The sequence below is a fragment of the Eutrigla gurnardus genome, assembly GCF_963514095.1.
Source record: "Eutrigla gurnardus genome assembly, chromosome: 22".
Classification (NCBI taxonomy): Eukaryota; Metazoa; Chordata; class Actinopteri; order Perciformes; family Triglidae; genus Eutrigla; species Eutrigla gurnardus.
Window position 1 is genome coordinate 4,295,998 of NC_139933.1, and position 288,358 is coordinate 4,584,355.

A 288,358-nucleotide genomic window follows, 5' to 3' on the forward strand; every position below is an offset into this window, starting at 1 on the left:
ACTAATAACCATGTGTATGTTGTAACTTTAAAATGCTTGGAAAAAAACGTGCATTCTCTCTGCTGGCCACCAGGGGGCGATTCTTCTGAGGTGCAAAAATAAGTGATTGCATGGAGGTCTATCAGGAAATTGGTGTTTTTTATTATATGTAGACACATGATTGACCTACAGGTCAAAATCAATCAACTCCTGTATCTTCTATCATACAGGATTTACAAACCCCACCCCTCTGCTGCTAAGCAGGAGTGATGTTCCATTCCATTTTTTCCTGCACTGCTATTTTTCTGAACATTCTTAACAAATTCTACTTTTAAAAAGTGGTGGTGACATATCAGTGTAAATGACACCTATGATTTAAGTAAAACAAACATGTCTTACAGTGTAGAACAGTGGCAGTGCTGGATAAGCTGCAGTGAAACATCAGTCCTGTGCTGCCACCTGCTGTTATTTTTTATTGTCATGAAAAGGCAGTCATTCAGGTATGAATGCAGCCAAAATCCAAGATGGCATTTCACTTTTCAGAAGCAGAAGTTGCCGGGAAGAACATGCAAACTGCACACAGAAGGAACCTAAACCTCATTTGCATACTTCTGTAAGGCGATAGTGCTAATAAAATAAAGAAATAAGTACATTTTCATGTACCTTTACATTAGATGACAACTTTAAATGAACTTTAAATTTCATGTACCTGATACCCAACTCCTGTCATCTAGTGGAATTTTTAAAAGACAGGTTAGAGAGATTTTATGGAACAAGGTGGATAGTTACTGATATTTTAGATAGTTTTTAATTCAGTTTGGCTTTTCTTATTTCTTTGTGTTCTATGTTGTGTCTGCCTTGTTTTATGTGTAACACCAAGGATCATGCTGGAAATAAGTGTTATACTTTTGCACGTTATCCTTTTGGATTTCATGTGTTTTTGATCCAGAAATAAATCAATCAATCAAAAAAAAATGTAGTATTGCAAGTTTTACTTAAAAAAACATCTTAATACGTTTTCCATCACTGGACTGAAACGCCATCACATCAGATGCCAGCAGAGTGTTCCTGCAGTGTAAAGTGCTGGCAGGACGACCCAACATGACACTGAAAGGCCGGGACAGAACTTAATCCCTGTCCCCCTTTGTAACCACTGAGTCCAACAGTGTCATGTTCAGGTGACCCAGGGCAGGTGTGGGGGTGTGTGTTTGTTGGTGTGTGTGTGTGTGTGTGTGTGTGTGTGTGTGTGTGTGTGTGTGTGTGTGTGTGTGTGTGTGTGTGTGTGTGTGTACTGTACTGCAGGCTGGCAACAGGGAATGGAAAGACACAATAGGTGTGAGGTGAAACCTGAATCGTGATTGTGACACCTTAACGACGGCTTAACGTTCTTCTCCTGGAAGTGTTGGAGACATTAGGCGGAGTTGTGAATTAGTAATACACGGCTGACACATTTCCAAACACTCGCCTTGTGCAAGGTAAATTACGGCGTGGGCCCATTCCTTGAAAACACTGCAGCTCTGTAATGGATTGTGCACATTAAGGCATATTTCCACATATAACTACATGTTGAAATAGTTGATTCAAACATGTCAAACAATTAAAAGTAAGCCTTTTTCACATTTCTTTTGTCTCTTTGTGTTGTTGAAGCTCTGTTCTTGCAAACCTGAGGATTATTCCAGCGTGAAGATTAAATATCAGCCACAATGTAAATAGGGTGTCTACTTCAGAAACCAGTTTTTCCACATAATTGAGGTATAGATTTTACAACATCACGACTAAATCTGCATGAACAGCTTCCAAACGTTAGATTCCACGTCATCTTTTATGTTTTTTTTATTGATTGTGACATTGACTGGAAAATATGTCCTCCCTTCCTTCTCACACCAACCCATGCTTGTAAAAGGATAGCGCTGTCTGTAGCTAATGGACCCAGTTCGACAGGTTTCTGTTGAATGGGTTGAGCGACCAACACTCAGATTTCACAACGGGAAAATCACCACAGAGACCAATCAGGAACAATGGCCGGAGAAGGAAATCAACAGAAAGAGAGTATCAACAAGGTGTCTAGAGTATCGAGAAAGTTGGCCAGTTAGTGGCCTGTCTGAAACTTGGAGTTGATTGTTGACATTATACAGATATAATCAATAAGGTTAATTTAACCATCAGAGTGTGTAATACATATGTATAATTTAGATTTTGTTTGTTTTGGAAGCTTCTCTCCGTCTCCGTGCTGCAGTACCACTCTCCACCTGAACTGATTAAAGGCTGTTTAATGTGATATCTGGTTCAAACTCACCTAAAATCACATAAACTTAAATATAGGGGACATCAGATTATTGCATACCATGAATACATAACTTGAATTAATAGGAAAACACACTTTAAGCTATTTTTCTGACGTTTTTGATTCATTGGCGGGCTCTTGTATCAAAGTCCACATTCTGTACAGTTTCCTGTGGGTTTAAAATGTTTTCTGATCAGATTCTGTGAAGTAGGGCCGTGCCCATCAAACACACACGGCAGCAACAAAACCAGGCGTGTCACTGTCAATAATTGATAAGATAAGAGTTATAATGCTGTTCCTTGTCAAATGTATCGGTCTCTCCAGTTAGGAGAAGTCACGTGACCTGGGAGAAACATATAAAACCACTTCTTTATTGCAGTCTGTGACACTAACAGAATAAAAGAATACAAGAAATCTACATTGTCATGTTCGTCATCTATACACCTAACAGTAATATTCATTTATTAGGTTAAAAATATATGATTACTAAGCTGCAGGACACACAATAAATACGTTGTTCTGTGGTGTAGGTGGTAACTCGAGTGTTCATTTGCTTCCTTCTATTTCCATAGAAAACTAGTTTTGATAGGAAAATGTTTTCCCTGTGTTGCAGTCAGGACTCAGAACTGTGGGACACATACATCATAAATGTAACAATTATTTTACTATGATGAAAAGTAAGATTTTATAAGGAACCTGTTCATTTGAAGTGAGGTCTTGTTGTAATTGATTTATCGGATTTTGTATATTGAGACCACAGCTGTGGGACAGGAATAAAGTGCTGCTTGGACCATAAAATGCTTTAAAAAATGAACACGAAGAGACTAAATATTGGTAAAAATAAAAAACAAACACAAAACAAAGAGATGAACACGACTACAAAAAGACAAAAAGAGAAGCAAAACAATCTCAGACACGATGGCTGTTGGAGTTACAAATAGCAGGTATTTAATTTATATTGATTTATTGCACATAAATAATGGATGTGAGTCATAACTGAGGTGTTTAAAGTTCCTCGTCTGTCCTTGAAGCGGATAAACAAACATCCACCAGTGAGAGTCGAAGCTACAGAGAAAGAACAGAGTTTTATTAAATGATGCTGATTTATTAAACGTGAACATGTACACCTGCAGCTGTACCTTTGGTTGCATCTTCCTGCACCAAGCTACCAGCAATCATTGTGCCGCACATGAAGAAGCTCTGAATGTCCTCTGGGGAGAAACTCCTCCATGGGCACCTCGAGGTTCCCCAGGTACCACATGATCCAGAAGCCCAGGCTGAGGAACATAATGAGGGGTCCCGAGAAGACCAGGAAATCCCAGCAGCTGAGGGGGGCGAAGACCCCGATGAAGAAAATGATGAGGCCTCCTGCATCCAGGAAGACGGCGATGAAGAAAAACAGCAGGCAGCGACCGAGATAGCCGGTAAAATCCATGACTTCGCTGACAGTTCCTGCAATAACTCGCAGGTTGAGCAGTTTATACGCAAATGTTCGGAGAAATGCGTCTTCCCTTTTCCGTGCCGCCTGGGAGTCTGAGGTGAGGCTGATGGGGAGCAAGAGTTTAAACACTCGGGTCACATTCCTTTCTGTATCTCCATCGCACATCTTTTCATGACACTGAGAAATGCATTTCCTTAATGACGTCACGAGAAGTTCCAGCTCTCTCATCGGATTTCATGAAACGTGACAAACCCAGCGTCTTCTTCTCGAGCCCACGGGTGGATTTGGAAAAAAAAAGTGAGAAATATTGGCGTGTTTTTGGCCATCATATGGTGCTGTTTACATTTCAAAATGCCACGATGAGAAAACTGGTTCCTGTCTGGTGAATGACGTGTTTTCAACAATAACAGGAGACGGGAGAAAGCATCACGAGGAAGGGAAGATAAAAACAACTGTTGAACAACGTGCAGGGCGTAACGGAGCTGTTATCTGGACCCAAACTGTACCGGGCACCTGTATGCACAAACATCCTCAACAGCTAGATCAGTGTAAACTTTATTCCCAAGAAAAAGACATTAACATATGTACAAAAAATAAGCATTGAAATAGAAACTATGTACACGTTAAAGACCTTTTTCTTCCTGTGTGCACAGCCTCGCTGGATGCTGGAGGCTTTTCCCTGATTAAGAAAGTGTCTTACTTTAGAAAAAAAAGTGCCTTTGATTTATGAGCTCGGTGTTCAGTTTGTGGAGGAAGTCTTTCCTTCAGCATCCGGAGAGCCAGACGCTACCTGTGTGAGGAGGAGAGAGGGTTTAATTAAATCACAACAAATTACATTCATTTAAAACAGTTTAAATATGCAAGACTTGAGTGAAGATGTAATCTCAAAATTCAAATATGACAATGGAAAAATCCTTCATCACCAAAGAAGTTTGATTTCAATTCAAACCAGATTTATTTTTAAGTTTAGAGGGTATGATTTAAATATGAATTTGTGTTATTATCAATACAGATCTTTGTCAATGTCAGAGTTTTGATACATTTTTGTAAAACAAACTAAATTACTTTCAAGAAATCTCAAGTCAAGAAAAATGAAATACCGATGTGTGGTTTACATTTTTTTATGACTGTCATTTGCAAGCCTTCATCATTTCAAGTGTTAATTGTAAAAAAAAAAAAGAATAATAATAGGACCAAGTTTGTTTTAAAAAGCAGGCCGGACTCGCTGGTGAACACTCCTGTCAGCGGGAACTCCGTATCGCTGTGAAGATAAGGTGAGAAACCTGAACCTGATTGATCAACATGTTATGCCTCCTCATGTAGAAAGGCAGGCGGCCGCTACAATATCAATGTTGTCCTAAGGTGGAGGCCTGGAGATTATTAGACGACCGTAGACCTTCTGTGGATTGTAATATATTTGGTCTACAATAGGATTTGACAAAATTAAATACATGGAAACATTCGCTTCCATTGATTAATTACATGAAGTGTTTGAAAGCTTTTCCAGGGTATCTATTTCCCCACTTAGAGTGCTTCTTTGTCTCACATTCAACAAGTTACAGTCAGGAATCCGCCTCATTGTTCAGCAATGTTTGTTCTGGTCATATCTCACAATCCCACATCTCCAAGGCCATTAGCCAGGTCAGATAACATGGGGAATCAGGTCCAGGCCCATTAAAGTCAACTGTGTGGAACTAATAGATGGAGTGTGCAATGAAGGCGACTTATATATTATTATGATCCCTGAGTGTGGAGTCCTCGCCATCTACTCCATTCCACTGGATCAATAAGAAAAGGCTTTTCTCCCATTAAAAATGCAATTGCGCCCTTTAGCCCAAAGGGGGTCTGCTGGCTTTGCCACCCGGTTACAAGCAAACTGACAACTAATGTAATGCAGAACTGTGAAGGTGAGCAGAAGCGGTCAGGCTCATTAATTAAAAGCTGCCACGGGCCACCGGAGATCTTTTCACAGCAGAGAGAAAAAAAATATGACAGATATTCATGAGCAGACGGGATCCTGAGGGAAGGGAGTGTTTGTTCCTCGGGACCAGCTTCAGTGTGGATGATGACAATAATGGGAGACCTTTTCAGAATGAGGTGGAAGCAGAGGAGTGCAAGGATGCCAAAGCGTGATGATGAAAGTGTTACAGCCGTGGCTGGGAATGACTGATGGGGAGGGTGAAGGCAGAGCAATGTGCTGAAGGGTTTGGGGTTTTAAGTGTTGGTTAGTTCCAGGCCCAGACTTTCAGAAGATCGTTATTCATTTCATTAACAGGTTAGTGTGAGATAGGGTTGTCAAACAAATCCATACTCATAAAATAGATACTAAAAATTATTTTAAAAATCAATAATTGATACTTTGTTACGTTTTCCTTTTTTTGCACGATTGATGTTGTTTGTATTCTAATCTTCATTTTAAAAATCTGCCTCTTCATTTTTGTAATTTTCTCCCCCTGGTATCAAGAATGGAGTCTTTTCAAATGTTAGTATCGTGACAACCGTGACAACAACAGAAACTTACAATGACGCAAGAGGAGGGGCGTGGGGGGGTTAATGTTTTATGTAAAGCACTTTGAATTACCATCTTGTTTGAAGGTGCTATACAAATAAAATTGCCTTAAAAGGATATTCACCAAAAAAGTCATGCAGTAAATATGTTTCTTATTTTAAAAAAGTGATTCTAGTATATTTTATCACCGTTTTAAGGGGTTTGAACGTATTTTACGATCATCAGGATGTGAATCGCAGTAAAATAATCGTGATCTGACATCGTCATATCGTCCCATGTGTCTGGGAGAAAGTTAAATACTCACCCCGGTCCTGTCAGAGAAGCCTCTCCACTTTGCCCTCCGCTGCCTGCAGAGCCACGTCGGAGCTCTTTAACACCCCCAACTCCGCCGAAGCCGCGCTCTCTGCCCATCCGTCAAACCCTCCGTTGTGGTGCCCCGAACCGCCGCCGCCGCCGTCATCCCAAGTGATCCGACACGGTGCGACAGCGTTCTCCTTCCCCATGCTCTTCTTCTTCACCTCCACGACTTCCAGGGGCTTCATGCCGCCTATGGAGAGCCTCTCGGACAGCTTCCTCGCCCAGTGCGTAAAGTTGAGGTCCATGGAGCCGCTCCTGCCCTCCGCGTACGGCGGAACGTTCACCATGTACCAGAGAACCCACCATATCAAGCTGAGGAAAATGACGAGGGACCCCGTGTAGATGAGGAAATCCCCATAGAAGCGGCCGTCCAGGTTCAGGTTGCCGAAAATCCCGACCAGAAGTACGACCAGACCGGCCGCGTCAAAAACCATGGCGAGGAAGAATAACGGCGCGCACTTCCCCACGCAGCCGCGGGCCATACCGGCGGAGAGACGAGAGCCACCGGCGCACAACACCGCGGCTGGGCTTTCAGGACGCGCATTTCACCAACTTACACCTGTGTGATGTTCACCTGTGACCAGGCCCCGCCCCTCAGCGCGTCACTGTGTCCGGTGGACACCCAGGGGACTCATCAAAACGCAACATGTGGTAGTTTCAAAAGTCAAAGAAAAGAAAATAAGTACTTGATAATAACTTTATTAATGTTGCAAATTTGCACAAAAAAAACTTTATTTTGTGCTTAATTTCTGAACCCCAAAACAAAAAGGCTGTGAAAAATGTATTTTCCTCTGTAAATACCCTCACATAACATAGACTACCCCTGGCAGTGCTGTTGTTATCTGTATGTATACTTTACTGTGACATTTTGTATACTTTGTACTGTCTTTTTTCAATAAATACAAGTATTTTAAGTGTACAAATGTAGAAAAAAATAGGAAGTTGTCCACATCCAGGCAGAAACCTCTGGTTCTGAAAAGTGAAGCCAAAGCTAAAGTGCCTTAAACTTGGATTCCTGCTGCTGGCCTACCTTGCATGTGATTGACCAATCAGTTACTTACAATGATGACTTTAACACTTATGAAGCTAACTTTGTTAACAGCTTCATACCAGAATCCAGATGGATCCAGATCCAGTAAGGGTGCTTGTGTTAATCAGATTCTCCCAACAGCCTCCTGCAGTGCCGCTCAGTGACCTCAACACCTTATTAAATCTGCAACTATGTTGAAAGATTTCATGATTTATACGCCCTGTGACTCCTTCACAGCCATAGAGACACCAATGATATCTAAGATTACTACAATTATAAAGCAAATCCAAAGCTAACCTGCTAAATAGGCCTTCTGTGTGTTGTAACAGTGACTTATAATGATAATATGGAGGGTAAATCTCCCAAACCCCACATCAGTTTCTGTTAACATTCATTTGGCCGCTAGAGGGCGCCAGCCCTCTTTCAAACACACCCGATCCTGGCTGGACGTCTGCATTGGAAATTAGCTGCATTGCTCAACCAGCAAATATCAAAGTAAAGATCTGGAGAGGGAACATTTTTACTTGAACCTCGTTGAAACAGAACTAATGTTATTTGTCAATAAATTAAAATTCTCCAATTTGGTACATCTCCAAATAAATATTTGAGTGTTTCCACTCAATTATGTTGTTGACGAAGACACATTTGTGATTGGAAATCATTATTCAGCGTTGCCAAATCAGTCCCTCTGTTTTCTTTGACATCTTTCCTGTTTCTGCGAGGATGCAGATGAGGAAACTGTTGTTCCTTAACTACACTTTGGATGCGACTTTTCATATTTTTAAGCAACTAAACGCACTGTGTTATATGATATTCCAAACCCCAGGGTAATTAAGAGATGCAAACAAGCCAAATACAATTCTTCAGAAATTATGCCTAAGAGACAAACTTGTTTTTTTTATCAACCCTTCCTAAAAACGCCTCTCTCCACTTTGGGATGTACCATTGTGATTGACAGGTAGAGATGCTGGGGCTGCAGGGTTGATTCTGAGCTCAGAGTTCATGTTTAGGTTTTCAATAAAGTCAGTGTTTCATTACCGCTTCCTCTTTCTGCTGCAGGACATTCATCACTTCTATCCATATTTTCTTCTTATTGGGACAAAAAAATATCCTGTTTTTCATAAAGTCCTGTGTTACATTCATCTTCACACAATTCTATATAAATACATCCCACGTACACATACATACCTATACATACTTAACGTGGAGAGAGCCACCATTGTTCTGGGACATTGTCAGGATAACTTTGGGCTGAAGGTCGCTCGTTATTAACGACTAAATTTGCTTTTAATGATGGAGTGGAAGACGAGCTGCAGAGACATCATGAACTGCAGAGGCAACTTCCAAAGCAACACCCCAGAGGTTGCATTATAGCGTCGAATCAATCAGAAAATAACATGAAACACAGAAACACTTTCTCCGTGCGGGAAAAGTTAAACCTTCTCCGCCTCCCCCATTCGAACAGCTCCTGGAAGTGAAGGAGATGGAACCGTATTTAATAATTGAGAGTCGGGATGTAATTGAGGACATAGATCAATAATATCTAGGGGGTTGCTCTCATTACAGAGACACTACCCGACAACTCCCAAAGTTGTAGCTCAATGATGATGAATCTGTAGAGAAAGACAGAGAGAAAGGAGGTGTAGAGCAATGAGATCTGAAAATTTAACAAATGAGACCCATTTCCCATCCCTGTCTGTCTCATGGCAGACTCATATCAGGTGGTTTGGCCGCCTCACATTTCAAAATGTCAGATCTACTGTGCTTAGAAACGGGGGATCTTTCCAGGGAGCCTGGCGGTTTCCCGAGCCCTGATTTCCCAGAGGATTGGCAGTCTCGACACGCATGGGCGTCCGTGAGCGTTTAAACAATCAACCACCCACCCATCCAGTCTCCCAAACGGCACCCGGCTACCCTATTACAGCCTCTCCCATCCTCTCACCCACTCCCTCTGCCATGTTTCTCTTCATCCGTCAACCACGCTTCGTTTCGGCGTCTATCACCTCTTCTGTTTTTTTTGCAATATAAAAGCATAAAAAAGGGGACTCGCTTTTAAGGAACTAGCAAGATTAAACAGGAGTGATTTCATTAAATGTTTACACTGCCTTAGCCACGAGTGAGGGATGTGGAGTCAATGAAGCCGTGGTTTCAAATTAGAGATAATATCTTTCACCCACCTGGGGTGGAAAGACGAGGGCTGCATTTAAACTGATAGAGTGTATTTCTACCTGTTTATCCCTGAGGGGCTCAGACACACACACACACACACACACACACACACACACACACACACACACACACACACACACACACACACACACACACGTTTTACAACATGCACAAGGACATCCCTTCCCTGGTTTCAAACCTCTGCCTTCGTCGCCACATTCTGATTCATATCCATAAACTCATCATTCAATCACAAATCTGGACTTCAACTTAAACCCAAGTCCTGAACTCTTGTTAAACTTTCGTCTGGCAAAAGAGGATGCTCCATTTGAAGCTTGTAACATTCAGACTGGCTCTCACGAGGGGGAAAAAGCACTTAGCGGGATTAACTTGCCCCGGGACTTGAAGATTTTCATTTTAATGTCGGACGTGTAGCGACTACGCCGTGTGTTTGATAATGCATAAAAAAAAAAGGACGATTTTATTCAAACTTGAATTAAAAGATTTTTTGGAGACAACAAGCTGTAAATATTGATGCTGATCTTAATCCGACTCATTAGCATTTCAGCTGAAGTTGATGAATATATTTCACAAACAAAACAATGAATAAGAATAAAAAATGATTTTGCGTTCTCCGTCTTCTTATCTGAACAGTCTTATGACTCCAACAACACATGCCTAAAGACATGTATTTGACCAGAGTTCCTGTCTTTGAGGTCAAAGGTCAACTCCCAGAGAGATCTGCCCTCCGACACGGCAGGAAACTGAATATGGTGAGGCCAATGAAAAGCCTCCCAAACTCCTTTCTATACATCCGAGTGGTGAAAGCAGAGGAGAGTTAAAGGAAGCAGAGGGAGGAAGATGGACGGGAGGAGAAAAAACAGTCTTCTGACCAAACTGTCGCCCTCAGGTTGGTCACAGTGATTGGGTTGGTGTGAGGGGGTGACCTCGGGGAAATGAGAAAACACCCAGCCCAGTCGGGACCATCTCCCAGACTTCATTCTGCAGCCTTTCCTGTTTCTCACCACTTATGGAGCTTAAAAGAAATGTCAATACACTCACGGTTAAATCACATCCCTATCATCCAGTGTTCATGTCTGTATGTGGACTGCTTCATTGTGAGAGGAGGCGGGATCTATGTGTGATGGATGTACAGACTGACTTGATCAGCGATGCTGGAGATGTTGCTGCTGAACTTTTCAACGTTGAGCTCCAAAAATGAAATGCCTTTGACCTTCACGTCGGGGCGGCGCGGTGGAAGAGCGGGTAGCACGGTCTCCGACATAAATCTTAGAGACATTTATCTCAAAACCTGCACAAATAAAAACATTTGATATAGTCCATGATCTGTATACTGTAGCCCAGTAATCATGCTAGCACAACAGGTGGTGTAACTTGATGATGTAGTGACTGATCACCTGGTTGGGGAGCTAATCGCTAACACACTAAGCAGCCGGGAAAACGCCAGCCCTAATTATTAATTGAAATTCTGTTCTTTTTTGTTTTTTGGGTAAAACTTCTTCGTCTCCACGAACAAAGTCTGTGTTTAACAAAAGCAATAGTTCCTATTGATACACAAATCACTTCCCAGCGAGCCTTCTTATTAATCTTCATAGTTGGTTTTATTAAGGAGATAAACATTTGCACCCTAGATTCCTGTCTGGAAACCAATGGGAGAGCAGCGTTTCATACGTCTGCAACACAGTCAGGAATCAGAGTTCTGTTGGGAGGCACAACTGCAGAGAACTTTCTGGAAGGAGGAGGGGGAAGGAGAAGGAAGGAGAAGGAAGAGGGTGAAGGAGAGGAAGGAGAAGGAAGAGGGTGAAGGAGAGGAAGGAGAAGGAAGAGGATGAAGGAGAGGAAGGAGAAGGAAGAGGGTGAAGGAGAAGGAAGAGTGTGAAGGAGAGGAAGGAGAAGAAAGAGGATGAAGGAGAGGAAGAAGAAGGAAGAGTGTGAAGGAGAGGGAAGGAGAAGGAAGACGATGAAGGAGAGGAAGGAGAATGAAGAGGATGAAGGAGAGGAAGGAGAAGGAAGAGGGTGAAGGAGAGGAAGGAGAAGGAAGAGGGTGTAAGGAGATGGAAGAGGATGAAGGAGAGGAAGGAAAGGAAGAGGATGAAGGAGAGGAAGGAGAAGGAAGAGGATGAAGGAGAGGAAGGAGATGGAAGAGGGTGAAGGAGAAGGAAGGAGAAGGAAGAGGATGAAGGAGAAGGAAGAGGGTGAACGAGAGGAAGGAGAATGAGAGGAAGGAGATGGAAGAAAGAAGAGAAATGGATGCCACTGGCAGGTTTGTGAGAAGGAGGAGGATGAGGAGGGGGATGAGATTCCACCTTATCTTTCACGACAGTTTGTGGATTCTTATCTCTGCTGTCGGAGAGGCATCTGGTTTTTTAACTGATTATATATTTGTCAACGTTTCTCACCATTTCGAAGCCCCCCGGGGAGATCCGGGATATTGACTTCTATTCCTAATGAATGGAAAGTTGGATTCCAAATTGAGAGTAGATCCTCCTCTCGTGATACTGTAAACCAGGACTCAACAGTAGTGTGTCAACGACAGGACATCTAACCTACTGGGATCAGAAGCAGAGGAGCTGATTTTCCATTGGTTGGTTATTAGCCAAAGTGTCATTCCTCCGTCCTCCCAGAGACCAGCGATTCTGGCTGATTTGAAACAAACAATTGACCGAGTTGAAAGGCTTAATATGATTAAAAAGCGATCAGTGACATCGGTGGCAGGAGCCAGTGTGCGTAATTGGATTACTAATGGAGGGGAACACAAATGAATATCGGTGGGGAGAACAGAGCTCCCGGACAGACGAGGATGAAGTGTGATTTTTCTATTCTGATGCCGTGAAGCACATTGTGGCGAAGAAAAATAAGCACGATAAATCATGTCACCGTCCCAGATGTAAGGAGTCATTACATTTTTCAAAAGAGTCAATTCCAGATAACCTCGTCCCTTTAGAAAGGAATTCCAGGACAATAAGGTCTCATTAATGAGATTATTTTAACTATTTTCCACAGGAGACGGCCCTTTGTTGTAACCATGGCGACGATGTTAAATGGTCACTTCACATAAATTTAAAAAAAAAAACATATTTATCTCTGATAACAGTGAATGGAATTTAAAAAAATTAAATCAGAACCAGTTTCCCCGTTGATCCGGAGTGCTTGAATTGGAATAAAAAAGGTGCCAGTGCCCCGAGCAAGCAAGCAAGCAGCCTGCCCAGCATGCACAAGCACCCATTGCCTGTTAGAATAATTGATTTGACGCTTCATATTAATAATTCATTACACAAAACACTAACTGTAATTAATGTCAGCAAATAATCAGTCAGGCTCTGACCCTTCATGGACAGCTGAGTTTGGAGGCACCAGCCTAAAACACAGCAGCAGCAGCCTCCTCTTCTCCAGCAGCGTTCTGTCTGCAGCAGACCAAATATTTTGCCCTTCACAGACTGTTTGTACAAGAAAAAGGTCTTTGGCTGGCACTTAAAAAAAGAACCAAAGCCTGCAAGCAAGCTTTGTTCTGGCAGTCAACTTCAGTCCGCCATTACCTTCACACACTCTTCTCTTTGTAACATCAAATGCACTCTTTTCATTCTTGAGCCATCGATGTTGTCATGGCGGATATGGATGAGGTCACAAACTGGTGGTCGATCCAACCTACACTTCTGAAGAAGCACTCTGATCGCTTGGAAGTCGACGAGAAAGTGTTGCTTCTGCAACTTTGAATGCAATTATGACTTTAATGCTTTGCTGTCAAGTTGACCTTGAAATGATGAAGCTAACTTTGTTAGCAGCTTCAGAATCCAAATGGATCCAGATCCAGCAAGGGTGCTTGTGTGTTGATCAGATCCACCCGTTGCTCTTCCACAGTCCAAATATGGTCACTTCCTTCGCAGCTGGAAAATTCTAAATGAGATTTATCAATTCTGTGACTTTGTAATTACAGATCTATAAAATACGCTCTGGAATTCAGAAGTGAAATGTGTGTTTGTGTTTATGCTCATCTCAACTAGGCTATGTCTGCTGTTGTTTCCATTTTTTTCTCTCCAGAAAGTGGAGAACTGTCTCCGCTCCCTCTGATTGGTCGGTGCCCGCAGGCTCTTATAAATTACAGGCATGTTTCTTAGGCTCGGGCTCGGCGTTCGCTGCCCCCTCTCTGCGACGCAGGCCACATCATTATCCTCACAAGCAACAAAAATGCCTCTGCAATCTCGGTGTTGGGAGGAATTTCTCCGTCCGCCTTCTGTCAGCCGGCTCTATCAGGCATCTCTGCAGTCGAGTCGGGGACTTACACCGAATGCACAAAAATCCACAAAGAAAATCCCCACTGTTGTTTCTTTTTTCCTGTGATGAGGCAGCGAGGACGAGAACATGTGCAGATGCACCGGGGAGCTGCCTGACACCACACAGTGTTTGTGGTGGGAGATCCTGTTATCCAATAAGAAAATGCAGCCTAGTATAGGACGCCTGTTAATTAGTATAGTGACACAGGTAGTGAGCGCAGACTACAGTGAGGATACAAGTGTCTCTGGCTGCGGTCCCAGAAAGCTATTGATCCTGGATGTTCTGAGTGGGACTGCTTGCTGGATCTCTCGTGTGCATGTGTTTGTCTGGAAGTGGTCCAGATGGGGAAACGGAGATGACGGCGTAGCGTACGGCGAGGCGGTCTGAAGGCGTTTTTCTATCTCTGGGTCTTTGCGGCAGCTTCTGATTGCTCATCTGCAGGCATCAGCCTCAAGCAACACTAGATGGCGGTGTGCATTTCCATTAAGGAGCCTACCTTCATGTACATTAATACTGGGGGAAAAAAATGTACTACTTTTAAAGTCACATACTGATATCAGCATGCAATAATACACCCACACACTGATAAATGCTCCTGTTTAAAATGTTGGTGTTTCAGCAGCACATTCTCCTGTAGTCTGTCGGGATAAGCTTGCCAGCTTTTTCAGTTCTTACTCACATCAGGCAGCATTCAAATGCATTTCCTCAGGATAGCGTTCTCGTTGAGGCTCCCAACAATCAACAGAACCTTTTGGCGAGGGCGTGACGGAGCATCTTCGGCTGCTATTACACAGACAGAGGAATGCAGACGAGAGAGAGTTCGTCGTGCCAAGGTAAGCGAACCATCGATATGCTATTGCCTGGCAACAATGGAATGTGAAAATTGGATTGCAGGACCAGTGATGAGAGTCTCTCTGTGTGTTTTAATGCGCTCGGCATCGCCACGCTCGTTGGAACGAATACAAATACATACACATTCTGCTTAGTAACAGGCTAATTTATGCCCAAGGTGGCGGAGGGGTTAGTCGGGTAGGATGGAGCAAGCTTGTCAAAAAATCATGGGTAGGAACGACATACGAAGCACGGGCCTCTGTTGGTAGCCGCTCGACCCCTTCGCCGACCAGGAGAATGCATTGGATCACTTTCCACGTGTCAATCAAAGCTTGGAAGACAGCAGCCAGGCTTAATGTGATTGTAATATATGTGTGTGTGTGTGTGTGTGTGTGTGTGTGTGTGTGTGTGTGTGTGTGTGTGTGTGTGTGTGTGTGTATGACAGGCAGGTCGACATGGTCCCGTAGGAGTCCTGATTACATCCGACCTCTGTCCCCATCTCGCCTCGGAAACCATGTTGACGATGCTGTCACATCTGCACACACACACACACACACACACACACACACACACACGCGCACACACACACACACACGCGCACACACACACACACACACACACACACACACACGCTTTGAGACACTGTTCCCATTTGAGAGATTGGAGAACAACGTCATCAATGTGGAACCACTCTAAATGTTATTCTCGGCATCTCAAGTAGTTGAGAAATTCAATAAAAAAAACAAAAACAGGGAGGACCCTTTTTTTTTGTCAGAAAAGCGTCCGCAGGGTGCCGGGGAGTGCTTCATCCCAGTGATTAAAAAAATATATATATTTTTTTAAAAGCGCTCAAAGCCGTTTTTATTAAATGTCTCTAGGACAACAATGTATCACCCCTCTGATGCCCTTTGCTTTTATTATCTATTTGAATGAATGTCTATTTGTTTGACGTAGTTTATTTCCACCATGAGCACTAGAGGGTGCTGCTTCACGCTTTGTATGATGAGCTTGTCGCCGCTCAATCTGATGGTCGATCTGTCGGAGATAACACGTATGGCGATACCACAATCTTTTCGGTCTTTGTTACGATGGTTTCTATCTGACGGACGCAGCCAAAACAAGCTTCGGTTTCTACGGTGACGTCAGAGCTTTAACATCTAAAGAGGCAGCTATTTTTCTCTGGTGGAGACCAAATCAGAGCTAAAAGACAGCTGTGTGTGACATTTGAACTGTTTGCTAACATTTTGCCATATTAACTCAAAAGTGAATGTTCAAAACTTGTTTCTGCTGTGCGCACGTTGCCAAAATTAACTACAAATATAACAGATTTAGTGAACCAGAGTGTAATATCTGTAAGACGTTTGCAGATAGAGACGTACACCTTCATTGGCAGAAGAGCATTCAACAAGTGGAGCATCAAGTGATGTGAAATTATAAACATAATATACAGCAATGCCTCAAGCTACTGTAATAATAGAGCCTAGAGATGCCTGTATAGATAGATCTTCCTTCCCTGCGACTGCCAGCAGTTATACGTTAAGGCCAGTTGACCTGAAGTATACTTACATATTATCATAATACAAAACGAGGAGTATACGCTGAAGAAATGTAATTCCGTGTGTCGAGCATTCTTCCAGATCAAAGATAGTGAACTTACTTCAAGATGAAAGTCTTTCTTATTTAATTATTCACAGTTAAAATCTGAGAAGAGAGAATCTCAAGGATGGGATCCTTTTGAAAATGATAAGAAAAGCTTCAACACAATTGGGACCAAAAAAGAAGAACGGCTTCAACACAGGATGCAGTAAACAAACACACAGGCAGTGATGAAGACAGTGATGTGGCCACACGTTTCACCTCTGCCACGTGTTATAGGCAGAGCGACGCGGCCACGCCATCTCATTCCACCGCGGCCGACCTCGTGTCACCTCCGCCGAGGTGGGTGTCACCTCATTCAGAAATGAGGCAGATCGCTGGCTGTGTTCGGCGACAGCCGGGAGCTAACCGGAGGCAGAGGGACGCGAGTGATAAATCCGAAGAGACGTTTTTTGAAACGAGAGGAGAAGGGAGGGGGAAGACAGACAGATGGTGGAAGGAATGGAGAAGGAGTGAGAGGGGAGGGATGGTGTGAGAGGAAGAGGGAGGGAGGAAGGGTGCAGAGGTGAAGTAGCGCATCGACGCCCTCTGTCTCATCTCACCACGACTGCAGCCTTGTTCAACCTCAGCACGACGGCAGAAAAGAGGCCCCAGCCATTTATCTGCGTGCCGAACCTGCGGAGACCAGATGAGCAAACCCAGTAAACCCTGGTCCCGGGTCAGCTTTCACTCTGAATAGATGAGTTCAGGGGTGGGAGATTGGAAAGGCGGGTCGTCAATCCACAGCCTGTCATTCTGCCTCAACAAACAATCGAGATCGTTGAGTCACGGGGTTTCTGAATCAGGGGCGTTTCCAGGACCTGAGGCATTGGGGGCTCGGAGCAGACCTCCTTAGGGGGTCTGGGGGGGAAGAAAATATGATAAACAGACTCTATTTTGATGCTTTTTTATGCACAATGTCACCTTATTTACATATGTGTACTACAAAAACTGTTGAATTATGAATTGTGATGTTAAAAATATTAGTAGCTGTTAGGTTAGTAATTATTATTATTTTATAAAAACAACTTTCAAATGTATTTATGTTAATTACTGATGTTAAGTACAATAAAAACTGGCTCACACACATTCTCAATGACCTCTTGGTCCTTTTTATTATTATTAAGTCACAGATTTGCTATTTTATTATGATGCTAACAACCAGCATTTATGCTAGCTAATGTCTAATTAATTCATCACAACGCCTCGTTAAGGCCCTTAGGGTGACGGTTGTTGATGGTTATTGTTGGTTTTATTTATACGAGGCCAAAGTGTCATCCTATGGGTGTTTATGTTTATGGGTCCAGCAGTAGCTTTCACTTGTTGTCATAGCAACGGCAACGTGCTTATTTCCTTTATGACCTCTATAACGAACAAGCAAATTTGCGACTGATTTTTCCCTCCTTTTTATCTCTCGGCTCAGTTTTTTTCTGCACTTTTTTACATTCCTATATTTGTCATTGCTAATGATTTCTGTGCTGTGTGCAGTTTACTGATCACATTCACATCATGTAGGACGTGTAGATAAACTGGCTGCTGGGTCACTTTGGAAATCCATGGCAACAACCTTGCATTTCATCACGTAAGTAGGACATTTTCTTGAGTGGCTTTAAAAGAGCGCATTTAAACAAAATACCAGCATTTAAAGCGATTTCAATCATTTAAAGTGTATTTTAGAGTAATTTCCACAGAGCTGTAGATACAAACAATTCTATTTCAAGTTATATAAAATATCTATGTTTATATTATTTAGATATATTTCTGTCTCCAAGTTAAACTATAAAAGTTGCATGATTTTCCATGATTGCATCTTTAAGAAGCAAAAAAGCAAAAAAACAACCAAAAAACACATGCAATGTCAAACTATTGGAGTAAGAATGAGCTGCTTAAGTTCTCCCACACACTCTCAACACATTCCTAATAGTTTCCATCCTTTCATAAGCAACAATAAGGACAACAACGTGTCAACTATGTTTATGAGAAGTTAGCGGCGGGAGAGCGGGAGCATGGGAGAGGCAGGGAAACATACCAATTACAGGCATTGATTTACTTCCAGGCTTCCTTATGGGTGGCTTAGCTTGCCGGTCAGGTTCCAGGTAATTCAGGGGATTGCATACAATGCCATGTACCTCAGTTATCGCTGCAATCCCATCTCAGCCTCCATGAAAGCATGCAGTGAGACAGGAATATTAATAAGCAGCAGTGCTGTTCAAAGTCGGGGCCCCGTAGAATCATACATGATCCACAGTGACACCTCCTCCCTCTTTCTCCTCCTCTTTATTCTCCCAGTGTGTGTGGCGAGGTGAATACCAATAGAAGCATGTTTCTTTTGTACCCCAGGTCTTAGATGCTCTCAGATTAAATGCTTATAAACCCTCCATACATGATGGATTCAGTGGCTCACTCTCTAATCATTGTGAAGGACTTTCTCCTCGTCGGACATCTCAAGAAGAAGAAGAGCCCCTCATTCTGTTTGATGGCTCCTGTTTGGAGCACTATTACACAGTTCTTTTGTTTCAGATGCTGAAGGAAAATCTGAAGGACAAGAGACAAAAGAGAGACTTCCATTATGACCCCCTCCTCCTTAAAAGCGATCAAATGCTCCGGCTTTCTCATTTCATCCATCCACGCTTTCACATTCCATCTTCATCTTTCAAAATCGTCCTCTCACCTCTTGACTTTCTCCTCTTTTTCCGTCCGTCACCTCCTCCTCCTCCTCCTCCTCCCCCTCCTCCGACACTTCAATCACAAGCGTTTGGCTGCCACTGGGATCAAGACACGGCGAGATGTATGAGCAGAGGGGGGGTGAACAAAAAAAATGGATGGCTAATTCAATCAAGTCTATTATTCCTGAGGCTGTTATCAGCGGCACTGCAAAGGCATTTTGATGCATTGCCTTCATGCTCAGCCCCCCCACTCCCACAGATATCAAAGTTGTTGTGGTCCAGACGGGGGGGAGGGAGGGAGGGAGGGAGGGGAGGGAGGGAGACAAGCTTCACAGACTCATCAGAGACCAGAGAGGGCTTGTTTCAGCAGGACGACACACAGCAGCGAGCCGTTCGCTTTCACCGCCAGGAAGCTTGCTGTCAGGAGCCGAGTGTCAGGTGTCAACTTGGTGCAAACAAGGAGTGAATCACATCAGTCTGTGTTCAGCAGGCGGCGTCGGACTGATGTAACAGCCTTTTAACGGCACACATAAACATCCCCGTGTCTGTCTTTTCTATTGTCACTGACTGAACTTCAAGAATTCCTGATGTTTTGCATCATATGTGAAACTCCGAGACGATGCTAAGCTAGGCTAACCACAGCTCTGCACTGAACAATCTTATATTGCCAGTGTGAAATTGATTTTCTCATCTCACTCTCAGGAAGAAGGTAATAAAATATAATGGCAATCATTCCTTCCAATGAAGTGATTAAAACACACATAAACATGTATTCTAATTGATTTTTTGTGTGCAGAGTGGAATAGAATTAAGCTCAGGGGAACCCAGACAACAATAAGTACAAACAACAAGCCACATTCTATAAGATAACAGCATGTAAACGACAGCAGTTGGGAATACATCGACGGCTGCGTAATGTGAAGGAAGAGGCCGTAGGAGTAAATGTGTTTGGACGGGCTGGAGACAGACAGAATGGACAACAACGAGTGGAACGTAGACCGATGGCTGAGGGGAAATCAAAAGAAGAACAAGACAGAGATGGGATGTGTGAACGGGAGGCAACGCGCAAGTTCATGAATGATTTGGAAAAAAGGGAATGATGAAAGAGACGGAGAGAGAGAGAGACAGTAGATAGAATCTCGACAAAATCATTTCCCCTCACATCCAAACTGGGTTTCATTTAGGCCATTAATCACAGCTAATGGAGAGCTGATCCAGCTAGCCACTTGGAAGGATATATGATTGAAAGTAAAGTAGATTTTTTTCCATGTAAGACGTTGGGATTAAAGCCCAAAAACACTCATCTATCAGTGCAGGAACATACAATTCAATTCTTCCTTTTGGAAATTATAATCTTGAAGTATAAGAAAACAAACTCCAAGGATAGATAATAAACACATTTTCATTTCAGTTTGGAGTCATATTTTATTAATAAACAAAAAAACTCTTTAAACTTTTAAGTTTTCCCTGAAGAAAACGTCTGTTTGACCTTCTGATTATGTCACTTCCTCCTCAGGACTCCTCCATCACCAAGGTCAGGAGGTGCTCAGCGTGGGACTCCAGCACTTCTAATAACGGTCACTTTTTTAGGGAAGCGGGCCTTTCGCATGACCCTGGAGGCCAGGTGGAAAAACACACTAAATTATTCATCAACCCGTCACTGATCCCAGTCAAAACAAAAATAAATATGCAATGAGTCCCATGCAAATGATGACAGGAGTCTTTGCCTGGTCAGGGTCTGGATTCTGCAAAGGCCATGGTGAACAAATCAAAGAATGTGAGCACGCCCACCACCTCAGGAGCTCCTTTATACAGAATCAAAGCAGAAAGGCTGTAATTTTTTTGCTCTTTCATCACTCCAGCCCACCGTATGTTATTCTGCATCGTGTATGTATAGCTGCAAGAAGACAACCTCTCTGTGAGATATTATCTCTGTGCCAAAAGGTGTGGGCGACCTCCGTGTTGTGACACACAATGGAGTAGACATATACAATAGATGTCATATGTGCTGGAGGACCTATAATACAGACTGTGACAAAGATTTTGTTTGTTGGCTTTGCCTTTCTCCTGTCCGGCGTACGTTGCATTAATAATTCAGCAATTTTCTGTATTTGAGTGCCCTTTATATATTTAAACTGAGGGTATGCCAGCATGTTGTTTGGGAGTGAAAAGTTTGCAGCCCATTTTTTTTTTGTGCTGCAATAAGGCTTTTACCATCCTGGAAACGTGACGGTTTGACAGTTTGCTCTGAACAGGGCTTTTGTTGGGATCCATTAGCGCGTTTTGTACCCTGCAGCTTTTACAGCGAAAAGCCCTCAGCAGGCCCCGCTATGATGCATATCCTACATGCATGCACAGACGTAGGCATATATTCAACACAACATACCCAGCTCAGCCCCCACAGCACACAGGCCCAGTCAGTAGGGGGGGAAGGAGGTTCAAATCGGTGATATAGTTACTATGGTAGCAGGTCTGGGCCACAGCCTAACTGTCTGTTAGTACATTTCTCCATCAGAACACCTTTTACCAGAAGGTGTCAGCAGCTTGTCAGATGCACACAAACTAACACTGACTGATCAAATGTGTTGCACAGAACTCAGAACGCCGTGCAGCCTACACAGTGTCAGCAGACTGCAGAGTTGTTATTCCTGTCTTGGTGAAGCCATCTGGTAAGCAATGAGATACGGACCAGGTCATGCAGTGATTAGTGCACATTACGCACTGCTCGTCTGATCGTTTACATAGGCTTCTTTGTCATATTTCATCTATGAGCTGGTTGGAACGCCCCCCCATTAAAATGACATCATAGACGTCGTCTGTCAATGCAGATACTTGTTTTACCTCGCCAGATTTTTAAAGTATTTATTTGAAAGAAATCTCCATCATAAAAAAAACTCCATCATAAAAAAAACATTGCAGGATTACAGGTTATGAATTCATACCCACAATTATCTTGTAAAGGCAGAAATCTACACAAATTCAAAAATACAATTAAACGTTTCTCCTGTTTAAAGACCAAAGAAAACCAACTTCAGGCTTCATCACACCTTAACATGCTGCTTCTTGGAATTTCTGTCACTTCTGCAAAGTTTTTACTTATCCCTCTTCACAAAACACCATTTGACATTTTGTAAGAACAAAAGTATATTTCTTGGAGACCAGTACTTTAACCGAGGCAGTTATCTGTATGCTTTGTTCCAGGTTGGAATGACTCAGAAATGACCACAAAGGCCCCAGAGATGCGCTGCAAACTCACACCAACAAAGAGAGGCTCTTTAAAGTGGCTGTGCTGCACTTCCACCCTGCTCTAAGCTGTTAAAGGCTTCCCTATGAGTCACCTGAGCACTTCTATTTATCACTGTCTCGCTGTTCCAGCAGAGCCATTCCTCAGCTGGAGACAGGAGGATATGTGCAAAATGTTTTTGAGGCTTGGGAAAGCAGTGTGCTGCTGTTTAACCTCAGCTTGTCCATGTGATGTTTCTGAGCGGGGAACTTCCCAGCAGGTCAGGCTGCGTTGCTCGACTCTCTTTAGTCCCAACACGCCACTCATCTGCACACGATGTAAGCGGCGAGATGAGATGCAGGCAGCTTTCATGGCACGATGTAGCAACACTAGCGCTAACACCAGTGGTGTGACTCTAAGGATGGCAATGTGGTCCGCTGTATAATATTTTGGTGGAAGTATGTTTTCCATAACATGGAAAGCGACAGAATTCTGTGAAAATATAAATCAATGAACAGCTACTAAATAAAATAAGTTCATATCAAATGGAAAAACATTTTCCACAAAGATAATAGTTTAATTTATTTCATACTGAGTTCCATTAAATTCCTTTTTATTCACTATTTTTTATTATTTCCTCTCAATCTGATAAACATTGTATTTAATTTGTATTAACGTTTTTAAAACTATACAATGTATTAAAAAAATAAACATAAACAACAAAATAAGTAACATGCTTTCTGTAACCTAGATATAGTACCAGAATCACAAATTTGGACAACAAACAGACAACATACACGTGAAAGATGCAGGTAAAAACACTGCAGTCAAGTTTATAGAGAGTTTTTTATAGAAACTCTTTATCTTCAAAAGTTGAGAAGGTAGAAATGGGAGTATATCACTCCTGGAAGGCGACGGCACAATCAAAGAATAACACCCAAGCCTCTCTCCGCTTACCTGTGAGCGAAACAGGAAGTGCATGTGAAAACTGGAAACACCAATGAGAGGATCAGGATCCAGATGAAAAGGATTCATCCAGTTATCGAGCCGCTGCAGACAATCTCTGCTCAGCGATAGGAACGTTCAAAGGAGGAGGACTCCACCAGCATCCCCATCCTGAACCCTGCAGTCTGCCGTCCGCTGCCTCTCCGTCTGCGAGTTGTATTCGGGCTCGACGACCGTAACAATAGATTTAATTAAAGTGGGAAGAGGATTACTGATGAAACGCTGCAGTTTAGCAGTGACCGTGTGTACAGGCTTACTCTGTTTCACTTTGGAAAAATGTGATAGCTTTCAGTGTGGACTCTGCTTACTGCGATGTGGGCAGCCAAGACACTCTTCCCTGTACTGGATGGAATATGAGCAATTGTGTGAAGAAAAAAAAGATTGGGTTGGGTTGGGATTCTCCCAATCCAGGATTCAACGTTTTTAGACCTTTAGACTAAGATGAAGACAAGGTGCTAAGCTTTTAGCACCTTGAGGGGCAGCCTGACGTCCCTAAAGGTGTGATCACACAGTCTCTGGTTCATACACGTCCATTTCTACACATAGTTTTGTCTCTGTACTAATAGGAGGTAAAATTGTCGAGATATTTAAACAGGAACACAACTATCTGTATTCAGAGACAGCTCGGGTTTAAATTCTTATTTGAGAATAAACTCTATTTCCTTCAAACCGACCATTTCCAGTGACGTCTTTTGAACTTTTTGGTCCCTGACCAAGACTCCCTCCAACAATGATGTGGTCCTTAACCTTGTCCCTCCACAGGATTGTGCTGGACCAAGTAGTGGAGGAAAAACTGTCTTTCTGTTAAAGGTGCTGAGAGCTGAAGTGATGGGTGCCAAAGAGATAAAAGGACAGTCTGAGCAGACAGAAATGATTATTTCTTTGACACGCTGGGTCGGGCCGGGGCTTGGAAAGAGCTCAGATGTGCCACACTGACAAGACCATTCTGAAGCTTGGATCAGGGCTTTGAATGCAGTCCTACCTCCATGTAACATCTCTTTCCCCTTCTGCATGCTGGCTTTTTTCTACATGCCCCCACGTCACAGGGAGTCCTTGGCAACCAAATCACCCCCCCTCCCTCTCTCTCTCTGGTTCATTCATATTTTTCAGTGACCCAGTTTTCCTTGGTTTAGGCAGCATAAAAAGATGAGGGACAAAGGCAATTTTCACAGGGCTTAAGGCCTTTTCATATGAAACAAATTGTGCAAACGGTAAAGGGTCACAAAATTGCTGTAATGTAATCACCGGTGCCTTGTGAATTAAGCCACAGAATATTGTAAGGGCCGATTATGGTAAGCCTGTATTTCTCAGGTATCCCAGCTTACTGTACGCACAGTCACGTTAAAGGTGCATAATACGAGATTTGGAGGGTTTTTATTGGCTCTCAACATGCCTACGGCTGAGTCGGCAGCTCGTAGCTAATGATACGACAAACTACGGAAAACGAGCTGACTGAGCGGACGGTGGGAGCCGGAGGGCGGTGCTATACGTGTGCGATGACGCCGTTGCTCAGTCGTGCAGAGGCGTGCGTGTCGGCGTTATCATTTTTTATGAGTGTGCTAGTGGGGCACATTCACAAACATGTAATAAAAGCAGTTGCAAATTGCAAGCAGTTGCAAGAAGAAAATAGCTGTTTGCCGATATATTAAGGCTCTGAATGGCATATATTGCCTCCCTCTGGAAAAACAAGGGATCTGCAGTTATTTACTAACTGCTGTAAGGATAAAGTTTACAAATTATTTCAATATCAAAAATCGACATCTATGCAAGGACTCTTGGAAAGGAAACCTAGAGGGCCACATGAACACATAATGTACACTCATACTGATCCAAATGCAGTTTTAAAAACTTTGCAAAGCAGATGGGCCGATTTTAGAATACCGTCGTGCCGATCGTAGATTCACTTGAAGTCACTCCTGAGACCTCGCTTAATGATCTGTGTACCTATTGAAATCAGCGTGGACGATATTGATGCCGGCCTCTGATAAACTGAGGAGAGCTTGACTTCCAAGTGCAGCGTTTTGGACCCGGTCCAGGTTGAGCTTACTTCACTGGTGACTTTAGAATGAGGCCCATCTCTCTCTTTTTTCCGTTGGCATGGCCCTGAAACAAAGTGATTATGCCACACATTTCAGCAAATGATTTTGGCACATCAGCAGATCCCACTGTCTAGCACATATCAATTAGCCGGGGACTGCATGAATGCCTGAAACACTTATGTGGGGAAGAGTGCTGACACCAGCAATGTGGCCGAGTCATCCTCGCTTGACTCTTAAGTTATGAAAACTCCAGATTTCAACGCAAAGGGTAAAAGGTCCCGATTTAGAGGTCAGTCCACAAATGATTACTAGTTCAAACGTCCAATGTATTTATCATTAAGAAGAGTAGAGTGTTGTATTGCTCATAACTCAATAATAAATTAAATAAGCAAAGGAAGGAGGGGAGAAAATGGAAACAGTAGGACTTAAAGACAGAATACTATCTATCATCTAACTGATATTAAAACCCAACAGCCTTTTTATCCTAACATATCCTTAGCAAAAGGAGCCCTCTCTACATAAAGGGCAAAACAGTTCCTCTCACTGGACTGGACATTGACATCCAACTGGCATTTAAATAGGGAGCTGGATAATCCTCCAATAAGGCTGTAATACTCAGAAATGCTTGGCTGTGCTCGTTCACACTATTGACCTGCCATTTTACTATTTTTGACAACAGCCTAGAGGTGACCAGCTGTTGGGAGCGCCAGCAGTCCAAAGCACTTTCCTCTTTGGACCTAAACATGTCTTGGGATGATACTTGACATCGGCTGGCTGGACTGGAGGAGGGAGGATGCACACGGGTGAAAGAGAGTGCTCGTGACAGCAAGAAGAAGGAGGGAAAGTGAAATGAAAACGAAGACAAAAAGAGGTCAGCGGAGAACACAGAGAGCCAGAAGAAGCGATGCTTATACGTGGATCGTCTGGACAGAAGCAGGACTGTTGGATTGGTAGTTTCATCCTTGAGTCAGAGGCTGATGAAAACAAGCAGCTTGGAAACAAAACACAGGTAGCCCACTTTGTTCCTCAGACACTAACATGTTGTTTCAGCCCCTCTTTGCGCCATCGAGGTTGCGAGCCTGCTCTACAAATCGAGAGTTATGAGAGCCTGAAATTGGTCAGAAATCTCCGAGGCATCGTTGCGCCGGCCATCAGAGTAATAGACTGTCTGGATGCATTATCTGGTTGCATTATCTCTCTCTCTCTCTCTCTGGCTGTGCCTGGGGCTTGGACCGGATCCCAGAGCAAAGTGATTGAAAACCGAGAGGAATCCAGCAAGAGGCAAGTGAGCTTAACCGGTAATATATGACCAAATACACCAGTTTAGAGGAGAGCAGCACAAAGTATTCTCTGTAAGTAGCCGGCGTGCAGGAAGTGGAAGGACTGAGAGGGAAAGTTAAAAAAATGATTTAGGATGATGACATGAGGATGAAAAAAAAAAAAAAAAAAGAAACGGAGCCAAGAGAGGTGGGCAATATTCAGAGAAAAAGTCACAAATTTGTGACTTTATTACGATGCTAACAACCGGCATTTATGCTAGCTAACTTCCCATGAATTTATTTTTCTAATTAATACATCACAACATTTGACAACACCTCGTTAAGGTCCTTACGGTGATGATGCTGTTGAAGGTTATTGTTGTTGTTTTTTTTATGTGAGGCCAAATTGTCATCTTATGTGTGTTTATTGATCGGACGGTTGGGCTAAGATGATAAGATGCTATAAAGTCGCAAATTTGCAACTTTATTTATCGGAATATTGCTCACCTCTCTCGGCTCATTTTTTATGTTTTCCTACAATGGAATACACTAGATTTAGGTAGCTTTCACTTGTCATAGATGACGTAAACAAGTTGCTTGACTGGATGTTTGCTGTTGTTATTACAACAGGTTTTGTAAATTTGCTAGTTTATAAAGTTGCAGATTTGCGACTTTATTACGATGCTAACAACCGGCATTTATACTGGCTAACTTCCCATGAATGCATGCATTTATTTTTCTAATTAATACATCACAACGTGTGAGTAAGGTCCTTAGAGTGATGATGCTGTTGAAGGTTATTGTTTTTTTTTTTATATGGGCCAAATTGTCATCTTATGTGTGTTTATTGATCGGACGGTTGGGCTAAGATGCTAGCGGAAGCTTTCACTTACTACTTTATGAAGTTGCAAATTTGCGACTTTATTTGTCGGAATATTGCTCACCTCTCTCGGCTCATTTATTTATTTTTTTCCTACAGTGGCCCGAATAAACCGTCGTAGATTTACATGGCAGAGTGGTACCTCACTCAATATAAACACATCCCACGCATGTATTGACACACAGAGCCTCGGTCACACTCCTTGACGAACTTTTCAAATTATCAAACTAGGAAGCCACTCCCACGACGCCCAGCCCTGTTGTGAATAAGTTGCAGAGCTTTATAATAACCTGCGTCTGCAACAGTGGAAGTAATAGGGCCGAGCCTATGGACTGAAACAAGCAGCCATTTTATAATGAGGGATGGACTCGCTCAGCCGTTACAGCACCAGTCTTCCTGTTAGAATCCTTAAATTAAAGAAGCAAACGATGCGTGCAGCAAATTCTCGCCCCTGAATCTCCAGGGCTACCTTTCCCTGAGTGGAATCCAACTCCACTTTCTACCAGCTCAACTCTCGTCTGCTCCACTGAATCAGCCCGCCTCTCCGAGAGGAAAAAAAAGGCTGTCTTTGGTGTATCATTGAATTGGAACTGTATTTATCTACAGACCATTTTCATCAGTGTGGGAGAGCGGTTACTTGTGCATTTCATCACTCTGAAATCTGGCACTTAAAGCGGTGTTTCTTCAAACTCTGCAGTGTTTTACCCCCTTTTTACTTTAGATTGTTATTGAGGACGCGGCAATTCAATTTCAGACGCCACCCGACTCTTAAACTGAGACGCTCGCAAAAATGAAAGTAAGACCGTGACCACCTTTCAAGTGAGCTGAAGTGCCGATGATTTCGGAGAGAGGAGGGACACGAAGCAATTAGTTCTCATCTTAGAATGAGATCAGTGAGAGACTTTAATAGAGCAACAATTCTAATTCATCAACATACTTGAGATTTCATGCGAGTACAGAATCTTCAAAACTGAAAAATCCCATGAAAACGTGAAATCCTTCTGTTGACAACTGGTGGATGTGGATTACCTCATGCCTTCATGTCCATGGTAGTATCTTTTTCTCATACTTCCTCTAGGAGTTACCAAAGTCAGACCATTTTAAATTCTTCTTATAGTGTGGGTCTTTAAAGGATTCCCATTTAATAGCATTTGGGTCATATTTTCTTAGGTTTGGACATTGTTTCAATTGGTGTCTACATTGAAAAATAATAAGAAAATTCAGGAAATTCATGCATGCTTCAGCTCATCCCAGTATTGAGGTAAACATGTTTCTAAATTAGGATTGCATTGGCTGTTTGATTCCTGCAGTTTTGTGGGAAAACTCAGCCTCAGCCTCAAAACCGGCCTCATGCAGCTGCATTAGCCTATAGAACAGAATCATGTTTAACTGGTATGGACACTTGAGGAAGTTAGCAATGAAGGTTTTATATATTGAACCCAAGGCAACAACAAAAGTTGCTGTTTTCCACTTTGATTCAGGGAGTCTTTTCTCCATCCCTTTCACCAACAGCCTCAGCTCCAACGTGAGCAGGGGAAATCTACAGGCTTAATAGAAAATCTCCCAGCTCTGCATCATAAACTTTGAAGACTCAAACTGAGGAGAAAAGAGGGGAGAACGTGAAAATAAATGAGGTATAAACACACGCTGGATGAATGTGTGCTACTGAATCAGAGTAAACACTAGTTATTCATTATCAAATGGGCACTTTAATTGGTGGCAGAATATATGCCGGCAGCCCAGCCGCTATGAAACATCCTGTGACAGCTTTGACAGAGGTTCCACTCCTCTGCGATTTCTTTTGAGAAATGAGTCGCCGCTTTTATGATTAGACTTATAAACCAGGAGTCAAACTGTCAGCGGGAGCTTGCAAAGAGGCCGGCGTACGTATGGATTAAGTGCAATTTTCATCTGTTCATCAGGCTTGTCGGACATGACATAAATAACAATTGGCGATTGCCATGGTTGAAAGTAATTATCCACATTCTTGACTAAGCAATGGTCGGTAATCCCTCTAACAATTCTCTGCAGTGGCATCTTTCCAACACTCGCGGGGAAAGAAATGGTTTTGCATGTATATTTCATCAAATCCGTGTTGGCTTAGTCAGATACTCTACTCCAGCTACTGTATATGTGTGGTGTAACGTCCAATATGGGCCTTGGAGAGATTTCCTGCAGAGACGTAGATCAAATTACCCCCCTTGTAATTATTATATATCATATTTTATTGATTTACAACATTGATTCAAAATATTAATTTAAGTACATTTGTATTTATTTTCTTTATTTATTTTTAAAATGGTATGCATTTACATTTATTGCTGTTATTATTAGAACACAGTGTTTTTTGTCTTTTAATCCTGCAATAAAAGTAAATTTAAAAAAGGATTCATCCTCTGGGAAACGTGTTCTTTACCAGATTTCATGGCAATAGTCCAATCATTGTTGAGGTCTATAATTCTGGACCTAAAGCCAGTCCATCACTCACATCACATCTGCTGGAAGAAGATTTGGTTCGATGAAACCAAACGTCTGATGTTTTCAGGGCATCAGACTAAAAGTGAACGTAGCAACGGCGTGAAGCGTCGTGGTGATATGAGAGATGCTCCTCTGCAGCCGACCCCGGGGGACCAGGGAGGAGAAACCCAGAGAAATCCTGGAAGAACAAATGCAGTCTGCATGAAACCTGCTGCCTGACAGCAAATTTGTTTTCAACCTCATGCCAGAAACACTCACACGAACAGATTCCTTCTTAAGTGGATTTTAAGAGTATTTAGGAGAATTTGCCACATTGACTCATTTGAAATTTATGAGGTATGAACAGGCGTGTGCAGTTAGTCTGCTGTTATCCAAACTTCTCACTGATGGATTGTATGGCCGTCGGAAGCAAAAAGAATGTGGGTCCTGGAGTCCAGGGGTCCTGGAGTCCAGGGGTCCTGCAGATATAATTTCCTGTATTGTGATGTAATTTAACATTAACTTTTATCTGGCGCATGACAAAGAAATATAGCTACATTTGGTCGTTCTATCCAGAGAAAGTGGTTGGTCTACTGTCAGATTGCATATTTAAAAATATTAAAAAAGCTAAAAGTACAGGGGGTCCAAAGTAATGATTTAACAAAAGTATCATAGAACGGGTCCCATGATGGATTGTAAATTTCATTACTTTGAAGAAATCTTCCGCTAGAACTTCATTCATAAATTACACTTCATAATGATCTTAACATGAACCTGTTTGACTCAATTATAATCCAAAAATGTATTCATAAATCACAATTAATCAACTTATTGATGCTATTGACAATTCTGGAATATCAATATGAACATCTCAAGCTGCAAAGCAACTTAAATGATGCAATAATGAAGTTTAATTTGTCTCTGTATATAAAAAGGTCAACGAGAAGTGGAACCTTAACGACGCTCGTTATTTCATCCTTTTCTTCGGCAGGAATTTAATATCCAACGTTCTTCTTCTTTAGTGAAAACACTTCCTGACAGAAGCGTGGCCTCATAAGGAATTATTAGGGCATTAATTATGCTAATTCCCATGAACGTCATTGCTCATTTACACACAGTTGATTTTGTTAATATGGGTAATTTTTATCGTTATCTGAAGTTAGGAACCTTGTACACTTGTTCAAACCCACCGTGCACAAAAATAAAGAAGTCAAACGTGTTAAGAATCCTTTTGCCTGAAGCCCAATGAGTTTCAATCCAAAGCTATACATGATTGGCTAAAAAACGTTAATGTCCCGGAGTGGTCAAGAGTCCAGATCCTCATCCAACCTGACAGTTTATTTTGCCATTAGAGGGGTCTTTTTCTCTGGATCACTGTCACGATGAAGGGACCCCTGCTGACGTCAGGGACCCCCTTCCACACTGGCCCCGGCATACATAATTTAGGTCAATTTATTACACCGCCACTCGGCAGCTGATGAGCTGTCAAGAAATGCCACGACAAAAAAGCCGGGCCTCTAAGGGCAATAAACAACCCGAGCTAACAAGCCTCCTCTGGCACAAATAAACACAACAGTGTTGGCAGATCAAATGAAAGCAGACAAACAGAAAAGTTTCATGCGAGGGAGGTTGTTAGCGGGACACACAAATCATATGCACACACACCCACACACACACACACACACACACACACACACACACACACACACACACACACACACACACACACACACACATCGTGGGAACTTAAATGTGCTTTTGACGATTGGAGTGCTGCATGACAGCTTGAGTCAATGAGACTTATTGGAGTAGGCATGCACACAATTATATAATCAACACCATATTCTCTTGCACTCGTGAGTCATTTTTTTTTTTTTGTGGAGATTTGGGTGCTCTCTGTTGCTGACTGCCATCCATATGGTGTCTGTGCACTGCATCTCATGGTGGCGCCGAGCCCTTCGAAGGCATTCACGGTTTAATCAATTAAACGCTGTCAAGTCGCTGGCTGGCTAACAAGCAGGAGAAGGAGGGGGGGGTGGGGTAGGCCTTCCCTTCTTCAAAAGGCTTGATTTGCTGTGATTTAAGCACGCAACGTATTCAGGCATGACTTAGGGTGCCTCTTTGTAAGATTTGTGGGGGAAATCTGAGGTTTCTTGTTTTGCAAAAATGAGAAGGAAAACATAAAAAAACACATCCTGTCTCCTGAAGTGCTGAACAGAGAGCCATCTCGTTGAAAATTGTCCCACGCGTCAGTCATCGTGACCCACGAGTATCCCATTTGCATAATTACAGTTGCAACCACAGGGGAAAGTCTATTTCTTGATGCAGAGGGTTTTCTGTGTGGTTTTCGTTGCCAGGGGAAATACTTGCCTCCTCACGTGGATTGATACTGTACAAGGCTGAGATTTGAAGATCTTGTAACTCAACAGCAGGCGTACGTTCGATCATGCAGAATCTCCCACTCACTCCCCGATTGATTCTTTAGGAGGGTCTCTCGCTGCAGCTCCCACTTCTATCACACCTCGTCTATTCAACCATCTGTTACCCGGGAGGTGTTTCGTGCATACCGGTGCGCCACATCCTGCAGTAATCTTAAGTGAAACGAGGTTAACATTGAGGTTTTCAAGGCCACGTGAGTGATGGATGGCGAGGAGCCACTTCTCCCGATGCCAGCCAAGGAAAAGGTTGCCTGAGTTGCTTTGATACACTGTTCTACTACCTCCACCATCAAATGGGAACAGATGGTGAATTTTGGCAGCGTTTAGTTGGCTGGAAAACACCCTTTGATTGAGATGCCTATTCTTTTACATGTCTAAAAAATGTTGTGTACAGAGCAAACGGGGAAAAAAACAAAAAAACAACTCAAGCAGAGCCAAATTATTTCTTGCTATGTAAGCAATATCTTATAGACCATCTGGATAGTTCATTATGTCGTTCAGATGTGTCTGCATCTCAAAGAAATACCTTTAACAGTCAGATTCCTGAGTTTAGTTTGAGAGGTAAATCCGAATATAGAATAAAGACTTTTATTTGCCTGCTGTTCCACATTTACTGCAGTAATCAGCTAATGGCCAACTTTGGACACAACCGACAGGGCTCTTGAAGGCTGTGTTACAGTCACCATTAGCCTGATATTGGTAGTGACAGTGTGTGCACACCCGGGTTTCTAAGTGACTCCTTGTAGTGTGCCTTCTAATCCAGTAATTGGTAGAAAGAACCAGCGAGATAAAGAGAGAGGGAGAACACACAGGGCGGATTGACACTTTTCTCTCTTTCACTAATTAGCAGTATTAGACAAAGAGCCCTGGGAGAAGACGGATTGCATCACATCGCGAGTGCGAGATCACTTATGTTGGAGTGGCCCCTCTGAGCAAACTCAACGCTGGAGCGTCTGAAACAGCCAGAAAGACAACACACCTCCCGTGACTCCGAACCTCTGGAGACACATCGACATCAATGGGAGGGATAGGAAATAAAAACAATATATATATATAATTATATATAGTTTTATCTGGAACATTTGTCTGCTGTTTTCATGAGTTATAGATACGACAGATATGGAATGAAATCGTTTATTTAAAGGAAGAGTAGGTAATTTGGAAAAACCACAGAGACTTTGACTTTGAATGCATCGCTGGATTGTAAAAGTCCCGCCCCCTTCTTTCAAACCTGTTCAAAGTAAGCGTTGACAGACAGGCAGGTCGTCCAATTATTTTCTCCAGCCCAACCTTTTGATTGGACGGGGTTATTACAGTCCTGACACCCACAGATGACATTTCTTCATATATTTTTTTCATTTCAGAGCATTTAATTGATTCCGTGCTATCGGTATGTTACAAGGATTTCAAGTAATATAACAGAAAAAATAATAATTCAACCTTTAAGTAAGTTATTTAAAAGCATTATCAAGATATATCTTGATATCAAAATGCTGTATTTATACAGTGAACTCCAGTGGCGTTGATCAGTTTATATTTTCATTCTCCATGACTGAACCATAAAAGTAGTGACTTCAAAGTGCGTCGCGGTGACATGAGCCCGGCCAGTTATTTCATGAATGCTTCTGACAATATGACTCGGAAGATGAAAGATTCGTCAAAGAAGAAAAAAGAAAAAACTCTGTCGACGCTGCGAGATGAGGGAGAGTTAAGAGTTCCACTTCGGGAACTGCAAGATTGGTCCCAAAAGCAACTGAGGAGGCAGCAGGAAGAGTTCAATGATTTATTAACAAGAATGTTTTACAAGATGGAGTGAAAGAAAAACAACTCCAGGAATGCTAAACACTTGATACAAGAACGGAGAACAATGATGAGCTGACACAATGAGAAGGAGGCGCAGGAGGAGGAGGAACGGAGCCTAAAAGTGCACACTCAACCACTCGGAGGCACATTACTATAATGTGTGGGAGGCTTCAGGGCTGTCCCACCCTCAAACCAGTGCTCGCTCGCTCTCTCTCTCTTTTGCTCGCAGATATTTGAGCTATTTATGCCCACTTTCCATAAGTCTGCAATTCTGAGGGAATTACCCACAATCCATAGCTTTTGTCGCGTTAAACTAATCTTTTCAACCATCGAATCGAATTCAAATCAAGGGACGTTTGAGCTCCACTTAAAGGAGGATGGTTTCTTTTGAGCCAAATCTCAAAGTGATGGTGCTTTAACGGCGAGTGTCATCACAGCGGAGGAAGCAGAGGGGGCTCTTGTTAAAAACTGATTTCCAAAACTTTGTTTGCCCTGCCAAAATGACAGGCATTTTGCAAAAGTCAGTCTTGTTAGAAATACCATGAACAATGGAGTGGATGACCGACCTGCCGATTTGCAATCACAGCTCAAAGATAAAGCGAAAATGATTTGTCACCTACTCAATACCTGTGGATAAAGATAAAGATACTTTTTTTCTCTCTCCCTTGTGGAATGTATTAATTTCCCTATTGGTAAAAAAAAATTCAGATTTGGGAGTTTTCCATTTTCTAGTTTTAAAAATGAAATTCATGATGCTTTTAATTCCTGACTTTGGAGCACAAGTTAACTGGATGCTCTTTCTACACACGTCTCACATCAGGTAACTCAACAAACAGGTTACACATCACATCAACCCTTTTTAAAGCAGAACATCAAAATATAAAATATAAATGTTACCCCTTTTTTCCTTAGTGTTTATAATCTACACTGAGGTCACACCCAGTAAGAATAAAACAGGTCCTAAGTTCTCAGATGATGGTGAATTCGCTGTTTCTTCTCTACCGAATTAAGCAAGGGACTTTATCACTTGAGTGAGAAACAAAAGAATATGTCATGTAACTAGCGCGGTGCCTCCACTGAAAACTTACTATGATATGCTCTAGCATAAAATTATGTAAGCCCTCAGAAATCAAGTAAATACAGTTTACTCTGAAAGAATGTTAACAAACAATATGTAAAGGTAAGACAAACATTTATTTGGCTTGGAATAATACCTGGAGAAATGCTTCAGACATGGATAAGTATATAGAAAACAACAACAAACAACACTTCCTGTACCAAAGTATCTTCACAGTTCACATAGAAATAGAAAAGAAGTGATAATGCTACCACTGAAAAGCTTGGATAGTTTTTCCTAACCGTTGGGGCCCATTCGTAGCGTTGGTGCACATGAAGTTTTATCCGGTCACAAGAAGTTAAACTTGGAGACCAAGGACAGTTCACACAGTCGACGGAGATATGTGAAAAGAGTCCTCTGACCGGTTAAGTCTCTCTGGGCAGTGCAATATCTGGGCCAACATTAAGTTCGAGTCTCCACACATTGACTTCTTTCTCTGCCGAGGAAAAAACTCAGCCGCTCTCCTCTGTCCCGGAAATAAACAATAGTTTTACTAAAACAGGAAAAACTAAACCTTAACCACTTTTAAAGACCATAGTATGAATTTCAAACAATATAATACATGAATTACCGAATGAATTCATGAACAGTATTAATTTAAACAAAACTATTGCAAAACGGGAAACAGAGGATTCTGGGAAATGAAGTCCTACTCTACTCCGTGTTCGAAAAACAGTATAAATGGATAGTCTGCATGTTTTTACCATCACTTAGATTATAAAATAGAAAATAAAATAAAAATGAATGTTTTTACATATTTCTTTTAGAAAACCCTACACATGACAATGAAACACAGAAAATCACATTCATTACTGATTGACTTTCACATAAATATTCAGCTGAACCAAACTGTTAAGATTCAAATTTGTTTTACTTGGTTCTGCTCGTGTGTAGCCCCAAAGTGGAACCTTTTAGCGGGATGATTTTGGATGGAAGATACAGTTTAATCGAAGGACAAACTCTGCCAAAGTGCAACAGCCTTATCCATCACATGAATACATCCAAAACCAAACCCTCTGATTATCTTGACAAACAACATTAATCCGAGCTTGGGCTGGATAACATAGTGATGAGGTAAGATAAAATCACTATTTAAAAAAAGCACGGAGATTGTACTTTTACTTTCTAAAGACTCCATAATGAAAAGTGCTGAAGATGATGCCTGGAGGCTTAGAGAGCGGGATGGGCGGGAGGGGGGCAGCCCATACATACCAATGACATTGATCCCTGAGCAAGGCCTGTAAGACTGCTGAGACGGCCATTTGCACATTTTTTATTCTGGAAAAAAGTGTGCTACGTTCCAACATCAAGTCGTCTCAGGGCTGTTTTGATGAGCTGGGCGGTATTACGGATGAATGGGCCATTTCTGTGTCCTTCAGTTTTAAAACAGCAGCACAGCAGACTGGGGACCAGAGAAAAGCCTTTATTGTGTTATATAGCAGTGATTTGAAAAAGCACCCTTCACCCCCCCCCCCCCCCCCCCCCCTCCCCAAGGACCCCTGGGTGCAATGTTCTACCATGCATGAATCAAACTCCAAATACTTCATGTGCAGCCTTACATGTGTGTGAGGAGTATTAATATTTCACTGCATTATATTACCCATTTTCTACCTGATGCAATATTCAATACACGGCATAAGCAGTGTTTAATACGGTTCAATTCCATTTTATTTTATTTAAAGTGGCGAACCACAACAAAAAGTGATCTCTGGACACTTTTTCCACACCGCAGGACGAGAACACGCTTTGGATATTCAAAGTAACCCGAGAGCAAGCGTTGCAGCGTGACAGTGGGCGAGAAAAAACTGCCTTAGATGATTTAACTTTTGGCAGAAAGCTGGACCAGACCAGGCTTTTGGGTTCCATCTGCATTTGTTCAACCACATTCATCACTGCAAAATGGTGCCAGACCACGCCAGATAGGAGTATATATTTACACAGTATATATAGAACTCAGAGTCAGACAGTTGCTTTTATACAAAATTAGCCACATCTCGCATTCTTACTTTGAATAAAACTATATATTCGAAACAGCCGAGCATACTGTACATAAAGACCTTGAGAGGTCATATTTCATGTGATGGATGTGGCATATATCCCTGTATGTACACCCTGCACCCTGGGGTGGGATAACTGCAGTGTAAAGACTCTATTGGTTGCCACAACTCAACCCTGTCACTTCATTGTTTCCCCACAAGGGGCAGCGACGGCGCAGCAGACGCTCCTCTTTACATGGACTCATGATGAAGGTCAATGTGTGACGGTCATCGTCTCAACGGGGAGTTGATGTGGGTCCCTGACACGTCACACACACACAAAAGAAAAACACAAACCTACCGCACATTACACACAATATATACTCCCATACACACAACGCATACAAAAGGAATACAATGCAATACCATGCCATAGAAAGAATCCTACATGCCTGTATCACATACACATTCCCAGCGACACAAAGCCAGCTCAGCACAGCTGTGGCTTTGTGTGATGTGAGCGTGGCCATCCAGGCAGAAGAGGTCGTTTCCCAGCATCACTCATGGCTACAACCTTTGATCTCACTGTCTCTCTCTCTCTTTCTGTCTCTTTACTCTGCCTCTCTCTCTCTTTCTGCCTTTTTCCCGGAGCTCCTGCATGTGCGTCATGATCCCATAATGGCAGTGTTGAAAACCTGAAAGCCAAACCAAGCCCAACTAAAATCAGACAAATTGCGCTGACAGATGTATTTGTGTGTTTTGAGTGATTGAAAGAAGGGATTAAAAGGTCTTTGGATGTGAGACAAACTGCTGGTGTGTTTGATTGACACTTAGCCAGCAGGTAGATCGAGACGCAATGTACTAAAGCTGGTACTCGTACTAGTGGCTAATGCTGCACACTGGTAATTAAACCATCCATTACTCTGAATTCTGAGTGCTGGAGTATTACATCAAGATGTTCAGCCTCACTGTTGGACTTGTAGTCTTTGTTCAGGGTATTTAAAAAATGTGGTTTTATCCTCTTCTATCAAATGTCTTAATTAGTTTGTATCATATTTAATCTCATCCGGAAATAAAGCATTAAATATATTACTGTAGTTTTAGTGAATGAAAACAGTTTTAGTCATCAATGAATTAATGAACTGAACAGGGGCCAGTTAAGAGTAGTGAGTGAGGAATCGGTGCGTTTGATGTCGGTATAGAACAGGAGGTGTGAGTCACTGCAACAACAAGATCAGCCATGGACAGACACAGAGAAGCACACTCATAAACTGATCGCATCATCCTCCTAATGGAGACAAAGGTCACCAAAAGTCACCAAATCTAAATGTCACATTGTGTCATCAGCCGCCAATGACACACTCACTACTGTGTATATAATACACTCACACAATTGTTTTCTCTGTCGTGAGTGAATGAGGAAACTTATGAATCATTGTCATTTGGGTTGGTTGGGTTAGTGTTAGAGTTTGGGATTAGGGTTAAGGGTTAGAGTTGAGGGTTAGGGTTGGGGTCAGGGTAAGTCAAAATTAAAGTAAAAATTACACATCTGTAGAATAGGCATTTAGTCAACTCATAGATGCACAGCCTGGGGGAAATAATGTTATATTTAATACATTTTTCTACATTTTTTAAAGGAATTTTATTTGAAAGAAAGAATAATTTCATTTATTCTTATTTTCAGATCGCTATGCTGTTAAAAAACAAGATGCAATTTGAATTCAGATGGACCGTGTCTTATCATCGGTTTGAATGACGAGCTAAGATTGAGGCTCAGGGGGAGAAAAAAAAAAAAAAATGAAAATATGTTTGGAGCAGAGTGAAAGACTAGCATTTGAATAACTTTATTTTTTTCAGGCAGCCCATAAGCAGCTTTCAAAAGCCCACAGCAGTCATACAGAAGCAGCTGTTGGGAAATACAGTAGCTGAGGCAGTTTACATATGAATATGGCCCTGGACATATGGATGATGCACAAATCGAGAGCCCGTGGCGCTCGTTAATACTCGAAAAAAACCATCACACAGAAAATCATTTTTGCTTTCACCCTCAGCTCCTGTTTGTTTTGCCTTTGTTCAACCGTCAATGTATACAATGTTTCTTAAAGTGCTGTGCAGCTCTACGGCTGGAGAGATTCTCTAATACAAGTGAAAACACGTCTTTGGAGAATTCTGGGTAATGACATGGAAAACTGCGTTGATAGTGTTTACAGCCACTCGGCAGAGCGGCGAATGTGTCAGGCCTCGATAAATAATGTGGTCATGTGGCCTCAGTTTTGTGGAGGCTCTCCTCGCTGACCTTCCGTTTAATCATGTCAACCCTTTTGTGAGAGAGAGGGAGAGGAAACTCACACAATGGCTTTTTAATGGTTGTGTTGTTTAAAAAACGTGAAACAATCACCTTTAACCAACTAAAAAAAAAAGCATTATCGGAGGTTCATGTTTTGCCAACCACTCCTAATAATGTCAATTCTTCAAATGCAGACAGAAAATGTCTACTTCTAGAATAAACCTTTTTATAAGCAGAAGCAAACAAATATTCACACAGCGTTCTCGGGCCCAAACATTCGACGCAGAAATTGAAAAATGTCTCTAAAATGGATTTTCCTTAACAACAGAGATAAGGGCCAACCTGGGGAAACGAGCTTTCTGCTCGGGGTTGGGAGACAGAGCAGATATGAAAGAGAAATGGAGGGGAGAATTGAAAGGCCTGTGAAAGATAGAGGGAAGGATGCGCATCAGTGTGACAGCATATTTGGAAGAAATGTACGCTCTAATATTGTCCGTGTTCCTCTCACATCCATGGGAAGGAGCATGCGGTGAGGAGGAAGGCTGGATAAGGGCGAGGGGAGGACAAGGTTGATGCACTCCTTTCATTTCTCGAGGAAAGCCCACACTGCTTTGAGAAAATGGTCTTATATTGGCAGCTGTGACCCACTTTTATGCATTCATACTTGAGCTATGATATGTGCACTCGCTCGCACACAGACGCACGCCCACGCACGCTGTAACGCATCAGTGAAGAGGAAAACAGAAGCATCTGGAAAAGTCGTCCTTTGGGAGGCATTGACATGATTTGCAGGGGCTCACTGCGTTTCTCATAACTTTGGTAGTGCGGTGCTCTGCGAGGTGACTTCCCAGTGCAGCTGATGGCTGCACGAGTAATTGTGTGGAGCACAAAAAGGAGGCCCGCTCATCGGAAGTAAGGAATGTACCGTAGCATACTGCGAGGAGGCATGAGAGACCAAACAATGTATAAATACATCCACATTAATTTTTAACTCAAGTTTAAGTGACTCCTCAGGAGCGAGTTGGAGAGTATTAAAGTTCTCGAGGCTCAAACATCATAAAATCGTGGATTTTAAAATGTGTCGGATTGGCAAATATGTGAGTCTAGCGCCCCCAGTGGTATCAAAGATGGCACTGTGGTACATCTGAGAAAAGGTGATATTAATCTGATTAAAAACACCAGCTGTGAACCATTTGTCAGAGGAAAAAAGGAAATCACAAAGACACTGCAGAGGCTTTTTTCTTCTTCTTCTGTGTAGTTTCATAATGGGAATAAATGATCCACTTAAAAGTGTGCTCGCTACATGTTGATGAGCAGAGTCTCCACAATACTGAAAAATGTGATTTTCAGTTCCTAATGTGAAGTCAGTGAACTACACGCTGCGAGGTGATGATGACCTTTTAATCAAAGGGTGCAAAGTGACAGGAGAGGGTGACCTCTCACGTACTAACAGTTAGTGCGCCATCTAGTGTTTGTATGAGACGTTAACTCCAATGGAAACCAGGCAGCAACCTCTGCTTCAACAACATGAAGCCCACGCTGAAGCAGTTGCTGGCCACCAGGGGGCGACTCCTCTCTGATTGTATAGAAGTCTATGAGACAATGACTTCTTGATGTCAATCTCATGAACATTGTAAATCTTCTTCAATCCATGATGTTCATTTAGTATGTTATGGTCCATTTAGACTCAAGTAGACCATAAAGCAGGGGATGCTTTAGGGGCGGGGCTACCTGGTGATTGACAGGTCTCTACCAATACAATTAACTACTAGGATTACTTTGAATTATGTTTAGCTTGAATTATGAAGCTAACTTTGTTAGCAGATCCAGATCCAGTAAGGTTGCTGCTGCTCATGTTCATCAGATCCACCCGTCGCTCCTCCACAAGTCCAAATATGGTCACTTCCTTTACTCGTTGGTCTCTCCCAACTCCTGTGTCTCTTTAGCTGCTTAATGTTCCACCGTGATCAACAGCCCGTCTCCACAGCGGGTTTATCAGAGATGTCTGGCTGAAAACAGCTGCTTGCTGCATTGGGATTTTAATGGTTGAAAATGGGAGTCGAAGCCACAAAAACCACAACAACGAGCTCACCTGAAAGACACTAAGAAGCTCTGTAGACTTGAGGGAACAGCAGACTTGGCTGATAAAACATTGTGTTTATTATGTGGTTCAAAATGTTGCAAGTTTTTTTTTTCAACGGTGTCGATTTGGAATTCCCCAACATGACAATCACAGCAGATTATATCATAATCCGTAACTCATCACAGTTTGAATGGAAGCGCTTAATTCTGTTATGAAGACACCGCCCCCTCTAGGCACAAATACTACACCCATCAACTCCCATTCATTATGTTCTCAAAAGCAGCACTACAGTAATAATCATTCATAACTCCGACCACTGAGCTCTGTGAATATACAGCCCGGCTCCGAAGCCAACAGTGAACATCAAACAGGCTCATTCGGTTGTAAGTCTGGCTGTAAATTAGTGAGGGGATGATTGTGTGCCAGCGTCGGTGCCAGGGACAGGAGCAGGGACGGGATTTTAGACTAACAAGACAGTTATGGGAAGTGATGACAGCATACTGGCAAGTGTCATTACTCCAGAGGTGACACATGATTTATTCCGAGGAGGGAGCTGGCAAAACGACTAAGAGCTAACAGAAATATCGACAGGGTTCAAATGTTTTGGTACACGCGGACATTGATGGAATCCATTCGCCACACCGAGAGGAGAATGTGTGTATTATTCACTTTATTGACAGCATACATGCCTTTTACCCCCTTTTTTTTGGGAAGTCCTCTGTGTCCACATCCGATAAACTGTCTGGGTTTTAATTCTCATGACCTGCTCGACACTCAAGCAGCTCAAAGCCTTTAGTTCAATCTTGTAGCCCGGTGGGCAAAAAAAAAAAAAAACGAAGCATTATCAGGAATTCTTGACAAAGCACTTTCTGCAGTCGGTCTCAGCAGCACGCATAGTTAAACTCAAGGGGACAGTTTCTCTTAAAAGCTCTTGTACCAGCCTCGGCTCTTTCTGCAATTTGGGAAACACAGTTTTCAAAAGAAATTGGGTCATGGTAATGGCATGTATAAAGGATCGGCCCCTGGAGAGGGACCAAGTGGAGGCAAGAACAATGGTGGCCTGCTCAGAGGCTCTGTCGCTTTGTCAGTGGCGTAACAGCAAAGTCTTGTCCACTGAATAACCGGTCGTCCTCAGTCTGCCTCTTTGTCCGCCCCACGTTTAGGTAACGTGCATCATCTCAGGGCAGTAGGTGCAACACATCACTGATCCTGGATCAGTTCATAAACTAATAAGAAGCCGAAAGTGTTTATTAGCCTTCGAGATGAAAAAGGCTCTTTTGGTGGTCATGTGGAAAAAAGAAATCCAAGGCAAATCGAAAATGTGTCTGAGGCCTTTATTCTGCATGGCTAGTCATAATTGCAAGCTTAAAATTACAGAGGGAAAACGGAGATCCAAGGCACTCAAGAAATCAGTTAAAAAGCCCTTTATTCTGCTCAGCTGCTTACGGAGAAGTTCTTTACTCGCAGTTATGAGTAGAAAAACAGGAACGCGGCGCCTTGAATGCTTTAGTCTTTAAGTGGAAGTGCCTGACTGTATCGGGGATAATCGAACAGAGTTGGAGTGGAGTATATATATATATATATATATATATATATATATATATACTATATATATACCCAACAAAAGCTCATATGTTATAGAACATGTTATCCACAGACAGCGGACATTATATACAATTTGTTGGGCAAGTTACTCTTTACCACTTTAATGAATTACCAATAAAATAAAGTCGTTACACCACCTTACTAAATATTAAGCAGCATAATGTGCTACTGTGCTAATGCAATAAAACCACCATTACCAAAGCAAACATGGGTGTAGTAATAACACCGAACGCAGCCTCGTAAAGGATGAACCCTCAGTCATGTTTATTGCAAGAACAGAAATGGATCTGAAACATTAATGGAACATCATCCCAGACACAAACCGCAGCACACAGACGTAGGAGGACTCAGGCTAAGACATTAGCTTCTATCTATGCATTTTGGCTGCTTCTACAGCAGCCTACAGGCCACGTATGTGTTTGGAGATACAGTAACATGAATAATAAAACCGTGGAAAATGTATTCCTGCTGTGTGTTTGTATATTTTACACCACTATGTGCTTTAACTTGATGCCCTTATCTATATGTCTCAGAGCGCATCTATATCTCATGTCGAAAGTCCCGGAGAATACTTCAGTAGTGAGGAGTTTAAATTTTTCATCACAACAAGTACCGTAAAAACGTGGTAACCAAGCAACTGCTCAGCCTCCCAATCAGCGGCGTTGTTGGTTTGAGATTCAGACACAAATATCATCACGCTCTCTTTTCCTTCCTCAGTGTGCAAAACCTTTATTTAATGGATCAATTTGATGTGTGGTAAATGAAAAACAAAGTGGTTTTTGATCAAAAAACGTCTTTCAATCCAACCTCCTGAAGGAGAAAAAAAATCTACTTCCTAAGTCAATTTATCAACTTCAGCCTGATGTGCTGAAGGTGTATAAGCAATTCAGAAGATTCTGTAAGTTTTATAGGAAAGGCTTAGACTTTAAATTAGGATCTTTTGGTACTCTAACCTGCTGCCAGTCACACCACTGGTGATAGTGAAAAAGATGCTTATGCAAAGCATTTCCCCCTACTGTTCCCCCGTCAGGGAGCTTTTGAAATCCCTTTTCTAATGAGAGCTGGCATTCCACCTTCCTTCAGTATTTCCTCTGGAGGGGAAGCAGGCAGGGTTAGGACGACGGCAGGGAAAGTGCCACAGTCAGGAGAAGTCTAATTCTGCTTTCAGCTTATAGACGAGCCGTACTTTGTGTGTTTTTTTTTTTATATAAAAACAATGTGATATGATTGCAAGGTGGCGGCCAGCTGTGCGACCTCCTCTGCAGCAGCGATATCCGATCTGGCACCGCTGGCTGTTCCTGCGAAGCTTTGACAGACGGTGCTGATGGAGGTGGATTCAGGCAACTTTTGAAGCTTTTTGATTGTACAGAAAGAATAATTTGCCTTTGTATTGCAGATGCATGTGGTCTATAGGTTCAAAGGGGGGCTCAAATATAGAGTTTCTCATTAAAACAGCATTTTTGATAAGCATTTTTATCTGCTGATTCATCCATATTTGGTGCTCTAGTGAGGGTTTCTGTGTATGTGGGATCTAAATAGACTCCAGTGTGTGTTCATGTAAGAACAACAATGTGGCTCACTGATGTGTGTTTAAAGTAGTTGAGCTCTGAGGCACACAGGAAGAAGACACAACAGGCTTTCACACTCACACAATCAAATATAGATTTGTTGCTGGTTTTGGTCTTTTCCATGTTTATTGACAATCGGGAAAATAAAGAATAATGGCAGCCCCTGATTGGTTGATACTAACTCACTCCTCAGATCTTCAGGAACAGTTCATGGGGAGCAGATCACGTCCAACCTAGCAATGATTTCAAGCAGAGTGGTGGTGAATTTTCAAAGGCCATAACTGAATTTACAACAGATGAGTGTTGGGAGTCTCAGGTTGGTCTCAAAGCTTGAGACTCGCCCAACACCCTTCATCCTAAATCACATGACTGACACCATCTCGCTTTATTTCAAAGAGGTTATTTGAGCTGGCTGGAAGTCGACACCCACAGCCTCCATTAAAAAAAGAATACTGAAAATGCAGGATTTTCCTTCTGATAGATGTTTTTCCTCCAGGTTATTCACATCCTAAAACCAAACAAAACAAACAATGTGCTGTACGATCATCATGTCGCATGCGTTGCCAACCAAAGCAGATCATTCTGATTTACATCCCGCCCTCAACCTGCAGCTTCCACACCTCTCTGCAGCTGCTGACGTCAGGACAACCTTGGTAATCTGCAATCGGACAGCGTCGGCCTCGTATACTGAGAGTTTGTCTTGCAAAACCAGGTCCAACACTGGCGAGGTCCTCCCATCTAACCGTGTTCATTAGTTTACCTGGAAATAATGACTCATAAATATACATTGGTTTTCAAGTAGCGACAGAAGAAGAGCATCAGAGCTGTGTGTAGGAGTGTGCTACACGTGGCCGTGTTGAAACACACCTGACTGGACATTTGGCTCCACTGGTTCTCCACAATCCCCCCCAGGTGCTGCTGTGGCTTGGCTACGAACCAACATGCACTACTTTATCTGGAATAATGAGTGTATTAACCGAGGAAGCTCAGCCAAACGACCGGTTCCTTCTGAAAACGATGCTTTATGGGCATGTAAAGTGCAACGTGATGAAAAGCCAGCTGGACAAAAAGGTCCAGCAAATTATGAACGTGAATAAACATGCGGTTGTTAAGACAGACAGGTTTCATGTAGATGTGTCTGCTTTCTTAGGTCTTGTTTGTTTGTGTATTTATGTATTTTTGGGGGGAGAGGGGGTGCAATTTACCTTTACTTGACTGAGTACTGACGCCAGCACTGAAATGATGTAAGAGATGGTGGGAGGGAGCATACCGAGAAGGGGGAGAAAAGAAGTAGAGAGAGAGAGAGAGAGAGAGAGAGAGAGCGAATGGGGGAGGAGGGGGAGAGAGGGGTGTTCACAGCTCAGATATTCTCCTCACTTGCGGAGACCCAGACAGAGAGCAACTCCCCAGCGGGTATCCGAACCGAGGTAGGCATGGCGTTTTCACACTCCCACTCTTTGAATATGGCGAGAAAAAAAACACAAAAATAATAATAATCTCTGCGAATTAGATTTGAAATCATTAACTAGGTCCGAATGCTCCGCATGAAGAGAACACGCCGCGTTCATGTGGTAGATATGAGCGCCGTGTGGGTGTCGCGTCACCAAGTTGAACGCGTCGAGCAACAACAACAAAAAAATTGCGAGAATAACTTCGAAATGTGTTCCTAACGGCAGCAGCCTGCTGATGAGTTAATGACGTGTCTCTGACGTGAGGATAATACCTAATGAGCCCATCATTTGTTCCCCTTCCAGCCCAACTTCGATTCCGCAGAAGCAGAACTGACTGGACTCGGGCTCCAGGATTCAGCACCTTGGACAGCGACGCAGCGCGGCTCTCTACGCGCCGCTCAGCCGAGGGGAGAGCGCGCAGAGCCCGGGCAGTGTCGGCTCCTCTCTCGGTTCGGGTTATGGTGCTCTCCTGCCACGGCTCCCCGGTGGGTCGCGATGGGCTTTAGTCCGTCCACTGCATCATAAGAAGAAGAAGAAGAAGAAGAAGAAGAAGAAGAAGCGAGAAATGCTCCTTGACAACCGTCTCCACAGAGTTGCGTTCAGCATGACGGCGGCACCGGGGAACGAGCGCGTCGGGGAAGACTCGGTGGCGAAACTTGCGCAAGACTAAAAAAAAAAAAAAAAAACCTTCCATGTTCAACCAGAGTTGAAGTGTCTTTGCCACAAAAAAAAAACCCCCGTAAGACTTGAGTTCTTCACACTACCATGGGGATACGGCACCTTTTGTTGCTGCTGATATACATGGACCCGCTGTACGTGCTGAGCGCCGCGACGGGCGGCAAAAAGAACAAGCAGCTGCCCAGGAAGCCTCCCAAAGCCACCGCGGTCCCCACGGTCGCCCCGCAGCCGGCGCCCGCCAGCAACCACGACACATGCCTGGGCTACTACGACGTGAGCGGGCAGTACGACAAGCTGTTCGAGTGCAACAACACGAACCACCGCTACTGCTGCGGGACGTGCTACCTGCGCTTCTGCTGCGAGTACAAGAAGGATCGCCTCGACCAGAAAGCCTGCAAGAACTACCAGACGCCGGTGTGGGTGCAGACGGCCACCCCGTCGCCCATCCCGACCGGCGAGACGTACGACCCGAGCATGGATCAGACCAACACGGCGGTCTATATCACCTGTGGGATCATCGCCTTCATCATAGTGTTGGGAGTGTCGGTGAAAGTTGCCTATGACAAAGCCACGGAGCCGCCTCAGGAAATGAATATTCATAGGTGAGTAAAGCAGAGATATATTATGTGATAATTAAGTGTACAAATATGTATGAAATTAATTCTTAGAAATATAGTAAAGAAGCAAAGTGTCGTATCTGATGAGAGCTCATCATTCGCTGATAGAGATATACCTCTCTGCAGGCAAGGGTCAAAGGTCAAGACTCATCCAGTCATGTTTAATGCAGTCGTTTCCAGTGTATCATCATACATGACTGTGTTTCTTTACTGTGGTGGAACTGAGAGGAACTTTTCAGATCATATTCTATAAGATTTGCAGTGGATGAAGTGTACGATGTGGAAGATATTTACCGTGATGTGGTGGCCTGGTGAGAGAGAGAGAGAGAGAGAGTGAGCATCTGTTATGTGTGGGAGTAAAAAGGAGGGATGGCCAACAGTTATCCTGGATGTTTGTTATGGCAGAGAAACATTATTTTTTCCCCCATCAAGCTGAGATTAAAATGGCGTCTTGCATCGTTTGAATCATCCCAGATATTTGGCAATCAAGTGCCTCCCCCCCCCCCCCCCCCCTTCATATCAGCACATCAGCTGTCCGGTGTGATCAGGTGGAGATTTGACAAGAATCTTTAGCAGAGATGGGAGATACCATTGTGAATAATTGCATCTCACCCCCCCCCCTCGGTTGCCCCCGGTTTCCTCCTGGGGCTTCAGCGTATGAGAATCATCACACAAGAGCAGACCTCATGTTCTACACCCGGACCTTACATCACAGAACAAATGCTGACACACATTATTTCCTCAAGATTGAATAGCTTTTTTTTTTTTTATTGGATGCATTATTCAACACTTGAGCAATCTTAAGAGTGTGAATAATGGATAGTGTTAACGTTAGGCTGTATCAAGGTCGTGTGACATGCATGCACCGCTGCACATTCAATAAGGACCACGACGGAGAGGGAGGAAGGTAAAATATTAATTTAAAAGCAAAGGTTACGGTCGATGATGCATTTGTCGTATAAAAAAAAGCTTTGAGCTGCTGCAGTGCTGCGAAAGTAATTTGATTTCCTTTTTTTCAAAAGCAATGGCAGAAAAAAAAGCAAACAAACACTTTTTGAACTTTCTTTCATCATGATTGCTTCTCCCTCTCTTCCACTCTCCTCCCCGGAGGGCTCCATCCTTCCATACGCACCTGGTGCCGTCTGAAAAACATTCAAATTCAACCCAATTAGACAAGATGCTCGCACATCCAACGTTGTTCCTCTCGCAAATGAACATTCGTCATGTTCCCAGATATAAAAACAAAGAAAAATAGAGCAGCCGTGAATTACCCCGTAATAGCACAACACTGTCTTAACAATTAGCAGCCATTTGGCTTGCTGAACCAGACATGCTGTTAGCTCAGCTGCACTGGGAGAGAGAAAAAAGCTGTATATGAAGAGAAACATGGTGCCATATTCACAGTCGTATCTTGTTTTTTTTTCCAGGGCCCTTGCAGACATCCTGAGGCAGCAGGGGCCCATCCCCATATCGCAATACGACTGTGAGAATTTTGCTGCCATGAACGGATCGCCCAAAGACAACACGCCGGTCAGGACCTCATCCAAGAACCACTACACCCCTGTTCACGCCTCCAAATCCAACCATGGTAAGTCATCTCCTCTCCCCCATGTCCACTACTTTATGACCGTTAGTCCCATCACCACAATCACTCTCGGTGTGTTGATGTAAAGCATTTGCGATCGCATTGATTATTTGTGTGCAAAAATATTCTGCACCCACTGCGCTAACCCCTTCAGCAGCGTAATCTCCGATGTTCACATCCAGTAATCATCGGATTTGAGCGAGGGAGAGAGCGACAGGGATAATTAGAGGCTGGCGAAGGTAGCGCGGTCATACGAGGCTGGGAGTGATGGCCTCGCCGTCACTCAACTGGGTGAATCACACGCCGTGATTTAACCCCCTCAATTTACAGGCGGGGAGCGGCGATTGCTAATACGGGCCGGAAACTGGAGAAAACGTGGGGTGTCCAGGGGAGGAGAGTCAGAGCCAGCAGGGTTTCCTCAGCAAAGCAGGTGTGATGGGATGGAAGGAGCCTCAGGGAGACGGACACAGATGGGAAATAATGAGATATTAGGAACACAAAGGAGTCGTCGAGATAGAAAGAAAAGCGGAAACAAAAGTGGAGGATGAATAAAGAAGGAGTCCACCTGCTACCTGGCTCACTTTAACGAAGACTTATGAACAGATTTACATACAACTGATATTGGTCCAAAGGTCCAAAGGTCCAAAACACGTATCTCCAAATCTGCCCATTTTGGGCTTTTTTTTCCTTTATGGGTTGAGAAATCATCCTTCAGTTTTAGACTATCTGAGAAAAAACATGAAAACAGGCCTCATGAAAAGTTGACATTTTGGAGAGACATAGTTTCGTACATTGGTTTACATATTCAGACAGAATATTTCTCTGCTGTTCCTTACTTCCATTCTGCTCACAGGATTCCTGTTTATAGGAATATCATGTGAGCAGAATGCACATAAAACATCGCACCCTCATCAGCTCCTCGTTTGATCCATCAGATATTAAGATGTTTATGAATGGCTTTCTGTTGTCTCGGGCAGCGGTGTACTACGGGGTTAACAGCCATAACAGTATGTAAAATAGCATTATTATTGATATCCAAACATCACAGCTCCCGCTGCTGTGTGGTTGTCATGGTTCAACGGAGCGACAGGACAGCAGAAATATTCCGGCGTGGTGTAAATAATAGATTTTACATACTTTGTTGTTTGCAGACGCCTGTGTTTCATGGAAAGTTGGACGGTTTTCTATCAAATACTTGCGACGTTTTGGTTGCAACCTCCGTCTTTATCCATTCAATTAGTGTCTCCCTCATTCATCATGCTTCATCGGTCTATTCTAACGGCCACTAGCCGACCATGCAAGGGTTTAAACACGGCCTTCGGTACGACCTTGCATGCATTTATGTTCAGTAAAGGTCGGCCATCAGCTTATCTGTCTTTATTAGTCCCTGCTTGGCCGGGACTATTTTGCCTGCTTTCACACAATGACAGCAAAAACAGAAACGCGACTACCGGATCGGGGTTAAACTGTGGTCCTGATGGGGGCGGACATGAGAGGTCGTGGGAGCCGGGGTGAAGGCATGGTTAATGTGTGCGTGTAAACCTCCAAGGTGTCGTAGAAACTCATAGAAAATGCATATTCATGTGCATCCTAAATGTCCATTTGGCACAGAGCTGGGAGGCAGGCCTCTTGAGGAGAGGGTCCTTGGCTGGAGCCATCACCGCTAAGAACGGCTCTTCACATCCAGAGGATGTTTCAGACCCTTTAAATCAGGTGGAGAGATCCCATCAACTTATGTCCAGAGTGGGAATAACATCCATTTCTTGCGATGATCCTCATCACACGACCAATTCTAAAAAGACATTTAATTCCTTCACATTATGTAGAGACACCCTTGGTGCACTGCAAAACTTCCCCTTTGCATTTTCAGAACAATACATTCCAACAAAAAAAAGCAGAGCCTGAAGCAAAACAGTACAGACAGCATAATATGATACCAGCGCATGTGCTGCTATTTTTATTCGTAGCCACTCTGCATTGTCGCGGCGGCCTGGGATCCTCTTTTAGGTCGGGGGTGTAAACAACGAGCGGCCCCGCGGCCACAACAAGGAGCAGACCTTGAAAGGGGAGGAAGAGATACCTTTATAGGAGTTTGCCTTTGGTTAAAGTAAACAATAACCCTTCTCTGAGTAATGCAGTTTGGCCCACAGCTCTCTTCAGATGAAGTTGATTTATTTACCACGAGCCACAGGCATAGATTTGCCCCTTTTTTTTTTTTTTTGCCTTTTGCTTGGTTTGCTCTCTGACTTTCTTAATGCACAAAATGGTGAAATATACTCTTCAGGTGTTTCTGTTTCCTCTGTTTCTGTTACTCAACAGAAACCGCACGTCTTCAAAAAGAAGAAAAAAGAACAGACGCTATGAGTTCTGGGGTGTTTGTCGCCAAATAATAATCAGAATGGGTTCTCAGAGAGAAGTGAGGATGTTAGCGTGGATGCTCATTCAGCCGGTCTGGGTTTTTTTTTTTTCACAGCATCGGACGGCTTCTGAGCAGTCGGCTCATTTTGTTTGAGATGAGCAGCCTCCTGTGTTTAAAGGTCAGCCGCTGTGGAAAATTACAGGTCGTGATGATAGAATAACATTTTCAGCTATTTAGCAGCTTTGACATGACCTTCAGATATTTTTCAAAGCACACAGCTTTGTGCGTGTGTGTGTGTGTGTGTGTGTGTGTGTGTGTGTGTGTGTGTGTGTGTGTGTGTGTGTGTGTGTGTGTGTAGTGAGTTACCCAAACAAGAAGTTTTGCCGAAATAACAAAACAGTGATTTAATTAATTATTCCCCGAAAGGCACTTTTATAATCATATTCTCTCTCTCTCTTGCTCTCTCTCTATCACACACACACACACACACACACACACACACACACACACACACACACCCCTCCCCCCGCTGTCTGCATCCTCCCAATTAATTGTTAAAGTGTGCAGCTACAACGTCTCTAGCGTGACCTCGCCGGCTCCCCATTGGCCAAATAATCATCACCCACATGTTAAAGCTGCATTTCTATGCTGACTGCATCAACATGTTTAATAGAAAGCTTCCTCCCGGGTGCACCTGTGTTAAAGCTCAGCATCTGAGAGACCTCTCCTAATTGTCTCCCACCCCTAGATCTCATCATTGGCCCTTATTATACAGCTGGACCTTTGGCCCCCCTCCTGAGTCTACATGTGTGAGGAGGGTTCAGGTGTGGGACCCGTCAGCATCTCTTTCCAGAGGCAGGACCAGTTAATTATGGGCCAACGTGGATCAGGACTTTGCACTGAGACCATTAGCTTCACGAGAGGGCAGGAGCAGGGTTCAGGAAAAGAAGCGGCACGTCTTTGCTAAGATGGCATTTGGAAAAAGCTCTGGCACTTATCCCACATATACGATGAGTTCAATGACTTCATCGTGACGATGTATACAGCTCCACATCCACTCCAGCCAATCACCATCTATATCTAATGCCATAAAATTAGTAAAGCATGTGAATTACCTCTGGCTTCCTTGTGTTAAAGCTTAATCGACCTTGGAGTGGGATAACCTCCCCGATGCCAGCCACGCGGTCCCACATCCAGCCCGGTTCATGATATAATTATCTTATTATTCACTTTTTCCCCCACTCTCAGAGGTAATTCAGAGGTGTAGGTGTCCGGCGAAGACGTCTGATTAAAAAAGTATTACCATATGAATCCTCAGCGGCGCCCCGTTCATTTCCGATGCACGTCGTTGAGGTGAAAGTCACGATTTTCTTTGTATCAAGGACGATAAATTCATAATGCGTAGCGTTCCCCCTGCAGGCTCTTCATGCTCCCTCACCTTAATGAGCTGGGAACGGGAGCAAAGAAAAAAGGAGGGGATTGCTTTTGAAGGGTCTCTCACTTTGTCGCAGTGGGGTTCGTGGAGTGGCTTCCCAATGACGGAGCCCCGACAAAGGAAGACAACAATGGCGTGCGTGTCAACGCGGCATCGCTGATTGAATGGGGAAACAAGCCCAGCGTGTACTCTATCTGCAGCATGACAGCAAGCAGGCAGAGGTGGGATTGAGTTCAAAGTGCACCGGTATGTGGGCGGTTGAAACATATTGCTTTTTTTTTTTTTCATTGGATCGTTGCACTACGGTTGCTTTCATGGAGAAAGAGAGGTTGACACCATGAAAAGAAACCTTGTTACGTCATTTTGAGCTTTTTCCTGATAAAAGCTGCCGATTATGTTCAGAGAAACTGTTGATGGCGACACTAAGCTTTTTCTCTTGATGTCGTTTGATATTATTTTAGTAGTTAAAGTAGAAAACGAGTCTCCAAAGCCAGCCTGTTGTCTCAGAGCTCCGAGTCTTTGGCTCTGGAATCCTGATCTTTGTACATGAGATGGTTTTAGAGCAGAGATCTTCAACAGGGGGTCCCGGACCCGGTCCGACTTACTGCAGGGGGTCTCCAAAACGATTTGATCCTCAACTTCTTTTCTTCCATAAATTTAAACATCCAAAAATACACCTTAAAATGAATAAATGAATGATTGAATGTGTGTGTGTGTGTGTGTGTGAACAGGTCTCCACTATGGGAAGGAGAGTATCCGCAGCAGTGGCGGCGCTGACCTTCACAACTTCATCTCGTCCGGTTTCGTGACGTTGGGTCGGGGTCACCAGAAAGGTAAAGTACTTTCTTTTCTTCCCGCCACGACAGATTGAATTTAACGCTTATCTGTCGGCGCGGCGTTGCAAAACCTGCTGAATGCGAACGCAACCTGCGTAGCGTTCCGCTCGCAGTATGGAGACGATAAACAAGACATTCATTCAACCCCCTCGAGCTATTCAACCTCTGCATTTTGCAAATAAACACGAAGCAAACACACAATTACTGCTACAGATGGGTGAAGGCAAGGTGACACACACACACACACACACACACACACACACACACACACACACACACACACACACACACACACGAAGCCATTAGTCAGGGGGAAGTTTTCCCATGGGTAATACACTGATTAGTATGCAGCCATGTTGGCCGAGTTCTTGTGATTTATTCCCATCCATTTGGCTCCACAAATCAGTCTGTGTGTGTGTGTGTGTGTGTGTGTGTGTGTGTGTGTGTGTGTGTGTGTGTGTGTGTGTGTGTGTGTGTGTGTGTCAGCTCGGGGGGGTTGCGAGGTGAACTTCTTTACCTGATAGTGCTTTCAAATGTTTAATTGAACGTGTTTGTGCCAAATGGAGAACGCTTGTAATGTTTCATGGTGGCTGACTGCTTTAGTGAAAATCTGCATCATTTCCAATGTCGATCGGTTCCTCGGCTGCATAAAAGTGTGTTTCCACGCCTCCTCCTCCTCTCCTCCTCCTCCTCTTCCTCCCGGATTCCCTGCTCATCAACCTAACGGCAGCAGCTGATGGCTGCTTGGGTGCTTTAATAAATCGATGTCGGGTGTTGATCGGGCATGTGTGGCGTCGCATCCAAGTGAAGCTTCTCTCCACTTGGAACCATCGGATTTATCATTTACATGTTTACCAGGTTTTGTGTAAAAAACAATACGATTAAGTTTTATGAATCCCGATCTTTTCTAAAGATCCCCCCCCCCTCTGTTTAAAGATCATAACAGCATCACTCTGGCATCCCCACTATATACTTGTCACAACAACAGCATGGGGTGAGGTTTAGCGTTCAGCATCTGTGTGGTGGAATCTGTGTTTTCTTGCAGCGGGAAGCCTTTTGATTCCTCCGATGCAAAAACAAACGAAACGCGACAGATTGAGATCTTGGAAAAGGCCTGCTGACACTAAGATTTCTTGCAAAAAAGAAAGAAAGAAAGAGACTTCCTTAACAGTATCCTTCTCTCCACGTTGGACGTGCCCAGAGGCCGTTATTACAGAATCTAGACTCCTAAAATCAATGAAAACGCTGTTGTGAAGTTTGCTATTGTTGGTTGGATCTTCAGCATTTCATACTGTTCCCATCACTCGAGGGCAACGGAGGGAAATGAACAGTTTAACCAAACCACCTCCCCCGCTCTCTCATCTTCACAACCACTCCATGGATCCACAAAGCTCCATAAAACCGCTCTCCTCGCTTTGATTGATTGACGGATATAAATAGCTCCCACCTGCAGTACGTTCAGCGTGTCTAACAACACACTGTTTGCTTTATGAATATAATCCCAAAAAATCTGCGGCTGTGGATTTCGACGTGGAGGTGAACGGCGAGTAAACAGTCCGGTTGAATTCAAATCACAGTGAGGTTCATTATGTTTTTTTTGAAGAGGTTTGCACAGCTTTGTTTGCTCTGGCAGTTACAACGCCGCAAATACACACTCACTGATCAGTCAGTGGAAAAAAACCTCTCTTTCCACATGAATCTGGAGACAGATGTTGTCTTCTGTCCAGTTGTTTAGTAGAAAAGGACAGAACGAGGTTCAGGAGTCAGGATGGAGTCCTCTGGCTGCGGAGGGCCTGCTTGCTTAATTATACAGGCGGAAAGTGTGTTTGGTTGTTAATTATATGGCATGTTGTGTGTGTGTGTGTGTGTGTGTGTGTGTGTGTGTGTGTGTGTGTGTGTGTGTGTGTGTGTGTGTGTGTGTTGCAGCGTGGCCCTTGGGGAGGACAGGTGAGGTCAGAGTGTTGCTGAAGCTCTAAATGAGATCTGCCATGTGTGTGTTAGAGTTTGTTTTAATTAATGGAACTTTTTTTGGGGTGAAGTAACCTTCCCCTCAGCTAACCCCCCCGCGTGAGTCTACTTTAGTTAGCGGTGTCCTACATTTCCCAAAATGCCTTTCAGCAAGTCATGAACTTGTTGGGGCCATCTCTAGTTCCAGTTTTCATCTGTGTCTCTTCATAGGAATGGAATTAAATTATTAGTTAGGGTCCTAAAAGTAGGCTTTGTTTCAGTTTCATAGTCATTTTAAGCCATACCATATTTTTTTATTACTAAAAGCCATGTTTTGTAGCCTAAACATAACTATGTAGTTATGTAGGGCTTTTTTTTTCATAAAAAATCGTATTTAAAACGGTCACCGCCCCTGGAAAGTGGAGTTGTATGAAAACATAATTTTGTATCTGTCACTAAGAGTAATGGAGCAGTCTTATCTACAGAATAGTGGGAAGAAATATAGTTTTCCTATTTGCTTGTTTTCATCCTCAGAGGGGCTCCATTTCACAACGCTGTTCATGTGCACACACCCCCAAACAATCATCAACATTCTGTTTCATTCTGTTTCTTCTTTGGGGGGGAGATGATGATGAAGATGAAGGATGGAAATGTTCCTCTCCAGCTAGATGATTATGGATTATTGACATTGATTTATTTTATCTACTGTGTTTGTTCACATAAAGGAAATCCACTTGGATATTTGTGTTTAGTAAAGTCATGTGTTTATTTTCATGGCATGTGTGAAATAAACACATTTCAGATGTTAAACGTGAGAGGAAACCAACACAATTTGGGACAGATAACATGTAAAATGTAATAATGAGAAAACTTCACAAGTGCTTTTTTAAAAAAGCAACTCAAGAACAAGACAGCATCAGTAAATATCTGTTGTAGGATTCTGAATGATCACACCTCATAGTCTTCTCTCAGATGGTAGAAGAGCGATGTGACAAGCTTTTGTGGAATTTGTTCTTTTTCTCCCTTTTGGGGAAGATTTGAATGAGATCACGTTGGTTTGTTACTTGTGTTTTTCAAAAATTCCTCCAAACTCCAGCCTCGGCTTTTTCCCCCCCAGAGTGACAAAATATTTTAATAATGCTAAACTGGATTTAGCATGCGCAGCTGCTTACCTTCTTCCACCTGTCCACATGAACACATGCCTCTGCTCCGGTGTGACCTGTTGACCTCTTCCAAAATTAGGAGGCAGCGAGGTTGAGGTTTCTGTCAAACTGAGCCAAGCTAATGAGGACTCGCACTAATGCAGTGTGTGTGTGTGTGTGTGTGTGTGTGTGTGTGTGTGTACTTAGTATACTTTAGTATAGTTTTGAAGCTTCAGAGTGACAGATAAGAGGAACCCGGAGTGACTTTGCTTCCCCTTGTTGTAGACGTAGACCGAATCCCAATCGCAGCCTTATATTAATTATTCCCGTCACAGAAGAACTGCTGTGTATTTTCTCTATTTACTCCCTGTCACAGAGTGAAACCCTGCCCAGTAAATCACTGTCACGTCGTCACACACATTTGAAGACCAGCAAAGACGGGGGTTTGGATTGAGAATCGCTGCCTTCTTATGCTGCTGGATTAAACCCTGATTGATCGGAAGGTTCCACCTGAGACGGCACGCATCGCAAATGTAATACCGCATTAAAAAACCCCTGCTTTCCAGCTGTTATTGGCTGAATGTGTCCATCTGAATTATTTCCCCATATGTCGGTCTTGTTGACATGAAATCCGCAGAATCCCGAAGAAGTGATTACTTCAGACACAGACTCCATCCTTGACTTAGCGTGTGTCATACTTCATTACCTCGCCAAGCACAACTTTTTAATTCGACCCTGTGTAGGAAGTCAAATTGGTTTTTCCGTGGCAGGCAATTATTGTTTTTTATGAATATGATGTGTCTGGGATGGTGGATAGGGGCGATGTAGCAGCAGAATTAGCGGGGGACGTTATCGCACAACTTTTTCGATTTACTGTCCAATTTCAGCACATTAACGAGCGCTCGAGCCACTAATTGGCGAGCGCCTTATGCAGCGAGTTGTACTGTACAACGGCGGTGCTAAGACGCCGTAGGGACCATCGAGGGACGGGATCCAACCGAGCAAACACCAATCACTCTTTCTGCTGGAGCCTCCGAACAGCTGTTTGCCTCTCATTTGTCCCTTTTTTGTTTACCTTTGGTGAAGAACTAAAAAAGGCCCCTCTCTGCGTCTCGGCACTTCCCTCTGATTATAAAACAGTCGTCTTCCCGTTTCCTCTGAATGAATCGGATGCCGCTGAACAACAAGCCCATCGGCGGGATCATCATTTGCAGGCCGCGTAATCAACACTCCGGGTGGAAGATGAGAACATCTGCGTGTGAAAGAACCTCGGTGTTGTTTAAGGTACGAGGAGGAACCAGACAGGAGCGGATTCCTGTGACGACAAACAGCTCCGGGTCTCATCCAACCAGAGACGGAATATTAAATCTCTCATGCAAAACTCACATTTTCTAGCAAATTTTGTTTTCCCCTCGTGAGCGTTTGACCGCAGGATTAAATCGACGTTTACTGTTGGTCCACGCTACAACACATGTCGTTAGTTTGAAGCCTTGCTTTTATTCTGTCAGCTCCACAAACCAGTTTTTAGTTCATGCTGCTGTTTCTCATCATATTCAACTCATTATTATGGAGAGGCAGGGATGTTTATGATGTTTAAGGAAAGTTCAGAACTGCTTCCGACACAAACTTTAGCACAACCTCCATAGTCGGGATGTGAACATTAAGTTTAAGTTTAAGCAAGAAATGTGCAATCCCTGCATTATGTATTCTAATCATTGCAAATGCATCATTTATAGAAACGCTGGCTAGGAAACATACACCCAGTATTTTAAGCCAGAAGGAAGGATTCAATTGCTTTTTTCATTCCAAAAGCAATTTAGTAATTTAGTCAATGTACTTTATTTATGCTATTTAAGTGATATTCCCCCTTTTTTGGGCGGAGGAAAAGAGTTCAGGACCCAAAAGTAAATATGAACTAAAGTTTTATTAAATACAAGCTTGCAAAAAAAACTAAACTAAAAAAGGAACGAGAATAATCAAAACAGGAAAGAAAATGTACAGCTGGTGTGAATAACCCAACATCAAAGGGAACACACAGGAGACACACACACACACACACACACACACACACACACACACACACACACTGATACACAGAAAAAAGGAGGGAAACTGAAACAACAGGAAGTAAAGCATTACGACAAAAGACAGAAGGACTACAAACTAAAACAGGAAACCAACGACACCAAACGCAAGAGACAGACAGAAGCTCAAAAACAAACTAAAAAAAAAAATCATGACAGTTTCCAGATGAAACCTTGATGATGCAACATTTGTAAATGAATACTTAGGTTTGTATTAAATTATTAAAGATAAGGGTCATTGATTTGTATGTAAAACAACAGGAAAACAAACATATTTTCTGTCTGCTTTGACAAATAGTTAATTTGAGAATTGATTACTTTCTAAACAGCTAATCTTGATCACATTAGACATCCCAAAAGTCTCTTTAAAGATGTGTCTGCGCTGATAAGAGCTGACTGCTGCTTGCTCTCAATCATTTCTTTTCTTCCCTCACTGAATAAAAAAAAAAAGTCCTCTTTGAGACCAACTGCAGGGAGCAATCTGTGCCCCCCAAATCAGTTTGAGTGGCTGAAAAATGCAGCCCGGCTGCCTCACGTCTGTTTCTGACTGACAGCTCCAAAGGAACTGATGGCCAGGTTCAGGGGAGGAGGCACGGCCGACCTGCTGGCTCAGCACTCTGCAGAATCACCTATAAGACGGCGTTAATGCGGTCCCAGAGAGCGCAGGGCCGGGTGGCCACGCCACTCATTAGCAGGAAGACACGTCTCCATCCCCCGCCCTGTCGCTGGAGCGCCCTCTACTGAATGGAGGCGATGCCAGGACGACACATACAGAGTTAGATTAACGCACCTTGTTTTATCATTCACCGAGCAGGCAGGAGAGCCTTTGTTAACGACTTGCTGACACTTTTCTTCCCCCCTTCATTTGCACAGCTCAGCAGCGGTCCTCGGCGTCCTTTAGTCGAGAACCGAGTTAATGACTTTCCCCGGGTATGAACACATGAGACAAACGCCTCGTAGCACTTTAGGAAAACACACCGCCACAACTCAAACACGTCGAGGTCAGTGAATGACAAGCCAGCCCTTTCCAGTTCGTGACAAGACTCCCGAGGAACAGTGGCACCTCCAGATGCACCGCAGTCAATTACAGTGATGTGAGATGTGTGGGGCAGACAGAGGAAATGACAGTTGGGGAGACAGCTCTCTTATCATTGTCCTTCTGTTGCGGCCACTTTGAAACAAGTGGAGCTATTTGTCTGGCAGCGAGGTAACGCTGGGGGGGGGGAGGGAAGAGAGAGACGGCTTTCTATCTGAGACGGCAGAGGAATGCAAGAAATGTAGCTCACACGGAATATCTGAGTGAGTTAAACAAGAAAGGGGGTTTTGAGAGCAGGAGTTTGGCAGGTGAAAAGAGACGGAGAGTCCTTGCAGGCAGGTAGTCGGGGACGACGGGGCTGCTGCGATGTTTGCTTTGGGCAGGGAGGCATAATCTTAATGCGCGGCATCAATCAAGACGCTGCCCGCTGCACAGCGTGGCAACTTTTATCGGCGCTCATTAAAGTAAGTGCAGATATCTTATGCATCAGTTGGAATGCAAGGACTTTTTCATGCTAATTCCCCCCCCCTTCCTTTAGATTTGTTATTAATCATCATCAGCGGGGTCCTGAACACAAATAAAAGTGGAGTGGAGTCCGCCTGATGAATCTGAAAGCCGTCACGTTTAAATATGTTTAATGGAACGGTATAATACATGAAAGCCCTCCTCCGGTTGGGCATCAAGGCGTTTCTTTAAAGCCAAATTAAGTGTAACGCTTTTATTATGAAGGGAGTATTTATCATCCTTTACAGCGAAGAACAAACAGCGTGTGGAAATCAAAGTTTCTGTCCTCTAAGTCTTCCCTCGGGAGCATTTGCCTGACGAAGAGAACATTTTAAATCCACACCGTTCTCCCCCCCCACCTTCTGCTGCAGGTCCACCCGATACTGATAAACCTGAAGTGCCACGGCCTGCTCTGAAATCAAATTAACTTGTGAAATTTGCCCCAAATATCCATACTGGTGCACCATTTTGCCTCCCTGGTGAGCGTGTTAGCAGATGAAAGGAGGCTGGCATGAGCAGCTGGATTGTGTTCAGATTCTGATCTCGGTGTTTGAATTGCATTGGGATTTTCCCCCTTCTTCTTCCTCTTCTTCCTCTTCTTCTTCTTCGATTTTTCATGACCGAACGTGAGCATTGAACACAACTCTCTGATTAGAGTCACGGACACAGATCTGAGAGCTGTTAATCCACTGCTAAAAGCAATGTGCTGAGGCTTTTAACCTTTCCTATTTAACATGCCTGTCATAACATGCCTGTCAGTCTGGACTGCCTTTTATTAAATTACACGGTGGCAGTTATTTGGATTTTCCTCGGAGTCCCTCTAACCTGGTAATCGGCCTTTGTTGAGGCTGAGGATCCAACGTAAGCAGAATACAGGGATGAAATGTGCTCCGCAGCCTTGTTTACCAAATATCTAGCAAGAGAGAGCATCTGTTTACGATACTGAAAAGCATGACATTGTGCATTGAACGGCCACGTCCTTCACAGAGTGGCTTCGAGTGCTGAAAGAGCCGTTGTGAATCGCGGTGCTGACGGCTAAACCGAGTCCTGGTCGGCAGACTGGTGTTGGCTTCGCTGCACTGACCTCAAGCAGCTGTACCCACCTCCCTGCGAGGCAAACTCATCTCTAATCTATTATTCATAACGGAGAGGCAGAGAGGAAGACTGGGAAAGGCAGATAACTTGGTCGTCTTTTCCTCCATACAACCCCCCCCCCCTTCCTGTATTACTATTATCCAGAGGCCATTGTGTGGGAAAACAAATGGAATGATTGCCTTTTGTTGTATAGGAGGGATGAAAATGTTGTATTCTGTGCAGAATTTGAATGTAGACATGCTATTCAGAGCACAGCAGCGATGACTGCCAGTTGCATTGTGCAAATAATGATGCATGGGATCAAATTAAAATGTATCTGCTCCGGGTTCGGATCCATTTCCAAATCTATTTCCAGCTAGATGAAAAATCGAAAAAAAAAGGAAAAAAAGAAGGCTAAGGGTTTCGGGTTTGGTATTCATTTCCCCCTTCAGTCCTTCTCGTGTTTTGATTGATTTTGGCCAAATGTTTGTGGCAGAGGTCATATATTTTAAGTAGACTCTGCCTCTTTAGTTAAGAAATGCACATTTTAAATGCTCTATATCAGAGGTCTGATGTAACCTAATGGAGGGACCCCCTATTACATATATACAATTATGTTGCTTATTAAACCAGACCAATAATAATAATAATATGTAGTGCAGCTTATAGTGTGCCATATCATGTATAGTACTTTGTAATAATGTATATATACAATGCTAAACCATTAAAATAATAATTGTTGACAGATTCATACATTTATAGAACATATTGTAATGTTATATTGCTTCATTTCTTTATCACAATTTTAGATTAACACAACAATTACCATTGCTTATTAGATGTATTAATGTGAATGGGCATTTGTGGACATATTTTACATTTTGGAAGAAAAAAAGTTTGGGATAAAATCATTTTGGGGACCCCTGCTATAACTTTGCGGACCCCCTTGGGGTCCCGGACCCCCTGTTGAAGATCTCTGCTCTATATGAATCTAAAGATCCATCTAAACCATCACTAGGCCTTAACCCTGCTGCTCTAAATACAAATCCACCGCCTCCAAATAACCAGTCCTGGTTTTATTGTCGAGGCTGAGAAATGTCTCATTTGTGATAATCAGGAATCATTTTCAGTTTACGGCGGCCGATTGTTTACGAAGCACCCAAAACACGTTGCTAATTTCTCATCCACAGGCGGCGAACCGTTATACGACATGTTGCTTTCAGTAAATTCAATTTGCCGAACTGGGACGACCAAAGCTTTTAACGTACCTTTTTTTTAATTATCTCTGCGATATATTTAACAACAAGCCGCCGACGCGTCTCTGTGCCTCTTCATGAAAGCAGGTGGTGTTTTGCATCCATTTCACACTGTTGGAGGGACAAGGGACTAAAAACCTCGTGAAGCTCGGCATTACACTCCACTTTAAAAATCACACGAGATGTGAGAGTCATGCTGAGAGGAGCTCTGCTCCATGATGTCCACACGTCTACCTCTCTCTCTCTGTGACTGCATTCACTTCCCATCCTCTCGGACTAAGAGAGCCAAATTGCCTCCACATTGTCACGCTGCAGGTTGGGTGAACTTCTCACATGGCGGAGCACTTGAATTATCGCTGATAGCAGCTACAAGTATTCAATCTCCACGCCCAGACTGCAGGGTAATAGACAGGGGGGGCTGAGCTATTGTAATTGAAAGGCCCCTTCAATAGCGATAAATAATGACGTTTCCCTCGGGGCCATTAGGGGTTGGGGGAAAGGAAAGGGTCGGGTGGAGGGAGGCGGTCTCAAATATATCGAGCCAGCCTGTTAACCCCACGCTGAGGGAGGCATGGAGGGATGATACAGGTGTGAAAACACAGGAGGGGAGTCACTCACACTGCTTCGTTACCGATAAAGAACTGTAGGATTTCTGTTCATTGAGTTTTGTAATCCCAGTGACCAGTATTGTATGGAATCTTTGCATAATTTGTAGTTAAAGTGGAGCTGAAGTTGTCTCTATTTTCCAAATAGGAGGTAGGAGATACCTTTGGGAGAATTTTATTCAATAATTTAAAAGATTCGCTCAGCACCTTCTCTAGCTCTGAATGATTGATGAATGGGTGTCATGATATTATTGGTGGAAATTGGTTGGCACTAGCTGATGTAAGCACACTTCATATTTTGTTTTACAGGCAGAAAAAGATATTGGATTGTAATATGTATTTTCTTCCAGTGATCTAAAAGAGTTAAAAAGAGATTTTTCAAACTTCGAGGCAACCGAAGTGAGTGCTGTGTCCGTAAACACGTTGCCGGCGGGTGTTTGCCTCCGTCCGGGTCCCTTGTCACGATCCTTGTTTGTGATGGTCATGGACAGGATTTCAAGACGCAGCCGGGGGGAGGAGAGTGTCCGGTTCGGGAACCTCAGAATTGCGTCTCTGCTTTTTTGCAGATGATGTGATTCTGTTTGCTCCTTCAGAACGTGACCTGCAGCAAACATTGGGGCAGTTTGCAGTGTGAAGCAGTTGAGATTAGGTGGTTCGGGCATCTAATCAGGATCCTCCTGGAAGCCTCCTGTTTGAGGTGTTCCAGGCAACCTAGACCCAGACCCTCCCCTGGAGGGATTATATAGCCCATCTAGCCTGGGAACACCTTGGGGTCCCCCAAAAGGAGCTGGAATACATTGTTAGAGAGAGGGACGCCTGGAATTCTCACTGAAGCCTGTTGCCATGGTGACCTGGCCCTGGATAAGAGGACAATGGATAGATGGATGGATGGTTGGATGCATGGATGGATGGATGGACACTGTATAGGCCTTTATAATATCCTTTTTCAACTTTCCGTTACCTCGATTTCATGGTAATAGTGTAGGAATCCCTCTAGTTTATCATGTATCACCAAAACCATCGACACGTACACATAAGAAACTCTATTCAGGGGTAAGCAGGCAAATAAATCAGTGACCCTATCTAGTCTCTGTTAAGGATGTCTGTGGGACGATGCATTGAAATTAAGCGTTTTTATGGAACTGTCAGGAAGAGACATTAATCTTATCTGATGAGGGCAACATAACGGCTCATATCTTTAAAAAAATATATATATAAACATCATGACTGGCTGCTATCTGATGTTTAATCAAAATGTAAATGTGGGATTTGCACCGGTAGTTCAGAGCTTTGTGGCGGCGGAGGAACAGAGATGGAAACCAACTTTCCTTTCCCCCGACTATTGCACATTCCTGTCATGCGAGTCGCACGCTGCTGCCTACAGAATAGTAATTGGCACACTTGAAGCACTTTCAGATGAGGCAAAATTAGCAGCCCGCTGTCGCTTTTGACATATATGAGCTTTTCAATCCTCTCCCCAACTGAGTGGAAGAGGTTTTCTGTGTCTTAATTACCTCACATTTTGGTACGGTGCCCTACCGAGCTATAGCAGGAGCTGCGGGGAGTTGGGAGCTCAGCTGAGACGCCCAGACAGCGGTTGGTGACAGAAGCCAGGGGAGGATCCGGTGGAGAAAAGGCTCCCAAGCTAACATGCCTGGGTTGACAGGAGCGTTGATGGAGGGGGCCGGAGTTCCCCCCGAGGAGAAGCACAAGAAAGAGGAAGCGCTGGCTCAAGGGAGAATTCCCCTCGGGCACATATGGCAGAATTGAAACATCCATACGCTACGGTAAAACACAAGATATTCAGTGTGTCGATACTCTCGGTCTCCCGCTTCCTTTTCCTTTGGAGATATTCTGTACTGGCTGGTCTGCACCAGCCATTCTGCACACAGCTTCTACCCCCCCCCCCCCCCCCTCAGGGATACTGACAGTAGTGGAGGCAAAACAGCTTCAGAACTGGATGCTGGGACTACAATATGTTGGTCAGTGTGCGGATGGAGCTATACAATATACAACTATTTTATATCAAAGCTGCACAAAGAATTGCTAAAACAAAACTCCCCTCTCTCTCTATAGACACACACACACACACACACACACACATATATACCAAATCATACCAGTGGCTAAAGAAGGCCGGTCTGAAGGAGCACAGTGGCACTAATCATGGCAGCCATGGTCTACCACGCCATATAGGACCCCATGTCCAGGTCGGGGTCTACCATACAAGGCAGGACCCCAGGTTTTATTATTGTCAGCCTTCAGCCTACACATGTGCTTTAACTCTCTTTGGAGAGGCTATGTTGCTGTATGTAGTATGCAAACTATCATGGGTTATATTTTCTAAGACATTTTTCTAACTCGGTTTTACACGTTGGCATCCATTGTCACCCAAAATGCCAATCAGATGCCAGGATGAAACCAAATCCATTCAACTTGTGTGAAGACACCGCGGGGCTGCAATCACTTTAGGGCACTTTGGTGCTCCATTAAATTTAATAACTCCAGTGAGGTAGAAAGTTGAAATAAAAGATTAATGTAATGTAGCAATTTCCAGTGTTTTCTAAGTTGACAGTGGAAAAAAAAAAGACTCCTGCCGGCATGGGCAATGAACCGCAATGAAGTCCGACAGCGAAGAAGGCGAGGTTTTTAGTGTAAGAGCCGTTCCTGCGTCCATGCTGCTCCATCTTTGACTGGCAACCATTAGATGGTAAACCATGCAGACAACACAATGACACACTGAGAGGTTGTGATGCTGCAGACATAGTTGTTCACATGGAAAACTGGACCGGTGGTGGATGTCAAGAAGCCTGCTCCGTGTCCTTCTCATACAGTCTTCTGAGGCTTCATGTTGTGTAGCGTCTATCTATCTGAAACCACACAATGTAGCTCTGCCTCCAGTTCAATTGTGCTCCCTTCACTAAACTGCCTCGGCTCCCTTGATGTGGCATTGATCCGTCTGCTCGGAGTATTGTCTGTGCCCGGCGTGGCCGGCACCATCAATATTGCATGAGGGCTCAGTCTAAACAGCTCAGAACTCTTTTGCAGTCCATCCAGCGAGGGGTAATAAAATCACACCCGTCTCCATTCGCTCGGCGGGGAGAGTCACATGACGGCTCATCTCACCCCCGTCGCTCTGTTTTGGAGGACGGAAGAACTCGCATGCATTCCTTCTGTGCCAAGAGGTGAGATGAGGGAAATAATGTGAAACAAAAAGGAGTGACTTTTACATTATTAATTGCCTCAAACATTCATTAGCATTCCTCTGTAATGAGTGTTGGTCCTTTTCATCACCCCGACTCAGCTGCTCTGAGGAAATTAAATGTTTACAAGAGAATGAGTCAATGTTTGCTCGCTGGAAGTTAAATTGAATTATCTCGAGAATTCCTTCCGAGCGCTCGAACCCACCTGAGCCAGCGTGGGTGGGGGGGGGGGGGTCGATGGGGTCCGGCTCTGTCGTCTGGAACACAGTTGGACCACGTTTTGGCCCGAGCTCCACCTGACTTTTTCATTGTTCCCTCCCCCATCTCCCTCTTAATCATGCTGGTTTATCTGGCAGACGATCTAGGGAAGCATGACGATATTAAATTAAACGAGGAGGAATCAGCCATACAGCTGCCACAATGCCCTCTGGGAAATATCGTAAAAAAATAAAAATGGAAAGGGTTTTTCAGAGGGATGATAACAGTGCTGGCAGCTCATTGACTTCAAGCCTTTTTGGCTAGCTCATTAGCCTTTTAGCTATAGTGATTCTGCAGACCCTGGTGGCTCCATAGTTGTGCTGATGTTAAACTATCTGCCTTTTAATGAATGGCCTGAAGATAAACTCAAAACCCACAGTGTGTATTGATATGACACATAATGGAGTCTGAGAGTGATTAATGTACATGTTGGGGGGGTCACGTGACAGACTTCATGTCTAACTTGGTCGTTTCAGATAAGCCACCAGAACAAAGCGGCCTAACAAGGTCACGGCCTATTTGTGAAAACGTTAGCGAGCTCGACTCTAATTGAGGAAATGTCATTTCCCCATTAACTCATGAGAGAGTAAATCTTACCCATTTGATAGGCTACACATTTGCATGGCGAAAAAAGATCTAAAGCATATATTAGAGGAAAAAAAACAGGTCTTATGTAAGAGTTCTTTGAAGTAACTCCCCCTCATCATTTAATAGGGCATCACTAATGTACTCTAATTTGTTCTAATTGAATTTGACTATGCAGTTTGACTGGTGCAGATGTGCAGAGAAAACCACTGCTCTTCAATCAAACGCCATCCGACATTATGACACACAAAGAAATTAAATTCTGCACATTTAGAAGAGATTGACATGCATTTACACTAAAACATCAGCAAATCTATCTGATCCGGCCTGTATGGGTGTGAATGTCAGATAGACCAAACTACCCATGGTGCACCAGTGTCTGTGACATCACAACTGAGCCACAACAGACAAAATGAGGTGAAAAGTTTGGAAGCATTTTAGATAAAAAAAATCGGAATAAAGGCAAAGCTGTCTGTACTTTATTATAATATATAATACATAATAATTACCGTTAATTAAGTCTATAGCCTGTTACTCAGGGAGGCAGTGAAGGCACCAACCAAAGGTTGCATGCAAATGAATGAATGGTGTTAAATGTCATTGGCTCAAACCCCAGTAGCCTACAACTGTCCCAGTGATGGGTGTCAGTGGATGTTACCTAAGTTAAAGGGTGAAGCCAGCAGTTTCTCTCTCTCTCTATCTATCTATCTATCTATATCTCTCTCTCTCTCCGTGCTGAGGCCAGACAAGGTCAGCACATATTCCTCCCGAAATGCCTTTGACAGGTAACACAATGACATCCAGGAGGAGCGAATATGAGCGATATTCCTAAAAGTCTTCGGCCGCCATCTGTCCTTCATGCATTCCTTCCCCCCTGGCGTCGCTGATAGATAGCGCCGCACATAATCCATTACTTTTGGCCCATTGATTGAGCCCAGCAAATCAGAGATCGGCGTTGTGCGGATGTAACCGGACCCTCCTATGAGCCGGCTCTCCGCCGCGAGCAAAGGTGTCAGCCGCCGGCCTACTAATCACCCTCGGCCGTGAGTAATAGCTATGGAAGCAATCACAGGGGAAATGCATCATCTCCACAGACCCGCCATCTATCAACCTGACTCGCTCTCATTTGACTGAAACGCACGCCGACGTGAAATATGACACTTTGTCAAAGGCAGGGAGGAGGCACGTTGGCTCCCGGAGCCTCCGAATGTGATAATTAAACAACACCCATAAAGGCCCATTGTATTTCATCCATCGACACGTATGCGTTGCGCATTTCTGAAGCCCGTTTCCCCGGGTAAACATGTCACGCTCGACTCCAGTGCATAATTACAATGCTTCACCAGTTGATACAGAATTACAATATAGGCGCACTAACAGTCATTTTCCACTTCAGTCATCTTTCAATTTGTTTCTCCACCACATCGACAGCGTAATGGTGGGGAAGGAGGGGCTGTTTGTCAGAGAGTTTGACGTGTTTGGCCCCAAACAGAAAGCCACCAGCAGGCGTCCTCGGCTCACCCGGTCACATGACCGTGTGATTCGAAGGGGAGAGGGAGAGAGAGGTTCTCGGTTTGCTTTACGATCTGTCAGATTTGAAGTTGTTCATGCTGCAGTTTCGGGAGTGCACATGTTATTTTGCACAGTGGGGAGCATTTCCTCTCCAATCACTCACCTTGCAATCTGCAGATTGGCCCCTTCCTGCCTTTATGCTCCACTGTTAACCTCAACAGGTGCTAACATGCAGAAGGCGTACCTGGATTTGCTGGTTCAGGATTAAACTGAACATTAAGGCAGAGGTGGAATAAAAAGCGTAAAGGACACTTCCTTTCAACAAGTGCTAATGTGCCAATTTAGCAAAGCGAAATGACCAGCAAGGTCAAATGAGGTCCTTACGAATTCAAACAATGATTTATGTTTTTGATAGAGCTAACGAACGCAATATTTGTCATTTCGAAACAAATTGCCGACATCTCCGGAAATGAATTCTATAGATTTTTCCTCTCCGTCCATTGTGGGTTTTCTCTCAGCGAGGTTATTACTTAATTAGATTGGAGGGAGGGCTCCGTCAGATATCGTATCTCCCTCCGACTGAGACTCACCTTACCTCCGTCGTTCACGTAGAATACTGATCGCTTGGCAGGCGCTTTAGCCAATTACCTGACATCAAATCTGAAAAAAATACATCAATATATTTCTGCGAAGCCTCTTTTCCCCCTCTTGTTGCTGTGGGACGAGCCGCTCGTTTTCAAGGTTAGATGGAAATGACGTTGAGCTTATTAGAGAATGCAGCACATTGGAATCCTTCCAGTTTAACTCAATATTATGCTGCATTTCATGACATTTTTATGCTCATAAAGTGCTGAAAGTGTGTAAAACAGGTGTAATCGATAACATGGATTATGGCCCTGTTCCATTTAGGTGTGCCAGGGTCTGGATTTTGGGCATTTTGGGTTCACAGGAATGGCTTTTGTTGTGCAAATCTAAGCAAGTGTGTTTATCTAGTACTTTTTTAGCAATTGTGTTGAATTCAAAAAGAAAAAAAATAAGATTTACTTCCCCGTGGGATCCAATCAACGTGAAATATTAATACGCCAATAATACAGTGCCAAGTACTCGTGCCACCTAGCTCCCTCCAGTCTGATCTGACAGGCCCCAAAATTAATCACAACTGCTGTGATCATGACTCGTGGCACATTTCTGAAATGTTAATAAAGCCATATTGAATGGTGCACTATTCTCAGCAGGAAGTCTGCAGCCTGTGGCTGCTCACTAAATCTCAATGACTTCATTAACTCATTACCATGAGTCACGGCGCGCGCTGCCAACAGCAATTAAAAGAGGACAGGAAGGAGCGCTGTCCTTGGGCCACTGTTCGGCTCGCGAGACTGGAACGCTTAACTAGATTTAGCAGGGTGATTGACGCATCAGTAGGTGCCGAGGTGGATTAAATGGACTCAATCAATATTCAGATTTGACTCACTCTCGACTGGAGGAAAATTGTCAAGCGCTTTCGGCTTTTGTGTTTCCGGCTGTGCGACGATGCCGCGGCTCTCTCTTCGTCTATGAATACTCCCTCTGAAGAATTTTTAATGCTCCCAAAAAAATATACTTTTAACTTATGGTAATTGAAAAATCAGCAAAAAGCTAATCCAAGTGGAAGTCTGTGGGGAAAAAAAAAAAAAAAATGTTCTTAGAGGGCGTGAAAGGTCACCAAGATTCCCTCCCAGTCCACAGAAGACTGGTGAATATTCATCCCGTCTTTTTTTATTCCTTATTCAACCAGGAGGTCAGAGGAGATGGAAAACCCGTAACTTTCAATGAATATGTCGAGGTTTTAATTCAACTCTCTCCTATGTCTTTTGTAGAAACACATTTCTATTCATGAAGCCAATCCTCCGTAGTCATGACACTGCATACTTGTGTTTCTTTTGTAAAACTCCAGCAAAATGGTAATTAAATTGCAACTGTGGGCTTCTGTCCCCTATGCAGACTTAAAGAAGCCTTTATCTTAGTAAATGACTGGCAGTTGATTATGAAAAAAACCCAACATTTCTTCTTTTTTTTCCCCCTCCTGCGTGAAAGCACTCCTCCCACACCTTCTGCTTTTGTGCACACTATTATTACGGCTCCATTGTTAATGAGTTTAGAATTAACTGGAGACTGGAGCTCCTGCTGAGGCTGATTGTGCTGTTGAATGGGGAGCTGGAGGAGGAACGTATGGATGGACGTGCTCACTGTGTGTGCAGGTATCCGTGTCTGTCGCTGGCAAAAACACAACGAGCAGAACCGGAAGGCGTCCTTTTTTCCGACGGCCAAGCCTGGATGCTCATTGCTGCTGTGCTCCCTGACATCAGGTGTCATCCGGATATAGAGGTTTTAATGCGAGGTTTTCAGGCAGACATCAGCTGGTAAAACTGGGACGTTAAAGGTTGAGTAGGTGATTCTATTCAGAAACACTGTCTGTTTTATTAATTGAAATCCTTGTAACATGCCGATAGCAATGGATAAATAAATAAATGCTCTGACATAAAAAAGACATAAATGTTATCTGTGGCCGTGGCAGGACTGTAAAAACCCCCGTCTAAAATAATTGGTTTGCCTGCCTGTCTGTCAACTTACTTCCTGTTTGCACTCTGCCGATCTCGAGCACTCGTTTGGTGTTTTGGGGGAGGAGCTTTGAACGGAGGTCGAAGGGGGCGGTTCAGCGATGCGTTCAAAGTCAAAAACCACCTACTCCGCCTTTAAACTCCAGATGAACTCATTATGCTTTAACACGGCTTTAAAACATTGCAAATTAGGATACATTAATTTCCTTTTGGCACACTGTTTTTATTATACTTTTTTCTTAAAAAATGCAAAATAATGTGTCATGTGTTTCTGTGTGACCACGCCCAGAAATGTTTTAAGTCAAGGTCACCATCGTAGATTCACTGCAGCCTTTACTTTAAATGACATCAACACTTTAAGGATTGAAGCTTTCTGAATGAAAATAAAGAGTGAGATCATTGTGACGAGCTGATTTATCGATCCAGCGTTTGTTAAGAATCCAGCCAAAGACCTTGAGAGTGTTACTCATCCTTTTATTAGCTCTCGGATAGACCGCTGTAATGCTTTTTAAGCCGACGTAATATCTCTTCATCCTCTGCAATTAGTAGAAAAAGCAGCTGCTGGTGTTCTCAGTGGGAAAACAGGATCACATATGACCAGTATGACCAGTATGAACGTTGTGCATGAATTGTCCTCGATGTTCACATTATATTTAGTGTTTTCTTCTCTTCCTATTGTTTGCGTTGTGTTTTTTTGCCTCTTGTTCAGCGCTTTAATTAACATTTTTATACGTGCGATACGAATAATGACTTGGCTTGCCCGTTGCTCCGTTCCACCAGCTATAACGAAGGTTAAAGGTCGAGAAGGTTCGGCTGTGCGTCGGTGCGTTATGGCATTAAGTAGACTGATGTAGCCGAGCTGGATTTTGGGGGCATCCACTGTGTGTCCTCTCTCCTCCTGCCCCCCTGCTCTCCCCCCTCTGTCCTGCAGCATCATTCTCTATAATGAGCTTGTGGACAGGAGATGAGATATGATTCTTGGAATTAAAACAGCATTTTGTACTTTGATCATCCAGCAGTGTGTGAAGCACTGAAATAAGACTCTCCCCTTCTTTATCGAATCTCTGCTCTCGTTCTCCCTCTCTTAATCTTTCCCTTGCTCGCTCGCTCGCTCCGCTCGCCCTGCTCTATCTGAGCTTGGGGGATTGCTGTATGAGATGGAGAGTTAATGAAGAAAGCTTTTTTTTCTGCCTCCCTCCCCCTGCAAGAAGGACTAGTAAACTCTGGCAACTTTGTTCTCTGGTGATCGCATCACGATCTGCATTCATGCTTTACAGCGAACCAGTTAAGCATTAATATTAAAGCGTTTGTATTAAAGCCCTCCGAGAATACAGGATGTCGGCTGCAACACAAATGAATGCGATTTATTTTTTTACTCCTAAAGTTGGACGAGCAGCTTCGGCTTTATTTCACGAAACAACCCCAATGACGTCGCCCCATTTGTTTCCTTTTTTTTTTTTAAATATGATCTCACATCTTATTGTCTCCTTATTGACGGCAGCCAATCAGCACGTCGCTCTCACGCTCCTAAGATGCCTCCTCCTCGTAAACTGCAACCGAGGAGCAACATTGTCAAAGAGCCATTTAAGATACTATCATCTAATATGGAGGCTGACGTGGGCTGCTGCTGCTGCTGCTGCTGCTGCTGCTGCTGCTGCTGCTGCTGGCAGCGTGGGTTATGTAACAGCTTTCCCGGGGACTGATAGCAATCCAACACGCCCAGCAGGGGAGCGGCAGCGTGTGTGTGTGTGTGTGTGTGTGTGTTGGGTGAGGGGTGGGTGCGTTGAAACACATCACATAATATTGCAGCCAGTGTTCTGCCACAGGTACAGAGAGGCACTCTTTGTGCCAATTGATTTGTTACCATGCTAATGAACCGTGATTAGCGGAGCAAGAAGACGAGCCGTCGTTCGCTCAGTGAGGTGTTGATTAAAAAAATACAAAATACAAAATCAACAACTGGGGGTGAAAGACGAGAAGGAAATGCACATTTTTGGAAATCATTATTGTAATTAAAAAAAGAAGAAACTAAAACTTTATCCTCTTAATCATAATATAGAGTGTTTCTCCTCCGATTGGGCAACAGAAAGGCAGTAAAACAATAAACTATGCATACATTTGTGGCGCTGAATTTATGAGCAGTGTGTCTGAATCCAGTTTCCGCTGCCAGGCTTGTGAGCCGAACGCATCGGCACCATTAGCAACCGTGTTTTATGAGATATCGCATGCTAAATTATGTGTTCATATTAGTACGGGATGTCTTACAGTCATGTAGAAGCATTTAGCTTTATTGAGACATATATTACAGCATGGCAGCGACCCCCGGAGTCACATCATGTATCTCTAACGTCACCCAAAGAAACTCACAAAAAAATGTTATTTACTCATTATTTTATGAGCTATAATTGCTGCTTAATCCAGATTAGAGTGGGACCACATGGCTTTCAGAGAAGGAAGTGTTGCCTGCAGTTCCTCAAACAAATATATATATATATATATATTGCATATTGTGCACACATGACACTGAATCCACATCATTGATTTCCGGAGATATCCGGTTGATATGTCGAGGCCAAGCAGGGTGTAGAATGAGTTACCTTGGGCTGGGAATCCAAGCAAACAGTGTTAAGTGCTGATGTTGGCTGGGAGGGAGGTCTCCTCAGTGCAGCAGCAACACAGAGAGTCCTGCTGTAACTGTAGCACAATCCTGCATAACCGATGCTGTTTGCCAACCAAACAAAGCGCTGCTTTAAATTCATCATTTTTATGAATTTCATCCCCCCGCTGACAGTCACTTTTAAACCTTTTCATTAGAATTCTCTCCCTGCGTTACAAGAATGAGCCGAGATAAACCGACAGCTTTACATGGCGACGATTGTTTTCCTGCAACACCGAAGGAAACGCTGAATCTTCCCGTTGACTGGAATGCTGCACATATCATAAATGTACTGTATAAGATGTCGAGTCAGGAGAACTAATGCTCGGGCGTCGAGGCTTTCTTGGCACATTTTAATAACCACAAGCTGGTAAACTCATGTTTGAAAGACCGCAAATGGATGACTTAGGTTTTTTTTAGTCTCCCATAGCCAGGCCTCCATCAGCGCTGTGTCAGCGCTAAACGAAGGTCATTACTGCATCGTGCTATAGGAGGGAAAACACGCTCGTTTGTGCTTGTAGAATAAAAACACGAGTACAGGATGCAGCAGCAGGGCCCTTTCCTGGTCCTTCTGGTGGACTACGATGGGACCTTCATCTGGAAAAATATGCATTGTAGTCAATGGCAAAAATGATTCTTTTTTTGATTTTGTTGATGCCATGAATTATAAAAAATACATATTTTTCCGAAGGTCCAATGGGGGACACTGGAAGGGGCGGGGCTTAGCCTCTATAGGTAGCAGAGGAGAATTCAGTGACAGACTTCTTGAGTCTACATCTGATGATGATTTTTTGCAGTATTGTGGATAACTAACAGATGAATTACCTGCATTACCTCAACCAAAGCAAGAGGAAATAGACCAGTTTCTCCTGAGCCTGATGGTCCACCATGTCCCATCCTTCAGGACCACATCTGCATCGTCCACATCCCCCCTCACGGATCCACCTAAGGATGTAGCAGATGACAGAGTGCGTCCTCGGGGGGAAACACTCCACAACCATCAATATGTCAGTCTTGCGTTACATGTCTGATGGATTTATCGAGCCATCGATACCTTATCGACTGGAGGAACGCTCAAGGTCATCTTGGAGAATCTCCCACCGCCCGGTTCATGTCAGTGGTCTCTCCTGTTCCCCTGAGGGGCCGATGAGTATCATCATCAGGTCAATGACCTTAATGACTATAAGAGCTAAAAAGACAAGCCAATGTTTGGAAGCTCACGGCTGCCCGCATTAAAATAAAGCCAGTTTGGTCAATTTGGAGATCAGTTTTGGATTTCTGTGATACATGTATCACAGATACCTCAAATATATGATACATAGTGCTGACACAATTTTATATACTATTCAAAATGAATGAGGGAACACTTCAGTGTGCCTATATACGTTTAAAATACAACAATATCTATCTAAAGTTTGACAACATTTTGTATTATCAATTACACGTTTTTTATTAAATCATACACGCTCCCTTTCACGCCAAATAGAAGGGCTTATCTGGAAAGGAAACAGTGAATAGAATACCACATTGTCATGTTAATGTGTGCTAATCTGTTATGTTTAGTACCGAGACACGCTGGTTTGCATATTTCTCTCCGTACGCTGAGGTGGAACAATCTGCCATCCCTGCTCATCAGTGTTTCCACCGCAGCACTCTTATAATGAATGTTCCCCGAGCCGCACAAGTTTATTGGGTCAACGGGTTTAAAGTCAAACTGGTGCGTATCATTCAGACCCGGAGCCAGCGAACGCATCGCTGTAGCTGCGTGTGTTGCCGGGGTGGGAGGCGGGCGGGCGATGAGGGGCTGATGGTAAATCGATAGTGATGGATCAAAGTGCTGCATGGCTGGATGCCTGTGGTGTCAGGGTGCTAGGAACAACGGTGACTTTTTACTCCCCCCCCCCCCCCCCTTCTAATTATCCTCTCCTCCTACACCAGCTCGCTTTTTATCTTGAGATTCAAACGCGCCGCACTGATCTCACACTTTTCCGTGTGTGTGTGTGTGTGTGTGTGTGTGTGTGTGTGTGTGTGTGTGTGTGTGTGTGTGTAAAGAGAGAGCTGATGTGATGCTTTGTGTCGTGGTGTCAGGTGGCATCAGCCTGTAGTTGATGGGAAGACACAATGCAACACAATCAATATCCAAACACTGAAATCATGTTGTTTTTTTCCCCCAACAGCCTTCTGCAATACGTGTCCACATATCTGTCACAAAAAAAATAATTACATTCTCTGTTAACCCTCTCCCTGCTTTTCAGTGCAAATACAATAACGCCCTGTTGTTGAATGTGTCTGATTGTTATTTATTATAATACAAGCAGTAATAAAATCTAATAAGTAACCGCTTGGTTGTGTTTTCTAGGAGAAAAACTTTGGCCGGTCCGCTCCCAGAGTCACCATGGTAGGGATGGCTGTTCTTTGTTAAACGGGTCGAAGCTGCCTCTAATCACGTCTTTGTGATTCCTGCCCTCCTCTTATGAGTTACCGACTATTAATATAACAACCCATGAGTGTTTGGAGGCAGCTTACACCTGGAGTGTTAATCGTAGTGCAGTGCATTCCCATCGACCTCTATCTATAGACCTAACCTGTGTATTTCCCCCCTTTAACATGTAGCTCTCCTGTCTGTGTGATGAATACATGTGTGCTCTCTGTTGTGGTTCCAGGGGTGCAACGGTACAAAAAATATGAATTATTAATACAAGAGGAGCATCACTGCTCACCAGGGGAACTTAAATGTACTCATTTCGGCTTTAGGGGCAACTCAATTATTACAACAAATGACCCGAGTAGAGTCCACTGGGACTCTGGCTCTTTGTAATATATCGCAGTAAAAAAAACAACAGAATAGCTGGCTTTGAGCTATATTTCAACAACGCACTGAAGCGGATGAGAATTCTAATGAAGGCACCGTTGCACCCCTATCTAGTCCTGTTCAGATGATGTGCTGATGTGGGCCCACCTTCAAGGAAAACACTGTAAAGAATTGCATCCTTCATTAAGTAACTTGTAATTACTGAATGTAAACTAGAACATTCTATACCTCTGGATGTTTGTTGCAGTTGGCCCACATTGTGTTTTTTTTTTTTCATTGTGTGTTGTGCCTTTATCCCACTCCTCTGTTCTAATCCCTGCCCTTTTTGAAATGTACGTTTTTGAACTGTTTCACTGAAGCTTTTCTCTGTGTTGCCCACTTTGCTGAAATGAATGTCCTAACCTCTATGGTGTGCGTGGGTCTCCGACTCTGTCCGTCTCATTGGAGAGGAGGGCTGGTCTATAAAGGCATGGATAAAGGCAGTTTTGATGATGTTACTTCTTTTATTTTAAGAAGACATCAGATAAATCTGTGCTTATCCTTGCTTAAGATATACGGACCCTCCTCTTCCTCCTCTACCTCTTCCTCGTCCTCCGCCTCCTCTCAAAGGAAGTCTGCTTTTCAACAGCCCGCAAACGGATCGGTTGGTATGTCCATCAAGTGTTGAGAGAAATGGCCTTTTGTTGAGTTTTTTTGTGTTTTTCTCATTCCTACGATTGTGCCATGAATGAAAATGCCATTTACAACTGTTTGATTTTCAGGAAAGATTATTACCTTTTGAAAGCGGCGAGTCACTTTGTGGAGAGAACAGAGTTCTGTAGGAACACCACCAAGCATCACTTCAATCAAATGGATCTGTATTGCCTTTTAGCACACAGGGTCAAGATAGTCCGTGGCGGGTTCACTGTCTATCACATTTCAAAATGAACTGGATATGAAGTCCATCTCAACCCCCCCCGTCGAGACCATCGGAGCACATTTGTCAAGCTGCAGAGGCAGCGACATGTCAAGTTACTACTTGGCCTCGGGTGTCTCCGGGTGATTGTGAGTTATGAGGTAAAGAGGCGATCCTTACTGGCGGTGTGGATAGAAAACAGTGTGGGATTTTTATTACACGTGGCAGGATGTTTGCCGTCTGCAGCTCCAGTGACTCTCATTAATTGAGTTAGGTATGAATGCGTAACGATATCTTGAGTATTTCATTTCAACCAATTCCAAAAACCCCTGTGTTAATGGTTTTCACTCATTAGCAGAAATGAGATGTAGATGGACAGACGAGCACAGTCATTTAGCGGCACAATAATACCCAAAAAAGTGTATTTTTGGGTATATTTTTAATACTAACTGAAAGCTTTTTGTTGCTTCCTGCTGAAGGCATTGTCTGTTGATACAGAAAGGCTAGAGGGATCTGGAAAAGCTGCAACAAGCAATGTTTTGATATGAACATTGCTGTAATGTGAAGGTTAACAGAATTGTGTTCATGATCTCTGTTCGCTTTAAACCAGACACTGTTCTGAGTTCAGGAAGGCGGTAATAATGTGAGAATCCTCGCGGGTCTTCTCAGTCTTGCATCTGTTGATGATGAAGTTTGACTTTCTGTGGGTGGCGTTCTTTTTTGTTGTCATAGCAGCTATTTCTGATCATCCGCTGCCCTTTCTTCACTTCTTCCAAACAAGCGTCTCTGGAAGAAGTTGAATCATGACAAACAGCAACAAAGCAGTTATTATTATGAAAATTAAGACCTTTTTATCAAAAGTGGAAGTTTTGACTGAGAAACTCTGACTCACAGTAGTCAGTTAATAAACGCTGGATGCTAAATTTAGCAGACCTAGAATTGCTATATATATATATATATATATATATATATATATATATATATATATATATATATAATAAGTATTATCAACAGTGCTGCAATTGGGGTCAGAGTTAGGCGTCCTGCTCTGCCAGTAAAATCAATGAGGAGGTGGGAGCCACTTCTGTCCGGGGGCTTAAGGCTTTGTCCCCTACTAACCGAGTGAAGTGGGGCTATTATGGCAGTTAACATTTAGAGATTAAATGTGAACACTCTTTGTCAGTTGTTAAATGTCAAGCCCACAGTGGCTTCCCTTTCCTCCCGCTTCCTCCGCTGCGAAGAGGGGGAGGCGCAACCGGGGCTGTCAACACAGCCGATAGGACGGAGACGTCCACATTCATACCTGTCAAGCACATTTGGCACGCATGCACGGTGCGCTCCACCTCCACCTCCTCTGCTCCTCCAGTAGCATCCACTTGGCAGGGCTAATGGGACGGCGGGGCTGCTGGTGTTAGAGGAGGATGTCGTGAGGAGAGTGGAGCAGAGAGCTGAGGATGGCTCTCTAATAGATGTTGGGGTGGGGGGGTGGAGGGCTGCCTTGTGATCACTGGCCCGTGTTGCTGTTTCATTCCACCGGTCCACCACAGCCTCCTCGTCCTCCTCTTATCTGCTGTCTGACTCAGTTTGTCCCCCCCCCCTCCTCCTCCTCCTCCTGCTTTTATATTCTTATTCACATCCGATAAGTGTTGTTTTTTTATGGAAGCTCAAGTTCACACCCAACATTTGTTATATGTGTGAGTAGTTAAAAAGAAACGGCAACAGATTGGTGACGAAACAAAGTCAGACAAGCGCGGTGACGTCGGATGATTCTGCAGAAATCTTTAACAGAAAATGTTAATTATGCAAATGTGGAATTGCCTTTCAGTTTCCTTCAGTTTGTTACCAAATATGTGTTGATTTTTGTCTGTTCTCATATTTGGGAGATGAGTTTTTCTTTCTTTTGACTTCCCTACTCCCTGACTGGATATTATGACGTCACTGTTCAGTCGTCGGACAGCATGTAAATCCTTTGAAATCAATGTTCCATGAGCACAATCGACTCTGCAGATGCTGGTGTGACCTTGGCGCCGGGACAAGGTGTTTTAGTGGCGGCTCAGCATGCTCCTCTCACCTCCCCCGTGTGCTGTATGGAGATGTGAGGGTTTCGGGACGTGTGATGTGAAACAAAATGCCATGCCAAATGTCACATTACTTAGTCACTCGTGTGCCATCTGGATGCTATTATACAAACTCGCCAAGGAGGTATCCTCCGGAGATTGATTATAAACGGAGGGGGAAATTGAATGTGAGTAATCTTCTCTCGGAGGTGAGGGCGACTGGATCCAGGAGAGTGTGCCTGCGGCCCACCCGTTCCAGCTATATGCTTGATTCACACACTAAATCTGACTGACACCATCTGACAAACACACAGCTGCGTCATCAGCATACCGGCGGAAAAAAAACATCCATTTAGCAATTTAGATAGGGACCCTGTTTAACCCAACAATCTGGAGAGCATGTCAATCATAAATAATCAACCCGCTGTGTGATTAGACAACGGCTTTGCATCTATTTGAATGAGGCCGTTTGAGGTGATGAAGGAAATAACAAACGGACAAGAGGGGTGCTCACCTCTCGGAGGATTCTCTGGAGCTGCTTCACGCTAACGAGGGGTGTGGAGGTTATCATAGGATGCTCAGAGAGGCGGGGAGGACGGTGGTGGTGGTGGTCTGAGCCCATAAGCAGTCTGAGTGGTTGGGGGTGTTACTGGTTGTACTGGGACTCTTTTTTTAAGATGGTTAATTGGTCCCCAGATTAGGGAGGGATCAGTGAACATGGCTGTCCAGGTTCTTAATGAGCTACAGTCTTGTGTTTCCGTCTCGGTGGGCCGTTCAGACCGGCTGGTCTCTCCGGACCCCTCAGACCGGCTTTGAGTGGAAACGTCTTGGAGATCAGGAACATTAGTATCACGTCAGGGTTCTCTAACTTCTCTGAGAGACGGGGAGCTGTGCTGACAAAACCTATTAATGGCCACTTATGTGATTTCTTTTTCCTTTTTGTGAAGTTTAAGACTTTGATGTTTCAGAGAAGCTACAAGTTGAATTAGTGGATCCATTTTTTCAACTGATCTATTATCTCCATCAACATTGTAAACATGAGTTTATGGTTTCAATCTCTAGTTTCAAGTCTTCTTCAATCCAGCATGACGTTCATTTAGTCAATTATAGTCCATTTAGAGTCCAACAGACCAGAAAGCAGGTGATGCTTTAGGGCGGGGCTTCCTTGTGATTGACAGGTATCTAGACTCCCATCATTGAACCACAACTCAATACTGAACGATTAATAAATAATGTTTTGATGGTTGTTCAAGCAACTCAAAGGACTTTGTTCAAATTAGCATGAGCTTAATGTTATCTTTCACCAAAGCAATTATCTTGTTGTAATTAGGTTCAATTATAGCTGTCATGTCTTCATTTTATTTACTTTATGACTGCGTGGAGTGTGTTTTACAACGGGCAAAGTAACTGGCTGTGTTGTTCAATAGAGTCTGGTAGCTTAGAGTGGAGCATATTAACGTTTAGTACGCTAATAAGTTATAATAACCGTCCAAATCCCTGTTGGTTGTATTTAATCTGGTTATAATGTTTTGGAACACTAAAACAATATTCCTACTAGAAGTTGTAATGTAGAGTGTTATTATATTTCCCTAATTGTTTCTCCATTAAATATCAAATATGCTCAAATGATCACATTTCATTATGTATAAATAATATAAAGCTGTTTTTTGGAGACAGGGTTAATGAAACATAAAGCTTCGTTGTGTTGATGTGACTTTAGTGAACTGTGCGGTTCATTTTTAAGTATTCGTGGTAATACACATCAGAATAGGACGTACAGGATTTAAATGGAGTTTTTACTTGATGAGAGCAGTTTAACAATGGTTTTATGGACGATCATTTAATATTTAGTACTTTGAGAAGGGCATGTTTGGGCTGGGAGTTTGACTTTAGAAACGACAGAGTTGTGAAATAAAAAAAGGATGTTAAAAGTCCACATTAGCATACGGGGAAGTATTGTGTGAACAGAGGGTTGTTTGAGTTTCTCCACGTTGGAAACACAATATGCCGTTTGCTCTGCGGCTCCTTCTTTGTGTTGCAGGAACAGCATGTAAAAGCTTTTACACTCTGTATACACAACCACACATATTATCATTTCTATCACAACGATGCTGATTTCATATATTCAGGACACACAGTCTCACATCACTACTGTGAGAATCACTGTTTGTATATCGAAAAAAAAAGAGAGAACATCCCATCTATCTCCGTAACTGGAACAAATATTGGAGCCCATGATGCGAGGGCCTCCTTCACTTCTGTGACACATGTAAATGGATGTTTCAGCAGCTCTAATGCATTTTTAAACAGGCACAGCAGCAGACAGCAAATGAACGTGTCACGACGGCAACGCTAGGACGGGGTCTCCATCCATCGCTGCCTCCTCCTCCTCCTCCTCACTGCAAACATACAAACCTGCTATCACACACACACACACACACACACACACACACACACGGGCCTACATACTGCTGAGAATAGCTGTCATTCATCAAACGTTCTCAGTACAATGGGCTCAGTAAAGGTCCCATCTTTCAACTAAAGCACCTCCAGACTCCGGGGTCCAGCCGAGCTCTGCACCACCTCATCACATTCCCCCTGTCAACCGCCAGCGCCAGCACTCCTGCACAGTAGGATGGAGGGATGATTGGGGGGGGAAACTGTTGTTTATTCTCAGAGTTGGAAATTAAAATGGCTCCGCTCTCCTCCGCTGACAACACGGGAGACTGTTACTGCTGATTGGACCACGCTCACGCATTCAGAGAGCCGGAGAGGAAGAGAGGGGAATGACCGGAGACAGAGGATGAGTGTGTGTGTGTGTTTGTGAAGAAGTGTGTATTTGGATGAGAGCTCCGAGGACTGCAGCTTAAGAAAACACATAAAAAAAACATCCTCACTGCTTTGTGTCACAAGAAAAAGCTGCATATTTAGTAAAAAGACCAGTCAGGAATACATTCAAACAAATGCAAATGTCAAATACAGACAGAGGTTTGTTTAAAAAGGTCAAGAGTTCCATCCACAGACTGCAGGTGTAGGAAGGAGCTTGGACTTTATGCTTCTGATAAGATAAAAGCTTGAGGTGGGGAGTTAAATATGTTTCCCAAGATGCATTTGGATAACAAAACACATCCATTCACTGAGCTTAAAGTAGAAAGTTTCCATGATTTTACATCACATGAGAAGACAAGCAAATAACTTTTAAAATGCCTGTTTTCTGAATGGAGTTTGGATGGATTGCAGGCTATGCTAACGCTGTAGCGAACACGGACGCTGTGTTTAGTCTAATTTCTGATCCAGCGATGACAGGAGGAGAATATCAGCGCTGATGAGGCTTTCACGTGATGCCCGGCACAAATTCACGTCTTTTTGTGTCTTTGCAGTGACTTTGTCTGGAAAACAATTAGCTCCGTGTGTGAACGTACATTGAATGTTGGGTCTTAATTAACTTGTGTGGAGAATTTTGATGCAATGAGACAAATTCCACAACAAGCGACAAAGCAAGATAATGTGCATTGTAAATTAATTGGCTTTGGGGATTCGAGATTAACTTATTTTTTAATTTAAGAGTATTTTATTAGTGTGTGTGTGTGTGTGTGTGTGTGAGAGAGAATGTGAGTCAGGTGTGTGTGTGTGGCAAAGTAAAACAACTGGATTTACATTATGTCGCCTGTGTGGATGCCATACTTTGCTTGTGTTCATATGAGGCTTTTTAAAAATGCTATGTGTTGCCACGGTGATAAGAAGTGTACCATTTACTTGCATTGTGTCGACCAACGTGAAGTTATCACATTTGAGGACTTTTTTCCTGGTGAATTAGATGAATGTCTGTCTTTTTTTTTAATCTGTTATCCCATAATGTCACTACTGAACAGTGGATGCGTCGTGGCTTTGTGGCTTGAGAAAAAGAAAATGAAAAATTTCCCTACATTAATCTGTATTTTGTATCCGAAGTGTCAAAATCTGTGAACTCTCTCTTTCCCTGTACCCTCAAACTGCTAGTCTGTGTTTGAGCTGATACGGCGGACGATCCTCGTGGTCACTGAACACATCTTTCATTGCTTTTGTCATTGCAGGTACTCATCAGCACAGCTATAACCATGTGGCTCTAGGTAGCCCGACACGCACGCCTAAGAATGGTAAGACCAACTAGGGGGAGAGGGGGACATATTTAAGTGAATCCACGGCACCGGCCCATTACCTTGATTTCAAGGCTTGAAAACCCGCTTGACATGGTCCTTTTCTTTCAATTTGCCCCACAACAAATCCATTCTATTATTAAATATGAGGCTTTTTCATTGAATATGGAATCGTAGCAGTGTCGCCTACCGTAGTGGGGAACATCTCATTTAATACTGGCGTAGCAAGTTAATGTGCTGTCGAGGTCATCCCGTCCTCCGGTGACCTGCGAGCAACATCACCGTGAACGTTTGTTAGCGCCGATGTCACGCGGCTGTTTGTTCGCAGCGTTCCGCTGGCAGACTGGCAGATGTGCAGAGGAGCGGTTGCATAAGAATGCAAGGTGGAGGCTGAGGGGGGGGGAGGAGGGCATAAACTGAATATTCACTGCCTTCTGTATTTATTAAATCACTCTGATCTCGCCGTTTGATTCATATTCTGTTTGTTTCAACCACAAACGTGGAAAAAAAGAAATGACTTCTTTGCTCTCGGGCATTCAGGGGCGATGCTTGAATTCTGCAGCCAGAATGGCCTCTTCTTTATAGGCATAAATGACCATGTGGTTCACACACACACACACACACACACACACACACACACACGGATACGCAAATTGCAGCTATGGAGAAATGCCTTGGAGATCTATGGAAACATGAAAAATCCATTTCAACAACTCATCTAACACAGAGCCTTTGATCACAGACCCCCCTGAAAGGCTTCCATAAAGCCTGCTGACCCCCCCCCCCCCCCCCCTCCATCTCTCCCACCACTACCAGTTGTAACTGGAGATGCAGCTACTAAAAGCTGCAAGCAAAGCAAACCCTGAATCATACACACAAGTGTATGCTGACTTTTTATTTTTACTTTTTTTTGTTTTTCTCACCATCAACGTTGTCTCTGAAATATATTTTTTTTTCACTTGGGTTTGGTAGCACACCGATCATTGAGATATGGTAAGTCATTAAGTATATTTAGTGTAACAACTCATTCATTACATCCCAGCACACATGACACTACAAACCAACCCTGTCTTCCACTTGAACTGTTGTGTTTTCAGACCTGATTTAAGTAGCATTTGCTAATAATTATGATATTGATATGATATATATGAAGCATATTTGCATACATTTTTAGAGAGAATCCTTTTGACTCGTGAAAGTACATGAAAATCTATTTCATGTAACAGCTGCAACAAAATATAACCTGTGTTATTCTATACTCAGTCCGTCACTACTTTCTGGCTTCTAGCAGCATCTAAATATCTGCTTGATACATGTTCGGTTGTCAGAATCGAATTTCTACAGAATTCAGACAGATTCATGACATGCAACAGGTGTTTCAGTTTAACCAGTGACCGTGTTAACTGGTGACTTTCAGCTTGCTAATGTTCTTGACACGAATGAGTGTTAATGGCAACAGGAATGTGTGTTCTTGTGCTTATTGACCTCCATTTAAACTGGATGGAGAAACCAGTCCGTAAGATAGAGTCAAAACGGAGACATTGCATTCTACATGGCTACCTAGGTACCTAGCTACCTAGCTACCTAGCTAAAGCCATGAAAAATAGTGACAGAGCAAAATGGCAATGTTATTGCTCAACACATTCTCACTCCCAACTCATCTAATACTGGCGCTTGGTCGGAGGCCCTTTGCACCAAAAACCGATGCACTGGGCTCTAAGTTAAAGGACCGTACCAGGAACATGCCGCCAGTGCTTGTTGTTGGTCTTTTCACTGCAACAACAAAACTATAACAGATTTGCAAGGACTACTTGAGTCAGGTCTCTGTGGTTGTACTGTCCATCGTGATGAATCAGTAATTGCGGTAGCTAACAGCATGTCTTAGTCAGTCCCCCTCGTATTGAAGCCGTGTGTCAAACAGTTCAGATCCACATCACTGGAACTCCCAGAACCCTGCCGCCACCCCTCCAACCTGCTCTCCTAAGCTTCCCCTGCTCGATTCATCCCACTATATGCTTTCCTTCTTGCATTTCAGCCTCCTTTGTTCCCTTTTAGATTCTCTTATCTCCATCTCTTCCCCTCTTTCGCTCCTTCTCTCCATCCTGCAGCAGTTACTAAAGCCCTATTTTTATCCATCCATTGGAGGCTGCTTCTCGGAGCCGCACCCATGTCCACTGCTCTGCACTGCGTGACAGACTCACAGCCCACTGGGGAGAACGAGATAGAGCTGCAGTGAAAAAGAAAACGAGAGAGAGGGGAATACAGAATGGACAAGAAGAATTAAGGACATATAAGATTGACAGTGCAAGGAAGTGCAGCGGGGACGTTTGTGTGAAGGGGAGATAAAGCCAAACACACACACACACACACACACACACACACACACACACACAGTGTGTCTTCCTGGCATCATATCACGTCACATCAAGGACAGCCAGTCCAGACGCTGCTTCCTGCCTGGCCCCAGATCACATCACAGCATTGTCCAAGCAGGGTCACTATCCAGCACACATCTGTTGTTTTGTTGTGTTGTCTCGTTTTTTTCCTCCCCCTGGTCTTTTGTGGACCAGCGTTCCCTCCTGTTAAAGTCCGTCCAACACCAAACGCTCACCGAGTGCCTGACGTGACCGCCGATACTCCCCCCCCCCTCATCACTGTCACAAGCAAGTTGGAGTTTTAGATGTGCAACTATTTCTCAAAAGGCTGGGAATTCACTGGCTGACTTCAAATTGTTATTCAGCAAGTGATGTTAAAATTAAAGAGGCAAGAGATTAAGATTTCATATGATTGTGGGACAAACCTTGTATATAGAGCAGACAACCAGGGCCGAGAGCCAAGCTTTTAGAAATACCAAGGTCTGTAATGCCATCTTCTTGCATGATGCGCTGTTTAAAATTCTGTGGGATAGGGACTTGGGAACGTACCAAGTCTATTATAATGATTAAGTCTTTAGTTCTTCTTGTCCTGTTTAGCATGAAGACACAGGCTTTTCTTTTTCACTGACTCACGGTAGCTTCTCTTGTTGTCTTAGCAACAGCAAACACCCGGTCTTAGCGGAACCAAGCAACTATGACAAGTGAAAGCTACCGCTAGCATCTTAACCCAACCGCCCGATCAATAAACACCCATAAGATGACAATTTGGCCTTATATAAATAAAACCATCAACAGCCATCACCCTAAGGACCTTAACAAGGCGTTGTCACACGTTGTGATGTATTAATTAGAAAAATAAATGTGTACAGTCATAGGAAGTTAGCTAGCATAAATAACATAAAATGTTAGCATCATAATAAACTCGCAAATTTGCAACTTTATACTTCCACAAATCCGACCGTGGATTCTCACTTTTGACCAATGAGATTTGTTGAGGGCTCCTTTGCCTCCAGGAAATATTTGTAACCTAAAGCTCCAGCTCCAACCTTCCCTTCTCTACCTCAGCAGGTGATCTTCTTGTTCCTGGCTAGCTCTTTTTAGGGGGGGAGGTGGGTCAGGAAAAGCCAGCATGCCCATTTTTCTCTCCCCTTTTTCTGTGTCTGTATATGTATGTATGTGTCTCCAGAAAACAATCGGATAAGTGGCATCCTGACCTCGCAGACGGAGCCCTACGACCTGTCTTTCTCACGCTCCTTCCAGAGCCTGTCACACCTGCCGCCCTCCTATGAGGCGGCCGTCAAAGCCGACCTCAGCCGGTTCTCCTCCCTGAAGAAACTCAGTAGGTCCAAATTCACTGCACTAATGCAAGAGTAGGCTCCTGCCCGGATGCCCTGCATGACACAAAACACTCTATTAATTGTGCTTTCCTGACTCCTGACTGGGACGTACTGAATGGCTCCGACGTGTTTCAGCTGTGAAAATGATTTGCCTGCTGTCTGAAGGACATCTACCCGTCCACAAAAGTCAGCTTCCTGACTTTCCTTCCCCATTGATCCTTTCAGTGGATGGAGAGGGCCTTGAATCCGAATCAGAAAATACCCCTTTCTCAAGTCTGATCCTTCATGAAACTAGCGTAGTCACCTCAAGAAACTATGAGTCATTGATATTCCATGCTTCCTTGTCTCCACTTAAAGGCTGCAGCCACTATTTCTCTCGGAGCGTATAAGTACATTAAGCTCACTTCTTGTGCCTGGCCCAGCTCGGTATTGATTTAGTGGTGCTACGCTGGATTTCTTCGGCGTAATGAGGTCTCATCTCGTGGTATTCTCTCCGAGTGGAACGCAAATATTCCTTAAGGCTTTTGTAATTTCATCACGACTGCCCCCACTTGACTGCTGGCATGCAGTCAAAGTGAAGGATGGCGATCTACAACTCATCCCCCCGTCAGGGCTCACTCCACAAGCGGCTCCCACACGTAGCTGCCAGGCACCGTTTCAAACTAAATGGCACAGCAAGGTTTGCAGGATGCAGTGCTATTTACTGGTCCTCGGTTGTTTTTGGAGAAAAAACAAAACAAAAAAAGACATTTCCGTCCTTTTTTGCGTGTGGAATTAATGTAATACTTTAGGCTGTAAAACAAAACCAAAGGATTTCAATTGTCAGAGATAGTAGAGACAGTGGTAAAACGGAAACCATCCTCGGGCAGTGTCCTTCAGTCCTCCCCAACTTTCTTTCTGCTTCCAAAGCAAATTATTTGTTGCAGCAAATAGCCAACAGGCCACTCTTTTTGTTGCTCAACTAGAGTCTGCACACTGATAGATCATGTTGGATTGTGCTGGAGGGAAGATAGACTGGCATTTCCATTGTCAGGATAATAAAGAGAGAAGAATGCCGCTGCTTATTAATGCAAATTGGTATCAAACTGAAGAAAAGCATCGAGCCCGTTGCAGCACAGGACAGTACACATCACAAGTTATTCATTCACTCCGTGGTAATATAGTTGATGAGTCTTGCCCTGCCCAGATCCTGAAGACGGTTCACGTTTGAAAGGAACATCTTGTTTTCATTATCTCTCATAATGAATCGATTTGCAGCGAGCCCCCATGGCTCCCTGTTTAAGGGGATTTTGGCTGATTGTAATCTTGACAGGTGGTGTGAACACCGCTGCACCCATTATTACAAAAAATGAATTCTCAGCGAGGTGGAGAGGTCTGTGCGTGTGATTTATTCCCACCACGCTAATGACACCTCCGACTTAGCGTGGCGGTTAAACATCCTGCCGGCGTTCCGAAAGAATAAAGATTGCCGTATTCATAACGATGGACTTCCAGTTTTTAATTTATGCTGCCCTTCGTCTCTTTGACGAGATGTCTGACATGGTTTTTGTGAACGTCACTATCTGTGTGGTTTTGTAGTCTTTCTGCATGTGTTTGTGTTTTTGTGGCATGCACTTGATAATACATTCCCTCCTACACTCTTCTGTCTCTGCAAATGTATTCTTGCATGTCGTAGTTGTTTGCACACGCGAATAAGGATTAAAAAACATCCACTCAAGGACGTTGAAACACAATTCTCAGTGTGAAGTGATTGCTTCTGAACACAGTTAGCCTTCCAGCATGCACCTATGAAGTGCCTGTGTGCTTCCCTCCAAATCTGTATGGTATGACCATGTTTGTTTATAGACTTTCATATGACCTTTGAAAAGTTTGTCCCCACAGCCAGGGCTGCTTGTAGAATCCCCGATGAAGCCTGGATGTGTGGATGTTATGTGCCGAGCATGTAATACTGTGATTCCTCTGTCTCGCTCTGTTTTCTATTCCCCTCCATGATCTCAGAAAGGTGAAACACAGATGGGTCCACCGGCTCTATCCTCTGCATTTTGTGCAACGTCCTGCAATCCCACTTTATACGATGCCTCCCCTTGCATTCTAACACCCGCCCGTGTTTTCTCTTGCTCTCACTCTCTGAATCTCCTCTTCACCTCTTGCCTCTGTTTTTTTTTATCCCCTTCCTCTCTGCAGCAGATAAAGATGTCGACGACTACTACACTCGTAAGCGCCACCTGCCCGACCTGGCGGCGCGAGGCACTCTTCCCTTGCATGTTCTCAAAATGAGCCAAGACCAGGTGGGTTCACGCTGTAAGTGCTTGGTGTTAGTGTGCAAGCGTCCAAACAAGGTCTTTGCCTTTTATGTATCTAAGGCGAAAGCAAGCGTGCTATCTCTGAGTCTCCAGATTTGAATGTGTTAGAAGCTATAGCTGGTCTGGCTCTTCCTCCTGCAGTGGTGGGTGGCGGAGCCCTTTACCCCTTAGCTTGTGAAAAACTCAGCTCATTTATCTTTTGCTCAACAGCACCGGGATCAGCAGCAGCAGCAGCAGCAGCAGCTCCAGAGCCAGCCCCCACAGTCCTCCATCGCCCAGGGCGCCCCCCAGTCCCAGTCCTCGCAGCAGCAGTCTCAGCAAAGGCAGAGGCCACGTCGAGTCCAGAGGGCCATGTCCCAGGACCGGGTCCTGTCGCCACAGAGAGCCCCAGAGCAGGATTACAGCATGTCTTCTAATGGTATGTCCCCATACGGAGGCCGGATCCTCTCCGACGAGCAGCTCCTGTCCGCCGAACGCCTCCGATCCCAGGAGCGTCTCCTCCCGCAGGACCGCCACACCTCCCAAGATCGCCTGTACACCAAAGACCGCATGTACTCCAAGGACCGGCTCCTGTCGCAGGATCACCTGTACTCAAAAGACCGCCACTACTCTCAAGATCGCCTCTATTCACAAGATCGCCTGTACTCGCAAGACCGCCTCCTGTCCCAGGATCCCCTGCTCTCGCCGGACAAGATGATGATGTCGCTGAAGCGCGGCATGGTGAGCAGCGTCTCCGGCGGGTTTCACGGCAGTGACAAGTCCATGTCGCGCGCCATCTCGCACACAGACGTGTTCGTGCCCACCACGCCCCTTATGGATCGCTACAAGATGACGAAAATGCACTCCCATCCCAGCGCCTCCAACAATGGTGGCGGTGGTGGCGGCGGCGGCGGGGCGGCGGGAGCGGGAAGCGCCGGGCACTCCAACACTTTAGCCATGAACCAGACAACGACTAAGAGGCAGGCGTTTGCCTCTAGACGGACTCACACTGTGGAACAACTCCACTACATCCCACCGCATCACCAGCAGCAGCAGCAACAGCCACAGCACTACCGCACAGGTAGCAAGACTGAGGTGACTGTGTAGCGGCGGCCGGGACCACCTGCACTGGAAGGGGCACCGTTGTGTGCCAGGAGGGGTGTTTGATGGAGGCATTTGGGTACATTGCTTTCTTTTTTTGAGTAGGATGGTGGCAATTTCACTTTCTTTGACTGCGGTTCCTGAAAAGTGAGAGATTTCAGGAAGCAAGAACATCCACTAACTTACTGTGAGAGACCGGAATAATTAGCTACACTGTACATGCATACACAGGCCCAGTTCGATCTGAAGCCAGAGGGGTCGTTTGGTTGGGGGAGGGGTGGTATTATCCAGCTAACTTGCCTATTATTACCACTGTCTTGATTACCCTATCCATCCACAGGCTACGGCCTCATCCTCTGTATGTTTTAGTGGGAAAACACTGACTGTGTCTGTTCAAGCCTTTATCACCCCTCTTTGTCCAACAAATCTATTCTGTGACCTTTTCTGGCAAATCTTAAAGGGCTTTGCATGGTTAAACACAGAGACCAACTCCTCCGTGAATTCTGTTGTGCAACACAGCACCACCACAGGGGATGAACGAGGTTGAGCCTGTATTAACTTTATAAATATATAAATAAATGAATAAAAAAAACAACCGTTTGTATGCCCTGTCCTACTCATAGCTCTAGTGAATCTCAATGGGAGAAATTGAAATAGATGTTATTAGCACTTCTATTTGGTGCCTCTGACAGATGTTCCATTTCGAAAAATGAAGTGGTTTTGTGGGTTACAAAGCACAATCAATACTAATGTTCTCTTTTGTTTTTGATTTCATTTTTCAGTTTGAATAGTGACGGCTAGCTTGTTTTGTTCTTCAAGCAATGGCAGGTTTTTTTGCTTCCAGTAGACGATTGTAAATAAGCTATTCTAGAAACGGTATTATGGACAAGTCTGGATGGACTTTGTATTAGACTGTCTGTTTTCAATAGATTCTTAAAAAACAACTATAAATCATCACTGTTTCGTGAGTTCAGATTAGAAACCCACTTAACCAAGTATTTGACAAGATAAATTAATACTATACTGTGTGTGTCTTTGCAAAAACTGTTTGTAGGACGAGACGCGAATGAATGTGTTGTTCATAACAGATATTACCACTGTTCATATTTGGATGTAGACTTTGTTTCATTGACATCAGGAGGAGTTGAAAATCATGGAAATGGATTATGATGTTTGTTATAGTGGGGTCAAATAAACCATCCATATTTTTCTAAACATTCAACATTGTTGCTTGAGAGATGTCTGTGTTGTCTGTGTTTGCTTATATTGATACACCACACTAACACTGTGACTTCTGGGTTTACCATCGCATTCAATTTCAGCATATGAAGTTAGAAGCAGCTATCCTGAATTAAGTGGAATGAGATTGAATCAACCATGCTGGAAGTAATCAAAGATTAGATTGCACAACCGGTGTGTTTGCATTCTAGGAACAGCTTATCAGTGTTCATGATCTGGCGTCTCCTTTGGAAGACGTGCCAGCAACCTCAGCTCACAAAAACTGCCTGGTTGGGAACATTTTCATTCTAGTTTAGAAGAAATAGTTGTTAACACAAGACGGTAACAAGTACAGTCAGTGCTGAGCAGGAACCGGCGATGACAGATCCAGACTCTACAGTTCCAGAAGCAGAAATACCTGCAGAAAGCAGCAGTAGAGAGAAACGAGACAACACAATATGACAGGAGAGAGAAGACGAGTTTGCAAGATGCATTACTGTGATAAGAATGCGTACAGATGGAGATGCTGAGGAGGAGATATATCGGGGGATGCCGTATCTACGGCAACTTAACTAAGGGGCGGTTTAAGGCTTGCGTGAGCCGGCCCTCACTAACCATTATCAAAGCATAAAGTCTTAATATGTGTTTCAGGGATATCCGTGTTGTTTATAATAGCCTCAGTTTAACATCAGGAAATTATAGGTCATCCAGTTTTATGTCCTTAAGGCATGCTTGGAGTTCAGCTGATTATTATTATCATCAGCATAACAATGCATTTTCCAATGCTTGTATTTAATTATGTACTGAAGAACCTGCTTTACATACAAATGAAGTGCTTCAAGAGCCTTTTGCAAACATTAGTTACACGTAACCTCAAAAACCTTTCACTTTTCCTCCACATTTAGCTCTAACCGAGCTGGCTTTGGGCCAAATTATAGGATTTGGCTGAAAGGTTTTCCCATTCTAACCTACTGAAACATGCAGCCCACTTATTTTCCACATAATGGTTTAATTTTTGTGTCAAATAGTCAAATGACTGGCTCCCAAAGTACCGCCTTCTGCAGCTGTTTTTGGTCTGTAAAAGGTTTCCAAAGTATGAAAATCTCAAGACGGACTTGCAGGCTCGATTTATCATGGCATGGAGCGGGTTTAGTTTAGTTTTTGACCCATCAAGACTTTATGGAATTGGATCGAAGTAGCCTACTTCGTGCTCAGCAGCTGAACATAAAACATGTTGTTTTAAGCAGTCTGAACAAGGTCTTTTCAGACAATAAGTCAAGCAACATGGTGGATCTGCAGGCTGAGAGAGTGAGGGAGTGTGGGGTGGAGGAGGGGCTTTTAAGCTTTCCCAACAGGTGCCACTCAATCAGGGAATCAGCCAATCTACCTGCAAGACAGGACAGAACAGCCAAGCCCATTCAACTCCCCACAATACATAAGAAAGGATAGTTATGATACATAACCTCCAGTTAACAAGCTTGCTTTTTGTCCTTCCCCTGCCTCCAGAATAGCTCTTTATATAAGGACAACTCCAGTCCCCCAACTGTGAAAGGTTTGAATGAACAGAGGTGGTGGGGGTCGACTCCTTATATAACAGTCACAGCCAACAGCATATTTTTAACTGTGATATAGTGTTGGCCATGGTCTGGACGTCAGTTTGACATCTGAATTAATATGATTGACTTTAAATGCTGGTCAGTGCAATTTCAGACCTTCTTTAAATTCATGGAAATCCTCGGGTGCAAAAAGACAATTCTCACAGCAAACAACTCCTCCAAAAACACACACACGCAAGGTTTGGTTTTCCAATTTACAATGATCCTCAAGCCCATCAGCATTTAAATGAAAATATGAGTCCGCAATCAAAAAAGGGAATCTATGGATAGGAGAGCAGCTGAAGCGTGAGAGGTAAGACCGTGGAAACTGGAGCGGCGGGGGGAGGAGGAGGAGGAGGAAACTGGCCAAGAACAGGGCTTTCCATAAAATAATCAGCAGCTTTCAAACTGCTCATATGGCTTCAACAATGTATTTCATTACTTCCCTCTTCCACTTTTAATGCAGACATGGTGCAGGGGGCAGACGGCTTATTGTGTTGGTTAAAAATGTAGCTCTGCAGGTCTCCATTTGTCTCTCCCCTTTTTCAGTCGCTGTCAGAGACGCTGTCATGTCTGGCGATTTGAAATAGAAATACATTTTCGGTTTGGATCGTCACAGAGATTCACAGTGACATTCAGAGGATGTAGTTTGGACAAACAGCAGCCAGATCCATTATGGATTTTTATCTTCCTCATTAAAAGCTGTACCAGTGCTCGAAAACACTGTATTTTCTTTGGGGACATTTTTGGGGAGGTTCTGTCATCAGAGCCAGCCTGTAATTAGATTTTAGATGACTTTAAAGCACGGTGTCCAAGCTTATCCAAGAAGGGCCGGTGTGGGTGCAGACTTTTGTTTTAGCACAGCACACCTGATTCAACTAATTAACCAACCATGGTCTTCAATCAGGACCTTGATGAGTTGGATCAGGTGAGGTTGTGCTGAAACCTAAAGGATCCGTTCAGGATAATCAGAATCAGAGAGTTTATTGCCAAATATGTTTTCACATACAAGGAATTCTCCTTGTGCATCAGTGGAAAGTGAAGCAGTTGAGGATGTATTAAGGAATAAAAAGTGGTGTGAGAGGAGAGTAACACTCTTGAAATCCTGGTTCAAGAGACCGGAGGAATGATGCACTTCAACATAACGCAGTCGACTGTGTGTCGGCTCACTGCGATGGATGTGTTGGCAGGGGTCGGCCCACTGAAATGTTCTGCTCACCTTTCGTATCATCAGCAGCTAAATCTTTCCCCTCTGTTTTCATCTCAGAGTGCAGCACCACACTTTTCACTTCATACGAGTTTGGTTTTGGACCTGTAAACCTTTTTTCTTCCAGGGTTTCAAGTGATCGTTAGTCCTCTGACACTACCTTTTCTTCCTCAACTGCTGGCAGTAAAACACTTCCTGCATTATATCTTTCACGTACCCTGATCTGTTTCTTTAAAGACATCTAAAATATGATTATTAGGATGACAAAACTTCCCAAAATGATCTTTATGGATTGGAAAATAGTGGATGAAAAATAGCCAGGAGATGGGCAATATTCGGAGAAAAAAAGTCGCAAATTTGGGAGATTTTAAAGTAGCAAAGATGCTACATGTAGCTCTCATTTGTTGTCATAGCAACGCCAAATACCCGGTCTTAGCGGAACCAAGCAAGCTTATTTATATCGGGTATGACAAGTGAAAGCTACCGCTAGCATCTTAGCCGAACTGCCCGATCAATAAACACCCCAAAAATGATCATTTTAGCCTCATATAAATAAAACAAACAAAACCATTAACAGCCCTTAATTAATTAGAAAAAAAAAATGTGTACATTCATGGGAAGTTAGCTAGCATCTAAATAAACTCACAAAATGTTCAACTTTTTTTCTCTGAATATTAGCTACCCCTCTTCTGGCTCAGTTTTTTTTTTCCTACAGTGGCCCGAATACGACGTTGTTACTTACTTTCCAAGTCAGCTGCAGAGCCATTTACAGAGCTGGCCCTCTGCAGTCCAGCCAAAAAGTCCGTGTTGGTAGCGGCCGCTTGAATGTGGGTGGAGATAATCACCGGCATTATGAGTCACAGCACATGAACACAGTAGGTGCTGTTTTTGGCTGCATGCTGTCCTCTCTCTGACCCGCTTATCTCCCCGCACGCAGGACCCAGCCCCACTTATTTGTGATAATCCACAGATTGTAGGCAGCTCACAGACGTTTGTTTTACGACAGATGCCATATTCAGATAAACATTTAATTAGCAACTCATCAGCTCTGTCAAAGCTAATTACCCTGTCTCCAGCCCTCGCCAGAAAAACCCAGCTCCTCTCACAGTTGGTCCGCACAGCGGTGGACTCCGCCCGCTGCGGCGGGATGCGAGCAGCCGAGGCCCTCGTAGCATCCCGGGATTGAGAGCGAGCTAATCCAGCCATTCTGCCACCGCCGACTCAGAGCTGCGAGGAGAATAATTTAGATGGGATAACAGCCTGAGACAACATTGTGCTATTTATCAGCGTTTTACACGCCTGTTGTGAAAATGACTACTAGCGAGGTGTCTCTGCAGCGCTTTTTGCTTGTCACGACAGCACATTTCTCAGCTCTCAGAGGGAGTGTAGTGTGGATTTTGGGAGTCATGGTGGACGCTGACAAGTGATCTCTGGGAAGTGGAAAAGCAAAAAACAGAAGTGATCGCCTTGCAGGAAAGAGTCGGCTGAGAAGAAGAAAAAAGTCTATCTTCCACCAAGTGGGCAAAATAGAATTAGATTGAGTATAAAACATGGAAGGAGTAAGTCAGAAACCAAAGGTGGGATGTCAAGGCATCATCTCCAATAACACGATTACATCTCATAACATTAGATCTCTGAATTCTTACATATTCCATATACGAAAGGCATCTCTACATCATTCCCAATGGAGGCTTCTCTGCACTGACCTGTAACCTAGCAACGGCCTGACGTCTCACCCAAGCAGATGATTAAAGATACCTTCTTTCCCATTCTGAGCATGAACCTTTTGATAGACCCCCGCCCCCAGCCAACTCCTGCACTCGCTCCCCAGTCGCATGCCAAGAACACCTCGTATCACCTAGACATGTGAAATATGAATGGCCCACTGTTTTTTTTGCCTTTTTGAGAACGAGTCTGCAAAACCGCAACATGCACCGCTCCTATACATTTCTTTTCATGTTAAACCGGGACGGTGTTTGATCAGTGTTTGGTTGGTGTTTGGTCGGTGTTTGATCGGTGTTTGGTCGGTGTTTGGTTGGTGTTTGGTCGGTGTTTGGTCGGTGTTTGGTCGGTGTTTGATTGGTGTTTGGTTGGTGTTTGGTTGGTGTTTGGTCGGTGTTTGGTCGGTGTTTGATTGGTGTTTGGTTGGTGTTTGGTTGGTGTTTGGTCGGTGTTTGGTCGGTGTTTGATTGGTGTTTGGTCGGTGTTTGGTCGGTGTTTGGTCGGTGTTTGATTGGTGTTTGGTTGGTGTTTGGTTGGTGTTTGGTCGGTGTTTGGTCGGTGTTTGATTGGTGTTTGGTTGGTGTTTGGTCGGTGTTTGGTCAGTGTTTGGTTGGTGTTTGGTTGGTGTTTGGTCGGTGTTTGGTCAGTGTTTGGTTGGTGTTTGGTCGGTGTTTGGTCGGTGTTTGATCAGTGATTGGTTGGTGTTTGGTCGGTGTATGGATGGTGTTTGGTCAGTGTTTGATCAGTGTTTGGTTGGTGTTTGGTTGGTGTTTGGTCAGTGTTCGGTTGGTGTTTGGTCAGTGTTTGATCAGTGTTTGGTCGGTGTTTGGTCAGTGTTTGATCAGTGTTTGGTTGGTGTTTGGTTGGTGTTTGGTCAGTGTTCGGTTGGTGTTTGGTCAGTGTTCGGTTGGTGTTTGGTCAGTGTTTGATCGGTGTTTGGTCGGTGTTTGGTCAGTGTTTGGCCAGTGTTTGGTTGGTGTTTGGTTGGTGTTTGGTCGGTGTTTGGTCGGTGTTTGGTCGGTGTTTGATTGGTGTTTGGTTGGTGTTTGGTTGGTGTTTGGTTGGTGTTTGGTCGGTGTTTGATTGGTGTTTGGTTGGTGTTTGGTCGGTGTTTGGTCGGTGTTTGATTGGTGTTTGGTTGGTGTTTGGTCGGTGTTTGATCAGTGATTGGTTGGTGTTTGGTCGGTGTATGGATGGTGTTTGGTCAGTGTTTGATCAGTGTTTGGTTGGTGTTTGGTTGGTGTTTGATCAGTGTTTGGTCGGTGTTTGGTCAGTGTTTGGCCAGTGTTTGGTTGGTGTTTGGTTGGTGTTTGGTCAGTGTTTGGTTGGTGTTTGATCAGTGTTTGGTTGGTGTTTGGTTGGTGTTTGATCAGTGTTCGGTTGGTGTTTGGTTGGTGTTTGGTTGGTGTTTGGTCAGTGTTTGGTTGGTGTTTGATCAGTGTTTGGTTGGTGTTTGGTTGGTGTTTGGTTGGTGTTTGATCAGTGTTCGGTTGGTGTTTGGTTGGTGTTTGGTTGGTGTTTGGTTGGTGTTTGATCAGTGTTCGGTTGGTGTTTGGTCAGTGTTTGATCAGTGTTCGGTTGGTGTTTGGTCAGTGTTCGGTTGGTGTTTGGTCAGTGTTTGATCAGTGTTTGGTTGGTGTTTGGTTGGTGTTTGGTCGGTGTTTGGTTGGTGTTTGGTCGGTGTTTGGTTGGAGGATTCTAGTCCAAAAGAGACTCTGGTCCTGGACCTCCCCATGAGCACGAATAAACGGCACACATGAGTGTTAAAAAGTTTGGAAGGTGTTCAAAACCACAAAACTGTGCATTATCCCACTTTATTTTTTATTTTATCATTGTTATTATAAAATGAATAAAAGTCGAGGTAGTTTTACAGATTTTGATAAAAAGTGTGAAATCACCCAATCGTTAAATGCATTCTGTGATATTCCCCAACCGGGGAAGCTTTATAACACTTCCTCGTAAAGTGACTTACAGATACGTGACATTGCTCAATTTTCTCCTCAAACAAGCAACATTAGCATTTTTATAACATAGCTACAGTAACTCAAAGAAAGTCTACAATCATTTGTATTTCTCCATTCAAAAGTGACATATTCTCACTTTCAAATATGTAGTCCAAAGGTAATCGAACCTGTGACCCTGTTGGCACCAAAACCACCACAATAAAGCACGTGAAGAACATATGCTAGACCTGCAGCAGCAAGGCCACTCCGGCTAAAGTCCACTTGGAGGGATTTTCTTTGACCTTGAGGTTGAAGGTCCATACGTAGGTGGGTCCCCTCTGCCGGGTCTTGTAGACCGGACACTGGTACACGTTCCTGCTGTCCTGTTTGTCCACGAGAACGGCCCTGATGAAGATCACTGGCACCGCCGGGGTGAGCTCCTTCAGACGGGCTTCCACGATCATACCGCTCTGAAAGGGAGGGGAAGGTTGGAGGGTTCTTTACTCTACTGCTGTACCTGCCATTGAGGCAGAATTTAATTATATTTATCGAAGAAATAATAGACTAATCTAACACAAGTGATGGTAAATGTCCAGTTTGCACAACACAAATGTGTGGTACCCTTGAGAAGGAGTTTGGACGTGGAAGTCGAGCCGCCCCGCTTAAGAACACACTCTATAAACAGTGAAACAGAGTGGTCCGTCTCATTAATTAATCCTCCAACACTTAGCGCCTGACAAATAGAAGTTTCGACGTGCGTGCGCAGCGACTTTCAGGCGGTGAATGTAAATCCTGATGACTTTGGAGAGCGCGGAGGACGAAGCTTTAATTGCAAGCGCATTCAATCGCTATAAAACTTCAAAGTGCTGTTAAATACCAATAACTTTATTTCTCTTTGGGTAAATACAAATGACGGGCGTCTTAAAGCGGGCCATGTGGCATCATGGAGATTTACTATTTAATGACACTGCATATACACTGTTACTATGGTAACATACACATATTTTTTTGTACATCACAACATATTGGTAGAATAACTATGATATAATTTTAATTATAATAAAGTAGTACAAAGCTGAAGTGCTTCCTCCCCTATTTACTGTCTACTCCTGCCAGTTGGAGGACATGGGGAGAGGAGGAAGAGGAGGAGGTGTCAGGAGAAGCTGCCTGGCCCGTCTGTCCACCTGTCTTTTTGCCCGCGTCTCCGGCTTTAATGAAGAAAAAAGGAGCTGCTCGTCTAAAGGCTGAACTAAGTGTTCAAGTGCACACTCTGCACATTCCCTAATTAAGAAGTCTACAGGGATGCTGCTTGAAAGCTGGGTGCATTGGCGGTGGCTGTATGTATGTAGATAGATAGAGCTCTGGGAAGCTGAGTAATGCACTGTGCTCCGAGAGCTCGACGCATACGGGATGCAAAACAGAATATTAAGCCACAAAGGGAAACCCTTCAGGGGAGGGAAATATGGAAGTTTACTTCTCGGTTTGAAGATGCATTTTGATGTTCGCTCACCTAATGTCTGTCATCCATCTTCACAAGTAGCACGGAAGGCACTATTTGTGGGTTTCTACCTGGACTAAGTCGTGTACCTGTGTGTCCCAGCGGGCTCCCTCCATGTACAGCCCGTGGACGTAGGCCCCGTCCCGCGGCGGCACAGAGAAGTCCTCGCGATTCTTCTTGGTGACATCACACTGCAGACACATCCTGTCCAGAGGCCACTCGTTCCTGTCGGTCGAAACAACACAAGCCGCGTCACGCGCTGTCACAGTTTACACGACGCCCTGACGACAAGCGCCTTCGTACCTTCTGGCCATCGTCTGCATGATGGCCGTGAGGAAGGACTGCGGGTTGAAGAAGCCGGCCAGCCACACCACAGAGGGGACGACGAAGTCCGCCGACCAGGCCTCCAGCTCCTTGATCCGGGCCACCAGGTCGCAGAACCACAGGGCCAGACCGGACATGGAGGGGTAGGCCCGCTGGGTCCAACTGTCCGGCACCGTGTCCAGGAAAATGGCGTTCTGAAGCTTCTCCATGTCGCCGGTCATGGTTAACTCTCCCTGAAGGAACATGGATATACACTTCATCGTTGCTGCTCTTTGATCAACAGACAGTTTGAAGATATTAGAAATCTAATCTGGCCTTTCATCCTCTTTCCTGAAAATGTATTTGTTAATTAGGACAACTGTTCTCCGTTTTCTGACATAAAAGTTACAAGAAGGAACTATGTCACTTCCTGTGTGTCTCTACAGATACAACGTTAACAAGCCCTCCCTGCTGAAGTACACCAGCACGCCGGGTAAGGAAACATGCTGTAAGACATGAGAGAAGACAGCCATGAAGAGTAATGAGACGCCAGCGGCCTCCTTCACCCACTCAGACTGGAGCTGATGGATACGTTTCCATATTTGAAACATGTCGTAATAACTCTTTATAATAGGATCCCGTACATGTATTTACATCTGTGTGTTTGCATTGACCCTGTCACCTTGGCGACGTACTTTGACACACTTACGAAGCCTCCCACCAAGGCTAACACTCCGATAGTTCCTATTTATTCTCCCATAAAGGAGAAATATGATCCCATTTTGCCGGTACAATAGTCTACGCGGCTTGTAAGTCGCTGAGCCGATTTATTGAGGCTCGTAGCGTCGAGAGATGGAATGCTCATAACTCCCGACAAATGCCTTTTACACAGATTCCCCCTCTTTCTCTTTGTTTGCCGTTTACACGTGACTCAGTCAGGCTTGACACACAGAGCTCCGACGTCTCACTCTTTCTGCTCCGCCGTAAGCCGGATCTCCGAGTCGTCGTGGAGACTGAGCCGCTGACAAACAGCAGAGAACGTGAACCCCGACACCCCAGATCCTGGCTCACTATATGTTCACACACAGGATAGTATCAGAATAACTCTGGGATTCAGTGTGAAGCATTTCATTGGAGAAAACGATTAGCTATAGATGCACCAATGAGAAGCGGTTTATACTACCGGTCACATGGTGGGATTGGTCATGGACCTTCTGACAGCCATGCTTATAATAACAGGCACCGACATCCAAACCGATACATCAATAATTTGATGTTTGAGCCTTAATATCTGTGAAACTAATCATCTAAGAGAGACCATATTTTGTAGAATGTTTAAGCTAACACCAGAGATGGAGGCAGAAGAGATAGAAGTCTTCTTTCTGCAAAACTGGGACCGAAACAACTCTTCAAATTTGCTACTTCATTTCGACAAGTCACATTTTGGGAGAAGTTGAAGTACCTACTGTACTGGGTAAATCATTGAGCTACACCCCTGATATTCAATGTCTGGTATTCAAAGGCCACAGGTGAGATAGTTTTCCATTGCTGTTTAAAAATGGCTTTTCAGAGCATGATGCCAAAAACTAAACTACCCTTCATTCAATGATTTTTCAGGAGAACACTTTTGACAGTAGTGACCTAATATATATATATATATTTTTTTTACTAGAATAGTGTGTCTCTGTACTAGAATTTTTACAGGACATTCTGAGACGGTCAGGTGGGATGCATTTGATGAAATGACACGGAATGACCCAGTGACCTTGTACGACCTCCATGCTCCTGATCTCCTCCCTACACAAAGTCCCACCAACTCATTCGTGAAACATCAATTTTTAGGAGACTGGGCAGAAAGTAGCATCAAATAGAAATACTTCAGTAAAGTGCAAGTACCTTGTAATTATGAACAGCAGTTCAGTGGAGTATAAACTTTCTCGCCGCCACTATAAAATTCACAGCGTACAATTTGACCAAATTGAAGGACCATCTAAAAGCAATATGAAGCTATTTGATTCTGGGCGGGGAGCTGATGACCTCTGGACCTTCCGCTGCTACTTAACAGTCCGCTCACCTTGAGTCCCAGGCTGAGCTCGCAGAGGGAGCGTCTCATCTCCTGTGTGAGGACGTTCATGCGCTCGCACTCCTGCAGCGCCACCACCTGGTAGGGAGTCCTCTCCTCCGCCTTCCCCAGCAACGCGGCCATGTTGAACTCCTCCGGCAGCTTCTCCAAGATCTCCTCCAGGACCAAACGCACCTGAGAACAGTGTGTGGGGATGAACAGGCAGCAAAAAAAGTAAAAAATGTAGTTTAATGCATCCTTCCTACAATGAAAGACGCTCCTGAGGGAGAGGATGCTCCATAAAATAAAAACCAGATCAGAGATTGGGCTTGTTTGTGTCAGATAAACTCAGCAGTGCCAACACTGACAGCCTGAGAAAATGTTACAGTTTGAATTAGACAACTCCATTAATATTCATGAAGATATATTTTTGCAAGGCAGCTCTTTGTTTTCAAAAAACAAGTCTAATCCCACCAGAAAATCAATGCTCACATCATATTTTTTTTGTTGAGAGCAAGCGATGAAAGCTAATGCCCCTGTCAACACTTTCCCAAGAGAACCCGGCATTAGCGATCAATCAGCGGATTAGGTGCCGAAACAAAGGATATGAGGTCATCATATCTATGGATTTTTCAGTTCAAATATCTGATCGGGGTTTGGCAGCTGCGGAGCGCGCTGAATACAAAGCGAGCCCTCGTTTGGCAAGCTGTGCATGCCTGTCATCGGTTAGGACCAGAGAATCCAGGCTCGTGAGCCAGAAAGGTCACACATCAACACGCATGCAGAGTATTTGTTTGAGCTTTTACACTCAAATAAGCTTCATTTCAGAGAGGTGAAGCAGAATACTGGCAGAGGTCCCCAACAGTTGCTCTTGCAATGTATTTTCAATTTGGTGTGCAGCAGCGAGACGTCACCTGTTGTCGTCCCACATTTAAGACCCGCTGCTGCAGCCCAGAGTCCAGAGAGACAGTCGGCCCGGTGGAGGGTAGTCCACATGCAGCCGCGTCACTGCCCTAAACCTCCCTGACCTGCTTGTGTCATAACCCCTTCGTGCTGCGCAACCGCACATTGTTCAAAAGAGAAATATAGATTTCAAATATAGAAAAATAGATTTCATAATCTTTTGTGAATAAAAAATTGCAAAACATCTATAATGTTTCTATTTCAGGAAATAAAATATATAAATGAAAAAAAATGACATAGATCAAATCTAATATATCTAATATCTACCTGTGTCAGGTGTGACAACAGTGTGCCGGACAATTAGCAAACATACTTATGCAACCAATTGACAGAAAATACATATTTGCTGCCTTTCTTTATCTTATGTGCCGGGAGACATCACATCTCTGAGTTATGGACTGTTGGTTGGATAAAACAAGACATCTGAAAGCATCACCTTGGGGAAATTACAATAGAAATATTTTCAGAAATAAAAAACAAATAGTCTAATTTTTAGCTTTCCATCTCTCCAACTAGATGATAAAAAAACAGTATCCTGCTGTAACTCTGGGGGCGACGGTTTCCTGCTTCGACATTAACACTGATTTATTTAGCTGATAGGGACGATGCTCATCGATTAACAGATACATTGCTAGCTGTAAATAAGCCAGAATTCCAAATCTCCATGTTGTTCCTAGTCAGATCTTAAAAGGGACCCTAAAATTCAGTAATTAAAAAGACATAACACAACAATCATGTGTGTGTAACAGAACAGAATGAAACCCACCTTTTCCTCCCGCGTGGTCCCGCCAGCCTCCCCGACTCCTCGGTCCCTGGGCTGCATCTCCAGCACCGTGCTGAACAGCTTGGTGGAGGTCTGCGTGAGGAAGCCGATCTCTGCGTTGGGGTGAAGGCCGTACAGGTAGGGCGACTCAGCGGGGAGGGTGTGGTCTATGTACTGGAATAAAAAAAGAAATCCATGTCAGAACTCTCTCTTTTTTTACTTTAACACCACAATTAAACGTCGTCAACATTCATTTTCAGGCGTTTTGTGATCATTATAGCCTCTTCTGTATTTCCAGATGAGAAAGAATTAACTAAAAACATGAAATTAAATACATGCATGACAGAGGATATGAATTATGGAGAAGGGGTGGGGTTAAATACTTCTTTCTTCTCCTTTTTGGACATTTAATAAAGAAATAAAACATGCTATGCTTCCTAGTTGTGTAATATTTCATTCTCTGTGAGACACTTTCTGTATTCATTTTGACATGTTTGAAATAAACAATCTAAATCTAACACTACCAGGTGTTTTACTCTGACATTTGGGTTTCTAGTTCAGATTGTTATTCTGAAGGTTATGATGTGTTTGAACAGTTACCAGGCTGCTACCTGAATTATAACTATATATAATATAATATAACCTGGACAAGACAATATTTAAACACTCATGCTAATAAGCACCCCTACATTCATTTTATTTTAACAGCATAACGATTGCTAACTCCAAATACTTGTGGAGAGAAAAACTCCAACGTCTCTCTTTCTCTCTCTCAGATGTTTCTTCTAACGTTCTGCTGACAAAGAATGCGACCATGTAAACGACATGAGATGTTTCTGGGCGAGATTCAAACACTCAGGATCAATTGACAGATTGTTAATGATCATAACAAGGAGGCATTTTCCATCTGCTGGCACATAATGAATATCAATGGGCTTTTTAAGTTAGTGCAGATGAAAGTGGACACTCGATAGAAAAGGCTTCTTTTAGTGGGGGCACTTACATTACGTTAACAAAAAAAAAAGCCTTCTAATCACAATGGCCTGATGAAAGTTTTGATGGGAAACATATTGGCCTTTAATAGGGGAACACTTTGTAGTCAGCGTGTTTGATCTCTCTGCTAACTTCTGCTGATTGCAAACCTGTATATTGTTGAAAGGGGAGTGAAACTGCAGAGTCACTTTCCTTCTTTGTGACGGTCAAACACCTCTCCTCTTCTAACCAACTCTGGTTTTAAGGGAGTCGAAGGTCTAATGTTAGAGGCTAACAGAATCCCCAGGACCCGAAGGCCACATCTCCACCACTGTGCCCTCGTTTTAGCGGGGACAGCTAAATGCTAAAGGGTCCATCCTTCCCACCCCGATGCCAGCTGAGACTCCCTCTGCATGTTCCAAACCACCGTTATCCATCTTCATCTTCAATCTGAATCTGAATCTGAAATGACCACAATAATGCTCGGCCTTGCTTACGCATTCATCCCTGAGAGTGACACGTACATCCGAGCCTCGGCGCCGCACTGCAGCAGTCGATGCAACGAACCCGCTTTCACTCCGTCAATCAAGGTTTGTGTTAAAGGATGAATAACGATATACGACGCGGCGAGGTGAGGCAGCGACCCGATCCGTGCCGAAGTGCTTTAGAGCGAGGTCAGGCTTTAACACGTCGACATTGATCAGGCCGACGTATGTGGTATGTTTGTTCTCCGCGTGTAAATGTTGAACCAGCGGGGAAGCGTCAGCCGCCACACGGTAGTAAAGCTCATCACATAGGTGGCGTTTTAGAAGTCGTGCTTTCTGGCACGCACGGATTACACAGCCTTAGGGGTTCATGATCTAAAGGACACTTTGATATGTGGTCTGGAGGAGCCACATCGAAGCCCTTTGCAGACCTCTGGTGGCCCCAAGAAAACACCTAGAGATCCACTGCTGTAAACTTTAGATTTTATTGCCTGAATTCACCCTTTTATCCTGTTTTTTTCTGCTTTACCATATTTTAAAATCTCAGCCAGGAGATAATGAGATCGGTTATACGTGTGCGTGAGTTAGTGTGCATCTTTGTGTCCGTCCTCTGTGTATATATCATTGAAAGAATAGGAATGTATCTGAGTCCGCCTCACCTGGTGGTAGCCATTGTAGTCCATGTTTCCAGGCAACGGGAATCCAGGCGCGAGGTGCAGTTCTCCCTCCATCATCTCGGGCTTGATGAACTCCTCCAGGTAGGTCAGGCACAGACGGCGGTCCCAGTGGTCCGTGATGTGACCCCCGTACATGATCTCGCCGAACAAGTAGCGCAGGTCGTCATACGGCACCTGGGAGTGAAAGGCAGAGGGGATGCTGCTAGAATGTGGCTGGTGGTGTTCAGCTAAGGTCATGTGTGTGTTTAGATTTCCAATAAAGATTTGTTTTTTTGTAATTTCCACAGGAATAAAAAAGCAAAACAGACACATCTACCTTCGGATTGGCCTCCAGGTAGTTGTGGAGGACATTAATAGAAATAGTGAGGTCTCCAGTGTTGAAGGGATATGATCTGTTCCAGCCCTGGGGACCAAACTTCCTCCTCTCGGCCACCACCGCATGGAAGTAGCACAGGGCGAACCAAATGCTCTTAAACTCGTTCTCCCGAGCGCACGTTTCCAGCGCGTCCTGGAAAACAAGAACACGGAGAGCGACGTTAACCGGTGGTGTGTTACAGGTAAAACAAAAATGTTGTGGCAGGAAGCGCTTGGATCTGTTTTTATTCCGCCGAGTCCCCAGCGTGCACGCTAACAGACAGACAATGAGACGACTAGATGGCACTAAACCCCGACAATGAGATTCCCTTTTTAATTGTCACAACTTGTCAGGCGGCTCTCAGCCTCCAACCGTCTCCCCGGCTCATTATTCCAGACACGCCAAATAAAAAACTGGACGTAAATGACACTGTAATCCCAAGGGGAAGAGACAGTTATATAAGCATGCCAATAACCCCTATGGAAATAGAAAGCTAAATTCTCTTTATTCCGGCATATGTCATGGTGAGTGCCATCGTGAAGACCCTTCACTTCCAATGCTGCAGTGCCCCGGGGAGCCGACTCCATCGATGCACATACGCAAAAGTACAGTGGCGAGCAGTCACACACACACACACACACACCCTTTCAGAGATTTAGTTAATATTCTGCACGGTGCTCCTCTGCTCAACACAGCTGAAAGAGATGCATAGCCTCCCTATTCATGACCTGTGGACGGGAGAGAAACAGCATCCAGTGAGACTGCAGAGAGGAGGACGCGGCGAAAAAAACACACCTCAATATCTCTGCACCGACACATGTCCAAGATTAGCTCGATATGGACCAGGAAATTTGACAGATTAACTGAATCGATCAGTTGCGGCACACAAAGGATTTCAAATTCCTAAGAGATTATTTGACAAAAGTTGTTAAAAACACAGACGTTTGGCCCAGTTTGACTCCGTCCTTTAGGCTCCTGTGGTGGATATCGCCAGTGAAAAAGGTCAAGACTGTCATTTCTCTGGCTTTAGCCACGTGGGCGGGGCTATTACGGACATTGATTAGCTTTCAGTGAGTATGCGGCTGGAATATTCCCCCCCATCCGCACCTCAGTGGACCGCGCCACAGGTCTGCAGAAAAAGGCAGGGCTCACGATCACGATGCACTTATATCTGGTAGATAGACATCGGCAAAGTCAGGGTTGTGGAATCAGACCGGGAGGAAGATGAGCTCTCACGGTGATGCTGCAGAGGAAGATGCACGGGCAGCAAAGCACTGAGGTAAGACTTAGCAGGGAGGAGGACTGATAAGGAGAAGAGGGAGAGGCCACTGCAGAACACTGATCCGACCTCGAGAGGATGTCGGAGCATGATGCCGTCTGGACATCCAGCAGCAAACAGTCATCAGGTAACATCTCCCCACATAAACATTTGATTTTGAGCATATCTGTCCTACACGGGTCAGAGGAAACTCCACACTGAGTGAAAGGTGCCTCTCCCCATCTGCACACCCCCACGTCTCTGCAAACTGGCAGTTTGATGGGAAATCTGGAGTGAAAATTGACGCGTTGTCTCAACTGCCAGTCGATGCAAACGTGGAAATCCCTCAGAGGAAAGTAGCGTCTATCAACACGAATCTGTTGCCTTCATAGATGAACAATTCTAGAAAATAGACACTGAAATCCACAAACAGTGGACTTACGCTCATGGATGTTAAAAAAAAAAATCCCTGATTTCATGAAATGTAATAATGTTATCATTATAATAATAACATGATGATTAAAACAAAACTTTTAGAGTGTTGTATTAAAAATGCTCATTTAGAATTGGATTATAATTAGGAATGTCTTACAGCATGTTGAAGCTGTGTCCCGCTGAGACGGGTATTAAAGCTGCATTGATTGATTTTCTTACTCCGTTTGCTAAATATTTGAAGTTCTTTAGTTCATCTGAGCTCAGCTGTATCACCTGGTTGAAGTTGTCCAGGGCCTTGTGCAGGTTGGCGTGCATCCCAGTCGGCGGTTCGTTGGTGATCTTGATGGAGTTCTCCAGGATGCCCTGCGGGATGATGTGGCCCTCGGTGGTGGAGGAGGGCTCGGCGCTCACAAACACCCTGAAGTTCTCGTGGCTTCCCTCGGCGTGCTGCTCCAGAAGTTTCTCTAAAGTGCCCAGCCAGCGAGCCACCAGGTGGATATTCTGCAGGATCAGCGAGTTAAAAAGGGAAATGACACGTTATTGCTAGGTGACGCTGGTTGTTAGGCAAAATTAACTCTCCTCCGCGAGGGTCGAGAGCCTAATTGTACACTCCGATAATGTTTTCTGTTGGAGATCTGTGAAAGTCTGGGCTTTTAATGAATCACACATAATAGCTTAATTTGGTACTTGATGCTGGAATCGCCCCGATAATTCACGTTTTGCGATGACAACTAGCAAAAAAAGGGAAGCAATTAAAACGTGTGCATATTCTCCTCTCTTCACTGTGACTTTGATGTGGCACCAAATTAAATGGTACACAGCACTCGAAGCCAATTTCTGGCTTGCTGACATTAAGCGAGCGTTCTCCGGCGTGACTTCAGCCCCAACTTTTTCTGCACATTCATCTCTCGTCGGCGGCGCGGGCCGGCGGAGCTGACTTGTACTATCAACGCAAGCATGGATGAGCTCAATTTTCCATCTCAAGCGTCCCGACACTTAACAGGATATCCCTGTGAATGATAAGGAGTCACCACGCGGCGCTGCCCATTCCCTAAATCTAATTACAGCGCTAATAACTCCAGTCATTAACACATAAGCCTCTTTACGTTCCCTTTTCCCTTTGCTCTTCATATTTAATCTTCCTTATGATGCCTTCTTTCCGAACGACGGGACATGACAGGCAGAGGTACGTCCGAGTCATTAGAACAAGAAAGTTTTACATTTCATGAGAGCGAGAGAGACAGAGGAGCGTCCGCGAGAAGCTCAGAAGAGGATAAGTTAGTTTGCCTCTCGACGCCTCCGAGAATAATGAACGTTACACAAATTAAAAGTCTCAATCCCAGCACTTTCCTCGTGAAGCCACGCTTCCTCTTGGCATGTAAATAGTTTGGCAACAAAGAGGGCCAACAAGAGGAAGTCAGACGGCGCCTCAGAACTTGTCACTGTAATGAAACCATTCATCGTGTGGCTGCAGGGAGAGAGAGAGAGAGAGAGAGACAGGCCAGCAGGCCGACAGACAAACAAACAAGACAGAGGAGCCGCCTCCATTTTTATGGCTTTTTAATTAACTTTCAGGTGCGACATTTTTTTTTTTTTTTTGTTCCCTCAACGTCTCCTCGATAAGGGGCCTTCCAGCCCCCGTGATGACTGTGCTGATACTACATCAAAGAGTCACCTATTTACATAATAATATAAAAGTTTGAATCTAAAATCCATTAGAAGACCCCACTAGCAACGTCTTTGATGCATTGCTATCAAACACAACCTGAGGGAAAGCACAATGGAACATCCAACTGCCTGTCAGACACACACCCACACACACACACACACACACACACACCAACTGGCTCCTAAACAAGCACATAAACACACATGCAGGTACACACGCACACACACACACTTCACTTTCACACGAGCAAATAGAGATTCGTCAAGGAGCAGCGCAGAGGACAGCCTGCACAGCTGGGTTCCAGCTCCGAGGAGGTGGGCGGGCCCCGCAGAGGAGGCGCAGTCAGACTCCAGACTGACGCGGGAACACGGCGAACAGGACCGAGGGACAAACACGCTCGCCGACACACCGACAGCAGGCACCGGCGGCGAGGACAGACCGCTGAGTGAGACGAAAAGCTCAAAAGTGGTGCAGGGAATTTAACTAATATGAGGGATGCAGTTGGAGCGCGAGGCTCTGTTATACGTTCAAATCATATTTCATGTATCGTCCGTCTTGCCATTTCATAAAGGTTACATTTACAGTGGCGGGACAGCTCACTGATGGATAACACGTGCACAGCTTTTAGAAAAAGCATGCTGCAAATAGAGGAAACAACAACAACCAAACATCTGGGATGAAAGCAGGTTTTCTGCTGTGTCCTCCCCACGCTGACCTCCTCCACGCGGGAGATAGTTTTGATTGTGTTCCATATTTATGTAATTACTTTTGGTCCTCCCAGCAGAATCCTGGCTGTTCCTCGAGCCTTTTCCACCAGAACTATTTTACAGAAATGGTCCTTTCTAGACATAAAACCCTGTTTTGAGTTGAGGATGAGGATTCCAGTAAACACTTAAAAACTCATTATTTAAAAACTGTCTGTCATGTGTTTGGGAAAAGGGGAAACAGTGCCTTGGTATCCTGCTCCAGCATATGGCCTGAAACTTCCCCAGTTCCTGATATCATGTCGTCTGAACCAAAGCAGACTGCAGTGAGGGAGGAGGAGGAGCGTTTACGTCAAGTTGTCTCTTCTCTCTCTCTCTGCTATCTGCACTTTGTTCTGCCAGCGGCTGCAAATGGGGAGGTTTAAGCAGTAAATGTGCAAAGACCTGGCGAGTTTAGGCCACTTGATTCCCACCGCCGGGCCCCGTGTGGGATATTCAACTCCAATCTGCCCAATTGATTGCCTCTCGATCCCCCGCCCGTCATCCCTCCCACTCGGCCGCTTTCAAAGTTTCTGCATCTCTGTCTCTGAGGCCCGTCGGAGGCAGGAGCTACTGTTCTGCAGCATAATTACCTGTCAACGAGGGAGGGGGACCTGCTATTGACCCGGCCCTCCGCTGATGGAGCCGGGCCTGGCAGCGGGAGAGTAAAGGTGGACAGTGAGACGAGGGGGGAGTGGATGTCTGCAAACGAAAGGGGGGCTGATGAGGAGAGCGGGAGATAGCGGGTTACCCAGGAAGGATTGAAGTATGAAAGTCGTGTGGTGGAATGAGAGGAGTAAAGATGGAGCATTATATCAGCAGCTATACTGTCGGTTAAAACCGGAGAGAGACTAGAATATGATCCCCCCTCCCTCTCTCTCTCCAGGCCAGGGCCACGGGGGTGGCTCTCAGCGGGCAGACAAACAGACAGCTGATGATAGCGAGTGGGAGGTTTGTTGCCAGGGGGACGAGGCCTTTTTAAGCCCATCGATCGAGATTCTCATGCAAAGGTAATTAAACAACTGCTTGTCTTTGCTATCCAGAGAGCAGAGAGCGATGGCGTGTTATTCTCTACTTTTGGGGGGGGAATTTCTACCAGCTGTGTGAATTAAATGAAAAGGGTATCCCACAGTGTGCCCAGTCTGTGGCTCATATCTGTCGATACTTCCCATTAGAATTCCACCGAGGTCTACACTTAAAATGCAAAACGCCAGACTTGCCCTCCAGATAAGGGGAGATATTGTATTGTATAATACCCTTTTCAGTGAGGACATTTCTGCAGAAAATGTAATTTCTATGCAGACAAACCTGAGAGGAAAGCAAACATCCCATCAAGTGTGGAATGAAAAACAATGTGATAATATCCCAACATCATAGGAAACGCCACCGAAAGCCACAAGTGAATGAAAATAAAGCTGTGACAGAAAAAGAAACCTTGTATTCATTCTGAAAACTGTGTCTTAGATCATTGGCTGTATGGTTCCGTACCTGTAATATCACCCAGTGGCCGTTCCTCGCTGCCAAGTCGAGGGCTTGTTCAGCGATGACCTCCTGACCCTGACCCAGGGAAACATTGTGAAAGTTGTTGTTGTCGAACGTGTAGCCCAGCCGCTTCCCTGAAAGAATACACAAACACATTTCAAACAAACAAAAAAAATAAATACTTCTGACACGTTGTTTATCTCAAAGGCTTCACATTGCTGTCGGATATTCTGAGAGTTTATTTCAGATGAGCGTTAGATGAGAAGATCAACGTGAATGGATTGTCCATGCGTGGCCTAGCTGTGTAAATATAAGCTGTCCTTGATCAAAAGTGAAAAACAAACCCTTCAAAGCTGTCTCATTTACATCCTGCGTCTTGTTAGCTCGTAAAGCCACCGACGCTCTCAGAGTTTGGACAAAGCTCGCAGCCTAATTAGGACAACAGGAGGCTCCGGTGGCTAATCTCACTGCAACCTAAATGACCATGTTGTTTGGATCTACGCTAGCAGTTTCCCCTCACTTCCAGTCCCTGTGCTAAGCTAAGGTTAAACATCATTAAAAAGTGGTGGGTACATTTACAAATTAGCTTTAAGAAGTGTTCTGAATCATCAGCTTTCTGGCCCAGCTATCTCATATAGGGGTAGAAATATTAATATAGATGATACTTCTTTTTTAAATACTCGTGCACCAACCATCGTTTATTAACACGCGCAGGTGCAAAGGGACAGATAAAAAGAAAGTACTTTGCTTAATGAGGTTGAGTGGCCAGAACCTCGTGGGTGTAGCAGAGTCCGACTCCGGGTCCCATTAACAACACGCGCTACCTTTTTGTTTTATCACCGTGACGATCTTCTGGCTCTTTAAATGGGTGGTGGGAGTCACTCAGTGCTCTCAAACTATTATTTTAACATTACAAAAAAAAAAAACACTAGATCTACCACTATCGGGGCTGATTGCTTGCTCTGTAACCACGTAACCATGGCAACCACTCACCACTTTTTCTCCAATCCACGTTCCGACACAAACAGACCTCTGGCCTGGCCTGTTATCGCTCGGTCAAAAATTCATTTTTTGTGTATGAAAACCTGTGGTTTTGTCTTGGGGTGCTCGAACGTCGTAGTTTTTCAGTTTGAAAAACCTTAAGAAAGAGTCAATTTGGTTTGGAAAGATTTGAACCCCTGGAGCTGTTCTGCTTTCTTTATTGTATATTGTTTCATCTCAACTGTCTGTGAAACCGACACCACAGTGCAGTGAAGAAATACATCACTCCTGTTTTTTGCCTTTGTAGGGGTATTTCACAGATATCATGATACATCATAGATGCTGTCTCACAATGTATCGAAGTATCACACGATAAGTATCACACGATAAGTATCACACGATAAGTATCACATGATAAGTATCACACGATAAGTATCACACGATAAGTATCACACGATAAGTATCACACGATAAGTATCACATGATAAGTATCACACGATAAGTATCACATGATAAGTATCACACGATAAGTATCACACGATAAGTATCACATGATAAGTATCACATGATAAGTATCACATGATAAGTATCACACGATAAGTATCACATGATAAGTATCACACGATAAGTATCACACGATAAGTATCACACGATAAGTATCACACGATAAGTATCACATGATAAGTATCACATGATAAGTATCACACGATAAGTATCACATGATAAGTATCACACGATCAGTATCACACGATCAGTATCACACGATAAGTATCGCGATACAACAGTATCGTGATACGACAGTATCACGTGAAAATCTAGACAGGCTGCAGACCAATCAGCATCCTGGGAGGAGCTACTGGCAGTGAGGGGCGTGGCTCATGTGTGACGACATGGATAAGGTGACTGTTACCATGGATACCATCAGTTATTTCTTCATTAAAAGACTGGAAGCTTCCCTCCACTCATACCTTCTCCTGACCGGCATTAAGAGTAGATTTGAAAGATGGCTCATCCAGTAACCCGCCACGTATTTTCCAAACAGTTTGCAATGAAGATGTGTGACAAACCACCACCAACATCATATGTAAATTCCTGGTTCAAATCCCAGTAAAAGACCATGACAGCCTCAGAAGGGATCATCACGATCTCCCTGGAGGCCGAGCTTTGATAACGATCATCTAATTCTCAGTAAGACATTAAAGAGAACATCCCCAAAAGTCCCATTCATCATCAGAACCAGCAGATGGTTGATTACTTTCTTTCTACCCTCATTTTCTACCTTGACGTTTGACTCAAACAATACAATTATTTCGCTCCCATTAAAACGAGCACCTGAAAGCAGGCAGTGAGGTGTTGTCTCGCTGATATTAGTCCCCCGCCGAGCATACAGAATCACATCATCTATCTAATGGGAATCCAATTGAACCCTCAAACCAATGAGAAAGCCAATAGTCACAGCTATAATGGAAAAGCACCTCTTGGTTGGTGGTTAAGTGTGACGGGGCTGCTGCTGCTCATCATGACGGCGCTCTCTTCTACAGCAGCACTGATTGGCTACTTTTAGCTTTGATGTGACTGACTGCGCCCAAAGTGAGGCGTGTTGATAATCTATAATCACACCCACAGGCAGTTTAAGTTAAGAGTCTCATCTCATGAGGAGAGGATGCTGGGTTTCATGGACCAAAGGTCCGCTCGGACCACCTGCTGCTGCCTGGGACCTGAGTCTCGGTAGAAAGGAGGTGTTGGAATGAATCGATGCTGTGGATTCATTTAGATAAGCAGAAAAACAGAAACCCAAGAAAGTCAAATCAGACAAAATCATGATCCTTTACTTGAATGCAAAAATGGAAATGGGGACTCGCTTATGGTGGAAACTCTGTGGAAATCTCTTTGTTCCGGTAAACTGACACAATCCCTTCAATGTGAATATTTCATAGACTTCAAAAATACACACAGACTGAATGATTTCACACTCAGAAGTGTCAGGCTGAAATGCCGCCTGGTTCCAGGTCAGTACGAACGCTTTCCCTTTCGGCATATTTGTGGTCGGAAAAATCCAAAACGGCTTGTCCTGCCGCCGTCCACATTATTCATACGGGGTTGTCAAGTAACTCTCAAACCGCTGGCATTTACTTCTGGTGCCGTCTCATATATGTGTGTGACCTTTGGTATAATCCCTTCAATCTAACCAAAGCCTGTTGTGCATCGGCGGCGCCGGCTGATGTCACAACACAGACGGCGTTGGGAGGACCGCTTGCTCTGACTGATAATCTCGTGCGGTGAAGAAATCAAAGCGTGCAGGTACGTCTGCACGGATGTTCCCATGACAAAAGCACACTTCAATTAAAGCCCAGCACACACTCAGAGGGCCGGATTCTTATTAAACATAAAACACGTGCCAACGCATTACCATGTTTCTCCACATCCTTCAAAGGGTCGACTCCGGGGGAGAGGATGAAGAACATGGGCGTAGCTGGACACAACTCTTCAAAGGAGACGGCGAAGTCCAGCGATCTGACAATCACGTACTTGCTCCCCAGCTTTTCCTCCACGAAGTCTCTGCGGGGAGAACACGATTGAGTTTGACCGGCGAGCTGAATAACTTGAAGAGTGAGAATCTTTGATAGAACAAAACAGGAACTCCAGTCACAACTGTGTTGCTGTTTGCAACCTCTCCGGATTCAAAACCTCAGCCTTGAAAACGTCCAATAAATACACATTGTACAGTTTCCAGACCAGAGAGCTTCAACAGGGGGTCCAGGACCCCTAGGGGGTCTGCAGAGTTACTGCAGGGGGTCCCAGAAATTGTTTGATCCCAAACTTTTTTTCTTCCAAAAAAGTAAATGTGTGTAAAAATACACCTTAACATACAACATTTATTAAGCAAATACAAATCTTCCTGTTTGTTTCATATAATGTTGAGAAATGGTGATTTAGAAATTCTAAAATAGCCAAAAATATGAATCTGTCAACAATTATTATCTTAGGCTGCACTAATTAGTTTAAGCAACATCATTTTATACGATATGTAATATAATAGGGGGTCACTATGAGCCTTGGGGGTCTGACATCATTGAAGACTTCGTTCTGGACATGTTATCTGAAGATACAGATGTTGCTGATGCTCCACTGTGTTCTCCGGTGAGCCGCTCCCTTTGGCTGCTAGCTGCCGAGCGTTATAGCGTACAGTGGGTTCATCGGAGCGTTTTAGTTGAACAGCTTCCTGTTATGGCTCCGACACATGACAGCGAAGTAAACAGTCAGGTCGGGGCTCATAAAACCAAAACAATGGGGTGAAAATGCCAAAGTGTGTGTGTGTGTGGTTTCGTCACACAGTTTGTCATTTGGTCCTATAAATGTTTTGATGCCTGCAGCAATATTTGTTCTCTCCAACGGAATCAAGCCCAGGCATTGCCTGCTTCATCTAACTTTTGTGTTTAACTATTCAAATAACAGCTCCACTGGTTCCCACTTACATTTTTGCATAAATTACAAAATCCTCCTGTTAGCATTTAAGGCCATCTACAAACTCGTCCCTGCATACCTGTCTGATCTCCTGGAACTCATTACCACCCAACCTCAGGAATATCACTTCACTCCCACTATTAAAATCCACACTCATCTGCCTTTTCTCTATGATTTAAATAGCCTTGTCTATATTTAACTGTCTAATATGAACTGTATAAATCCAAACTTATTGTTTGTTTTGTGTTTTATTGGTTGTTTTGTACTTTTATTCACTGTACGGTGTCCTTCAGGGCTCTGCAAGGCGCCTATAAATAAAATGTATAATAATAGAGATTGCATGTTAACACCAGGTATAAATGGGATTTAGAAGATGTTCCTACAGAGGTTAACAATGATGCTCATTGGTTGTTATTTCTGAGCTGTGAGATGTTTAACCTTCACCCTTTCAACCAAACAGCAGGTCAGATCAGAGAGCCAAAGGGCGAGCGATGTTCCCGCCTCCTACCTGACGGCGTACGTCATGCGGTCAGGCCTAAGCGCCCTCATCATGCACAGTCTCTGCAGGGAGCTCTTGTTCTTCCACTCCTGTGGGAATTTCTCTTTCTCCGGACACTCGGACTCCACGAACTTCTTCCAGCGTTTGGCCGAGCCCTCCACGTCTCGGTCCAGGTTCTTGAACTCTTCCATGGAGCAGAGGGACTGGTGGGTCGGGGGGAAATAAAAACACAGAATAAATGCTATAGTTTAAGTGCTGCTGCTCTGTGATCAGCCATGCACGCCGAAGCACTTTGACTGCTTCGGAAAATGTTTCACAGTACACAGCAAAAGGGACTAACTTTGTTTGTGAAAGTTGGTAAGAGACAAAAAAAAACCCCAGAAAGGGGCGCTTATCGTTTCCTCACGCCAATATAAATAATACTTATTCAAACGGAAATGCTGAGTAAACAGGATCCCTTTCATAACGGGATGGGGGGTGGAGGAGGACTGATTATGCATCCGCTGCAGAACCAGTAGGGGCCTCATTGTGATGCCCCAGCTGACAGACACCTTATCTCATCTGTGGAGAACAGCAGTGTCAGCCGGTGTAGCCTCGAGCAGGAGGCTACACACACACACACACACACACACACACACACACACACACACACACACACACACACATAGTGTCACCCTCTGCTGTATATATGAGGAGAACGGTCCTGAAACCCTCTGACAGCACACTCGTGGAGGAAAAGGGGGGAAAATAAAAGATCCATGTGGATTCGTAATTGCTCACACCTGGGCTCAAGGTGGTAACTGGCTCGGTACATAGCCCAGCACTTCAGCGCCGTTATGTTAAATTACCACAGGAGGTTGGCAACCTCTGAGCTCCTGCAAGGGGAGAATCCACTGGATCTCCTGGGATCCATGCTCTGCTAATATAAAAACAATCTGGATCTTACTCTCCTGTAAAGCTTTCCCACTGATTATGTTTCCAACTGCGATAAGAAAATCGACTAACAGGATTTGATTAGTAGGGCCCCCGGTAGGTGGAGTGCAGTTGGGGAAAAGGGCGTCTCCAAACCCTCGGAGGGGTTTAGGTTAAGTTAATATTCTCGGCAGCAAAGATTGAAAAATTCATGAGCGCGGGGAGGCTAAAAAAAACATGCTGCCGTTAGGGTTTAGTTTGCTGCTAAACTGATATGACAGCGAGAGAGTGGGAACCTCTGCTGCTTGACGTCCGCAGGGCCGCGCGGCCAGATGTCTGTTCTTTAAGATGAAATACGGGTATGGAGATTTATTCTGCCGCTCTTTCATGATAAAGCGCGCCGAGGTCACGCAGCAGAAGCTGAGCTCCAGAGAGTTACATGATGTCGGAGCGGTGGAGGTCGGGGGTTCAAGGTTACATTTGCTCAACAAAATTTGAGTTTGTTATCGTATTTGTAAGAAAATACACACAAACATGTGATTATACGGTGTTGGATGGAGGATGGATTTAGGAGTCTGGCAGCCGATGGCAGGGTATATCGACTGGGTGGGATTAGTCTATCACAGTCTTTTGGGCACCAATATCACTGATGCTCAGTAGACGGGTACTAATAATGTTCCTTAGGTTCTTTAGGTTCTCTTAGAGCTATATGTTAAACATTAACCCCGGTATCCAGTGAGAGAGCTGCTGCTTTGAGAATAGCTTCCTAAAGCCCCAAAAAACAACTGTTCTCATCATCTGAGTCCCCTTAAATGACGTTTACATGATTATTGTACTGAAAGAGCATGAATGCATCCCACAGCCTTCCCCTCCAATTCAATCCAGCAGGTAAAAAACGTAGTAGTACACGATGACAGTGGAGAAAATCCTTTGTCCGCCATGTCTTGTAAGCGAGTCGAGATCACAGCCGCGGCACACTGAAAGGGAACCTGCTGGATATTTATCACCGCTTGCTCTCATAAAGGAACCTCCAGCCGGCCTCTGTGTGTGGGATGGAATATTCCTCAGTAGGCCCCTGTGTAAAGGCAGAAAAGGCTCGGAAGCGTTGCTAGTAGGAGCTGAGTTATCTCTTCTAGCCGGCGGTTTGACAGCCGTCAGGTGATAGGATCAACGACACCGCCCCCCAACCGCAGTCTAGGGTTGGGGAAATCAGAGCTATGAATGACTACAAAACAGTCCACCCCCATTCTGATCACGAGGACCCTAAGAGTTCTCCTACAAAGAGGTCTACAGATGCTCCTGAACCAGACTCAGTATGCTGGGGTGACGCCTCCATTCAGATGAAGGGGGTTTCCCCGGACCAATCTCTGGTTTCCCCCCCGTCCCACACAAATTCACATCAATCAATCAGAGCTTGGAGAAGGTTGCAAACCAATCTTTCCCACCATCCAATCAAATTCCTTGCAACATTATGCCACGCCCCCTTATCCCGTTTCACCGGAAAACGCATCGCCGTATGGAAAAGATAGAGAGAGACTGTGTCATTAGAAGCCTCTCAGTTCAACGAGGGGTGACGCAGAAACCCAGCACGTTGCCATGGCAACATCCTCCATGCTGAGCAGCCCCGCGCCGCAGTCTGGGATCCGGTCCCGGGTGAGCAGATATATTATATATATATAGCAGAATATCTTTGTCAGAAGCACTGAAGCGTTCTTTGGAGTAGGTAGTTACGTATGGCGGCTGAAGGAGGAATCCGTTTCATGTGAAAGGAGGTTACATTGTTTCATCAGTTTGTTTGATTGAATTTGTGCTAATTCAAAGACAGTGTTAATGAAACGCTGAATGACTCCTAAAACAGTTCAATTATATTATAATGAAGGTCTTTGTTCCCCTGCTGCAAATGAGAATAATTAATAACAACAAAACAAACGCATCAGTATCAGCATCAGTCACTTTATTCAGATACATTTTCATCAATGTGTCTGAATAAAAAAGGACCAGTGTGTGACGCTCTGTTGTACCTTGATGCCTCCCCAGGAGTGGCTGGATAAGAAATCCACTGGTGATATCACACCTGGTTGGACAGGGTATCTCAGGAGGAAGTCCAGCTCTGCCGGATTTATTTCTTTATTCATCAGCAGGATCTGGGAGACACGACAAACAAGGAAGGAATTTGAATTGTTTGTGTGTTTGCGGCACAAAAACACGTCTCCTTCTCCGCTTGATTAGATCCAAACAGGGATCCGCTGGTTCTCGAAAACCAGACCATGCGGAGAGAAGATGAAACACCGGCTTCCCTTCCTACCTGGAAGGCAAGCTGAGCGATGTACGTGAGCTTGTCACACTCGAACAGGCCTCTGGTGGTGTACTGGAAGACCGAGGAGGTGATGCTGTCAATTAGGTTGGACACCCGCCGCTTCAGAGCCTCGTCCGGTTCAGCCTTCAGAACCGCTTTCTGGAAGACCACGCGGAACGCCTGGGACGGGGAAAAAAAGCCCTCAGCAACACTCGTCCCAGTGGAACAATACTGTCACTAACAGTCAGGCAAATAGAACATAATGATCCAGCATCAAAAACTGGCTCATAATGCTGCTTAATTATGAATCGCACATCATCACGTCAGTGTCATTCACCCCTTACATGAATGTGTTCTGAAGATTAGTAATGGTGTTTGGAGAGTGTCCTTCACTGTCAGGTAATTATCCATCACTGTTATAATGCTGTGCATGTCTGCTCTTAAACAGAGCCGTGATTACAGGATACCTGCCTATAATAAACAATAAGTACCTAGATTATTAAGACACGCTTCATCTTTTTTTTCTTGCTTAACATAGAAAATAATCACACCTGACCAGAATACTACAATGACGCACTAAAACAAAGTAAGCTGATGGCTTTTGAATTAAACTGTCTTATTTGAAAAGGCTGAAAATATCACTGCAATCACATATTTCTAACATAATTTAACCATCTATAATCTAAAAAATAGAACTTTAGGTTACATTTCGGTTGGATTCATTGATCCTCATTAACTTAGTTATTGGTTTACTTCTGGTTGGCCTTCTTTAACCAACAATGTAGGATCTGACTGGCATCAACCTTACTGTCTTTTGAAGGCTACACACACACACACACACACACATATATATATATAATGAATATGTTTTCATTTGATTATGTTGGGAAATAACTCGGGCCGGGGCAGATACCTGCAGAGCCAGGAGTGATTGCAAACCATATCTCAGGCTGCCTCCTCTCAGCGCTCGCCGGCTGACAATATGAGAGACATTATGCTCGACCTAACCACATTCGGGAGCCACAAACACAATAAAAGCATAAAACACGGCGAGCAAATGTGAAGCAGGATGGGAGGAACAGGGAAGTGAGTGTAAAGAGGGGTCTCGGTGGGGGCCGCGAGGCGGGGAGGAAACGCCGCGTGTCAATACGAGCCGGCTACCTTGAGAGAGAACTGGTACATGGGGTGGATTTTATTGAGGTCGTTCATTATGAAGTACAATAAGGAAGCCCGCGCTGCTGCGGGTCGGTAGTGCTCCCGAGCCTCATTGATTTTGGCCTCTGTCACCTTGGCTTCCTCCACCTACAGTAAAGATAGAGCAAACACCGACAGAGTCACACACAGACATGCATGCACAGGGTTCATCCATCAGCTGATAATTAAAGTGAGCTTCGGTGAAGAGCGGAGCCAATTTCACGGTTCCGGACAAAAATGCGCTCATACGGCGTGGAACGCCGGGATTATGTGCCGGTTATTTATTTATTTTAAAACAGAAAAGAAGACAACACTCGGCTCACATCTGGTTTCTCATAAGTGTCAGAGTAATGAGGGGTTAAGTAGGTACGAGGAGCACGGAGAATACGGGGTTAACAGATTTGCATTCAGGAGGAACGTGGGACTCATACTTGAAAAGTCGTTTTTTTTTTTTCAAATGACACATTCAATAATTACAAGGTAGAGAGAGGAAGCTAGTCGTTAGTCCTCTTCAATGATTTCCAAGCCAAGGAGCCCCTTGGCTGACAGTGACCCCCTATTACATATCCTGGCATATGTGTGGCATTATCAGTAAAAATAACCATTATCAACTTTGATGAAAGATAATAGTAGTGTTCTGATACCTGGAACCAAAATATTCCAACTAATAATAATGGGTTATTTGGGAATATGTACAGGGTCATTTATTTCTTATATACTTGTATATGTTTGTTCCGGTTCAGGTGCTGTTATTGATCCCCCCTCATGTCCTCTGTTATCTGAAGGGTTGATATAAATAATCCGAACCTTCTCCTCGATCTCGGCGGCGGTGCGTTTGGTCGTCTCCAGGTTCTCCACCAGCTCCGTGTCGCCCAGGAAGCACCCCGAGGCCGAGGACAGGCGGGACAGCAGGTTGTCCTCCAGCGTCTTCACCGTGATCTTGAAACCGTTCTGCTCCATCGTCAGGTCGGACTAATAAACACACAAACACACACAGGTTCAATCTGAGGGACCCTCTTGTTTTCCTGTCTGGCTATCATCATCGGAGGTGGTGGGAGATGTTCAAGCTGTGGGTCAATAAGAGGACACGAACACTGGAGGGCACCTCAAAGGTAGAGCTGATCAATATGCCCTGCTTTGGCTCTCCGGACCCACGGAGGCGGCGCTCCGGGCCGGATTAGCCGGCTTCCGTTTGGTTGCAACATCAAACCTCGGCTGAGTCGATTTGAGAAGGAGGGGAAGCGGCTTTGATACACACACACACACACACACACACACCATCATCATTATCGCCTATGAATTCAATTATGAAGCAACGCAGGAACATATATACAGCTCATCCTAATGTGTCTTCCTCACACCTCACCGTACGGATTAGTGCACCCTGTCCTCCAATAAAACAGGAACTCAAACAGCTTTTTTGCTCTCTTTGTTCTGGCTGAAAAAACAAAAAGCGTCTGACGGAAACTTTCCCCTTTTTCAAAGGCTGCGGAGGAATGAAGTCGACGGGGCACGGTTACTTCTCTTTATTGCTTCATCCTGCGTTGTCCTTCATTAAAGTCTGTTGTTTCCGCTCAATAATGTCTTCGCTTTTATTGAAGTTTCCCTTAAAAGAAGCCTCTGTGACCTTTGGATTGTTGTAATTACTGGAGGGTCGGGCCGTTGTGAGAGTTGCCTCCCAGTGTTGTTGGTGATTCATCGTAGCTTTTTTGAGTGGCATGATCCCCCGACAGACGGGGGACTGAGATGTTAGTGGGCGGAGCTAACTGGTGCTCCTTCCCTGTGGCGTTACGGTCCCATGACAGAAGGTGTGCTGAGCTCAGGTCATGCCAGGGGAGCAGCTCGTTTAACACGCCACACTGCTTAATTGCCCTCTTTATGACTGTATTTCCTATTGCTCTGATGAGAAGTATTTTACGCCGTTGTTAAAACTAATCGAGCCCTCCGCCTTGTTAAATCCTACACGCTGTGAAGTCGACGTTATAACCGTCTCCATGTGCACACGTCAGGTCTTTCCTTTCCCGCGGAACGGCATGTAACGGCCTGCGTGAGTCAACCGTGACCTTCGACTTGCCCACACTGGCGTTCCTCTTGAGGGGTTGAACGCGATCCGCACTAAACATTCCCAACTGGACCCAGTAATGAGTCCGTTTTTTTAACGATTAGCTTTCCTCTGGCACATTGTACTTGTAATTACCCTTGCTCGGGAAAAACAAACAATTAACCAGTCAGCAGAACACTCTAATTGGGATTAAAATGAGATATTACATCTATCATTTTTTTTTTTTTTTTTTTTTTTTTAGGCAAATGATTACCGAGTGCCACGGAGCAGCCCTGTTAAGGTAATTTGGGAAGTGGAGCATTTTAGTTCTCATTAACGCGGAAGGTCGGGTAAGAATTATGCCGAAGCAAAACCACGCAGGGAGGACCCGAGGAGGTAGTTACTGTGGTAAAAAGGTTGTGGAGTGATCCCCCCACCCTCCACCCCTGTTTTCTCTCCAAATAGGAGAGTTGACATTTTAAGCCTTAACCTCCGTTGGCTGGGTTAAATGAGAGCAGCTGAGTAGCAGCGTTAACCTCATTAAAGGTCTAATGGCAGCGAGGCGTTGGGCGAATATAAACAGGTACAGAGCTTTTACGCGTCGCTATCTGTCTGCTGATTGTTATCAGTCTCGCTTGTTTACTGGCAGCAAGAAGCCATTCGTCGCTTCAGTCCACAGGCCATGTTTGATTGGAAGCCCACCCCCCCAAACCTGCCTTCAACCCAAACGATAAGTGAGCTCCGGATCCCTTTTTCCCTCAGTGTAATGCTAATTAAACAAGCTTCATTAAACCACATGTTCTCCATTGGACTTTTGCTGAGGGGACGTAACTCCATTTATTCATAATGCTGATTTGTCCATGGATGAGAGCCTACAAAGTCTGCCTACAGAGGCCCAATGCAAACACGGACACCTCCAGAAAAACCATCAAAATGCAAATATGCATTGTGAGAGAGGAGAACCTGACCCGCTACCAGAGCTCCCACATTATCTTCCCTTCTGATCTCTCGGCCGTCGGCTAGACGCGTTCCCGAGCAGAGAGGATTTTCTGAGTTTCCTCCCCCCCCTCCTCCCTCCCTCGACTAACAAGAGCCGCGTTTAAGGAACAGTGGAAGTGTGTCGATGTGTTGTCTAATTGCTGTGGTCGGGCATCGCCACCGGCAACTCCATCGCAGACGGCTGATATGAAAAGCACAGACTGTCGATGGAGCGCTAGGCATCATTAAGGGATGGAGCTTTGATCAAGTGAATTTTCACTTAATTACGGACATTTACATTCACGCCGTGCTGTGGATCTGCTGCTCATCGCTCCTCGACAGTCGGATGTACAGCGGTGCGGAGGGAGAGCGGGTTGTTCTCTGATCAGAACATCGGTTCGCTTCCCAGCTATTCCATCCTGAACCCAGAAGGCTGTTCGTGTGTTGGTTTAGATCCTTGCATTAGTGTATATGTGAAGACTAGAAAGGTGCTGAATGAATGCAGGTCTATCTGCCTGGATCCTTCTGTACTGAACCAGCATTGAACTGACCGGCAATTACGTTCAAAAAGGAAAAATACACAATGTCTACCTCTTCTTTGATTCTGGAGAGGTGGATGCGTGAAAATAAATAAGGCAAAAGAACACAAAACTCCTTTGAATGCAACAAGACACAATTACACAACCGCTGGAGATGAAAGGAAGAGTGCCACAGGGAAGAGTATCGGGGGGTGACTGGTTCGCGTTTCTCTCTCATTAGTCGAGATGTTGATACTTCAACTAAACTGAACACTCTTTGCTATTCTATGTCATAATAATAGGTTTGTTTAATCCAACACCTTTCATAGACTCACAAAGGGCTTCACAAGAATACAGTCTCGTTTGTAAAGAACCTATTTAAATACACACTAAGTAATGAGTTTGTAAAACAAATGTGTGTAAAAAAGGCTTTTACGAGAAGAATGCATAAAGCAGCAGGTAGCTCGGAGAGTCACAGCCATCAAGGCTGAGCAGGAATAACGAGATGTTGTGTGCAGCACGTTTGTTATATCAATTAAGAATTTAAGTCTCATCAGAGGAAGTAGGGTTTCCTATGATGGCGTATGTAGGGGGAAAAAAAGCCAAGAGAGGGGGCAATATTCTGAAAAAAAAGATAATTACGATGCTAATAACCAACATCTTTGCTTGCTAGCTTCCCATGAATGTACGCATTTATTTTTCTAATAATACATCACAGCGTGTGACAACGCCTCGTTAAGGTCCTTAGGGTGATGTCGATGTTGATGGTTATTGTTGGTTTGATTTATATGGGACAAACTCTCATTTTATGGGTGTTTTATTGATCGGGTGGTTGGGCTAAGATGCTAGTGGCAGGGTTCACTTGTTGTCATAGCAACGCCAAACCAAGCAACTCGTTTATATCGTAATATTTCCCACCTCTCTCGGCTCTGTTTTTATTTTCCTCTGCTACAGTGGAGTCGTAGTTTCCTATGTGCCATTTTGCCTGTTTGCACTATAAAAAACATTTCTTCCTGCATGCATTTAGAATCACACACTGGGGCAGCTTCATGAAGTAGTTTGGTTCAGTGTAAAAACAGTAAAGCAGGCGTAACGGCGGATCTACTGTACAGCAGTACCGAAGACACAAGTCTAGACACACATGAACACACAGCCCTTGCAGCGTCCCGATCTCCCCGAGCAAGGGACCCGAAGCCTCATAATTATCACACATCCACTTAGTTTGCCGTTAATCAAAAGCACCAGCTGAGAGTTTTGGAATCAAAGAGCCCGGACCTGCAGCCTCTTGTGATGTTTCAGTCAGACGTGTAGCGTAAAAGACGGGTAATGACGAGTGAGAGCACGCTCCGCCGGCTGCTGAGAGGCCTCAGACTCCTCTCTGTGTTTCTTTTAATTACCTACACAGAAGAGAGACGCGAGGAGCAGAACTCAACGCTGATAGCACCTGAACAGTGCATCAGGTTCACTTCTACACTGCTGATGTCGGATGAAAAGAGATTTTGTCTTTGTTGTTAAATATCTGCAGCCTGGAGCGTATCTCGCTGCCTCGGCCGGTATAGTCGTCTTCCCTCACCTTCAGCTGCTCCAGGTCGGGTCTCTCCATGCGGACCACCGCGGCCAGGAGCTGGTCCTCCAGACTGTCTCTGGTCACTGTGAAGTTGATCAAGGTGCACTGGGCCTGCAGCTCCGGCTGGTAATGAGGGCTGGCGAGCTTGGTGTGCAGGATGAGGCGGAAACCGGGGTTGTACTCGCACTCCGTGTCTCCGATCTTTATGTACCTGTTTGGGTGAAGCGAGAAATATCGTGATCAATGAGAGTTGGTAAATGGAAGAACGGGCCCAGTGAAGGGTTGCAATGCTATAATTATGTCTCCTCTCCATGAATAAAGGCGAAGAAAAAGGATGTATATGTGAGGTCTGCACAGTCAAATCAGTGGTTCTCCAACAATGTAATCACATCAAAACTAACAATGCATTAGTTCATCTCCCTTTTCTGTGACTCACCTCGGAGTCCCGATGAACACTTCAATCATTAAACACAGATCACAGATGTATAGTTGCATGTTTTAACGCTCCTACAAGGAACTTTCATTGTGTGTTTATTGGGTTGGTACCAGAGTCCCTTTATAAAACCTCTCATTTTACTGTGGCGGGGCTTGCCCACGCATAGTATGGGAAGTGGACATCATCATTAAGAGGTCACCGTCGGGATGTGGACCACAGTTTTGAAGCATTTTGATGTTTACTGAGATAATAAATCTAGTAAGTAGGGTCATTTTCTCATAGCCTTCCATGCAATCAGACTTCTTTTTGCAACCAGACGAGTCGTCCCCTGATGGTCAGTAGAGAGAATGCAAGTTAAAGGCACTCTGCTTCACTTCATAGAACCGGAGGTTGCCACCTGGGTCCTGGTTCTCCTTCCCTCTAGCAGGCCCCAGCGATGGGGGTCTAGCTGTCATTGTCATGGTTTGTTGTTTTTTTTGGGAGGGGATTGGACCCCGATGACAAGCATTAATAATAACTACATAGAAATAGCGAAACGTCTTGTTTACTGATGTGGATCATATAGAGGTATCTGTATTAATTTGTGATGATTCTAAGCAGTAAAAAGTTCCCTGTAGTAACTTCACATAAACAGCTGGATGCTGTCACTTTCAGGAACCATCACTCAGACAGGTGTAAACAGTCCCTTTGTTGGGAGCCATTTTCTCTGGCAAATGAATACATATTTGGTGTTTTAGTGAGACGTTTCATTTTGAAGCTCTCAGGCAGTATGACAACGCTCTACCGTCTGCAATTAATTTTTTATCACCTTCTACTGTCTCTTTATCACAATGTTTTATCATTACTTGAAGAGAGAGAGGGGTGTTTTCACTGTGTGTGTTTATTGCCTTTGTTACAGCTTGTTACTGTGACTTCACCTACTTTTACTGGTTACAGTAGGGAGGATTAAAGAGACGCTGCATCTGAAAACAGCTGTCGACAATTAGAACGAGGGTCCTTTTGGAAAGTTCATCCTTGTAATAAGACTTTTAAAAGGTTGTCTTCTTTACCTGCCCTTCTTAATGGTTTCTCTGCCCAGCAGAGGTCCAAGAACAGGATCCAAAGTCTCCTCCAGGTTCTCTATCAGAACCACATCCCCCGCTGCCAGTGCTCTCTCGATGGCATCCAGGTACCTATGACAACAAATGGCAGAATTCCTCCGTCATTTCTGCAAAAACAGGAACAATGAGCACATCTCACATGAAGCCTCGTACCCTCTCTGTCCGATGCGGATGACGCGTAGGTTTTTGCCGTATTTGGCTTTGATCCACTTGACGCCTTGCAGCTGGGGGTCCACCATGAGGGGCCAGCGCTGGCAGGAGGTGAGGACGGTGGCGTTCTCGGCGGACATCCTGTCAGCGGGCAGGCCCTCGTTCTGCCACGCGGCAATGTCGGCGTCGTCCGTCAGCATGGTCAGAGGGTCCAGGTCGGGGGTCACGGGGATGGGAACCTTACCGATGACATCAGCGGGTACGTGTGAAGTTTGAATCGTTTTTAGCCCTCAATGCTCAGGTGGAAACGGGATTTAAAGCCACCCACCTCCAGCTGACTGAGATAAGGCCTCCAGGTTTGGTCCATGAGCTGGACCCTGTAGCTTTTGGTGAAGTAACCCAGGTAGGAGATGAAGGCGGTGATGAGGAGGACGTCCCCACACAGAGTCCTCTCCTGGACCCGGAAGTTTTCTACAGATTCTGCCCAGCGAACGTTCTCCGATGCTAGACCCCCCACCTGAAACACGAGGACCGACCGAGAGCATCGGTTACATTACATTACTACAATATCACATATTCATCAAGGCATCTCATTTCAAGATCAACCATCTGTAGGTTTAAATCTGAGTCAAAGACTGATGGAAAGTGACTGATGACAAAGCGTGTACAGCGTCTGAATGTCGATGTACACCTCCGTGTTTTTAGCCTACGGTTTTACATTCTGACACGTTGTTGCCAGCAGTTCCTAGTTAGCGGCGTACAGACACACAAGCACACCAGGATTACTGCAGGGCCTGAAGAAAAACCTCTCTGATCCACGTCTCTCAAGGTATTAGTGGATCCACGGTGGACTGGAGACCGGGAGAGGGTTAAGACTCTAAGAACAAGGTGTGTGATGTTTGGAAATTCTGTTTGGAGGCAAATATTACTGTGTGAACTTGATCAGAATTCATTATTTGTTCATTATGAAGTATTTATACTGGTATACTAGAAATGAGACTACACTAACAAACAGATACACAAGTATCTTTTAGGTATATGTGTATAAATCACAGTAAGTATTCTATGTAATCCATATGTATCTGGGGGACAGATTGATACGTGTGTGTGTGTGTGTGTGTGTGTGTGTGTGTGTGTGTGTGTGTGCCCTCCTCACCAGCCGGTTGGCCAGGGAAATGGTGCGTGCGGTCGACTCGGCTTCCTGTTGGCACTTTAACTTGTCTGCAGTGGCTTTCTCAAACTTGGCTGTCAGCTTGGCCAGGTTCTCATTAAGGTGCTGAAAGGCCACACACACACAAACACACACACACACACACACACACACACACACACACACACACACACACACACAGGAATAGAGACAAATTGGCACTTGTTAAAATACAACGTGGTCATAAAGAGTCTTCAAAGACGAGAGAATGATGCGAGCTGAGAAACTTGAGAGTGTTTGAAAGTTGGGTAAAGTTATCATTCCCTCCGCTATGAATTTATTTGGCATATGGAAGCAATTAGTGCAAGGACAAACAGGATTAATCGCTGGAGAGGCACACAGGTTCAGTAGATTAGTTTGAGGATTGCTAATTCCCCTTGGCTCAGAAGTCACTCTCTCCGCTCAAGCGATCTGACTGAGGGGCTGAGAAATGACAGCGAGAAGTCACGCCGGATCTTATTAGGGGGTTCGATGCGAGCCGCCGTCGCCGCCGCGGCGTCCTGAGAACGCCGCTCTCTGCCGGGGCCGACGTGCTGAATGTCAAAGAAACTATTATTTACAGCTGCTTTTTTTTATCAAAAGGGCTTTTTAGGTTGATTTGGTTTTAGATTAATGAACAGTAAAAGCCTGTAATAGCACTCACACCAGCTTTGTATTGATGAAACGTTGGTGGGGTACCACGACCGGCAGAGCTCATGCCTCAACTGTCACTCAAGCCTTAATAAAATAATTCATATCCTGATTTTTTTTGTAGCCTCTGGCTGTTTTCATTTCATTTCTGTAGCATCAAATTATTCTGGCGAGGCGTGTCTCCTGGGTGTGATGGAGCTGCTGAAGTCTCAGTAGGTGCTGAGAGATCTCTGGCTTTCACAGCACCGCAATCTGTTTCATACAAACGTCAGCTCACCAACTAAACACACTCTTTAGTGGTGGTGCCAGTGACTTTGAGTCTGTTCTTTAATGCCTTCGATATTGAAATTGCCCTGTTTTGAAACGCGTATCAAATAAAACCTTTCATTTCCTGTATCCTCGGTCCAATGTGACGCCTTACATTGATCTTGCTCTTGATGGCGGCGAGCTTCTCCTGTGCAGCCGCCAGCTCCGCGTTGGCTTTGCTCAGAGCCTGACGCTTGGGCTCCACCTCGCAGTACACTTTGTAGAACGTGACAATGTTCACCACCCAGGAGCACAGGCCGGCTGCCGCGTTGGACTTTGAGGCCACCAGGTCTGGCTGGAACTCCGGATCCTGGAACACATGAACAAACACGACATCACACTTGGATTAAATGCCATCGGGGCAAAAGTAGGACAACATTTAGTGAAGATCAAATCTGAGAGCTCTGTGAGCCAATAGGAAGAATGCAGGGTCTCCAGGTGTCAGATATGGCACTTTCTATAGGGACCCCACACATGAGATGTGTCACTTTCTTTAGGGCCCCCACACATGAGATGTGTCACTTTCTTTAGGGTCCCCACACATGAGATGTGTCACTTTCTTTAGGGTCCCCACACATGAGATGTGTCATTTTCTTTAGGGTCCCCACACATGAGATGTGTCACTTTCTTTAGGGTCCCCACACATGAGATGTGTCACTTTCTTTAGGGTCCCCACACATGAGATGTGTCACTTTCTTTAGGGCCCCCACACATGAGATGTGTCACTTTCTTTAGGGTCCCCACACATGAGATGTGTCACTTTCTTTAGGGTCCCCACACATGAGATGTGTCATTTTCTTTAGGGTCCCCACACATGAGATGTGTCACTTTCTTTAGGGCCCCCACACATGAGATGTGTCACTTTCTTTAGGGTCCCCACACATGAGATGTGTCACTTTCTTTAGGGTCCCCACACATGAGATGTGTCACTTTCTTTAGGGTCCCCACACATGAGATGTGTCACTTTCTTTAGGGTCCCCACACATGAGATGTGTCACTTTCTTTAGGGCCCCTGTGTCACTTTCTTTAGGGCCCCTACACATGAGATGTGTCACTTTCTTTAGGGTCCCCACACATGAGATGTGTCACTTTCTTTAGGGCCCCCACACATGAGATGTGTCACTTTCTTTAGGGTCCCCACACATGAGATGTGTCACTTTCTTTAGGGTCCCCACACATGAGATGTGTCACTTTCTTTAGGGCCCCCACACATGAGATGTGTCACTTCCTTTAGGGCCCCTACACATGAGATGTGTCACTTCCTTTAGGGTCCCCACACATGAGATGTGTCACTTTCTTTAGGGTCCCCACACATGAGATGTGTCACTTCCTTTAGGGTCCCATACATGAGATGTGTCGCTTTCTTTAGGGTCCCTACACATGAGATGTGTCACTTCCTTTAGGGTCCCCTACACATGAGATGTATCACTTCCTTTAGGGTCCCTGTGTCAATTTCTTTAGGGTCCCAAAACATGAGATGCGTCACATCCTTTAGGGTCCCCACACATGAGATGTGTCACTTCCTTTAGAGTCCCTACACATGAGATGTGTCACTTCCTTTAGGGTCCCCACACATGAGATGTGTCACTTTCTTTAGGGTCCCCACACATGAGATGTGTCACTTTCTTTAGGGTCCCCACACATGAGATGTGTCACTTCCTTTAGGGTCCCCCATACATGAGATGTGTCACTTTCTTTAGGGTCCCCACAAATGTGTCACTTCCTTTAGGTGTGTTTAATTCTCAGATTAAAATATTCTTTTATTTTTTTGACCACCACTATTTAATATAAAAGGGCTTTAAGAAGTCATCAGAAATCATGTTGCATCTGCTAACTGAGGCGTTGAGGTGTACACGGGGAATTTAAAGCGGCTGTTCAATTTGTAACGCTCAATTAACCGGTTTATTTTCTCCGGTTGTCATTTGGATGCTCAGCAGCCATAATGTGCTACTGTCATGGTCGTCACGCCCGTGCTTATTAGTTGAACTCGCCAAGCGGCAGCCACGGCGCACTGCGCGCTGTTAGCATTGAGATTAATGAAATCATTGAAATGCTCACCTGCAGGTAAGGCTGAATAGCTTTCAGGCAGGCCTCCGGGATGTTCTCCTTGTTGAAGTTGATCAGCGAGTCCAGGAAGGCGTCCACCTTGGCCATCATCACCTTCGCCGCCTTCCAGCTGCGATCCTTCGGGACTTTGCCGCGGGGCGCCATCAGGACCATGACGGCCGCCGTGACGTTGGTCACGGCCACCACCGGGGAGCCGAATGACTTCAACTCTGTCAGGTTGTTCTGAAGAAGGCGAGGTGAGAAAAGGAGAGAGAGAGAGCTGTGATTTAACGGCGTTTGAACGACCGTCTGCTGGGGGGAGGAGAGAGAGAGCAGAGGGGATGAGATTTGACTAAAGACAGGAAGAAGACAACGGAGGTTTGTAATGAGGGGATCTATGCAGTGATTGAGCTGTCTGTTCCGCTTGTTTGAACAGCGAGCACCTTTAAACACACAGGGTGTTTTTGAAAATCCCAGAGGCGGCTCATGAACCTAGAATAGAATGTGAGGATGAAAAATGTCCACAGAACAGAGACGCCGCAAAAGTCTGTGATTAAATAATCCTTTAGTACAGTTCAAGGCCCGGGTGGACACATCGTATTCAACTGAAGCTGGAAAACCTAAATCATACGAGGAGAAAAATAACACAAAAAAAGAAAATGAGAAAGAGAAAAGGGTATGCTTGAGCAAATCAATAGGACACACAGGGGTAACTGACCTTATTGAGTGTGTTAAGGGCATCCTGAGCAGCGAGGAGAGCTGGTTCAGCCTTGGCTAAGTCCTCCTCGCAGTCTCTCTGTGTGCCTCTGACCACCACAGCAATGGCCGCCACCTTTCGCTCTTCCTCATCAGCAACCGCCTTCTCCTTGGACACCTTCTCGGCTTCTACCCCGACTACCTGGGGAGAGAAGACGGGATTTAATGGTGGCTGAGTGTTACAGCATCGATACTAACATGTCATAGTTCTAGTGAACTGCAGTTTAAACACTTTTCACTACATGCATGGCTGGGTACCACACACAGTACTGGACTCTATGTGAGATAAATCACATTGAATGGTATTTTTTTTGTCTAATAAGGAGTTCTTGCCTGGATCAGCTTGTCAGCGTCCTCGTTCTTCTGCGTGAGTTCCACTTCCTGAGCAGCCAGCTTGGCCTTGAGGTCATCCACCTATCAGAGGGTAAGACAGGGAGGCCACGAGGTCATGTGACCGGCTCATTTGTTTCATATACACAAATAGAAATGTGAACAGCTGCTGCTTTTTTTGTGTGTTTCGGCTTCTGTGTTCAAAATGTTTCATTTCCCTCTCCATCGGGTCACATGGCATCACCTACAAACGGAGGTGTGAGATGAAAAAAGGAGGTGCAGATGGAAATCAGGTTGGTCTGAAGTGTCTATTTAAACACAAAAATGATACTTACAAAAAAATCTGAAAAGCTGTCTTTTTGCGTGTAGCCTTGATACGGCTCCCCGACTTCAGCTCGTCAGTTTCCCTCGAGAGGCTTTTCAAAAGCGGCAGAATCTGAATTACTTTTTGAGCTCTAAGAGTTAGTTTGTATCGCTTCTGACCAAAAAAAAAAATGTATTTGTGTTCATTTACATCACTACCTGACACGGTCAGTGAGCAAAGCTTCAGTGCGGGCATGCTGGAACCAAATATGGCAACCAGTCAGCTTTAGAGCTGTTTATTTCTGGACTAGTCTGCCTCTTCCAAACAGGACTTTTATACGTTTATATCGTCTCACTCTTGCAAAGAAAGCACATTTTCTAAATATTACTGCATGTGTTGTCTACATACAATGGGAGAAAATAAGCTTGAATAATAAATATGAGGGCAGTATTCAATAGAACATAGGGGTGGGTTGCTGACAATAATTTATTTTTGTCTCATTTAATGATATAAGTAGCAATCAGTGTGTAAATCACGGGGGCCCTAATGAATCTATCGCTATCATCTAATTGAATCTCTCAGGCAGTTTTGAAGAGCTGATCATTTGTTTTTGTTGTTTGTATCCTCATTGGATCTTATTAGTAATACAATCGCTGATCGAGCCCGATGGCGATTTAATTGAAACCCAAACGTCTCCTCGATTCTTCAGTGCAATAAAGAGGATTCTGTGCTTTAGGAAAGTCAGACAAATAAGCTTCACACGGGCCTAAAACACTGCGGATACCATTCTGTGCCCTGCAGGATTGTGCCACGGACCATGCATGTGACCTTTAATCCATTACTAGAAAAAAACGTAGTCTGTCCAAGGAGATAAAGGGGGCGAAAAGGAAGAATAGCATGCATATCGGGAAAGAAAATAGAAGCTTTAGGATCAAGAGCCACTATCAGCACACACACACACACTGAGGTGCACATAAATGCACAGACCAAGGTCGGCTGTAAAGAGAAATTAAAGCTGCTACAAACTCCTCATAACTCCCCGACAAATGGGACTCTGCGTTACTGTCCGAGTCCGTCAGAATGTTGCACCGGGGAAATAAAAACAGACTGTTTTTCACGCTTGTCTTTCAGCTAATTAACAACAGGAAATCAGGCCAGAGAGAGAAGACAGCCCTTTCGGGGTGGAATCCGTGCAAAAAGATTCGGCCGAACGTTAAGACGAGCGCCGAGTGAGCCATCAACATGATGAATAGGCAGGGGGGGGGGGGGGGGGGGACACGAGGGGAGGGAGGGAGCGGGGTAAGAAGGACAAACTAATTGGTGGGAGACATGGGTGATATTCAATATAGCTGAGCGGCTTCTGTGTTTATCCACTGCAGATGGAAATCCAAGCAGGAGAGCATGAGCGTAGAATCTCATTCCCACTGCATTTACATTAGAAGAATTGTTTTTTTTAAAGGCGGGATCAGATGTGATGCCAAAGAAAGACCATCCCTGTTCATCCTCGTGTGTGTCTGAAGAGAAACAGCAGCAAACAATGACTTTGGTTGGAGCGATTCTAATTAAACACCACTGTTTAATTAGACTGCTGCTTCTATTAACTCTACTATTATTACTTTCACCTAGTATTACTAGCACTACTACTATTATTATTATTAAAAGACTGCAGTATCCAAAGGGAGGGGAGAAGAAGAAAAAAAAACCTCCACCAAATTAAAGAGGACAAAAACATGATAGTGTCCTCTGGGGAGCCGATGACTCATACACACACACACACACACACACACACACACACACACACACAACACCTTCCATCCTTGAGTTGATCGTGACCACAGCAGCCCCTGGTGAGCCGACGCTCCCCTGCACAGAATGTTAAATAACAGTACTTAAGGAAGCGCGGCTATCGCTGTGGATGCACAAACAGGGGTTGCATTAATGGTGGCTCGCTGCTGTACGGGGTGTGCTCTCCAGTTAGAAGGAATCTTAATTAGCATATATATGTGTGTGTGTGTGTGTGTGTGTGTACGGGCAATGAAATAAAAACACAGGGCACCGTCTCCCCTTTGATGTCACTTATGTGTAAGGGCTGTTCATGCATGTGTGATATTGTGCAGGTGGGAATGTGTGGGCAAAGCAATGGAGATGCACAGTGTGTAGGGGGAAATTATGTATGTATGTGTGTGTGTGTGTTTTCACATTCACTTGCACAGTGTAGTAGAGCCACTATAATTAAGGCTGCTTCACACAGACCTGGTGATGCATTATTCATGTATTCCTGGTCTGCAAAGGTGTGGGGCTGGTAAACATTCGGACAAATGGATCCAGGTGTAGATATCAAAGATGGAAACATGGGATGATGCAAATACATATTTCTCATGACATAACACAAGGAAAGAGTGAAAAGCCAAACAGATAAGTATCCGCTCGAGGTTTAGATCCAGGCCTGCGTATTTAACAGAGCATGGAAAACCACAAGTTGGATTTCTTGTATGTATGATGATGAGGATGAGGATGATGAGGATGATTTTCTATTCTGCTGTTATTATACATGTATTTTTAATCTGTATGTCTTGGCCAGGTCTCCTCGAAAAAGACATTTCAATCTCGAGGGAAAATAACTAATATCTCTATTACTACAGAATACTATACTGTACTAGTATTACTACCAGCATAATGACTAATGGAGGTTTAGATATTAATGACGGAAACATGAATAATCCCTCTTCCAACACTTAATCTACTGCTGTATATAATCAAAATGTTTAATTCCAAAAACAACATGTTGACCATTAGACTAACAGCAGACAGCTGCATTGAAAACTGCAGTAATTTGAGGCAACTAATGGTGTAAATGTACACCTGGGCTGTCAGGTGAGGGCCATTCATTAGCCGGTGTGATCGAACACCAGCAGCGTCCGGGGTCCCAACAGCAGCGACGAAACCGCCGCGCGGCTCAATTAAAGGTATTTTCCAACCCTTTTGGCTTGTATGAGTCATGCTAACCTCTGAGATAGCATTCCTCACTGTCAGGACAGCTACTTACCTGAAAAATACTGGAATTTGCCTCTAAATGAAACCAAATTTAAACTTTTAAACCAACATGGAGTAAGAGAAAACATTTTAAAATGACATGTATGCTGGTGAAAACCTTGTAATATGAACAAACGCTCCAAATGGACTGTGCGGGGAGAATATTTTTGCAAGCTAATTTGAATATCAAGTGCTAAATTCATGGGAGTTCTGGGATGTAAATATGCAAAGAAGGAGAAATAAATTAGCAAAATTAAAAAAGGCATATGAGACTTATGCATATAGAGTTCTTGGCTAGCAGGATGGTGTATGTAACCTCGGGTCGGTACCTGAGCCGAGGTGCTGTTGAGCTTCTGCAGGCCGTTCTCCAGCCGCTCCATCTTGCTGCTGAGGCTTTTGCTCCTCTGGTCCAGCAGACCGCCGTACAGCTTGATCTGCTCCAGGAAGGACTTGGGCGTGGTGTAGTTGTAGCGCCGCTCGTTGGCCAGGTACTCCTTGGACATCTGATTGACACTCATGTGGACGTACGCCATGAATTTACTGACCGACTCCTTCACTTGAGGCTGCGAGAGTTATACAGAACTGGTTACATTCACATTAAAAGAAGACGACGTTTTTGCAGAGTTGACTGGAAAAAGCAATAATTCCCGAGGCTCGGCTGGAAATGTAATTTTCAGGGCCTCTGGTCCGCTTTTTGAAATTAATATCACATTCGTTGTGTTACAGTGCCTGACATTTGAAATTATATTTCTGGAGTGTGAAGATCATTTTTGTGGGTGGCTTCATCCCTGCGTGTATATTAAAGAATGAGCTCTTCTCACTTCGACGTTCTCCACCTCCTGGAGGAACTTGAAGCTGACCGACTCCAGCGCCTCCTGTGGCCACTCTTGGAACCAGTCGATGGCGGTGCAGTTCACCACGGCGGGGAACTTCCTGCTGCGGACTCTCAGTTTACTCCCCACGGGAGAGAAACACAGGGCCACCTGCCATACAACACACAGACAGACAGACAGTCAGTGAGATCACACACAGATGAAACAGCAGTGTGATCGTAGTCGTTTTCTGTCTTAGCGAGAACAACTGGAGTCAAACAGAGAACAGAAAGGCAATTCTTCATGGTCAAGAGGGGGGGGAGGGAGGAAAACTGTGAATTAATTATTTGCAGCTACATCATTAAGCAAATAAAGCCTCCGGCAAGCGAGTGAATTAAAAGTGTGAGTGTGTTGAGCTGTGGGGCTGAACAGCTGGCTTGTTGAGAAGCTTGGCCAGATGCTGGATGCTATTAGAAAACAAACTTGCAGAAGGCACACACACCCAAAGACAAGACGGATGCTAATCAAGTCTGGAGGAAGACGTCGCCGTATCTTACATTTTCCTGTGACACGCCGAAGCTTCGCCGCTTTGATCCGGAGGAACGGCACATTATAAGTGCCGTTACAGCGTTCGTTTATCCGACGTACATCTCTCGTAGCAATTTACACAGACGTCCAATCAATGGCTGAGAGTTAATGTGGCTGTATCTCTGACCTCCCCCCTAAAGCAACTTCCCATTAGATGATAGAATACACACACAATGATTATAATACGTTCCCCACAGTCCTGCTGTACTACCTGGCTGCAGGTTTACCAAGTATTCATTACCATGAATAAAGGCTCATTTGGGAATGAGCACCTTTTGCACACAATAGCAACCGAGGTAACAAAGGTCTTAAAAAACAGATTTTTAGTTAATAATATATATTTGGATCCTCTGCGAGAAAATTATTCAGAACCCATCTTAAGAATTCAGGTGATATTAGTTTCCAAATAATCAAATCATCACCAACCAACACACGGAGAGTTCATTCAATGAGTGAAGAGATGAAAACATGCGGAATATAATTTTGTTGTCCAAACCAAAATATGCTCTGAGTCTGATTGCGATGATTAGTTTGTTTTGCTCAGGATGTAAACCGGCTCTAACCATGCAGTTAGCTCTGAACCATGTGACTCATTCACCCTTTCCATCCATCCATCCATCCATCCATCCATCCATCCATCCATCCAGACAGACAGACGGTTAGACATCCACTCTTTGCCCGTGGGATCGCCGTCCCAATTTATTCACTCGCCAAAGCCCAGGCAGGCTTGAGCTGGGAGCGAGGCGGGGGTGGAGCATGTCAGTGCTGCTGGTGCACACAGTAATAATGACAGGATAAGCAACCCCCTGGAATCCCTCTCTCCCCCGGGGGGGAACAAAGCGGCGACGCGGCGGTGAAATTATCTGCGGCTAAACGCCGGCTTCCCCGCTCATGTCGGTGATTTATGACCACGTCCACCGCCTCGGAAAGGGATTCAAGTTCATCTGGAAATGTCGGGACGGAAAATTGTCTCGGGGAAAGGCTTCATCGTAAACCCAAATGTTTATCCAACTATGAGTTTTTTTTTTAGTGTGGAATGAGGCGGCATGCTTTATTCAGAAAGGGGCGGAGATCACACACGGATGCAATTCTATGAGAGGCTAATGGCGAGCTTTTCTCCAAGGAAACACTTTGTCTCGGCGATTAACAGCGAAATGCACAACGCATACAGTTCTTGTCCTGTACTTTCTGCCTGGCTCACCTTGAGCTGTCTGCGAACCCGGTCGATGAAGAACTTCCAGCAGTTTTCCCTCGTATCCATCAATCCCAGGCCGTGGACCTCTGGCCTCACGCTGCCAATGATGCTCTCCACTTCTTCGTCTGGGAACAGCTCAGGAATCTCTCCTTGAATGAATAAAAACCCCACAGTTAGAGTTTGTTTCTGTCGGAGGGCTAAACTTGTGCTGGAACTCTCTTCTTGGGATCTTCTGAACTGACATTGAGACACTTTTATCAGATTAAGTTCACAGAGGTGGTGGCAGCTGGAGTTCATATATGGGACTTATGTAAATACAGAGATGTGCTTTAAGTCAGAGCCTTGTGGAGGAGCAGAGCTACGACATATAAGCCAGATATAGTGTTGAGATGGTTGTGCTCTTTTTGTGAAACAAGGCACTTATCCTTAACGGCCTTCTGGTGAGCTCGAGGCCTGGCTGAGCTGAGCTAGCACCGCTGCTAACGAGCTAACGGGCTGTGATTAAAATGTTATCTGGCAGATCACACTATAATTTTACATTTGAAATGTACTGATTACATAAAACAAAAAACATCAAAATGTGCTTTGTGGAAGTGAGGAGAGGTGGAAGTCAAATGGCAGATCATCAATAAGCTTCGCCATGCTCGTCTCTATAGAGTTTTATCACATTTTCAAAACTGTGTCATGCACTTCCATCCTGAAGTAGATGCAGACAAGCTAGAAAAGCTGCAGAGAAGTGGTATATATATATATATACAGAATTATATAGTGCACTCAGTTTTGCATATGCCAAACTATTGCACTGCCGACATGAGTATACTGAGAATGATTTCATATTAATATTTCATATTTCACTCTTGGAATGTAAATCTAGATGGGCAGGCTTGCAGTTCTTCACAATGATACGTTGTAAGTGATGAGTAATGCTGCAGAACTGGCTGCCGGCTGGTCCTGTAAAACTCAGAGCAGCGAGCGAAGCCTGCCGTTACCCGAAGCCAGCAGGTCGTTGACCAGAACGAGGAACTTCTCGTCTGCCACTTGGGCGTCAGTCATTAGGAGCACGGTGCCAATATTCTTCACGCCAGCTTTGATGTAGAGCGCCGCCAGGTCGCTCTGGTGACAGGGAGAGAGACAAAGACGTGGAGTGAATCACTGTGAGCGTACTGTGTGGATTAAGCAGCACTGTGTTTGCATACTGGAGGGATTATGTCTCTCGGATACACCCCCGCGTTTTAGATTTAAACGTCACCTGGCTGGGAGAAACTTTTAACGTGTGAATAATAAGTCTTTTGCATTGTAATCCTGGTCAAACCTTGAGGTCGGCGATACCGTATCCTTTCCTCAAGGTGATCTGGAAAACCTCCAGATCGGAGATGAAGGCAGCCAGTCGGGTCAGACTCTGCTTGCCGCTGCCGCCCACTCCGACCAGCAGCGCGTTCCCCCGCGGAGACTCCAGGATCCGGTTGATACGGCAGCTACATGTGGAGGCGAAAAGACAGTCGGGGGAGGGAAAGGTATGAGAGAGGCGATCCGGATAAAGACAGTCTCTGACGTGGAAGACAAACAGCAGAAACACAAACACACACAGGTTTTCTGCCTCCACTCTCTGCTTGGATGCTGCCGGCCAGCAGCATCTTCACCACCGTTTCATTCAAATGTACCAGACATGTATTAAACATAAGGGCTGCTGGGAGTCTTTGTTTCTTCAGGAAAACAAGAGGAATTGTCCTCCGCGTTTCCACATTTAAAATCCCTTCAACTCCCAGACATTTCCATTTAAGTCCCACGATATTTCACTTGCACACTTTCATTTTCCTTCAGAACATTTTGCATTGGATTTGCTCGTGTGGAGATATTTACTATATGATACTATAGCTTCTGTTAATGCTACTACTACTGTACTACTGCCAACACCAAATGCAGTTGGAACCCAAGCTGCACCAGATTTCTGCCTAAAAGCCTATTAAGGCAGTTTTTTCTCGCCACTGTCGCTGTAACGCTTGCCCCTGGGTGATGTTGGGACTTATATATTGTAATTTTGAGCGTATTCTAGTCCTGCTCAAGTGTCCTGAGATGACTTCTGTTGTGATATGACACTATAAATAAAATTGACTTGAATTGAATAACACATCGATGAGAGAAGTAAAGTCATTTTCTTATTGCCTTCCATGCAACCAGACTTCTTTTTGCAACCAGAGGAATCGCCCCCTGATGGCCAGTAGAGGGAATGCAAGTTTAAGTCACTACGGATTTCACTTCAGATACACATTGTGTGCACTATAGCCTGAGGGTGGAGTATGAGGGACTAAAAATAAACTACAACGTCCATGAAAAGTGAGGAGCATGTCAGTGCAACTGTCTAGTTGATTGATGACTTTTGAACTTATGTTGTGCTGTTCTATTCAGGAGACGGTAGTATGGTTACTTTTAAAGCTATTAAACAAGAAAACTGGATGTTAGAGGGTTAAGAAAAAAAACATGCTCTCTCCATTATTGTTAGCTGTCATGATGTATGCTGGATTACTTTAAACAGATTTGCCTGTCTCTGTTTTTGACAGCCTGTAAAATAGAACCGTAAATCCCAAAGCACCTGGGATGAAAGTAGACTTCCTCGACAGACAAAAAAAACCCAACTTTTTTTTCTGTACTCCCCACCACAATCCCCCCGGGGCTTTTTGAACTCCCACTCACATGTGAGCCATGGCGTCCTCAAAGAGCACCAGGTTTAGTGTGGCGTTGACCTCATTGTAGCTGTCCAGCACCTCCAGCAGGGTTTTACTGAGGCTGCTCCAGGACTCGGCAGCCATGTACCTGGCCTCCCCCAGCCCAAGGGCATAGTGGAAGTACAGGTTCATCTCCCTGGTCTGCTCCAGAGTCTCCTCCATGTCCTTGGGGAGGGAGGGACACACACACACACACACACACACACACACACACACACACACACACACACACACACACACACACAGACATGCATTGCAATGGTAAACAACTCACAACTCCTGTCAGCATAGCATTAGTGGTAAGCTTAAACAGTCTGGACAGGGACACAGCTGAATATCACAGCTGTGCAGAGCGTGACCTAGTTCATTTTCATCCTGGCAACTGTTGAGCCTCAAATATTTCACTGGAGAGATGCTAAGTGCCTCTTCAGGGCCTCTTGCTCACTCTGCTTACTGGCATAAAGCCACAGTAGGTGTGATGAATGATGTTTTTTCGTGTTGTTTTTGTAATATTAACTATATTATGTGTTCGCCGCGGTCTTTATCGTCAGACTATTAAGTGCACTTTCTTGCAACGCTGCAGTCTCTGAAGACGTTTTTTTGTTTGCATGTAAAAATAGCAAGGAAACATGCCATGGTGGCACGGTGGGGGGGGGGGGCAACGTAGCCCACAAGTTTCCAGAAAGTGCCAGCTCTGAATGATATATCCTGGAGTGGTTAGTGTTATCCTATCTCCCTCTCCTTCTGTGGGCTGAGTGTACACATATACTTGTCAGGTTCTTCATTGTGGCATGACCAGTGTGCATGCGATAGAGCCACAGAGGCTAGTGAGGGGAGCAGTGGACAGAAAACCATTAAAATGTTTTCCAATTTGCTGGGCTGACAGCACAGACCCTGACAGCCAGACCCCCATACCACACTGATTAATATTCTCCCCAACCCTCTGTTGGCCCTCCCCCCAAGCATTTCTTTTTCTCCTCTCCTCTTTCTCCTCGCTATGTTGGCCACTGATGTCCAGGTCCAGGTCCAGACACAGAGCAGGCAGCTTAATGATTCCCCCCCCCCCCCCCCCCCCTCCTCCCACCGTCCTCCAGCATCTCCTTCTTGTCTTCCTCCGCTGAACTTTGTAAAACTCTCACCTCGTAGAACTTTTTCACAGTGTCCGCCTGCAGCTTATCAAAGGCCTTAAAGTCCTGCTCCTCCACCAGCTTGTCTCTGTAGACCCGGTTGGACTCGTGCAGATAGATTTTCAGCAGGTCCGGAGGGGCTTTCAGACACTCGGCGGTACAGAAGAGAATGCCCTGGACAGGGAGGGGAGAGAAGAAGGCTCAAAGTTTCATTCCAGAGGCTGATTTGTACCATTTACACCACAACAAGTAGGGGGGGGGGGGGGGGTACAGTGCAGTCACTGTGGGTGAATCAATGGATATTGAGTGGGCAAGCTGTTAGTAGGTGTGTCTGTGAAAGGAACTCTGGAAAATAATGGCAGCACTTTTCTTTCATCTCACGGTCTCAGAAGTATTGCTGCCTGTAGAGACGAGTTCTGCGGGTAGATGTGAGATAGAAATATGATGAAAAATCAAGGAAAGCATCTCCTTGTGACTGTAATGCTTTCCACAGACTTTTTGGGGGAAAAAAAGAAGGTTAAATTTGTCTGAAATCCTCCCAATACATGGTCACGCCACCTTGCGGGTCCCGTTTCTGTGGGATTGTATGTTCTCTGGAGAATTCCCCCCCGAAGAAATGAAAGAGTGGCGTATACACAGAGTAAGCAATGAATGAACGTGACCACGCGACTCCAGCTGCTCACTAGGGATTCAACTCGTGTTTCAGATAAGACACGCCTTGATTCATCCGTAGAGGGGAGGAACAACTAAATACAGGTGTATAAAATAAAATCAAAATAGAATATAACGTTAAAATCAGTATACAAACAGACCAGAGATCAAAAAGTTATGTATATGTAGAGTAATATTAATGCCAACAGGGTACACCAGAAAAGTATTTTATATAGTGTGGGATATAAAGTTAAATATAAGGGGAAATATATATGATATAATAACATCATGTATAGTGTACTACAGCAATACTTCATATAATGTATAATACAATAATACAGCAGTATGAGAATAGCATAGTTTAAGATAATAAATAACAAAAGTAGTGCTACTACTAATACTACAAATTATTGTCCACTCCAAGCAGTTGTTTTTTCATGAATATGCAGTTGTTGTCGGATGGTCGGCTTTTTAACGATGGTGGGACGTCCTGAGTGACGGTTCTCTCCGAACAACCAGTAACCTGCAGTTACTAGCTAACAAATATTTTCCAATCGATCCTCGTCTTCATCCTCTGCTCAAAAAAAAAGCCAAAAGTAAACCAGAAACTTCATGACAAAGAGCAGATGAGTGTTTAGTGGATGATAGATGATAGAACGCGTCTCTGGAGGAGGCCGGTGTGACGTGTTGGCTTTTTCCCAGAGGGCCGTTCATCATGCAGTCAGGCGGAACTCCACGCCATCGAGGTGCCTTACAGCAGGTGCCGATACGGGATGAGGAAAAGGGGGACAAAGAGGCGCCCAGGCTCTGTTTGTTCCCCTCTGCACACTGTCACCCGGGAGGCAGAGGCAAGCAGATGTTGTCTGTTTCAGCCCCAGAAGTTATTCCAATCAACAGAAGCATCTCTGGGGGGGGTGAAGTCGGCTCAATCTGCATTTGCATTCATATCTGATCCCGCTCGATGTGACAATTGGCTGCTAAATCCACTGTGTAATGATGCAGATGGGCCGTGTGCCTGGGTGGGAATATTTGCACGGATGTGTGTACGGAAGATTTCAAACTGAGCCAGGAATGATCGCCCATTACTCTAGATCCACAAAAGTCAAGATGCTTTTGTGTGTGTGTGTGTGTGTGTGTGTGTGTGTGTGTGTGTGTGTGTGTGTGTGTGTGTGGAAGCTCTAATCCTTTGACTTTTAATAGATCTGTCTTTTTCTACTCCATTTCATTGCTTAATGGTGTCAATCACGACACTCCACACTTACTATGTAAAAGTCTGCCTGAGCAAAACAAAACACCATATGGCGACTCTATATAACCGTCATACTCGCGGCTTTGCTGCTCGTGGCATCAAATCCAACAAACAGCACTGTGCTAACAAACTTTTTTCGCCCCCCTCCTATCCGGCCCATTTTTGGCAGACCACCTCGCCCTCTCTGTCCCCGATCTCCCATCGCTCCGTTCAAATGAGAGGGATGGGGATTAGAGAGTCGTGGGAGCGGCATGTATCCGTCTGTCTGCAGAAGGCATGCTTACCTTGTAGCCTGACAGATGCTCTGAGCCCCAAACAAAGCCTCCCCCCCGCTCCCACATGCACCCAGCTGACTAGCCATCGAACATCATACAGATATATCGCGGCGTCGGCACAGAACCGGCTTCAGAGTCTCTCCGCACTGCAGGTCTCATGTACTCTCCTTTTCCTTTTTCGCTTCCCCCTCGTCTCTGTCCTCCTCATTCCCCGTGTCCGTCTCCCCCCACCTCCCCTCATCCCATCCCGTCCCTTGCCTCCCGAGCTCCGAGGAGCTCATTTAGGCTGATGTGGGGAAGACAGGCCCTCGGATATGCCCGCTGGTCATGGCAGAGAGCGTTGGCATACAGAGCTCTTTGACAATGCTCCCAGTCGGATGCCAGACTGTTTGTCTTGCCCTATAGGAGGAATTTGCCTTCATGATTTAAGATTTATGGAGACAGAGAGGACGGAGGAGAACTGCAACCAAGTAAGTTTTAAGGCGACAAAGTCGAAAAAGGAGGGGAGGGAAATGGGTGAAGAAAGGAAATCTGCTCCTACTTAATAAATAACAACATAGAAGAGAGAATTTTGACAGCAGCGATAGTCCTGTTAAGATGTAACCTTGAGTGTTGTCTGGGCTCCTTTTGTCACAGCTAAAACATTGTTGTTCATAATGAGACGGTTGCCTTTTGGCTCCATCTTCAAGATCTAAAGTTTAAAAAAAAAACAAAGTGAATAACAAAAGGTCCCCCAATTATTTCAGCTGATACGTCAAGGCAGAAAACACTGAGTGACAACCACTTAGGCCTCATGCTGTAAATTAGAGGAAGCGTTTGTACTGTCTCGCCAATGTTTCCCAGCTTTCCGGAGGATGAAGACGCACAGAGGTGCGGGTTCGGGCGAATCACAGCCGAGGCAGAGCTGTGAGCTGAGAGGCTGCTCGACTCTTCCAGCTGTCCGAAGGTGTTACAGAAGTTAAGCAGAAAAACTTTCACGCAGCTTCAGGAAGTCCCTTTCAAGTTTATCTCTACTTTCTCTAAAGTTGGGGAGAGGAACAGTGACAAAAGCGTTTCTCTCTCTCTCTCTGTGTTTCCTCTCTTCCAGTCGAGCAACGCAGACTCCCGGAAAAACAATTAGTTAGAAATAGCAGGCAGGGCTTCTCAAACGCCGGCTTCAAAGTGTTACAGTGTGGCTAAACCTCCCATTGCTCCGTGGCAGTGATGAGGGCGATCAAGGGTCTGGAGGCTGCAGCAGCTAATCAATTGAACTTGATTTGAAGGATAATTGATCGTGCATTCATTGGGTCTAAGTTATGATGCCAGACAGATGCTATAGCGATCCAGCCAATGCTGCGGCTTTTGTAGCTCATGTGATGTGATGAGTCCTTCGTCATGGCATATAAAAGCACTCGTTACACTAATCATTCAATTCAATCATTATTCAATCAGCAGACTGCACCATTTCATTATTGTTATGTATATGTTATTGTTCACAAACATACAGAACTGTATAGATATTGTTTATTTAGATTGTAGCTGCATTTCTGTGTATACGAACTACACAGCTAACTAAACAGCTACCTAACTAATATATTTACTTACTAACTAACTAAACAGCTAACTTACTAACTAATGCATTTACTAACTAACTTACTAACTAATGGATTTACTAACTAACTAACTAACTAATGCATTTACGAACTAACTAACAATAAAACTAGCTAACTAGCTAACTAACTAACTAATTTACCAACTAACTAACAATAAAACTAGCTAACTAGCTAACTAACTAACTAACTAAACGGTTAACTAACTTCCCTTAAGTCCTCATTTCACCTGACTATCTGAGGGTATTACCCACAATTCATAGCGTAGTGACATAAAACACAGGGTTACCAGGGAGACCTTAAAAAGTGTAAACAATGAGGAAGCTGGGTGTTCATACCGGCATCTAAATCAACACATGGAGGATTTAAGGTGGAACACATGGGTTCAGACTGAGTGGCAACATCACCTTTTCTTTTTGCTGCATATTTGGCACTCTTTGCTTTTAACCTACGTCCAATTCCTTTTGCATGACTTATGAGACATTTATACGCTGTAATATAAAAACATATTGATTGGTGCGGCTGGCACCAAACTAATGTGGTTTGTATATTGTGTAAAGTAGCCTGGTAAGAACTCGTAGCTGCCTTTGTAAACTCACTGATGGAATTATGGAATCTGAATTTCCTATAGCTCAGTGGCTTAAAGTATTAATTACACAATAGGGTGAGTTAAATGAAAGAGCCTGCCCTCCGTGAAAACCATGGAGGATTTTGACAGAAATATTGCCCTGAAGAGTCTCCCTTGACAGCCTTCCCAGTCTGATATTATATTAATTTAAATGCATTAAATCACCGCTAACACCCGTGGAAGTGCAAATCCATTCTGTTTTCTGTTACACTTATTTCAGACTTATTCCTAGCTTTCAGAGCCAGCTCTTAAATCAATAAAAATTTAGATGAGAAATTAGTAACAGAAGCCCTGGCTCTTTCCATGTGGGAAGCAGAAAATCAAGTCAGAAATATCGAACTCCTCTGCGTGAAATGGAAAGAGGAGAGATATGAAGAAGTGGCCACTTCAAGGCAACTTCTGAGATTTGATTTGTGAAAAGATAAACCTGAGGTCCGATGCAGATAATTACTTCCATCTGTGCGTCACCTGGAATATGTTGGAGAGGTCTCGCAGGTTGAAGATGTAGTGGAATTTGACTGCGGTCGGGAAGAAGGTGGAGGAGATGCACTGGTGCAGGTCCAGGGCCGTCTGGACCAGGGTGGGGCAGCTCTTCAGCAGGGCGGTGCTGAAGCCTCCTCCTCTCAGGTGCTGGGACAGGATGGAGGTGTAGATGGTGCTCAGCGCCTCGGCTCCGGGGAAGGACATCGCGAAGACGGAGAAGTGGCGCTGTGGACGGAGATGCAGCGTAGTCAAGGCGACGGTAAACACGTTGGATCTCTTGGATGTTTGATCTGTACTCATAAAGTCCTTTAGTTTAGTGAGAATGAGCTGTTTATCCAGTGAGAGGATCATATACTGTATCGTTGATATGATTTGTGTTTCCAGTTTGTGTATTCATCTACCTGACAATCTGTCATGTCCACATCATTTGGAAATCTATCTGTTTGTTGATCTGTTTGTGAGCAGAACATTTAGTGGAAGGGGGGTAGCGTCGGCCAAGGGTGCGAGTCAAGGATGATTATTTTTCATTTATGGAAACCGCCTTGGAGGGTCTGCTCTGCCACTTCGTTTTCCTAAATAAGATACCGTTTGAGATGAGCCATAGAGGCAGAATATGAAAACATAAGATCAAAGCTACGAGATTTAAGAATGCCTTTGTTCCTGCTGCTCAATCTCTGTTTGTCCTGCCTCACTGTGTCTCTCATTGTCTCGCATTTGGGTTCACCAGCTCAGCCCAAACACGGCGTTTAACAGCCATCTGTGCAGTCTACCAAACGGCTTAATGACCAATGTTTATACGACCGTCGCCGGCGTGTTAATAATGACTGTTCCCTCGCAGCATCAAAGCCGGGAGTAGCGTGACGTTGTTAGAGCCACTTTAAGACGGGCGCCGTGATTTGCATCCCAAACGGTTCAAAGTTGGTTCTCTCAGCAGAGATGTGGCTGGAAATATTAATGCACACATGATCGATGGCATGACGTTGTAGAGGTCACACAAACAAGCGAATAATGTGCCGACGGCGTCATTTACTACATACTTAAAACGCTTATTGACTTCTTGTTAAAGTTAGAATCCAATCGACTGTGAAAAAACTGGCCGAACTGAAGGAACAAAAACACAGAGAAAAATAAAGTTTTGCCCTAAAATTACAAAAGGAATAAATGAATGAATCTAGAGCAGCACACTGTGTCACCTATTATAATAATAGCATGCAAATAGAAAGAAGAAAAAGAAATGTCTATGATTAGTGCAGATGTAAACTCCACAGGGTGTTAGATAACCAGTGTGGTACACAATGTGCTGCGAGGACATGCTGAGTGTGTGTGTGTGTGTGTGTGTGTGTGTGTGTGTGTACCTGCAGCCGTGGATTGATGGTGAAGCTGCCGGCTGTGGGGTTCATGCAGGACACGTATTGAACGCTGTGTATTTCCTTCAAAAGCAGCTTATTACGGTCATACCTGAGAGGACACACACACACACACACAAACAGGGGAGGGGGGGAGTGTATTTAACATGCACACAAACACCCTACAGGACACACACACACATTCCCTGATACGGACGCCTCAGCTCCCACTTAAGCTGCTGTGGCTCAGTTGCATCCTCCTCAATTTCATGCCTGAAACCCTCGGAGCATATCTGTAATGGGCTGCCGTGTCTAAAGCAGTCGGCCTGCGTCTGACGCAGTGCGACCATGTTCAGAATGGCCTCCCTCTGTCAGAGAGATGAGCAACCAAATCCGTGTGAAAGGGGGGAATCATACAACCTTGTACTCACAGTTGACTCATACAAGTTGTATTGATACGGAGGACTAAGGACATTTTTCCTATCAGCTGCTGGCGTCCCATTATGCGGATGATCCTATCCTTTGTTAATAGAAACTGTCAGAAACGATCCATCATTTAGGCAATTAAAGTGAGCAACTCTTGTGCTGGTATTCTCAGAAAATCACCTCGAAAGACAGTCCATGCATAATGTAGTACATATTATTCCCTACCAGTGGTTGTAGTCCATGTGTTGGCGTAGCAGTGTGTGAGGTTGCACCGTCCCGTACGTGTCCACCTCAGGCATATTCATGTCGTCCAGGAAGTAGATGAGTCTTCTGTTGCCTGGAGGTCCGTAGTTGCGGCCAGCTTTCTTCTCGAGGGGCTTCTCCAACACAGCTGTGTAGGTGGGGAACAGAGGAGGGGGGGAATAAACGATATATATAGCAATATGTATGTACAAATATGGGTCAGTGGGGAGACGAAATCCGACCTTGCAGCATGGCCGACGTGGTGTAATAGTTAAAGGGGACATTTTTAATCATGTATTTCTCCGCGTCGAGAGATCCCAGTTTGTCGGCGACCAGAACGGACTTCCCCGTCCCGGCGTTCCCGACCAGCATGACGGGCCGGCGGCGTTCCAGGAGACGGTCCACGAAGTAACGGACTCGGATGGTCTCTGTAGTGTGGACCAGACACGCCTGTGCAGGGACACAAATACATACAGTATGCTCACAACACTATAGTGTTATAGGGATAGAACGGATGATTGTTTTGTTCATCAATTCATCTAATATTTGTTTTCAAACTATTAATGAGTCGCTTTGACTGTTTGTGTTCCCAGATGTGACTTTTAACATACAAAGACATAAACGGAGAAAGCTTTAAAGTATCAATCAATTATCAAAATTGTGGTATAATTCAAGAATAATTGGGTCAAATCTGTGTAATTCCACCATACATAAGGCTTATATTTATTATATTATGAATAAACATATGTGATACAGTAGCTTAGATAGTGTAAATCTGCTGTACCTGAAGAGGTGTATCTGTATCCATCTCAAACCGGGGCACGATCTTGGACCAGGGCTCAAACTTCTTGCTCTCGGGGTCGATGTAGTAATCAAACACGGTGCCCTGGGACGGGAACTTGATGCTTTTGAACTCGGCCACCCACCACTTGCTGAACTCCACCCTGTAGTCGACCAGCTACGCTCGCACACGGGGAGAGACACACGCAGGGACACCAGACGGTCAACACTCCTGACATGACTTCCTCTCATACTGTAGCTATGGAGACGTTTGATTTACACGGGCGTGGCAACAGCACGGAGACAGAGCCACGGCAGCTGAAGGGGAGAAAATGGGAGATGGCAGGCTTATCTATCCAACTGTCTGATTGAGACAGTGGAGGAGGCTCATCACCTGCTGGCTGGCAGGTGATGAGCCTCCTTCACCCGCCCCCCCTTTGGTACCCACCTCCTCAATCCACTACCAACCCCAGTCAATAAAACCACTTAGCATTTAAATGCATCTGTGATGGGAAAATAAAGTGCCGCACATTGGTACCGAGGGGGAGAGCCGTTTTATTCCATAACTTAGACGGACGCACTTACTGTACAGCGCTAACTGCATTGCTTAGCAACCGCTCGCCCCGGCTCTCCTGCTGATTTAAATGCAGCCGGTCTGTGTGAGGGTGAGCGGGAATTGGAGTCCACTTCATTTTTAGATGGGAAAAAAAAAAAAAACTGCCATTCCTTCAATTGAAAATAACTTCTAAATGACTTCCCATGAAGAAAGACACAAAGTTAAGTTGCATAAGAGCCATCAGGGCTTGAATAATACAAGGAATTACCCATAATGCAAAAGTGCAAAAATCTCTTTCAGGGGGGAGTTATGACGAAAGGGGGGGGAGAAAAAAAAAGCTATTTCAATTGTGTCCTATTCTTTTCCTCTTTATGCAACCGACTCTGTAAGGGTCTCACATGCCCAGAGGCCCACGCAGTACCTGGTCCTGGAACATGGCTCCCCCAAAGGCCCAGACCGCTGCAAAGACAAAGTAGAGCTCATAAAGTTCCTTGGCACAGTCTGGCGGGGTGTTTTCTGGAGTCAGCAGACACTCCAGCAAGTAGCACAGCATCTGGACCAGGCTCTGCTCGGGGATAGGGATGATCTTCTTAAACCTGAGCAAACACACAAACATGACGGCGGATTCAAGACTCACTGCTGACTGCTGAAGGAAGAAAATAAATATGGCTTCATGTCGTTTTGATTTGAATTTAACAGAAACAAATAGAGCTTTTCCTGACAAAAAAAAGATGTTTTTGACACATGTTTAAGCTGTGTGGCATTATGGGACTGTACAATGGCTCATTGTATGGATTTGACCCTGACAACGATGCCTCCCCCCCCTCTGCTTCCTGTTGTTGTTGTCTGCTGCAGTAGCAGTGGTGATGGAGGTCTGGGAGGAGGTCCTGTTCATTAGAATGCAGGATGCTAGCCAGTTCTTCTGAGACAGTCCCCTGTTTGCTTCAGTCCAACACACTCCCTTCCCCATGTCTGGTCACATCCCAGCATCCTGTGTCCACTGTGATTTCATAGCCAGAGAGCTGCTGAGAGCTGCGGTACCTTGATCTGAGGACATCCAGGCAAGAGGGGAGGTACTTGTCGAACAGTATGGTCAGGTTGGCCTTCTCTGATTGGACCTCCCTCCGATCGATCCAGCTGGACACGGGCGGGTTCCAGCCCAGGTCTGACGGGTTTATGTACAGGATGCCTGAAAAAGAAACAGGGAGGCATTTAGGGATCACAGTGCCTGCAAACATGGAACGATCTGTTCTGGGTCTGACTCCTTTTGAACCCCGACACCAAGTGTAAAGCAGAAAGCAGCCTATATATGGACGCTCCATTATGCTGGAATACCTGCTCTAGATACGGTTGCCGGGGTAGCAGTGCGGAGGTGGCCGATCTCAAACACCAGCCTCATGGTGGGGCTCAGAGGGATCCGCTCGTTACTGGCCAGAGTCAGCACCTTCCGCAAGCAGACAGCACGTTACACACATAGTTGACGGGTTTCATGCCTGGAAAACAGCTTACAGAAGGATCACACCCACAACCTCTGAACTCTAACAGAACATGGAGTCCATCACGAGGGACTCGTACGTTTATGCATATTCTTTACTTCAGCGTTGCTTTAAATAGGGCCGATGTGTATTGGCTCCTGAAGTTCTACCTTAAATACTATTTCCCTGCTTAATGTGCTTCTGCTGTTTGTTCACTCTGCTCCCACCTTGTTGTCGTCCATGACCGTGTTGAGAGACTCGATCCACATCGGGTCGATGTCTCCGTCCAAAACGATCCACTTTGGCCCGTTGTGACTGACTTCGGCCAGTTCACGCATGATACTGGAGAACAGGCCTGGAGGGAGGAAGGCAAATAGATACACATTAAATCAAATCATATTATTATCACTGTGTCCAGTAACATTCATCAATTCCAATGAGTATACGTGTGCATGAAAGGAATTGTTAAAATATGCAAGATCAGCATAATCGTCTGAGTTGTGCGTCACTACAAATTTAAATAATGCCGTCGCAAATGAATTGCGGGGCGGCGTGATTCGTGACCTCCTTTTCTTTCTTTGTTTCCTTCTGGGGTCATTTGTTCCGTTAGGAACCTTCCTACACAAAAATCACTTTTGGACTTCTGAAAGACCAATCACCATCTTTCCACTCTCTGGTCGCCGGGTTGATGATGCCAAAGAGCTCGTCGTTGGTCACGGCCTTCGGGTTCAGGTCCGCCCACACGGGTCTGCGCTTCATGTTCTGATAGGTCCTCTGGAGCGACCTCATCACCTGACTCTTCCCCGTGCCGGCGTTCCCGATCACAAACACAGAGTGCCGCACCGCCAGCAGCTCCTCCAGCTGCACCACCTAACACACACACACACACACACACACACACACACACACACACACACACACACACACACACACACACACACACACACACACACACACACACACACACACAGAGTGATCAGATTATGTGTTGCTTACATCACGTGAAGCACACTGATGACACTATACAAAACACTGACCCTTTTACAGCGTTTCATGGGCCACTAGTCGACCGCGTCTCTGTTAATGGTGGGGATCATGGCGAGGAGAGAGTGATGCAGGATGACAGCGGAGTGTGATGCACTGCAGTGCAGCGCAGCGGCTTAGTACGCCGTTCACATATACAATAAATGACAGCAGTGTTCTTCTGCTCGGACAGATATCTGCACCCTCATTATTCTGTGTTTGCACACTCAAAGGGCCTATTTTACAACAATAATCAGCCTCCTTCTCAGGGGGACGAGTCATCACGGGTCGTGTTATCTTCTATATTTTCTTATTATGTTTCCTGTGGAGACCAAAAGTGCTCAATGTAAGATATAAAGAAAAATCATGTAAAAAAAAACGTTTCAAGCTCCATATAAAATGTTATTTTGTCTTATTAAATGTCATGGTAGGCTTATATTAACAATTCAAGATGTTATTAATCTAGTTCACTATATTATTATTTTTTCACTATATTATTAATCTTGTATACTATGTTATTCATTATCATTGTTCATTCAATCTGGATTTGTACGTTTTCCTTGATGATATGCTTTCATGCCATTATCCTAATTATTCAAATTACATATCTCTCATCAAGATTTCTCCCGGTATGATATAGTCTGGCTTTAATTACAATGGAACACCTTATGAATTGAAATGATGATGAAATTCTCCTCAACCCAAAAAGAAAAGAGTTTGCTTTCCTCCAGTCGGAAGGAGGAATGCTTCTCTACTTTTAGGGTTGTTGACATTTGACCTTTTCCCTTGACTTGCAGCTTTAAGTGTTCTGTCGATTCCGGTGTGTGAGGTGGCACCGCCGAGTGTGTACCGGAGAGAGAGAAAAAAAAGGGAGATTTCCACTCAAACATAGAGATGGCGAGCTCAATCAATGCCATCGACCGGGCTCCTTGCAGCTCCTGCTCTCCATCCATTCAGCCGGAGCCCAGGCGGCTTTACACTCTCAAAGGCCCCAGCTGATTACTGCTTTGATGTGGAGAGGACTAATGCTAGCAGAGGGCTAACGCTAAAGGTATGCAGCCTCTCTCACCTCCCCCCTCCCCCCCCCCATCGTTGTCTGGAATCAAAAGGTTGGGAGCACAAACAAAGACGGTAAAAAGTTCAGGCTCTGGGGGCGGATGCTTGTTATTGACCGCTCCCCCGTTCTCACTCGCCGCATTTCCTCTTCCTCTTTTGTTTATTTCTGCGGCTGCCTCTCACAATGTCAGGGTTAAGTGGCACGGTGCAGCGCCAGCCTCCACTGATGGAGTGTTATTATGTGGTTCCCGCGTCTATTTGACCCGAGGCAGATTGTACTTCCCCCTGCATTATTTCCCCAGGTCCTCCTGATTCATCCGTCTCTGACATATAACACCTTCCATCGCACATGTGTGTGTATCTGTGTTTAATATAATGACTGGAATTAGGTCAACAGCTCGGGCACCTGAGTTCTCAGCGCAGCCAACCATTGGCGTTCGGCGATATTTGCCCGATTCATCCAGATCCTGCAGACTTGTTTGACACTAATGTGTATTTCCCAGCGGAGCATTATGACGTGAGGTAAATAGCTTTTCGGAAAGAAGCGTGATAAATCTAAATGAAAGTGCTACGACTGTAATATCTGTCTACATGGTTAAAAGAAGAACCCCTCCCCCCCCTACACACACTTGGGGACTTTACTCCTGCGTGACAGACATCGTTTGATTGCTTTTCCCTTAATCCAACACTTGTGAATCAGATAAACTGCCACACACGAGTTTGTCGGGAGGCATCAGGGATCCGATTTAACTTACCTTCAGGACAAAATTGTCCTCGGCCTGTAACTTCAGGTCCAAAATGGACTCCTTCACGTGCTTCTCAAAGTGCAGGTCTCTCTTCCTGGGGACGTCGAGGGCGGGAAACAGGTCGCAAATCAGGCCCATGAACACGGGCACGTCATCCGTCACGATCTTGGGGACGTTGAAGTCTCTCAGAGCTCGCATCAGCACCTGGTCCTCCGCTCGGTCGGGGTCCCCTCTCTTCAGGGAGCCCGCCACCACCAGGACCGACTTGATGGCCCGGAGGCCCCAGTCGTAGTGGTCCTATGGGAAAGCAGAGTGAGCATGAGCATCGGCGTGCGGCCTCAAAGTTCTGATTTTGCTTCCTAACCAATGGCTTTCTAGCATTCATGGTGAAACAAATATCTCCTACACACACACATACACACACACACACACACACACACACACACACACACACACACACACACACACCCTGATAGATACAAATAAATAAATAATCAGAGCACTAATTCCCATACTTATAATATTCTTATTATATCCATGTCTGGATGGAGAGCTTATCTGGTGGGATTAGGTGGATTTACAGTGAGCTTAAACTAATTTGTATTCTTGGAAGTCACTTATAACATCAACATAATATGAAGTAACTTATGATACATTATATTATATATTATTGGCTGTTACCCACATCTCTTATAAACACAGACACGATAGTTAGTAGTGATGCTGTATTCTTGACTCTGACTAACAATTATATTCTCTTTGCAAAACATGTTTTGAATTTCTGACTCATAATAGCATCAGTTTTGCACACCTTAGCATTGTTGTACATTGTGTGTATGCACATGTTTATGGATGGATGCAGACAGAACACACACTGCCAGAGCATCTTACTGCCATGGAACGAGACACAACAAACGTATTGGTGCATTATCTCAGGAATATATTTCACAGTCCTTCTGCACGGGACCTCATGCAATGTAAAAACCACTTGTTCCACCCAAGAAAGTAGTTCTCTGAATCTGCATTTCCATTGATTTGCAGGTTCAGCCCTTGTGAATATCGCTTAGAGAAGCAATCTGTTCATTACCATTTGATTTCATTAGCACTAAGTTGCTAACCTTGAAAAGTCTGCAATGAAACTCTGGCAAACAGCTTTGGTGCAAGGTGATATTTAGGAAAATGTCCGAAGAAGTTGAGCTTCATAAAATGGGCATAAAAAGGAAGAAGTGTGCTATTCCACTGGAATGGGTGTGTGGTCATGGGGAACTCATCCAGAACCATGCATTTTGGCAGTGGTTCAGCTTTAAAGTGGGAATGGATCTGCCTTTGGTAACCGTGTCAGTGACTGTGAAGTAAGCAGATATCACCTGTTTGGACAGCAGCTCTTTACACAGAGTGTAGAGGGTGATGAACTTCCGGGCCAGGAGCCGGGCGTCCAGGAAGCCCTCGGCCACCAGCATGATCTCACAGATCAGCTCAAAGTCTGGCACCACCATGGCACAGGGTCTGTGGAGACATGGACAGCATCCAGCATCACAGTCCTGGATAAATACCAGACCCGTTTGATAACATAGTTATGCGACTTTACACTTTCTAATATAAAAACGATAGGGTTGCTGTTGAATGGTTCGCTGTTGGATCTGACTAAATGTTGGATTAAAGCTTGGTTGATGGAGCAAAAATATTAGTGGATTAAAGTATGAAGCAAAGTATTGAATTTTGTGACTTACGGCACTCCGTTGACCTACCTGAACAGAGCCTTGAGGTTCTCCGGGAGCTCCGTCCTGCCGGCGTAGCCGGGATTCATGGTGATGAATATGCCGACGGAGGGACACAGTTTCACATCCTCCCCCATGAAGTTAAACCTCTGCTTCTTATCTCGGATGGCGTCCTGAATGCTTTTGACCTGCACGACACAGAGGACACAACACACACACACACACACCGTCCAATTAAATGTTATACAACCTTAATACTTGTTTGGTGCCGACCAAATTATTTCCATAATGTCAAACACAACAACACCATCATAACAACGAGATTGGAACCATTAAATGGTAAGAGGAGAGTGTGGTCGTCTTTATTCATGTGCACAACGACCGCACTGTACCTGCAAATGTAAGCCACACTAAAAAGCAAGCTTTTACCAAACTGTATCTTCATATTTGCTCTACGGCAACTGAAATAAATGAAATCCCATCCGCGTTCCGTCACGCTCAATATTAAGGTAGGTTTCCCCTCCGGCTACATCATTAAAAGCTGCAGTACCCACACAAAGAGGTGATAACTTGTCTTGCACTTGATACGCTGGGATTAGGGAAAACAATGATAATACTGTTGTAGTCTCCGGTGGCCCAGTTTGTTTGTTTGCTATTATTTATTTTAAGTACATTTTTGTCCGTTTTTCTGTAGGAACTAGCTTTACTAGCTTAACTAGGAAGCTATAGAGTATAGTATATTGTACTTGAGTTACTTGGATGTATGCAATTCCATTTTTTTTCAACTGTCTGTATTGTTTGCACAAAATTTGGAAAAAATAAAGTTTAAAAAAATGCTGCAGTAGCAACACCATCTATAGAACCACAGTGCCAACATGGTCAACAAAAAGCATCCATATTCAGTCATAGTCACTGTCAATAAGCTCATTAGCATATCGCTCATATCACTAAGCACTATTACATTGATATACACTGTACACCTTTGTTTCAGGGACACAATTTCATCAATAATATGAGCAAGCTATCAGCCAGGGTTTACTGGATGAACTACCAAGGCTTCACTTGCCTACATTATGATTGAATGAGATATCAGAACATAACTTTGTGTGTGTGTGTGTGTGTGTGTGTGTGTGTGTGTGTGTGTGTGTGTGTGTGTGTGTGTGTGTTGGCGTTAAACTCTGAATCCCAGCCCGTAAGAGGCTTTATGAATTTAACATGCGTGTGGTAAAAGAGCGTAGCGAGTCGACAGCTGGAAAGAGGAGGAACATCTCTTCATGGATGAGTACTCGGCTACAGATGACTCAGTCGTACTAACACAACAAGGAGAGGGAAGGAGGGGGAGAATGCACAACAAAAAAACAAACAGCACAGTGCAGCTGCAGCACACGAGAAGGAGAATAAAAAGTTTTCACCAGCACATCAGTGGGGGCCTGTGGAATGACAGTGGCTCACCTCCGTTATGCTTCGGGGATACGAAGGGAGGTAAAACACCAAAAACATTTTTTAAAAAGTTCCAGAACACACAATGTTGTGAAAGATGTGACCCAGATCTTTGAACGTACAGCCTGGAGGAATCGGCTCGGGTGCGTTTCACAGTGCAGAGGCCTGCGTTGGCTCTAATGGGAGGCAGAACTTCACCAATTTATCTCAATAGCGTCGAGTCTGGCGACCGTCTGTTTGTCCCTGATTTATTAAATATGAAACCGGTCCCGCCACCTGTCTCAGCAGACCCTCCCAGCAGCCGAGGATGTGGCCATATGATGCTAGCTGCTCCCGCTCTGAGAGGATGGATTTGGGCGGAGGAGGAGGCTCGGAGTCGGCTCCATTGAAGCAGGCTGAGCGCTGGAGGAGGCTGCCAGCTGTCACAGCAGTCTGACGCTCCTCTGTTCTCAAGGTTCTACTTCTCCACGTACACGCCGCCGTAATGTTTTATTCATGACGCCACAGAATACCTACTCATTCCGCCGGCACTTTAAAATTCTCTAAGTGTTGTAGGCTTACAGAAGACTTCCAGAGAGGAGGGAGGGGAGGCTGGGGGGGGGGGGGAGTAGTGATCGTTAAGCCGAAGCAAATGATTAATGATCCTTTGAGGGGCTCTACCTTCATTATCATCACGATCATGATAGCGTTCCTTATCAACCGCACGAGATTTGCGATGACAGACTCGCTATATGTGAATATAGTGACTGGGGCAGCGGCACGTAGGATTCTGAATTCACCAGAGACTTATGAAACCGCGGAGAGAGGATTGCGTTTGATCCGCGATAACAAACGGCGAGATAGCAGGAAAAAAAAGGCTAGCATCAGCTGAAACACACACAGGATCTGGCTGAGTCCTGCCATCAAAGGGGCCTAGCTGCTGTAGGTCACTCGGTGTAGCGTACCGTTCCTTGTGGAGGGAATAAGTATCGTGTCTTTATTCAACTTCATGTGTCAGAACGCATGACGTTGAATATAGATAATGAAGGCGAAGCCAGAATGATCCAGCCTCAATCAAACCCCCATTAAGTACCCTATAGAGGCGAGGTACAGCTGGTGCTAATTGTTTATGGGTTCATCACTAAGAAGGACATTTTTCACATTACCTGATCCATTATTTATATAACAAGCCTCGGTGGAAACCTACTTTAAAGCTGCACTGTGTGTGCTAAATAGGACGGGGCTGGGCAATAATATACGTTTGGCCTTTGTGCAACCAATTAAGCCAGACTGCTCTCGTTGGGATATGTTGTAAATTGGACGTCGGATATCTGGATTCTCACACAGCCGCACTCACAATGACATCTCAACTCGAAATGGGATTCCGGGAGCACCCGAGGCGTTAAGGACGTGGACTTTTGTATTTACCTGCACAGCCACCACGGACAGCACCTCCACTGAGATCCTGTTGAATTCGTCGAAGCAGCCCCATGCCCCCGTCTGAGCCAGGCCTTTGTAGATGTTCCCACAGGACTGGGGGACACAGAGGAGGAGACACAGATGGATGATGCGGGACGGGAAGTCAGTGGGTCGGGCTCACAGATTGGAGACCCCCGTCCAACTAACGAGTACGGCAATTAGACAGAAGGTATTGGAAAAAAGCAGGCTGATGCACAAACACCTCATACTAATAAAACAAGGCATTGACGGCAAAGACAGAAAGGCTAAAGTGTCTACCACCCACATTTTCGTTTTCCCAACATCAGCTCCAGAGCAGGTGAACGGCCCTCTGGAGAGCAGCTGGACCGGGAGGAAGCAGCCAGCTGACTTTTCTCTCCAATTACAGGGCGGAGGAAACGCAAACCCGAGCTGACTGGTGGATTGATTCAGCTTGTGTGTGTGTGTGTGTGTGTGTGCATAACTGAATATGAGTAAGAGAGTGGGGCTTCTGAAGCCAGCTCCCAGTGCCTGTGTTCCTCCTGGAGTATATTAGTACTTCTCTCTGACACCTTTCTGCGGTGCGTATAGCTGGGGGGGGGGCGTACGCCTCTATAGTGTAATGATGCCTCCGTCTGGGGGAAGCAGAACCAAGTCGGATCATACGATTATGTTGATGTCTCCCCTGAGCACTCTATATGCAGAAAGTGTTGTAAGATTATACGAAGGTGCATAATAAAGTGAGGCGGATGCAGAGAGGCTATTTTGACGAGGTTTAGTTAAGAAATAACAATCAGGGTTTAACTAATCAGCTCTTCTTTCAAGAAGGGAGCAGGCAAAGAGAAGATGAAAAGAGATGAAAAGAGAAGGTAAAGGTGCACCGATAACCTTAATGACAAATGCATAAAATATCGCTGACAAAGGCGAAGATGAAAAGAAACGTGCATAATACGGACGGCTGCCGATGCGCGTTAGCTATGCGTGCACGGGGCCGCTCACCTTGTAGTCCATCTGCTCGGAGCAGTTAAACACATAGACCATGATGCCGAGAGCTCTGCCCAAGTCTTTGGTCGTCTCCGTCTTCCCCGTGCCTGCAGGCCCGGCTGGAGCTCCACTCATGGTGAGGTGGAGGGACTGGGTCAGGGTGATGTAGCATCTGAATGGAGTGGAGATAGATCACCCATGAGGACTGGATCCTGACAGCCAGCAAAAAAGTAGATCTTCCGACTGATTCAACTTCCATTCATGAATACTACACTTCCAGAGATTCACTACATACACCGGCACAATTTGACCTCCATGGAGCCTAAATGTGCCACCAGCAAAATCATGGATTTGTTCTATCAAATAAAACATTTATGCATAATATTAATTTGATGTCTTGTTGCCTTTAGTCAGAAAGGATGGATGCTGTTTTCCTTGCAAGATTGCAACCATGTCTAGTGTTGTAGCTGCATGTTTACATTGCTCCTGATGCTAATAAAACAGGAATGTACTCCTGTTCTATTGGTTGGTATCAAGGGACTACAGCATCGAGTTGAATGACAATAAAATATCCTAATTGAATCTGCAACTCTATATGAAAGAATCTTGTTGCTGTATTTTGTGTATTTATTTCATAAACAAAGAGAAAAATGACAATTTGTAGTTTTACAGGAGATTATTTGACTTCCCCGGCACTACTGCAATGGCAAGTCGAGATGTTTCATCACATAACTCCACCTGTTACTAAAATGAAATCGCATTACGTTTCTGCTTCTGCAAAGATTAAACAAATGGAATATAACAAATGTTAATTAGTGAGCTTTAGGCTTTTTTTTTTCACAAAAGGAGAGAGCATGAAAAGTGCTGAATTTGTCGCGCAGCAGCTCCGAGCGCTTCTATTTGCAATCTTTGGAGAAAACGCTTCAATTCACAGAAGCGTCACGATGCAGACGAGTTCATTTGCATTAATCGGGAGAGCGGTTTCATTTCAGCTTGGTCCTTTCTCTCCTCTGTTCTCAGAGTTTCCCAGGGTAGAGATCACACGACAGACAGGGGGCGCTCTGCAGTCGGCTAGCTTGTTTCTATTGCTACCATTATTAACTGCTCTGATGAACTTAACTCTGCTGCTTTGCTAATTCATGCAGTGTAAAATGCAAACTAATCCTCCCATGCTAACGCGTTAATCTTGACAGCCCTAATATATAAATATAATTGTTATTTAAATAAGTAACCTGATAAAAAAAAAAATATGGAAATTAACAGGAATTTCAATTTTAGTATTAATTGTCATGGATACCCATTATCATTATCTTTATGGATGTATTCCCTAATGTGAATGAAAGAAATGAATATCATAACATTAGTTCAGAATTTGGAAATATTCTTTAAAGATAGAAGGGAAACACAGTTACTACTTGGCAAATTAAAACTCCTATTTATTCAGTTTTTCAGTTTGAATTTATTGATGCGTCGTTTAAATGCCAGTTTAATAAATCAGTTTATAATTGCTTTTTAAACACTGACAGAGTTAGAAATCAGTATTCTGGTGGCACACTCTCTGTACTCCTGACTGTTTCCCTGTCCTCACACAAAATACATCATGGGAACAGAGGCATTGCCTTTTCTAGGCCTCTGGCCACTCGAAGCGCTGCACACTACAGGTCAACACACACACACACACACACACACACACACACACACACACACACTGATGGCAGAGGCTGAAAACAAGGTGCCGCCTGCCATCTAAACTAACAGACATTCACACACACTGATGGCACAGCCTTCGGGAGCAATTTGGACTTCAGTATCTTGCCCAAGGGCACTTCAACATGCGGAGGGTAGGAGCCGGGAATCAAACCACCGATCTTCTGATTCGTGGACAACTTGCTCTACCAAACAATAAGTCAAAAATAACTGAAACAACTTACAGAGGTTGGTTTTTCCACTTTCACACTACCCTTCCAAGAGGACTTATTACCCTAATACTACCACATAATCTAATACATCCAACGATCATTAATTATCCACAGCTCTTGGTTTAAAAGGAAACTTCATTTATGGTGAGAAAGCCCAGTTCTCCAAAGTAAAGTCACATACTCCTTGAAGTGAGTAATTTGACTGCACCTCTCCATCACTGCTGCTCCTTCAAATGATCCAGACTGACTTGTAATAAACGCAGGTTGAATTGAACGGCACAGTCATAACCAGCACTGATGACAAGCCATCATTGGACATGAACTGATGGAGACAATCAGGGAATTATTGATTAGAGCAATAAACACCATGCTTTGCCTCGCATGTCAATAAAGCAATGATTTGAAGGAGCTGCTGGTTAATAGATGATGTATGGAAGAGGGAAATATCGGGAAGCAAAGCAGGAGACAGAAGCTCGGAGAAGACAAATGATCCCATCTGTATACGGTGTATCATCCCAATACCGGCGCCAACAGGCTTTATGGCTCTCCCCTGAAATATGGCCAAAAAGCTCACAATCAGTCGTGCCGGAGGTTGGATAAGGATATCCGACATGGAATGACTAACGCCAGATAGGAGATGAGAGTGTGTGGCTGCACTGACGTGTTTTATTACCGTGTTTTTAGAAGAAACAGCTACATATCAGTCTGCGGTTATTATTGCGTGTCATTCTGATAACAGCTGGATGTGAGGGTGTGAGTTTGTAATCTATCCTTCCCTGTTCATCCCATGAGTGTAAAGTAGTTAATACTGGCATTCTGAGTGAACACCTTCCCTTGAGACTTTAACATAAACGTCAACATTAACGGTTGATCTCAGGGTGGTCGTTATCGATGGATTATTAATTATTCTATGAATATATATAATCATTTAGGGCGTTTAGCAGGCACTTTTGTCCAAATCGACTTAAAATAAGTACATTTGTCAGAAGAAAGTGTACAGTAAGAATGTCAATAGAACAAGTTTTAAGCACTCCAATTGCTAGGTTAATCCGTTCCTATCGATACTTATATGATCCTATCAACACTTTATTATCAATAAAGACCAGCGGCTAGCATGCAAGTGTGAATGAAAAGAGGGAACGGAGAATCCTGTTAATAGACTGTTTCACTGCAGTTCCTGAAAAACGCTTCATCCCACTGTGGCCTGCCTGCTCTCTCTGCATTTTTGAATGCAATATCGCATTTAAATAAACTTGCCTTGCCTAGAGGTAAGTGAGAAAATGTTTTTTGGTGCGTGCCCCCAAGCATGCATAGTGTCAAAGCCTTTAATTCACAACTACTGTGATGTTTGGGGACGTCAGGTTTGACAGCATGTTGTCAGTTCTATTATGAAGAACGTTGTGTGACAATATCATGAAGCAAACGTGCTTCCAGCCGTTCTCTCAAATCGTGGTTTAAAGGATTTGACACCCAGCCCTGCTGGTCCGTGATGGCTGAAATGAAAGCCAGTGGCAGTGAGCCGCAGTGAGCCACGGCGAGGGCTTGCACCACATGGTGAAGTCTTGCTCCACGGCTGCTGATCTGACCATCAAAGCTCATTGTTTCTGCTTTGTTCAGGTTTCAAAGGGAATACTGGTCAGTCTGGAAAACCGCAGTCAAAGCCGGCAGTTTGCCAAAAGGGCTCTGAGAGCCAGGTATTCATCTCTGTGCAGTTCAAACTTTATCAGGAATCCTGCAGAAAAAAAAAAAACTGTGCCTGTGAACAAACAAGCTGTTGGCAAAGTGCCCGAGCTGAGTTGTGCTAAAAGGCTCTGCTTGAAGTGGGTGTGCATGATGATTGAACTGAAGACCCCTCGAAAGCCTCACAGGGTGATTATTAGACCAGAAGCTTCTATCTTCTAGTCAGATTTCCAATCAAAACAAGAAAAGACCACTTTTTACCAACACAGATGGATTTTTGAAAATGTACTCGTAATGGATTTTGAATGGGCTTCTCGCAGAACATCATACTAGATTATCTTGCTTTCACTTAAACATTTTGTGGAGTGAATCCCCCAAACAGAGATTAAAAGGAGTTAACATCCGTAACTCGGCACAGCAGGCCTGTCAAGTTTTGGATTACTCCACTAAACATGTTTAATGAGTTTGGAGGATGGCGTCTTTTGTTTTGCCTTCTTAAAACCAAAAGCAAGAGAGCAAAAGTGTAAGGACCCCAGCATAAGATTCAATTACCATTTTATAAGCTAACTACATGCACCTGTCTGAAATAAAGGCCCCATTGTTTCAATAAATGCAGATAATTTGATATTATTAACTGCATATGTGATGTAGCAACAGTAACAATCAATCGAAACAGCTTCACCTGCTTCTCAGTGTGAAGGAAGACACCTCCGTACCTGTCTGTGAGAGGCGTGATGACTAATCGTGGCGTGTTGCCCAGGTATTCGTAGGAGTAGAGAAACTGGGCATCGCAGATGTTGGCAAAACAATGCTTGTCCTTCTCATCCCAACGGTGTCTCAGCTGGGAAAGCCACACGAAGGCCTGAGAGTTCTCCACCTTAAGAAGAAGAGAGAGATGAACAGGGAGCCAGGGCTTGAAATAAGGCCAGAAATAGAGTTCTCCCACCCTCTAATTACAGTAATGACATGCCTTGAACATCTTGAGTGTTTTATTCACTGGAAATAGCCTCTCAAAAGTACAGCAGCAATCATGGTGTCTGCAGAAGGATTTATACAGGCTCTTGGTTTGTCCGCCTCACCTTCTGAGCGATCATCTTGGCCACCACGTCCCTGGCGTGGACGTCGATGGTGCAGATGGTCATGACCTTCTGCCGGTCGCCCGGCGTCAGCTGCCCAATCAGCATGGAGATGAGGGTGTTGAGCTGGGTCACCTGTTTCTTGTAGTACTCCTTCATGGTGTTGTCGTAGCCCTCCTCCAGACGGACGAACGCCATGCTGACGTCAGACGTCCACCAGATCTGAGTGCAGGTCAACGCCACCTGGATCGGAGACATTTAATGATTTATGTAGATGTGTTGTTGTGTTGTGTATGTGCTGGAGGTGCTGAGGTACTAAAAGCAGGTGATGCAGGGTGGATGTTGTTGTTAGGTTGTTAGGAAAGATGTTATGCTATGTCCAGCCCTGGAAAAAATAACTGCAACATAGTCTGCATGTTTTTTTTAGAATAAAAATGAATAATGAGCATTCAAAATGTGAGAAAAAAAAGTTTGTCCAAATGTGCCTTTTGTAATAAACATATAATTATGGTCAGAATATGTTTCGATGAGCAAAATCTAACCGGTTCCACCTTAAGTCGAAGTGGACAATTGTGGCAAATTTAAAGGTATTTTCTGAGATTGGTGACAACCCAAAAACACCTCCAACAACATCTCCACCTCCATGTCCACCAGTAACGTCACTCCCTCCTCCAACACCACCTCCACCTTCAACCCCAACACAACCTTCAGCCCGACCTCCAACACCACCTCCAGCAACACCACCTTTACCTTCAACCCCAACACAACCTCCAGCATGACCTCCACCAACATCTCCACCTCCATGTCCACCAGTAACGTCACTCCCTCCTCCAACACCACCTCCACCTTCAACCCCAACACCACCTCCAGCACGACCTCCAACACCACCTCCACCAACACCACCTTTAACTTCAACCACAACAAAACCTCCAGCATGACCTCCAACACCACCTCCACCTTCAACCCCAACACAACCTCCAGCACGACCTCCAACACCACCTCCACCTTCAACCCCAACACAACCTCCAGCACGACCTCCAACACCACCTCCACCAACACCACCTTTAACTTCAACCACAACAAAACCTCCAGCATGAAATCCAACAACATCTCCACCTCCATGTCCACCAGTAACATCACTCCCTCCTCCAACACCACCTTCACCTTCAATCCCAACACCACCTCCACCTTCAACCCCAACAAAACCTCCAGCACGACCTCCAACACCACCTCCACCTTCAACCCCAACAAAACCTCCAGCATGACCTCCAACACCACCTCCACCAACACCAGCCTCACCCCCTCCTCCAGCACCACCTCCATCTTCAATCCCAACACCACCTCCAGCAACACCTCCACCTGCTCCACTCCGAGTTTCTGGGCCTCCCTCATCATACCTCGTGTTTATTTACATCCCATAATTCATCTCCCCCTTTGTTTACCATCCATGCGATTAATCCCTCCAATATGATGATTAATTAGATTTATGCTAAAGATAATATTAAATCTGGGCTCAAATAATATCTCCAGGAGTAAAATATTCTCAGGTGGAGTTGGCTGAAGTAAATATTTTGTAATCAAGCTCCGATCCCACCTGCGAGCTCTCCTTCACTGGAGGCTAGTAGCCGGAGCACGCTGCCTAATGAGCTGCTGTGTAATGAGCTGCTGCTTTAGCAAATCAGACGCTGAATGCACATTTCTCAGTAAACCTGGCCCTCAGCAGCAAAAGTTCTCCCACCACTGAATTATAACCGGCTCCAGTAATACCTTGTTAATCTGCAGTCAATGGAAATTACCACGCTGAATTACAGATTGACCTTCGTCCTCCGTTCGTATCATAGTTACTTATTCAGCTTTCGGAGAGTAAACACTCTTGATCCTGAAGTCGAGGTTCAACATGGCTCTAAAGTCCTGAACGGGCCAGCATGTGTTCCATTATCACAGGCACATATTTGTTCTCGCTGCCGAACCCGCCGCGTTCTCGCTGTGCAAAATACTCGACAGAGTCTGGCTGCAAACTGTGTGTGCAAAGCATTAGCGTGTATGCACTGGACTGTGATATCTATCAGAAAGCACAGACACGATGATGGTACTAAGCCATCAGATGTCGGATAAAATGACTAAAGGCTAAAAACCCGTCGTCAGTTAAATCCACACGTACGTTCCCACTGAGCCTCCTGTTTACCTGCGCCGGGTAGTCAAACAGCCACTGCTCTCTGGGTTTGTCCTCGTAGGCCATCACCGCCTCCGTCATCTCGTGTCGGACCGTGGAGCGCATGCTGTCCAGGACCCGGTTCAGCCACAGCTCCACCTTTACACCAAGAAACACACACAAGACGGCCCAGAGAATACAAATGTAGGAAGAAACGTGAGCACCGATGGGCTCTCTTATCAATGGACTCTAATGAGGTCATTAATAAGCATTAGAGTGGAAGTGGAGTCAGGCAAATATTATGGTATGTAATGGAAAATTAATGGATTTGTGGGCTTTGATATGCAAAAAAAAAAAAAAACCCCAGGGGCGTCGACAGACTGCGTTTCATTTGCCTCCTCCATTGTGGGTTTGTGATATCTATATTTGATATATATTTCCATTCCAGAAAAGGTTCAGGTAAGTGAATTTCCTCATCTATTACATTCATCTGCAGACAGCCGTGGAGACTCTGTCAGCAGTGAGTCCAATGAAGATAAGAAATGCCTGTAAAGTCACGGCACCTCCATTTTTAGAGACGTGAATAAATGATTGCAGGTGTATTCTACCTGTCCGGTGCAGTCACAGGGCCGATCGAAGGGGACGTACTCCTCCTCCTTGCTGTACATGCCCAGACCAGTCGGAGAAGGATTCCCCTCTCCATCTGCTCCAAATCGCATCTTAGCCATGTTGTCGAACAGCTTTGACAGATGCTTCTGGACCTGAGCAAGCAAACGGGCATTCAGCTTTGGCTCAATTTACACTCAGCTCACAGACTGACTGCTATTTTCTTCCGTCGCCGCATCAATAAATAACATCATTTATAGAGGGGGCAGGACCCATGTTCTGCAGTACGCCTGCTAACTTCCTCTTTAGAGAAATTTAGTGGCAACTTGTGCTTAACAGTGATTAATTTCTCTGCTGAAATGCAGAAGACAATGTCCTGGTGATGGAGGTTGAGAGCAGGCTGCAAAACTATGAGCGACATTGCCCCTGTGAGGACATTACAGGTACTGCAGAAGCCAACAGCACTGAAATGGTGCAATCGGACATGGTTTAAGAAAAGTGTTGTAGAAATTGTTAGACATTGATGAAAAACAGGTTGTTTTCTTTTGGACTAGGAACAGACTGAAGCATAAAATGCATTGCTATCCCTCCAGGAAAGGGGGTGGAGCCACCTGGTGTGGGTTCGTCCCATTGGACAGGATGTCCAGCAGATCGGCTGAAGAGATGAAGTAAAACCTCGGGAAGGCCAGTCGCTTCGTGTCCAGATATTCAGCCAGAGCTTTTTCACACAGAGACAGTCTGCAGAGAAACACAGTGAGTGAATCCGTGTGTGCATCTATTCCTAAGAAGAGTTCATCACAGGCATAGAAAGGAGAGCTCACCTGCTCTGGATGCCCTCCAGTTTACCAAACAGGCCCGGTTTATTGGTGGCCTCCACTACGTTGGGCGTTTGCTGCATGCCGTATGCCAGCTCTTTGAAATCACCATCAATTCCCTCAAAGCGTCTGGAGTCCTGCAGAGGATTTCACAGGGATTTAGGTTCCCAGGAGAGAGAGAGAGAGAGAGAGAGAGGGTGGAATCAGAAGTTTAATAGCAAACATCTGGGTTCAAGCACAGTTCCAATGGCATGGGAGCAATTAAAAAAGTTGTGTAATCTCAGCTAAACTAGAAGTAAGAGCCAATTAATGCATGCAGTCTTGCTATCTGGGTTCACATGGCAACGACAAGGGCACAGGTCAAGGCCCTGCATTCACATGAGCTTGTCAGTGGTGAAATGTAGACCTATGGAGCCATAATTAACTGTGTGTGTGTGTGTTGTGTGTCTGTTCGGTGTGTAACCTCGGGCAGCTGTGAGCGGATGTCCTCCGAGCCAATGAAGATGCTTTCCAGGTGAGTCCACGTCTGCTGCACCTCCAACCAGATGGAGAGGACGGAGTCGGCCACGGACAGCTTGCTCTGCCACGACGACACCTCCTCCAGGAAGTGGGCGATGTACTTGGACGACATGAGGTTCTGCAGCTGCACCTGGTTGTCTTCCAGGGTCTCGATCAGCTCCTCGTCCGAGCGCAGCAGAGGCACCCGGGTCCGGTGGTGAGGCTCGTATTGGAACTGCATACCTGCACGGGGGGGATCACCAGCTCATAAACTCTGGATGGCGGGGTGAAAATCCAAACCGAAGACGGCGAGTACTTCCTGTACCTGCCCATGTGGAGTTGAGCTCAGAGAGGACTTTCTCCATCCCCATCTCTTTAACAGCCTTGTCCACAATCCCTCTCACCTCGTCTTCGAAGCTGTGCAGGTTGAGCTGCAGCAGGTCAGCGAGAGTGGTGTCCTAATTCAGAGAGAACACAGCATTCATCACTTCATGCACTGCTTGCTTTTAATTACATGTACACATGATGATGCCAGCCTTTTTCTCACTCATTCCCTCCCAAATATCTATTTATATGTGAAAACATCTCCTTCAAACAACCTGATTTATTCAAGTTTCTCGCCTAAAGCTTCATTTTACAAGATTACATTTGGGCACATCATAATAACAGTTTTTCATAAATTCTGCACTATTGTTACTGAATAGAGCCTGAGTCATCATGTAACTGAATGTAACCTCCGTGAATGCGTCTTCTTAGCTGTTAGCTCCGATGTTAAGCTGATGAGGACATGCAGCTCCAGAGGGGGTACGATTAGTAAGAGGCGGTCTGAGGTTTTTGGGCTAGTGGACTAATCTCTCTGAGTTGGTTTGGAGGGCTGGAGTGTGAAAAACACACAAAGTCTCTGTAATACACTTCTGTAGACACTAAGAAGCTGGACCAGTGCAAACAAACAACCCTCATCTGATGGATGCAGATAAAGCCGGGACAGAAAACTGCTTTCTCTATCCCAGCCCTTAAATAATTCTAAAGAACAGCAGTTCTTTAAGATTATAAAACAGAAATTGTAGCAAAAGTACATGAATACACAACTCTATCTGCAGTTTGTTCTTATTGCTTATCTCTAGAAATAAAACCTTGTCCATGGTGAAGCGGACTCCAGTCACAGCCATCAGCTCATGCCAGTGTCGGGCTCGTATGGCCGGGTTCTGCAGCTCCGCCACGGCCCGGAGGGAGGTGAGGAAGTTCTGCACCCTGCTGTCCAGACCCGCGAAGGCCTCCCACGCTCGAACCTATCACACACACACACACACACACACACACACACACACACACCGAGGCCAAGAATCAGCACCAAGGACATGAGATGAAGAGCCGGAAGCTGCGGCTCAGGATTTATTTATGCCAGTGAAGTTGACATTCATGGATTTATACACATTCCCTGCTTCCCGGCCTTGCTCAAGGGCCTGTAAATCCCAGCTGCAGTTGAGAGTAAATAGCTCTCTTATACGAACAAACTATTTGCCTTTGAGCAATGCGCTAAACCCCCTAGTGGACTGTTCACTAAGCCCAACCCTCATGGTTTACTGTTGCTACACCCAGCTGTTTGTGCTTTTTTCACTCATGTCGTTTAAGACAAATCCATCTGAATGTCACCATCGACCACTTAAATCAACGTTCATCTCCATCCGATGCTTGAACTGAACTTCATTCACTCCAAGAAAAAGCTATTCTGGATGAAACTATTAATTATCAATCTTAAAAAATGATGCCGCAGTGTAAACCTCCCCAGATAGGATCCAGGACCGGCCTCCACACAAGCTACTATCATTCACAGGGCTCCAAACGAACGTAGCTAGTTAATGTCCACTCCTTATGCATCCCCCTGCCTCACCTCCTTATCCAGCCGCCTTATGTCTTTAGAGAAGCGTTTGCACTCCAGCTCCATGACCTCCACGTAGATCTCTCTCCAGGGGGTCCTCCTCCATGCTGCCATGCTGGATTCCACCACAGTGATCATGTCCCACAGCTCCTTCAGCAGGCCCACCTCACGCCTTGGGGGGGGGGGAGGATTGGGGCCAAGTGAATAACACCAGAATGAACTCTCCATATACTGAGAATTTAAAAGCATCTCTGGTATAATCTAGGCTCATTATTTTCAAATCTATTTTCAAATCTGGCACAGGCGTGTGGTATTTTCTCCTTCCAGCTTTGGGTTTTTTTTTTTACCTGCATTGTCGGAGCTGTTTGAACTCGGAGACGGTGACCTCGAAGAGGCTGGCAAACTCCACCAGGGACGCCATTACCGCCTCCCGCTCTTGGATCTGCCGGTGGAATGAGTCCAACATCTGGTAGGGGCTCTCGCTGTCAAACCTGGACCAATGCATGATCCCACACAGGCCCACACACACACACACACACACACACACACAGAATGACTGCCAAGCTGACTTGGCTGCAGCGTAACCAGAACGGAGACTCCAGCGCTAACGGCACACTGTGACAATTAACAATGGCTTCCATGACATTAATGGGAAAATAATCACCAGGTTATTAAGAGACCAATTATACGCATAACTAATCTGACAATTAGACATTATGACGAAGCAGCTCTACATTTGAATTCATTATAATCAGGTTAAGATTCAATTAGACCTGTCGGATGCACGGACCTCGGCTACCTCTCTTATATCAGGTGTAACCAGTTACAGAAGGATATATATATATATATATATATATATATATATATATATATATAAGCAAATATGTATTGTACCTGAAGGGCCCGTCGTTGCGAAAGTGCTCCCTGAAGTTGTGTTGCTCCACATCGAATGAAGCAAACTTTCGACGGAGGCTGGCCACCTCGATGGCCTGCAGCGGCGCCACCTGCTGTTTGACTAAAACAGCCTGCTTTTTCACGTTGTTCCACTTTTCTGGCAACGCCTGCGGATATACAGACATATGTACAGTATAAATAAACATATATATATATATATATCCTGAGATTTTACTTCATTTCTTCAGAGAGGGACAGAGAGAGGGAGTTAAAGAATAGCAGATAAAAGCAAGGAGGGCAGGAGTGACACATGATGGATTGCCAGCAGGATGAGCTCAGAACAGAAATGGCCGATTGGAGGACAAAAAGAAAGAAGTAAGAGGAATGGCTCTGTCTCGGCTGATACAAACAGAATAAAGGATGTGTGCTCTTAAACGTGATGTGAAGTGACTGAACATCATTCTTTTTACCTCCAACTGTTTGTAGACCACGTCGGGCAGCTCCTGCTCGTACACCTTCAGCAGCGCGATGGTTTGCTGCAGGGGCTCGAACATGGCATCTGTGGTGTTTTGTCTGTCTTTAACAGCCAGCAGGTGACCCAGGACCCCCACCAGGCCTCCGTAGTCCCCCTCCTCCACCCGCTGGCTCAGGCCGGCCTCGGTCGCACTGATGAACTCCTCCAGATCTGAGAGACTGGGGATGGATGACGATGATGATTAAAGGAACGCATTAAAAGGGAATTCAATGTGTAAAATTGGCACAATTGACAGTGATGCATGATGGGAAGCATTCAGCCTGTGAATGCAGATATATGGAATGTCTTCTATGGCTCTTGAGGAGGTTTTCTGTTGTCCGTTTTCAAATGCTCACATGATTCAGAAACGTTCACAGATATCTGTACCTTTCACACACAAAGTCAATTACAATTTGTTTAATTACTGGTTTAAAACAAGTCAAAATAAGTTGAATATTGTATGAATAATATTTAAATATGTATTCTGACCCTTTCTGAAAAGAACAGCTGCAGTTACTGACATTTTTAGCTGATAAAATAAAAATAAAGCAAAGTTATAGGTTTGTCCTGTTAATGACATTGATAGTGACATTAACGGGACAAACCTATAACTTTGCTTCATTACCAGCATTAAGCCCACCATTCCAGACTGTGGTCAGGAACTCAGGGGAGATTTATTTTTGCCTCCTGGCCAACGTTGATGCTCGTTTCAGGGGTAAACGCTGCTTAACTTTACCTCGCAGATCGAAGCGAGGGTGCTGCAGCATTTATTCATGACTTTATTCAAACTTACAACGCTGACCGACAACGTCTGTCTCACGTTTGAGTAACAGTCAGGTTTCAGAGGAGCATCACTGACTGTGTTAAAATGATACGTCACCTGTTGGTTACATGGTTGATCAGGTGCTGTTTGAACATGAAGCTCCACTTTTTGACGACGTTGAGCAAGGCACTCTTCATGCTCCGGCCATCCAGCCTCATCCATCCCTGGAACACGTGCACCAGATCCAGACCCTGGACCTCCTCGTAGATCTCCTCGTACCTGCAGATTTCAGTGAGGTGAAGGGAAGAACATTCTGAATCCTGAACCAACAGTTTAGAGAGGGGATCATTATTAAAACCACAGACTCCTCCCACCTGTCCACCTGTTCTTTAAAGTGACTGAGCGTCGGCGGGCTCTCCGAGACGCCGTCATCAGCGTACACCTCCGTCTCCTGGCTTGTGACGCCGTGGCCATACAGAAGGAACTGATGCATGAACTCCTTCCTGTCCTCCACGTACAGGTAGCTGTAGGGCTCCAGAGAGTTGCGAAACTCGCAGCACATCGCCATGACATCCTGCACGCGTCCCATAAGGAGATGACGCATGTCCGCCAGATCCGCCATGCCCTCCATGTCAGCCTGAGGAGGAAATGAAGATCGTTTGTGCATGTCGGCGGGGGTGATTCTGCATTTCGGGACCCCCTGACGTCGTAGATGCTGAGGCTGCGTGGACGCGTCGGTACCTGGTAGTGGGGGGAGGGGCTGTGCAGGGCGAGACGTGGCACCAGCGAGGAGATTGTGAACACGTCGTTGATGAGGCTCTCCACCAGCTCAAAGAAACTGTCTCCAGCTCCCATCTCCTGAGACGGAGCGAAGACCATGTCAGGAACCTTCAGATCCAGCTGAGCCACAAAAAGAGGGGCCATGACAACTCTCTGATCTGGACCCAAAAAGAAAAGTGGAAAAGGGTCATTTTCTCATAGACTTCCATACAATCAGACTTCTTTTTGCAACCAGAAGAGTCGCCCCCTGATGGCCAGTAGAGAGAATGACAGTTTAAGGCACTTTAGAGTTGGCTTTAAGCGGAGGTGGCCACATTCATTAAAAGTATCACTGTGTGTGTGTGTGTGTGTGTGTGTGTGTGTGTGTGTGTGTGTGTGTGTGTGTGTGTGTGTGTGTGTTCCAGTATAAATTGATGCATAAAAATGTCACCAGAATTCAGGAAATTAAGTGTGTCACACTGAAACTCCTATGGAGGAGGACTCTGGGACCCCCAGACCCCCCACTTGTGACCTTTCTGTGTATCGTTTGTAGTTCAAAGTCCTACCAGTATTATCCAGGAAGAACTTGAGAGAGCACTCGATGCTGCTGAAGAACCCGTCTATGATCATGTAGTCGATGTAGTCGACGTAGGCCTTCCACTCCTCAGACGCCTGCTCGGCTCTGAACAGCTCCAGATTGCTCTAAGACACGACAAAGCCTGACACTCAGAATCACCAGCTCTACCACCGACTCAAGATTTCAAAGCAGATCTTCTGACTTTGTAATAAGTTCACAGAATACTCAAACGTGAGTTGGTGTCACACAAATGTAAAGAAAAACCTTTCTAAATCACCTTCAGCAGGAAGTGGATCTTTTCTCCAGAGGACCGTACCAGACGGTAAAACCTATCCAGCCTCTCCGCTCTATCCTCCAGACTGAGCAGGGCGTCTTTTTTGCCGTCCTTCCTGTCATAAAGGGGGCTGGCCCAGGACCTCATGCAGCTCTGGATCTCCTCCACGTTGTCCTTGGTCCTCTGGAGTCGGCTTTCCAGGTCACAAATGGCGTCTCGCACCTCCTGGATGTACTGCCAAATGCCTAAGGTAATGGATGGTGGAGATGCTGAATATGCAAGAATGGGAGTACATGATATGAAAACTCAAACCTGCAAGACAGCGTTTTGTTTCTTATAATATTTTATAAAGTTCTGATATATTTTTTATGGTGGGTTTGGAACATTTTAGATCCGCTTACGGATGCTTGTATCGTAAATTCAAGCTGCTGGCGACTGCTGATTGAGTTTGTGGTTTAGCAGGAGTTATAAAGAATGCAGATGTATAAAAATATACAGAACAGCTGTATAATCTGAACAAAATGATGCAAGAACCAAACCAAGTTGCCACACGGTATCATAACAGTCGAAGCTGACTCTGCTGTCGGATGGGAACCCTGCTCATTATCTCCGTCTAAGAAATGTGTGTGTGAATCGATGCTGACACCAATCTGTTTCAGCCGGGGTTTCAGCCTTTTTGCTGAACTCGAGATGGAGTTCAGTTCTTTGCACATTCACGGTTGAGGCTTCTGATCTTGAGGTCATTAACTTGCGATGTGATATAGATTTCAAGGAGGAATTAGCCTCTGTGGGCTTTGACTCTTTCTTCTCAGTAGCTCTCGACAACTTGACAGGCCTGACCTCAAAGGTGTTGTATTATTTTATCAATTTGTTGAGGGAAGAGAATACGAAGATATGTTCTACTTAAAGGACCCTGCCTGAGGTCAGGTTCAGTGTGATGTCATGGAAGAGCGCCTGCCTGAGACCAATGACCACATACCCAGATAGCTTGGCTTTATGGGTTGGTGGGGAAGATCCAACTGGATCCAAGGCAAACAACAATATGTCATCCACATAGAGCACAGAGTTATATGCAGACTAATTCATTGTAATTCCCTAAATGTTTGGTTTTGAGAGCTGGCAGGGCCCCTGGCAGACCCCTTGGCAGAGCCTCTGGCAGGGGCCCCAGTGACAGCAACGAGTCCTGGCACCAAGGACCAAGTGTAAAATAGGAAGAGATGAGACCGATTTGTTTGCAAAGCAGCCTCTGAGTCTTAATGAAAGCTTTCCATCAACGCCGTCAATGTTTGGCCAAATCCGACAGCGATATAGTATCAAAATGTGTCAAAATCACATTGAAATCAGCCAATATGTTAGTGGCAATCGACAACTAAATGAGATCAAATGTTGTGGGACGTTTACTTTTGCAGTCAGTCATCTTTTTTTTTAACTTTCAATGTGATAACTGCTTGATCTGAATAAGGAGGTAGTCTGCCATCTTCAAAAGCCTCTCGAGCATCTTTTCATATACTGGCGAGAGCCTAACATGTAACGACTGGGCCAGCTGGTCGGGCCTCGGTGGCTTCAATTACCTCCTCTGAGCACTCTTGTTCCCCTCTTGTAATACTCGTCCTGGGTTCAAGTCATCAAGACATGATACGATCTCTTTGTCGGTGTAGTGCTTTCAGATGTATGAAGAAGTTGCCGATCCCAGAAATTGCTCCTGATGGTCGTGAGCAGCCGCTTGTATGGCGTGTGTGTGAGTGTGTGCGTTGGTGTTTGAAAGGATAAAGCAGAGGAACATTGTAAAGCTTGTCTAGTATTAATTATTGAGCTTTAGAGTGCTGCTTACTATGTTTTCTACTTTAGACGGAGGCAGGCAGGTCTTATGAAAATATTACACTTCTCTTTAAAGGGCCCAGGAACACTTGTCTCTCAGGCTGGAACAGTTTGTGCTTCACGCAGAATTCCTCGTATGCAGATTGATTCTAGTTATGCAGAGCCGAAATTCACGAGCACAAGTTCCATCAGGACATCTTTAACCATAGCTGTGAGATCTTCAACAGGGGGTCCGCGACCCCTAGGGGGTCCACAGAGTTACTGCAACATCATTTGATCCCAAAAATATACATTTAGGTGAATAAAACCTATAGTAAGGAAATATAAATATACATATGGTGTAGAAGTGCCAATATAGAGTTCTATAAATTATTATTATTTTAATGGCTTAGCATTGTAGACATACATGATATTATTAATGGCCCTGGTTTAATAAGCAACAAGGAGTCCTTGGCCTGAAAAATGTTGAAGACCTCTGGTTTACAGTGTTTGAAATTCCTTATTTTTATGATGATTTATGATGTCATCTTTGGGAAAAATGTTTCCTCTGTCCTCTGTCTGTCTTTGACTCTCGCTCTACTGTTCATCCATAACAAATATATACCGGTATGCATTTGTTTCTCTCCTGCTGTACCTGCTTTTTTTATTTTTGAATAATCCCGAGTGTTATATTTTATTGTAATAATGTCCCGTGGATGTCCTGACCTTGGCTGTTCCAGTTCAGACTCCCCTCTGCCTCCCTGAGCTGAGCGTCGATGTCCCTGAGCTGACCCCGGACCAGAGGATGCTCCACGTCGAGCACAGAGTGCATCACCTGCAGCCACGCGGTGGGAGAGAGAAACAAGATGAGTGTCGACAGAAATATCATTTTAATACAACTTCTGTGCTGCCTTTCGAGCCCAGAGCATCCAGACGGGGTGTGCCTCATTAAAGCCATTGTTTCTGGATCGTTCCATTCTGCCTTGACTTAATTGGACTTGAACTTTTAGCTACCTGAAGCGATGAAATACCATATTTTTTTTAAAATGTAATCATCTCGTTGAGGTAGCTGCGATACGTGCGGTTCGGCTTTGTGGGAGAGTTAATTACATCAGCGATTGCTCTTGTTTTATGCTACGTTATTAAAATTGCCTTTTTGCCCCCCATGCCCAGTTCCCATTAAGACCAACAATAATTGTGTGTCCATGGCAGAGAGAAGCATATCCTATGTATTAACTGTGTCATTGAAGTCATTTAGTAATTGAAGTCACACATACAATGCAAATTCTCATTTGCATAATCTCAGAATGTCTCTAGGCTTTATTAGCACCACCAGTTCTGTTGAATACCTGATCACAGAAAGCAGAAACGGCATCTACATGATAGCAGATCATATGAACATGAATATATTTCTGAAGCACACATACAGACAGTTCTTGTTTGAAATACATTCAACAGAAATCAGGTATTTAAAAGGCAGGGCAGATAACTTTAAATGGTCTAAATGTTATGCTTATGCATGGGCAGATCGGTCAGAAAGGATCCCCAAAATAACCCAAACATAGCGATACGGTAACTGGCCTGAAGGTTACATCCTCAACGTGTAAGGAAAGACCACGGTCTGGAATCCTGCAAGCAGATTAGCCTGCTAGCATGAGTGTTATTGAGTGTATTTGCTGCTTTGAGACGAAGCCAACCTTATTGTATCGGCCCGTGGTGAGCTCCAGGCTGGCCACATACTTCCACAGCTGCCCCCTGGTGGTGTAGAGCTGCATCGCGATATCAGGGATGGCCTCGGTCTGCCTGGCCTCCAAGTACTTCACTTCCCTCAGCACCGACACCAGCTGGGAAGAGGTCAAAGGGGAAATCAAGTTTTTATCAGATAAAGCTTCAACATCTTTACTTTTATGCCCAATTTCACACTCAAAACATTTTAGAAACACAACTATTTGGATTCTTTAGGGCAGCACGATTATTACATTGCATGAAAAAATGTAATACTAACCCAACTAATTAAAAAGAATACCTTTATTTCAAGATGTCTACTCTCTTGTGAGGCTACGACATTTACCGATATATTTTGATATTTAAACGGATAACAAGCAGTGACACATCTCGGACCACATTCGCTTCTTTAGACCTGCGGGTTGAAGTTGACGGAGATCAGCCGTGTGTCCGGGTCCCTGCTGATTAACGGCAGGCTCAGGTTGTACTGAGAACTCTCGCTCACGGTCTCCGTCCAGGCCTCGTACAGGCTCGTGGAGTATCTGGAATAACAAACACAACATCTGCCATCACCATCAAACACAAATGATCATCATAGATTTGCCTTTTCCGCCAGGGTATAAAAGTGTTTCATATTCCCATTAGAAGGGCCGGGACTTTAATTTCATTAGGCTAGGGGCGTGAAAAGGGCTCACACCATCGAAATTAAAATAAGCACGAAAAAAGCGGCTAAAAGGCATGTGATTGAGACATTTCGCCAGTCCTCTGAGGGTGTAAACAGAATGAGAGGCGTGATGAATTTGTTCGTATCAAGCAAACAATAAGGCATGGGGAGAGGTAGCGGTGACGGAGGGCTGGATGTAGGTGTGTGGGGGGGGGGGGGGGGGGGGGTAATATGAGGATAAACGCTGATTCATCCAAGAGCGACTGGGAACAGAGAATATGTCAGGGCTCGCTACAGCTATATCAATCTGTAAATAGCCACGATTATGATGAGAACTTCACTGCGCACTGTGTGCTCCTTATTGGATTTCTGCTGTGAGCTTCATTTCCTGATAGTGGCACCGCAGACGCAGAGGCAATCAAATGTCTTGGTCATGGCCATAAATCACGCCGCACTTTGTCTGTGGGGGTAATGAGTGAGCGTGCCAGTCCCGTTCCTGACTGGAATATGTATAATAATGGTGGCATTCATCGGAGGCGGCGGCAATGATTATCGCAGCATAACAAGGGGCTACTGTTTTGTGATGGGAGTAAATTGAGGGCAAAGGAGTCGGTGTTGTTCATCATTCCATGACTCCGGCTGGGGGCGTGAAGAGAAGGAGCCATATTAAGCACACAAAAGCATAAAGAACGGCCGTTTGTCTCGGCGTGTCTGGGTATTTAAATGAGCATACTTGTCTGATCTTATAATAATAATACATTTATGGGAAAACATACAAGATATCGCCTTGACTAGGCGAAGGCATCGGCTATTGGTGATGGTGACTTCCCAAAATTGTAATAACACTTACACTCATCTCAGCTCTAACAAGCCTGCAATAAATTCCCACAATGAAGTCGTAAAAACTGCTGTCTATGGCAATGCACGTCGTCATTATAGATGAAGTGAGGATTGGGGCCAGGTAAATCGAAAAAAAAAAAAACATGCGTAGTGATGATGCGAAATCTCAACTGACTAGTCCTGATTTTGACATTACCACGAAGTCAAGTGGAAACTTTAAAGCAGCAGAGAGGAAAAAAAAAACAGAAACATTCATGCTGTGAGATGTTTCTTTCTCTCTCCGACTCCGTGGAAACAGTGGGATGCTTCCTCCTCTATGTTTTGATGTTGGATGTGGTGTAAAAAAGCCGACTCTTACACGGATTCAGTGAACTTTCTCAGATCCCAACTGTTCAGTTTAAGCGCTGGTGTGAAATTACAATCTTGTCAGAGATGGAGCTCATATCTGATTGGTGTTGGCCTTTTATGATATTTACAGTCCAATAAGGAGGCATCCTGATCTGTCACTGTCTGTTCTGTTGAACCGTCTTTTCCGCTCTCTTCATTCAGTTACACACACGTCGAAGCATGATGACATACAGCGTAATAACATCCACACACACACCTGTCCAGCAGTTGCATCATCTCCTCATACTTGTGGATGACCCTGGCTCCCTCTGCAGACTCCAGGCACCTGGAGAAGATAACATGTTACAACTTTACAGTGGTCAATGCTCTAAAACATTGTTTGTATGGGGTTTTTTATGGTTCTGTTCATCTGCTGAGTTGGAGACAGAGAAGAAGACTCACGGGTAGGACAGGTGTCTGAATTTGGAGAAGGGGGTCTGGATGCGCTGCTGGAGCTCCTGGGCCCATCTCAGCCTTCCAGCTACTGCTGGCATGTTCTTATTCACCGGGGTCCAACCTGAGGAGGTCAAGAAAGGTCCATCCAGTTACACCAGTGTGGCAGACTTCGAGGTGGAGGTGCTTTAAAAATCAAAACCATCCCCATAGTCACCTCCATCCTTTCAATTTAACCAATAAGATGGTTTATATATGTTGTATTAGATAATCTAAAGGTTGATGCCAGATATATAGAGTAACGCAGTAGAATGCAGGTGTGGTTCTGGCTCTCACCCAGCTCCGCTGCAGTTTGGAGGTGTGTGTCGTAAATGTGTTTACAGCAGTCCAGCTCCCCATCAAACATGGAGACCAGGAGCTGGTATCTGTCCACAGCATCCGTGGCCACGAAGGGGCGCTCCAGCAGGCTCCCAAACATATCCAGGACCTGCAGACGTCAGATAAGTGGAAGGGCTTTCGATAAGTACGTGTGTGCGTGTGTGAGAGAGAGTTAAGGGAATTAAGCTCCCGGACCTTGAAGGCGTGCTCCAGTCCGGAGGCGTCCTCAAAGGCCTGACAGAAGACGGCTCCCAGTCGTCGGTCTGTGTCATCCACCTTCAGTTTGAACTCCCTCACGTCGTCTTCATACTCCTGCGGGGCAGATAGTTCAACTAGACCGGCGGCCAAAACACCAACGACGTCCGAGCCGGCGTAGCAAAATTCCTTTTTCACATGTCACTGAGTCGAAGCCGTCCAGTGGGGAGCACTGACCGCTTCTTACCGGCAAAAGTAAATTGCTTTTTCTTGCTATAACTCGGGAACATCTTGCTTAAGCGACTAGAAAACGTCATTTCATTTGTGGCAGAGACACTATTTTCTCCACAAACGCTGGGGCTGACTCTGGCAGAAATATGTCTCACTAGAAACTGTCTCATTTGTATTTGCATCTGAATGGAAGCCTATTATTAACGAATCCTCCTACCCTGTTGTTGAGGTCTAAGCAGTCCTGGGGCTTCTCTGTGAACAGTCTGTAAGTGTCCACAAACTCTCGATGAAGCAGCTGGACCTGCTGGCTCAGTGCTCGGCCTCGGATGCCTCCGATCTCCAGTTTCTCCAGCTTCAGCAGGTCCTCGGCTGTCAGCAGGATGTCCTGTAGGGACAAAGACATGGAACATGGAGGACAATTACGCTACATATTTAAAGCAAATTGAATAATGAGCGAGTACAGCATCCATACTCACCTCAATGGTCTCGAGTCTATTCATAAAGCGGTCAAGTCCAGAGAAGACCAATAGTGGGGAAAAGTCCCAAGGCCTCACAAAGCTCCCGTTCCTTTGGTACTGGTCCAGGTTGGCCCTCCGGTCCTCATAAGTCCTCCTGAAGAGCTGCATGATCTCTAGGCTGGTCTGCACCTTCAGGAGACTCTCTGACACCTCTCCTTTCAGAATCTCCTCTGGGACTAAATAGACCCGGCCTGGTGGTGGAGAGCAGACACATGTTTGTCCAATCGTCCCCATATCATGGACCAAACTGCGTGGTTCTCCTTGAATTTACATCAAACTCACATAATTAGCGTTCATTAGCGAGCTAAAGTCGATCCACTCACCTGCTGGATGAGGAGGTTGGAGGTCTCCAGCAGCAGAACTAGCAGGCGTGCTGGGGTGCTGTAGTGTTTGGAGTTAGCCCACACCAGGCACACCGTGTGCATCAAAGGGCCGATCTGACCCCGGACTTCAGGAAACTCAACGCTCTCCATGTCCTCGAACAGACGCTGCAGGGGCCTCAGGTAGGTGCAGATGTCCTCCGCCTCCTCCAAGGCTGGGGAGGGAAGACGTGATCACAGTCACATCGACCGAGGCACATCAGGCTTGTTCATATATTGTCAGGTATCTCGACTGAGTCATCCTTACCTGCGAGCACGTCCTGCTGCATGTTAGTGAAAGCAGGGGAGTAGCTGCTCTCCACAGCCTCCAGCAGCACCGCCATCTTCTTCACCTTCGGCGACTCCAGCTGGGAGTGGATGCAGCGCAGGTCTGCATGTCTTCAAAGAGAGGGAAAAGGAAGAAGGTCCATGTTTGGGTTGTGTGAGGTAATTTACTATGTTGCATATAGATTATTGGTCATGTAGGATTGCATAGGAACTCTGCATTGAGTGTGAAAGACAAACGCACACACAGACCTCTCCAAAGGAGTTTCACTTCGCTCTGCAAATGTCAAATCTATCAGGAATAGAATGTGGATAAAAGCACGACTTCCTATGCCGTTCAGACAGCTTGGTCTCCAACAGGTCGAATATGTGCAGCTCTCACACGGCAGCAGGATGAAGAGGCGCGTCACCTCAGCACTAACTTCATTAACTATTTAGAATGATGAACGATCCCGACACACAGCTTTACTCTAATGAACGATCCCGACACACAGCTTTACTCTAGTGTTATACTCCTGCACTGTCGGGTGCACAGCGGCCGTCCTCGGGAGACCTCAGCTGTCCCCACTTTTTTCATTTTATTTTTTTTTAGCGAATGTCTCATCTGTTCACTCTGGGAAGACACAAATATTTGTTTTTACGTCAAGTTTATTATTACTGGGAAGATGGAAGAGCTATGTATCATATAATTATTCATTTATGAAACTTTTGATTTACTGTTTCTCTAACTGCTAATGAAACAAACTAATTAAAGGATGTGTCAGTAACACATACAGAATATTTTGGTGATGTATATTAATTATTAGGGGCATTACTTTTCTCCCCTCAAATCCACTGTGGCCTCTCTTCGCGTTTTCTACCTTTATATACGATCATATAGAATCAGTGCCAAGAATGATAGAGCTGGATAGATAATTACAGTTTTCATGGGAATATTTTATACCGATGAAACTGTCTGTATAAAAGTGTCCACAGTGAGATCTGTTGAAATTTGTATCTGCATTATTTTAGGAGAAATTACATTCTAGCTTTGTAATATGATCAGACGTTTGTGTAACCGGAGTGAGTGTTTAATCAGCAAACAGATGTAGAACAAACGCGTTTTTATCACATTATTTCAGAGGAAAAACACATGATGAAAGTAGAGGAAGATGACGGCACTAAAGTAGAAAAAAAGGGGGAGCACTGGGCTCCAAATTAAATTTTTCACTTGACAGCACCGGTGCTCTGGATCTGAAATAATAAGTATCACCAACAGAAACTTCTAAAACAATTGAACTTTGAGGTCCTGTAGGGAAGTGTTATTTCCACACAGTCGCAGCCCTAGAACGAGAGCTTCTTGGGATGTCTGACCTGTTCTTCCAGAAGAGCAGCTCGGTGCGAGGTGTTGGGGATTTGCCCTCCAGCAGAGCTTCGGCGGAGTCCTTCTTCAGGATGGCTTGGATCTGATGGCTCCACTCCACCACCGCTGACTCCAAGGAGTGGATGATGCTCTCGTCCACTATTCCACTGCGAAGATTCACAAGGAAAATGTTGATTTTGCAGAAAAAAATGATGCATTGAGCTGGAGCTTCGCGTCTCCTGCGTTCGTCTACCTTTGGTCCGTCTCCAGGGCGGCGTGCTCGACCCTCTCGGAGCCTGCGGGCAAAGGCAGCAGCGTCTTGCCTTGGACTTTGCCGGACACCTTGAACACGCTGGTCTTGAGGGAGTGGACGTGGTGTGTGACGTCCTGGGACACGACCTGAGGCCACTCGGTGTGGTTCCTACTGTTCGACAGCAGCAGGGCCACAACCTGAAGGAGGACACGGGATTATGATGGATGGAAGGCTTAGACAGACTGGAATAAATACCACACCTTTACTCGTAGTTCACTATACGATTGTGTTATTATTACTTCAATAGGTCTCATTTTAATGCACAGAACTTTTTAAAGCACCTTTGCCAACTGTGAGGGTGTAATGAGCGTAGCGGTCTCATGTGATCCCAGTCCGAGACCAAAGTTGAGTGTTTTACTGCCGCGCCGTGTTGGTGTTGATTTAAGAAGATAATTGGAAGACAAACGGTAGTCGGGTTTATTACCCAGAGTTCAGAGTGACTGGAGAATACCACCCATCAAGAAAGCAGGGTTACACTTACTACATATGTGTTTAATCAATCTAAAAAAGAGCTCATACTAATACAATTTAACCCATAAGAACCCGGACACGTTATCTCCATTAAGGAACATTATGGAGGACATAACACAGACTAAATATACCACATAGAACACAGATTTTTTTCAAAACACCACCCTCTGTAATGTGATATATGTGTTAATGGTACATTTATGACATATATTTGTTTTATATCATTTTTTTCAAGATGTGTTCACAACAGGTTAAATGAAATAAAGGGCATGTTGTGTAAGACGTAGAATTATTAACTGGTTTGAACCTTACCTTTAGCATATTTAGCATATTTAAAATGTAGCTAGCTCGGTCATATTTGTTAACCTGGCACACGGCCATCTTGGAAACGAAACAGAATCACATGACCTGTCACGTGGATGTTCAGGTCACTTGGGGACGTTAAGATTTAGGAACTTTCCAGAACATTTAAAAGACGTTCTTGTGGGTTGAATTCAAAGCGAATATGTTAACATTTCAGTTGGAAACCAGTTAATCCACTGAAATAGTTCCACTAAATGTAAAATGTACACGTAATGTCGCCACTAGAGGGGGCTAACAGTAATTAGCACGCCGCTTACCTCCTCAACTAGAGCAGAGACCTGGTCCAGAGGAGTTGAGGACATGTCCCCGTAGACCAGGCTCTCCTTCATGTTGTCCGGCCGCAGCACCGTCCTGCCGGGCTTCACAAAGAACACCGCCTTGGACCCGGACTCGGAGCCGGACCCGGCCGTGAAGTCGGCGGCGGGCAGCAGCAGCCCGGCCGCGGTCACAGACACCACCAGAGTCCCCCGCTCGGAACTCTCCACGAACTCCAGCAACACCTGCATGTTGTCCTCGTTGGACACGCACTTCTGCCATTTTTCCCGCTTCAGTTTGAGAGTCGTCAGCACGTAAAGCGCTATGAAGTCCAGTCTCGGGTCCTCGGCTGGCGACTCCTCCATGTCCGCAGCAGTTGGGGGGGTCTCAGCTGTCCCGGGTCTGCCTCAGGTGGCTCTGGAAGTGTGAGCTCAACTGATTGTGTGTCTCGGTCTCCACGGCAACGCAGTGTTTGCCTCCATCGACGGTTGGTTAGGAGTCACGAGCTAACCCCTGGACCAGGGCACCCCCCCCCCCCCCCCCCCCCCCCTTCACGCCATTATGATGGACGGCCATTGTCCTCCTTCAGACTTTTGTTTGACTTTCAGGGGGAAGTTGTTGTCCAAGTGTGACCACAGTGAATATGGACATTAGTCCGGACCAGCCCTGCAAACATCCCATTCATCAGAATACTGGTGAGTTCAACCTGATTAACACACACACACACACACACACACACACAATATTTGAGTTCAATAAAAAAATAAATATTAAATTAAGGAAAAATAATATCCTTGTAAGAAAGAACAAGATTAATTATTTTATTTGCACACATTTGCATAACTTTAAATATGATGTCTGACTATGTTCACAAATGATTTATTGCATATCTCAGGACTATAACACATGATTTTCAGAGTGAATGAATTTTATATTCCAAACATCACCAGGATTAAGCGTTACAGCGCCACATAGTGGTGAGAAAAACATACAGTTTGTATTTCTGTGAATAAAACATAATTTTAGTAAATAGAACCGTTATAATCTCAATATATCAGTCAATGCACCTGCTGATGATTAGACGACAAAACATCTTATTAAGAAGATAGCAACCTTTTTTGTTGAAGAACCTTTTAATCAGAGTGGTTTAATGAGGTTTATTATTTGTAAACATGTTATTGCTGTAGTTTTGGTTGATTCACAAAGATGTGATTGCCACAGTTGGCCACAAGGGGACACTACTGTACTGAAAACGCGTGGGTTGTTCTATTGAAGGGCAGTTACTTTGTAGGACAGCTTTCACATTCGGTTTCATTGTTGATGTGTTCCTGATTTTCTCAACAAAGAGATCCAGATCTCTGTGAACCTGCTGAAGACTTGATCTGAAACTTGAAAAGCCTCTGAACAGAGATCAAAATCACAGACTAATGTATGAGAGCAGAAAGTCATCACTCACCTGACTTACAAAAAAAATCATGCACACACACACACACACACACACACACACACACACACACACACACACACACACACACACACACACACACAGACAGGTGGAGGTGGCTCGTTGCTGCGGTACCATGGTTACGACTACTGTCTGAATGTAATTTGTGTATATTGGAATGTTAGTTGAGATTAATGGACACTACAGGAAACAAATGGAGCAATTGTTCGACTGGAAAGTTTAGTTTCAAACTTAAACTTTAATTCATCAGACACAGTAACGTTAACACACTAGTGACTGACACTGACACAATGTTGGCAATTTGATTGAAGTTGCTGCTTCCTGTCATTTGAGTAGCTACACATTCGTTATTTAAGTTAAGTTAATTCTCTTTCTCCTCACTAGGAGGTTTTATATTAATGGGGGATGTATAACATGATAATAGTGTGATATGTTAGAGTTCTCGAGCAGAAAATTAATTTACAGGAGAGATTTGGGTGAAACATTGTATTAATGAGACTGTACTTCCTACCTGTCACCAGCAGAGGGCGGTATAGATATGAGATTATTTCATGCTTCTGCGAGGAAACCAGTACCATAAAGATCTGGATAAAGTCAGGGTAATGTTGGTGAAAGTGAAAAACACGTTTGCTTTTTTAGTTTTTTTAAGTTTTTAATATTCTTTGTCCTTCTGCTATTAACTATGATTTAATTATGATGTTGTTTATTACACATGACATACTGCTGTCCCTCCTCGGTATCTCTCCCTGAGCTTTCTTCCTTATTTTTGGGGAATTTTCCTTTTTCTGATGAGATGATGTCTTATATATTCCACAGATTTGAAAGCCCTCCGAGGCCCTCTTGTGATTGGGGGCTATAAATAAATAGAAGTTGAAACTTCACACGCATATCTGTGAGGAACAAAAAAAACACCATGTTCATGTCTGTGTGTCTGACAATGACCTCATACATGTGATGGTGACATGCCAAGTAAAACCAGCTCTGTGAAGGATGATGGTCGAACTGGGCCCAGTTCAAGTCAGTGACTGAACATTCGAAAACACCAAAAAACCCACTGAGAGACCACAAGTGGACAGAGAAAATGTAACTCGTTTTGCATCCGGCTTCCACATTAAGTTGTGTGGCATTACTGCATTTTTATCAGCAGTTCCAAGTCCAGTTGAAGTCCCGCTAAACCGAGGATCCCGAGCCAAAGTCTGGCACTGAGGCTCAGTCACAATTCATGAAGGCAGGCGTCTGTTCGAGGAGACGCCTGCTTCCTGGTGCGTTGCCAGCTGCTGCCGCTTCACCCCCTCACAGCGCCGACCACGGTTGCTCTGAAAGGATCCCAACCTGACGGCGGCAGCACCGAAAAGCAGCACCTGATGCTGCTTGTGCATGACTATGTTTGAGGAATCCGGAGAATACCTCAGGAATGCCAGTAATCCCGGCTTCTTTCGGGATGATGCCTTCCCTTCTCGGTTTGGATGGAGCTCGATTCATTTGTTCACTTCAATATGAACAGCAGCGGCGTTAACTACACTCCACTAAAGAACTATTTTTCTCTTATTTCTCAGTTGGAAGCCTCACTGAACTTCAGCGACAACCTATTATTACGCAGCACTCGGAGCACAAGTGGTCCTCCCGTGCCTTCGCTTTAAACATCTCAAAAGGCCGCTGCAATGATAGAAAGGCATCGCAAAGGGAGAAGGAGAGCACACCCAGAGACAGTATGTCGAGCTATTTCGGGGCCTGACCCTCCAGAGGGATGTGACACGTTGAGCGAGGCGGGGGTAAAGCTCAGGCCGGCCGGCGTATGAGAAAACTGATAAGAAGCCGAGAGGAAGCCAACGCTATCTGCTACAAACTGTAATGGCCAGGCCTCATGGTTGTTGAATCATGTGGCCTTTACAAATGGCTCGGAGTGACCCCTGGTTCCTCTGGGGGGAGGAGGGGGGGTTGTGGTCGGCGGTGGATGGTGGGCAGGGTTCTGCCAGTCAGGTCTGGCCTCTCCGTGTGGGGGTCTGTCAGAAGGAACCGCTGATGGCTTTTAAAGAGCTGCAGGCCATGGCTGGATGGGTAATTTTCATACTTTTGAGATTTGGTGAGGGGCCAAAAACAACATGCTGGAGGCCTCACTCTCTCTGAAACAGGATATTGGGTTAGTAATGGCTGTCAGGGGACCGGCGGAATGACATAAATGTAAGGCTTTTCACACTTATTATTGAGAGCTGACACAAGTTTGAGCCCGTATCAAAGAGGGCAATCAGACTCACGGATTGTAAACGGCTCAAGTTTAGGTCATTTAACCTCATATAACTGCTTGTTCCCTCATATAACTATATAGCATCCCATATAAAGACTTTAAAAATAACTTTTAAACGTAACATCCAGAAAAACGCCAAAGGTAAATGCAAATCAATGTGTGCTGTGAGCATGAGGAGCTGGTACTTGGAGATAATCAGTAGGTGGCGCTGTTTCTCCAGCCAGGTGGCGTTCAATAGACCTGCATTTCTTTAGTGCTTTTCTAGACTTTTCAACCGCTCGATGTGCTTTACACACACACACACACACACACACACACATACACATACACATACACACACACACACATCACACACACACACATCACACACACACACACATCACACATACACACACACACACACACACACACACACATTCACTGCCACCTGCCCATCAGGATCATACTAAGCCATTCCATCACATTCACACAACCACGGCACCGCCTTCGGGTTCAATAGCTTGCCCAAGGACACTTGGGACAGGTGGACCTGGAATCAAACTGCCGATTGAAGGACGACCCGCTCCACCTCCCTCCTCACACACCGCTGCAGACAAAGATACATGATTAAATGATGTAAAAGAGCACCAAACTCAAACAGTGGGAGTGTGGAAAACATGATGTATTCATGTTTATTTTCTGTATTCATTCATCTTCATCACTCCAGACAGATCTGATATTTTCTGGTAGTTTATTTCTCTTTTTAATCACAATTTTCCTCCTCAGCCAAAGGATTTTATTTTTTTAATTGCAGGATTGAAACACTCGAAAATAGTCACTCGTAGTGACGAACCTACAGACAATTATCTCCTCTTGGCTATATGATCCCCAAGTGGCCAGATAATGTTACTGTAGGTTAAAATTAAAATAAAAGACAGTTTGACTTTAGAGGAGAGAGTAATGACAACCACCTCATTTTTTTTTTCACCTTTTTTTTCATTGACTCATAATATTCGTCTGCGTTTGTGTTTGTTTCTGATTTATTTCTAGATAACAGTCATTCCAGGATACCGCAATATAATCACGTCTTGTTATCTTGGAAGGAAAAGTTATTTCTAGACCAATTACCAAATCTTTGACCAGCAGTATGATTAACTCTTGAGAGGCAAAACTGTGGTTTCAAGTTTTTCAGGCCTCTATTGTTATTGATATGTGGAAGATTTTCAGTTATGAACAGTGTAACAGTGTTACAGACTACCGTTCTCAGTAATCCTTGAGGAACTTAATTTATGAAGTTATTATTACTTCATTTGGTCCGCTGTTGAATTGCATTCAAATTGTATTCATAGCAGTCATGTAATAGCCTCAATTTCAGGTCTAACCGAGGGCCCACTGGGTTTTGGCCCTGCAGTGACACCTTACCTGGGCTTCATAACAGAGTCTGGCATCAGTGTGAACCCCACCACGGGGCCCGGCCCTGGCCGGGTTCACAGAACCCTTCCTAATAGCCGTGTAATCAAGTCGAATTAGGAGCCAATTAGAGGCAGGTTTTCACGGATGAAGTCAGCGTCCACATCGAGTCCTGGATCCTCACCAGATTATGGTTTTTATAACTCTGGGTTTATGACGAGCGCACGCTTATAGTGAAAATCGCTTTTGATTCTCCAGCTGAAGAATTGGCATAAACCGGTGATACAACATGTCCTGGAGCTGCGTTTGAGGCACAGATGTGTCGTAAATCAGACCGTCGACTCCTGAAAGGCTTCGGAGCGCTTTGAGTTTCCTGTTATGTCACGTAACGGCCGCAAATCAGCCCCGAGGCCACCGAAGCGCACACTATGAGGCTGATTCCAGAGATGCTGCCCTGTTGATGAAGGCCCATGACATGACATTAAAAGATACTGTCTCTGGCATGGCTGGTGAGTGTCCTTTACCTCACAGATTCCTGTGATACGGCTTAAGTAAATGCGGGCCTTGTTGTATATGCCTTACAGAAGTATACTGTTTATTTAACATCTCCAGTGTGCTGAGTTATGACTAGTAATGATTACTCAAATGCCCAGTGTTTGGGCTATTGTACCAGGAGTGCCTCCAAACAGGCCCGCTGGTGTTTATTTGAATTTTCCATTTTATATTGCCACGTGTCATTAGGCTGTTTAGAGTTTACTCGGAGTGATGGATCATTTCCTTCAGCCCCTCTCCCCTCGCTAAAAAAGCTGCCGGAGGGCGCAGGCTCGTCCTAAAGGTGGAGCCGCCGCGTGTGTCGCGTATCCATGACGATAATGGCTTCCCGGAGAGCGACGGCAGATGTCTTGTTTCATCACAACGCAGACAACGCCTTTACAATCGGAGCCACGAGACAAACACTTCATCTGTCTGCTGGCTTGTTCATGTACTGGATGGCAAGTGTTTCTAGTAAATTTGGCGTCTGATATGTTGAGGTTGGCGTGCATTGTGGAGGTTTATAAGAACACACGTCTGTCACTGTTATTTCTTCGATTGTGAATCCTTGAACTTTAAAAATAGAGGAGGGAATTTGAAAAAAACACAGAGACTTTGCCTTTGAATGCATCGCCGAACCGAAAAAGTCCCGCCCCCCTCGTTCAGACTTCCGTTCAAAGCCAAACCAGAGTTAAAAGTAGAAATATTTCTTCTTTTTCTGACCAATATATCAATTATGAGAGTTCTCCTTGATTGACAGATCTCTCGGCCAATCACTGGCCACCCGTTCAACATCAACTCCCCTCACGTTTGACCACATTCAGAGGATAGAAAGCAGTACCAGGTTAACCCACATCTACAGCACAGATGACGGTGTGTTTTCCTACATGTTCTACTGAAGGGCCGATATACAGCGTTTACACTTGTCAGTTTGAAATGTGTTATGTGTGATAGTCCTGTCACGTCCATGAATCATGCTGCTCGGAGCGTGCATCATCGGATTAAGGAGTTATAAATCAAGTCTAACACTCTACGTTTGTATTTGTATCGAACTCTTAATTAGAACCTTTAAGAAGATAGTTGAGGCTTCAGGGGGCTTCATCCCCGGTTTCTCTCCAGCCCTGAAAGTCACGAGTCAGATGAGAAAAGGTATCATAAATTAGTTCCCCCCTGTAATCTCTACACCCTGGCTGGCTGTCCCAAGATGTCCTCCTAGATTTAAAAGCAACAGTGTAATGTTTATGTTGGCCGAAAAAGAACATGCATCAAACTTCATTTGATGTATTAAAGGCACTGCTTGGATTGTTTACACACGCAGGTGAAAGCTCGGTGGATAAAATCCTATTTTCTCCACAGTTTGATGTCAAAGCTTTGAGGAAATATATATATAAAATCAGCTTTTTACGCCTCGTATTTGAGATATTTCCATGGGAAACAGGCTCTTACATGTCTGATAGCGTGAAGTTACATTATGTAAAATGCAAATGTAACATTTTGATTTCCCATGGACCCTCGCATCAACTTTGCATTCATTTCCTAACAGAAGGTCAAACCGAAGTTATAAACCAGACAAACTTACTGTCTTTTGAGTTCTCAGCACACAAAAAAACCAGGGTTTAGTTTATTAGTAATTTGATAATTTTTGAAGAGCATGTCATATTATCAGGGACATTGAAATGAGTAATCCTCTGGCGTCCAGCGTTGCCAGATAACCCCTGTAGAAATCCTTCCACGGCACTGCGTTTGAGCCTTTCAAGCCCCCCAGACCCTCGGCTTCATGGGAAATGAGAGCATGCTTATTTTGAAAGTCATGCCTGATATAAGTTGCACACTCCTCCGTTTCATGTGCGACTCAAGTCACGAGGTGCGAGGGAATTTGTTTTGAGCGCTCATTATACAAGCCGGGGTTTATGAAATATGCATGTCATTTGTAGAACGTGTGAAGGATATGTTTGCTATTGTTCTAAGAATAAAAACCCGCTTGAAACGTGAACTTTAGAGAAGAATTTGTATAAACATGGCGCCGCTGTACGTGTTGACGTTGAGCTCTATACAAAGTGTGAAGGCCAGTAAACGTAGCGATGAACCATGAAAACAACAATGTAATAACGTGTGACAGAAGGTGACAATGCATTAATTACCACACTCGTAAATCTCATTTCACGCTCCGCTGCGTGACACTGGCTATAACCTGGAAACGTGCTTTGCATTATTGGATAAAGCTCCTGTGCGGGATGTGTGTGATCGTATAGCTTCTCACTCTGCACCCTCGTCACATCAGAAGCTGTGGGAAAGTCTCAGGACCTCCGCGTCGTTTAGAGGCGTTCTCGGTCTACGAGCCGCTCCGAGTCCCCGCTGAAGGTCTGACTGCCATGCTGCGGGGAGATCCTGCCATCTGTGTTCAGTTACGGGGGGTTTGGGTTGAGTTTGTGGGAGGCGGCGTGGTTCAGTCGGTGTAAGGAGGAACATCAGGGGTCCAAATCCACACAGTTAAAGGATCATTCAGATTTATTACAACTTTGGTCTTGTTTAAATCGTTTTGGCCATCGTTTATGACAACGGTTGAACCTGATTATCGAAACCACTTCACTGGTTCTCAATGCACATAAACTGTGAGGATGAAACTATGATTATGAATACGTTGTTTTAACGTTTGCTTTATTTGATCGAAATATAATATAGTGAACTAGAATCATCCTTTATTTCACCTGCAATAACTGAGTTTCTCCAGCAGACAATAACTTATTGACACATCCCAGACATGGAGCAACATTATTGAAATTAAGTGAATGAAAGCCGGCTTGTCGATAAAGTCAATCTTCAGCTTTATTCTGATCGAATATCTCAGCTGCTAAATGTTCACCAGCTGGTCTGGAACTGTCTGTCTGAATGAGAACAGTAATGTTGAGGGTCATAAACCAATACTTTGTACATGAGGTCGGTACGTGTGAGGGAATGAGCCTGTGGTCATGTTTTATTCAGCAAACCTCATTGATTTTATTATATTTTCTGATTATTCTAAGTCTCTCCCTGACCTGTTTTTTCATTGCTCTCATGTGCACAATTTATTATTCGCAAAAATATATTCAATTTTGAAAAAAAATCTGTGGACGGCAGATTAAACGAATTTGAGTGAGTAAATATATATATATATTTAGAGAAAGAGAGAGAATAGAATACAATAGCAATATGGTTGAAATAAAAGCCCAGGCTCAATAAAGGCGTATGTCATCATCTCCCTTTTCTTTCTACACTTACATCAACCTTGCAGATCATAACGTGGACCCGATGCACTCTTTATTCACTCCAACGGGAACATTTGTCAAAATGCAAATAAAGATATACGAGAGCGCGAGGCCTTTGAGGAAACCCAGACCACCTGGCTCCTTCTGGCCCTCTTTACCTCCCTGCGTGAACACGAGCATGTTTTCAGTTTTGCGGCAGCGGGAATAAAATATCTGGACGTGAACAAAGTTTGCTTGTTTTGCCGTTACACTCCAGACGGAGGCTCGGGTCAACATAGCGAGCGTTTTGCTATTTCCACTGGATGACAGCAGCCTCTCTGCCCAGTCTTCAAGCACACCGCACTCACTCACGGCCCGCCGGCCCGGCTGACGTAATGCCGGCTCGCTGGGCCAGCAGGGAGACCAAATCACATCTAAATTTAGAGGATTGTTAAGTAGACTCCGTAACAATTCCATCAATCACGCAGTCTGACTTCTCCCTCTCCAGTTTTACAAAAGAGGATTTTCTACATTTTCTTGCAGTGTGTCATGGATTACATCACAGAGGGGCGAAAGGTTCTGTGGTTCGGACTTCAGGTCTTTGTGATCCACGCGACCAGCGACTGAAGTAAAGGAGCCTCGGCCGCTTCATCGCTCATCCTCAGAATGTTTTGATACGTCGCTCTTGATCCGAGGCGAACGATACGAGCTTCTGGTAAATACCCAAACGGACTGTAAAAACCTTAGCCCTTCTCTTACAGGGTATCACATGAGCCTGCCCCGGGGCGTCGCGCAAAGCTTTTAATGCCTTCCACCTCGCCGCGATGCCACTTTTCCCAGGAGCCGGACTGTCTGTCAAAAAACGGGAGAAAAAAGAAAAAAAGAACTGGAAGAGGCAACGTATTGACATCACATGTAATTTTACACTTCATCCTAAACAAGTTGATATATACATTGTCAGACACAGAGCAGTGTATTAATCACAGTGGGACGTTGTATTGTTAAAGCAGCCAGGTCTTATAAATCACATAACGAATGAGGACACTTGAGGAGGAAGTTAAACAAGGCCAACGCCGCATTTGAGGAAACTGACGTCATGTCTTCAATAATATTTACAGGTTTTTTTTCGTTATCTCGAGGCAGTTTAAAACATACACTTCATCTGATTCCAGTCATTATAGACAACCTCAAACCTGGGGCTGCACTCATATCGTCATGTGTTTTAAATAGACGCACTCGTTGGATGTTAAATGGCTAAATCATGTCTGACTATCAAGGCTTTTATTATGAAAGGTACGCGTACAACACATGTCAGATTACACAGCTAGAGCTCCAGAGCCTCAAACTATGACGTTATATGTTCACTAGTGACGGCATGTTAATATACGCTTGTAAAACTTCAAAATAAACTTCACAGGAAGTCAAAACCTTTTATTAGGAAGGGTTTGTGAAAAGAGTGTGGGAGAAGTTAACATGATTATCGAGGCTATCGATCCATGTTAACAGCCCCTCTCTCTTTGCTCTACCCAGAATGCAGCAGGGGGCAAATCACCCACACTATTTGACGTCTTGGCGGTGAGAACGGGTCGACACGTGAAGTGAAAGATAGCAGCCGATTCTGCCGTCTCCTCGGCCCGAATATATGGTGTTTTTGGTTTTAGTGTTGCTTCAGTCTGGACATAGTGGGCATGTAAATAATAATAATAATATTTTTATTTATATAGCCCCTTTAAAAACAACAGTTACACAAATACAACATACACATTAGCAGAGTAGGAGAAACGATAGAGATTAAGAGATAAGATAATGTAAAAAGAGAGAAGAAAGTCAATAAAATCGAAATAAATAAATCAAATTAAAAGTTAGAAATTAAAAAGTTGAAACAGGCAACAAACTCCATAATAAGTTTTGTTCTTTTTATTCAGAACTTCAGGGGCAGTTTGGCCCCAAATTGTGGAAAAAATAAATAAATAAAAAAACAGTTTCTACAGTATTATCTATTGTCAAAATAAATCTTCTGAAGTTATTTACATGCTACAGTTTAGGGAGCCGGTTAAAGCCTCGCATGACTAGAGAAGTGACTTGTTTCACTTGGACAACAAACATCCTTCTCTAATGAGGCCACACGATAACCTGAGATAGTGTGGATGTTGAGATGGAAGCAGATACATGAAGGAGTGATTACTGTCTACTGACCGAGTCGCCGAGCCACTGTAACTCATCACAGCTGCTTCTTCTGTACAAGACACTCTTATCCAGTGACCTCACTACTCCATCAAATAACAGATAAACCAGTAGAGGTAACAACCCGCTCTGCAAACCAAACCGCCGTAAAAATAGACTTAAAGAGTGCTCCACACACACACACACACACACACACACACACACACACACTCAAACGACTCAGTGTGAGTTATGCAATACGTCTTCTCTCATCTTCCCTGTCATGTCGGCAGCCGACCGAAGCTCATTTACACGATTAAATTACCGCACGCATGTGGCTTCTTTTTATTCGGCACTTCAGTTATATAAAGTGAAGCAATCTGGAATAGCAAAGCATAAAACATAAATAACCGTGAAATAATATTGTGCCGTGTCATTCAGAAAGGATTGCCTGTCCTCTGCTTGACTTGTCCAAATTTCAGGTTCTAGTAACACTTTTTCTTGTGCTTCACTCCTACTTTGCGATCAAAGTGTGGGGAGAAAAGGGGATGAAGATATTTCACTTAAGTATGCGTCGTGATACGGGCTTCAAAGGCATGCGGTATTAAGATTCATAACTGCGGGGCTTTGGATAGGTAACTGAAGAAGTTGATAATAGCCCGAGCAGACGTTTGGGGCGATAATGCAAAGGTGAGCTTGTTTTTCTAACACAAGGGGAGAGGTGGCGATTAGTCTGTGCGTGGAGTGGAAAAGGTAACCGTGGAGATGTGAAAATGGTGTTTCAAGATATTAAATGAGTGAAAAATATGTAAGAAGAAGAGTTGGGGTGAGTTAACATCAGGTGGCAACCTCTGGGGCTGCCTTACACTTGCATTCTCTCTGCTGGCCATCAGGGGGCGACTCCTGTAGTTGAGAAAGGAAGTCTGATTACATTGAAGTCTATCAGAAATACTTCTCTTGATTTATTATCTCAGTAAACATGAGTTTATGGTCTCAATATCTCGTTTCAAGTATCTTCAATCCAGCATGATGTTCATTTAGTACATTATGGTTCATTTAGAGTCAAAAAGCAGGGGATGTTTTAGGGTGGGGCTACCTTGTGATTGACAGGTCGCTACTACACCCTGCCACCAATGTAATTAGCTATTAAGATTACTTCACACCAGAATCTAGATGGATCCAGATGGATCCAGATCCAGTAAGGGTGCTGCTCTGCCGCTTTTGTTCATCAGATCCACCTGTCGCTCCTCTGCAGTCCAAATATGGTCACTTCCTTCACTGGTTGCAAAATTCAAAGACAGTTTTGGCAAAAATGCTGAACTAGAGGCAAAGAAACCTGACCTTAAACTTTTTGTTATTGAAATACAATCATGATGAGATGTTTGCTATATCATGTAAGATGCACACACTAAGTAAACAGCTGCTCATCAGAAGATGGAGCGTTTTTTACGTGTTGCACTGAGCAGCACCTCACATTTCTGTAACATTTCATCAATCACACAGTTTGTGTTTTTTGACGAAAAACAAAAATGTATTCATGGACTAAAATGTTCTCTAATCCCACTGACACGTCGACTAGAAGCAGCAAAAAAACAAAAGCTGAGATAAACCACGAACACCTGCAGACCGGCACGTCGACATAGCTTGCGTAACATTATGAACTCACGAGTATCTTGAATGCAACTTCCAGTTAGCTTTTGCTAGTAGCTGCGTGAGCCAGACTGCAGACAGTGGACGTGAACAGCATTGTGAAGGATTGCTCTGCAGTGGAGAGGTGCTGAGGTAAAGCTGGGTGAGCTTCAAAAAACACTTCCTAATCAAATGACCCAAATGGGACCTGGACAAATTGTGTTAATGATTTTTTTTTTTCTAGTATTCAGAATATGATTATTATTATTATTCACAAGAGCGGCGAGACCACGTTGACTTGTTGGTGTAGGCGAGGCGTCGGGGGGCCGGTTTCTGAGGCCACGGCCAACTCAAGAGCCAGAAAGAGAGGTTGTTTATAGAAGCCGAGACGTTCAGGAGGAACGTATCTTCTGGGCTGATCCCAGGAGCCAGATCTAATTAGAAACAACTGGTTCGAAATTGACTTCAATGGCTCCACAGATCTCTCTTTTTATGTTGCTTGGCCGGTCCCGCGCGTTCATCAGCTGCACCTCGAGGCTCATCTCCATCTCTTAAGACTCCCCTGGCCGCGTGGTGTTTATGGATTTCATGGATGGTAAAAAGAAATTTGAGGCCCGCCACCTAACTCCCCAGCGTTATCTCCCCTCACACACACACACACACACACACACACAGGTCTTGTCTTGAAACAACACACTGCAGTCACACTTGTCAGGTCAAATCTGTTTCCAATCAGTCCCGGGCTTTGATGTGTTTAGACCCCACCCTGTTGCTTTTGAGAAACATTACATCACGGACCTGTTTTTTTTTTTTTTTACTGTAGCTGCACTGTAGGTGCCTCGTAATCTCGCTGTTGCTGTTTGGAGGTGAGTCAGTCATCGTTAGTGATGAGATCACAGAGGGATCACGCTTTAGAGCAACAAGTGCCACTGCCCGAGTTGTTCCAACTGTATAATGCCGACCCGGTGCACAGCGTGATCTCTGCTGCAGATGCATGTCCACGCAGGTGATTTCATGTCTGGCATGTACTGCGTTCTGGCACGCATGAACCCCAGACGTTGACCTCCGAGCTCTCGAGTCAATCTAATCCAGGGTGATCTAACAGGAACATGTGAAACGACCACGACCTCGTCAGAGGGGATTACGTGCTGCTGGAAATGTAATGTGTTGAATTGACGTGCTGCCACAATGCAAATATTTAAGGTTAAGCTGCAATACTGCTTAGTTATGTGATTTAAAATAAGCAAATGGGGACTTTTGGTTTGACACGGGACAAACACATCGGCCTCCTGTGTGAAAGTCCTGAGTCACAAAGGAAGCGTATTAGGGCAACTGTAGGAAAAAAAAAACTGAGCCAAGAGAGGGGAGCAATAGTCTGATAAAAAAAGTCAAGTATACATGAACAAGTTGTTTGGTTCCGCTAACACCGATGTTGCCGTTGCTATGACAACAAGTGAACGCTACCGCTAGCATCTTAGCCCAACCGTCCCGATCAATAAACACCCCTAAGATGACAATTTGGCCCAAAAAAAACCAATAACCTCCAACAATCATCCCCCTATGGACCTTAATGAGGCATTGTCACACATTGTGATGTATTAATTAGAAAAATAAATGCGTACATTACATACATCGGAAACTAGCATAAATGCCGGTTGTTAGCATCGTAATAAACTCATCGTACAAAGGATCCTAACGGACTTCTTGGCATTGTTTCCGTGTTGGTGAAGAGGTGGTTTCACATTCTTCTGTGAGATTTGGCTGATCTGATCCCGTCATCAGACCCCATGTTGTTTTTCAGACAAGCAGAAGCAGTCGCTCATATCTGAACCAGGTGATGGAGTTTCACGTCAATATTTCTCATAATACAGACTAAATAATCATGCGGTGCAGTTATCGTGGTTTTTTTTAGTTATCGGCACCGATTCTACACCACGGATGGTGTTACAGCTTTATTTTCTCACCTGACATTTTTATTAATGAGGAGATGTCTCAGGAAATATATTGATGGAGCGATCGAGAGAATTTGAGAAAAAGGGCTGTCGTGAAGTTGATGAGGAGATGTGGTGCGTGCGTGAAGGATGAGACTGCATAAGAAACATATACAGTACATATCAGAGCCGGCCGGTGCAGATCCTCCACCAGACACTCGCTGCTTATTTGACTCATGAAAGAAAACAAATCCAGCCTCAGCTGAAAATAAACGCTTCACTATTGACTACTGAACTTGTTTGACATTGTTGTAACCATAATCCCCCGGAATTCACCCCATACTTCTCCCTATCACCTACAAAATATAAATGTGCATATAGATATATGTATTTATCTCCTTTATAGGACATGCCCGGCCTGGATTACCTTCATAGGCAATGGTTTGTCCAATCAATGGTGTGACATCATTCATAGGTAGCAGGTAGCTGTTGGGGACTTCAACATTTTAATTGTGTGTTGCTTTGGATAAAAGGGCTTCGAATTCGATCAATCAGTTGCTCACATGTAGATGTTATATTTAGATACATAACAGTAAAAAAAATTACTAAATATGCAGAATTTTATACATACATCTTTATCAGATGTGATATCTTTTGGAAAACATTAAGTTTTTCAGCTTGTTTTGCTGCCCCCAAGTGGATGAAAAATCAAGTAATGCAGCTTGCGTGCAGTACAAAACATGCACTAAAGGAATCTTCTACTGTTTTTGCCTCATTTTGTTTTCCTTATGTATCAGATGAGCTACAACTATTTCATTGTGTGTCCTTGTGTTGCACGAAGACAATTACTGATCTTTAAATCCTATAAGAACAGAGAAAGATCGTGAACATTGAAAAAGTGACTTTGCCAACCATGGTTTCCCTATCGTAACCATAGAAACATGGCTTTAATTAGCAGGAGCCGATATAAAACAAAGGCGATATGTTGAGAATGAACGTTTGCGTTTATGTTCAGTATGAGCTAGTTCATGTTAAAGGATTCTAGGGACCAGGCTTGCATGGTACAAGCAAGCTACAGCTGGAAATGTGATTTGGATCCGAACTGCGCGGTGCTCAGGGTGCCAAGCCCGTCTTTGCCACATGCAGCTCTGTTGATGTACTGCCCCGAAACGCTGGCAGACGATTTTGTGGGCTAATATCCTGCATGGTGGATTGAGTCTGTTTTTGTAAAACACACATTCCTCCGTCTGTGTTTGGGACAGAACATGGATCTAGGAAGTTGTTATAGCTATCAGGCTTTTAAAGGCAAGTCAACCTAAACATGGGTGCCTTTAATCAGCTGTGTGTGGACCAGAGAGGGAGTGTGTGGTGGTGGTGGGTGTTTTCAGGAGAATGACTAATATATATACAGTAGGCTATATATTCACATTGCAATGATTCATGCTGTGCAAAAGGAATCCCAATGAAAAACGATATAATTGTTGACCTCCGTTGTAATAACGTAACACAGCGAGAGCTTAGCTGTAAGCTTAAACCCGGTTGTTCCAAGCAGAGGGGAGCTTTCCCACACAAATGGTATCAATTTGCTCCCAGTCATTAGAGCACATTGTTCAGTCTCGCTGGGACCTCGCTCTTAAATCAAATGACCAGCGTTCCCCCCCCAAAAGGATCTACTGTGAGTTTGCCACTGGAAGGGAAGACTGGTTTCAGACTGGGAGTTTGATGCAGGAGACAACTTCGGGGTAGTTTGCAGGGATGACTGAAGAGGTTCCGGCCTTCTTTTCTTCTTCTTCTTTTTTTCCCTCCCCAGAGGTCCCCTCCTCTTCTAATGGGGGAAAAATGAAAACCAAAAACATTCTCTCCCTTCCTCCTCCACACATGCACACCCCGGGAGCGAGCGGACCACAGGCGTCCAACAGCAACACTAAACAGAAATAGAGACGCTATTTTGGTCCGATCGGCCTATTATTTTTAGAAAAAGTGTCATGCTCTACGTTGAATTACAACATTATAAGGTCACTTTGAAACCCCCCCCCCCCCCTCCCCTTACCCCGGCCCTCTACCCTCCAGCCTATGACTCACAACAAAGTATGTAGTGACGTTACCCCATACCATCCACCCCCATGTTCTCATCACAAATTTGATCTGTGGCTCGTTGACCTGACTCAATCAAAAAAAAGGGGGGAACTCTTGCGATCCACATAAATCTGCTTCTTGTTTAAACAGATGGTTTGATATTACCGCTCTTACAGGTGAAACCGAGCAGGCGGATCAGCATACTAGTTCAGATTGCTTTTGTTTTATGCCCCCCCCCCCCCCATCATGGAGCAGCTCCATGACTCCCCCTCCACCCCCCACTTTTGACAGCACATCATTAACATTTGTTTGCTTGTGAGTGAAGTGCAGCGTTCAACATATAACAGGATAATGTGGCTGTTGGTATGCCAGGTTGAGACATAATGAAACAGGCAGAAAAACACATGCTTCCAATTTACTTACTCACTTCAAGTGTTTGGTCCAACCGGTGATGTAGTTTGAAATGAAAAGGTGGGTAATCTCTCCACAGGCTTGTTCAAGCGATCACCACGAGGCAAAAAGGCAACGCTAATAAACAACAGGACAACCGAAAGAATGACGATGATGTTCTTTAATAAGGAATTGTATTCACGTAGTACAGCTCCTAAAGTCCTAGTTCACCAAATGTTTTTTAAGAGGAAATCATAAAACTGTAGAAATAATGAAAGGCAGATACAAAAGGAGGGGGATTCAAAAATATATATTTATACAAATAAAATGAGGTAAAAGACGGTATAATCAAAGGCAAGACTATAAAATGTGTTTGAAGACGTGGCTATAAAAGATGATAATGAATTCCCCTCTTGAAGTTCACATGGCGGTATCTACTGTCCGCAGGCTTCATCCTTCTGTCGGCAGTAGAGGAAACCAAGAGAATCAAGGCAACGTTATTGATCCTATTCACCTCCCCTCTAGTCCCTCCAGCAAGTCCAACCAGTGAAACATCTCAACATCTCCTGGGCGAATTGTTTTGGACAGACATTCATGATTCCCAGAAAACTGTATCCTAATGCTCTGGGTTGCTGCTAATGAGCAAATGTTAGCATGTTAACACACTCAAACTGTGGACTACATGTCAACATCCACACACATTCATACGCCGATGGGCCGAAGCTGCCATAAAAGGTGCCACCTGCTCATCCGGATCTAAGCTAATGTTCATTCACACACCAACAGCTCAGACTTCGGGAGCAATTTTGGGTCAAAGGGGTTTTGGTTAAGTAAACTTTAACACACGGGCTGGAGGCGCCGGGAATCGAACCGCAGATCTTCTGATTGGCGGATGGCCAATGGATTACCATTGAAATGCATGAGTAGTAATAGTACAGGTTACTGTATGAAGGAACCCCAGCTTTCTCAATGCATTCTGCTCTGCAACACATTTTTAATGTTTCGTTAGCTCAACTTTGTCCATTTAATATGGAATTGTTTGTGATATTTTAGGTGAAATATGATCATAATGCATGATGTGCAGTTCAGAAGGACGTTGCTCAACATGTTTACGTCCTTTCAAAAGTGAATTCTGCTGCTTTCACTAAATCCTCCATGGTTCTCTACAAAGTCATTACATGCTTTAGTACAAACTACAATTATTAAGAGTTCGATTCTGGAAAGAAATTAAAAGGAATGTTTTTAAAAGGGCAGCTGTGGCTCAGAGGTAGAGCGAGTCGTCCTTCAATCAGAAGATTGGCAGTTTGAATCCCGGCTCCTTGAGTCTGCATGCGTAAGTGTCCTTGGGCAAGATACTGAACCCCCAATTGCCCCCAATGCTGCACCATCGGCGTGTGAATGTGTATGGATGAGTCTTTTCTTCTCAGCCATCAGTCTTTGAATGTGTGTGAATGAGTAAAAGTGACTGAATAGTGTAAAGTCCCTTCAGTAGCTAGTTAGCTAGAAAAGCGCTATATAAATGCAACGTATTCTCATGAATTGTCGTATGGAAACGTACGAAAAGTTATGTACAATTTTTTTGTGTATTATCCTACGAATTTCGAAATGACACCAGCGCGCATGCGCAATTTTTGAAAAAATGGCTTCCATTCCTTTCATTCATAATGGAAAATGCAGCATAAAGCAGCATTTTAAAGCTGTTTCGGCATTAAAATACGTTTTGATGACATTCCTAGCGAAAAATATGCATTTTGTTCTCATATTAATCCTTCAGTGAATATATATGATCTTTCGTTTGTTGGTTAGGGTTAGGGTTAGATTGGAGGAGCCTGGGATCGAACCGGCAATCTTGACCCTCTACCCTCGACCCTCTACCTCTTGAGCTAAATGGAGTTTGATCCAAACTAGTTGAAGACTTTCTTGCACTGGTTGCCTCACGATTATGGCAGCAAGTGATATTGAAAGGGAAGGAAGTCCCTGTCAGATCAGCATTATGCAAAACAGTCGGGGTGGCAGGCCCGCAGCTTTGCATGCTGGGCAGTTTGTTGGACATGGGAGCAGGCAGCGGGTGTGAGGACGTTCTCCTCGGGGGAAACACTGGACAGGAAGTTGGACGTTTCATGTGAGAATAATCACGTTTCTGAGGTGAGTTATGACCGGAGCCTACAGTAGTGAAGTAGATGAATACAAAGTGAATCTAATTAGCGTTTATGGAAAGCAGCTGCCTGAGCGGCGTCATGTTGGTGAGAAGTACCAATGTGGAAGTTTCTATTACATGACGACTGTTTGACTTATTTGTGCATGAAACTCGGATCGACAAGCCAATAACTCCTCAATGTGACATCTAAAGAAGTTTTCTTTTTTTTTTTAAACTTGGTTAACTCACACTCCGTGAGGGTATTCTGATGTCATAACAACACGATAACTCGCCTCTATGGATTTACAGAAAAACAAGGTTAGTGTTTGCTTACAGTCGTGAACAAACCCTCTTATCCATGTGTTTATTTACGTACACTGAATCAATTCATCTGTGATGCAGCCAACAGTCATGTACTGGATAAGCTTTCGTTTCAAAACATTTGGATTTAATTATCATGGGGATATGATATCCAAACAATCTGGTTTCTTCCATTAATAACATGATTGCGGCATGGCAGTGCGAGCTAAGGCCGCGGCCGTTTTCATATATTTTCATGGATTTGGAACTTGTTTACTTACTATTATGGGCATGAGGCAAAACTCAATTTAGAGTAATGATACAGTTTATGTTTTGGAGTTTTAAAAGATCTGCGAGGAAGTGTCCTGGTTCCACCGCCTGCAGTCTCCCAACCGAAAACAAACAGTACCCGTGTGACTTTTCCAGAATACAAAAGAATATTTCTCACTTGCGTCGGCCGTTTGCAGGTCAGCGAGGCGGCGAGAAGGAAGCGGGTGATAACTGGAGCGCTGTACACTGAGGAAGCGTAAGCAGCGTGTTACTTTACAGATAAAACACTAGTGCACGGCGTTTCTATTTAAAGACTTTAACCACAGTGCAAAGTTTGAGCTCCAGGCTCCTGAATATGTATATTTGTTACATTTTACCATTTAACTATATATTCAACAAATGAATTGGTTTCCTTTTTGTAGTTGATTTATTCCAAGCATTCTGAGAATACTTGTAGAGGTTACCATAGTTACACACTAACTGAGTAATACTACAAATTTTTCTTGTTATTAAACCCTTTTCTTTGTTATTAAACCCTTTTACAGCCAAAATCATCAACAGCATTCGGCCTCATGTTGTCATTGTTAGTGGCATTTTATGTCTAGCCATTGTGTTTTTCTCTATTTTGGCGACACTAAGACGGCATATAGCATTTAAAGATATATCTATAAATGCTTTATCCATATTTAAAACACATAAGAGTCTTTGAGAGGCAGAAAAATGGACATTTGGACACACTTGGCTGCTAGAAAGGGGATAAAACATTCGTCTTACTTCACATTATCATTCAGCTTCCATCATAAAGTTCATATTCAAGTGACTTTTTTAGATTTAGTTTCCCTCTTTTTCCCCCTGTTGTGTCATTTATTTATGTTTATTTGAGTGTGAACAAGATTTATATCCACTGTGTGTGTGTGTGTGTGTGTGTGTGTGTGTGTGTGTGTGTGTGTGTGTGTGTGGGTGCGTGTGTGTGTGTGTGTGTGTTTGTGTGCCTGCTTGTTGAGGTCTCCTAATGGCCGGACCCTTCTCTTGTCTTTGTGATGAAGTGTCTGTGGATTCCTCCGAGGTGATGTAATAATAACGTTTTGTTTCGCGTTTCTCTTCTGGGAGACACTTGATCTAAACCCAGTGTCTCTGAGAAGTTTTTATATCGAAGATATAAATGAGGAGCGGCTACTAGCCGTGTTGGGTTCTTCTTTCCCTCTGTGACCTGCCGTTAGATAAAAGCAGGCAGCAGTCACAGTGTCCAGTTTCACTAGGAGACGGATCATTCAAACGGCAGGAGACAAATCATTTAAATAGACTATGTCGCTTTATCGTCAGTCGTCAGGGCTTAGGTTGAGTGCCGTGCTCGTATTTCAAAGAGCTCTCTTCTCTGGTTTGGATAATCACTATCTGTGGGCTGACCTGGCATTACAGCGTGACACCATTTTACTCTGCTAACCTGTTAATTAACCAGCAATCTTCTTTATTTCATTTACATTGAGGATGTATTTGGACCTCCCTCTGTAATGCCTCCCTATAGTGTGTCCTGTTATCTCTCTCTTTGGTTTCCCTCCAGGCTTGGTCCTGTATTTTATGTCTGGCTCGTTATACACGAAATATTGCTATTCAATTACAAAATAATTCTGTATGAATTTGTCGTTGGCCAAAGGATTTTATCAGACAAATTTTAAGCCAAATATTGTTGTTAAAAGTCAATGGAAATGGGACTTTACATTAAACAAATTATATCGTGTCAACTTGTGTCATAAAGGGCTAGTTGAACCAAATTTATAGAAAAATAAATTATATTTTCTTACTTACCTCCGATGGCATTTAGTCAGACAGTTTTGGTTTCATTTCCTGAGGTTTGAGGCTTTTGTTTTTATGTCAATACAATTTGTAGACTTATACATATATTTCTTCATTTTCCATATCAAGCATCATCCTGACTTTTTATTGTTCTAATATTCTTGTTTTTTTACCTGTTGCTTTCTGAAAAGAGAAGAACCATTCCTTGTGGCGTCACCGTGAAACCACTAGAGGAAGCTGACCTTTGATGATCCACCCCTTATGGGTGATAATCTACATAGTAATTTAGACTGTAGTTATGATTGGCCCTTTATTTCACCTCTCATTGACTGTTCACGCAGCCCAATGCCACCCAGACTGGCCGCATGTTCCTGGTTTGCTCGTGAGTTAGCACTTGGAACCGTCCGACCACATGTGTCCAATTAGAGTGCAAGTAAACCGAATTGGCACACACATCCTACATAATTTGGGTTGCTGAAATGCAGCCTATGGGTTTCCTATGATGTCTAATTACATTGTAAGACACGAGTAATTGCAATAATAAGTAATGTGTTTAGATTATGCAGAAGTCGGTCCAGATGTAAAACATCTGTTTTGATCCCGCGGTTGTGTTTTTGTTACTTTAAATGGTATTGTGAGAGCTGCCGTCCAGGTCGTTCATATCTCTTATGTAAATACAGGCAGTAAGAGTATATAATGCGTGCGATAATTGACATCTACATCTCTTCTGCGTCTCCTTTACCTTACGTACATATTGTAAATTCAAAGTGAAGTGAATTGCATTGTCCCATGTAAAGCAGGGAGTGCTTTTGGCATGCTGGCACGATGGAGTCACACAGTAGCATTATTGTACTGCGTAATAGCCACGCGGCTGTTAAAAGAGAGGAGGCATCAGATCTACTGAGTCAGCAGCTTATCTGCTCAGTTTTGCTTTACATGTCTTGTATGAACCAACACATGAAGCTGCATACCAAAGAGAATGCCACCTGTCCATTCAAGTAAAAACACCAGGACAGGTATGTCTCGGTAGTTAAAGCTTAAACTACACCCAGGATGAGCAGCAGAGCCTAATATGGGCATTGACACTCAATAGAAAAAGGTCAGATTCTGATGTACTGAATAAAACATTTGGAATGAGGCATCAAAAAGATCGGAGGCCGACAGAACTGGCAGGTTAACACCTTTGCGAACTTTAATGAGTTTATTCTGCCGCTGTGCACAAAATGGTTTTAAGATGTCGTTATGAATTGCTGAGGCAGAATCTGTCGGATACTTTGCTGGGTTTGTGACATGGCTTAAAGGGATTGAGTTCATGAGATGTAATCCATGTTCGGACCGGGGATGCTCTCTCTCTCCCTCTCTCTCTCTGTTCGCCTTTTTAACCTCTCATCGAGTGCTCATCTTTTCCTGACCTTGAATTCAAACCTGCTGCTTCATTGACACTTCAAAGGCCGAGAGGTGGAACGACGCTGCTCTGTAGACATCAGATATACGAAGGGATCAATACAGTCGTTGAGACCGTGATGATGAAGCTGCAGTTAGTGAGCTGGAACATCGATGACGCATCAGTCAACCGCTCATGTGGTTTGTTTTCTTCAGACAATTATTCAAACTATTTGGAGTATTTTAATGATGTAACTACAAAAAATGAAATCTCTAGTTTCAAGTCTTGATAGTTCTGATACTATTTATGGACATGATGTTGTTTCAGTGTTTATGCATGTGGCAATTGCCTCTCTTTATAAAGATGGAGACAGTTTGGTACAATTCAATGTATTTAATAAGACTTTGCAGTCTGTACAGCATTGGAAGGAACAGCCACAGTCAGACTGGACTAAACCGGCCTTCTCCAGAGCTTTTAACTCCATCCCACAGTGTTCTTCATATAATCTTGTTCTATTGACTGACAGAAACTCCAGGTACCTGTATTATTAAAGACACTTCCATCATGAAACCACAGACAACCTGGAGACACAAATGACCTCGCAGAGTTTCAACAACATGCATGAACCAAGATGCGATTAAGATGCCTTACATGTCTCAGAATGGATTCATCTTCTGGACCAAACAAATGTGACGGTGAATTAACCAGACGGTGAGGCGGCTTCAACAGTGACTAAAAGCATATTTGGCATAGCGATTAAATGGCTGACTTTCCATAACATAAGAGAAGATCAATACAATGATATTGGCTTTCCACTCTAATGCACTTACATTGTATTTATGAATTCAAAAATGTGCCGTTACAGGAAAGTGCCCAACCATCTGGCCGCGGTTAAAAGGCCCACGTCGATGACTATCACATAATGCTGCGAATACATATGGAATGTTTACAATACCGTGTTTACAGAACGGCTTTTAATTGGATAGTGAGTTAACCTGGGTTTAGACACAGCGCTCACTAATCAGATCTCCACGAACAGAACGGTGACAAGCTCTTATTGTCTGCAAGTGTTTTCTGATTCCGACTTGGCAGCAACGTGCTCACTGTGCCTGATTACACGCTGGGTGTTGTAATGCAACCTTTCCCCAAGAATGTAATGATCTCACACATCAGGCAGATGTTTTCAATCAATATTTGTTGACGTGAAAAGCCCATTAGTTTGCTAATTACATTTGCATAAACATTTCCCCATTTTCATATCTACTATGCTAAATTGGTTTTCATACTGCGTTTACTATACAGTGGCCCTTCAAGTGCTTACACATGTTTGGTGTAAATACTGTTTGGCCTAAGTAACCATGTAAACACATGCATATGCGTCCGATCGCATACTGTATGTGTATTCACGGCCACACACGCACACACGCAAACAAAATATCAGCGGCATCCCGCACTTAACGGCCCGCATTCCCCACCAGTGACTTGTTGAGAGTAAACAAACCTGTATCTGCTTCTCCAGCGAGCGGCGGCGTGCTGGTGCTGTTTGCTTGGTGGACACCCGGACTCGTGTAAACAAGCTATTGGACCTGGTGGATCTGGACCAGGTTCTGCTGCTTGAAGAACATTTTAACTGCAGTGACTTGGCTGGCGGTCACAACCACATCCAGGTTATTAACTCATCGTGAGGGTTTGAATGCGCACTCTGGTGGCCATGTTGGAGGTCCGAAGCAGCTATTGTGTATCTTTACACGCCAGTATGGTCTGGGGCTCCTCCAGTCAGCATGCTGAAGTGCCCTTGGGCAAGGTACTGAACCCTGAAGGCTGAACCATCAGTGTGAAAATACAATTTGATTAGATTAGATCCTGATATGCAAACGGGTGAATGTAGACTCAATGTGGTGTGAAGCATCTTGGGTAGTAAGAAAAACTAAGATCTATAGAAATGCAGGTCAATTTACCCTAATACTTCCATCCAAACAGAGAAGTTTTCTCTTATGTAGTTTTTGATTGGAAACAATCATTTTACAGAATTAGGATTTCATTTTTTCCATCATCACTTGATGTTGAATTTCCCTTAGTGTGAATTTTTAGTTTTTGGACTGTATAATTTATTCCAAAAATTGCGTCACACTTGATATTCAGGCACGTCAAACTTCGCCTACAAATAATTTCGTGCCATTTCTTTGCAACGCTGTTGGTGTGTAAAGGTGGCGCCGGTCATTTGAGCTATCAGCAAACTAACATGCTAACATGCCAGTGTTGACATGCTACATAGCATAACATTTGCATTGTTAAAAGTGCATTTGCATGCTAAAGTAGAGTGCAAAATGTCACTGCAACACTGTATGTCTGATACTCGCAGGAGATAGTTCAGATTCTTACAGCATAACACAGACTCTATTTTTAGACGTTGAAATTGGAAAAGGAAAAAGGTTGTTTTCGAAGTCGTTGCTAAATTCAGAGGCCTGGGCGAGCTTACATTCCAGCAGGCTCTGACGCCTTCTTCACAGCAAACACTTTAACATGTCTTAGCTGGTTGATCCCAGATGCAACGTATAACTTTATCGTAGGCGACTGGACCTGGTTCAGGCTTTGTGAAGAGGTTTCTCCTCTTCAGTGCTCACTGACCAGTGGGTTGGGTCTTGAACTTCTTGTAGGGTGACCCCAATCATCAAGACCACCTTGATGGCTCAGGATCCCCTTTCCCCAACCAAAATGCTAATAATTTACGGTTCACTTGAGTGTCTGTTGGCAGAAAAACGTCTCCAAAAACCAAAAGCAAGTTCTATTGCCTATGATAAAGCTCTCAAAGTTATGCTAATGATATTTGACCATGATAACATTTAAATAATTTAATCTGTGGACAGATTTTGTCAGTCATGAAACGTTACAGGTGTGTATGGGGGGAGGGGCCATCGGACCCCCACTTTCCAGCCACGGATAGCTGTGATGTCGCTTCTCGTTAGATGTTATTTGTGCTCCAGTTGACCTCCGTGTTGACAGGACACGTGGCTCCTCGGAGACGTGTTGCACTGAAGTGCGGTATGAGCTCCTAGAAGTCTGCTTTCATTTGTGTATACTGTTCATTTTTATACGTGTAAGCCGTCATCGTTCATCATCTTACACATACCTCTGCTAAGCTTGCAGCATGTCATGCTCTCCTCTCGTAACTGGCTCGTATTATTCTGCCTTAATGTGACGAGGTTCAGGGGGAAAGACAGTGGTGCAGCTTTCTGGAATGTCTGTTCAAAGTAATGAAAGAGAAGTTAATCAATTCCAGGCCGTGGCACGGTTGTAAATCTGGGCCGAAGTGTAAATAGTTTATTGTTCTTTCATACCTTACCAGACCTCGTGGATATTTATAATGCACAGTTAATGTAGTTTCATGTGTGAGACACAAGTTGATCGATTCCTCGTTGCCGTATCAAACTCCTCCTTTCTCCTTCACCTTGTGAGTCCTCTCACCCTTGGCGGAGGCTTTTGGAAGCTGCTCTGACCCTCCATGTGCTCACCACTCGGATTAATGGCTGTTTTGGCAACATATGAGCTCATGGGTAATTGGCCCGAGGGTGATGTTTCCTGTTGAATGCTACCTGGATCTTTTGTGGTCGCCTTCATGGTTGGTCTCGTCCCCTGCCACTAACACTGGTAATTGAGCAGCACTTTTGTGCCACGGGTCGTGAACCGTGATGAGGAAGTGACACGTTTCCTCAAAGTGTCATTGGAGTGAACGGCGGTGAAGAAGAGTCTTTGCTTCAACCTCTCTACCTCTCTGTTCCACAAGCTCCCGACATTTCCAAGACAATACCCAGACACCTCATTCCCCACCTGTTCCCCAGACGCCCTCAGAGTTCCCTGTCCTCACCTGATCCCGCTCCTCCCTCCACACCTGTCCCTCATTACTTCATTGAGCCTTGATGCACACAGAGCAGCCAGGAAGGCAGGATTTCCTCGCCGTTTCAGTCTACTTTGCCAAAATGTAACCCCCATTCTGATCTCGTAAAGTCCCATAAATCCACCTGCTCTTCTTCCGTGTCTGCATTGGGGTCCAAACTCCGTCTCTTGATGCAATTCAAATTTAAGTTCTACGTTGTTGCAAAGTTGTTCCATATTTTCTGAAGGCAATAACAGCATAAATGAACCAGGCCACTGTTTTATTGAGTGAATTATATCTCTTGTGTCATACAAGTCTTTCTTTGCCATGTTAGTGAAATGAATCCTCAAACAGACAAAACATTGAAAATGTGGAAAAGTTGGTTCAACTCATTATTGACCCCTGGTTGTTAGAAAATCATTAATATACACAAACACATATAAATACATATACATATATACGCCTACACATACATATACACAAATATATGCAAACACATATATATATACACATCTTCTCATACACACACGCACACATATATACACATACACATACATATCTACGCCTACACACATTCATATATATGCATACACATAGATATACGCATCCTCTCATACACACAGACACACACACATTTCCAGTGTTGGCATTGGGCGAGCTGAGAGGAAGCTGAGCTCTACACAGTGATTGGACAAGTTTTATATTCCTGCAACTACATCCATCACTTTTCATATAAACCAAAAGTAATTCACCATGAATTCTGTGAGGATAGATTGTCGTAAAGCATGCATCATCCAGCCAGTTAGCACACTGAGAAGATGAGGAATAATGAAAGAAGCACTGCATCCAGGAAACAAACAAGGCCGAAGTAGCAATAAGAGACTGTGCTGTTGTAATGGGAGACTTGTGATGTTTGGGTACACGATGTGCCTGTAATAACAGTGTAAGTGGGGAGAGCTCTTGGGTTCTCTTGCTGCGAATCCTCTCAGTGTGACGCCGCCTGAATCAGAATCAGGAGTTTATTTTCCAAGTGCGTTTTCACATACAAGGAATTTTGCACTTGGTGTTCAGTGCGCACAATAATTACGAAGAATAAACAATAACTACTGCAGTCAAGAACATTTAAACACAAATAAAAAATGACGACAACCATGTCCACTGTCTTTAGAGCATTAGGCTCTACGTTGTTTTGGCTGCACCACGTCACCAGGTGGTCAATCCCCCACCTGTAGGCGGTGTCATCACCACCAGAGATCAGCTCAATTAAGGGTGGTGTCATCTGCAAACTTTGGAGCTTGACAGACTGGTGACTGGAGGTTTACAGGGAGAAGATAAGTGGGGAAAGTACGCAGCCTTGAGGGATACCATTGCTGATGATCAGTCTGTTGGAGACATGCTTCACATTTTGCTTCCTGTCAGATGGGAAGTTGGTAATCCAGGTGGAGTCGGGTACGTGCAGCTGGGAGAGCTTGTCCTGCAGGAGGGTCGGGATGATGGTGTTGAAGGTGGAGCTGTTATCCACAAACAGGATCCTGGGGTAGGTTCCTGCTGAGTTCAGGTGCTGGTGGATGAAGTGGAGGGCCATGTTAACTGCATCGTCCACAGATCTGTAGGCTCTAAAGGAGCCTCCATGCATAGATCAAAATACCAAAGACCAAAGTAAAACTGTGAAGAATGGGCAGTGGTCTGGATGAACGGACACGGACCAGGCTGGGAATTCTTCCACTGGGTTACAGCTGTGTTGTTTGTATCTCAAAACAGACGTTGTAATGAATGTGTTGCTCGAGGGGGATTTGTATCATTGCAACAACAAAAAACTCAGTCCTATTTAATAGATTTTGAAGTAGATTCTGCGTCGCTGCTCCGTCTTGGGACTATTGATAGCAAAGCTGAAGAATAATTCCCTTCTCACGCTGAAGGTTACAAAAGATCCTCTTAATACATTTACATGTTCAGTCTAAAGAGATAATGAAAAATGGAGGTTACGGCTGACGTTGTTGTTGGCCGCGTCTTCTTACAGAATACTTGTTGCTATCATTAGAGTAGCAGAGAGGAATGGCATGACTTCATGTCAGCATCATTTCCTTGGAAAGGTTCTGTAGTCCTCTTATCACATGGGAAAGAATTATGTTTACGGGATCTATTAAACCATGCAGGCAAGTCTTGTTTCTCCAGTGATTCAGCGACTTAATGAGGTGCCATACATCATGAATGCAGGTTCTTATTGTGCATTTCCATCAGATTTCATATGAAACGAGAATCCAGCTGATCTTAATTCATCTCAGTCTCTTGGCTTATTGAGAGATTTATATCTGTTAACCTCTTGTTCATTCTTTCCAGATATGTGTGTGTGTGTGTGTGTGTGTGTGTGTGTGTGTGTGTGTGTGTGTGTGTGTGTGTGTGTTAGGTTCTGTGTGTTTATGTGTTTGCTTGTGCAAGATAGTAAAATCAGATGGCTTGCAAAGCCCTCAAGAAATTAAGTTCACGCCTCTTCAAACAAGCCGACTCTCGCTAGCAGCACCCTGCTCTCGTTTCCTCTCTTAAATTGTGTGATATCACTCTGCACCAGCTTCGTTGGATACACATGGTTGCATAATAAGCTCAGGGTTTTTGGCTCCAAGGTGCAGAAATCAAGTCTTCTTCAATTAACTGGAACATGGCCATTTCCCCCCGTGTTGCCCTCTCCCAGATCCCACTGGGACTGGCAGAGCTGTTGGCGCTCTGTGGGATCCATATTAACTGTGTGAACATTCTTGTCGTGCTAGCCTGGTGTATTTATTGGCCGCTTGATTACATGCGTGTTTACTTGGCAGTTTGTTGCCCCCGCCAAGCATCGTGATCCGCCGGGATAGTCGGAGCTTTTAGGGCTTGTGCTTTGATGCGCTGTCAATCAAGGGAGGAACGGAACACACGAGGCTGTTTTCAGATCTCTTCAGAGAGAGAACAGTGATGGCGATGATGAAGGATGATTTGTTGATGCTGAGGGCGGCGGTTTGGCAGCAATAACACTCTTTGTACATAAAAAAATGACACAGAATACATTTTTTTTCATATTTAAAAGTGAATGTATTCAGTAGGCACTTTATTAGGTACCCCTGTGTAATCTATTGCAATTGGATACAACACAACTGTTGTACATGCTCAGTCTCAGATAAAGATGACACACTCGGACTCATTAACAGGTGGTTTTCACCTTTAAAGTTGTTGTTTTTTAACACAAAGTAGAACCTTCCTCTGATTGATTGGTCCAGAAGATCCAGGAGGAGTCAAAGGGTTCATTCCGAGTCTCTTACTTGCTATCCCCCTTGATCCTCACCATACGGTCCATGAAAATGATCTGGAGCTTCATAAACAGATCACTGATTCAACTCAAGTGAACCAAGTTTGGCGTTTCATTCGATTAGTGATTCACCATCCAGTTAAACATCTGTTTCAAGTGTAGGAACAGGAAAATGACCACACATAACTTTATTCATTCATGAGAGATGATTTTTATGATCTGTTGTTTCCCCTTTTAACTTTTATCATGGATACAATTAAAGTGAGAGAATAGAAATCTGTCTGTCCACAAAAAAATCCTTTTTTACATCATTTTTGATCAAAAAACTAAAATCATATTATGTGTCAGGGAATGATAACAGTGATACTAGCATAGTACCCATAGATGCAAATACTGGCATTCTGCCAGGAGAAATATATAGACAGTATAAATTAAGAATTCTGGTTTTTATGTCTTAAACAGGTAACCGATAATAATAATAATCTTTATTAGCATCAGAACTGTGACTGACTGAACCTTCTCATAAGACTCTCACTGGAAACATCTTTACTACCCACAGATTATCTTGCTTTCCCACCGTGACCTGTGAAGGTACCGGAGCTATTAGTTTATACCTTGAGTTCCATGTGAATTCTAATAAAGGAGACACTCATATAACATCTCAGAAATGTTGATTTTATGGCGAGCTTGAAGGGATTTAGACGTTAGCCTCATGAAAAGTAGCTACATTTTTTCCACCCCATAAAAGTTCCCTCCCAAAAAATACCATAGTACGTATCAATCAGCGGGAGCTTGACTCTCGGTAGCGATGGGCCTACTGTGTGCGTTACCTGCTCCGTGGTGTGCCTTTTGTCTTTATGAGAACGAGTTCACGGTTGTGACATTTATTACAGCCTGTCATAGTGAGGCTCAAGGGGCCTTTTTACTGTCAAGCCTCGGCAGCGTGGAGCTTATTTCCAAACGGCCTCGTGTGTCAGGAGAGCTGCAACATCAAACTAGTGTCACTCAAACATCCCTCTGGTTTCTGTTCGTGTATTTTATGTCAACGTTTCTCTGCTCATTTTCCTGGAAAGAAGCCTCGGAGACAAACAGCATGCGTTGGAACCCGCCCCTCCCCTCCCCCGACACACCTTGTATGACCACCCAATCTTACCTATCTCAGGGCACCTTGATGTTTTCACTCTAGAGGCGGTTCACATCCCACGCCAGCATCGTTTCGTGACCTCGAGAACAGCTAATGCCTTTTACTGGCAGCAGATGACTCTGTTTACAACTTCCTCCGGGTCAAAGGTGATGGCGGAGGTCACGCTGCTCTCCTCGTAGGCGTCTACCAAACCACACGGCTAGATCGGGGAGATTCCTTTAAAAAAAAACACTTTGAAAAATGGCTAGTGCATGTCATGAGATCAGCATCCTTGAATCTTAGAGGGGATTATCATCTGAAGATATCTCTCCTTTCTTTAATTCCTCTGCTCGGGGTGAATTGCTTGACCTATGATGGGGAGGAGGACTGTGCTGTCAGGGATGTGCACATGGTTTTTCGCAGGGAATGATAGAGGAATGGGTGGAAGGGATCAAAGAAGTGAGTGAGTGGTAGGTGATGGGTTGGGAGTATGATTATGGGATCTTTACCTTTCTTTGAAGGGTAAAGGTTTGCCTGTATAATTACCCATATAACTCCATATATGGAGGCTTCAACTGGCTTCGTCGTGTCCATACATTTGTTATTTTGCTGTATTTCATTTATTATTTATACTCAAAAGGAGTCCGTCCTTATCATGGGAACATGTGCACAGCCTTTACATCGCTGTCTGTCTTGTTTCATCGCGCTGTATCATTTTAGATTTGAGGGGTCTTCTATAGGAGATTATAAATAGGAGGGATTGGTGTCCCGTGGGGATATAACATGCGAGTGCTTTCTCTTTATTTTACAGACAGGGCTAAAACAGAACCCCTTCTAAAATATAGCTGTGGAACATTCTTGCATGTGAGGAGTCACATGTTCAAGCCTGACTTTGTGACCCATGAATTATGTAAAGAAGAAGACAAGATACAAGACGTATCTCGTCATAAAGGAGCAGCGTAATGAGGTTCAGATGGGAGCGTAAAGCCCCGCGTCTTGTACCTCTTGTACCTGTGGGAGAAAACAGAGACAGGCGGTGGAGTGGAGAACAAAGTGTTTTTTGGTTTGATGCCCGTAAATTACCTGCTGAAGTTCAGCTCAGCGAGAGTGAGGCTGTGCAGGGAGATAAGACACCGTACTGGCGAGGCGATCCTCCCGGCATGCGGCGTGTTAATGTTGTTGTTCTCATCTCGGTGGTGGAGAGAGTCGGTAAGAGGCAACGTGACTTCACTGAAATCTCAATTTGCGTTGCCTTCTGTGGAGTTCATAGCTGTGCAGCCCCAGAATCCAATACATCACTAAATAATACATACAAGTCAATACAAATTTTCCATTTTAGTCGGGAAGGCTGACAGAGTGAGCAGCTAAAACAATTCACAGTTCAGAGAGCAGCTTGATCTCATGTCTTCTTGTTAGATTGTGTCGCTGGAGCAGAAGAAGTCGGAGGATTTGCTCACGGTTTAGGTTGTGAAACCGTTATGGATAACATTAGAACACATGATAAACATTCTCCGAAAAAACAAAATCGAAATGCTTGGAATGTCATGTGACCTCATGTCAGTAGGCCTATGGTATATGAACGCTGGTCCTCTGAGTAAACCCATCCAACACCTGTCTCCTGCCCTGTGGACTTGATATTAAAAGGCCAGACAAGTTTGATAAGAGCTTTCACTTTTATATGAATGACAATGTAACACTTTGGACTTCAGATTAAACGTTTCGCCAGCCTTAAAGGCAGAGTAGGTCATTTGGAAAAACCACTTAGACTTGAACGCATCGCCGAACCGAAAAAAAAGTCCCGCCCCCTTCATTCAGAGAGGCAGGGTGCAGCAATCAGGAAGTAAGGAACTTTTTTGATTGGACGGGGTTTTTCCAGTCCTGCCACGGCCACAGAAGACGTTTTTAAAACAAATTTATGTCAGTGCATTTCATTTATTCACTTCTATCGGTAAGCTACGAGGATTTCAAGTAATATCACAGAAAGTGTTTTTGAATAGAATTAACTACTCAACCTTTAACACAGCAAAAAAACAAAAAAAAACAAGTCGTGCATCACGCTACAGGCCGACCTTTGACCCCGGGTCCTTCCATGTTATCTGCCTTCCAAAGCTTCCTCGCCCGTACTATCTAGGAATACACCCAGCTTGTGTTCTTGATTAATTTAAGAGCAGATAGCTGAGAGCTGTACAGGATCTGATGACCCGTCCTCTGACCCCCCCTCACATGAGCTGCCCCCTCTGACCTCTGGTCTCTTGGGCTTGACCTCCAACCTAAACTGCACAGCAAAGATTAAAGGGGGATTCCCTCTGTCGCTATTTTGAGAATACGCTCTGTTCATTTCTCAACGTTTCCCCTTTAAAGTGACAGGCTGTAAAGTCCTGATAATGCAGCCGAGAGGGGGCTGTGTCATAAAATGGATAATTTGGCACAAAATCTGTCAATTCCTCTGAGAGTTTTATTCTTCTTGTGCGTCTTCGGGGATGATCTCGGAGCATCAGCGGGTGAAACGCTGCCCACCCACGGAGGCCTTTCTTGTGGGGAGCAGCCAGGAGCGTTGTCTCCTGGAAGGATCTCGGAGCTGTCCCCATGTAAACAGCCTCCCTGCAGCGGGAGGAGGCAGACCAAGCAAACTGTATTCCTCCAGCTGACAAAGCCATTCACTCCTTAAGAATGCAAATTTAGATTGTGAACGCTCCCCCTTTTTTTGCTTTATCACATTGGACAAACAGTGTTGAGTTATTGGGAGGATTATGAATAACTTTTTTTCTACAGTGGAAAAAGGGAGATGTGGCCAAGACGGAGTCATCAGAGGTCCCTAAAATAGAGTGCAGTCTGAGAATGAAGCATAGAAAGGTGAACGCCGCTGGTTGGTGTGCTTCACTTAAGCCCATTCTGCTCCAGCGCCCCCAAAAAACCTGATTCATTTCAGTGGAATCCTCACTTTCCTTTGGTGGATACAGACTGTTTGGGTTTTCAGAGACGCTTCAGCTTTGTAAGTTGTGAAGCATTATTATTTCCTTTTAATAAATGGCCTTTTGCGTGGTGTTCAACGTAAATGTTTTTGTTGAAGCGTGTGCACGTGTTTACTTTGGCGATAATGGCTAGCGTGCCTCTTTTGTGTTTACAAGTCTTATTGGCTCCTAATTCCTGCACTTTCAATACAATATGCTTCCTCCTCTTCTCACTGGTGGCGTCTGGGACGGGTCAGCAAGTCATCTCCTCGTGCACGTGTCGGGGGAAAAAAACGCAGGCGTGCACTCACAGGCGTGCATGTAAACACACAGACAAATATACATTGGTAGAAGCAGCCTCTGTTCTCTGGTGTATTTATTATTTGCTGGAGATAAATGAGCATTTTGCATCAGTGATGTAAATAGAGATACTCAGGGATTGCTATTTCATTTATTCTGCTCAAATCTCCACAGACAGTTTAGCATGGTTCCCATGACAGGGTCGCGGCAGCGCGGTGGGCGGCTCCTGCCAGCCCCCTTTATTTTATTTTAGACCAGAGGCTCATGGGAAAGCTATTTGGAGACCTTTTTCCTGTCGGGCCTTAGAAAACAGTGCCAGCGGTTTGTTAACAGGTGCAACGCGACCAGAAGGACCTTTTGTTTTTACTCAACAGCTTAATATATGTTGTGTTTGTTTGGGTTGTGTTAAAGAGAGGGTGGGGGTCAGAGTTGTCCCTCTCTCTTAATCACATCTAGCCTCATAGCTGCGTGTCGCGGGACGCATCACAGCTGTAAACTCCTGTCAGTTACTTGGTTTACAGAGAAGAACGACTTTCTAATGAGGAGCCTTTGTGAAGGGTTTGTAAGTTGTAGTAGCATTAATGGGCAATGCGTTTGACTAATTTACTAATGCTTAATTGAGCACTTATGAGTAATTCATGAGAATTCTTAAACTAACATAGTTTCTATTTGGTTTAAGGATCTACTAGCTGTTTTTCTTCTAAAAGATATGCAAAATAGAGAAAACAATGTCAAATAAAAGGTATGTGAATCATCGCGTGTCTTGCTGTGACTCCTCTTTTGTTATTAGTACTCTATATAACAATTTGATCAAATGTGAAACTCAAAACTACTGCTGCATATTCTAAACTGTGAGGAAACTATTAAAAATAGAATAAAAGAGAAAAGAATTTGCAACTGTTGATTCATTTCCCTATTAATAAATTGTCATTCTAATTATTATAAAGGCAAATCTTCACATTCGTGAAGTTAGAACCATGAACTGTTTTTACATGAAAAATACAAAATAATAATAAAAAAAAAAATTAAACCATCAAAGCGGTAAATGTTCTGTCGATCAAGTTTCTAACTATTGGCTCATATAATTTAGAACAAAGTATCGTAGTTTATCGGTCCGTCACATGTTTTTAATGCACACATTTAATCCATAAATAAAGTAATCAAAGTTATCAGATAAATGCAGTGGAGTACAACGTGCAGTATTTCCCTCGATATAATAGAGAATAATATAATAACAAGAGAAGACAAGAGAGAAGGATTGACAGAGAGAGAGAGGGAGAGAGAGAGAGAGAGAGAGAGAGTGGTGTCTTTGGGAGAAGGACGACCCATGTGACTCGGCCTGCCCTTCTTTGTGTTTCCCACACAGTTTGCCATGACCGGAGCTATATCCACACCATCACATTCACATTCTGTCTGCAAACTTCCCCCTACTTATGATTCATAGCTCAGTGAAGGGCACCGTGTTTGCTTATGGTGCTGCCAGCTGCACAAGGCCGCTCCCTCCTTCCACTCACACAGCATCCACCGAACCGATCCAGTTGAGATTTCTAACGTTCTCATGATGATGGAGACGTTTCGTTTTCCATTATATGTTCCTTATTTTAGGGTTACGAGCATGCTTTCCATCATTTCTGACCATGTTCACGTTTATTGCACTCATGGTAATGTTCTATATGTGATGTCTGCAGCCTGGTGCTTCTGCACACTGTGGGAATCATCAGATAACTATGGTCTCATATTCTGAAAAAGTACCTATTCTAAATGTTGTTGCCATGGTCCCAACACGTTCTTGGTAGATCGGAGATTAATGCAGGAGGTTCCACTCTAGTGTTAGTTTTCAACGTGTCATAACATTGTCCCATGGCAGCTCTTGAAATTCACAAAATGACTCATTCATTTAACTGACTTTTCCATTTTGTCTTTCAGTGAAAAATAATGAAAGTCTTTGGACTTGTATACATCACATTCACATGCTACACAAAGTGAATGCACGTATCTGATATTATCATTATTCACTTTTGAATTGCAAAGGGCTCGTTGTTTTCCAGAAACCACAGAGATCACCACGCTGCATCCCGTCTTAACAGCTCAATAAGTTAGATGTTAATTAACCTATAGACTGACTTGTGTCACTGTTGATATTCCTAAGACATAGTCATACAGTATACCTTGGTGAAAGGTCAGGAAGGTATGAAGGTATCAAAAACAAGATACCGCATAAGCCTAATTTATAACGATTGCTTATGAAATGTTATGGTGAAGCTGGAGAATATAAGCCTTCCCTATGCAGTCTGGAGATAAATAGGAAGTGGTTGTGAGTCTCAGAGAGGTCCTCAGAGGTTCCCGTTGTAACCGAGAGGTCACTGATCTTGTCTGGGACAAAGCCCGTCACCATGAGCAGATCAGCGCTGCGTGGGGTGCATGTGATTGCCGCAGTCATGCCAAGCCGACATGGCATTTTTGGTCCGAACCTCCTCCCTCTGGTCCCCCCCTGCTCCCCCAGGACCTCTCGTGAACATGGACCCAGCTTGTTTCCCATCTGCTGGGCCACAAACAGGACCAAACAAAATATGTTGCACAGTGCTGCCAAATGTCCCATCAGTTAACGTCAGCCCTACAACAAGCGCCACTACTACAGCTGCGTGTCCGTCAGGCAGGCCTGTGGTTTCTGTCCCAGAACAGGGGCTTTCCCCGCGGTCTGGGCGGCTATTCCCATCCACTGGCCTCCACCCCCAGGCCAGCAGCCACTGGGAGCCCCTCGTTTTGGCGTCAGCCCAAAAAGCATTTTTTGAAATCGTTACTGGCCATCGCATAAGCAAGATAATTGGATGAGCCTTCTAGACTTCCAGAGCCGAGTAAACAGTGTGAAAGTTCACGCGGAGCCGCTGGACACCGTATTGGATTTAGAGGATACTGATACTCACAGAAGTGATTTGTGGGTCCCCAGCTCCCCGGCCCTGGTGACACAGGGAGAATGCATGGGATTTCCCATACATTCATCACATGCAGATCTCGTAAGGGAATAGTGATATCCCTTATCAACCGTAGTGTGTCTCAATGCTTTTCTGGCCTTTCCAGATTCGTGTGAAATGGCTGATGTATGTTGTCTCTCATGTGATTCCATCAGATCAATAATAGGCTCTTGACTGGAATGACGTCTTGTTCCATTTTAGCTCTTGGCTTCAGCTAACCGTTGAGGTCTACAGACACCAGAACCTTTTGTTACATATATCTAAATTAAAATGACTCCGGGGAACATAATTGCCATTCAACAATTTGTAGCACAAATCATAGTATTATGTCATTACGCGTTGCAAATCAGTGAATCAGTTTCTGACCACAGGCCAGACCACAACCGCTGCTTCCAGTGGACCCCCCTGAGACTCACACATACACACCCACACACAGGACGGGAAAAGACAGTGAGAGTGAAAGTCCAAGGCGATGACCGAGAGACAGAGCCAGAGGATAAGATTTGAACAGGGAAGAAGAAGAATCCAGAAGTGGAGGTATTTTGAGTGGAGGAACACAGTGTGATTCCCCCTCAGTCTCCTGTCCTCTAGGGGGTCTTATGATGGGAGAGGGATGTGGGACAATGTGTTCCCAGACCAGGATCATGGACAGGAAACCTCCCCTTTCTTGGCGGTCCTGGCGGTTCAGTCCGTCTGCCGTTGGACCACCTCAAACCTTCCCACGCAGACCCCGAGCCTAGTATGTCCAGTCTTTGACCCTGAATCTAGCGAGGCCTATTAGATGTCATTAATGTTTGGAATTTCAGCGCCCGTCAAACTTTCCATCCTCCATAGTTACCTGGCGTTAACTACCACAGCTAGTTGAAGACTATGGTCTATTTGACTCTAAATGGACCATCATTTACTGGATTGAAGAAGACTTGGAACTAGAGATTGAGACCATAAACTCATGTTTACAATGTTAACTGAGGTAATAAATCAAGAGAGAAGTAGGGTCATTTTCTCAGAGACTTCCATGCAGTCAGACTTCTTTTTGCAACCACAGGAGTCGCCCCCTGATGGCCAGTAGAGAGAATGCAGCTATAAGGCACTTCAGCGTTGACTTTTCCCTTATTATGAAGCACTTTGTGTTGCATTTATTGTATGAAAAGTGCTTTATTTCTATAATTATTGTGTGTCAGATCCTAACCAAAGTCTGGGCTTACTTTAGTCCCAGCTCAAAACTAAAGGATGATCAGGTTTCTGTGCTCCTCAGATCTGGAACTGCCGGTCTGAGGCTTGCAGAATCCACACATCTTTGGAAATCGCTTCTCAAGATTTACCCTTACACATTTTAGCACATTGTTTTATTTGCACCAGTTCTGCATTGTTTAAATCTTGGTCCAACATTTTAAGCACTATCTTTGTTTTGAAAAGCGATGTGGGTAAGAGGGGCGTACTAGCACAAGCTCGGGGAGGGTAGAAAATGCAGCAGAGCAGGGTAGGAGCCTCTAAAGGTCAAAGCAGGGCAGGCAAGGTGGAAAATACACGATGTACATGCCACGCAGCAAGCCAACACAAGTCGAGGCATGCAGGACAGAATTGTGAGAAGAGGTCCAGCTGAAAGAGGTCGAGAATCCTTGAAGGCAAACGAGGGATTAAAGTGGACAGCTCTGGACGGGGCTGCGGAGCGTGTGTGCCATAATTGAATTTCACGCTCGCTGCGTTCTTCTGAAGTCGTGTAGCAAAGCGATCATTTGAAAAGAAAGCTATTAGTCAAGCCCTCTGCTAAACTCCGAGCTGTGCCATAGGAAATCTGGGATTACCCAGGCAGCAGGCTTCGGTGTACTCCGTCAAAACACAAGTGTCACGATGAGCCGCAGGAATGGGGGGACAGCAACAGAGTATTATGGGCTGTAAAACGGTGATGAACACGCTCCGGTTGGAATTCCCACATTTTGAACAGTTTTTCCATGTCTTCATTCATAACAATGCCGACTTTATTTCTAATCAATTACCATCAAATATAGAACTTGAATCATGAAAACAAGGTATCACCTGAGGTTACCTGCAAGTCTCGATATATATATATATATATATGTATTCATTTTGCAAAAACAAGTTCAACCTTTTGGCAACAATTGCTTCTCCAGTCCACTAGATGGCGCTGAGTTATTTTCTGGTTGTGAAGTTAGCTGATTGACAGGATGTTGAATATTTTTCTGCAATAAAAATGACTGTAATGAGATGACAGCGAGGTAAGAAAAAATGTAATAACTTATAAATGTGATAGCAAAACTCAACATATAGCATTTTTTTAAATCTCAGAATTAATAAGTTTACGACAGTAATAATCGTATGATTGTCCCACAGAAAACAGCCATGAAGCTCAATAATCATTAACATTATTGTTGGTATCAATGTGAACAACTTGTTCATCAAGGTATGTTTTTAATTTACTTTCTCAAACGATATTTTTAAGTTGTTTTCTAAAAGTTGACTGACAGGTATGGGAGCCGTAAAGCAATACAAGGATTGTTTATTTACGCATGTTCTTCCGTCAGGCAGCTGATTTACAAACTTGAGAGCTGCAGTCTCGCTCACTAAGTACTGAGTGACATGTGCATTGAATCAAGCCTCGCTGTCGGGGCCGGACTTTTATTTTGAGTACTCATGAAGTGGAGCGATGCTGTTTGTTTGATTATGCAGAATGAGAGAAAATAAACGTTGGAGCACCACATTAATCAAAGACAGAACTGTTGCTTTTCACTTCCATTGTCCCAGAACCTGGAGCAACAGATCACATTGTTACATGGCAGCTTTGTTATATATGAATGTGTGCCATTTCTAATAGCTGATAGGTCAGCTGAGAACCTACAGGGCAGTAGAGGAAGGCTCAAACGTATTTAACATTTTTCACTTTTATTAACTCGCTACATGTTTGAGTGACCTATAATCTCACATTGTCACAACCTTTTCCCAAGGTAAAATAGCAAATCTTTGTCGTTTTTATTTGAATTTACAGTTTCTATGTAGGCAAGGTTCCAATACTGATTCTAGATTCTACTAAAACCCCGTCTGTCAAGGTTGCAGATGCAGAGAACAGGGACGGACACAAACACAGAGCAGACAGCCAGATGCAAAATAAATACGTTGAAAACCAAATAAAGTGCCTACGAGCCAGAAATGAATACCATACAAGTTTATTGCTGAGTGCTAAAATGCTTCAGAGCTAAGATATTAAAATGTTATGTTATTGCACATCGACCAGGTATGTAACAGGTGAACTGCACGGAACCTATTCAAAGCTGCAGAACGCATTTATATCATCCCGAGGAAGTTGTTACTGAACATATATTCTGAAATACATGCAAATCATCAAATAACAAATACGTTTGTGCTGATATCTAAAGGTGATCATTACAGGTCACATTGCCTAAACCAAACTTCCTGTGAAGAACGTTGAGCCTCATAGTTGTGAGAACATGTTTAATCACATTTAATTTTTGATAAAAAGAAGGAATGTGAAAACACGGCGTCTGTTGCGAACACACGTTAACACAACTTTATGACTTTCCAATAAAACCAATTTTTTAATGAGCAGATATATTTTCGCTGAGTCCACACGCATGATAGCTTGTCTGCGTTCTGAACTCATGGGAACACATGGAGACGAGCAGCCCTCTCTGTCGCTGGCCTGCCTGGGAGGACTCTCAACACTAGAATGTTATACACAACATTCTTCCACATGTGCATGTTGTTCTTTATAATTCTGGCTTCAGATGTGGATTGCGGAGCCAGATACTCGAGCGTTACCTCCAATAATGAAGCGCTGTGTTCCAAGCAGCTTACGTGCACGTCTAAACATCATCTACATTGCAGTAAAAAGATATAAGGTAATATTATTAATAGCATTCCCTGCAATCAGACAAATTCAGCGCACATTTTGGGGATATTTCTTATCGTTTCGATTTCCAAGTGAAGGACGGTTACAAGTAGCGCGGCAGTGAAAACATGTCAGGCTCTCCCAGCGGAACGAGAAGCAGCAGGTCACCCTCGTTTGCTAATTAGCAGCCAATTAGAAAGCGGAGGTTCCAGCGTAACACCCCAGTGTTTGTTTCCTGCTGGCGAGTGTGCAGCACCGACGTGACCTCGTACCAGTAACCCATGGTTACGCCGCGGATCGCTGCTCACTGGCCCTGTAAACACAGAGGGGCCTTCACATGACACACACACACACACACACACACAGAGGAGTGCTTAGTGTGGCTTAATATGCTTCAAATGAGAGAAATCCAGCAGGAAAGCTTTAACTTATTCCAATAAGACTGGTGTTATATGATCTCTCCAGGGAATATTAGTTTGTCTCTTTATTTGGGTCTTTTGTTATATTTAAAAGTAAGATTATAACATAATTAGATTATAATATAATCACCCAATATAATAACCTTTATATATTTTAAGCGTCTGAACTTGAACTGAATCAAAAAGTGCACCAGTATTAAAGGGCATGTGACCATGGCAACAAGGTGATTCTCTAGTTGATACCCATTCATGTGCGTCACAGTGTGAGTTGAACACATCATACAGTGTTTGGTTGAGAAAATCCTCAATGAATCGTAGTAATTGAGAGTCAGTTGTGAGGATTTAAGGGCTGCAACTTTTTACTAAAGAGATCGTGGTTGACTTCTATTATTCTAACGTGCTATCGGGAGGTTGTATTCAGAGCGGAGACAGTGTTTGTTAGATGTTAGGAGTTATGTATTTCGGTGTCACGTGGCTGGACACGTGCATGAACTAACTAACCGAAGAAAATCAATTTAAAATAGCACAAGCGGTTTGTTACTTTAGTGAATCTCAATCCAAATAAAATCCCCTGTCACCTCAGAATCATCCCTCTTTTGTGCATGATTCTGATATCATCACCGCATCTCATCACGGCACCAGATAACAGCTTCATCCGGTCATCCCTCCCTTCCATCCCGGGCCAACCTCCTACCACCCCGAGGCTCCGAGGGCTTATTTGGGTGCTGCTTCCCAAGAGGGCTCATCCAAGCTGCGTCAAATTCCACTGGCACTGGCTTTGCTTGTCTTGGAGATACAACTGAAATGAAAGTAAAGGGGAAAGGAGATAAGATGTTACACGCGTCAGAACCCCATTTATTTTCCAAATAGCGAAGGGCTCGTTAAACGTGCGACAGCGCCTGTTTTTATGGCTTTCTTTCATGAAATCGAGCCTTTCTTCACACCCTGAAACTTAAATACCCGATGATGTTTCTTCTGTTTTTTCCGGGGACGGCTGTCCTCCCCCGGGATGGTATCGCCGCTCCGCGACTATCTCGTGGTGTTTTGGCGAGATAGTGGAACCCAGCGTGAAACCGAAGAGGGGAAAAGAAGCACATATTTTACAAGTTTGCGAATCTTTGAGCGTTGCCAATTAGACACAACACAATCACCATATTAGTCCTCACGTGTCTGCACTCATCACTAATAGATATTTATCAAGCTCTCTGTCCAGACTACAGCTATTCATTATAATATACAATTGAGACAGCAGGCTTCAATTTAGATGACATCATTCATGTGAAATTCCTACCGCACTTATCTGCATTAGATCTCTCTAAACACTCAGAGATGCAGAATTATTTCCTCTTGAATAAATATAACAAAGCGATGCCGTCTATGAGGTTTGCGTTTTGAACTATTTGGATACGTGAAGGCGTGCACTAAATACAGAGCGACTCGTACACACCAAACACTTTGACAAAAGCCATTGTCTCCGTGTTTCTCTTACAGTCTGTGCTTTTATTAAACAGTGAAAGTACACAGGCTACATTGATCTGGAGCCTCTGGAATGAAAAAAAAAGAAGCTTCTTGGCTGTTTCTAGTATCTTGAAGCTGATGTGACACCTATTAAACAAGCACAGCATTTAGCTTTCAGCTCCCCGTGTCTGATGAGGCCAGCACAGGCTCAGATCTCAGAGACACGCTGCGCTCCGGGAACCAGACCCATCAATTCTTTTTTTTCACCATTCGGAGATATACATCTATTCATAACCTCGGCAAAAAAAAAAAAAAAGGACACTTAGCAAAAAAGAAAAAAGAAAAGACAAGAATCCACACATGGCCCTCGTCAAACGGCTCGGAGGGAGCAGCGTCGGCTCCTGCAGCGTGTCACCTCGCTGTGTTTGGGTGGAGGAATGTCCTCGTGTGTCTGCAGCTCGGTCGCAGACGGGACTTTGTCATAAAATGCTGAGTCACCGGGCAGGTTGTCACGCTGATTTACTACTGCGTGGAGATGCATCAGTTTATCATCCAGATCAGCGATTCATTCATCGGATATGATTTGAATATTAATTATTTACATGGATATGTTCAGTGAATGCTAGCAGAGTCCGACATGCTTCTCTATGGCACAATTTAACGCGGGGACACCAAAGCCTCAATGCTAGATTCTGTCAACGGTCACATGACTTTAACTTTGGATGCTGCCTGAGAAGATGATCAAGGATGACGAAATAGTTTGAAACCAAACGGCTTCAAACAAGCCTTAAAAAAAAGGCCTGTCTTTAAAGGTACTACTTTTTTGGAGTTTTTGGCGGCCCCTGTGGACAATAGTGGTAGTGTTTCCAAGCAAGGAGCTCCCCTGCCAGTCAGTGGAAGCAGTGAAGCCGGATTTGGGTCCGACCACGGATCCGGCTCCGACTAGGAATCTAGGTCCTACCACGGACCACGGATCTGGGTCCGACCAGGGATCTGGGTCCGACCATGCACCACGGATCTGAGTCTGACCACGGATCTGAGTCCGACCACGGATCTGACCACGGATCTGGGTCTGACAACGGATCTGGGTCCAACCATGGACCACAGATCTGGGTCCGACCACGAACCATGGATCTGGGTCTGACCACGGACCTGGGTTCGACCACGGATCTGGGTCTGACCACAGACCACGGATCCGTGCACGGGTCTGACCACGGTGGCTGGTCGCTCCTGGAAGCCCTGCTGCAGTTTCTGATTAACCTGTCTTATATCGTTTAATAACAACTATTATTAATAAGAAAATCTCACCAATGTTGTTGTGTATTTAGTCGTCTATATAGAGGCATCAGTACACGACATTTAGAACCAGTTCCCTTACTGTAGCCTTCAGTGTATCAACCTCTGAACATATTTAACTTCCTCACTCTCTGCATTGAAGGGTGAACCTCCTCGTACTTGAGTTTGTATCAGATATCACTGACAAAAGCGTTTGCAATGGACGAATAATTGCAATTAATTACAACTTGTTTTCATAGCTTGTCAATCATCTGAAAACCAGAGATCTGGGAACTCTGCAACATTGCTAAAAATAAGTTGGGCGTGACAAGAAATCGGAGCAGTCAGACAACGTGGATCCACATTGACCTTTCATACTTGCCATAGTTGTGCAATGAGGACTGACTTTTGAATGAAATAAAGCATTGCGGTAACTAGAAACCCCTTTGTGCTGTCACCGGGCAGATTTAAATCTTCTTGCACTAATGCATCAAAAGTCTGCGATGCAGTTTTATCTCAGTTTGTGGATATTGGTCGTTTCTGAGCAGAGCGACCTTAGAATGAACAACGAGAGCCATTTAAAAGCAGTGAGGTAATAGCTGCCGGGCTGCCAGGTCTCATTGGAGAGTTCACATATTAACATGAGGGGACATAAGCAGGCAGCAAATGTGTTCGCTGCCACTCATAATTACCCCCCCACCCCTCGCTGCCGTTTTCCTGGACCACTTCACTTTGTTTTCTCCACTAAATGCATTTCAGAGGAGCATTACATCACCCTGGGCCTCGAGGAATCTGTAAGACACGCTTCATGTCGTCCACGTGATTGAATGAAAGTAACCTTGGTCATAGTGACATTTCATATACATGGATCTCCAACATCTCCCGAAGGAGAGAAACCTTCATCCTCATAAAAACATGGGGCTGGTCGTCGTAAAGGGTGTCACTAAGAAATCCACATTTCGGAGAAGGGTCCGTATTGCAGACTACGGCTGACATGAAGCAGATGTCTGGGATTTCATTTCTTTCCATACTCAAAGGTAGTCTATGAGCTGCATATGTAATACTTCAGCCCTCTATCAGGCAGCGTCTAGCAGGACGACTTCAGGCTTCTCGTGTTGGAGGTTTAACTCCGTCTGTGTTTAGAGATTCTCTCCTGGATTATATCATCTCAACTTCTGATATTCCCCCATATTGTGGATGATTTTCCCGCATCTTTATGATCAGATGGTTGTTTTCATTTTCTGTTTTCCATCTGCAACAAAGCTACTGCAATCATTACCCAGCATACTTTTGGACTTCCAGCACCGAGTGTAAAGTAAATACTGCTTCTGAGGGATGTGGCTTCCTAGAACTGACATCACGGAGACGCGGTATTAATAGCAAAATTCACAATGAGCTAAAATAACAGATCGATGATGCTGATGCTATCTTCCCTCCGGCTCGGAGTATTACTACGTGTGTTCGCTCCGGTCACGGAGTGCGAGTGGAGCATTCTGGTCTATTTCTCATCCAAACACAAACAAAACATCGATCACATTTTACTTCAAATGAAGTTCCCTCGAACGCAAACAACTTTATTTGAATACCACAATCTTGTTATTATCATTCCTGAAGTAATACAAACGGTAAGTGAAATATCCTCCGTCTCTTGAATATGAATGTTGACAAGTTTTGGCTAGTGGTGCACTTTCTTCAAATATATTAGCTGAAAGAGACAAAAACCAAGGTGAGAGGTGGACGCTGACGCTGTATTTCAAGTGGTAAACACTCCCGAGTCTTTAGATTAGAAAGAGCGATGTCGTAACCGACGGCGACGACGAGGACCTGTATGTGCTTCGTCTGTTTAAATGTTTATCATAGTTCAGTTTATTGCAAGAGTCATGATGCATCATGGGAAAGGAAAAAGCCTTACCTGCCAAATCAATTCACAAACCTTCATTTATTTATTTTTTACATTGGCTCCAGTGAAAGAACATCAGAGGAAACACAGAACTAGATTATAGTATGTTTCGACGGAGAAATTATATTATTTTATTTTAGTGGAATCGAGTCATGCAGGCAGCTTTGGTGATATTGGTCCAGGTTTTCCTCTCTTATATACAATAAAATGCAGGTGAATTGTTTCTAATTAATTGTCCAAATGTAATGTTAGTAAATCCAAACTGGCTGTTTTTGTTAGCTCGATGCTCCGACGCCGACGCTCCTTCAGTGGCTGAACTGAGTGCTTTGTTGTTTAGACCTGACTTCCTGTGAAGAAGAAGTTTATTTTGAAAAGACTCTAGGCATGTAACGAGTGTATGTTGACACGCCGTCACTCTGACCGCGCTGAACGGGTTGTTTGTGAAGCGAAGCGGCGCGTGACCTCCGGGTCAGGAAAACGTATTCTATCTGTAGATTCATTGTGGATTTATTGCTTGTATATCCAATAAATCATAAATGAGAGATCATAGACTGTATACAAAAAAAAAAAGTGGACGTAGTCATCGCACAAATAACACACAGTGTCTCATTCCACAGTGCTGTCAGGAGTTTAAATAGTTTTGCACAATATTTATATGAATTGTGAGGCTAAAGGTTGTTTAGTGAACATCATTCAGAAATTAAAAAATATAAACTTTCCTTCACTATCTGTGACTGAAATGCTCACATATTAAAGTTAGAAGCATCATTTTCAGACTTATTTTTTATCGTTAAAATCATTTAACAGGATCTGTCATGATATTTTGAATGTGCTGTTAATACACATGGAACTATGGAGGCTATAATAATAATACATGGAAGTATTCAATTGAAAAAACAGAATTTTGAATTCATGAAGTCTTGATAAATTCTCAAAAGACATTGAGTTGAATGTGACAAACTTTATTTCCACTTTATATGTTAAAAACAACCCCCAAATATGAATGTTTTAGTTTGCACAGGACACGAACAGAGGTCTCCTGGACAAAAGTCCAGTGTTTGTTTCCCTGTCAGTGTCAGTTCCTGGTCTTAGATGAATTAAGTTTAAAGTTTCAGAATAAAGTGCTGTGGTCCCTTAAAAAAATAAAGATGTTTCCTTCGTGTTTCCTGATGATTTTCAGTTTAATTCGACCTGCGTCGAGTTGTCATAACATTACAATGGGTGATTAAAGGCCGATTGCACCACTTTTCTATCCGTCAGACAACGTGAGTGAGATTACAGCTTTTTAGCTCGGTCTCCGTCTCACTTCACTGTTTGCAGTGGAAACTTTTTTTTTTTTTCCCACCTCGGATCCGAGCGATCACACGCGGTGACCCGCTGGCGAGGTAAACACACAGTAGCCTCTCAGCCTGCAGCCAGACAAACAATCCCACTATTAACTGCCCGACGGGTTTTATTTTTGAGACGGGACACTAAAGGAAGCCGAGGAATGCATGGAAATGCTTGAATGGAAAGTGGCAGAGTGGATTCCAGGGAGGTCCGTGGCTGTTTTGCTGCTGATGGGTATGGTGCGTTAAAGCTTGTCACACAAAGCCCGGCAGAAGTACACTCTCTGTAAACTTTCCGGGAGCTTTTTAAACACAAAGAGTGCCAGCCTACCCAACCAGAGACGGAGGGAGGGGGGCACAGCCAAAATGTCACACTCACACACACACACACACGCCGTCCACACACACTCCCAGCACGGTTCTTTTGTATTTATATTGCCTTATGTATTTAGATTACATGGCTTCTTTGTATTGAGCAAGTTAAACACACAGGCTATTATTCATGATGCCAGCAGGGAGCCTGTTCAGCAGCACTGATGTCACTGAGGGGGATTGAAGGATAGTTCACTGGTAAAATAAAAAGACGTAAATCATCGGAGGGCACTGATGATCCAAACTCGACAATAATAGTGATACGGACCATCGGACAGCACCGAGCCGTCGTGGTCGAACCCCTCCGTTTCTCCACTCGCGTTCTTCGCAGCATAAACACTCGACAGAGTAGCACCTAATTATATATCGTCACCTTTTTCTGTTTAACGGGGACCGGAGCGCAGCGTTCCACTGCTTTAATCAAAGAGACGGACTTCTTATACAGTGGAATAAAACACTAAGACAGTCAACACACACAGTGGATGGGGATAAACATATACAGCCATTAAAAGATAAGGGGACGGTGCCTGTCACTATTCCAAAATGGCCTCTTCATATCCCTTGTTGTATCAACACATTCTCAGCCTCACCTCGTCAATGACTGACGGTAAAGGTTCCCCGTGGTGTCGGTTATATAAGAGAAGTTAGGTATAAAATCCAAAGATATTTCACGACAGAAAGAACAAAAACACACATTTGAGGAAACAGTTACTATTATTGATTTCCTTTTGATTGGCTGATTGACTGCAGCTCTTTAACACATACTATGACGAGTCCCCCAGCCTCTCTTCACACTGCTCCTTATATTCCGTAATGGTGTGGTCCTCAACTTTAGTGCTGATGAATTGCAGGAGCGGCGGGTCACTCACACCCACTTACACCGGTGTCAGGCTGTGCTGATGAAATGATATGTCACGCACAATTAAAATTAAACATGAAATAAACCTTTTGGGGGGGTTCAGACAGCAGGCCACCATCCTAACTGATGGCTGAGGCTGCAGATCACTCCGTTACCTTGAGAACCGGCACGGTTTGGCCAATGAGCACAAAGCTCATTAAAGTGTTCCTCCGTGTTCCTGTTCAGATGAGGGTCATGGTCACTACTCCCCCTCGTTTCCAGGTTTCGTCTATGTGTTCTCTCTTAGTTTGAGAAAGTGATGCGTTTAAATCATACTGTGCTAAATTGCTCCCTTGTTTTTTCCTTTTCTTTCAGGCAATAAAATGTTGGAACGGCACATAGTTTAGTGAATCCAGGATGGAGAACATACAGAATATGGCCTGACAGTCCTTTTCACTGATTGTACATCTGCCTTTGTGTCTTGGTCTGTGGAGGATTTCCACTATTGTCATTTGGTCCATGTCGACCTTTGACCTCCCTCTGCAGCTCCGCTGGGCGCCGCCAGGGACTCGGAGGCGACTCGGCTCTCAACGTCGGAGTTACGCATCCTCATCCATCGCGCCCCGCCGCCTTTTGAACTATGGGGTTGTGACGACCAGGCACGCTTGGAAGATGATTTATTCGTAGAAAGTGTGTTTTTCATAACACATCTGGTGAACTGTAAAATCCTAACAGATCCTCTTCTCTGGAACATCTTAATCTGTCTTGGCATGTGCGAACAGACGAGAGACGCGACTCGAGCCCCTGCTGCTGCTCTGCTGCTGTTAATGCTGCTGCTGCTGCTGTTAATGCTGCTGCTGCTGCTGTTAATGCTGCTGCTGCTGTTAATGCTGCTGCTGCTGCTGCTCGCCCTTTCCAGCCCAGGGGAAGTGTATCTGGGACATCTTCCACTGTTTTCACTGTGGAACGTGTTGATGGAATGCCTGTGGCTTGATTCCTGGTGTGACTGATGGGAATAAAGGCCATCAAGCTAAACAGTTTGAAGGAGGGGGAATAGTAGGAGCCCAGCTGCATTGACAAGAGTGGAAACATGTCGGCTTGACTGCGGCTCCTCACTTACCCCTCTCATACTAATCACTGGAGTCACACACTCAGCCGTCTGACAGAAGTTTGGAAGATGAGCCGGAGCCACAATATGCTAGATTTCTATATTAAAAATAAGCAGATTATCAGTCTGAATCTCTGAAGTAGCTCTGCAACAGAGACGTATACGTCACCCGGCTGAGGCCCGGCAGACTTTGCACAAACGTCTGAAAAAACTTCCTTCAATGACAGCATCCAGTTAGAGGGAAGGCATGTGTGTAGTCTACTAATGCGTTTGCTGTATTAGCTGATTTTTGGTTTGATTATTAGTCATTTGAGGTCAACTCACCACGAGATATGAGACCATTTAACGATGGTAGATGCTCCTGTAGAACCACATGTCTGTATGATATCAGGAATGATATTCGCCATGCTATCTAGAAGTGCCGAACGACCCACAATCCTGTGTGGGAGTGTAAGCATAACATCGATGTGTCTGATTGGTGGAGCTCATTGTTCTGCTGCTGGATTCCAACATGGCGGCTCGTTTTAGAAACGTTCTTTTTTATGACGACGATCGTTCACAGAAATGTGTTTCTGAGGCAAGAAACAAATCTGTCTTCATTTGAAATCAACAACGGTGCATTTCAAGAGTTTCCATCTGCAGTCTTCTTATTGTATATCAGCGTTGTATTTATGTCCTGGTTTCCATGTTTTTTCTCTTCAGAATCAAATATTTGGGGTATAATAATATCAATATTAATAATTATCATTGTATTTGTACCTGTTTTTTTATATTTGTACCTGTTTTATTTATAATCAAGTCAAGTCAAGTTCATTTATTCGTCTCCCTTGGTGAGAAATTTGGTTTAGAGACAGGGTACTTCTGCATAAACAAACATGGAACATACAGAGACAAACCTTGATACGATACGATACGATGTGTTTTTATTCATATCTTGCAATCATACATGTATAAATATACATCTCATATGTAATCAGGATATGAACTAGGAAAAGGCCCCAAAAAGCTGCAAAAAGCTGCTTGTCAATGGGGAAACCTGAGAAATTGCTTTTTACTTTTTTCTTGAAGAGATAGAACGATTTAGACATCTTTACATCATTCTCCAAGTTATTCCATAACTGGAATCCCCGGCAAGTGACACTAAAAAATTTGCCCTACCTACTAGTCAAAAGTACAGTACTAAGCTGCTGTATGGACATTTCTCTACTGATTAATCCAAAGTGTTCTCAATAATTCATCTATGACACCAAACTCTTCGTTACTACCAACATTTTTCCATGCTGCCTGTCTTTCACAATGTGCAGCAGAAACAGTTATTATAGCCGTTCCTTGTTTATTTGAAACATGTGACCTTTCAACTTTCTCCAACGCTCTATCTGCTATAAGTTACAGCAGCTCTGTGTATGCATCAACTGTCACCCACTGCTTTTAGGGGCCTTCTAGACTAAACCACATTGGTCATAAAATCGGTAAAAGTAACAAAAAATGTTGCTCTTGTTTAATGCAGTTTCAAATGAATAATCTTAATAATCCCGTGTCCTATAATAAATCCCAGAGCTGAGCTGAGGCTAAAAAGGTGCCGTGATTGTATTCAGCGTTTTATCTTCATGTCTTATTGTTTCGTTTATATTCTGAAGAGTTGCTGATTGTCATTTTTTCCTTTCCTCGTCACTGGTATATATTTCTGCTAATTCCTTCAGTTATTACCTCCTTGAACTTTTTCAGTTTGCACATCTCTGTAACACTGTCATCGTTTATAAATGTTGTAAATGGGGAATGAACAAAAAAAAAACAGCCACTGGTGTTTTTCTGGATGGTTCTTCAGAGGCCCGGCTCAGTGTTTACAGGCTGAGGAAGGGCTGGGCCTCGGGGATGTGGAGCCTGCAGTCTTTAACAACGTTGTCTTGTCTGTCACTTGACAGTTGACTGCCGTACAACTATCCCCCAGCTTAGCAAACAGTCCTGTTATATTTTCCATTTGAGAAATCCTAGGGGTCACCAGTGTGTCTGACTGTTGGCTGAAGCCAGATGGGGGTTTTCCTATAAACAAGTGTACAGGCAGTATTTATACAGGCTGTGGCACCTGACGCCATAACACTCATGACACTCTGTTTAGTGGCCGAAGTTGCCATAAGTCACTTTAGAGAATTAAGTAAATATTTTCACTATGGCCATGCCATTGTTTATTATAGAATGGCAAAAGTTCTAAATCTTGCCAAATCCTCGGTTAAAAAAATCATTTAATAACAACTTGTCCACGGCGAAGCAACATGTACGCGGAGCCGATTCCTTTTCATTATTCCCAAGTCTATTTCGTTTCAAACAAATCCAGACACACCACCTGTTTGCACAGCGGTGTGTAGCGGAGGCTCAGGTTAGAGCCCAGCGTTACACAAACCATAGAGTGAAAAAACACTGGAAACGAAGTATGAAAGATGACCTCTGGTCCGCGGAGGGCCGCGTTGTCTCCCCATCGCACGTATTACGAGACGTGAGGACGCGCTGTGCTGCTGTTGGATGCTGAAATTATTCGGGAGATTAGCGTTTGGCCTCATAATGGTGTGAGGAAGAGTTGAGTCTTGGAGAAAAGCCTTTATGATAAAAGCATTCCAGGAAGGAGTGTTGGTCAGCGTGGCGGATCGGTCGTAAACAAGAGGAGCAGTGGAAGAAGGGAAACGGCCAATTATGGTGCTCGCATCAAAACGTACAAAACCCCGATGTCATTAAGCAGAAGGAAGGATCATAATGAGCTCAGCTGGAGGATCCCCCGTATTGATTGCAACATAAATTCACAATCATCAGTTGGAACTCCTGGACGAACCCCAACGTAAATACCACGAAGCCTCCCGTGACTCTGGCCCGGGCTGCAGCTCGGCTGGTGGTCGCCAACAAGCCCGGAGCGAGAGAGAGAAGCAGGGACCGAGGCGAAAGGAAAGAAAACACAGGAGACGAGAGACGCAATGAATCACTTATTAATGAAGGGCGGCTCAAGCTGTTAGAACCTGTTAGACGGTACAATCTGTATTATTTATACACGTTCGATAAAACAAACGCACGATTACAGTAAAAGTGCTCGGACGATGCAAAAGTAGTTCCTGCGTATTTTTGTATGTCATTGTATGAGATAAGCTAAGTGCTTTATGGAGCCAGAAATCTCTATAAATCAGCCAAACTCAAATGATCACTTTATAGCTTTCAACAGTTTGTCCCCATTTTTCAATGAGTCCATATTGGTATTCATAATTTAAGACCACTTTGTGTATTTATTTGTGTAGCTTCTGAGGCTGTTATGTTTGCATTACATGCGCCGCTTTGCAAAGATGACCCCTAGAGTGACAAACTGGACTATGTGGGTCCATCCAAAGGGAGTCACGTAGGAGAATCCTGAATCAATCCCAGTTTCACAGTTTGTGAAACTGTCATAAAGTCCTGTTTTGTTAGACAAACGATACACAGAGAGTTGTGAACATTCGTCACTTATCCCCACTGGCTGGTGTAGTATTTGTTTCTATCATATTCCAGATATTTTAACACAAGACTGGGAAAGTTTCATGTTGATCCAAGAAAAGAAAAATAAACAACTTAGCATGTCTTCTTTTAATCACGTTGACCAAATAAATCCAGAAGTCAAACAAACACCCAAAGACTGATTTCTTACCAGAAATACATTTGCCCTTAAGTGAACCGTTTTAACACTTAATGATACGCTAGAAATGTTACATATACTCCTCCAACGTGGCGTCTATAATTGTGACATTACATTAAAAACATGTTCAACGGCGCCAGGTCATAAAGATTAACATCCGGCATGCGGAGGATGGCGGAGGGTCGTAACCAGCCGAGACGAGTGGCTGTCTACCTTTACGCTCGCTATCGGCCCATCTTGATGGAGCCCCGAGTGCCACGTGTCTTGGCTCTCATTGTGTTGACACAGAGATACAGGCCATCATTCAGCCGGCGGATAGCATCGGACTATAACCTGATTCTTTTGAAGGCGTCCCTGTTTTCCTTTTTCTCTTTCTTTCATCAACACGTTTCAGTAAATGGATATTTTCCTTCAGTCAGTTCTGGTGTCGTTAAACCAGATTCCCCTGATAACTTATCCGAGTATGAGCTAATATGAAACGTTATTGTTGTCCTCTCTTTGAGGCACTGTTTTCCTCCGTCTATCTCCACCTCTTCCCAGTGGGGGTCGTCGCTGTGGTATAAATTGTCAGAGAAGGGTCCTATCTTTGTGTGTGGGTGGGCTTTTAAGCCAGGCCAATCAGTTAAGGCTTCATTAAAGTGGTTCCTCCTGATGCTCCGCAGAGGAGTCCCAGTCTCCTCCAGCCTTAAACACACGGCGGTTTACTGTAACTGTTGTCTTGTTTCTGAGGTAAATGCACGGCTTTGTTATTGTTTGCCCTGGCTGGTGTTTATGTACAGTATAGTGTGCAAACCCCTTTTTTTGTTCCTGTAATCTGTGTGTCAAGATATGGCCTGAGTAGACGCAGTGTCTTCGGTGTTGTTTCCTAGAAGAGGCCACAATCCCAGGGTTTTTACATCACAGCATGTCACATGAATGAGTGAGTTCAAATCCATGAACCTGAGATAGCGCCGGGCTTTCAGGTGATAACACACCGAGCTGGACAGACATAGTCCACTTCTCTGCTGGTCCAGACCAGGCGGAAACCTCCGGTTCTGAAAAGTGAAGCTAAACGCTAAAGTACATTCAACTTGCATTCTCTCTACTGGCCATCAGGGGGCGACTGAGGAAAAAGAAGTCCGATTGTATGGATTTATTATCTCAGTAAACGTTGTAAAAAGGAGTTTATGGTCTTCTTCAAAAGTTTGTTCATTTAGTAAATTATGGTCCATTTAGAATAAAACAGACCATAACACAGGGGATGATTTAGGGGCGGGGCTACCTTGTGATTGACAGGTCGCTATCACGCTACCAATGCTAGTTAGCTACTAAGATGACTTAAACACTTGACCTTGAATTATGAAGCTAACTTTGTTAGCAGCGTCACACCAGAATCCACATGGATCCAGATCCAGTAAGGTTGCTGCTCTGCTGCTTGTGTTCATCAGATCCACCCGTTGCTCCTCCACAGACCAAATATGGTCACTTCCTTCACTGGGAATTCCTACCAAGATGGCGACGGCCAAAAGCCAAAAGGATGTGATGTGATCGGCCTTCATCATATACCAGATCTAATGCTCCACAGTGTAATAAATCAATCACGCTTGCTTTGCATCGGAAGCCCTCCTGGGATCCGAACTGTCCCACGACATGTTTTATATTTGAAATACTACCGAACTGTCCCACGACATGTTTTATATTTTAAATACTACCGTATGAATTGACATCATGAAAAGCTATTTGTCTTGTGGCAGAGATTCAGCAGTAACGCTGGAGGCCAACAACCCCAACGTGCACTACTTTTTTAAGCCATTACATTTATGAGAGTTTTATTGTCCCGTTAGCGTATGAGCAGTTATTCAAACAGAGCTTATTAAAGAAAACAGTCATGTATGTGTGTGGTGCCCTATGGTGCAGGCCTCAGGAGATGATGTAGTGTATGGAGACGCGACAGGCTGCACAGAGGACTTGGCTTGTCTGGGATCCCAGTAAGAGGCTCATTTTTCACACGGACACCTTGTGGGGGCTCTCTAAGCTACTGAATCCACGGACTAGATGTGTTTAATATTTGCTCAGGAGGTAGGAAGGTCTGCTCTTTGTTAATTGTGTAAATTGATAAGTTGGCAGCGGCGGCGGGATAGTGGCAGCTGACGGAGTGATGCATCCGTGAGGTTGAAAGCGGGCTTAGAGCTCTGTAAACAAACAGGCACGCGCTCGGCCGCCTGCCTCCGCCGAGATGGACCTCTGAACAGAAACAATACAAAATCTGGAACTTGCCTTGTGTTCTGCAAACACTAACATGGCCTCCCTCCAGCTCCCGGCACCGTCGAGGATTTTTTTTTCCAAATGCAAACATTCAAACGGCTGTTTGCTGTGTCTTTCATGCTCGTTCAAACTCAATTAATGTTGGCCCTCGGACTGTTACAGCTGAATGAGGTAGCAAGTCGGAGTCAAGTGCTCTCACTCTGCGTAGAGGATGCCCCTCTCACTGGGTCTTGTTCTTTCTAAAGGGGAGCTGAGGTGACCTGATGTCGTCCACCGCGTGGAGCCAAGCGTGAGTCATGAGCTCGGGGAAATGCTCGGAGGTCCCGGTCAGTGGTCCGGAGGACGGACGGGATCCTGGACACCTGCAGGGGTTTGCACGGGGTCACGGAGATGCCGCCCAGCTGACGGAGAGTCGGAAGCACGTAGTGAAGAAACAGCTGCAGCCGGCGGAGAGTCGGGCCGGTAAGCTTTTGTTTTGAAATCCAAGCACACGGGAAGCTGTGATGTTAGCGGGGTCAAATGCACAGTTTTTACAATAAAAGGGGGAATGATTATAGAGCGACAAATCCACCAGGAGGTCTGATATGATTGGCTGATCATACGATCGTTCTCACTGCCATGTCAGCTACAGTAGTTCATTTAAAGGTCACTTCTTAAGGCCTTTGCACACTATTTTACATGCGACCACGTTAATATTTTGAACCTGCATCCAGTCAATGCAAGCTTTGACATCAGCAACATCATTTTGCTGAACAATATTGTGTTGTGTTGTCAAAATTCAAATATAACTAAAGCTATTTTTCAACCCAACATTATAAAACTGTTTAGAAAGCTTCTTTTTTTTTCATCAGACTTTTCATATCTTTGAGTTTTTAACGTCAATCACCACATATTGTTTCTACTTGTAGTATCTCGTATAACATTTGGATTTGGAGATCTGAATGGATTCCTCAGAATAAATATAGATTTTATTAATCCCATTGGTTCACATACTGAAGAAACACTGTTGAGAAAATTCAAGCGACAATAAGATCATAAAGAAAAGGATATAAGAACAAATAATGACCAGCTTTGTATGAAATAACTTGATTGATTATGTTTAAAGGTTTAACTCTAGTCTCAGTCATTTGTATGTTTTCCATGTTGTTCCATTGTTGCCTCGAAGGAAAAGCAATCATTTGGACGCGAAAAAGAGTTCAAGTTTGCTGTTGACCTGAAAAAGTCATTATCCAGCTAACTGTGAATAAGCTGCACGTTTGTAGGTTTAGGCAGGAGGACTGTTGTTGTGTGGGACGTTCACTTTCAGGGACAACGATGGTAGCTCCAAATGATTGATGACGTTGTCTTAGTCATTAATTAACAAACTCATCACAATTTTCTACGAGCATCATCGTTTTGTTTTGTTTAAAAAGGGCTCAAAGTCTGATTTCACTCAACGTACACGGAGCAGGTAAACAGGTAAGTATGCGAGTCGTGCAGCTCTGCCAAGAAAGTCTCCGGGCCAGATAAAACAAGCTTGTTTGAACATTTTATTGAATCCATCTGATGATTAATCCTTTGTGAAATATCTCTGCTTCTCAGCTTCGCGGCTCAAATCAAGCTGGCTTAAATGCCACTCGCATCACAGGGCTGAAGGTGAAAGCATCCGAGGAATCCTGTGATTTAAATCGATATTTTTAGACCGACGCGTTCCCGCCGACTCTCAGCAACACAGCGTTTTCCCTCTGCACTCGTAGACCCTGCAAAGTTTTCCATGATGTCATGTGTGGCGGCGGGAGTGAGAGGAACTGGAGAGGCAGATGAACACAAACTGGGATCTCCTCCGATTCAGCCGCTCATTCAATCGCCTTCAGAAGAGATGAGCCCAGACATCGTTTAAGTACAGCAGACACCACTCACAGTTACACCCGCTAATCAAACGCCGTCCTGTCGGGAGTCCGTGACATCATCCAGAGGCGCTCGGCGGATTTCATCGAGCTGGAATCGGCGAGACACACGTCAGCCTTCGTTGTAATTTAATTGAGATATAAAAATGATGGCGGAGTAACATGATGACAACAATTTGTTAAAGGTCTGTAGTCATGGTTTGTTCTGGTTCTGGTTCAGATCGTAGCTCGGCTATGCTAACACCGTAGCTGCTCCGTGAGCACTTCATATGTCGTATCGGCGTAAAGACGAAAAGTCTTTCACATCAGAGCGTCACACTCCCATTTTATTAATATATAGAGAGACAAGGAGACGGACTATTCACGCTCACATTCACAACGACGGGTCATTTAGAGTCATCAACTAACTTTGGACTCTGAGAGGAAGCTGGAGAACCGGAGAGAACCCGGAGAAAACATGAAACATGTAAGATTATAGAGCATTTCATTTTTTCATGATCATGTCAATGAAAATCTGATTTAAATGTGATTTATTTCCCATTCTGGGAACAGGCAAGATGAAAGAGGCCGGGAGAAATGAAACACCCTAATTTAAAATAATTCTCTAATTGATCTGAACTCTAAAGATCCAGTAATGAACAGGATTAGTCATCTGAAGGTAGCCCAGCAGCTTCGCTGGGTTTAACATGCTACAAATGTGTGCAGCGGTCTTTTCATTTAAGGCGAGTCAGAGCGTTGGAGACGTCCAAGTGGGTAAGAACGCTGTTTGGCAGCTCGGGGCTCTCCAACACCTGCAGTAAAAACAAGTCTTATTGCTTTCGCTCTGGCTTTCCGTGCATCACCTCGCGGATTCCACACTGATTTGATGGCGGCCCCGGAGTTGTGGAGATTACTCTCATCTGGAGGAGATTAGTCAGTGATGCTGATAGACATGATCAGACCAACACGTTTCGTGCAGTTTAACGTGGGCTCTGCACAGCTTCATGCAGCTCTGTGCCCGACTGATTTCCATCAGAGGAAATTAACTCATCTGATTATCGACAATCATGTGTTGCACAATGAGATGTTAGTGTAGTCGTCGTAAGGATGCCCTGTTCTGTAAATACACAGAGATGTTTACCTTCCTCATTATCAACCTGCCAGGTGTTCTATCTTAGCCACGATCGGCATCAAAACCTCAACGCCGTAACGAAAAAAGAAGCATTTTAGCAGCAGGTGGAATGTGTGCCGGCCTCTCCTGCTGTTGTTTTTAGCTCCTAATTCATCCGTGTAATTACTCACATGTTCATTCATCATCGGAGCGAGGCCGAGAGCAACAGGCCCCCGAAAACCAGAATCAGTTGATGGATAGAACATTTCTGAGGGCAAATATTACCTCAGTCCACATGGGCAGTAAACAGATTTATTATTTATCCAAACCGATCCGTGTGACGTGATGAAAAAAAAAACCCAGAATGGGAGCGCATGAAATATATACACTCGTGTTCGATAGGAAGTTTGAAAAGCAAAAGAAAGCCAGGGACTGTTTGTAGTGCCGACCCAAGTTTGTAATTGGTTTCACGTTTAGTGAGACTACAGTAAAACGTATTGACAGGTATACCAGGGTTCTGTGAGCTCACACACATAAATAAATCTGTTACCTTTGTTGCAAAACGCTACGCACGTCCTCATGCCAAGTGCTCTGTTGACTGGACGTTGATGGCTGATTTCTTTTTTTTTTGTCGGTTGTAAGCTTTGAAATATTCGCCTGCCCGGGCCAAGTGCTGTTCACCTATCTGGAATGTACAGTTAAATTTGCTTTGCAGCTAATATAAATACAGGCTGCGGCTGTTGTAGTGCAGAGAGATCGCAGGCCCTTGTGTGGAGTGCAAGCAACTCTTAGTCATGGACTCTTCCAGGGAAGTAAAAGGTGGCCGTGTTAGCTTTTAATGATGATCAGTGTGTGTGTGTGTGTGTGTGTGTGTGTGTTCTGCTGCCTCCCTCCATCACTGACAAGTAATTAGGAAGATGAGGTCACCGTTGAAAACACAACACCGTGGTCATCGATCTGTCTGTTGGACTCTCGCAGAGAGCTGAGAGCATTTCTATTTAAAAATGACCAAAGTCATCATCAAGTCAATAATCATATGAATACATAATGTTTTTTTATATATCTATGTATGCTTTTAAGATATCATTACAATAAATGTAAATGTAATGATTCTTATTTTAATTAGAGCTTACCTGGAGTTCATTATAATTTCTGATTTTTTATTTAGAAATACTCCTGTTTTATTTTATAATTTTTCCCAGATGAACTTACATTTTCTAACTGCCGTGTTGTTATAGACACTTGAAGCAGCTGCAAACAGTATCTTTATATTAACGTTGGGTCACATGACCTTTGTATGTGAAAGCAGTCACTTGCTCTCTGCAGCTTCACGACAGACAAATGTTTCTGTTGTTGTTGGTTTCCTCTGAAAAGCTGAAAAATGCTTCAGAGGCAGCCGGTCAGAAAACTTTTTGTTCTCAGTCATTTATGAAAATAATCATTAATAATAATATATATATTTTTAAATGTTCTTAAAGGAGTCATCACCAGGAAATCGCAATTTCTCTTGTTAAAACATGCATATCTGTGTTTGACCTCAGTTGAAACTTGCCTGAAAGGCTGGAGTTTGAAAGTGGCGCCGTTTTTTCGCTTCTGCTCTTTTTCCGAACAGGAAAAGCACACAAGGGTGTGCATTCCTAAAGCACGAGATTTTGATTCTGCGCCTTCGGTGACGTCACCGTGGCGGCTACTTGCATAAGCCCACCCCTCTTTCACCACCCAACCCCGCCCCGTCCGCTACCTGAAATCGCCGAAGCGCCGCCATTATGTTTTGGAGTCTGCATGCAGGCAAGCCCCCCCGGCTCTGTCCTTCCTGCGGCGAATCAACGCGCGCCTCATTACATATTATACAATGCACATCCGGACCAGTCAAAACCTCGCGCGTAATCTCGCGTGATAAAATCGCGGTACGAAAAAGGGTCAGAACAAGCTCAATGTTTGATTAAATTTTTTTTTTTTTTTTCTAATAAGTTTTACGAATTGATCCAAAGCGATCCAAGGGGGGCTGGATACGTATAAAACCAGGTTATGACTCCTTTAAAGGAAATATGTGAACAAGTGACATTGAAAATGTAAAGTTTTCAAATTTTTACTGCAATTCTTTTCAACTTTTCTTTTAGTCCAGAGTCCCAATTGTTGGGCTTTTAAAAAACTTTATGAATTGAGATTTCAGGGAGGAGAAATGATCTCTATTACTGTTCAATAGTGGAGTCATAGAAGCTTGTCTGGTGACTCAGCTCTCCCCCAAACTAACATCAAACTCGATGATGAAATAACTCTTCACAGAAACGACAGTGATTTGACTTTTTTCACAAACTGCAGCAGTTGTATGATTGCAGGCGGCTTGTCGAACACATCGGGGCTCCATATTAGGCAGCGGGAGAGACGGCATCGCACAATCTCATTGGTTGACTCACATTTGGACAGATTTTGAGGAGGGGAAGGAGATTTTATTATGATTCCATGGCTTTTAGGATTATGAAAGGGATTTTCAGATTTGAAGCTACTGTCCACTGGAAACAAAAACTCAGCTGGGCAGCTATTAAAGTTTCCGTGATTGTCGCTAATATGCGCGGTGGATATGAGCGAGGACAAATGTAATATAGAGGGAATTAAAGGCCTTACTTCGGAAGCTTCAATTCAAAGTTTTCATTATTCGTTAAGAGTCTTCGCAAAGGCAGGCAATTAAAGGAGTGCCTCTTTGGTCTGTCAACACGGATTGCAGCCATAATTATTATAAAAGCTTTAAAAGCTTCCATGGAGTTAATGTGGACACAGTCACACTATTTATCATGTGCACATATATATTCAGTGGTATCTGTAATCACTGCACTACCGCATGATTTAGCTCTCTTAAGAGCAACACTGACAGTGATCTAATCTGTGGTCCTCTGCAATTATTCATTCATCAGCTGTTCGTCGGAGAGAGATAAAGACCGTCTCTCGAATACTCCGGAAAAGATTAGGTCATTCCATCCAGCGGGCTATTTTTAGAGCCCTTTAACGGTGGCATATTAAAACAAAACGTTTAGAAATTCAATTAAGAAACCACTCGCCCACAATGACCTGAAAATAACCCAGAGTTATTCTAAAACAAAGGCTCTGCCGGCCAGCCGCTGTGCCGCCTCACATGTGGTTTGGAAACAGGAGTGCTTCAAACCACAGATTCTTCGGGGCTGCGGAGATTAACGAAGAGTTTCTTTTTCCAGGTGTTGTATTGTGGATACAAGAGCTTTGAGCTGGTGAATTTTTTCTACCAAGGGGTGAAATCCTCACGGTAGAAATGAAAACAGTAACACAATATAGAGGTCTGATCCGGCTCACGGCTCAGATACGAGAACGAGGGCATTCCAGACCCGGGAGGAAAAGGAGCGAGAAAAGACGGCTCTTATGATTCCCTGATATCGATCACATCTATAGCTTTCACGTGATTGGCGGCTTCAGGCATTCTTCACCACGCTGTAGAGATGTTTTACTGCTTTTCACAATCCCTCAAACCTTTAAATAACACCATCTGACACGAACAATAAATGCAACAGACACCTGAGCCTGCCCTCTCATTTATTTGTCATCATCGAACCCGGGCTGCTAGTCATCTACTGTTGCTTTCATTAGAGCTGCCACAAGCACTTTCATGTTTTATGGTGGAGCCGTAACAGTTGGCTAGATGAGTTGGCTAGTGCTGCATCCAAACAAGCTGGACCTAGTTTGCTAATCTAGAAAAAGCAGGCAAGCTTGCATTATCTCTACTGGCCACCAGGGGGAGACTGCTCTCTGATTGCATAGAAGTCTATGAGAAAATGGTCCTACTTCTCCCTTGATTTATTATTTCAGTAAACATTGTAAACATGCGTTTATGGTCTCAAGCTCTAGTTTCAAGTCTTCTTCAATCCAGCATGATGTTCATTTAGTAAATGATGGTCCATTTAGAGTCAAATAGACCAGAAAGCAAGGGGTGCTGTAGGGGTGGGGCTACATGGTTGTTGACAGGTCACTACCACGCTACCATGCAGTTAATCACTAAGGACTGGAACTTGATTTTTAACATAAATGTGTTGATCTGACTGATGATGTTACTGTTTTGACAGGAGACTAAACATTTACCTGCCTTGACTTGGGACTAGACTGTGGATGTTAATGTCTTTACTTGGGACTAGACTAAGGATTTAACTGTCTTAACTTTGGACTAGACTAAGGATTTACCTGCCTTGATTTGGGACTAGACTAAGGATTTACCTGCCTTGACTTGGGACTAGACTAAGGATTTACCTGCCTTGACTTGGGACTAGACTAAGGATTGTCCTGCCTTGACTTTGGACTAGACTAAGGATTTACCTGCCTTGACTTGGGACTAGATTAAGGATTTACCTGCCTTGACTTGGGACTAGACTAAGGATTTACCTGCCTTGACTTTGGACTAGACTAAGGATTTACCTGCCTTGACTTGGGACTAGATTAAGGATTTACCTGCCTTGACTTGGGACTAGACTAAGGATTTACCTGCCTTGACTTGGGACCAGACTAAGGATTGTCCTGCTTTGACTTGGGACTAGACTAAGGATTGTCCTGCCTTGACTTTGGATAATACTAAGGATTGTCCTGCCTTGACTTGGGACTAGACTAAGGATTTAACTGCATCACTTGGGACTAGACAAAGGATTGTCCTGCCTTGACTTGGGACTAGACTAAGGATTTAACTGTCTTGACTTGGGACTAGACTAAGGATTTACCTGCCTTGACTTGGGACTCGACTAAGGATTGTCCTGCTTTGACTTGGGACTAGACTAAGGATTGTCCTGCCTTGACTTTGGATAATACTAAGGATTGTCCTGCCTTGACTTGGGACTAGACTAAGGATTTAACTGCATCACTTGGGACTAGACAAAGGATTGTCCTGCCTTGACTTGGGACTAGACTAAGGATTTAACTTGGGACTAGTGAAGGATTTAGCTGTCTTGACCTGGACCTGGGTAGGTAAATATCTTGAGACTAGAGACTTGTGACTTGCTGAACAACAACATCGTCCCATCCTTTGCATAAAAGGAACAAGAGCCCGCTGTGTGCACTGATGCCACATCTGTGCCGACATTCACATTTAACAGTCATTAGCAGCTGCTGAAGTGCAACAATGCAGCCCGTAGCTTTGTTTATCTTAACATACCTGTTTAACTGCGAGCCCGGATCATGAACATATCATATTAAAAACCTCTTGTGTTATTGCACTCTTCAAATACAACCGATAACACACAAATGAAAAAAAAAAAAAGCGAAATTGCGTCCAGCCAAGTACAATAAGTCCTGCTTCTAATAACCGTGACCCCAGTCATGTATCAACGTACCGGCAGAGGAGGGCTGCATGCAAGGTGAAATCATTCTCGCTCTGCTCCACCTTGCTCTCTCAACCATCCTCGTGCGTTCAATTCATTTTACGGTTTTACTAGTCAGCAACCGAGGTATGCATTTGTCAAAATTGGGGAAAAGTTAGAACCATATGTTAATTTGAATGGGAGGCACCTGGTTGTGATTAGGGCCATGTTGGAAATGATGGAAACACACACTGTGGTGGAGTCCGGGGAGAGCACAATAGACAACACTGGAATAAAACATGTATAAGATCTAAAGCTTACACTTTAATGGATAGGTTGATGGATAGGCTCACTTAGGACACATGTGGTGTGTTACTGAGCAGATCAGTGATGGACAGGGCCGAATCTCAAACTTCTATTAATTGTAATTTATTTTTACTCCATTTCTCTCGGTATGTGGACTTGTTTGAACAGGTCTTTTCTTGTCTGACAGATTCCTTGGCATGTTTAGGTGCTATTCCTTTCAAATATCATGTTTTTGTTGAACAGGTGTTGGAAACCTTGTTGAGACAATGCCGAAATATAAAGTACAGCTGGTAAAAATGGGGAAGAAAAGTAGGATTCATCAAATAACAAGTTCACAAGTAGTCAAGCCTTATCAGAGATTATTTAAGGAATTATGTTGTAAGTAATGAGAAGAAAAGAAACCTAAATCATCAACGTGCATCCGTCAGTGGACGCAGCACTGAAAAGTGATGGAAAAAACGTAGGAACTAGAAGGGTAGACCTCCGCCGAGACAGTTTCCATAGAAAAAAAATAATGTGTCTCCATGTTGTGATTTGGATCTGCTCCAAAATGTAACGGGTTGTTCCTTCATGCTACACCCTTCTGCCAATTTTAACCAGTAGTTTTTCGGTGATACGGCTAAAGTGACAATATGTGGAAAGTGGTTTACCCCACAAACCACGATGTAATCAGCCAATGATATGACTGTTGAGACGGAGATAACCATCACACCAAGAGAGCATCCCGGCTCACCATGATATCCCCAAGGCTGAGTGACACTTTGTTCTCAACAGGCTCTTCAATGTCTCCCTAAATACTGTCCATCCCCAAAACGCCAAGTATAACACGCCATTTTTTAAAGGTTTCAGCTGACATACCAGAAGCTATGGGAATTCAGCAAAAGCAACAGAATACCAACTTTTTTTTTTTATTGAGATCACCAGCCAATTGTATAGAGATCCTATCAGGGGTCAAGTATGTGTTCATTACAGTTGTTCTTCAATTAACGCTCGGGGTTGAGTGATCTCGTCCCATTACTCTCTGTTTGTGTATATTGTCCATTTTCAATACACCTTGGAAATTTCATTAAAATGAAGAAGAGCTACATCGGGTCTCCGGCTTTGGATCCGCTGTTTGCTTTAGTTTGATGTAGACGGCTGTCGAATGATACTGAGCATTGTGCTCGTTGGTTTTACTGTGAAATTATCAAACTGGAAAGACTGGGCTACGAGAGACTTTATATCTAATAAGAAGGGGGGAGTGGGGTGAAATGAGTCCTTTTTATATTTTATATGAAAAATAAATATGCATATTATATAAAACGATATCTCCTTTATCTATTCGTGGAATCTTTAGGGGAAATATTTTCTTTTCATAGAGCCTTTAAATAATATTCTCCACTCAACAGGTGCAGATATGTCTGTCTTACCTACATGACGTACATGAAACTTCACCTTTTTGATGAAATTGGTTCATAACAAAAAAGAAATGTAGCCAATTTTTGTAATTCTTGTATTATGCTCCTTTTCAGATCCATATTCTTTTATTTGGGGTTTCTACTAATATAATAATAAAAAAGAACACACTCATACTGTCCACCTACATGTCAATGATTGCAGTCTGATCAAGCAAAATGCATTTTAATTCAAGTTGCAAATTGGTCTATATCATGAATATAAATGACAGAGGTTAGGTGCAGAATTGTGAAATAGATCATCACTCAATCATCACCTCTAGTTCATATCTAATTAGTTTAACATCAATAATTTCCTCCACATTTTAATCAGTTATATCAGATGTTGGTAAAAAAAAAAAAGGCAGTTGTTAGGAATCGTCCCGTCACAACTTCTACCAGCCGTCTTCCTGCTCTGTGGCCGATGTGAACTCTGAGCCAACAGCAGACCCCTCCAGAGAATTCCATCCAGCCATCCCCTCGGGCCACGTGTGTTCCCGTCTCCGACCGACAGGAATGATAAGAGTTGCTAGGCAACACGTTCCCAATCACCATGCAGCCAAATCCTGCAGTACAAGGTCACACTGCGAAAAAGGCTCGCTCACCAAATTCAGCCTCTTTATTTTCCCCAGTAGACTCTTTGACATCGCGCACACAGTAATTTACAACATGGCTACACAAAGGAATAATGGTTATTATTATTATTATTATTAAAAAAGAGTCCAGAATAGGAGTTTCTCGTGCAAAAGAACACGTGAAAAGCCCAGAGAGAAAGAAAACAAGATTCCTGTTATCTACTTCACTAATGACCTGATGGGTGATAACAGTGATAACAGTGACCTGCGTTCACTTTCTCCAATTTGTCCTCCTGGTCTGAGAGTTGCCAGTCCGCTCCCAAGAGTTGTTTATCTGACAAATTGCGCCCTCGGACATGTCGAGGAGCCCAAACATTTCTGAGCTGTCCGTCACGCTGACGGACGGGTGGACAGTTTGCCGGCCGGTGTGAAGTATGCAGAGAGTGGAAGTGTCAGCACAGAGGTGTCTCCCATCACATGCACATACAGAGGCGCTCTGACGGGATCCGTGTGTGTGTGTGTGTGTGTGTGTGTTTGGAGGTGTCAGGCTCAGTTCACACTGTTGTCTCTACTGTTTGTCTCACATGACGTGAGTATTGACCCTTGCTGGTCCTAACCCCTGCTGAAGACTGTGAGATGTGCTTGAAAGCTCCAGAAAAAAACCCAAGACCCAGATCTGAAACATGAAATATAGTAAGCACAAAAAAGAAAAATACATTTCTTTTTGATTAAACTGGTCAGCATCAGCATCTGATGGATGATGATGGCACTAGAACCACTGTCTCTCTCATTCAGCATCATTCCTTTGCAGTCGAGGACACCGTGGAGACGCCGCTCGCTGTCTTTCGTGCCATTTCCTTCCCCCTCCCTCCCCCTCGTCGTCTCCCCCCCGTGTCCTCCCGGCTCCCGTGGAGCCTGTGAGTTGTTCAGCCTGTGATCGTGGTCCTGGGTCACGACTCAGCAGACAGGCAGCCAATGACATCATACTTCACTGTGTGTGTGTGTGTGTGTGTGTGTGTGTGTGTGTGTGAGAGAGAGAGAGAGTGACACCTCTGGTCACTCTGACACACTGTCTGTCTCACCCACCAAGTCCAGTCTCTGAGTCAGATATAATGGTGCTAATCAGTGTGTGTTGTGCTGTTATCCAAATATCCAAATATAAAGACATCAGACTGTATAACATTATACAATTTTTTTTTTTAAAAGCCTGATGCTTTGAAGATTTTTAAAAAAAGTGATTCTTGTCATTCGGAGTATTTAATCCTGTACAAGAACATACATGTATGAAGCCAACCCTCTCATCTCTAATCTGTGTGACATTTAAAGTCATTTGTAATAGAAGTGCTGCCATTAAATCCATAGACGGTGATCTGAGCAAACATCGTGGACACGGTGACCGAACACGGGGTGATCATACTGTCTGCACTGCAATAAGTAACGCTCCGATGGGTGTAAAAGCTCAAACAAACTGATCTACGTTGGAGGACTGAACTTTCTTGTGTCGGCGTGTTTGCTGTGATAGAACCTGTGCATAAACACCTTTTGTCTTTGACAAAATACCTCAGAAGTAATGGCGGTGCTTTCAGAGGAAGTGACGTTTTTTTTGACTTGGCAGTGTGGTTAGTCATTTTGGAAGCTAAACCAATTTTAAGAAGTTTAATACAGCTGGTTCTGAAAAGTGAAGCCAAAGCTGAAGTGCCTTAAACTTGCATTCTCTCTGCTGGCCATCGGGGGGCGACTCCTCTCTGATTGTATAGAAGTCTATGGGGAAGATTACCCTACTTCTCACTTGATTTATTATCTCAGTAAACATTTTAAAAATTAGTTTATGGTCTCAATCTCTAGTTTCACGTCTTTACAGACATCCATCCGTCAATTCGAAAGAATGTCGTGAGCTCATCTTTTTAACCATCCATCTGCTCCATTTTCAAATCAGCGCTCAGTTTTGATGGATGTCACAATCAGCATCAGTTATCATGATAATAAGTGGTCGTAGCATTGTTGGTCATACAGTCAATTCTGTAGGAAACAGCCAGCGAGTGGACCGTGAGTTTTGCTGTCCAAGGTCTGTTTGATTTGGGGTAGACCGCCCTCCCCACTCTGAACCCTGGCTGTCTCCCGGACAAGAAAACCAATGAGGTAAAGGCAATAGTTTTCCACAGTTCACAATCCTGTTAGCTGAGTCAACAGCATCAACTTCACTTCATCCTATTACTCTCGATCACGACACTTCTACACGTTTCCAAACCCACCGAGTCTGGAAAGGTGTGCTTCGGTTAACACACACACACACACTGGCCACAAAGAAAGGAAAAAAGAAACACATATAGAGATGCAGCCCCTTTCCGAATGAAGAACAACATCAGATCCCGACCCACTGAGCCTCCCTGGAGGGCTGAAAGCAAGCAGGACCATGTAGCTGTTGGTGCCCCTTTGTTGTTTCAGCTTTCAGAATCGGGGCGAGGAAGAAAGAAAGGTTTGTCCGACCAAATTACCTATCGCAGGAAAAATAATACAAAAGGCAACGTACCGAATCAGTAGGTCAGCGCGATGATAGCGTTAGTTCTTACTGACAAGCCGCATAAGTCAGGCCTCTCAACATCCCGCGGTGTGGAGATAGCACATGTAGCTATGTGTTTGGTTTGAACGCCGAACGGCAGAAAATGTCACCCCTGATGAATGCCCAGCGGTGCTGATAAGACGTACTCCCCCTCTGGGCGAGCGTGCAAACACATAGGACACACGTGCACACATGGGCAGATAAACACACATTCACACAGAGGAGACATAGTCCTATAAATAAGTCCTGGGTTCCGTCGGGTCAAGTGGAGTCCAGCCCAGCAGATACCAGCTCTGTACCCGGGGATCAGTCTGTGACCCGTGGCATCCCCCTGAGTCTGCTCTCTGTCCGACCAACACTGTTCCCAGATCAGATTACGCCGGTAGTGGAACGCAGCAAATAAAATCAAAAATCTGACCCGGTATCAGCGTCTGGAGGGGCAATTTTTACTCTGTCAAGCAGACGTCAGCGGAGGAAGGAGGGGTGGTTGGGGGGTCATACCAACAAAAACATGGCTCCGGTCGGCCCTCATTGAGAGAAAGAATGTGCTGGCTGACAGGCCGTTTCAGCCAGGCCGTTTGGAAGCGCTAGACCAGCTCAGGGATCCATAACGAAATATTTGCACTATTTGTCCTCTATTAATTCTGTAATGACGGCATGGTGAACCTGCATCACTGTGACCCCCTGATGATGTCAAGTGATGGCGATGCAAACCTACTGTCCCGATGTAATTGTTTGAACTCTTCACTCCCTTTATCTACAGCTTTATTACACCCTATATTAATAAATACATGTGATAATATCGCTATTGGGGAAATTGAATTGTGACTCTGACATAAATCTCCCAAACCAGACTGGAGGCATGCCACACTTTAACTTTTACTGGAATCATTTCAACTCATATTGACTGACTGTATTACAATTTCTCTAATTTTTTTTTTTTTTTTACTGAATTGGTTTCTCGTTATACCTCCATTAAGCGTGATGGAAGACATTTGTCTGGCATAAATTGGCCGTTCCTCTGGATGTGCCTTTCATCTGGCCCGTTAGTCACGGACACACACATTAACAACAACAAAGTAGACTTTGAGTTATTAAATTTCTGATAGTGAAGTTTCGGGAATACCACATAAAGCCAGCCCATAGCCCTTGGTAATAGGCAGGAGTTAGAGTTAAGCTGTGCTGCTGCAGGCCCGTCTCTGCATTGAAGCCTCACAGATGTCCCCCCCCCCCAACCCCCTCAACCCCCCAGCCCACACTGCCGTGGCCACCAGCCAGCGCCTGCAGACTACAGCGGAGTCAAAGTCAATTGCCAAAATCTAAACAACCACAATAACACAAAACAGTGTCTCCCTCTGTGTTTTGGGTTTTTTACACGATGTGGAGACAGTCCATGTCATTGGGTCTCTTCCATTGGGATCTAGGCTTCGGCACTGCTGTCTCTCAAACACACTGACATCTCCAGCCTGGCGGCAGACGTGCGCCATTCGGACCCACAGAGAGAGCGAAAGCAGTGGAAGTGGAAGGGGCCGCAGAGTAGATAAAGACGAAGAGACAGGAGGGAAGGCTGTTGGCTCCGTTCGTCTTTCTGTCACTTCTGGTTTGCATTTCGACTCGTTCTCTCCCTGGAACTTCTTCGTTCTAAGCCACAGCTCAGAGGTGGAGGGAAAACACTGAACCTGACTCCACGTCTGGCCCCATCCACGTCTTCCTTTCCCACCCTCCTTCACCTCTTCATGTCTGGCTCCTCCGCCCTTCTCCGTACACTACACCCTCCCTCTGTCCCCTTATATTCTTTATATTTCACTCAGTTTGTTTGCGTTCCATGCACTCCACTTTTCTTTTTTGTTTTTAGTTTAATGCGGCTTCGTGTCGTGAGAAACCCCGAGTTTTCTGATAAGACTGATTGGGTGCTGATAAAGGACTGATCCCTCTCTCAAGTCTCTCTGTTGACTAATCTAACTTCCAACCTCGCATCAACCCGTTGACTTCCTACATCTTTTTCATAGTGGAGCTAAATCATAAATGATATCTTACAAAAACATAGCTTTGAGTTCACTTTAACCCCGTTGCGAAATGCAAAGGAAACAGGAACAGACATTTTTCAGAGAAATCAGTCTAATGACACTTGACCATTCAGTTAGCTCTGTCGCCTTAGCTACCACTGATAGGCCTGTCAAGCTTTCCGTTCTGGCACCACAGAAAGGCTAATTCTGGCAGAGTTTACAGCAATAATGATGAATATTTATCATCACAATGCTTATACATTTGTGAAACAATCATTCCTTAATTTACGACTAGGTGGCGATTGTTGATTTTGCCACCTGAAATAACAGATTTGATGTGTAGTAGCTAGCTAGCTAATTAAGCTATCGTTAGCGCTGTTATATTAGTGGTGGAACGTAGCTACATTTACATTGAGGGCATTTAGCAGACGCTTTTGTCAAAAGCGACTTACAATAAGTACATTTGTCAAAAGAAAGAAACCACAACATCTCATTGCTGATAAAGTAAGAGTGAAAAAATAGAAACAAGGGTTCTACAAGTATACCTTAACAGTGCTATGAGCTGAGTTTGCTTGCTAGCTAGCTAGCCAAGCTGACGGCAGTGTTGGTGACGTACGTTGTGTGAGACCAGAGATGTCCACTAAGCGGTTTCACACTAAACTTAACATCATATGTAACTTACAATTCAAATAGGATCAAAATCTATCTGTACATCGCAGTTGACTACCATACATTCTTTTTCCAAAGTAAGGTCAAATGGGGGGCACAGGAAGGGGCGGGACTTAGCCTATCTATATTTTCTCCTCTAATTCCCCCCCTATGGATTAAATATAATTGTACCAAATCACCAACTAACAGTTGCCATGCAGTTAACCTGGAGGTCCAGCCTTGGCCCTGCTTGGTTCAGTCCGGTGTGAACGACTGTCTCTGTCCTCTAATGAGGCAGGCAGACAGGAAGGAGGGGAAGACAGGGAGGTGAGGGAAATAAACCCTCTTGTTTCCTGCATTGTAACAGCTGAGAACATGCTGTACTTCATGGTGTCCAGCACATTTTCCATCCATATACATTGGACGGACACTCTCTCCTTTGACGCTGTCTCGTGTGGACAGCTGAATTCCACACATGGCAAACGAGCAGAGATATTTAAAGCATTTCAAATACGTGACTGCTCCTATCAGCAGCTAGGGGACCTGCATAGCACTGACTCATCCTTTATTGGAACTGATGGCACGACATTAACAAATTCCAGTCACGTCTTGTGTCATAATTCTCCTAATGAATTTTGACTTTTTTTTTAAATTTGCGCAGTTTTGGGTATTTCAACTACAGCCACATCTGCTTCTTCTAAAACACAAGAAATCACAGAAAACACTAACAGTCATGTATTTGATCTAGATGTCTGAGCAGTTGGCCAATAAACATGGTTGTTCTCACTTCGTGGAATGTGTGATTTTAACATGCTCTATGCAAAAGCATATTCATTATTACATTTGCGATATATCACAAAAAAAAAGAAAGAAAAAAGACACAACGTGACACCCTGCTGCGCACTTGTAAATAAAGTACACAATGTGCACTTGAATCTGTCTAATCTGTATATGAGTGTGATCTTCTTCTGTCTTTTTCCCTTTACACACACACACACACACACACACACACGAGACGCTCCAGACAGTTCAGATGAGACCTGTCACATCCGTTGACATAGGGCCCAATTAAAGGGGAGGATTAAGCCAGGGCTGGGTGACCTCTTCAGGAATCTCTCTGAGACGCTGTGTGTACACTGTCAAACCCTCTGACAGACTTTCCCTTTAAGTACTTTCACCTGCTAATTAAGACACAGGGCTGTTGTACGCGTGTGCATCTGTGTAATCTGTGTGTGTGTGTTCATTCACCTCGCATACAAGATAAATCTAGCCGTGAATGTCAGCGGTAGACTTGCAGCTCCAGAAGCCTCTATGTAAATATTTGACTTGAGAATTGTATGAGTTTTGGAACTCGCACCAGCGAAAACGTCAGCACCCGGGCTGCAGCACACAAGATAGGCTGCGTCATTTATTACGTTAAATTTATGTTTTGGTGTGTGCATCACACTGCTGCGGGTGGAGGCTCCTCTGCAGAAAAAAAAAAGAAGAAGAAGAAGCCAAACAGTGTTTATGGTGTGAAGAGATTAAAATGGATAGCGGTGGAGCAGAAGCAGTGGGCCGTTGCTGGACAAAGCTCTCAATGACTGATTAGTGCTGTGTCACTGCAGCTTTTACACAATGTGGAGAAAAGGCCGGTAGGAATCACACACATTTCTTTTTTTGGTGTCTTATTTACGGTAGCAAACTCTATAGTTGCAGTGTAGGAGCATGGTGGATATTTTAAGGGAATAAAAACGTTGGGACAAAGTCAAGCCGGAGATGGGCTCGTGGGGATAAACAATAGGGATAGAAATAGTAAAAAAGACATTAAAAAGGAGGGGAAAGAAGAAGGGATTCAGAATAAATGGAGTGGAGAATGAAGTGAAGACGGAGAGGGAGCACTGCAAAAACATCCATCCTTTAACAAGCTAAATAGACAGTATCGGGTCTGTCCGTGAAACAAAATTACTTATTTTAATTCACATAAAAATCACTTTCAAACATCATCTGACCTCCAAATGAATAAGGATTTGAAATTTAGCCAATAAATTGATGGAAACAGTTCTGGAAATGCAGAGTGCAGAACTGTAAAACCTGATCTCCGGAGTCAGACCTGAACCTTACAAATAAACAAGCTTCAGTTGATGGATGTGTTTTTGAACTAACTTAAGCTAAGCTAATTGTATTGTAGCGCTAGCTCCTAGTGGTGTCTACATCATACATAAGAAAATATACTTATTTCCTCATGGGGATATTCATGTGCCAACGATGCAATCCACTTTGACACCAGTTTCTTATCACTACCTGACAAATATGTTGAATTCTCTCACTTAGAAATATTATGTTACCTTAAAACAAGTGTAATGACTGGGTTGACTTGCCCTTTGCACAGTGTATGTCAGGACAGGAAGCCTGGCTGGTACATGGATACGTAGTGCGTTTCAGCATTAAGCCTCCCCACATTCTCAGCTGTAACTTTAATCTGGCTTCAGTGAGACAGTAGCCCCCCCTGGATCAACAGCCATCGCACACTTTGACACGCGTTGACACATAAATGGCATTACTCCAACTTTATTACCACGCTGGGATTCTTTCTCATGTTTCTGGTGTGTTTCTAAAGTGTCTATTTTATATCATAATGCAATATTCTCAAATGAAGCCTGAGAATCGATAACCGCGGAGAGTCCCGTCCAGCAGACGTCCTCTGTTGACGGATATTTAGGAGGCTCTGTGATGTATATGAGCTGCAGTTGGCCTGCTGAAAAGAGCAGGCGTAGAGCTTAGTTCAACTCTGACAAATGTCCCCCCGGTATGTGGGAGCTGGAGGAAGGGATGGCTTGTTGAAAACAGGCTGGAGAAGAAGATAAACCTCCTGCTCATCAGCTGCCGGGTGACTGACTGCACTCAACCGATCACGTCTCGTTGTTGCACGTCGATGAATCACAGTGTGACTTTCTGATGCTAAAAAGGGCCATAAAAGTCATCCTTATGTCAGCTGACTCCACATCAAAGGGAGAACACGTATTGACACGATGTAGCCTTTTATCAATCATCATTTAATCTCACTTTAAAGACATTACTTTAGATGAAAGCTCGGAGTTTGACAAACTTTCATGGTTTTCCTCTTCACATGTGGTGCCTAACCATAAAGGTGAGGAGGAGGATATTAAAGTATATTCTAGATTTTACAGGGAGCCACTTTATAAAAGATAATATGGAAATAATGTGAACTCTTTTCCAAGGTTTTGTCATAAGACAAATTTTACACCATATCTTATAGGGGTGAGTATTTGCAAGAAACTCATGATACGATACGTATCACGATACTTTGGTCATGATACGATACGTATCACGATATCACGATATTGCGATATAAATAAAGATTAAACCCAAGTACTTGTATATGTACATCAGATGATATTGATCAGAGGACAAATTGAGTCAAAACTATTTCATTCAAAACAGCCTCTCCATGTTATTCATTTTCTAGAAATTCACTGGAATAAATATTGAAAATAAAATAAAAAAAGGATAAAGTACTGCATTCACAACGTGTCTAAACATGAATCTTTTTTTTTTTTTTATCGATCTTTGGAGTTGAAAAATCAATATTGTATTGGGCAGCAAAGTATCGCGATATATTGCCGTATCAATATTTTTACCCATCCCTAATATCTGATAACCGTGTCTGTATGCTGGTGCTCAGCACGTAGTGGGTTTATTTAAGATGTAATTAAGATGTCTGTTTCTGACAGTTTGGTCAGGAACATGAACACCAGTAGCCTGCTGGAGGTCATGATGTAGGGCTCCTCCTGGTCCTCCTCCACAAAGGAGCAGATACCGGTCCTGGTTCCTCGGTTGACGTCCAGCTCTCCTGGTGTAACGGTCTCCTGGTATCTCCTCCATGCTGAGAAGAAGGAGTCAGGAGTCGTGTTCCTCCACATCAGAACCTCCCTTGCTGGGGCTCGTCTTGCTTTTACCTGAAATTGATACACAATCACTTGTCCTTTCGAATTGGACAGATTGATCATCCTGAAGTTTAACTGACTTGGTGTTATAGGGGTTAGTTAGGGTTATTGCAGTTGTTATACAAAAAAAATTGCAAGTCACACACACAATTCCATTGTTTTCACTCAAATAGAAAAAGACTGAAATCTTACAATAATGTCTAAACATCGAAAGTGTCAAGATTTAGAACAGGAAATATTGAATTAAAGTAAACATGAATATAACAAACTTCTCTTCTTCTAATTATGATTATAATTATTTATGTCTTTTAAAGCAGTTAGATGTATGCATGTTATTTAATCTGCTGTCACAATGAAACGACACGTGTTGCATCCTTGCCTTTCCCACTTTCTCCCTCCTGGCTGTACTGCTGCTCCACTATCAGCGTCTGTCTCTATCTTCATCCTCCCTCCCTCTCTCCTCTCTAATGACAGTCAGCGGGGCTGATAGGCAGATATATTTACACTGGAGGAAGAAGTCTTCAGCCCAGCGCTGTCCATGCCTCCGGGTCTGTGGCGGGCGGGGCTAAGAGGAAACCCTGACCGGGAAGCCCCTCCCTGAGCGGGGCATATCTCTGCGCTGTCCCTGGCCCGGCTCACAGTTCTCTGCTAGATGGGACCAAAGCTTTGCTGGTTTGCAGACTTCCACATCAGCGTCCTGGGAGAGCAGAGAGTAGAGCAGGAGGCTGCTAGTGTGCACGCTGGCTGAGAGAGATACCACAGGAAAGCCAGTGTGTGTGAATGTGTGTGTTCTTCTCACACGACCTTCCCTGTAGAGCTGTTGATGAGGTCCACTCCGTCTCAGTCTGGCGTCCGCGGGGGTCCAAGTGTGTGTGATTTTATTTTTTTTAAACTTTTCAACATTGGAACCGTACCGTAAGCATTATGACTCTTCTGGGCTCCGAACACTCCATCCTGATACGAAGCAAGTTTAGATCAGGTAAGTGGAACGAGGGTTCCTCTCTTGTATCCGTGTGTCTCTGCACTGACAGTTGCTGTGTACAGCTGTGTTTACCCTCCAGAGCCTTGCAAACAATTTGTCCGTCAACACCCGGCACTTGTAGGGCCATCGTGTGTAAGCTCGTCATTCATTAGTCACGATGTGGCTCTTCTGTGACGCCGGGCGAAGCGACAGGTGCGTGTAATACTGCTGGCGTGAGGAATACCGCGAGGCCGGGCGTGAGACCTTCACGTGGACGAGAACCCCCTTCACGCTGTGATGGATTCACGGCTGGGGCGTGTTCTCCCACGCGACGTCTCGTGCAGGTTAGCGCACTTGTTGCATACCAGCCGCTAACCTGCCGCTGAGGGAAGCCAGCGAGACTTTCCCACTCTGTGGCTCTACGCGCCGCTGATAACGGGAGATTAGACGCTGGAGAGGGGTCAGAGGTTATCTTAATGCCGCTGTATTGGAAGCTTGTGTTTGTGTGTGTGTGTACCTGGGCATATCAAAGAGGGAGGAAGGGTACGGACTACAGCACTGATTTAAACTCCCTTTAACACACAGCAGCTGTTGGGGCTTTGTATCCATCTATCTCCTTCAACACACACTTTCTTTACGTCCAGCATACTTTCTGTGAGGCTGACGGCGTGTTTGCTGTCCTACCACCAGTGTGTAGTCTGACCAACACTGCCACCTCCCTGAGGAAAATGTAACTGAGGAATCCAGCTCTCTCTGTCTGAAAGCAACATTGCTGTGAGTGGACTCACGGTTTGCCAGTGGAGCAGTAATTGCCTTCCAGAAATTGGCAGCGTAAATTACGCCTTTCCTCTTGGGTTGTTTAGAGCAGATCAGCGGGGGGGGAAATGACCCGCCAGTGCTCCAGGGAACCGGGTCCGGGCTTTCCAAAGCAGCAGCAGGAGGCTTTTCACCAAGGTGGCTCCGGTTCTGTGTTCCTCTCAGACACACATACTGTCTTTACCGCCATAAACGAACATCTACCTTCCAAGTCTGCTTCATGATACAGTCGGAGGCATATTTACGGGCGCGTGAGTGAAATGCTCTCTGCGTAAGAGAGGTAAAAGTGTCCGTAAATCTCTTTAAGATAACTGCTGATGTCTGAGACGACAGGATTTCTTTAAGTTGCGGTATCTCCGGTTACATCCAACGCTCCCGTGGAAAACCAGCCAACCGTGCTCCATTTGCACCACTCTTTAACATTATCAAAGCCATGGGAACTGCTGCTGCTGCTGCTGCTGCTGAGGCTGCAGTGGTTGAAGCTAAAGGGGAAAAGATAACCATCACACTTAAGTGCTCCCTGCGGACCGCCAACTGTTTTGTGAGTGTGCGTTTCTGACTTGTTCTCATGCCAATATGATTAACAGCTCAGAAAGGGGGCGGCGGCCCCGGAGCTCACTGCTGTTTACATCACAGCGTGACGGCGGCGTCGAACGTACGTTAAAACGAGGCGCCGACCCACGTGTTGAACAGTGAATCTGCACCTGCTGGATGTGGTGATGCTGAATGTTTAAGATGTTGAGAGGAATGAAGAGAATGATTTTGGTATTATTTATACAAATTAGGAACATATTCAAACATATAAACTGCAATTATCCATTAATTCATAATTCATACGCACACTTTGCTGCTTAAAGGGCCTCGTCGACTGCGTGTCCTATCAGAGAGCTAGAGCTAACGCAAGACGGAGAATGGTAGCAAGCCGTCCTAAGTGGGTTGTCATGACGACCAACTGTCCGAGAAGTAACGTGAGAAAGCATTTTGGATCGGACACGGATCAAATCAAGGCTGCTGTTTGACGTAAAATGCTTCAAATGATCCTTGAACTTCCAAGGTCGCGTTAGCTCGTCAATCAAGTGGAGAACAGAACTTCAATTTACAAAGATTTAAATGATTTCATTAGGATGAATTGCACTTTATTGACCAATCATCACTGTCATGATAATTGACACTTTAATGGTTAACATGTCTACTAAACGAATGTTACTCCAGTGATCCAGGCAGATTTCATTGCTCATATGTGTGACCAGTAACTTCAGACACCCTCCCCTGACGATCTGGCAACAGATAAAATAAAAAAGCACTGGCTTTTTTTCTTCTTCTTCTTCAAAACAAATCTGCATCACCCGACAATCCCACTGTTGATTATAAGTCACTGTCACTGGATCTGCTCCAGAACCTGTACCTTCACGGTGGATTGTTGGCTCACCTTCACGAATCTGCCTCTAAATGTTCCAGACCATAGGGATAAATAACGCCAGTTCTGTTTTAAGGTGGATTTTTTCACTTTATGCAACGGTATTAGACTAAAATAAACCTAATACTTCATTCGGGAATACCTGTTTATTAGATGTTGTACAGTTGCGCTCATACATCTGTCGCGAACACATTCCTGCTTGAGCTGAGAGAACGTCGGGGAGAAGTCGTGCGGTCGGTCTCCTCAGCTGAGTTGATGGAGTTTAAGTGTAAAAGTGGGGTGTTATTATTTGACAGTTTCTTTCTTGTGCGGTGGATGTGGACGTGTTGAGGACGATAAATCAGAATATCACTACGCCGGCCCCCTTCACCGGTGCAAAGCAGGCCAAATGATCATTTATTTACACTATAAATCTGAAAACGTGTAAATGTTGCTGTGGATTTGTATGTCCTTTGTTGTCAAGGAAAGTCCAAGTTAAAACAAATGTGTTCGGCTTCAAAGTCAACAGAGAGGCCGAGTATCGTATGGTTCAGCGATCTGTGATTACACAGCCGGGCTCGGGCTTTCTACAACGTGTACGCGCTGCAATCAACTCTCTGCTCTGAAGCTTTTTAGGAGAAAGAGCAGATTATGTGGCGGCTTCTATGCTTTTTCCAGACCTCAGAATTATTGATAACCTTTTGGTAAACACAGAACAAAGGATTTAAAGTACAGGGTTGTAGCTTGCTTGTCCTGTTTGTTTAACAGAAGACGTCGTGTGTTGGAATTAAAAGGACGTTAAAAGTAAAAGCCCTGACAACAAAGTTGTACCAAAGACAAAGAGCAGATTAAATAGCATCTGCTTTGTATGATTTATGACAGCTATACCTCGGGGGTTAGGCTTTGTGGCTTTTTTTTTTTTACATACACGCCTGTACACATGGATGGTTGCATCAGTGACATTTTCTGATCAGATTTCAGTGAACAACTAATGCCTGCGTTTGCTCTCTGTGATGTTGCGACCAGCAGGTCACGACCCCCCCCCTCCACTGTAAACTAAAGCAGATGTCAGATGAAGGGAAGCGGCCTGCTGTTACATAACGGAGGGGGGATACCGTTGCGATGTGGCACCTGAGCTTGTCGATATTCCGTTTTTAAAAGTCATCACATCGGAGCTGGAAGGTTCATATTCATAAAAAAAATGCTTTCACTGTAATAGGAACCACCTGAGGGAGATAATTAACAATAGTGGAGCAGAAAATGATTAGGGCCTTGCAGGAAAGGAGGAACATCTCATACTTGTGTCAGATCCAGGATCTCATGGAGAGACCTTCAGATAAGAGCGAGGAAGAAAAACACACACAGACGAAGACAAAAAAAGAGTCACAGACACAAGAAGACCAACAGACACGGGGGAGGCTCTATGTTTATGACCCTGTACTCCCACCTAGACCACTACACACACACACACACACACACAGAGAGCATGCACACGCAGGAACCTGCGCACACACAGTGGACCACACACTGGCTAGCAGATCTGTTTAAAAGTCAGGAGCTGTGTTTATCATTCCCTACATCCTGCTCACAGAAATATTTGTGAGCAAGCAGCGTTGTTTTTTTCCCATGTTTTCTGATTGCATATGTGTAAACGGATTCATACATACGTGCATATGTGTGTAAACATGCGATCGTCATATGATCAAATAGATGATTAACATTCGGACAATATCAACATACATATTACCCAGCGATCATCAATATGCATTTAAGCTGCAGGAGCATCACTCCTTTTTTGCCGCGTCATCATTATTGTTAAAGGTACAAGTCGGCAACGAAGGTAGTCACAGAGGCGAAACAAGGCTGTTTGTGAATGGGGAGAGAACCAGAAATGCCAAGACGTGTTATGTGTTCGACCCGCCACCAGGGGATTTGAAAAGCTCAGATCGTCGCACACTCTCTATATACACGGTGCGATTGTGGCATATCGACGGCGCTTCTTTACGTGATTATGGTAGAATCCATCCATCCATCCATCGTCTACCACTTATCCTGTATTCAGGGTCACGGGGGGGCTGGAGCCGATCCCAGCTGTCATTGGGCGAAGGCAGGGTACACCCTGGACAGGACGCCAGTCTATCGCAGGGCCGACATGTAGAGACAGACAACCATTCACACTCACATTCACACCTACGGGTCATCAATGAACCTATCCCCATCCTGCATGTCTTTGGACTGTGGAAGGAACCCGGAGAGAACCCGGAGAGAACCCACGTGTACATGGGTAGAACATGCAAACTCCACACAGAAGCCGGGAATCAAACCCGGGACCCTCTCGCTGTGAGGCGACAGTATGGTGGAATCTCTATGTAAAAACGTCTATCATTGCATATCTTTATACGTGGTGAAAGGGAGGGGAGGTGGATGCGTTAAACAAACACAGGACTTTCACCCCAGAGACAGCAGTTCGTGTCCTGTGTGTCCACAATGTTAGCTTTCACTTTACAAAGTGTGTTAGACAGTGATGCTGAGGGTCTTGACCAAGCATGTGGACAGAGTTGGGATGAGAACATCATCTGTATGTACGCCCCTGAGTGAAAGTTCGAATTATGACATTTGAAATGGCTTGAATGCTCAGACTCTTCCTGCACTTTGTCTGTCCCTTACCTGTCTTTCCACACATTCACCTTTACCCCCCTTCTTGTTACTTTTCCCCCTCCTCCATCTACCTCCCTCCTCCAACTTCAGTCCTCCAGTTAAGACTTCAGCAGAGGAGGACACAAGAGCAGCTGGCAGACCAAGGCATCATGCCTCGTGAGTAACGCCTTCCGACACCAAGCTGCCGCCAAACACACACTCACGTTTTTAGACGGAGTCAGACGGACGGGGGGAAAGGTGGGAGCGAGGGGGGGGCACATCAGCCGTTGGTCCAGTTAGAAATGATAAAAAAGAACATAATGACATATTTTCTCACTTTCCCGCTGTGATTTCTAGCTATGTATATGTATATAGCCTCAATCCTAATGCAATGAAGGTAAACTATACATTCACTGTTACAGAATATGCACCGTCAGCATTTATAGAAACGGTTCACACTTTTTTTGTGGATTATCCAAAGTTAAAGGGACATTGTTTCTGTCACGAGATGTGGCCGTTACATTTATTTATATGATATTTCACCTCCATTGAAGTGTGGTTGAGATGTCAGATGTAACAACACAAGTTTAGGGTCAAACTTTGCTTTTAATTTCACATTGGACATAAAGATTGGCCTTTGTTTGACCCATACAACACACTTAGAGGCCTTAACTTGTTGTTAACACTCGTTATAATAACGCTTGTCATACTACGTCACTTCAAAAACGTGGATTTGTATAACATCTTTCCTGGTGACTGGATTTTCTTTTTTTTTACCACTTGAGTGAAGCAAATATTTACATACAATCACGTTATAAAGTTGGCATGGTTAACATATTAGCAAACAGTTGCCTAGTTACACATCAAGCAGACACGGAGCAGCATTAGTATTCATAAGGAGTCTTTTTTCTGGTCAATATTCAGAATCCTTTTAGCTCTGTTTTGGCCTCCACCAACTCCTGAGAACTCTTTAGCTGCTAAATGCTTTTTTACTACGTTCATCAGCTATAATGCTGCTCGGAGCAAATAGTGTCCACTTAGTGAATCACCTTGTTCTGTGAACTAAAACAGTTGTGGGTCGTAAAATCAAGAACAAAGACATGAAAGGTGCTAAAAACCCACGTAGAGTCGTCAAACTTAATGACCGGTGCTTTAAATACACACATTCAGCTGTGAAATGAACTAATGGAGTGCATATTTTTCAAGTTATGTAGTACAGTGGATGTAAATGTTCAAACTTCCATCCCAGTGTGAGAAACATGAGCTGTTATTGCCTTTTCCAAATTTGCCCTGTAATCGTAGGTCTCCTTGGCTCAATCAGTATTATTTTGAGAAAACATCGTTTCACATGAATCAGATCATTGAGTCTGACATATTGCATGACATGTAAAAAGAAAAACAGGTTTTCTGAGTTGTGATTATCTATTAAAATGGAAGATGGTTCCAGGTTCTTGTGAGAGAACGAGGAAGGGAGAGAGACAGAGGAATCAGCATGATTTCACTGATGGAATCAACCAGAAAGAGGAAAGCAATCAGTGAAATAAAACAGTGGCTATTTTGGGAATGAAAGCGTTTGTCGTGCAGGTTATTGTGCGTTTGTAGTTTTTCCACCCACTGCAGTACGTAAGTGATGCACTTCCAGCTGAGGTCGACCCAGACGCTCTGCCTTTGAACAAAAGCATTGAGGAGAGACAGGAGAGACACGGGCAGGGGGAAAAGAAAACAGTTCACATGACAGATTTTCCAACGCGAGGGGCGGATCCAGACTCCGGAGAGGGATAAATCCAGCGGTGGTGACAAGTACGAAGGCGGACGTAGAGTAAGCAGGTGGATATGTTTGCACCGGCGACAGGCAGACAGACAGGCAGGCAGATGGTGCCTGCAGCCAGCGGGTAGGCAGACAGGCCAGTGAGTGACCGCTGAGGAATGCTCTTGTGCTGGAAGAGGCTCTCAAGCCTCCGAAGCAACAGCATTTACATAGACGGTACCTGTTTACAGCCGAGGCATGGCCAAACACAACAACGCCGGCGTGATGTCATAAGACGGACGCTTTAATGTCACAGAAAGACGCGTGGAGAGAACAAGTGGACGCAGCGTTCTCTTGAGTCTTTATGCAGAGGTCTCCTTTTTCAGGCCAAGGCTTGGCTGATCGTGACCCGGTGCAGAAACCCCCTAAAAGTACTTTATAATTATCTATGTATAATGCTAAATCATTAAAATAATAATTGTTGTCAGATTCATATTCCGAATAAATATTTTAATTCTAAAAGAAAAAAACTACAGGGACCCCCTATAGTAACCCTGAGGAACCCCTTTTGAAGATCTCTGCCTTACTGACGCTGATTAACACTCGTATTCTGTAGGTCATGACAGCGCTGCCAACAAATATCACACACAGATTTTTGCCGGTTTACAAAATTAAATATTCATAAGAAACACAGAGAGTGTGTTTGGAGTGGGCCACAGCAGACACTTGTAAACTAAGATCGTAGATATCGGAGATAGCTGTGTCGTCTTGGCAAACGTGGCAGCGGCGAGCGCCGGCGGGAACAACAAGGGGGCCGGGGGACTCGGACTGCAGGGCCAGGGATTTGTTGAATGATATCTCTGGCACCGTTTTGCCATTTCACAGAGGCTCCAGCCTCCAGATAAACTGCTGGTAAGTGTGCGGGGGAACGGAATCCAGAGGCCCAGCAAGGCCCTATCAGTTTCTAGGAGTCTGTCACAGATAAGGCAGCAAGGACAAACGTGATTGGCCGGGCCGGGGCTGCAAGCGCTTTTAAAAAAAAAAAATCAAATTGGCTGTTTATCTCTTGATTGCAGGCGGTGGCGCACATGGAAGAGGACTGCAAAGTTTAAAAAAGTGTTTCATCGGTGCACACTTTATCACACTCACACTACTTATCACTGGAGCAGCAGCTCCGGTTGTTCCTCGGGCTCTTTGTGTCAAAAAAAGATCTGAGATTTCTTCTTTTTTTTTTTTCCGGGGCGTCACAGTATCCTTGTCCTCTGTGCTGCTGTAGAAGTGATCTTTCAGATTCTGGCTGTGTTATTCCTGCTGGGGAGATGGACACGGCACAGGGTCTGTGTATATATTACCCAGGGAACATCTGGTGTTTATTAGGCTATTGGAGAATCCGCCCAGCCTCTCAGGCCTGACTGGCGTGTGGCCTGCATAGGAGCACACTGTCTGCCTGCCGGCCTCGGGGTCTGAACACACACACACATACAGTCTGATATTTCCTCATAAAGATAATAGCTGCAGGTTTACTGTGCTTTTTTTTTTCTGCATAAAAACACATTTCCACTCCGGCAGCAGCAGTGCTTTTAATCCTCGGTGGATGGAAACACAAAGGGAATGATTCCTGCCTAATGCACCATACGTCTTGGCTCTCAGTTTCGTGTTTACACTCGACAGATACAGTCGGCAGGTATGTGTATCGCATAGGTTTAGAGTGCGTCGTGTGTTTTAATACCGCCGCAGAATGTTTAAACCCTCTGTAAGCCAGCGTCAGACTCACCGGATCGTCTTACCTCGCTCCCCCCGGGGGACTCACGCAGCGGCCGGTCGGACGCGTTTTCGGGGCAGTTTAATTACACAGTTTAAACACACTTAAAGCTCTGTGTGTCCCTGTGATGTCAAATCAGGTCTTAAATCAGGCCGGACGCTGACAGGTCGAGGCAGGAGAGTGTGAGACAGCGAGGCAGATGATGATGTCATCCTGGGAGATGGCGACGGCTCGCTGGTCCTCCTGAGGATCCAGGCTGTCATACTGGATAACGTCCCTTCATGCCTCCTTCCTCCATCCTTCCCTTGTTTCCTCTCCTCCTTCCTTTTCTCTTCATCTGCCTTTCTACCATCAAAATAAATGACTTTTTCTTTCTGTTCTCCAACCATCTCAACCTTCATGCAACTTTCAATTCATGATTTAAATGTATTTGTCCCTTCATTTTTTATTTGAATATTTTCTTCCTTCATCCCTTCATTTTTATTATAACTTAAGTTTTCTTTCTTCTTATGCATACAGAATTTCATTCAGGGAAACAACAAATTCGTCCTCCTTCATCTCATTTTCTATCTGATGTTCCTCATAGTTTGTTTCTCCTTCCTTAATTATCTGCCAAACATATTTTACAACATTTTATTTTGAATTGTTTTCTTTTAAAGATTCTTATGAAGCTTTAAAATTGTCCATCACAGAACTCAATATCACACCTTTTATTTTTGCACCGTATCCTGTGACATCATCACCCACTGAAATGATATTTGACCAAATAAGAGCCGCTGCTCGTTCTCACACTCCGATAATCACAGTGATCTGGTAATCAATCCGCTGAGTGCTGTGGGGAGACTGGAGACCAGGCCAGGTTAGCTCCAGCACTGGTTATTTGTACTGGACGATACTGGACGGTCCAAAATCTCACCCTTTAATTAGAGCTCCTCCGTTTATTGTTGTAGTCCTCGGAGTGTCTGGATGTACGAGGAGGAGCAGATATTAGACGGAGAGGGAGGTCATGTGTGTACGACAGGTGAATACGGCACAGATAATAATATTAATAATAATAATAATAATAATAAGATGATGAGATGAGATGAGATGAAATTAGAGACCATGATGATGATCACACCAGATTAGACTAAGGGTGTAAAGTCAGGAAGAGGCGGAGAGGTGAAAACAATGCCACCGTTGCTGTCAAAGCTGGTAAAAAGCCTAAAAATATCTAAAACTACTTATAAATTAAATGCCATTTTAAGAGTTTGGAGATTTTTATTTGATGATTATCAGGAAAATATAATCGTGACATAAAACATGGTTGCATGTCTACTTCGTAAAGAAGCTTCATTGTCATTTAAAAGAAAAATATATGTGAATCTTTCATGCATTAATTTGGAATTTGACACAATTTGAGTGTATTAAAGTGAAATATTCAATCTTAAATCATGAGTTTAAATTCAGAATTCTCCGTTTATAATTCAGTGTTTATTGCATCATGTGAGTTTGTCTAATGTGAAGCAGCAGAGACACACGTTTTTAATATAATAATAATAATACAAAGTAAGTAGTAATGACAGATGTCAGTGAAATGCAGCTACATGTGAAGAGTTGAGTCCAGATGGACGACCCATGTTGTTGACGCTGTGGTCCCGCTGTGTGTTATGCAGACCTGGCCTCAGACCGCTCCTCTCTGGAGGCCCAGATGAGGCTAAAGCGAGCCTGGCTCGCCCGGGACTTGAATGAGAAGCTGGCTCTCAGGCCGGGACCCCTGGAGCTGGTCCAAAAGAAAATCATTCCCCTCGACTCTGCCGTCACAGAGACAGGTATCAGCAGTGAGACGCTGCCGAGTCGTGTTGAACTTAACGCCTGCTGCATCTCCACCGGTGTGACTCCACGTGTGTGTGTGTGTGTGTGTGTGTGTGTGTGTGTGGCATCATTGGTTTCCGTGGAAACAAGGTGATTTACTTAACAAGTGGAGGTTGTAGTTTTCTTACACGAGCATGCGTCACTGAACTTCAACACGATCACAGCGTTTTCATTCAAGCACCGACTAAAGTAGAACATGATTCTGTTCGTTTATTTAGGGATTTATTGGAACAATAATCCAGCCTTTAGGTAACAAATGCATGGACTAGTTTTTCTGCATCTTTTTGAGACAACATGAGCCTGAAGATGGCTAAATCTGAGCCCAAATCCAAAAGTCCTTCCTTCCTTCCAAACTGTGTTTAAAAAAATGTTAAATCTCAACTCAACAAGGTTCAAAGTGAAGCTGGTAAGACTTTCAGTCTTTGTAAAGGTTTTATAAGTTGTAACTATTGATGTTATTACCACTGTTGGGTTGCCAGGTTGGGCTTTGTGAGGTCGGACCACTTTGCCACTTGGAGCAAAATCTATTTATTAACAGCTTATTAACACTGACAGCTGCAGACTTGATTGATTATGAACATTTTTATGACCTATTAACCTTGTTATTAACCTGTCAAGAATATTTATAACTGCATGTTAACCAACAAGAAAGGATACAAACCAGCAGATTAGTAAATTAACTATTGATTCATGTATAAACTTGAAGTAATTGCTGACTTTATAGAAAGTGGTGCCAAAAATGTCAGAATAATAATGTTCTGTTATCCTAATAAGTAAATCCCCAAACCCTTGATCTCCTCAGCTGGACTCTTTAACTACCTGTTTCCTGTTGTCCCTCCTTAAAGTCATCCACATTTTTTAGCAGGAAAGACCTATTTATTTGTTTGTCTTGCACAGAGAATGTTATTTACATTTTTTAGAAGGTGGTGCGTATTTCAGAAAATCTCTTGATCCAATGTGGATCTCCGCTTGGGAAACTTGATGTATATTATGGACTGTATGTGGAGGCATCTGCATTCCTCCACCTCCTTCCAGTGTTTGATTTAAGGAAGTACACAACGTGCGTCTCCACTCGGGTGATTTAGCTGGAGCCGTTCAGACCTCACACCGTCCCCCCAATACGTTGCTCACTCTCTCTATATCATCTCTGGCAGAGCGACTAGGGGTTTTTGAAGCTCTGGTGTTTTAGAGGTTTTGTGTTTGCCCCCTTGAGCTTCCAGTAAACATGTTGCGCAAAGGGAAGGGGGGGGCTTGCAGGCGGCTGGTTTACACTACCTTTGCAAGAGGAGGGGAGCGCCGTTTATTGAGATGAACAGCAGCTGTATTTGGGTCCACCCTTTTTCTTCTTGAAGTGGCGATTTGAGTTTGAGTGCATGGTTGTGTGGGCGTACCTGTATGTATATTTGGACCCCCCCACCCTGCTTTTGTCTCTGCTTTAACTGGCCTGGATGTCTCCGATCAGCCACCTACGACGCTCTGTGACAGGACCAGGCTGCCGTGTTTCGCCTCGCCTGCAGCATTAACCCTTCACCTTACAGCTTCAGATCCCTTTGCACAACACTCCCAACCATCGTTTCAACCTCTGGCCGCTCATTTTTTTTTTTTTTTTTTTTGGAAACTATGTGACCCGCTGTAAATTCTCAACCAGCCACTTGAGAAGCGGAAGTGAACACGGCTCGCAGATTTCTCCCATTCTGCCAGCTCAATCTCCCGGTGACATCGCATTGACTTAAAGACTCATGGAAACAGCCTGTACTGCAGACGGTACACACACCAAGACGAGCAATCACGCATGACCAGTGTGTGTGTGTGTGAGTGTGTGTGTGTGTGTGTGTGTGTGTGTGTGTGTTGGCGTGAGTGAAGGAGTTTAACATGAACAGGTGGTAGGAAATGGCATTTAGGACAATGCCGTGCACTGAGCTGCGTGTTAAGCTGTGTGTGTGTGTGTGTGTGTGTGTGTGTGTGTGTGTGTGTGTGTGTGTGTGTGTGTGTGTGCGTGCGTGCGTGCGTGCGTGTGTGTGTGTGTGTGTGCGTGCGTGCATTGGTGTGTGTTGCGAGGTCACTGAGTTGCATAAAATGGGCCTGGTGCTGTGATTGAAACCAGGGTCTGTTCTTGCCTGTCACATGTTTGGATACAAAAAGAGAATCTTATACCCTTGCACACACACACACACACACACCTCCCTTCCTGGCTCTCTCTCAGATAGCCGCTCTTAAAGCTGTGTTCACTATCAACCCAGCCAATCAGGAGCGTGGTGGATGTAGAGAGTGGCGGTGTCAGTGTCTCACCCACACAGCGTAACACCTCCGGGCCTGAGTGTCCTACTAGGTGTCAGTGACAGACAGACAGGCAGTGTGTGAATACCGCAGCGAGCATACATTGTGTTTCAACGTCCAAGCAGCTCATAAACGGGCTCATAAACAGGCTCATACCACCGTCAGGTCATTGGGAAGGTCTCCCACCTGATGATGGTGCCATTAAGAAGGGACAAAGTATGTGACGCAGCTCCAGTACAAACTGCTAGAGTCTCTCTGTTCATTGTGAATGGAAAGTCTTGCATACAAAGTCAATGCAAGGACGTCCAGAGTCGTGAGCACGTGACATTTGCATATTCACAAAAGTTGAAATGTTTCAAGCACGACTTCAGACTTTTTACTAATCCCCATCATTATGGAGATATTTCAGCATCCTTTTCACATGGTTATTGTTAGTAAATCACAGTTTATTCTGGGTTCCTCCAGCTGTAGTAAACCAGCCGATGTGTATCCAGATCCAGTGAATCCAGCTTGGTGAAATCTGGGACTTCTGGGAACGTGTACAAATCAGCAACAGTGGTGATTCCAGCCATGGTGGATGAAACATTGTTGGTGCAAAGAAACACAAATGATCCTACTGTCAAATTCACCTTTACGATTCACGAGTAGATGATGACAGGAGGGAAGAGAATCAACAGATGTAGCAGTCCATTAGTTGAACTAACCCCTGGAATTTCATGTGAAATACCTTGTTAGATTTCACTTCCATAACGTGGACATTGATGGATGGTGTTTTGAATGGCTGAACAAGTCAAATACCTTGTAAGAAAGGGTAATAATCATAAAAGCATGCTGTTTTCTCAAGGTTTTGCCTCCTGACCCACCGGCCTCCCTTTTTTTGCTCTTCTTACAGTAAACCATGGGAAGTTCCCCAAGCAGGAGGACAGTTATGCTTTCGAGGAGGACAGCAGCAGCGAGAGTCTTTCTCCAGAGCAGCACCACAGTGACGAGTCTCAGGGCTCGGCCTGCCCTTCATCGGAGGCGATCCGCAGTACGCCCTCCTCCTCCTCCTCACCCGCCCTCACCAGCCCTCGACAGGTAAGACGCCTCCATCTGCCTCCGTCCTCTTTCTGGATACCACTGCTCCTCTGGCAGTCTTTGCCACTGCTTTGCATCTTCTGCCCTCTAGTGGTGGCGTAGTGAACTTGCACCAACGTCGTCGGCATTTGATTTCCACTGACTGTTGGGCTGAGGTGAACTAGACAGGTGTCACATTCCTGAGCCACAGCTGCTTTTACTTCCTGACTGTTTACCTTTCACTCACGATGACCTCACTCCAACGGTCACTCCATTGAAATCCATGCCAGTAAAGGATTGTCTATACTTTCCAGACTTCTGTCTCTGAAATGCTCCAACTGAATCATCAGCTCTGAATCACAACTGGAAAAACTGTTAAATGCACGTGCATTAGTGGATATAATTATGCCAATTGGATTACAAATGACTGAGTGGTGTTTTGATGTGTGGACAGGGAGTTGCAACCAGAGACCCACCTGATCAAGGCCAGGATGAAGGGCTGTCTGGAGCCAACAACAGCCAGGCTACCCCCCCAATACCTGTTCCTGCTATAGTCAAGGTCAGCCAGCTTCTCTTTTCTTTTTCTTTACCTCCTCTCTTTGACTTACCTGAGCTAAGAGCATCAGCGCCAGTCTCACTGTCTCCCCGTCTCCCCCCGAACAGTCCAAGACCTCAGACAAGAACCGACACAAGAAGCCCAAAGATGTGAAGCCGAAGGTGAAGAAGCTCAAGTACCACCAGTACATTCCTCCGGACCAGAAGGCGGAGAAGTCCCCTCCGCCCATGGACTCGGCCTACGCCCGCCTCCTCCAGCAGCAGCAGCTCTTCCTGCAGCTGCAGATCCTCAGCCAGCAGAAACACGCCCACACTCATCCACAGTCGCAGCAGCACACGCACGCACACACTCCCGCGGTCCAGCAGCGGCAGCCCTCCTTCAGCTACCAGCCTCACACGCCGGCCCAAACACACAAGTGAGTCACGCTCGTTTTGGTGAATCATTCAAATGAAATCCTCCGAACATAAAGGTACACTTACGAGCATTTTCCAGACCTTTCAATCGTCTTAATCACAGAACACAAGGTGCTAAGGGCCATAGTAAAGTCAACGACTGACTAGAGCAGCACCATTCACTGGCGAAGCTCATGAGATGCGGTCAAAAGGCCTGAAAAAGCTAGTTAGTGAACTTAGCTTTCCCACTTCGACACTAAGGTGCATTATAAAGGGTTTATAAATGGTTAATACTTAGTTTATTATTCTTTATTAATGCCTTACTAAACATTTGATGGCTTATTGGAAAATGAGAAACTTTCCATTATCAGTAAGTCATTAATGAGTTATGAATTTCTCACCTTCACATATGACCAGTATGACCTCCCTCCACTGGCTGTTTCAGCATTGATTTCCAGATGTTGTTGCTTGTTTTTAAGCTTTTGAATGGACTGATGGCCCCTTCCATTCTGTCATTCTAGAGGATCCATGGATCAGCTGTCAGCTTGTGGTTCCAGCGGTCCGTCCAGCCAAGCCAACAGTAACTCCTCCTCCCCGGTCAAGAACTCGTACACCAACCAAAGCAGCATCTCAGCGGTCAAACCGGGGCCCCTGCCAGCCAATCTGGACGACCTAAAAGTAGGTGTCACAGTGAAGAAAACTCCACACGGGAGAGAAACCAAGATGTTTAACGGGTCTTCTTTTGCTCTAAGGTTTCAGAGCTCAGGCAGCACCTGCGTATCCGTGGCATGCCCGTCTCCGGCACCAAGACGGCCCTCATTGAGCGCCTCCAACCCTTCAAGGACTCCAACGCCGGCTCCTCGCCCTCTGGCTCCTCTGACATCACCACGGTGACCTTCCCCGTCACACCCACCGGGTCCCTGTCCTCCTACCAGTCCCCATCCTCCTCCAGCGCCCTGTCCCAGGGAGGCTACTACCCTTACCCCAGCACCTCCTCCACACCCCCCATCTCCCCCGCCTCCTCGGAGCTGTCCCTCAGCGGATCCCTCCCCGACAGCTTCAGCGACGTGCCCATGTCCTCGCCGACGCAGTTCGCCCTGCAGCCGTCTCCCGCACAGCTCGGCATGGAGGACGGCCTGGGAGGCCCGAGGGCGGGGGAGGGCGGCGGGATGGGCGGAGAGGAGGCTGTGAAAGATAAGATGCTGGTGGAGAAGCAGAAGGTGATCGAGGAGCTGACGTGGAAGCTGCACCAGGAGCAGAGACAGGTGAGTCATTTGAGGTTGGAGTCATAAAAATACATGGACGAACACGTGAAAGGCAATGTGAGTGTTTCACCACACACGTCTAAATACTGTCTTCGTCTCGTTAGGTTGAAGAGCTGAGGATGCAGCTCCACAAGAGGAAACGCTGCTACGGCGCTACGCAGGACACCGCCTCTCCTCCGTCCCACCTCTCCATGCACCACCAGCCGACGCCTGCCATGATGGGCCAACACTGCTTCGGGGTGACCATCAAGCAGGAGCCCATGTCCCTGTCATCCAGCTGTCCCCTGTCCTCCCCGAAGCAGCTGAAGAGCTCCGCTGGCGGCTGCATGGAGGATATGGGACACTGCAACATCGGGGGGCCACAGTGTATGGACACTTCCTCTGGCAGCCCCGCTGCAATGTCCGCCTTCCTCAGTCCACAGTGCTCGCCTCAGGACTCAACCAAGCCTTCTAGTAGCCCCCAGCCCTCGTCTCCCGGCAACCCCTACCTCCTACCGCCTCCGCTGGGGAGAGACGGCTGCGGTCACCCACAACCCCCGGCCAATAGCAGAGCACGCAGCATGCAGGTATGATTGATTGATTGATTGATTGATTGATTGATTGATTGATTGATTGATTGATTGATTGATAGATAGTAGGTAGGTATGTAGGTAGTTGTAGGTAGGTAGGTAGGTAGGTGTAGGTAGGTGTAGGTAGGTAGGTAGGTGTAGGTAGGTAGGTAGATAGGTAGGTAGGTAGGTAGGTGTAGGTAGGTAGGTCTAGGTAGGTAGGTAGGTAGGTAGGTAGGTAGGTGTAGGTAGGTAGGTGTAGGTAGGTAGGTAGATAGGTAGGTAGGTGTAGGTAGGTAGGTAGGTAGGTAGGTAGGTAGGTAGGTAGGTGTAGGTAGGTAGGTAGGTAGGTAGGTAGGTAGGTAGGTAGGTAGGTGTAGGTAGGTAGGTATGGGTAGGTAGGGGTAGGTAGGTAGGTAGGTAGGTAGATAGGTAGGTAGGTGTAGGTAGGTAGGTAGGTGTAGGTAGGTAGGTAGGTAGGTAGGTAGGTAGGTAGGTAGGTAGGTAGGTAGGTAGATAGGTAGGTAGGTAGGTAGGTGTAGGTAGGTAGGTATGTGTAGGTAGGTGTAGGTAGGTGTAGGTAGGTAGGTAGGTAGGTAGGTAGGTAGGTAGGTAGGTAGGTAGGTAGGTAGGTAGGTGTGTAGGTAGGTAGGTAGGTAGGTAGGTATGTGTAGGTAGGTAGGTAGGTAGGTGTAGGTAGGTAGGTAGGTAGGTAGGTGTAGGTAGGTAGGTAGGTAGGTAGGTAGGTAGGTATGTGTAGGTAGGTAGGTAGGTAGGTAGGTGTAGGTAGGTAGGTAGGTAGGTAGGTAGGTAGGTAGGTAGGTAGGTAGGTAGGTAGGTGTAGGTAGGTGGGTCGGTCGGTCGGTCGATCAAGACAAGTCTTTACCATTCATCTCTGATGGTGCCATCTCTTTTGTATTTTTCGTTCCTGAAGATGCAGCAGAAGAACGGTGGCCAGGTGGTGAACTGTTCCTATCCGTCCGACCAGCGAGGCCTTCAGGGAGTCTTTCCCAGCTCCGCTGACTGCGGCCACAGCGGTCCAGCCAAGCCCGACAACCACAACATACAACCGAAGGTAAAACACCCCGTCGTCGGCACGAAGAGCCACGTCGCTGTCCTTCATCTCACATTCACATGACGTTCTCTCCTCTATTCATTTGTGATCTGTCTGAGTTGTCACTGTTTTCATCACACATCCCTTCACATGTTGGTGACTTTTTTTTTCCTGACACACAACGCCAACCATATTCTTCAAACAGATGTTTAATGTGACGAGATAATTCCATCACAAGGGCCTGATTTATAGTTTTTTTTGCTCTTTTATTTTTAAATCTGCATTACACTCACATTTGGTAAGCTTCCCTCCTAATTGGTCACTTTTCACCTATGTCTCATATAGATGTCAGTAGTGTCCTCTCCTCGGCATGTTGGCCAAAAGTGCCAGGTCTCTCCCCCAGCCTTCAGTAGCTCAGATTCAGATGCATCAGACTTAAGACAGCCCCCATGCTATGAGGATGCAGTCAAGCAGGTAAACTGAAACTCAATGCTAAAAATTCAGTAGATTATGGCTGGCCAAACATTTTATTTGACCTATCGGCGTTGCTCTAATTCCAATTCTCTCCTTTTTTTTTGTTTGTCTCACCTGTATTTATTAGTTCATTCGCTTTTCTTCACTGCACTAACTTTCCACCCATTCTCAAGTCTGAAGATTGCTGTTTTATTCGTACAAACATTTTTTTCAAGGCAGATATAATAATAACTAAATGGTTGAGTTACTACTGGAACACATAAATGAGCTTAATGCTGGAGACAGAAAGGTCACTGATTCAGCAATCCTAACAAATAAACTTCTGTCTGTCTCTAAAAAAACGTTTGTATTGCCTTCTCTAAGTCTTTGTAGACTGCTTCAATACTTTCATTAAAAATCCTTCAACATTATTACATTTAAATTGTTAAAAAATTGTTCAATGATTTAAAAAAAAAGCATCACTTTATTAATTCTGTTGCAGCAACTGACCAGAAGTCAGCAGATGGACGAACTCCTGGACGTGCTCATAGAGAGTGGAGGTGAGTTGAACTTCCTCTATGGTCTCAGAATGGTTTCAGGTCCACATGGTTTGGTTTGGCAGTGTGACTTTGGTTTGGGGTCCAGTACCTGCCGTGACCCTCCTCCTCCTCTCCTCTTTCTCTTCAAGAGATGCCAGCTAACGCCAGAGAAGAGAGGGAGAGGGCCTCTGTAACCAAAGTTGTGCCTCACATTACTGTGTCCCCAGGGTGTCCCGGCCTCCTCATCCCGAGGTTCCACAGACACTACGAGCACCTGTCCCCCAGCCAGCTCCCTTACAGCCACTCGGCCGCCCCCATGACCGAGAGCCACCTGGAGAACCTGCTGGGGAGTCCCATCGGCCGCGGAGGGGAGGCGGCCCTTCTCAAAATGGCCGCGGAGGACGGGGGACAGGAAGAGGAAGGAGACGCCGAGGGGTACGACCACCACCACCAGCAGCAGCACCACCACCACCACCACCGACAGCCTCACCACCCCCAGCAGGACAAGCTTCTGATGGACGGCCCCCCTCTGTCGCCCGTCAGCGCCAAGGCGGCGGCGGCGGCCGTCTCCGAGGTGCAGGGGATGGTCAGCATGACGTTCTGCGAGACGCCGTGGGAGACGATGGAGTGGCTGGACCTGACGCCGCCCAGCTCGGCCACCGCCTTCAACATGGCGCCGCCCAGCGGGCCCAGCATCTTCAACACGGAGTTCCTGGATGTGACGGACATTAACCTGAACTCTGCCATGGACCTTCACCTGGAGCACTGGTGAACGACACGGCGATGTCCACCACGAGCCTTCGGTGCCACAATGTGCCTTCGTTATAAACACAGCGGGACAGGAAGTAGAACCACAGAATGATGACTTAAATCTACCAGAACACGAGGCTCTCGTGTTTGAATCACAACCAGAATCCAAAGACTAGGTGCTCTTTGACATGATCTTTGTCCTTTTGTTTTTTGGACAACGACGCGCACAACTGCCAAATAAGTATGAGAGTGAAAATGAAGGATTCCCAGATGACATGATGACTTTAGACCAACACTTTATGCAGTATCAGTGTTACACCACCTAGACTTGAAGACACATTTTTGAATTCTTCTTTATTGTATCATTTTCTGTTTGTATTACTGGAAAAAAAAAAAAAAGGAAACGACAAGGTGAATTTGGATTGCTTAGCACGGCCATTTTTGTAAATATGTGAAACCCATCAGTGCCGACGGAGACGAGTGCATATTTTTTTTGTCAGCGATGTGGGAGAAGAAACCAAACCACACCATCAAGTGTATTATGTAATCATCAAATGATGTAAATATGACAGAATTATCTCACAGTGCACCTCTAGCTGAATACACATTTTGTCACAGTTTGCTTGGAATATGTGTGTAGAAATGGCAATGCTTTTTTAAGTTTTTTTGTTATACAAGTGCCTTTTTTCACTATTTGGCGTATTTATGCACAGAATGACATTATGGAGAGAATAGAATGTCTGTTGGTCTTATCGGTTTAAATTGGCAGACAAACTGTGCCTTATTTGCAACAGCTTTTTATTATTATTATTCATTTTTTATAGCAGTTTCCCCTTGACAAAGAATGACTTCTATTCCCTGGTCGCGAATATGAATAAACAACGCTCCAACATCAGCTTTTCAGACAAATGTTAATGAAAAATACAACTTCATCTCTATTTTTTTTTTTCTTACCAAATATTATTTTTGTCATTACAAATTTCACCATTTCTATTCCCAGGCCACAGTTATTTATTTTGTGTTTTTTTTTTAAATATTTATACTTTATCCTGTATTTATACTGACATTCCTTTCTGATAGATTGGGGCGCTTTGATTTAACAGGAAAACTCCAGTGCTTCCATTTTGACCGCGGACATTTCTTAGTAAATCAATTCTCTTAAAATGTGACACAAAGTGAAGAAACCACTTCAAAAAGCCATGCTTTCTTAAATCACTCTCTAAGCACTTGTGAATAGGAAGATGTAATATATTCAGATCCTTACTGTGAATACTGCATATTAAGCCTATACACACACCGTAGTTCTGCTAATTAGACGATGTCAGACTCTGAAGTTTTAAGATTTTGGTCAGAAATTGTCTTTTTTTTTGACACATGTAAAGACTTAAAGGGAGGAGGTAGATGACAAGATTGATCCCACTCTCGGTATTTATCTTCTCATCTAATTTATCCGCAAGAAAGCAAATATATACACTTTCCAAAATGTCAAACCTTTGCTTATACATGTCTTCTGTAAACATGGATCCCCCCTGTTTCTTATGAAGTGTTGCACTTGTTAAATGGGTTCTATGGTTCCATGTAGTGCCCGTCTTGAATATGACAAAGCTGAGATCCTTCACTTCCTGTCTTCTGTTATAAGAATATCTATGTCTGGTTCATTTTGATTCCCCAATCAGGAAAAAAACAAAATCACATCTGACAGAAGCTTCCATGTTGCTTGGCCACTGACTTGCTTTACTATTGTAAAAAAGAAAAATCAACGGTACTTGCCTGCATCCCTGTATACTAGAAAGAAGAGCAATAAACTTGTCACAGCATCATTGCTGCAGTTACTTTTTTTATTCATGAAGCACACAATACAGGTTTCTTTATTTCCCAAAGCATGTTGAAGTCTGTCGTTTTTATCATTCAGGTACACTTCAACTGTGAGAGACGGAATCTAAAAACCCAGAAAATCACATTGTATGATATTTTTATTGTTTTATTTTTTGTATTGCATGACATAAGTATTTGATACCAACCAGTAAGTATTCCGGCTCTCACAGACCTGTTAGTGTTTCTTTAAGAAGCCCTCCTGTTCTCCACTCATTACCTGTATTAACTGCACCTGTTGGAACTCGTTACCAGTATATAAGACACCTGTCCACACACTCAAACCTCCACAATGGCCAAGACCAGAGAGCTGTGTGAGGGCATCAGGGACAGATGGGCTGGGATGGGGGCTGCATGACAGCTTAGTGAGAAGGCAACAACATGTTGGTGCAATTATTAGGAAATGGAAGAAGTTCAAGATGACGGTCGATCTCCCTCTGGGGCTCCATGCAAGATCTCACCTTGTGGGGCATCAATGATCATGAGGAAAGTGAGGGATCAGAGATCAGTTCAGAAGTTTGCCAATGACCATCTGGATGTACCAGAGGAATGGGAGAATGTCATGTGGTCTGTTTTTTTGGGCGTTTTGAGGGGAGATGGATGGGGCCATGTATCACGAGATCTTGTCCAACAACCTCCTTCCCTCAGTAAGAGCATTGAAGGTGGGTCGAGGCTGGATCTTCCAGCATGACGACCCGAAACACACAGCAGGGCAACTAAGGAGTGTCTCCTTAAGAAGCATGTCAAGGTCCTGGAGGGGCCGAGTCAGTCTACAGACCTGAACCCAAGAGAAAATCTTTAGAGGGAGCTGAAAGTCCGTATTGCCCAGCGACAGCCCCGAAACCTGAAGGATCTGGATTAGATCTGTATGGAGGAGTGGGCCAAAATCCCTGCTGCAGTGTGAAAACCTGGTCAAGAACTACAGGAAACGTCTGATCTCTGTAATTGCAAACAAAGGTTTCTTTACCAAATATTCTTATACTTATTATAGTTCTGTTTTATCAATGTACCAAATACTTATGTCATGCAATAAAATGTAAATGAATTACTTTAAAATCATACAATGTGATTTTCTGGATTTCTTTTTAGATTCCATCACTCTCAGTTGAAGAGTACCTATTATAAAATTAGACTTCTACATGCTTTATAAGTGGGGAAAACCTGCAGAATCGGCAGTTGTTCTCTCCACTGGAACTTTGATCCCAACTTTATCACAGCAATATTCTAAAATCACTGCAATTCCTTGAATGTAATGAGCATGAACATAATACATGTAATTGAGCTGATTGAGCCAAAAATATAGATGTTACACTAAATTACTTTACATTTGGTTTTGTTTGAAAAGTGAAGGCTTACGATACTGTATGTGACAATATGTGTTGACACAAAGAATATAATGCCATCCTTATGCATTAAAGTCATTTATTACACTACAAGTCTCCACAGTGTCCCCGGTTGTGAAGGACCCCCACCCTCCCCCATCCATTCATACAAAGTTTGGTTTAGTAGCGAACCCCACCAGCTTCCACTCGGCTCTAACAGTCTGAAGCTCGAGCCTCTTCACCTGTCCAGGTACGGCCAACGGTAGCCGACAGGTGAGGAAGCCCGTCTGAGGCTATGGAGATGCATCCCTAGTGTAATATCATCGTGTAGCAAACATTCAGTGCAAGCCAGAGAAACATGGCGACCTCACGGTGACCTTCAGGTGGAAGCACAGGAACCGTGTGAGGAGTCCTCCTCCTGACTGACGTGTGCTTTGAAGTGGACATTGTGACATTTAGCAGCGTTTTTTATTTCTAGACAGGATTTTTTATTTTGTGTAAAACGTAGTCACTATGGTTTGCCTTGAAGACGGCAGCGTGGCGGATGTGTGATCAGTGTGGATGAGTAGTGGAACTGTACAGTGCTATGGCAGGCTGCCGAGGAGCATCGGGGACTCATTCACTGTGAAACCTGCCGGGAACAGCAGATCAGATGCACTATATACAACACATTTACATCGTGGACAAAACGTCCGAATGGAACTTTACATCAGGTGATGAAGCAATGAATTACCCCCGAGTTTGAGCACGTTATTACGTTTGAGTGACAGAGCTGAAGGAGAAATCCAGTTCCAATGTTTTATTGATTTCTACAGGGGATGGTTTGGCATTCCTGTTTGAGACACAGGTTCAAAAAGGGACTGGAACCCAGACCGCCGTGGTCTTGATCCAGGGTCTTGATCCAGGGTTTAGAGATTTCTCTCAGAGAATGTGAGCTCTGTGACTGAAACATAATGATTGCACATGAAAGGTGGCCAACGTTGGGACGTGAGAAATGTTTAACTCACAGATTGCATATTGAAAGAAAAGACAGAAGTAAAGCTACAGAATCCGTGAGCTTTTGCATACTCGTTCATTTAGCATGAGTGAAGGTGCCCACAACAAACTGTGTGTGAAAATGTGTGTGTGTGTGTGTTTGCTTCAACAGTCAATCAGAATACATCTGTCAACAAGTCAGAGGTGAACACACATGCAGCCATACAGTCAATGTATCATCCAATCGGTGGCTATTTATTCATACGTCATGAGGGTCACTCATTGCATATTTGGTAGGTGTGTGTGTGTGTGTGTGTGTGTGTGTGTGTGTGTGTGTGTGTGTGTGTGTACAGTACCAGTCAAAAGTTTCTTCTCATTCAATGTTTCTTCTTTATTTTCTACATTGTAGATTCATATTAAAGACAAACTTTTGACTGGTACTGCATCTATATATATATATATATATATATATATATATATATATGTATATATACACACACATACATACTGGCTGAAGATGGGTTATAATATTTGACGTTTACTTTAAAATGAGGTGATGGGAGGAGCTTCCTTAACAATATTCATCTCATCTCGTTGCACCAGGCAATTTGGACTTACTTCCTTTGTTCTTTGGAACATGTGAATAAACAGGTGATCCTACATAACTCTAAGATGGCAAGCGTTGCATTATAAAGCACACACACACACACACACAGACAGACACACACACACACACACTCCCCAGGCTAACGGCATCAGTCCACGTACATCGGGGAGATGGGAGAGGTGGGGAACTGATCCAGGATGCGACAAACATAACTGGCGACGTCCACGAAACGCTCTTCATACATCAGAATGAAGGGGAGTTTCTGGAGGAGAGACGAGGTGAGCATCAGCCTAATGTCTGACATTGTTTTGATCAAAAAGGGGGAGTAGAAACGAGACCAGGACAGTCGGAGAACTCACCAGAAGCTCCTTGTACTTTGGCCGTTTTGATTCGTCCTTTGTGAGGCTGCACAGAAAGAAGAAACATCTCCATCAGCAGGATGCAAGTATCAGAATCTAGTGATCCACTGTTGAAACCCATGACATGTGGTAGAGGAGAGGAATCTCACCAGAGGTTGACGAAGTTGATGAACTTGGGGGAGAACTGCCTCTCCTCTGAGTTGCTGAGGTGAGGAGGTTCACCTTTCACCACCTGTGTCAGCTGATCAAAGACGCTGTTCCACTTGGGGTAGGGGAATCTCCCTGTGGCCAGCTCATACTGAAACAAAGGCAAACGCTGATGACCGGGGTCCCTTAAAGCAACAGTTCGGTCCATTTCAAAGCTGCTGGTGACCTTTATTTACATACCAGGGTGATTCCCAAGCTCCACACGTCAGACCGGACATCATAGCCCTGCCTGGAAGCACTGGGGTCTATCCTTTCAGGCTGCAAGACGACGCACACACACTCTATTAATCTGGGGACACTCCTTCCACAATGTATTTAATAAGATGTCATCAGACTACACTCATACGGTCCATCGCCGAGGGAAAATGTGCTTTTTAAACACTCTTTACATCAATGTTACCATATAGAGATTC

General features: G+C 44.3%; 5 protein-coding genes and 1 long non-coding RNA gene across 26 annotated transcripts in view; 3 read left to right on the top strand and 3 right to left on the bottom strand.

The window, feature by feature from the left end:
- Nucleotides 1-3,190: 3,190 nt before the first annotated feature.
- On the bottom strand, nucleotides 3,191-7,098 carry LOC311032922 (transmembrane protein 238-like). Of its 2 annotated transcripts, XR_014599230.1 has the most exons (3): nucleotides 6,518-7,098; nucleotides 3,403-4,494; nucleotides 3,191-3,328 (listed from the first exon to the last, which is right to left on the bottom strand). XR_014599230.1 is itself a non-coding variant. In XM_084040016.1 (2 exons), the coding sequence occupies exon 1, from the start codon at nucleotides 7,050-7,052 to the stop codon at nucleotides 6,528-6,530; it is 525 nt and encodes a 174-aa protein (XP_083896142.1). In that variant the 5' UTR covers nucleotides 7,053-7,098; the 3' UTR covers nucleotides 3,196-4,494; nucleotides 6,518-6,527. The 2 variants fall into 2 exon arrangements, 1 of the variants encoding a protein (XP_083896142.1); XM_084040016.1 differs by having other exon boundaries at nucleotides 3,196-4,494.
- A 39,025-nt stretch (nucleotides 7,099-46,123) lies between these two features.
- Nucleotides 46,124-92,558, top strand: LOC311032917 (shisa family member 6). Of its 8 annotated transcripts, XM_084040003.1 has the most exons (10): nucleotides 46,124-46,361; nucleotides 46,689-47,665; nucleotides 49,108-49,268; nucleotides 53,791-53,892; nucleotides 76,714-76,752; nucleotides 84,192-84,254; nucleotides 85,227-85,247; nucleotides 87,816-87,968; nucleotides 90,151-90,254; nucleotides 90,492-92,558. In XM_084040003.1, exons 2-10 carry the CDS (start codon nucleotides 47,151-47,153, stop codon nucleotides 91,353-91,355), a joined length of 2,022 nt encoding a protein of 673 aa, XP_083896129.1. In that variant the 5' UTR covers nucleotides 46,124-46,361; nucleotides 46,689-47,150; the 3' UTR covers nucleotides 91,356-92,558. The 8 variants fall into 8 exon arrangements, with proteins under 8 accessions (XP_083896129.1, XP_083896134.1, XP_083896130.1 ...); XM_084040008.1 differs by lacking the exon at nucleotides 87,816-87,968; XM_084040004.1 differs by lacking the exon at nucleotides 85,227-85,247.
- A 6,357-nt stretch (nucleotides 92,559-98,915) lies between these two features.
- dnah9 (dynein, axonemal, heavy chain 9) lies at nucleotides 98,916-187,267 on the bottom strand (the record flags this gene model as incomplete). Of its 2 annotated transcripts, none has more annotated exons than XM_084039998.1 (78): nucleotides 98,916-99,504; nucleotides 100,622-100,757; nucleotides 100,836-101,089; nucleotides 102,910-103,092; nucleotides 104,627-104,797; nucleotides 106,740-106,931; nucleotides 107,074-107,265; nucleotides 109,079-109,306; nucleotides 112,706-112,833; nucleotides 116,091-116,239; nucleotides 117,654-117,847; nucleotides 120,578-120,700; nucleotides 120,862-121,032; nucleotides 122,014-122,154; nucleotides 122,854-123,018; nucleotides 127,157-127,361; nucleotides 128,636-128,758; nucleotides 128,840-129,075; nucleotides 129,165-129,353; nucleotides 129,993-130,112; nucleotides 131,098-131,292; nucleotides 133,041-133,271; nucleotides 133,747-133,926; nucleotides 134,118-134,198; nucleotides 137,781-138,014; nucleotides 138,273-138,434; nucleotides 140,053-140,195; nucleotides 141,036-141,159; nucleotides 141,359-141,521; nucleotides 142,738-142,934; nucleotides 143,909-144,070; nucleotides 148,757-148,996; nucleotides 150,127-150,229; nucleotides 150,769-150,934; nucleotides 151,029-151,236; nucleotides 151,571-151,744; nucleotides 152,544-152,718; nucleotides 153,164-153,311; nucleotides 153,458-153,566; nucleotides 153,825-153,952; nucleotides 154,257-154,467; nucleotides 156,432-156,719; nucleotides 157,790-157,928; nucleotides 158,171-158,328; nucleotides 160,988-161,092; nucleotides 161,996-162,152; nucleotides 166,296-166,456; nucleotides 166,659-166,898; nucleotides 168,841-168,966; nucleotides 169,416-169,568; nucleotides 170,025-170,151; nucleotides 170,235-170,365; nucleotides 170,692-170,969; nucleotides 171,052-171,184; nucleotides 171,860-172,015; nucleotides 172,618-172,777; nucleotides 172,953-173,096; nucleotides 173,500-173,666; nucleotides 173,970-174,192; nucleotides 174,894-175,055; nucleotides 175,151-175,413; nucleotides 175,518-175,714; nucleotides 176,102-176,237; nucleotides 176,390-176,631; nucleotides 178,910-179,018; nucleotides 179,881-180,027; nucleotides 180,324-180,450; nucleotides 182,017-182,085; nucleotides 182,202-182,316; nucleotides 182,529-182,679; nucleotides 182,766-182,882; nucleotides 183,214-183,381; nucleotides 183,473-183,705; nucleotides 183,834-184,049; nucleotides 184,142-184,272; nucleotides 185,512-185,667; nucleotides 185,754-185,947; nucleotides 186,905-187,267. In XM_084039998.1, 78 exons carry the CDS (start codon nucleotides 187,265-187,267, stop codon nucleotides 99,277-99,279), a joined length of 13,404 nt encoding a protein of 4,467 aa, XP_083896124.1. In that variant the 3' UTR covers nucleotides 98,916-99,276. The 2 variants fall into 2 exon arrangements, with proteins under 2 accessions (XP_083896124.1, XP_083896123.1); XM_084039997.1 differs by having other exon boundaries at nucleotides 185,754-185,950.
- A 75,932-nt stretch (nucleotides 187,268-263,199) lies between these two features.
- On the top strand, nucleotides 263,200-285,018 carry myocd (myocardin). 9 transcript variants are annotated; one of them, XM_084001946.1, is made up of 13 exons: nucleotides 263,200-263,519; nucleotides 268,462-268,527; nucleotides 273,515-273,670; nucleotides 276,883-277,067; nucleotides 277,501-277,605; nucleotides 277,710-278,017; nucleotides 278,516-278,672; nucleotides 278,747-279,259; nucleotides 279,364-279,825; nucleotides 280,742-280,882; nucleotides 281,207-281,335; nucleotides 281,817-281,874; nucleotides 282,003-285,018. In XM_084001946.1, exons 1-13 carry the CDS (start codon nucleotides 263,465-263,467, stop codon nucleotides 282,623-282,625), a joined length of 2,958 nt encoding a protein of 985 aa, XP_083858072.1. In that variant the 5' UTR covers nucleotides 263,200-263,464; the 3' UTR covers nucleotides 282,626-285,018. The 9 variants fall into 9 exon arrangements, with proteins under 9 accessions (XP_083858072.1, XP_083858074.1, XP_083858075.1 ...); XM_084001948.1 differs by having other exon boundaries at nucleotides 282,081-285,018; XM_084001949.1 differs by lacking the exon at nucleotides 281,207-281,335.
- An 880-nt stretch (nucleotides 285,019-285,898) lies between these two features.
- map2k4b (mitogen-activated protein kinase kinase 4b) overlaps nucleotides 285,899-288,358 on the bottom strand; it is a 7,197-nt gene continuing 4,737 nt past the window's right edge. Inside the window, exons 10-14 of one of the 4 annotated variants that reach the window (XM_084039764.1) lie at nucleotides 288,126-288,203; nucleotides 287,888-288,036; nucleotides 287,739-287,784; nucleotides 287,541-287,641; nucleotides 285,899-286,740 (exon numbers count right to left, since the gene is read on the bottom strand). In XM_084039764.1, coding sequence (XP_083895890.1) covers nucleotides 286,719-286,740; nucleotides 287,541-287,641; nucleotides 287,739-287,784; nucleotides 287,888-288,036; nucleotides 288,126-288,203 — 396 coding nt within the window. In that variant the 3' untranslated portion in view covers nucleotides 285,899-286,718. Of the gene's footprint in view, nucleotides 286,741-287,277; nucleotides 287,642-287,738; nucleotides 287,785-287,887; nucleotides 288,037-288,125; nucleotides 288,204-288,358 lie in introns of those variants that run through there. The other 3 variants (XM_084039766.1, XM_084039765.1, XM_084039767.1) reach the window with 3 other exon arrangements.
- LOC311032757 lies at nucleotides 286,735-287,245 on the top strand. Its single transcript, XR_014599211.1, has 2 exons — nucleotides 286,735-287,093; nucleotides 287,126-287,245. It is a non-coding gene; the product is annotated as an uncharacterized lncRNA (long non-coding RNA).

Bases quoted from the DNA above. Each gene is read 5' to 3' on its own strand.
- LOC311032922 (XM_084040016.1), bottom strand. From the start codon at position 7,052: ATGGCCCGCGGCTGCGTGGGGAAGTGCGCGCCGTTATTCTTCCTCGCC.
- LOC311032917 (XM_084040003.1), top strand. From the start codon at position 47,151: ATGGGGATACGGCACCTTTTGTTGCTGCTGATATACATGGACCCGCTG. The intron at 76,753-84,191 runs GTAGGGATGGCT...TTGTCATTGCAG, and splicing joins CCGCTCCCAGAGTCACCATG to GTACTCATCAGCACAGCTAT. The intron at 85,248-87,815 runs GTAAGTCATTAA...ATGTGTCTCCAG, and splicing joins ACACCGATCATTGAGATATG to AAAACAATCGGATAAGTGGC.
- myocd (XM_084001946.1), top strand. From the start codon at position 263,465: ATGACTCTTCTGGGCTCCGAACACTCCATCCTGATACGAAGCAAGTTT. The intron at 263,520-268,461 runs GTAAGTGGAACG...CTCCAACTTCAG, and splicing joins ACGAAGCAAGTTTAGATCAG to TCCTCCAGTTAAGACTTCAG. The intron at 281,336-281,816 runs GTAAACTGAAAC...ATTCTGTTGCAG, and splicing joins ATGAGGATGCAGTCAAGCAG to CAACTGACCAGAAGTCAGCA.